Source organism: Oryctolagus cuniculus, chromosome X (genome assembly GCF_051225735.1).
Source record: "Oryctolagus cuniculus isolate XC-2025 breed Fujian yellow rabbit chromosome X, ASM5122573v1, whole genome shotgun sequence".
NCBI lineage: Eukaryota > Metazoa > Chordata > Mammalia > Lagomorpha > Leporidae > Oryctolagus > Oryctolagus cuniculus.
This window is the reverse complement of record NC_142888.1, coordinates 129034518-129320923: the sequence shown is the minus strand read 5'-3', so window position 1 is coordinate 129320923 and position 286406 is coordinate 129034518. Positions and strand designations below refer to the sequence as shown.

At 47.8% G+C, this 286406-nt stretch overlaps 3 protein-coding genes, 1 long non-coding RNA gene and 1 pseudogene across 18 annotated transcripts; 2 read left to right on the top strand and 3 right to left on the bottom strand.

Moving 5' to 3' along the window:
- Positions 1-22419: 22419 nt before the first annotated feature.
- HMGB3 (high mobility group box 3) lies at positions 22420-27328 on the bottom strand. 3 transcript variants are annotated; one of them, XM_008275026.5, is made up of 5 exons: positions 27169-27328; positions 24876-25030; positions 24501-24640; positions 23921-24095; positions 22420-23442 (listed from the first exon to the last, which is right to left on the bottom strand). In XM_008275026.5, exons 1-5 carry the CDS (start codon positions 27326-27328, stop codon positions 23305-23307), a joined length of 768 nt encoding a protein of 255 aa, XP_008273248.2. In that variant the 3' UTR covers positions 22420-23304. The 3 variants fall into 3 exon arrangements, with proteins under 3 accessions (XP_008273248.2, XP_089180498.1, XP_008273249.1); XM_089324372.1 differs by having other exon boundaries at positions 24876-25026; positions 27169-27291; XM_008275027.5 differs by having other exon boundaries at positions 26975-27288.
- Positions 27329-89258: 61930 nt separating this feature from the next.
- Positions 89259-190974, top strand: CD99L2 (CD99 molecule like 2). Of its 4 annotated transcripts, none has more exons than XM_070067223.2 (12): positions 89266-89661; positions 158964-159029; positions 162310-162381; positions 162974-163057; positions 170861-170932; positions 171052-171135; positions 173081-173146; positions 182952-182990; positions 183453-183572; positions 185660-185677; positions 186924-186989; positions 188464-190974. In XM_070067223.2, the coding sequence occupies exons 1-12, from the start codon at positions 89283-89285 to the stop codon at positions 188526-188528; spliced, it is 1131 nt and encodes a 376-aa protein (XP_069923324.1). In that variant the 5' UTR covers positions 89266-89282; the 3' UTR covers positions 188529-190974. The 4 variants fall into 4 exon arrangements, with proteins under 4 accessions (XP_008273252.2, XP_069923324.1, XP_069923323.1 ...); XM_070067222.2 differs by having other exon boundaries at positions 171049-171135; XM_008275030.5 differs by lacking the exon at positions 185660-185677 and having other exon boundaries at positions 89259-89661; positions 171049-171135.
- Positions 156661-157527, bottom strand: LOC127487628 (adenylate kinase 4, mitochondrial pseudogene; annotated as a pseudogene).
- Positions 190975-192062: 1088 nt separating the features above from the next.
- On the bottom strand, positions 192063-269284 carry MTMR1 (myotubularin related protein 1). 8 transcript variants are annotated; one of them, XM_070067220.2, is made up of 18 exons: positions 268976-269275; positions 260662-260767; positions 248452-248475; positions 247851-247877; positions 245929-245979; positions 240923-240998; positions 236777-236871; positions 236323-236430; positions 232473-232574; positions 232093-232176; positions 230506-230655; positions 229429-229617; positions 220436-220621; positions 219067-219273; positions 209074-209166; positions 202919-203032; positions 198560-198736; positions 192063-194515 (listed from the first exon to the last, which is right to left on the bottom strand). In XM_070067220.2, exons 1-18 carry the CDS (start codon positions 269122-269124, stop codon positions 194351-194353), a joined length of 2103 nt encoding a protein of 700 aa, XP_069923321.1. In that variant the 5' UTR covers positions 269125-269275; the 3' UTR covers positions 192063-194350. The 8 variants fall into 8 exon arrangements, with proteins under 8 accessions (XP_069923321.1, XP_017206350.2, XP_069923322.1 ...); XM_017350861.4 differs by lacking the exon at positions 245929-245979; XM_070067221.2 differs by lacking the exon at positions 247851-247877.
- Positions 266518-268781, top strand: LOC149119756 (uncharacterized). Of its 3 annotated transcripts, none has more exons than XR_016227566.1 (3): positions 266518-266685; positions 267139-267254; positions 267558-267576. It is a non-coding gene; the product is annotated as an uncharacterized LOC149119756 (long non-coding RNA). The 3 variants fall into 3 exon arrangements; XR_016227565.1 differs by having other exon boundaries at positions 266520-266685; positions 267506-268781; XR_016227564.1 differs by lacking the exon at positions 267558-267576 and adding an exon at positions 267609-267823 and having other exon boundaries at positions 266531-266685.
- Positions 269285-286406: the final 17122 nt, after the last annotated feature.

The window sequence follows — 286406 nt, the reverse complement described above, 5'->3', positions numbered from 1 at the left end:
AAAAAATAGCATATATGTACTCATATATAATATCTACATATGAAGTCAATATGGCAAAATGTTAAAAAATTGTTAAATCTTACAACTAAAAATAAATTTGTAAAACAATATAAATTTGTTTTAGTGCAAATATTTTTCAATACATGCATAGTTTTTCATATGCATTTTCCACCAGCTTTTGGAAGACTCTTTATGTGCATGGTTTTCAAAATTTTTTTGCAACAAAATAAACTTATCTTAATTCCATTTCCCCCCAGGTTTTTTGAAGTTCCTTCATATTAGTATGCACCAGTTGAATCACAGGAAGTAGTTGCTTTGGTAGGTGGTAGGTCAAAAATGGTTCATTGTGGCTCATCCTAATTAGACATTTAGATATATGCAAATATAAACTTATATATCAGATATTAAGTAAGAAATTTTTCAAAGTGGAACAATTTATGCATATTCATACATAGCATTGTGCTTCTTGAAATATATAGTGAGCATAGACCATGCTAATATGTGTAGAATCTACATCAGCATTTTTAGTGACAAATTATAGAGATATATGACAGTTTCTTTAACCATTTGCCTATTTTTAAATAGATTTATCTATGTATTTATTTGGAAAGCAGGAAAACAGAGAGGGAGATAGAGGGAAAGGGAGCAAAGGAAGGAGGGAGAGAGACAGAGACAGAGACAGATCTTGCATCCACTAGTTCACTCCCCAAACAACCACACTTGGGCTATCTTGTGATGCCTTCCCAGGCACATTAGCAGGAAGCTGGATCGGAAGTGGAGTAGCTAGGACCCAAACCAGCACTCCCATCTGGGATGCCAGTGACAAAAGTGATGGCTTAAGCTGCTATGCTGCAGCACCAGCCCCCATTTGCCTATTTTGAACACTAACTGCTTCAGCTTTCTACAGAATCTAATGAGTCATCATGACAAGTTTAAGGCCCCAAACCTCAGTGCCTTGAAACAAAAATGGTTTTGCAGGTCTACTGGCAAAGTTTCTGCTGGTCTTTGCTAGACTCACTCATGCAGCTGCGGATTGGGTCCCAAAGGTCCCAGACTGTCCCACGTGGGTGTCTGCCATGAGTACCGGCTGTTGGCTAGGGCTCCTTAGTTCTCTACTTAGCCTTCTGTCACGGGTCTCCAGGACCACCCTCAACCATGAGAATTTACCAGAAACACTCCCAGGACTGAGAAAAACTGTCATATTCATGGCTAAGGTTGATTACAGTGAAAGGATGCTGATAAAAATCCGCAAAGGGAAAAGGCCCGTGGGACCAAGTCCAAGAGAAACCAGCAGACACGCTTAACTCTCCCAGGAAAGATGTGTGAGAACACGGGCCAAGTATTGCTAATGAGGCAAGCTCACTTGAGCCTTGAGTCTGGGGTTTTCACGGGGGGTCAGTGTTGCAGGCCAGGAAGCAGCACCCAAGCCACTGACCTCAGCCACCCAGACTCCAGGCTGCAGAGGTCAACCTGATACAGCATGGCCCATGGCCTCGGGCACACGTCAACCCTCCCAGACAGGCAGTTACACTGGGCAGGCTCTCCCAGAAGCTCAGAAGTTGTCTCCTAGTCAAAGGCCAGCTGTTTCTTTGGAGTTCACAGCATTTGTGCAACCCAAGCCTGAGAAATTAACCCTTTGCTGACCACCTCTCAGCCTCCAGGTCGGGCTTTCTTCATAGCCACGCAGTCTAGGGATTCCAACAGAGTGAATATGGAAAGTCACAGAAGACCGCTTCAGATGCAGCCCACCGGCCAAAGCAAGAGCCAAGGGCAGTCTGGAGTCACAGCGGAAGGGAAATGCACTCTACCTCTTTGTGGATAGAACAGTAATGTCACTGTGAAGGAGGATGGACGCGGGGTGCTCCAATTCACTGGGAGCATTGTTATAACATTCAGCCACCCACAAAGTCTCTGGACTCTTACTTCTGTAACCTAGACCATGATAATCATCCCTGTTCAACACCTTTCCAGTGTATAACACTCTTTTTGAAATCTATTATGAGGGCCGATGCTGTGGCACACCAGGTTAAGTCAACATCTGCAACAATGGCATCCCATATGGGCGCCGGTTCATATCCTGGCTGCTCCACTTCCAATCAAGCTCCCTGCTAATGCTCCTGGGAAAGAAGCAGAGGGTGGCTCAGCCCTGGCTGTTGTGGCCATCCGGGGAGTGAACCAGTGGATGAAAGAGCTTTCTCTCTCTGTCTCTCCCTTTCTCTCTATAATTCTGACTTATAAGTAAATACAATAAATCTTTTAAAAATAAAATCTATTACGCGATAATCCAGGTATACAATAAATATGAAAATAACATTAAAAAGCAGGTAGGTGCACCAGGTATAAGGATGTGTAGTTTTATATATGTAGGATATAGTGCCAATGTTTTTGTTCCTTGATACAGGTAGCAGTTGTTGTCACTTAACTACATTGAACATATAATTTATGTATGTCTAGATTGCATACTAAAGAAACACAGAACAGATGATTACCTGTCAACTTCCTGAAATCTTTGACTTGAGTAAATCATCACAAAAGAAAATAGAAGGAGGAGTTGCCACTGTGGTGTAGTAGGCTTAGCCTCTGCCTGCGGTGCTGGCATCCCAAAGGGCGCCGGTTTGTGTTCTGGCTCCTCCTCTTTTGATCCAGTTCTCTGCTGGTGGCCTGGGAAAACAGCGGAAGATGGCCCAAGGGGTCCCTGCACCAACATGGGAGACCTGGAAGAAGCCCCTGCTTCCTGGTTTCAGATTGGCTCAGCTCCAGCGTTTGTGGCCATTTCAGGAGTAAACCGGTAGATGGAAGGCATTTCTCTCTGTCTCTCCCTCTCTCTGTCTGTAGCTCTACCTCTCAAGAAATAAAATTTTTTAAAAGTAAAATATACGGAAAAATTGTTTTACCTTAATATAAACATGTTTTCTAATTGGCTATATTTCTAAGAGCACTGTGAAAATTTGCTTCTAATAAAAATTGCCACCTAATTATTTTTAAAATTCTAAAAAAATATAATGGTAAACACTTGTATTTTTGCATGTGTCTAAGTTGCTTTCTTAAGGTATACTATAAGAATAATATATATGCACTTTTTAAAAATTGTATGCAAGGGGCCGGCACCATGGCTCACTTGGTTAATCCTCCACCTGTGGTGCCAGCACCCCATATGGGTGCTGGGTTCTGCTCCTGGCTGCTCCTCTTCCAGTCCAGCTCTCTGCTGTGGCCCAGGAGGGCAGTGGAGGATGGCCCAGGTGCTTGGACCCCTGCACCCACATGGGAGACCGGGAGGGAACACCTGGCTCCTGGCTTTGGATCGGTGCAGCGCCGGCCATGGTGGCCATTTGGGGAGTGAACCAATGAAAGAAGACCTTTCTCTCTGTCTCTCTCTCTCACTATCTAACTCTATGTGTCAAATAAATTAAAAAAATTGTATGCAAGTTGCTAGGGTCCTCTTTAATTTAATCGCTGTCATCCATACTGAGTCATTGTTCTTAACTTCCGTCACCCCAAGAAAGGAAATATCTATTAGTTTCAATTTGTATTTTTTTTTTTGACAGGCAGAGTGGACAGTGAGAGAGAGAGAGACAGAGAGAAAGGTCTTCCTTTTGCCGTTGGTACACCCTCCAATGGCCGCCGTGGCCGGCGCACCGCGCCAATCCGAAGGCAGGAGCCAGGTGCTTCTCCTGGTCTCCCATGGGGTTCAGGGCCCAAGCACTTGGGCCATCCTCCACTGCACTCCCAGGCCATAGCAGAGAGCTGGCCTGGAAGAGGGGCAACCGGGACAAAATCCGGCGCCCCGACTGGGACTAGAACCCGGTGTGCCGGCGCCACAAGGTGGAGGATTAGCCTATTGAGCTGTGGCGCCGGCCCAATTTGTATTTCTTTGAAGATTAGGTTAAAGCTTCTCATATATTTAATACTCATTTGCATTCTTTATTTTGGTGAACTTCCTTCTAGTATCTTTTCCCAATTTTGATTGCCAGGTCTGTCTTTTTCCTATTGTTCTTCAAATCTCTTTTTATGTTGAGGATATTGTCTGGTTAGCTGGCCATTCTGGACTTTAAAACACAGCAGGTGCATGATGCGCTTCTATCCTCATAGTCTCCTGTGAGGGAGGTGCAGTAAGGTTACTCTTACCTTGACGGGGTCACCGAGGCTCAGAAAAGCGTGTGCCCCACTAGTGCTTCAAAATAGCTAGTAGAGTGAATCGTGAACATTCCCAGCACAAACAGGTGCTGCGTGTCTGAGGGGACAGATATGTCAACCGCCCTAACCTCAGCATCCCACACTGAACACATACATTGAAATGTCACACTGTGCCTCATAAATATGGCCAGTTATGACAGTTAAAATTAAATGAAAAACTTTTTTTTTTTTGCAAAAATGTGTGCCCACAATTCTTAGTGACGTAGTGGAGAAGCTGAGGGCAAAAGCTTGGCCTCCGTCTCCCAGCCCGATGTACTTTCTCAACACTACAGGCGCAGAAAGGCATGGATTTTGGTAGCCCTGACATTCTGGGAGGAGGACTGACCTTCAGGGGACGAGGACCTGAAGCTTGCAACTTAGCCCCAGCTGCCCGTTCTCTAAGTAGCACACGAACAGCGTCACGGGAGCCCCCGGCAGACAGCAAGTTTCCGCTCCCGCTGGCCACGGTGAGCTGTGGCTCTGAGGAAACTAGCGCACTGGATGAAGGTCAAAGCCTGTAAGCTGAGAAACAAACGAGCCATCATCCTCCCCCTCCCCCGGCAACTCCTCCGGGGCTAAGCATGTTTGCGCTGGTTTACAGAGGTCAAAGGCTTTGGAGAAGAAATCCGTGTATCTTTACCTTTCTCAAGTGACTGTGGTTAACCTGTCACCAGGGCAGCAAGAAGACCTTGCACTGCCGGATCCGGACACCTGCAATGGGCGAGTCAGATCCAGCTCTCAGCAGCCAAGCCTGTTTGCCCATCAGCACCCAGCCCACCCGGGAGTAGGAGAGCGGCTCTGCCCTCCCTCTTTCTAGAGTGGGAGCCAGTGGCCATTTGCCCTCTCCCCCGAAGTTAGCCCTTGTCACATGCTCCTTGCATGAGAAAAGTGAGGCGGAAGAATGTTCGCCTAATTTTTTCTTGTGCACATCCTGAAGAGCTGTGCCCTGCTCCATCTCCACCACCAACTTTCCGTGAGAGCTTGCGGGCTTCCCTGACCCCCTCCGAACGGCGGGACTTGATGCTTGCACAGGATTCTGCCCAGTTGCACATTCCAGGAACCTCCATTAGCTAAGCTGGGATGTCTGGGTATCAGGTTGGGGTAAAGCCAAGATCCTGCCTGCAGGAAAGGCTCGGATGAAAAGGACAGAGGACAGGCACTGTGGGTGACACCAGAGGGCCCAGTGAGGTCTCAGGGCTTCCGCGGCAACAACAGAAACTGACCCAGGGTGTGGCCAGGGCAGGCTCCCAGGAGACCCAGCACTTGGCACCAGGAACCAGGGCTGACATCGGGCTTACCGACTGAGAGGACTCTGCCTTCCATGGAAGCGCCATGAGTAAATTAGAAGTCTGGTGGACCGTGTGACATGGGACCAGTCACCTACTCTCTCTGAGCTTCAATTTCCTCATCAGGAAATTGGAGCTAACAGTCTGCCAATGAGCACAGGGAAAGATGTTAAATGGTGGTAGCCATTAGGAACCTGTCAATCAAAGCCCCAAGGAGATGCCCCTTCATACCTGTTCAGATAGGTACTTGTATAATTAAAACATGGCATAGAGTGTGAAGACATTGGAACCATCACATACCCCGGATGGGAGCGTAAACTGCTGTAGCCACTTGGTGGATTCTTGTAAGGAGAACACAGGATTATCCTATGTCCCAGCAGGACTACTCCCAGTATACACCCAAAACGAACTGAAAACCTGTGTTCACACACAAACCTGTACACAAATGCTCATAGCAGCATTCTTCATATACTAGCCATTCCACAATGAAGGGATAAGCACCACGTGGTATATCCATACCACCCTAAGGAGGAACGAGTTACTGATATACACTGCACCAGGGGTGAATCTCATCAACATGAGGCTAAGTGAAAACAAGCCAGACACAAAAGGGCACATATTACATGACTGTATTTACATAAAATGTGCAGAATAGGCCTGGAGACACTGCAAGTCTGTTAGTGGCTGCCAGGGCTTGGGGTGGATGTGGCTTTAGGAGATGATAGCTAAAAGACTACTGGGTTTCTTTGGAAGGCAGTAAAAATATTCTGAAATTGACTAGGGTGATGACTGCACAACTTTGGATAACCTAAAACCCATTGAATTGTAGACATGAAGTGGATATAGTGCATGATGTGTGAATTGTATGTCAATCAAGCTTTTAAATGTTTCTTTATTTTCATTTATTTGAAAGGCAGATCAATGGGGGGGAGAGAGAGAGAGAGAGAGAGAGAGAGAGAGAGAGAGAGAGAGAGAGAGAATATGAATCTTTGATCCACTGGTTCACTCTTCAAATGCCTGCAATAGCCAGAGTTGGTTCAGGCCAAAGCCAGGAGCCAGGAACTCCATCTGGGCCTCCCACATAGGCAGGGTCCCAAGTACTTGAGCCATCTTCTGCTGTCTCCCAGGGTGTGTATCAGCAGGACAATGGGTGGGAAGCAGATGCAGAACACAAACCCAGACACTCTGCCATGTGATGCCATGAGATGTGGCCGACCCAGGTGGTGGCTTAGCCTGCTATATCACAACACCCAACCCTCACTAATGTTCTCACAAAATGAAAACATTCTTGTGAATCTTTTGGGAGGGGGTATTGATGTGGGCATCCTATGAGAGCAAATTCCTTTTCCCTGCCCAGGCCAAGCTATTCTTGTTTGGTTTGCATTTTTACTGTTAATTATAACACTCGTACAGAAAAATGAATAGAGTTGAAATGTACAATTTAACAATTTATGTGAAAGCAAATGCCTGTGTAATTACCACCCCAGTCAGGAAATACACAATTGGAAACACGAGCAGCTCTCCCAAGTGCCCTTTGTGTTAGTCTGCCCCACTGCCATAGCCAAGCACCACAGCCTGGTGGCCTCAGCAGCTCTGGCAGCCACAAGTGTGAGATGAACGGGGCAGCTTTCTCCCGAGGCCTCTCTCTGTGTCCCCACGCAGTCTTCACCTGTGTGTATCTCTGTCCTAATCTCTTTTTCCAGGGTCACCAGTCTGATTGCATCATAGCCCACCCTAATGGCCTCATTTCACCTCACTGCCGATGTATACACTATCCCCGGATATGGTCACATCTTGGGGGTGCTGAGGTTAGGATTTCCACATGTGTATATGGGGGAGAAGGCTTAAATCGTGCAGACTAGAAGCATCCACTTGCCTTTCACCAGAATGGCTGCCACCTCCGAGCACTGCCAGCTACTGAGCTACTACGAGCCACCCTCCCTAGGCTATACCCTGGGAATTGGGAAGAGCGAGGTACCCCAGAGCAATCCATGAATTGGGAGTGATTAGACCCGCCCATGTGGGGAGCAAGAGCGCCATGGAGAGACTGAAACGAGGCATCATTCATGGGTGAGGGCTGGGTCAGGAGCTAGACTGCAATACAACAGAATACTCCATCCTAGCCCCTTGGTTAGCTACTTAGTTCATCTCCTGTGTGGAGGAAAGTCTTGTTTCCAAGGGATAGTGTTCAGTTTTCCTCCCACAGCTCACTAGGCTCTGAATCTACGGTCTCAAAGACTGAGAGGGGATTTGACAGTTAATTAGGATTTGCATTTTAAAGAGCTAGGAAGTACCCAGGGTTGTTTTCAGCACTGATGGGAAAGATGCACGCAAAGTTATCTTACAGCAAACTGTACTTTGCCTGCAAGATACCAGTGTCCCCCTTTCATCTTCTCTTTTGAATACATTATGTCACCCAACTTGTTCTTTTTCCTTTCATAAGCGAATCCAATCTCAGGGTTTGTGTTGGATGCACACTGACAGTGTGGTTCCCTTAATAGTCATCTGAGGCAGGTTCTATTCAATGCAACCTTTTTAATTAAAAAAAAAATTATCTTAGAGGCCAGCGCTGTGGCTTAGCAGGTAAAGCCGCTGCCTACAGTGCCCACGTCCCATATGGGTGCCAGTTCGAGTCCAGGTTGCTCCACTTCTGATCCAGCTCTCTGCTGTGGCCTGGGAAAGCAGTGGAAGATGGCCCAAGTCCTTGGGCCCCTGCACCCACATGGGGGACCCAGAAGAAGCTCCTGGCTCCTGTTTTCAGAACAGCACAGCTCCAGCCATTGCAGCCATTTGGGAAGTGAACCAGGGGATGGAAGACCTCTCTCTATCTACCTCTGCCTCTGCCTCTTTGTAATTCTGCCTTTCAAATAATAAATAAATAAATCTTTAAAAAATAAAATTATTTTATTTGAAACGCAGAGAGAGAGAGAGAGAGAGAGAGAGATCTTCATCTGCTGGTTCATTCCCCAAGTGGTTGCAACGTCTAGCATAGGCCAGCCCAGACCAGGAGCCCAGAACTCCATCCAGGTTTCCCTGGTGGGTGACAGGGTCCCAAGCACTTGAGCCACCTTCTGCTTTCCCAGGTGCTCTAGCAGAGAGCTGCATTGGAAGTGGAGCAGCCGGGACTCCAACCAGTGTCCATATGGGATGCTAGCACTGCAGGTTGCGGCTTAACCCACTGTACCACAACACCAGCCCTGAAGTTAAAGTTTAGAGTGCACAAGTTACAAATACAGAGGAAAGTACAGTGTGCCAAACTTAATGAGGACCACCAACAATTTTCATCCTAAAACTGTATGTAGGGGGTTGGCCTTGTGGGGTAGCAAGTTAAGCCTCTACTGGTGATGCCGGCATCCCATACAGGCACTGGTTTGAGTCCCAGCTGCTCCACTTCTGATCCAGTTCCCTACTAATGAACCTGGGAAAGATGGATCAAGTGCTTGGGCCCCTGGACCCTCATGGGAGACCCGGAAGAAGCTCTGGTTTCCTGGCTTCGGATTGGCCCAGCCATGGCCATTGTGGCCATCTGGGGAGTGAACCAGCAGATGGAAGACCGCTCTCTCTCTCTCCCTCTCTCTCTCAGCCTCTCCTTCTCTCTCTCTGTAACTCTGATTTTCAAATAAATAAATATTTAAAAAAAGGACAGAGTTCCAGAGAAGTAGAGACAGAGAGAGAGAAATCTTCTATCTGCTGGTTCACTCCCCAAATGGCTGCAATGGCTGGAGCTGGGTTGATCCAAAGCCAGGATCCAGGAGCTTCTTCTGGGTCTCCCACTGAGTGCAGGGGCCCAAGCACCTGGGCCATCCTCCGCTGCTTTTCCAGGCACATTAGCAGGGAGCTGGATCAAAAGTGGAGCAGCTGGGACTTGAACCCATGCTCATATGGGATGCCAGCGCTGCTGCAGGTTGGGGCTTTAACCCGCTGCACCATAGCACTCTCTTAATGTCTTCTAACGAACAGAGGTTCTTGAACTTCATACAGTGGAATGTATCAGTCTTCCATGGTTAGTGCTGGCTTTGTGTGTGGTGATTACAAAGTCTTTCCCTGTCCTGTTTTAGGAAGACATTCTCCAAGGCTGTCTTCTGAAAGTGTTATTGTGTTACCTTTTAGCTTTAGGTTTATAACCCACACACAATGTGTTGCTGTGTGTGGTACCAGGCAGGGCTTCAATTTTATCTTCCATATGGCCCCTCTGGTTGCCCTAGCTCTGTTACACATTTGTCCGAGAGCAGCAACAACATAGTCACATGCTCTTGGTGGACTTCGGACTGTGACTCCTTGTCCTAAGGCCTGGGGACAGCCACAAGTGAAGCTCAACTCCTCGGCTGCTTCTTCTGTGTCACCAACCCCCAAACAGCCCTGGCTAAAGCTCTTGCCAGTGCCAGCCTTACCGCTTCAGAGTCCCTTGTATCCTGCCTGTTGGCTTAGCATTGCTTTTTGTTCCCTATGTAGTTAGCTAGCTGATGCTTTTAAAGCAGCATTTTAAAAATTTGTCTTGGTTTTTCAGGGGGAAGGTTGCTCCAAGTTATCTAGTTTCCCATTATTAGAAATCAACATCTGAAATATGCACATCAATTTCTTTAAAAAAATAAAACTTAAAATTAAAAACAGCCTACATAAAGTGCATATAGTTTGCTAATCTGAACTGTGCACCTAGATGCATTTTTATGTGTGTACATCCATGTGTGCACCATTCAGATCAAAAGGAAGAAGGCTTCCAGCATCCTGACAGATAACCTCAGCCCCCTTCCCAGTCCCAGGAACAGCCACTATTACTGTCCAATATGTTTATTTAGTTTGAGCTTCATATAAATGGAAGTGGCTAGTCTCTACTCTTGTTGAATCTACCACAATTTATTTACATTTTCTATCGTTGAGCAGTTGTGGTGTTTTCAGTGTTTGGCTATTACAAATACTGGTGTTATGAGAACCTTAGGGAGAGAGGTGGGAGGGGGAGGGGGAGAGGAGGAAAGGGAGAGGGGAAGGGGATGGGGGAGGGAGAAGGAGAATCTTTCATTCACTGGTTCATTTCCCAAATAGCCACAGTGACCAGGGTTGCACCAGGCTGAAACCAAGAGCCAAGGAGCTTCATCCAGATCTCCCCCGTGGATGCAGGGGCCCAAGCAATTGGCCCATCCTCTGATGCTTTTCCCAGGTGCATTAGCAGGCAGCGGGATCAGAAGTGGAGGAGCCAGGACTCGAACTGGTGTAAATCATCATCATCATCATCACCATCATCATCATCTATGGTGGGGTAGTCATTGTGGCGTAGTGGGTTCAGCTGCCCTTCAGGACACCTGCGTCCCATATTGGAATGTCAGTTTTGCTCTGCTTCCCATCCAGCTTCCTGTTATGCGACCTGGAAGGCAGGTGATGATAACTCAAACACTTGGGCCCATGAATCCTGCCTTTGGGTCCATGGTCCTGGCTGTTGTGGGTATTTGAGGAATGGTAGCAGGTTCTCTCTCACTCTCACTTGCTCTCACTCTCGCTCTCACTATTCCTTACAAACAGTTAAGTAAATCATTTTTTTTTCTTGCCAGGCAGAGTTAGTGAGAGAGAGAGAGACGAAGGTCTTCCTTCCATTGGTTCACTCCCTAAATGGCTGCTGTGGCCGGCGCACTGCGCCAATCCGAAGCCAGGAGCCAGGTGCTTCCTCCTGGTCTCCCATGCGGGTGCAGGGCCCAAGCACTTGGGCCATCCTCCACTGCCTTCTCAGGCCACAGCAGAGAGCTGGCCTGGAAGAGGAGCAACCAGGACAGAATCCGGCGCCCCAACTGGGACTAGAACCCGGTGTGCTGGCGCCGCAAGGCGGAGGATTAGCCTAGTGAGCCGCAGCGCCAGCCAGATAAATAAATCCTTAAAAGAAAAGAATACTGTACCCAATGAAGGTATCCTTTACATGTGAGGGAAAAATAAAGACATTCCCAGACCAAGAAAAGCTGAGAGAATTTATTACCACCAGACTTGTGTTACAAGAAATGCTAAAAGGAGTTCTTCAAACTGAAAGAGAGACAGTAACAAGAAGAAAATATTAGAAGGCAGAAAACTCCATGGGAAGAGTAACTACACAAATTGAGAATGCTGTCATATTGTAAACATGGTGCATAAACCATTCATAGCTTTACTGTGAAGACTGAAAATAATCGCTACATCAAAATGTGAAGACACAGGCAATATAAAAAGGGTTAAAATGAAACATCAAAAATTAAAAATATGGACAGGAATGGCGTGCAAGTATAGAGTTCTGTATTATTATTTATTAGTTTTTCTTATCTCCTGTTTTTGTTTTCATTTCATATCTTTATAATGAATGTTAAGTTGCTATCATTTCAAAATAGCTTGTTATAACCAAAGGTTTCTGGTAAGCCTCATGGTAACCACAAAGGAAAGATGAATAGTACACTTAGCGAAAACAATAAGCAAGGAAAGAAAGTGTTACAGAAAACCACTTGACCACAAATGAAGGCTTTAAGAGGGGAGGAAAGGGGCCTGCGCTGTGTCCTAGTGGGTAAAGCCTCCACCACCTGCAGTCCTGGCATCCCATATGGGCTCTGTTTCGAGTCCCAGCTGCTCCACTTCCCATCCAGCAACCTGCTAATGCGCCTGGGAAAGCAGCAGAGGATTGCCCAGTGCTTGGGACCCTGCACCCATGTGGGAGTCCCTGAGGAAGTTCCTGGCTCCTGGCTTAGGATTGCCACAGCTCCCGCCATTGCGGCCATCTGGGGAGTGAACCAGTGAATGAAAGACCTTTCTCTCTTTCTCTCTCTCTCTCTCTCTCTCTCTGCCTCTGCCTCTGCCTCTCTGTAACTCTGCCCTTCAAATAAATACATAAATTCTTAAAAAAGATTTATTTTATTTATTTGACAGAGTTAGAGAGAGAGAGAGAGAAAGGTCTTTCATTCACTGGTTCACTCCCCAGATGGCTGCAATGGCCAGAGCTGCACCAATCCGAAGCCAGGAGCCAGGAGCTTCTTCCGGGTCTCCCGTGCGGGTGCAGGGGCCCAAGGACTTGAACCATCTTCTACTGCTTTCCCAGGCCATAGCAGAGAGCTGGATCGGAAGTGGAGCTGCCAGGACTCGAACCAGCACCCATAAAGGGATGCTGGCATGGCAGACCAGGGCTTTAACCCACTGTGCCACAGTGCTGGCCCCTTGGCACTGATTCTTATTCCAGCTTCCTGCTAATGTGTGCCCTGGGTGGGAGTAGATGCCATTTGACCCAACATGAATGGAACTAGAAGACAGTATGTTAAGCAAAATAAGACAAGCACAGAAAGACAAGCATCACATGATTTCACTCATATATGGAGTCTAAAAAAATGGTGACCTCATAGAAGTTCAAAGTCTTGGGGGCCAGCACTCTGGTCTAGCAGGTAAAGCTGCCCCATGTAGTGCCAGCAACCCATATGGGCACCGGTTCAAGTCCCAGCTACTTCACTTGCAATCCAGGTCTCTGCTATAGCCTGGGAAAGCAGTAGAAGATGGCCCAAGTCCTTGTGTGCCCCTGCACCTGCGTGGGAGACCCGGAAGAAGCTCCTGGCTCCTGGCTTCAGATCAGCCCAGCTCTGGCCATTGCGGCCCATTGGGAGTGAACCAGTGGATGGAAGATCGATCTCTCTCTCTCTCTCTCTCACTCTCTCTCTCTGCCTCTCCTCTCTCTGTGTAACTTTCTCTCTGACTTTCAAGTAAATAAATAAATCTTTAAAAAAAAAAGAAGTTAAAAGTCTGGGGAAGAAAAGAAGGAGGAGCGGTTGGGGAAAGGCTGATTAGTGGGTAGGTTTTATAGTTAGATAGTACTAGGACTAAGAAATTCTGGGGTTCTATGGCACAGTAGCATGACTCCAGATAATGTTAGTGTATCACATATTTTTCTATGAAATAAACCTAGAAGATGGCATACTGGATGTTTTCACTGTAAAGAAATGTTAAATGTTTACCCTGATTGGATAATACTTTCTCTCTTCTCTCTCTCTCTCTCTCATATATATGTGTGTGCGTGTATGTGTGTGTATCAAAACACCATATCATACCCAAAATATGTAAAATTTTTGTCTGCTAAAATTTTTTAAAGATTTATTTATTTTACTTGAAAGTCAGAGTTACACAGAGAGAGAAGGAGAGGCAGAGAGAGAGAGAGAGAGAGAGAGAGAGAGAGAGAGTCTTCCGTCCATTGGTTCACTCCCTAATTGGCCGCAACGGCCGGAGCTGCGCCAATCCGAAGCCAGGAGCCAGGAGCTTCTTCCGGGTCTCCCACGTGGGTGCAGGGGTCCAAGGACTTGGGCCATCTTCTACTGCTTTCCCAGGCCATAGCAGAGAGCTGGGTTGAAAGTGGAGCAGCTGGGACCTGGACCGGCACCTATGTGGGATGCCAGCACTGTAACTCAAATAAATAAATCTTTAAAAAAAACTCAGTGTTTGATATTGTAAATCTATCTTCTAGAAGCATGTAAGGGTGCACAGAGGTACAACACAGACACGACTTTTCCCTGAAGAATATTTAAGCATTTAAAAACTGGACAAAACCTAAAGGAAAGCGTGAGGAGTCATCCCCAGGCCTGCAAACGTAGTCAAGGAACTTGTAACTGGCTGCATTTCAGTCTTGCTGTGGATCCGTGGCTCCTTCTCCAACAGGAGTGTCTCTAGGGGTCGCCCTGTCCTATTTCACCATTGTACATTGGGAGGTAGAGACAGACTACTTGTCTCTCCAGGTTTGCAGGTCTATAGCTGCAGAAAAACTGTACTCCAGGCTCTCTAGTGTGGAATGACATACGAGGATGCAATTCATCTGCACCTGGGCCCAATGTAGATAATAAGATGCTAATGTAATGGGATGAGATTTTTGAAGACCTTTAAGGGGTAAATATACAGGGGACTTCATAGAAAATGGAATTGAAAGATAAGTGGTTTTAATTCAAAAAAATTTTGAGATCCATGCATCTGAAATGTCTGAAAAGTTCATAAAAATTATAAAAATATATGTATTTCTAAATTTTCATACCAAAATAAACAACTTTGAACTCCATTGTCCATGAACATGTTGAAGTAGTCTCTTATTGTGTTGGTGGCAGGGCTATGAATCTCTGGGGGCCAGGCAAGGCTCCTTGGTAGAATGTGGGTGTGGTTTGAGTGTGTCCCTCAAGGTCCATGTGCTGGAAGTTTGGTGTCCAGTGTGGCAGTGTTGAGGTGGCAGAACATTTAAGAGGTGGGTCCTAGCAGAAGGAAATTAGGTCATGGAGGTACTTCTCTGGGAAGGGCCTAGTGCTCATCTGGTCAACTTGGTTAGTTTTTACAAGAGTGAGTTGTTATAAAGCGAGGCTACCCCGTGAGTTTGGCGGCGTCTTCATGTGACCAGTTTCTTCTCTACTTCCCTGATACTTTATGACATAGCAAGGGCGACCCTCTCCATATGCTGCCCAATGCGGCTGCCCAAACTTGGACTTTCAGCCTGCAAAACTGAGCGAAACAAGCTTCTCTGCCTTATGGAGTACACAGTGCCCAATATTCCGGTAGAGCAACACAAAATGGACTAGGACACTCCCAGTGATCACCAGCTGGTATTCACGGCCTTGTGTCATCTCCTCCCGTGAGCACGCACTGCGCCTAGTGACCCGCCTCTGACGAACAGGATACGGCAAAGGTGACGGGACCTCACTTCTGAGATTAGGCTCCAAAGAAACTAGGACTTCTGCCTTGCTCGAACTCTCTGGATCTTCTCACTTGATTACCACAGACGCATCCAATTGCCAGGTTGTAGGCTGCCCTGTGGAGAGCCCCGTGCAACAAAAACCTGAGGGCAGCATCGAACCAACGGACAGAAAGAAACAGCACTGCGTCGAAGCACGCGAGTGAATTTGGAAGCACGCCTCCCATGGCCAGGCATTGAGGCGACTGGACCCCTGGCTTTCGAGGTAGCCAATAGTTGTTGAAATCCTAACTCCACCCCCAACCATCTGTGTCACCTTCCCCAGTCGCTCACTTCTCTAAAACCCAGCCCTTTTACGCTCCCAGCATTCCATGCCCTGAGCTAGGAGATGGCTCCTCTGCACCCCGTGTGATGGCCTCTTTGTGTAAGGATGATCTCCAGAATCGAAATCAAGGGAGGAACTTTACGGATTACGCTCCTCAGTCACTCGCATTTATTTGACAAATTAAGTATATGCAGGAGAGAGTTCTTGATTTAGAAGGTAAAAGCAGCTCCCGCACAAGAGGATTAGAAAAACCATGGCTAGCCCAATATTTTTCAGTGACATATTTCAGCCTTCTGGTAATGTTTCATCACTGAAATACCAGCCCTTTTTCATGTAAACTAGTGAGGGTTTGGACAGAGGACAAAAGCATCATATGTTCTACACATCTTGCAATGGGAACTGTCAAATTTTGCAATCAACATTGCCACAGTATCACCGCTAACATGTTTCCAAAAGACTTTTAAAACAAAAACCCACCACAGGCCTGGAACAAAATACACAGCCTAGGAAAATGTGCATCTCCTATTTCCTATGCGGACTGAAAAATCCAACCGTGGCCTGAGGCCAACAACAGGAAGGTTCTTTGAGCGTCTCCTCAAATGCTCCCCGGCTTTAGGAACGGATTTAGAAGTGCGAGTGTGGGAAGGGGGAAGCCCCCTTCTAACCCAAGGGGTCGCTTTCCTCAGGGAAAGTTCTAGCCCCGACACCCCTGGAAGGCCGTAGCAGAGCAGACTTCACCAGGGTGTTGGAGCAGATTGCCCTGGAGGATAAATGATGTGGAAGGGGGCAGGAGAGCCGGAAAAAGGCAAACTCAGATCCACCCCCAAGAAGGAAAGGGGAGATCTGCTTGGGCTGACAGCGCGAATGCCTGACTCCCAGTCACCAAGTTTTCCCAGTGGAGGAGGGTGAGCTTGGCACCTGCTCTCCTTCCTGAACACTGCCCAGCCTGGGGACTGTTCACTCGCAGACTCGCTTCTCCGTGGGGCTCTACTTTTTTGAAGCACGCTGTCATCACTCCAGTATCCTGACTCGTCCTCATCTCCCATGTCCAATTCCCCCACCTGACCCCAGCAAGGCTCCTTCCTACATTCTTTCTGTTGCGATGTGAAGAACTTTGTGTTTTTTTTTTTTACTATATATACCATGTTTTGATATATATATCATATATATATATCATACATATATATCATATATATATATAGTAAAAGTGATTACTACAGTCAAGCCAATTAACATAGCCATCATCTCACACAGTTAATGTTTCCTTGTGTGCCAGGAACACCTAAAACCTACTCTCTGGGCTGATTTCCATTCAACAAGATGTTAGCAGCTGTAGTCCTCAAGATTCATTCGCCAGGAGCCAGCTCCACAGCTCAGTGGGTTAATCCTCTGACTGCGGCACCAGCATCCCATATGGGCGCCGGTTCTAGTCCCAGCTGCTCCTCTTCCAATCCAGCTCTCTGCTATGACCTGGGAAAGCAGTAGAAGATGGCCCAGGTGCTTGGGCCCCTGCACCCATGTGGGACACCCGGAGGAAGCACCTGATTCCTGGCTTTGGATCAGCGCAGCGCTGGCTGTAGCGGCCATTTGGTGGGTGAACCAATGGAAAGAAGACCTTTCTCTCCCTCTCTCTATCTGTAACTCTATCTCTCAAATAAATAAATAAAATCTTTATAAAGATTCGCTCTCCAGACTTCCTCATTCTATGTATCTGCAACTTCGTACCCTTTGCCTCATCACTGCCCACCAGTTAGCATGGGTTACCAGAAGGTCAATGTTTCAGTGCTGCTGAGGGTGTGGGGACAAGAAAACCCTTGAACCTAACTGGTGGCAATGTAAATGAGTACACTCATTAGGGAAAACAGTATGGATGTTCTCCAAAAAATTCAGACTGCTAGTACAACCACCACGCAATCCAGCAGACTTTCTCTGGACCCTCACCCAAGGAAAGTAAATTCAGGATTTCAAAGAGAGACCTGCACTCCCATGTGCACTGCAGCACCATTCACAACAGCCAAGATATGGGAAGAGTCCCTGGCTGCTCCACTTCTGATTCAGCTCCCTGCCAATGGCCTGGGAAAAGCAGCAAAACATGGGTCAACTGGTTAGGCGGCTGCACTCACCTGGGAGACCTACAAGACGCCGGCTCCTGGCTTTCTGCCATCTGGGGAGTGACTCAATGGATGAAAGATTCTCACCACCCCTCCCAGCTCTGCCTTTCAAATAAATACATCTTTTTAAAAAAAAAAAAATACAATCTATACATACAATGGAATACTAGTCAGCCTTAACAAAGACAGCAAAGCTGCCCTCCCCAGCAACATCAGTGGACCTAGCGGATATTATGTTAAGTGAAACAAGCCAGACACCATCTGTTCTCCTTCAGATATGGAGGCTAAAAAACAACCTGGAATACATAGAAACAAACTAGAAGAGAGCCTGGGGGCAGGGGGAAGCGGGGAAGACCTAGGTGAAATGATACAGACTTGCAGCTGTGAGCCCAACAGCTCTTGAAGCCCCTGCTTTCCAGTAACCTCCAAGGCTGCCCACCTTGTGCAAGCCCCCAGCCAGACTCCCACAAGCACCCCATCCCAGCTCCCTGAAGGGCAGAGAAAAGGCAATGTTTTCCACAGGGCCATTTCGTTTTCTCCCTAGGCGCAGAAAATGACCACCTCTCCCGGCTGCCCTTGGTCACTCCCGGGGCTGACCCTAAGACCCACTTGTAGTGACATGGAAGTCACGGATTGAAGATGGTGGCACCACGGAACAAAAGGGGCTGGGATCCCTGAATGACAACAAGGCAGGCTGCCCGCCAGATATGCAGCGGGACTGTCAGATCAGCAACACCTGATGCGCAGCAGTGGGCTTCTCCTGATGCTCTACCTCCACTATGAAGCCTTCCATTTCTTCCGCTCTATTATCCTCACAGCTGCCAGAGTAACAACTACACAGATACACAGATCCATATCTGACCAGTTCACCATCCACCAGCCCCTCTGCCCCTACACAGAAATGCCTAAATGCTCACCACTGCTCTGAGAGTTTGACATCCTGAAGAAGACTTACAAGGCACTGCATAGTGCAGCCCCACTGAACCTCCCCCAATATGCTCCTAGTCATGCATTCATTTAACCATTTCCTTATGCAACGGCAATTTGGCAAACACTAGCTATCTGTCAGTATCTCTATGAGGGGCGAGCGATAGGATAGGAAACAGGAGAAGTATTTGGGCAGCTGTTACATCCGGCCAGTGAAAGACAGTAAGAACGTGAGCTTTGGCAGGTCTCCAGTCATAAGACGGCACCATGACCCAAAGATCTGAAGAGCTCGGGTCTGGAAGTGCATGGCTAGTATCTTGTACTGAGCTGGAGATTTCCCTGGAGGGAAACTGGTTAGCAAAAGCCTGGAAATGTACCTTCTAGGCTGCCCCTAAGGCGGCATGGGGGCATAGAAGATGAGAAATTCACCAGAACTGGGAGTGCAGTGGAGGATGGCCCAAGTGCTCGGGCCCCTGCACCCACGTGGCAGACCTGGAAGGAGCTCCTGGCTCTGGATTGGAGCAGCTCCGGCTGATGTGGCCAACTGGGGAATGAATCGGCAGATGAAGAATTCTCTTTCTGACTCTGTGTGTAACTCTGATTTTCAAATAAATAAATCTTTAAAAATATATTCTATCTTCCAACGCATGATCATGGGCTAAATGGAAATGGCTTTCCATTTAAGGTAGGCTAATTTCTTTCAGTATTTTGTGGTTTTCCTCATTTAAGTTTTGTACTTTTTACTAAGGATACTCCTCAAGCTTTCATCCTTTCTGATAGTATAAATAGAATTATTGTTTACTTACTTGACTGTTCATTGATGATATATAGAAATACAACTAACTTGCATATTGATCTTGTATACAACTTTGCTGAATACACCTATTTGTTGTTTTATTTGGAAATTCCTTAGGGTTGCCTGTAAACAAGATTGTTATTTTCTAGACTGGGAGCTTTATTTAACTGCCTAACTGTCCTGGCTATAACTTCTAAAACAATGACCAATAACAGTGGCAAAAAGCAGATATCCTTGTCCTGTTTCTAACCTTCTAAAGTTCGTGGTCTTTCATTATGTCAGCTGTTGAGTTTTTTCTAGGTTTTCTTCTGTCTAGAGTTATTTTAAATTTGCAAGGCAGTTAGACAAAGAAAAAGATATTTTTTCCATCAGCTGGTTCACTCCCCAGATGGCTACAATGGCCAGGGTTGGGCCAGGTTGAAGCCAGGAGTTTCATCCAGGTCTCGCTTAAGTGCAGGGGCCCAAGGACTTGGGGCATCTTCCGCTGCTTTCCCCAGCACATTAGCAGGGAGCTGGATCAGAAGCAGAGCAGCTGGCGCGCAAACTGTTGCTCTTAAGGGATGCCCCCCCCCACTTTGTGTCTATCAGGATGATTATGTGTCTTTACCTTTATCAATATAGTGTCCCAGCTTCCCTTTAGAGTTGAAAATTTAGGATGCCCAACATAAAAAACAGGGCGACAGGGGCCGGCGCAATGGCACAGTGGGTTAACGTCCTGGCCTGAAGCGCCAGCACCCCATATGGGCGCCGGTTCTAGTCCTGGCTGCTCCTCTTCCCATCCAGCTCTCTGCTATGGCCTGGGAAAGCAGTGGAAGATGGCCCAAGTCCTTGGGCCCCTGCACCTGCATGGGAGACCTGGAAGAAGCTCCTGGCTCCTGATCGGCGCAGCTCCAGCCATTGCGGCCAATTGGGGAGTGAATCATAGGATGGAAGACCTCTCTCTGCCTCTCTTCTCTCTGTGTAACTGACTTTCAAATAAGTAAATAAATCAGTCTGTTCTGGTCAAAGCAGGAAGGGAAGCCTTTCCCTGCCAGGTAGCCCCTGGGCATCACAGAAACCTCAACTGGCAGCCAAGAACAGCAAGCAGCCCCTGTGGCTTTCATCCAGAACTCCTTGTTGGACCCCCTAGCCTCTGGGAACGCTGGCTGGCAGGGCTGGCAGATGACAAGGACCCAGCCACTTTAGCAAAGAGCAGTCCATCAGCATCCTGCATATTGCACACTTCTGGCTTAGGGCTCCAGAACCAGCCTCCCCTTTACTCCTACACCTGGAAGGCAGATCCAGGGCATCATTCTACTAAATACCAGTAGCTCAGATGCATGCTTGCAGTGAACTTGGTATTTCTAGAACCTTGATTATAATCAACTAGAAACAGAGGCTGTGGGTCTCAGGTTGCTGGCAGCCCACTGATTACTTTCTGGGAAGATTGCTTAAGAAATTCTATTACAGCAAATGAATGCATCCAAGGTCCCCAGTACGTTTGTGCTAAGAACAGACACACAGGAGACAGACCACAGTTGCTATCATAACCCTGGTCTTTCCAAAACATAAAACGTTACTCAGGAAGGGTGTGAAGGGCTCAGGACAAGTATTGTCCTTTGAATTAAAGAGAGAACAGGTTGGCACTGCAAGAACACATCCTGTGGGGCCAAAGCGCCAAGCTAAGCCCAAGCCTTAAATGCGAACAGCATCTCAGAGAAACTACACAGCAGCATTCCACTAGTGGTGGCTGTGTGGCAGCCAACGGCCTGAGTCTCTGCAGAACTAGGTGTCTGCTCAGACTGCTCAGCTAAACGGTTCTCCACTTCTGTTTAGCCACTGTGCAAGGAAACCCCAAAGAAAGTCACTCCTATCCAACCTTTGCCCTCCTGTGGTTGGCACCCCTCTCACAAGCACATTAGAAGTAACCCTTCGCAAGAAACCACTGCCTTGCTACAGGTCGAGATTCTCTTCCTGTGTCTGATGAGGCCGGCCACAGCTCCCAATCAGCCTAGAACGCCAAGTGACAAGGGCATGGCCGAAGCAAGAGGGGCAATTCTGGAGCAAGCGCCTCTGGAGAAAACTCAGCACCCCAGGGGTTAAATGTGTGGCTGTTTTCTATGAAAACTAAACACATGGAGGACAGCCCTCATGGGAGATGGAGTAGCTATGAATAGAGATCAAGCTGTGACCATGACCATGACCTGTACTGATCCAAGACCTGACAGGGTGAAGACAGTGCCTCTAGACATCCAAGGTCCCACAGGAAATTTTAAGGAAAAGCTGCTTTCTCTGAACACCACAAAAACACTTGTGCCTGCTTCATAGCCTGAACCAGCCATACCCAAGTATCAAAACTCACCTACAGCATAGTAGCTTCCAGTCCTGCTGTTAAGGTGTATCCACACAGCAGCCTTCCAAATGGTATTATCACCATTTGCCACTGTAGCCATCACGGCATCCTAACCTGGACTCAATGTTACACTATCCACTCATGTAACCAACAAAATACAAAGGACACTTCTCCGCTTCTCCCAGGTTAAGAACACTGAACAACCACTGTGAACATGTAGTGCCTGGAAACGGTGGATCCCATCAGCCTGCTGTACAGCTCAGGGGACCCAGCATGGAGCCTAGAATGTTCTTTGGGGTGCCTGACTTTGTGAGGTCGAAGCGAAACATGAATACTGTCCCCTACCCTACACTCCCTCGCTGTGCTCCACGAGACAGCAAAGAACCTCCCGAAATGACGAGCACAGTATCTACACATCCCACTACACGCACTGGAGAAGATGCAAGAGGAAAAACAAGGCCTGAATTTCTAACACATTTCTGCTGTTTAGCCGTACATTTGGTCCCATGAATTAGGGCATGGGAGTGGGAGACAGAAGCAAACCTAGAGTAGCAGCCCCCATGCTAAGCAGCCACCTTCCTGTACCTTTGAGGGGCTGCTACACGTTTACATCGTCCTACCTTAGCTTACATTCAAGGGCTTCGACTTCATCTTGATGCCAGCCAATGACAACCATGCAGTGGCTGCAGGCGACCCTCTGGGGCAGTCCTAAGCAAGCTGGCCACCCTGAGCAGGAGGCTCGTCTCCAAGCACAGTGCAGAGGGCTGTTTCACTGGGAACACTGCTCTGAGTCACACATGCAGACTGTTGTCATAGAGCACAGTTTTAAAAATGTAATACTGTTTATTTAACTTCAAAAACATTTGAGCATTCTAAACATACAAAAAAAAAAAAACAACAGAACATTGCAAAGTCTTTTAAGTACAGAAGGTTCTTGAACTTCCATCGATGGCAGTGGCTCTTCGCTTTGCTGACACTGAAGAGTTCTACAGTTTGTTTAAAAAAAAAAACAAACTACTGCACTTAACTAAAAAAACAAAAACAAAAAAAATAAAAAACCCAACCCTTCTCATGCCAGCTGACCCCCCTTTTTTTTCCACAGCTACGAATGGCAGCAGAATGCTATGTCACTATATACAAAAACAAGACAACCTGAAGCGAAATGGATGCCCACTGCAGTGTCAACGGGTCCAGCCTCGCAGTGCACGCCCTGAGCTTCAGCCCCTGCACAGGCACCTGCCCCACAGCCTCAGTGCCACGCAAGGAGCATCGGGAGTTTGTCTCAGTTGTTTTGCTCTTTTTACAAACTATAGATATGTACAGCCGGTAACTCAGGAGCTCTAGCCCACAACCAGAGAGTCAACACCACCTTACAAAGTAAATGAAAATGCCGGAAACATCTTGAAATGCCTTGTCACACCAACAGCAAAGTGCACAGAGTGAGGAGAACACGTGAGTGCCTTTTCCTTTTAAAAATGTTTGGAAATATGTACAACTTTGATACAGTTTCAGGGTGCTCCAGACACCCATGGCCACGTCATGTAAACCACTGACAATTTCTAGAGCACTTTGAGAAACTACAATATGATCAGATCCAATTCTCGTTAATTAAACCTAATGAGGGCAAGACACGTCTCCAGTGAGAGGCGTGCCAGTCCCGGCGCTCCCCCACTCTAAGGTATTCACAAGGAGACAGAACAACAGTTTTTTATTCATCTTCCTCCTCCTCCTCCTCCTCCTCTTCCTCCTCGTCCTCTTCGTCTTCCTCTTCCACCTTTTTCCGGGCAACTTTCGCAGGACCCTTTGCACCATCGAACTTTCCTTTAGATTTATAGTCGGCAACATCCTGGAAGAACAGGGACACCTTCCACATGAGCGGACAAGCCCGCCTGCCCGCCTGCCCGCCGCATGCAGTCCTCAGCCCACTCAGCACAGGTAGGGGGATGGATGGGGAGAGGGCAGCTGCTAGTGCAGTTCAAGTAGTGGCTGGGGATCTGCATCCGCTCATTCAGATCTCAAAGTTAATGGATGGTCAAGTGGCCTTTAAAACATGTCAACAGCCTTATCTAGCACTATCAGATCCTGTTGTCAGCTTTAAGTTGTCAAGCCTGCCTGAAGTTGTCCCCAGGACAAAAATCTGTCAGAAAGCCAAACAGCTAGGCTCAGGCGCTGACCTGCACATGCAACAGGGTTATGCTATGCTAGGGATTCAGGCCTGCCAGCCAGCCACACACCCCCACCCGAACCAGGGTCCTGCACTGCTCCCCATCCGGGCTACCGAGCTGGGCTGGCTCAGGCCAAGGGCACACGCTAGTCCACCCTACCTTTTCGTACTTCTCCTTGAGCTTTGCCGCCTTGGTGATGTACGGCTGCTTTTCACTGTCACTCAGGTTATTCCACATCTCCCCCAGCTTTTTGGCCACATCGCCAATAGAGATTCCAGGGTTTGTGGATTTGATCTTGGGGCGGAATTCTGAACAGAAGAGGAAGAATCCAGACCTTGGGAGGGAGAGTTACGTAAATGAGACGAGAATCTACAGAAGTGGGAGATCTTAACCAGGAACCCCATGTTCTTGACTCCAGACTCCCTAAGGCACCAGGGCTTGTCTGGAAAGCGAAGACTATACGCTACCATAGACAGTGCTACAACATTGTAAAATGCTAGGTTTCAGATGCTTCTGGACTACATGGTGTTTCTCAGTCTAGCAGTTACTTACACACACACACACACAGAGCCCACAAACACCTCAGCCTTAACTAGAGACAAGGCTGGCACAGCATTTTAAAGCTCAAAGTACAGAACTTCTTGCAGCAGTTATCTCAGTATTTCTAAAGCCAAATATCTCTTAAAAATCTTCTAACAGCAGAAAGCTGTCATCTTGAATCAATCCTACAGTCACTTACGGTGGTCTCTTAGGGGCATTGGGGTCCTTTTTCTTCTTGCCGCCCTTAGCTGGTCCATAATCCTTCATTTCCCGATCATAACGTACTTTATCCGCCTTCGCCATTTCATCAAATTTAGACTTTTCCTTTCCAGACATTGTCTGCAAAGAACAGTACCTGTTGAATCCCTCAATGCACTGTGCACCCATGTGTTCAGCTATCCTGCCTTTCAAGTGGCAACTGCTCAACTAACTCGCGAAAGGGGATGAGGACTACCTGAGAAGCTTCCAGAGAGAGGAAGAAACCGGCCCCGCTGGGGTGACTTTGAAGGCAAGTAGTCCCAACACGTCAACTCCAACTAAAGCTAGTCTGAGGATACAAAGAGAAATAAAATACCTTCCACCTCTCGGAGCACTTCTTGGAAAACTCTGCGAAGTTGACCGGGACCTCTGGGTTTTTCTTCTTGTGTTCCTCTCTGCAAGTCTGCACAAAGAAGGCGTAAGCAGACATCTTGCCCTTGGGCTTCTTGGGGTCACCTTTAGCCATCCTGACTGGGAAAGACAAAGAGAAAAACACTATGAGGAACTGAAGTACAAGAGCGCCCAGAAGGCACAGCAAAATTCGAGTTCACTTTGCTGCAACGAAGCCCCCTTCCTGCCAACCCCCGATACACTGCCAGCCAGCGGGCAGTGGGGAGGAAATCAGGCTCGCTGTCGCTTGTCATTTAGCTGGTGACCAGCATGAAGCGGCGCTGGTTTGCAAGTTACTTGTGCAGAGCGATCAAGTTCTCCAAATGGAGCCAACCCAAACGGGGTGCCTGTGTGGTACATCACAGAACTACTACAGCCTCAAAGGCCGAAGGGCAAAAGGAGGGCACATTTGTAATCAATGACTTAACCCTGGCTGCTTACAAATTTAACTCCATGTTGAAAAAAAAAACACCCCACGTTGTCATCGCCGCTCAACACGCTCCACACAGCTTAAATAGGGAGCACTTGAAATACCACTATTGTTGCCGCGTTTTGGCTTAAGAAGTAGCTTGCACAACGAGGGTGTCCTGGAATTAAGCACGAAGCCCGCGCACTCTTACTTCAAATCCGTCACTTTGTCACTACCTAAAGGGGGAGGGGTTAGCCAAAGGGCTAGTCTGGCTCGGCCCTCCGACAGAATGCAGGTCCAGCCAGGAGCACTTTCTCCACAAAGTTTCCGAATAAAAACGATGGCAGCTGTGGCATGCCATCGTCCCTGTCCCACCCCCCAGCTTCCCGCCATCTTTTCCTTTTCTCACACCCAAGGTCATCGTGTAAAACTAAAGCCTTCTCCTAGGCTGCGACCGCCTGCGGAGCTGCATTAGAGCTCCGCACCGGCAGCCCGGACGGGGAGGGCACGGGCACGCGGGAACCTGGTCGGCAGCCGCCAGCCTGACTCGGCCCCCGTGCCGGGTCATCTGGACACCTATAATTCACCTTCCATTTTGTCAAAAGCCTCCTGATGAAAGAAAGTGCCCCTGAAATCCGCCGCTGCCACCCCCGGGGGGCGCGCGGGGCCGAGGGCGGCGGCGGGGGCCGTGCGCGGGGGGGTCGTGGGGCCGGGCCGGCGGCAGCCGCGGCAGTGTTGGCGGCGCCCGCCGCGCCTCCGAGCTCCGCTCGCTAAAATGGCTGATCCGCGCGCGGCCGGCGCAGGCGGCGACGGCCGCGGCGGCGAACAAAGCGGCCCGGGCCCTGCAGCCGCCGCCGCCACCCGCTCGCCGGCCCCCACCCCGCCTCGCCCCGCCCGGGCCGCCCGGGGGCGCGGGGGCCGCGGGCCGGACCTCCCCGCCCCCCGGCGCGGGGCGCACTCCTCGGGATAACAAAGGCGCCAGTGCAGCCATGACGCTCGGCGGCTCCGGAGCCCGCGGCGGCGCCCCCGGCCCTCCACACCGCCCGCCCGGGGCTGCGGGGGCGGGGGCGGAGACCAGCGCCGGTCGCGAGCTTCGGCCGCCCGTTCCTCCCGCCTCTCCTCCCTTCGCCGGAGCCCCGCACCGCGCCAGCCATGTTAGCGGCGGCGGCCGCGGTGGCGCCCGGCGGGCGGGACACGAGCGGGGGGCGGCCAGCCCGCGCCCCCCACCCCCCACCGGCCGCCGGGCGCTCCACGACGGCCATGTTAATGCAGAGCCAGCAGCGCAGCCCGCGGGCCCGCGCGGAGGTAACCGAGCCCGAGAGCGAAGTTTTTCCGCACCGCAGCCCCGGGCGGGCACCGACCGTCCGCTCTCGCGGAGTCCGTCCCGGGCCAGGGTATACCCGGCCCCCTTTCCAGGTGCCGCCGCCCGCCCGCCCGCCCGGCGCCGAGACGCACGCCGCCCGAGCTAGCAGCCCGAAGCCCCAAGCCGCCCCTCCGCAGCCGCCCGAACAGCTGGGCTGAGGGCCTCCCTGGCCCCTCGGCCGCTCCCCCTGGGGGCCACCGCCGAGCCCCGAGAGCGCGGAGCTTAGGAAAAACCATTTAAAAAGTTGAAACACCTGAAATATTTCTTTTTCCCCCGACACGTAGCAACAGGGAAGGCGAAGGGGGCGGGAAGGGCGCCAGGGACAGAGGCAGAAAGCAGCGGCGGCGGCGGCGGGGCGTGCTCACGGCAGTGTCGGCTGGAAAGTTGTGCGGGCGCTGCGGCGGCGGCGGCGGCGGCGGCGGCAGGCGCGGGCGGTGCGAAACGTACCTGTATTGTTCGCTAGTCTGGGCAGCGCAGGGCACGACGCGCGGCTCAGCGCTCCCCAGCCTCGCGCTAGCTGCCTCCACGAGAGCCGCCTGATTGGCCAGCGGGCTCCGCCGTTTAAAACAACCTCCTCGCCTGGCCATTGGCTGCAGGCCTCATGCATATTAAGCAGGTGCGGGCGCCCATTGGGCGAGGCCTCTGGGATCATTCATTCAAACAGAACAACCCGCCGGCCCCGGCAGCGGAGGCAAGACAGACGAATGATAATATTCTCACTTGCCCGCCCCGCGCACCTCCCTCCCGGAACCGAGCTGGGATCTAGACTTTGGAGAGGTGGCCCGGCGATTCCCAGAGGCCTTGGCCTGTGGCGTGATACGGCCAGGTCGTAGCCGGTGGTGCTGCCCTCTGCTCCCTCCGCGCCGCGGCCTGAGCGCACCCAGCCCCGGCCTCTGGCCCCTAGTCAACTCTCTGATCCTGGGAGACCTCCCCCAGGCCGACTACCAAAAGCTGACGGTTCTTCCCCGGTACCCGGGTCGGCGGCGAAGCCGCGGTAGGGGCCTGGCTGCAGCTCGCTCCTGGATACTCGGTGCAGGGCAGCTGCTTTGCCGCCGACACCTCGGGACAAGATTCCGTTCCTGCGGATTGGGCTCAGCTACAGTCTGCCCCCACGGGCTGCTAGAACGCCCCGATTTGCGCCTGCAGTTGCGGGAATGGAGGGTCCAGGAGAGCATAAGGGAGGCTAGCAAGAACAGGGAAATTGTAGGTTTGTGGGCAGGGCTTCCCTCCTCACTGAGTCAGTTCGGGCTCTCCTTGTGTCTGCTCCCGACACACCCCCTAGCCAAGAATAAAAGTGCTTGGAATGAATGAATGAGTGAATGAATGCGGTGTGACTTGCTCTTGACCTTACCACTGGCTAGTGGTTTGACCTTGACAAATCACTTTTTTTTTTAGCTTTTTTTTTTTTTTTTTTTTTTGGACAGGCAGAGTGGACAGTGAGAGAGAGAGACAGAGAGAAAGGTCTTCCTTTTTCCATTGGTTCACCCTCCAATGGCTGCCGCAGCCGGCGCGCTGCAGCCAGCACACCGCGCTGATCCGATGGCAGGAGCCAGGTGCTAATCCTGGTCTCCCATGGGGTGCAGGGCCCAAGTACTTGGGCCATCCTCCACTGCACTCCCTGGCCATAGCAGAGAGCTGGCCTGGAAGAGGGGCAACCGGGACAGAATCTGGCGCCCCGACCGGGACTAGAACCCGGTGTGCCAGCGCCGCAAGGCAGAGGATTAGCCTAGGGAGCCCCAGCCCCGGCCTGACAAATCACTTCTTTGGAGAGATTCAGGTAATCGTTTTCAAAGTGTAGGGAGAGCCGTGTCACCTTTCTAACGCTATTAGTAGGGACTCTCCTTCCCCAGATGACTTGCAGGCATCTCCACAAGTTAATAAAAAGAAGAGATGGTCAGGGATGCTAAATACCCCGCAGGGCGTAAAAGATAGGCGCACACAGGGAACAAATGGCCAAGTCGATGTTGACGATGCATTGACCTAGTTGGAAGCATAGCTGACAGCCCTTGCTTCTTGGAGGCCCTACAAGCTTCCCGAAAAGGATGGGAGAAAAAGGCTATGTTAAGGGTTGAAATTTGCAGAAAATAATGCAAAGAAAACACAGGGTGAGGCTTTTTCCTCCATAGAAACTCCCTTTGCAATGCTAAGGGAGCCAGCTCTTTATGATTCTTCTATTCAGAAATGAGATCCGCCAGAAGACAGTTTTCCACCTATCTCCCCAACTCCTATACCATGCTCTTGCCAACTCACCCACTGACTGGGAGCCTACCACCTCTCTTCTTGGCTTAGCCATCTCGTCACCCCGAGGTCACCACCTTCCACCCGTTCCAACCCCTTCCCCTTCAGAGATATCGTGGCAGGCCAGACCTCCTCTCCAGGCAGGCAGTCTCAAGTGCTTACACAATGAGCCTTTAGTCGCTCAGACTGCTCACTGGCTCTGCCCAGCCCAGAGGGGAGCAGGGTGCTCACCTGTGGTCGGACCAGTACCTTACCTCTGCCACTGCAGTCCAGCCTCTCAAGGTTGTTGGGCCTTCCTACTCCAGAGAGTCAAGCTGGGGTCTCAGGCCACACAGGGCCTCCCTCTCGTGCAGCCACTGCCCAACGTGCTGGGAGGCCGCACTTGATGGAATCGTCAGCAGCACAGCCCACCAGAGACATCTGGCGTGCCCTGGCTGGATGGCAAGGCTCAAAGAAGTCCATGTGAACTCACCAACACATGGGGACACACCCAAGGCACCCCATCCCCAGGCCAAGCCAGGCAAACCAGAGCAATGCTGAACCATTAGAGACCTCACAGCCAGTCCCGATGTGCGGACACCACCCCAAAGGGCCAGGCTTCCCCACCCAGCTGCTTCAGCCCTGCCCACTGGCCCCCTGCTGCTGCCCACATACTTCGAATGATGAAAGGTGAGTTCTTCGTCCCGTGTGGCATTTCCAAATGAAGGCTGGAGTGCTGGGCCTGCTGCTTCAGCCTCTGGTCGTTATCACCACCTCATGGAATGTGACTATGACATAGCTGAGGGTCAGAGACCTGGAATGGTTGCCATGGTTTCCTGCTCCTGCCCCCCCCCCCAATAAACCAACACACATACACACCCCACCTTAAGTCTCCATATCGGGGCCGGTGCTGTGGCACAGTGGGTTAAAGCCGCAGCCCGCAGCACCGGCATCGAGTCCTGGCTGCTCCACTTCTGATCCAGCTCTCTGCTATGGCCTGGGAAAGCAGTAGAAGAAGGTCCAAGTCCTTGGGCCCCTGCACCCACGTGGGAAGACCTGGAAGAAGCTCCTGGCTCCTGACTTCAGATTGGTGCAGCTCCAGCCGTTGTGGCCAATTGGGGAGTGAACCAGCGGATGGCAGACCTCTCTCTCTCTCTCGCTCGCTCTTTCTCCCTCTCTGTATTTCAAATAAAATAAAATAATTCTTCAAAAAAAAAAAGTCTCCATATCCTCTTCAAGGTGTAGCTCCCTCATTCCTCCAAGCCTTCCCCGTAGGCTCTGTGAGGAGGCCCCTCACAGCCTGTCACCCTCCTTAGCGCCACTGTCTGTGTGAGTGGCTTCCCACCTCCGCAGAAACTGTTCCATTCCATGAACACACATCGAACGCTTACTAATAAATACTGCAAGGGACACGAGATGGCGCGTAGGGCTGGGAGGCAGGTACAAGGCAGTGGCTTTGCGCTGTGTCACTGACACCCTGCTATGCCCTTTGACCTGTCACCTCACCCTTCCCAGCCTCAGTGCGCTCTCTCTTGCTTTACCCGCCCGCACCATGGCCCGGACTGGTGGTGCGGGCTACTGAGGATGACAGTGGCTGGGTTATCAGCAAAGGCTCCTGGACAGAGGAGTGCAGGCCAGACTGGAAGGTGAGAAAAGGGACAAAGTCAGGAGGGCCTGCGGCCAAGGTCAGAGCCCGGAGGCGAGGCTAGGAGAATGCTGCTCTGCCCTCCCTCCGGGGAGAGCGCTCAGCGCTGAGGCGGAGGCCAAGGCTTGGGAGAACCTCAACCTCGAATCCCTGAGGCTGCCCAGCTGCAGAGAGGACTTGGGAAAGCAGTCAAAGTAAACAAGGAACAGCACCGAGTGGGGCAAACGCTGTGTGAAGAGGTTCTCCACCCCTGTAGCGGAAGGCCCACAAGATTAAGAAGTAATCCTCCGTATTCAACAGACACGAAGCCGGGCCCCCTTGGCCCACCTCCTGCTGCCTTCTCCCCCTGCTGCCGCTGAAGCCCTCAGCTGGACACCCAGGGCTTGAGGGGGACTTCCCCAGGCCCAGGCCAGCCTCTTGAAGCAGCAGAGCAAGTTTAGCCAAAGCCGATGGGAGGACTGCTAGGGCGGGTAACCCACGTTAAGGCCTAATCTTCCTGTGAGGCTTCCACCCTCCACCCGGAGGCAAGCCCTCTCTTTCTATCTGACTTCCAGGCCTTGCCCCTGGCTCTGCCCCACCCTGCGCACCTTCTCCACAGGACTGCACTGCCTGGGGCCCCCTCGGCTCCTCTCTGGTACCCCCCTCCGCCCCCGCCCCCTCTGCTCTTCTGTGGGAATTGCCTTCCTACTGCCTTTCTCAGGATTGAGTCTCTGGGGCTGTTGTTGCACTAGACTTGTGGAGATGCAAGCCCAGAAGACCCCTCAGGGCCCAGCTGTCCAGCTGCCTGGGACAAAGGACCTAGCATGGGGACAGTCGCCCAAGTCCCCGTGCGCGTCAGTGGCAGAGCCAAGGCTGAAGTCCTGGTCTCTTGAGCCTTGCTACCACACTCTTTAAAACCCTACCTCTGCTATAGTCAGCTAAACTTCTTCCTGTGATGCCGGCACCCCATAGGGGCACTGGTTTGAGACCCTGCTGCTCCACATCGGACCCAGCTCTCTGCTGTGGCCTGGGAAGGAAGCAGAAGATGGCCCAACTCCTTGGGCCCCTGCACCCACGTGGCAGACCTGGAAGAAGCTCCTCGCTCCTGGCTTCAGATCTGCCAGAGCCATTGCAGCCGTTTTGGGAGTGCACCAGGGGATGGAATACCTCTCTGTCCTCTGTCTCTCCTTTTCTGTGTCTATAACTCTGCCTCTCAAATAAATACATACATCTTAAAAAAAAAAAAAAAAAACACCTCGCTCCCCAGTGAAGGCATCTTTAAAATCGAGTTTCACTTCCAAACAGCTGCCTGCTGCCTGAGTAGCCATGCAGGCCAACCTGACATGTAACCTAGAGGGCCCCAGGCCCCCGGTCATGTATGGGCCATGCATTTCATCCAAGACCTGTGTCAAGCACGCTGTTTCCCCCAGAGTGGGACCAGCGCCTGTCCCACGGGGCTGAGAAAAGGCTGGGAAGCCAGGGCTACTTAGCATGACACAGGCATGTTGAGCTGCTCAAGCCCATAACGAATCTGCAACCTGCATGTCCTTGCATATAACTGAAAAGCCGGAAGTGCGCCAGCAGCCGAAGGGTTGCCTACATTTGACCATCCACACTGGGGCCTGCCAGGAAGGCACTCCTAATCCGCAAAGTGCGTGCAGGGCCGGTGACTGCCAGGCAGCCCAAGGCCTGCGGTTAACATGCACGTGGAACTGAAGGGACCTGGCCCCCAGGCACAGCGCCCATGCTCCTGGCAGCAGATGTCTTATTTCTTCCCTTTCCCCCATTCAGCCCTCCACGAGAAAGAAACCAGAAAGACCACTGCAGGCACGAGGCCCGGGTCCAGAGCGACCCTGCTGGTCAGACACTATCGCTCCTGTGCTCAGGACCCTCGCAGATGAAGTCCCAGCCTTCACAACGACCCGGAAGTGTTTAGACAGGTCACACTCCTCCCACCCCAGACACACTTCGGATTCCACCCTTTAGTTCTCTGCTCATCTGCTCAGCCTCACACAGAGCCGTCACCTCAGGACCTTGGCACTTGCTCTTCCCTCTGCCTGGGACACCTGCAAGGTTCTCACCCTCAGCTGCTGAACGTCATTTGTTCAGCTGTCACCTCCCCTGGTTCCCATCTCCGACTGCACTTTCCTACATGCACTGGATGCCTACTAAGCACGTTTTTATCTTGCTGATGGCCTGTGTCTCCTCCAGAGAGTGAGCCCCGGGAAGGCAGTCTATCTGTGGTGTTCTCTGTCTGCCCACAATGTGGCACAGAGCAGGCACTCCACTAACATTTGTTGCACAAACAAATGAGTTGCCCACTGACCTTGCTCACTCGCTCCCCTACTGTACTGTAGGGATTAGTGCATGCAGCAAGCTAGAATGGAAACGAAGGCTCTGTGTCTCACAGTGGGTGCCGTGGGGGCCGAGAAGGCTTCCTGAATAGAGGAAGTCACTTTGAGATGAATGCAAAGGGTTAAGTGGGATTTCCATGAGCAGTAGGGAGGGAGCAAATCACTCCAGGCCGTGGGAAAAGCAGTGCCCTTAAAGAGAGGTGTGAAAATGTACTTTGCACTGGTGGCAGGATCTGCAGGCTGAGTGGTCAGGGCAGGGGTGCATGGAGCCGGGCAGAGGCTTGGCAAGATGAGCAGGTTCTTAGCAGCGGCCGTGGGGAGCCACTGCAGGATTTTGAGCCCGGCAGTGACTGGATCAAAGCTCCATTTAAGCAAACTGCCTGCTGCTGTGGGAGGCGGAGCCAGAGTGGGGGAGGGGAGCCTCGGAGGTGGAGAGTTCCCTTAGGTGAGGTTGCAGGCCAGAGCTGCTATGGGCTTGGATTTGGGATACAGGGAACACTGGGAGATATTTGGAGAGTGAAGGAAGTCTACAAAAGTAACCAACACCTGTGTTATTGGAGGCTACATGTGGGGTGCACATCCTCTCAGAAGGAAGCAGCAGCCCTCTCTCCCTTGAACTTGTAGTCTGTTAGACCCAAGCAGGGGAGAGGGCCAGGCTAGGGGCCATGGGATTCACTGCAGAGCCATCTCCTCCCTCGCTGGGGAATTGGAGAGCACACGGGCACCAGGAACACCCTGAGCGGCTGTGTTCTGAGCGCCCGAATCTATCCGGGGCTTTAGCTTGCAAAAGGAGCCTCCAAAGTCCAAAGAGCGCCACCCAGTAGCTTGTAGGTCCCGCCTGCCTGGATCGGTGCCACACCTGACCCTTGCCAACTGTGGGATTCAGCAAGTGACTTCTCTCTGTGTCCCAGCTTCTCTATTTTCAACAGGAGCCTAGTGACAGTACCCACCTCGTGTATTGTTGTGTGGATTAAACAAAACAAAGGGTTCGGTGTCATAATGCGGTCACCTTTGAGTCCACTGTTGTTTTTTTTTTAAGATTTATTTTATTTATTTGAAAGGCACAGTTAGAGAGAGAGAGAGAGAGAGAGAATCTTCCATCCACTGGTTCACTCCTCAAGTGGCTGCAGTGGTCAGGGCTGCACCAGACCAAAGCCAGGAGCCTGGAGCTTCATCTGGGTCTCCCACGTGGGTGGCAGGGGCCCAAGTACATGGGCTGTCTTGTACTGCTCTTCCCAGGCCATTGACAGGGGGCTGGATTGGAAGTAGAGCAGCCAGGACTTGAACCTGCACTCAGCTGGGGTGCTGGCAACGTAGGCAGTGGCTTAACCCACTGTGTCACAACCCTGGCTGCTCTACTGTTAATTTTTCAGACAATACAATGGAGGAACAGTTGGTACAACCCGGAGCTGTGTTTGCCTACAACCAAGAAGGGCTTGTCCCTGCTGGAATCTTCTCCAGCAAATCAGCTCTCTTGGGGCTGTCTGGGACCTGAGCTGTAGGACCCAGACAACGTGGCCGCATGCGTCTGCACACACATGCACAGCCACACTAGCCCCGTCTCAACAGATAGTCACCCCCTAGCACCTGGCGGGGCGTGGGCCCGTGTAACTTGTTTTGACTAATTGGCGAGGGCCAACCACATCCTTGCATTCGGGCTGCACAGGTGATATCACTCCGTGAGGTGGTGGGCAAAGCTCTGTGTCGGCAAAACCAAAGTCACAGAGGCGCAGTGGAAGGGTCAGGAGCTCAGAAGCCACCGGCTGCAGCTCTGCTCTGTGCTCTTCCACAGCTTCGGGAGCCTTGGCCAGTTCCTGAGCCTTGTTGCCTCCCCGTGTCCCCTTCTGTACAGTTAGTGGCTGTGTTTGTGGCTGGCCTGCATATTCACTGGTATCAGAAAAGGACGGCCTGATAAAACAGTATGGGTAAGGAAATATGACCACAGACTACAAATGGCTCAAGTTGCATCACAGAGTACCTGATGAGAATGAGGATGATGTTAACAACACTACCTGGCATCTTGTTCCTACTATTGACTTCCACCCTGCCATGATCATGGAGATGTTTTGACATTTTTAAAAATAAGATTTATTTATTTATGTGGAAGGCAGAGTGAAAGAGAAGAAAAGACAAAGGAAGGGAGATTTTCCATCTACTGGTTCACTCCCCAAATGACCAAAACAGCCAGGGCTGGACCAGGTTGAGGCCAGGAGCCCAGAACTCCATCTGGTGCAGGGCCCAAGCACTTGGGTCATTTTCCACTGCTTTCACAGGTGCATTAGGAAGGAGCTGGATTGGAAGTGGAACAGCTGAGACTCGAACCTTTGCTCCAATCTGGGATGCCAACATCACAGGCAGCAGCTTAACCCAGTGCACCACCACACTAGCCTCTGACAGTTTTGGAAGCCCAGAGGGAAGGCTACTGTTTGGGCTAAGGGGACCAAGCCACCAGAGGTAAAACTGGGACCAGAACCAACATCCCTCTTTTCCTCTGTACCTTTTTTTTTAAGACTTATTTATTTATTTGAAAGACAGAATTACAAAGAGGCAGAGAGAGAGAGAGAGAGAGAGAGAGGTCTTCCATCCACTGGTTCACTCCCTAAATGACCGTAACAGCTGGAGCTGGGGCGATCTGAAGTCCGGAGCCAGAAGCTTCCTCCGGGTTTCCCATGCAGGTGCAGGGGCCCAAGGACTTGGGCCATCTTCTACTGCTTTCCAAGGCCATAGCAGAGAGCTGGATTGGAAGTGGAGCAGCCGGGACTTGAACTGGCACCAATATGGGATGCCAGCACCACAAGTGGCAGCTTTGCCCACTATGCCACAGCACCAGACCTCTCTACCTTTTTAACAAGCTTTGCTGTGCCCTTGTTTCCAGGGGGCAAACAAGGAGAAGGCTGGATGCACAGAGGTCATTTCCTGTGTGAATGACTTGCCGCCATGAAAGTCTAGGGCAGGAAGGCACTAGCTGGAGCCAACTGATGAGGCACATGCTGCTACCTGGCAAACTCTCTGCCTCTCCCCGACTCCAAATCCATACTCAGAATGGCATCACCACCACCCCCCCAGCATGCTGATGGGCTCTTCCCTCTCCTTCATCTCCCATGTCCTTGTCATCACCAAATTCTGCTGATTCAGTCTCCTAAATATGACCCGAATCTATCTGCTGCTCCCCACTCCCTCGTGCCAAGCAGTGGTCATCTCTGCCCGGGATGGCCACAACAGCTTCCTCTCTGGTCTCCCTGATCAGCGCTCTCAAGGCATCTGTTCTCTGTGCAGCAACTCGGGGGACCTTGTATAAATGAACATTTTCCTACTTAGTTTCAAAATCCTTCTGCTGCCACCTGTAACCTTTCCATAAAGCCACAGAAAGGGGCCAGGCATTTGGCATAGTATCAAAGTGCCTGCATTTGAAGCCAGCGCTGTGGCGTAGCAGGTAAAGCCACCGCCTGCAGTGCCGGCATCCCATATGTGCAGCAGTTCTAGTCCTGGCTGCTTCACTTCTGATCCAGCTCTCTGCTATGGCCTGGGAAAGCAGTGGAAGATGGCCCAAGTCCTTGGGTCCCTGCACCCACATGAGAGACCTGGAAGAAGCTCCTGGCTCCTGGCTTCGGATCAGTGCATCTCCCGATGTTGTGGCCACTTGGGGAGTGAACCAGCAGATGGAAGACTCACTCTCTCTCTCTCTCTCTCTCTCTCTCTCTTTCTCTTTCTCTTTCTCTCTCTCTTTCTCTTTCTCTTTCTCTTTCTCTTTCTCTTTCTCTTTCTCTTTCTCTCTGCCTCTCCTCTCTGTGTAATCTTTAAAAAAAAAATAGTGCCTGAATTAGAGTCCTGGCTGTTTGTCCCATTCTAACTTCCTGCCACTGTGCACCCTGGGAGGCAGTAGTGATGGCTCAATGACTCAAGTACTTGGGTCCCTGCCACCTTTTTGGGAGGTCTGGATAGAGTTGCTGGCTCCTGGCCTCAGACTGGCCCAGTCCTGGCTATTGTGGGGGTTCAAAGAATGAACCAGCAAATGGGAATGCTCCCTTTCTCCTCTCCTCTCGTCTCTGTCTCTGTCAAATAAAGATTTTTAAATGCCACAGAAAGACCCCTGAAGATTTTGTTCAATCTGTGTTCCTGCCACTGGACTCCCCCCAACTGCATCACACACACAGATCTCACGATGCAGCTCGCCTCCCAGCACCTTCCACTCACACTATCCCCAAGAGGTGGAACACCTGTTCCCCTTGTCTCTAGGGAACTCCTGCTTCCTCTTCAGTCTCAAATACCACCTTCCCCCCGCCCCAAGTTATCTGGAGGCCAGTACATGCCTTCCATGGAAATAGCCCACCCCAGCGTGCACAGCATTTGATGGGCAGCTCTGCTGAAGCTAGAGCCACAAGGACTTTGTGTTCCAGGTGGTTCTCGACCTGTCTGGCTCCGGGAATGGACCTGGAACACTCCCAGCGTGGTCCCGTGGTTTCCCCACAAAGCCTGTGCTGGAAACTTTATCCCAGTGCAATGTCCTCAGGAGGCGGGGCATTGAGCTCAGGAGGGCTCTGCCTCAGGCGTGAGCGAAGGTGGGTTACACCAGGGCTTGCGGCTGGGCACTGCATCTCTGGCTTTCTCTTATCTTCTGTGATGCCTCCTGTTGCGTTGTGATGCAGCAGCTATGGATCCTCAACCTCGGACTTGCTGGCCTCCAGGACTGGGAGCCACAGAGATGCCAGTTGATCATAAATTATCCAGTCTCAAGCGTTGTGTTCTAGCAGCACAGAATAGCGTAAGAGGAAAAGCCTCGCTCTTTACTAGAACTCAGAGCAAAACTGGGATAGAATTGAATCCGCTTGCTAGTGTTCAGACATGAGGGGCAGCAGCGTTTGTCAACAAGGGCAGCGAGCCAAAAGCTCTAAGGAAAGAAAGCGTGGAGAGAAAGATCCCCAGTAGCCTTGCTGCTGCTGCTGCTGCTGCTGCTGCTGCTGCTGCTGCTGCTGCTGCTGCGGTGGCCTCTGGGAACTGCCTCCGACTAGCTTCCTGCCTTTAATCTTAAGAGCTGGGTGATGATAATGATGATGAGGGATCGCACTGAGACCCAGCTTCTGGAACACTTGATTGGGGGATCCACAGGGAAGAGAGGACCAAATTAGGCATCACCCTCTCGCTTCTGGATCTTGCTCCACTAACATGGCTCCTGACTATGTGATGAGCTCAGCATATGTCGCTAGCTGATTTCAATATGTATGGTGAGTTTTCAAATCCCCTCTTTGCATACCAGATTGTTGACACCCTATAAATTGTAGAACTTGAAAGGTAGAAAGGCCATTAGCATCTAGTGTGAGCTTTCCTCTCCTAGATGGGGAATTGAAGTTCCCAGGGAGGCCCAGGAGCTGGCTCAAGGTCACATGGGGGTCAGTGATGGAGCAGCGCCTGGAACCCAGGGCTCCTGCCTCACTTCCTAGGGCTCTACCCACTACGCCGTATTACCTGCTTCTCCCACCAAGCTGGGGCCTGGGAAGCTGCTTATGCTTTGGAATGGATGCAGGCCAATTTTACAGTGCACCAACGGAAAGGGAGGCACCATGATTCTCTGGGAAAGGAAAGGGATGTAGCTGGTGAGACAGCTCATTTAAGGCTGAGCAAGGCGCATATGACCTCCCACACTCCCACCTACCCCTACCCTAGCGAAGCTGTTCCTTTGGGGTGATGCCATTCCTGTTGTCCTGAGTGTGTGAACTTGGGGTACACCGCGCTGCACCTCCAATCCAAGGGAGGGTGGAGCTAGCAAGAGAGACACTCCTCAGCCCCTGCTGATGTCATCTTGCTTGTCCCAAGCCTCTTGATCAACACATAACCACATGAGTACCCCGCCCACTGCATTTCACCCTCTGAAACTCAAAATAATACACCAGCCTTACTCTCCTGTAGTCTTGAGTGCCATGAATACTGGGGGCATGTGATAGGGGCAGAGTTGCAAAAGCATGGGCTTTGGAGTTAGAGAGATCCAGGTTCAAGTACTAACTCTCTCCCTTCCTAGATGAACACCTTTGGGCTGGTTGCTGAATTTCTTTTTGCCTCAATTTCCCATCAGCAAAATGGGTCTGATAATAGCCACCTCACAAAGTTGTTGTGGGATTTGTAGGAAATGAAGTAGAGTGTGTACAGAGTCTGCGTCCAGGCTCAAAGAAAGCATACAAAATATGATTGTCCTGGAAAGGCAGAATTATGGGTAATCTTTTTTCTACTTCTTTAAATTATTCAACTCTGGGGCCAGCATTATGGCACAGTGGGTCAAGCTGTGGCCTGAGATGCCAGCGTCCCATATGAGTGCTGGTTCAAGTGCCAGCTGCTCCAACTTCCAATCCAGCTCCCTGCTATTGCACCTGGGAAAGCAGCAGAAGATGGCTCAAGTGCTTGGGCCCCTGTACCCACGTGGGAGGCCCAGATGGAGGTCCTGGCTCCTGGCTTCAGCCTGGCACATGTGAAGCTGGAGCACAGAGAGATTTGAAGATGCTGGTCTTAAAGACTGGAACGATGCAGCCAGACTTCTGGCCAATAGAAGCATTAAACATTAGATTTCTGTTGTTTCAGGCCTCTTAGTTCTTGGGGCTTTGTTCTGGCGACCCCAGGACACCAACATGGGGTTCTTTTTTTTTTTTTAAGATTTATTTATTTGAAAGGCAAAATTACAGAGATGCAGAGGGAGAGAGGAAGAGAGAGAAAGAAAGAGAGATCTTCCATCTGCTGGTTCACTCCCCCAAATGGCCACAGTGGCCAGAGTTGTGCCAATCTGAAACCAGGATCCAGAAGTTTCTTCCAGGTCTCCCACATGGGTAGCAGGGGCCCAAGCACTTTGGCCATCTTCCACTGCTTTCCAAGGCCACAGCAGAGAGCTGGATTGAAAGTGGAGCAGCCAGGACATGAACTGGCGCCCATATGAGATGCCGGCACTGCAGGTGGTGGCATTACCTGCTATGCCACAGGGCCAGCCCCAAACATGGGGTTCTTGAGAGTTTATCTAGTCCAGTGGTTCCCATGTGTTTATATTAGCAAAATAATGACTTTTCAAATGAAATTGCCCTCTACTTTAATCTGTTGTCTCTGCAGGACAGGGTTTAGGAAACACTCATCTACTTCCAGCCACCTCATTGCATAGATGAGTAGTTGAGATTCTGGGGTGCTGAGCAATTGACAGAAGGCCTCTCTCAGTAGGTAGCAAAGAACGCCACCCCCCACCTGCTCTCTCGTCTTCCTTTGCCTGGTTTGACTAAATCCCTGTCTCCCAACAAATGACTGCGAATACATTGGCATCTCTAGACGAATTTTGTTTTTAGCACCAGTTTCTGTTTTGAACAAGGACTGCCAACTGTGTCAAATGTGGTGAGGCTCCCATGAAATATTTGCTCACAAAGAGCACCAGACCTTGAGCAGGCTGTTAAAGCATCTTAAGAGATGAAAAACCACCGCTTGCTTCCTCACCTGTATTTGGAAATTGGGTCTCCTGGGTATGACTGTGATGGTGGGAGCGAGGAGGTGGAGAGGCGTGAGTAGCAAAATTAAGTAGCTGTTGGTGTACCTGGGAGGATGGATCCCTACGTGCATCCTACAGAGCCAAGACAGGAGCACCGCTAAATGGCACAATCAGATTTTTCTCATGTTGTTAGGTTTTAAAATATTGAAGGTCAGTTCTGCTAAAAGGCCTTTGTGGAGGATAAAGAAAAGGTTACAATAAAATATTACTCCCCCTTTCCCTCTGGCCTTGGTGCTAACAGACAAAACATTCCGACTCGGGTTCTCACTCCTCCCCAAGGCATAGCCAAAATAGGATGGCATTTTCAAAGGGAGCTTTATGAGGAATGGAGGAACCCAATGGGAAAGTAAACAAACAAGATCAAAGCCCTCTCCTGGGGGCGGGGGGCCTAGAGTGGTTGACCGGTTACCAACTGACTTGGAAGTGACCACGATCTGTGCGACTATGTCCAGGGCCACTGGCCTCCTTCTGTTCTGCATCACTGCTACCTGACCAAGTGGCATTGGAGGAAGCATCGCCTCTGCAAAGAGGGAGGCGAGGCTGGGTTGTGAGAATGAACAAATGAGGGAAGCCTGAACCAAGACCAGTGGGTGAGCCAGTAATGTCAGCTGCCCGTTCAAGGCTGCAGGGAGGGAACCCAGCGCACGGCAGATGGAAAACAACTGCTAGGCGACAGCAAATGGCATTAGTGTGGCTGCCTTTGTTCCTTGGTGTTGCTAATGAGGGCGCCCTCCCTCCAACTCCCTCCACTCTGGAGGCCACATGGTCCCTCCTTTCCATTTGGGAAGGGAGGGATGAAGCTCACTAGCCGCCCCCTCTCACCGTGGCTGCAACCAAATGGACAGTGAGACGTAGCGCCGAACACACCAAGGCACGCCCAGAGTGAGCCAGCCTTCCCCAAAAGGTCCCTCACGGACCTCTTCTCTCTTTGGCCTTCAAGGAATGCCTCTTCTCAGTTCATGGCATCACACATCCTTGTTCTGCCAGCTCCCTCTCAGCTGAGGGCTCAGGCAAAGTGGGTAGAGTGAGGTGCGTGTGTGCATGTGTATCTGTCTGTATTCTCCCTGGTCAGTGCGCTCAGCTTCTCAAGGGTGCTTTGGCGCTCAGCCGATGCATGTAACTCTCCACGCTGCTGTGTTGGTCTCTTGTAACCCTTCAGTTACCTGTCCTTCGCCCTAGTGGTGCACGCTGGTGTGTCTCCATTCCTCCATTAGCACAAGCAGTGTGCCATGAACCTCCTTGCGTGGGTTCCTGTAACCGGCTGCAAAAGGGCCCCCAGGGGACCAGCTTTTCATCCTTGGACCTGCAAATGTGACCTTAGAAAAGCAGTCTTTGCAGGTGTGCCTGAATCAGGAGCTTTGAGCTATGGGGAGATTATTTTGGACTATCCAGGTGGGTCCCAAGGCAGTCACATGCTGTATTGAGTTCCCATGCCTACTATTCCTTTTTTTTTTAGATGCTATTTATTTATTTGAGAGGTAGAGTTACAGACAGTGAGAGGGAGAGACAGAGAGAAAGGTCTTCCTTCTGTTGGTTCACTCCCCAAATGACCACAAAGGCCAGAGATGAGCCGATCCGAAGCCAGGAGCCAGGTGCTTCTTCTACTGCTTTCCCAAGCCACAGCAGAGAGCTGGACTGGTAGAGAAACAGCAGGGACTAGAACTGGCACCCACATGGGATGCCGGCATTGCAAGCAGAGGATTATCCTACTGCGTCACAACGCCAGCCCCCCATGCCTGCTATTCCAAAGAACCTCAAATATGGTACCTTAAAACCCCAGAAACCGAGCCGGCGCCGTGGCTCAATAGGCTAATCCTCCACCTTGCGGCGCCGGCACACCGGGTTCTAGTCCCGGTTGGGGCGCCGGATTCTGTCCCGGTTGCCCCTCTTCCAGGCCAGCTCTCTGCTATGGCCAGGGAGTGCAGTGGAGGATGGCCCAGGTGCTTGGGCCCTGCACCCCATGGGAGACCAGGAAAAGCACCTGGATTCTGGCTCCTGCCATCGGATCAGCGCGGTGCGCCGGCTGCAGCGGCGGCCATTGGAGGGTGAACCAACGGCAAAAAAGGAAGACCTTTCTCTCTCTGTCTCTCTCTCTCACTGTCCACTCTGCCTGTCAAAAATAAAAAAAAAAAAAAAAAAAAAAAACCCAGAAACCTATTCTCATCCTGTTCTAGAGGCTGGATCTGAAAGCCAGTATCAGCAGGCTGCTTTCCTTCTGGGGGTTTGAAGGGAGCCTCCTTTCTTGTCTCTTCCATCTTCTGAGGGGCCTGGGTGTTCCTTGGTTTGTGGCAACCTCACTCCAACCTTTGCCTCTGTCTTTAGAAACAATTTTGGGGCTGGCACTGTGACACAGCAGATTAAGCTGCCACATGCAGTACCGGCATTCCATATGGGTGCTGGTTCAATTCCCAATTCCAATCCAGCTCCCTGCTAATGTGCCTGGGAAAACTGCAGAAGAAGGCCCAAGTGATTGGGCCCCTGCACCCATATGGGAGACCTGGATGACACTTCTGCCTCCTGGCTTTGGTCTGGTCCAGCTACAGCCATTATGGCCATTTGGGGGAATGAGCCAGCAGACGGAAGATATTTATCTCTCTCTCTCTCCCTCTCCCTCTCCATGTAATTCTGCTTTTCAGATAAGATAAATAAATCTTTAAAAAAAAGATTGCTTGGGCCAGCACTGTGGCATAGCAAGTAAAGCCTCTGCCTGTGGCACTGTCATGGCATCCCTTATGGGCACAGGTTCAAGTCCCAGCTACTCCACTACCAATACAGCTCCCTGCTAATGTGCCTCGGAAAAGAAAGGGAAGATGGTCCAAGTGCTTGGGCCCCTACACCTGCGTAGGAGGACCAGAAGAAGTTCCTGGCACCTGGCTTCAGTCTGGCCCATCTCCAACTTTCGTGTTCATCTGGGGAGTGAACCAGTGGATGGAAGATCTCTCTCTCTCTCTCTCTCTCTCTCTCTCTCTCTGCGTGTGTGTGTGTGTGTCTGTCTGTCTCTCTATACACACACACACACACACACACACACATACACATATGTGTATGTATATATAACTCTGACTTTCAAATAAACAGATGATTTTTTAAAAAATCTTGCTTTATTTAAAAGACAGATGAGACAGAGGCAGACATATAGAACACTCTAATCTGCTCTTCACTCCCCAAATGCCTACAAGAGCTTAGGCTGAGCCTGGCCAAAGCTGGAAGCCAGAAACTCCATCAGGGTCTCCCATGTAGGTGTCAGGGACCCAACTACTTGACCCAACACATGCTGTCTCCCAGGGTGGGCAGTAGCAGGAATCTGGAATGAAAAGTGGAGCTGAAGGGCCAGTGCTGTGGCACAGTAGGTTAAGTTTCCACCTGCAGTGCCAGCATCCCATATAGGAGCTGGTTCTAGTCCCAGGTGTTCCTCTTTCAATCCAGCTCTCTGCTATGGCCTGGGAAAGCAGTAGAAGATGGCTCAAGTCCTTGGACCCCTGTACCCGCATGGGAGACCTAGAAGAAGCTCCTGGCTCCTGGCTTCAGATCGGCCCAGCTCCGGCCATTGCAGCCATCTGGGGAGTGAACCAGTAGATGGAAGACTTTCTCTGCCCCTCCCTCTCTCTGTCTGTAATTCCCTCAAATAAATAAATAAAATATTTTAAAAAGTCTAAAGATCTAATGTGCCACATGAAAGCTATAGTTAATAGTGGTGTATTGTAATCAGGATTTAGAAGAAGGAGAAGGAGAAAGAGGAGGAGGAGGAGGAGAAGTCACAGTAGTGGTGGTGGAGCTGAGACTCAAATCCCAGTACTCTGACATGGGATGGGGGCATCCCAAGCAGCAACTTAACCACTGCGCCAAACGCCCAACCCCCAGCACCTCTGTCGTCACATGGTCTTCCTTGCGTCTCTGCATGTCCCTTCCTCCTCTTATAAGGACACCAGTCATTGGATTAAGGATCGCTCCTCCAGGCTGACCTCACCTTAGCCACATCTACAAAGACTCAATTGCTAAATGCAGTTACTTTCTGAGGTTCTCGATGAACATGCGTTTAGGGGAACAGTATCCAATCCAGCACATGTGTTTTCTTATGGAAAGGAGACAGGGGTCAATAGGACACACATAGAAGAGAAGGCATAGCGAAGACGGAGCAGAGAAAGACTTGAAGATGTTGGTCTTGAAGCTCAGAAGGCAAGGAAGGCCAGCAGCCACCAGAAGCTGCAAAACACAGCAGTGGATTCTGCCCCTGGAGCCTGCAGAGAGCCGAGGTCCTGCCAGCACCTTGATTTCAGCCCTGTGATACTGACCGCAGACTTCTGGCCTCCAAAACTGTGAGCCAATATATTTCTGTTGCTCGAAGCCACCAAGTTTGTGAGCATTTGTTTCAGCAGCCACAGGAAGCCAATAGTCCCTTAGTGGCCTTGTGGGTCAAGTTCTTGGGGTTATACCCAGGAGTGAGCCTACTGGCTTGGTGTGGACATGGACATTCGCTGTGGCCAAATGCTGCCAGGCGGCCTTTGAAAGTGGCTGCACCCGTCGAGCTGGACTCCCACCAGCAGCACACAATGGTTCTCTCTGCTTTTCCTTGCCAGCTCTTGGCGTCCTGCAGCTGATTTTTGCCACTCTGACACGTGCATATCTTATCTCATCATTTTCATGTGCATTTCTCTGATTCCTAATGAATTTGGAATCTGAGCCACTCTTCACATACTGACTTGCTAGTCTTTTGGGTTTCTCCTTCTGGGAATTGCCCATTCACATGCTTTGCTCATTTTTCTGTCGAATCTTTTTGTTGTTGCTTTGCAGAATTGTCTTGTATATTTTATCCATTAATCCCTTGTCAGTTTTAAACAGCGCATATCTTCCGCCCATCTGTCATCTGTTTGTTAACTCTATCCATGCTGTACTTCCCGGAAAGACATCCTTAATTGTGCTGTGATCAAATCTGTCTAATTCAAGACTGCCAGCAGGAGGGTGGCAGGGTCAGGGGCTGTTGTGCAAACACAGCGGGTGCCACCAAGCGTGTGTGCGCGCACGTGTGTGTGCTGTGCTTGTGTGCAACGCAGGCTATGCGTGAGCGTGCGCCCGTGGCTGAATGTCAGCCCCAGGCACCCGGCCCGGCCCCCACCTTGAGAATAAGCCAGATTCTTGGGCGCCACTCCGGAGTTTCCAAGTCTGTGCGTGTAAGGTAGGGAGGGGCTCCCTGCTGACGCTGGTGCTGCTGGCCCAGGGAGCACTCAGGAGCACAGGGAAGGCTGTCCCATGCATGATGTGATGCTCAGAGGGGGAGAACCTACTGATACTGTTGGCTGGCCAAGCAGTGTCGGGACGTCGGCAGAAACTAGGAAAATGGCTCTTAATCACTGAAGGCCACTGTTGAAAGGAACCCCAGGGACCACGAGGGCCGAAATGTTTGACAGAGGAAGCAAATGAGGCCCAAGGTCATGCAGTTAATGGCGGCCCAGTCCGCACTGCCGGATCAGAGCTCTTTTCACCCTCCAGCCCCTGCTCCTAAGAGGATTGCTTTGCAATGGCTGAGGGGCCCCCCTGACAGTCACCAGGTATCTTTTCCTACCAGTGTCACTGTGATCACAGCTTGTCCAGAGAGAAAGCAAGTCATATCCAAGGTACCCATGGGACGCAGCAGCCCCACCGGCTCCCAGTCCGCCCTTCTCTGGAGCAGTGCTCGTGCCACTCAAGGCCTAGGAAGGAGGTTGAAGCTGATACCAAACTCTCCCCGCCACCAGCCCGGCCTTGGGGACAGACTGCCTCCTCCCACCCCACCCCCGGGCAGGAGGGCAGCCGGGCAAGGAGAATTGTTCCCAGCCTCCTCCTTTCACTGCGTATTCTCTTGGGCCGGGGACAAGAAGCCTTGTGCATGGCAGGGCTCAGCTGAGGAAGAATGGGTGGGAAGGAGGGGACAGAGAGGGCAGTGAGAGGAAAGGGTGGAGTGGAGGTGGGGAGAGGGAGAGCAGAGTTACGAAAGGAAAGAGGTGGAAGGGGAGAGGGGAGGGAAGTTGGGGGAGGGGCAAGGAGAGGGAGGAGAGGATGGTGGAAGGGAGAGAAAGGGAACAGCCTTGGGACGGCCTGTGCAAGAGGCAGCCATCGCCTCAGGACCAGGAGGCAGGCCTAGCGCCGTGGGGTCTTGTGCGGGCAGAGGAGATGGGTCAGGCTCTTGGAAAGAAGCCCTGGAGCCCTGGGCCACGGTGCTGCTGATCCACCCCCACTTCACTTCCAGTTCTGCAAGGCCAGCCTTCCTAGGCCCCAGCCGACCTCAGCAAGGCTGGGGAGATGGGCAGGGCGTGCAGCGACCCCAGGGCCCGGGGCTGTCTCACCACACCAGGCCAACCTTCCGGCACTCAGTGGCCCGAGGGGCCCCAGCCTGGAGCGACACAGAGGCCGTGCCAGCTGAGCGCAGGACTTGGCGCTTGGTCACTGCTTCGGGACTTTAACCTTGGTGTGGATCTAAGCCTTGCAACCAGTTGTGGGGTGGGGAGCTGGCCAAGGAGAAGGGGCAGGAGGACATGGCCTGGAGTGACCTGTAAGCCACTTGGCTGGCCAACCTCTGGTCTCCTGGGCTGCCTTGGCTGTCCAGTGCCCCAGCCGCTGCCACCACCGCCTGCCCCGTCCTCCCAGGATCTCATCCAATGGAGTTCTGGGAACCTGCAAGGCACCTCCTTTCATCATTCCTGCAGCCAAACACGTTCGCAGCCTCCCACACCTCGTGGTGCCCTGAGCTGGGCACTGGGGCTCAGCGTGCCTGCAGGCGAGCAGCTGTGTCCCACGGAGCCAGATGGAAGCCCTCTGTTCTCTGATGGGCCTGGTTTCAGCAATGTCCCAGCCTTCCTGAGTGGCCCCAAGTCTTGCCTTCCTCTGCTCCCCTGTGCTGCTTCTGCACATTCCCCAGGGGCTTTCTCTGGACAGGCTGTCTTCCAGGCAGCTGTCAGCCCAGTGGGCCTGTGGCCTTCAGCATGCGCCCCCCCCCCCACCAGCAGGCATGGAGGGCACTGCCCTTCCCCTGCCATGTCCCATGATGTCATGCAAGTCCCTTGAATCCCAGTCCCGCCCTGCTCCCCCTCCGCCCCACTGCTCCCCCTCCCCTCTGTGCTTCGTCACCTCCCACCATGCTTCAAGTGCCTGGCCTAGCTGTTTTGGCTGCTGCCCCTGAAATAACCCTCCAGAAGCCGTCGCCTACAGCAGCCAGTCAAGCCGCTAGCCTCTGATGCCACAGAAACCTGGCTGTCCTGGCGAGGATGTGGAGACCTCGCAACCTTCCTGCGTTGTCATGGGGCTGGAAAATGTCCCTGTCGCTGTCGAAAGCAGCTGGCTTCCTCGAAAAGTGAAGCCTAGAACCACCATAGGAGCATTCCTCCGTATCTGCAGGAGCGGCATCCCCCAATTCAACTGCGCTCACATTCAGAACACTCACGAAAAAAATGTGCTTACACTGAATATGTACACTTCTTTCCCTGTCATTGTTCCCTAAGCAATGCAGTAAAACGATTATTTACAAAGCCTTTCCATTGCACTCGCGATCATAAGTCACCTAGAGGTGATCGAAAAGATGTGGGAGGTGTATGTAGGTTCTGTGCTAAGCCTACACCATTGTATAGAAGGTTTTGGTACCCATGAGTTCTTGGACTGTATCCTGAAAAGAGGGACTTAGGGGTGCTACAGCAAAACGGGGGTTACTCAATAATTCCATTGAAGCAGTATTCATATGAGTCAAAAAAAAGCAGAAATAATCCAAATGTCCATCAACGGGTGAACAGACGCGTGGAATGTGGTTCATGCATACAATGCAACACCCTTCAGCTGGAAGAAGGATAAAGCACTTACACGTGCTGGAAAATGTTACACTTAGTGACCGAAGTCAGGCACAGGAATCCCCCATTGTCTGGTTCCGCGGGTATAAAATGTGTAGAACAGGCAAGTCACAGAGACAGAAGACGGGTAAGCGGTCGTTAGGGGCTGGAGCAGCGGGCATCAGGACAGGGCTTCCTTCCAGGCGATGAGAAAGTTCGAAAGCTCCATAGATGTGATGGATGCATAGCAATGTGAGTGTGCTTGCGGAGATGAGTGGAACAGGTTCTTGTCTTGGTGCAAGAAAGAATTCAGACCTGAGACAGAAGGCTCCCTAGGGGAGGCGCCTCTGCCCGGCACCAGGTGGGCTCCCCAGTCTGATAGCACTGAGTAGTGACCCTGGGGAAGAATTTCACCCAATTCACACTCAGCAAACTCTTTGTCCTGGTGGAGAAGGAGGAGAGGAAGGAGAACTGGACCCCGTGCCCAGTCTGATACGGACTGCGTGCCCAGCTCTCCGCTCTCTCCTGAGCCGCCCCCCTGGCCTGCCAGGTGTGTTCTCTCCATTAACCATGTAACCTTGCTTTCCCCAATCTGAGTGACTGGGCTCTCTCTCTCTGATTCTGTCTGGAGAGGTGCCCATCCATTCTGATGGCTGCCCTACCCTGTTAAACCTTGCTACCTTGCTCACCACTCCTGTCTGTCTCCTGTCTGAACTCTTTCTTGCAGGAAGATAAGAATCTATCCCACCCATCTCCACTAACAAGTGTATTATCACTGAATTGGAAGCTTTAAAATGGTTAAAATACCAAATTCGGTTATATGTGTATTTTGCCACTCAAAAAATACCTGGGACCCATTCCTTTCTGTCCCTGGCCCTCTTGACACTACACACGCTTACTCTGCCTTCCAAGGTCAGCTCTGGTGTTGGGGCCCAGCGACACTCCACTCCCACCCTTTGCTCTCTACTGCCCCAGAATTCTCTACTCCTCCACCCTGCTCTTCTGGGCCCAAGTGCCCGGGAGAGGCCTGGAATGCAGCTACTGCCTAATACCTGCTTGGCCAAGTGGATGAATGGATGAACCAAATGTTCAGATGGCAAAAATGAGGGTCAGCAGGGCCAAGTGACTGGCCCAGAATCCTTGGCTCCAGCCCCTCTGGCAGCTGCTTTTTCATTCTGGTTTTAAACATTTTACTTACATATTTAAAAGGTAGAGGGACACATACACATGCACGCACACACATCAACACTGAGGTCTCCCATCTGTTTGTTCACTCCCCAAATGCTCGCAACAGCCAGGGCGGGCCAGGCTGAGGCCAGGAACTGATTCTGAGACGCCTGTGCAGATGATGGCAGGAACCCAACCACTTTTGCCATCAGGGACTCAACGTGTTGCTTCCTAGGGTGCACATTACCAGGAAGCTGGGATTGAGAGTAGAGCCAGGACTGGAGCTGTGTTGATGCGCAAGCCGCTTAACTACTCTACCAAATGTCGGCCCTTGGCAGGTGCCATTTCCTATCCTAACATTCTTCTCCCTCCCCACTCCTCAGCCTGTCTGCCCTCACAGTTCCCATCTCTTGTCCTTGGTGGCTCCAGATGGGTCTTAGCAGCCCCTAAATTCTGGAGTCAGTGTGCCCCATCTCATGCTCACCCCACTTTCTACTAGTGATTGCATGCAAAGGAAACCCGCAGGCCCCAAAGACAACTGATGCGTAGCCCCTGTTGCCAGGAAAGCCATAAGCTGTGCCATTCCTGTGACAATGGCTCCTCCTTGGGACAACCACTGGGAACAGGCTTTCAGCACCCCTTGCTGAGCCAGGAGTCTCTATGCCACCTCCTGCGAAGGCCACACAGTGCAACCGTGTGTGCACACAGTTGTGCGCTTGTTCTCCAGCAGTCTGCAAAAAGGCGCAGACAGGTCCCATGCACAGGCTGCAGAGCGAGGACTCTTAAGGGCTTGAGGGTAAACGGCCCTGGGACGGGTCGGCAGGCAGAGGTGAACCAGGGTTGGAGACAAGGCCAGCCTGGGCCTCTCAGGACATTCTGCGGGAGAGGGCAGAGTGGAAAATAACAAGGAAAACAGGAATTCCACGAGGTGCCCAGAGCCGGTCTTCATGCTATTTTGTGAAACTATAGGACTTAAGTTGGTTGCTGTGTCTCTTCTTTGCCGGGGTCCACTCTGCACGATGTGTTCAGACCCCAGGAAGATGCCCTGGCCTGGAAGGGGGGGCTCCTGGGCCGCGTGGGCGGGTCCTCCTGTCTCCGTGCCTCAGGTTGGGGAGGGGGCAGGTCTGACTCGGACCTGAAACTCCTCCCTCCATGCAATCCTTGGAGCGGAATGCTGCCTTCCTTCCAGCCCCTCCATTTAAACTCTGCAGCAATGCCTGCCATTTGTAGCACCTTAGACATGGGTCCTGCCCGCCCTTGTGCTGCTGCCTGGGGTGCAGGCAGGGCGCAGTCTTGAGACACTGCCCCAAAGCTGAGAGAGGGTGATCAGCTTGCTCTAAGGAGCCCAGTTATTCAGCATTCTTCACCTCGGACTCATCTTCATCCACTCTACCTTTGTAGTCCACAACAGATTGTAACATCTTCTCCCGATACAGGGCCAAGTAAACAATTAACTCCAAAGCAAACCTTTGCTTGAGGGCCCAGAATCCCCATGGAAATCACTGGGCTTAGGGTTTAGAGTTCAAACTCCCATGTAGCCAGTTAGCCGGTTTGCCCACAGCACAGGTGTTTTCAATACCCCTTGTGAGCTGGCCCCAGGCTAGGTCCTGGAGGGACGTGGAGGGACTTATTAACAGCTCCAGAATTCAGATCCTCTTCCCTTGAACCTGTGAATGAACCTGTGAATGCTACTTTAATGTGTCAATAGGGATTTTGCAAATGCAGTTAAGCTGAACTGCTTTTTTTTTTTGAAGATTTATTTTTATTTATTTGAAATACAGAGTTACAGAAAGGTAGAGACAGAGAGAGAGAGAGAGGTCTTCCATCCGCTGGCCCACTCCCCGAATGGCCACGATGGCCAGAGCTGAGCTGATCCAAAGCCAGGAGCCGGGAGCTTCCTCCAGATCTCCCACGTGGGTGCAGGGGCCGAAGGACTTGGGCCATCTTCCACTGCTTTCCCAGGCACATAAACAGGGAGCTGGATCGGAAGTGGAGCAGTGGAACTCAAACTGGCACCTATAGGGTTGGGCCTTTAACCCACTGAGACACAATGCCAGGCCCTAAGTGATTTGTCCCCATGATGGGGAGACTCTGATACACATAGAAGAGGAGGAGGCCAGGTGAGGACAGAGGCAGAGGTTGGGGTTTTGCTTCCATAAACCAAGGGACACCTGTGGCTGCCGGAAGCTGGAGGACTGGTTCAGAACTGAGAGAGGATACATTTCTGCCATTTGAAGCCCCAGGGTTTGTGACAGCAGCTGCAAGAACAAAGCCTACCCACCAGGTTAAGCTGCTAAATTCCCAAGAGGGGATAAATGCCTGGATACAGTCCCTAGCCTTGACTACAGACGGCTCTGCTGAGGTTGAGATCTGTGCTTTGCATTGCATAGCTTCTGACTCCCTCCTTCCACCTCCTACTCACATGTCAAGGTCACAGTTAAGTATAAAGAATGCAGAGGTTGTTGAACACCCTCCTGGAGTACATTGGCCCGTGTACAAGTGCCAAAGCCTCAGGTCAAAGACTTAACCCTAATGGTGGGAATTCAAGTCCTTGGAACCATCCCTCAGCATCAGGTGCATCTCAGTCAAGAGTAATGAGATAAGGGTCTCACCTCCCCACCTCTTGTCCTCCCTGAGTTTCCAAGTTTTTTCCCCATTTATTTGAAAGAGTGACAGAGAGCTAGAGAAAGATCTTCCACCTACTGGTTCACTCCCCAAATGACTGCAACAGCTGGAGCTAGGCCAGGCCAAAGTCCAGAGCTGGGAACTCAATGGGGTATTCCACACAGATGGCAGGGACCCAACCACTGGAGCCATCACCTGTTGCCCCCCCCCCCCCAGAGTGTGTATTAGTAGGAATGGACCCTGGAGCACAGTCAGGACTCAAACCCAGGCATTCTGATGTCCTACCTGCTGTGCCAAATGCCTGCCCAGGGTTTCTAGGCTTGCTCAGGATGGGGAGAGAGGAACCGTGGATGTGGACAGGATTAATGTACTATTCCTTCCACCCTTGCCACTCGGCCAGGGCAGACAGGGAGCTGGATTAGAAGCAGAGCAGCCAGAATTCGCCTGGCTCTCCAATATGGGATGCCAGTGTTGCAAGTAGCATCTTAACCCACCGCACCACAGTGCTGGTGCCGATGTAATTGTACTCAGACAGGGGGCCTGTGAGGACACCATAAAGGCCAAATGAGGTCAGAAGTGCAGGGCCTTTCCTTATCGTCTAGGTCGAGTGCAGATCTCTGCCTGCCACATGCGGACGCGGCGAGAGGGCAGCCACCTGCCACCCAGTCGTCTGTCTCCTTGATGTTCGACTTCGCAGCCTCCAGAACTGTGGTTGTTTGAAGCATCCGGTCCATGACATTTGGTCGCAGCAGCCCGTGCACACGAACGTGGCCCTGGCTTCTTTCCCCATCACCAGCGGGTTTGACATGGACGTGTTTTTACTGGAAGCGCCTTCAGACCCCTCGTCCAAGTGGTGGCCTGTAGGTCACAGATTCTAATCAAAGACTCCATGCCGTGCCGTGTGGAGCTTATAACCCAGGGTTTCTGCTTTCTAGGCCTGGAGGCCTTTCCCCACATTTGATCCCAGGGACCCCCTCACCCGAGGCCAGAGACCAGGAATAGGTTCCTGCTGAGCCAGTACCTCCTCAATGACTGGTACCTGGTCACCCCCCCCGCCACACACACACACACAAAGCATGTGTGTGTCCCTTCCCTGCCGGCCTGCAAAGCCTGTCAGCTCTGGGAGGAGCAGAGGCTAGGAGACAGCTTAGGGAGAAGCTGGGCCTTGGGCTGTTTTCTCAGCCTTCCCTATAGGAAAAGAGAGCACACTGGCCACAGCAGCATTTGCTTGTAGAATCACCATCAGTGTAATGGCTACCGATGTACTCGGCGCGGTACCAAGCAGACTGCAAGCAGTAGCTCCTTTTTATCCCGATTTCACAGATGAGGAAGCTGAGGCTCAGAGGGGTTGGATAACTTCCCCAAGGTCATACAGCTAGGCAGGAGCAGGAGGCTACCTGCTCTGCTCTGAAAGCATCCGCCTGAAAACCAACACTGAGGCAGGCGTTTAGCTAGTTGAGTGGTTTTTTTTTTTTTTTTTTTTCCATTTTATTTGCACAGTAGAGAGAGAGGAGACAAACAGGCGAAGAGAGATCTTTCTTCTACTGGTTCAGTCCCCAAATGTGTGCAACAGTAGAGCCTGGGCCAGGCTGAGGTCAGGAGCCTAGAACTCAGTCTGGGCTTCCCATGTGCATGGCAGGGATCCAACTACTTGAGCCACCACCTGCTACCTCCCAAGATGTGCATTAGCGGGAAGCTGGAATGGGCAGTGGAGCTGGGCCTCCAATCCGGGTATTCAGATAGGGGATGTGGGTGTTCTAGCGGTGAAGACGCCCCAGTCCCTCGTCAGAGTGCCTGGGGTCAGTTCCTGGCTCCCGTTCCTCACACCAGCTTCCTGCTATTGCACACCCTGGGAGGCAGTGGTGATGGCTCAAGTACTTGGGTTCCTGTCTTTCATGTGGGAAACCCAGATCTTGTTCCTGGCTGCTGGCTTTGACCTGTCCCAGCCCCAGCTATTGCAGGCACCTGGGGGAGAGGAATAGCAGATGGGAGCTCTCTCTTTCTTTCCTTGTCTCTCTGGTTCTCAAATCCATCTTTAATATATATATATATATTCATATATATATGCCAATCAACAAGCTGTTGGGCTGGCTAATGAGCCGCCCCTCTGAAGACATCAGCGGCCTTGTGAAGCACCTGCATCCACGCAAGGCTTCCTGCACAGGTGTCCCCCAGTCCTCGAGATTCTCTCTGACTCTTTCCTGGAGGTAAAAGGACCGGCACCTGCCCCTAAGAGCTCTTGCTGGTCCCGGAAGCGTGGCCGATGGGAAGCTTTGTAGGCTGCATGGGCAGAGGGAAATGAAAAGGCCAGTAGCTGACCACCAGGAGACAGGAGGCAGAGGGTGGGGTGCAAGGGGTTGCATGGCCAGGGTGGGGTCTGGGTGAAGGTGGGGTGGGGAAGCAGGGAGAGGAGAGGAGCCTGGGAATGAGTGTCTTCTGTCTTGGAGGTGTGGGCCTGTTGGGGGCAGGTGTTGTGGTGCAGTGGTTAAACCTCTTGGTACACCTGCACCCCATATCAGCGTGCTGCCTGTGTTTTCAACGCAGCTTCCTGCTAATGCACAACTTGGGAGGCAGCAGGTGACGGTCCAAATGCTCGGGTTACTGCTACCCGTGGAGACAACCAATCATGTATTAAAAATATTAGGAAAAATTGTCTGGGTACTGCATATGTACTAGCTTTTCCTTATCATGATTCCCTAGACAATACAGTGTACTTATTATATGCACAGCCATTTCTATTGTGTTAGCTATAAGATGATTTCAAGTACACAGGACGATGTGAATAGGTTTCATGTAAATAGCATACCATTTTAGATAAGAGATTTCAGCGTGTATGGATTTGAGTATCCACGAGAGAGATTGTCCAGGAACCAATCGCTTGTGCAAATTGAGGGACAACAGTACAGCCTAGTGGCCAAAACAAGGGCTTTGGGGCCAAAGAGACCTGGATTCAAATTCCAGCTCCGTCAGTTAGTAGCACTGTGAACTTGGGCAAGGCACTTCACCTTTCTGCATTTGTTTGTTAGCCAAAAAACTAAGGTCCTACGTGGTGCTGCAGTGAACGTCAAAGATGGCAGGTGTGAGAGCTTTAGGACAGTGTGTTAAGACGGGCTGCTATGGAGCTGGCGTTGTGGCACAGTATGGTGGGCTGTTGCTTGGGATGCCGGCATCCCAGATTGGAGTTCGTGTTCCAGTGCCAGCTATTACACGTCCCATCCAGCTGCCTGGTAATGTGCCTGGGGAAGCAGCAGTAGATGGCTCAAGTACTTGGCTCCTGTCCCGGCAGCCCTTGGATCATGTTGCCATCCTCAGCTTGTCTACCTTTGCCACAGTCAGGGCAGGGACTGGACATCTGGGTGCTTAGTAGGTGCTCAAGCAATATTTAAGAGTATCTGATTGCGGTGGGCATTTGCCACCGCAAATGGGTAAGATGCCGTTTGGGACACCCACGTCCTATATCTGAGAGCCTGGGCTCAAGTGCCGGCTCCACTTCCAACCTAGCTGCCTGCCAATGTGCACCCCTGGGGGCATTAGTGATGATTCAAATACTTGGATCCTGCCTCCAACAAGAAGACCTGGATAGAGTTTCCAGCCCCTGGTCCAGCACCAGCTGTTTTGAGCATTTAGGGATTAACTTACTGGATGAAAAATCTTTCTCTCTCCCTTTCAAATAAAAAAAAAGTTTATTAAAAAACAAGTGTGATGGCCTCACTGATTAAATGAATAAATGGTGGTGCACCCCCGTCCCTTGCACTTCCTGTCACGGTGAGATCTAGAAGCTTGCTCAAACTGCTCTGCTTCTGCTAATGCATCCTGCGAAGTAGCATATGACAACCCAGTGGATGGATGATCTCTCTCTCTCTCTCTCTCTCTCTCTCTCTGCCTTTCAAATAAATGGGAATATATAAACATTTTTAAAGTTTGTGAAAAATGTGCATGATTTTTTAAAAAATTCTGTAGCTGTTTTTTGCTTTAAAAATTTTATTTGAAAGGCATAAGACAAAGAGAGATATCAACAGAGAAAGAGAGAGAGAGAGAGATCTTCCATCCGCTGGTTCACTCCCCAAATGCCTGAAGCAGCCAGGGCTGGGCCGGGCCAAAGCAGGAGCCTGGAACTCCATCTGGACCCCCCCCCCCCACGGGTGGCAGGGACCATCACCTGCTGCCTCCTAAGGTGTGCATTAGCAGGAGGCGGGAACCTGGATCAGTGCTTGGCCTGGAACTCAAGCTCTCCAATATGGGATGTGGGGGTCCCAAGTGCCTTCTTCACCACTGGGTCGAATGCCCGCCGCATGACTGTGCTTTTATGAAGAACTCCCTCCTTCCAACCTGGTGAGCAAGCTGCTGGCCCCTGGCTCTGGGAACACTGCATTCCTCCCCGAGCTCAGAAGGACCCCAGGTGACTGTGGAGAGGAGGAGAAGCAGAGCACGTGAGAGGAAGGGTGTCCGGGTGTGTGTGACATGAGGGCACATGTGTGTGTGCAGACATGCGTGTGAGTGCCAGAGTATGTGTGAGCATGTCGGAGCCCTGGGGGAACGAGGGCTTCTATGCTTGAGCGTGTGTTGGTGTGTGCGCACGTAGTGAGGAACGTGATGAGCGGGTGGAGCGGGGGTGGGGGTGTGAGGGAGCGCCTGTGAGCGTATGCTAGCATAGAAGAGGCCGTGAGAGATGTGCAGGTGAGAGGCGACAAGGATGTAGTGACAGTGGGTGTCCGGCCCTCTGCTTCCCAGTAACGCCTCTGTTCCCCAGCCTCTGCACAACCGTGGACCTGAGGGCTTGCCAATGGCAGGTCACATACCCTGCCTGGCCCCTTGAAGGCCAGAGCAAACGGAGGTCAAGGCCAGGGCTGCTGCTTCACCTTGTATCCCCGTGGCACCTGCCCAGGGCCTCTCACTGGGGGCCTGCCAGGAAACACTAGTTGCATGCAATTGACAATAATTACTGCTGGCTTCACAGGGATGAGAGTCTGCGGGCTCTGTCTGCCAGGCCATCCCCTTGCTGCTCTGCTCAGACCTGGGATCACCCTGAGCTCTGCGCCTGCCGATCAATGCATCGACTGCTCAAGTCAGCTAAGTGGGTTATGATATGACTTTCCAAGTCAGCAACAAATAATCACTGACTGCTAACGGTCTATAGAGCACGTGCTGACCGAGCGCTACGAATGCCACAGGACCCAGGCAGCTTGCTGTGAGCTGAGTCACGGAGAGCCCCCTTCCTCACCCCGCAGGAGTGCCAGCATAGGAGGCACACTGTGCCTTGGACACTTGTGATGAGCAGTAAAGAGGACAGTGCTGTGCAGGTTGCAACAGGCCCACCTGGCCTTCGGGCCTGCCTTGCGAGCAAGCTCCCCCTGCTGCTTTCAGGAGTGCCGCAGTAGAAGAGGGGACCTCCGGGAGAGCTCTTGGCCTTCAGGGACAGTGGAAGCTGAGCAGCTGGGGAACTGCGTGGGAAGAGGAGCCAAGCCAAGAAGACGTCCCAGGGTGGTGAGGGTGTCATATGTAAGTGGGTGACATAAGCGCTCTCTTCACTGTTGTTCTACACTATGACATCAGCTCTGTCACTACCTCCTCAGTAGTTAAGACAGAGTGGTGCCGCAGGCCAGTGTCCCCTATCTGAGTGCTGGTTTGGGTCCCAGCTGCTCCACTTCCCATCCAGCTCCCTGCTAATGCCCCTGAGAAGGCAGAGGAAGATGGTTCAAATGCTTGGGTCTCTGCCACACATGACAAAGACATAGTTGGAGCCTGGTCCAACCTGGTCCCAGCCCCAGCCGCTGTGGCCAGTTGAGGAGTAAGCCAAATGGAAGATTTCTCTGTCTTTCCCCCTCTCTGTCACTCTGCTTGTCAAATGCATAAATCAATCTTTTTAAAAATACAGATGTCGTCAGCAGTTGATTGCAGGCTACCGTGGGGTGCCCTCTTTAGGAAATCTGGGACGTGCAACATTGGGGTTAAGTGACAGGAAAGGCGGGTGACCCTGTCGAAACTGTCAGCAGGGCCATCAGGTTCTGAGATCCCATGCGACCCTTCAGGCGTGTCCGAATGCTCAGAGCCTCTGGAAATCGGTCACCCACCTGGAGGACAGTGGGTAGGCACTGCAGAATCCACAGGCTAGAATGGTGCCCGTTGGATGAGCGGACCCTGAGTTCAAGCATCTTTGGGGTGGGGGACATTGAGGAGCTTCGTGCTCAACAACCCGTCTCCCAGGTGACGCAAACACTCACTGGAGTTTAAGAACAACGGCTGCTCCAAAGATGTGAGAAGACCCAGGCTTCTCCCTAGAGGCAGGAGCAGATCCGCCCATGCAGGCTGCGCTCCTGCCTCTTCCCTGCTGCCCTCCCCTCCTGCGCCACACTTCCACTGTGATCGGTCTCTAAGTGAGGCAGCATAGAAAGGGTTTCCCAGACATTGGCCATCCCTGTGCTTATCCCTCTTCTGCTCCTGCTACTGCCTCAGCTCCTACTCCTAACCCCCGCCCCCTCTCCCACCTCCTGCAGCAGCCTTCTGAGTGGTCCCTGCCTTTTGTCACACCACCCATCTGCTCACTTACTCCACTGCCTGTGAGTAAAATGCAAATGAGATATGCTTGTTCCAGCCCCCACCCCCTGGGGTCGCCCCATTACCCAGTTCCCATCCAGCCTCCCCCTACAGTCATCAGCAACTCCCTGGGTCCCCTGAAGCCCAGTGTATCAGGCCATTCTCATGACTATAACAAAATATCTAAGGCAGGCTAACTTGGTAAAGAACAAGGCTTGTTTAGCTCAAGTCTGGGTGGTTCAAAGTCCAAGATGGAGCATGTGTGCGGGTGGAGGGGTGGGGAGGGCATAGTCCAGTCTTTGGTGAGGACCTGATAGCTGATGGTCTCACCATGGGAGAGAGAGATCCCATCACAAGACAGTAAGCCAGAGTGAGCTAAGGGGCAGCTCACTCTAGTGAGCTACCTTAATCCCTTCCTGAATCCCTTCCAAGGACAGTGCCCCCAAGGACCTAAGGACCTCCCGCTAAGCCCCGCCTCTTAAAGGTCCCACTACCTCCCAACCAAACTGGCAACATCCGAACCTTTGGGAGACACGCTGTATTTGGGAGACACGCTGTAAACTCTTCCCCCTCTAGAAGGGGCAACATATTTCACCTGAGCCCATGCCACTTAGCACTCCTGTCTGTTTTCCCAAAGGTTTATTTTATTTATTTGAAAGTCAGAGTTACACAGAGAGAGATGGAGAGACAGAGGGAGAGATCTTCCATCCGCTGGTTCACTCCCCAAGGGTCACAATGACCAGGACTGGGCCAGGTTGAAGCCAGGAGCCAAGAGCTTCTTCTGGGTCTCCCACTTGGGTGCAGGGGCCCACGCACTTGGGCCATCCTCCACTGCTTTCCCAGGTGCATTAGCAGGAAGTGGAGCAGCCTGGACATGAACTAGCACCCATATGGGATGCGGACATCACAGCTGGCGACTTAACCTGCTATGCCACAAGGCCAGCAATTCCTTTTACTTTTTTTAAGATTTATTTATTTATTTGAAAGGCAGAATTGCACAGAGTAAGGGAGATGCAGAGAGAGAGAGAGAGAGAGAGAGAGAGAGAGAGAATCTTCCATCTGTTGGCTCACTCCCCAAATGTCTCCAACAGCCGGGGCTAGAGCAAGCTAAAACCAGGAGTCAACAACTCTTGGGTCTCCCACATGGTGACGGGACCCAAGCATTTGGCTCATCACCTGCTGCATCCCAGAGTGTGCAGTCTCTGGACACTGGCAAAGGCAGGGAAATAGACTCTCCCCTCATTGTCTGCAGAAGCAACCCAGCTCTGCTTTGACTTTAGTCCCGTGAAACCCGTTCCAGACTTCTGCTATCTAGAACAGTAAGGTAGTAATTCCTGTTGTCTTTTATTTTAATTGATTTATTTATTTGAAAGGCAGAGTTACAGAGAGGCAGAGGGAGGGAGGGAGGGAGAAATCGAGAGAGAGAAAGAGAGGTCTTCTATCCACTGGTTCACTCCCCAGTTGGCTGCAACAGCTAGAGCTGGGCCAATCCGAGGCCAGGAGCCAGGAAATTCTTCTGGGTCCCCCACACAGGTACAGGGGCCCAAGGACACTTGGGCCATCTTGCACTTCTTTCCCAGGTCATAGCAAAGAGCTGGATCGGAAGTGGAGCAGCCGAGATTCGAACCAGCACTGTGGATGGCAACTTCATCTTCTATGCTCTAGTGCTGGTCCCAAGTTTCTGCTGTCTTAAGCCACGAAGTGTGTGGCAGTTTGTTACACAGCCAAAAGACAAGTGTTTTGCTTGTTGTGGGAACATGACGCTCTTCCAAGGCCACAATGGTGTCTTGTCCCCATCCCCACCCCCACAGCTTGCAGTGTCACCTAGTAGGGTCCCTGGAACCCTCACATATTTGCCAGACCCCTCCTGCCCTCAGAGGATGCCCTGGCTGAGCGAGTTGAAGCCAACCTTTCCCCCCACCCTCAGTTTCCAGGGCTGGGGTGGGACAGGATAAAAAGCCCAGAGAAAAGGAAAGACTTGCCCAGGGTCTCACAGGTGGCTGGGCCTTGGGGCCCTGAGCTTTTCACTGCCTTGAGATAGGGAGAGGAAGAAAGGGAGCATCCTGTGCCCCTGAGTGTATCGGAGTATGGGTGACACCTGGTTTCAAAGGCAGATTTGGTGATGGAAATGTTCTACAGAGTGATCATGGTCATGGTTGTAGAGTTCTACACATTTCCCAAAAGCCACTGGAGTTAGACACCCAGGATGGATGGTTTCTACACTGATACCTCAATAAACTTGCAAAGAAGAAAAGACATTCGAACACCGCTTCAGGAAACTCATGGAGCATTCTCTATTTTCCCAGCGTAAAGTACTGACGATCAAGCTTGCGTGACTGTTTTTTGTCTGATGAGGGGTTTAGCAGGTGGGCCCCTGAGAAGCTCTCCAGGGCTCCCCTGGGGTAGATGCTATCTGCGAGCACACAGCTCCTGGGCTTCTGCAGCCTTCCGGGAGCCTGGATGCTAACAGGACCGTCCAGAAGGCCAGAGCTCCCCGGGAGCGACAGGGATCAGTGCTGCCTGGGGAGACGTGGAGCTGTGCGGCTGGGCTCCCCCCGCCGCCCTCCTTCAACTCAATCCATTACCTTCTGTTTACAGCCTCTTCAGACAGTTTTCCTTGGCTCGAAGCCAAGCCAATTTGAATTAATTTTCCAAGCATGACCCTGTGAGTCACTATATTAAATGCCTTCCAGATAGTTCTCAGTGCTGCATCCACACGGCGCATTTGGCCAGCCATCTGCAATCACAATGAGGCGCCCAGCTCCACGGAGCGCCCGCAGCACAGGCAACAGCAGCCCTTAGAAGGGTGCTGATGCAGGCGAGGCCGGGCAGCCCTGTGACGTGCCTTCTTCTGCATTTTTTTTTCTTTCTGTATTTTGTTTAAAGATTTATTTGTTTATTTCAAAGGCAGAGTTAGAGAGAGAGAGAGAGAGAGAGAGAGAGAGAATCTTCCAGCCACAGATTTATTTCCCAAATGGCTGCAATGGCTTGTGCTGGGCCAGGCTGAAGCCGGGAGCTAGGAGCTTCCTCCAGGTCTCCCACTTGGGGTGCAGGGGCCAAAGGAGTTGGGCTAGCCTCTGCTGCCTTCCCAGGCACATTAGCAGGGAGCTGAATCAGAGGTGGAGTAGCCAGGACTAGAACCTCTGCCCATATGGGATGCTGGTGCTGCAGGTGGCAGATTAACCCAATGCGCCACAGCACCGGCCCCTGGCATTTCTTGGACATCGAAAGAGAGGTAAAACCGGCTAAGGAAAGACTGCCCAATGATTGGCTTGCTTTTTTAAACAAGCAGCTTTGTTGAGATATAATTCACATACCATACAATCCACAAGGTGTATAATTCAGGGCTTTTAGGATATTCAGTCTTGCCACCATCACCAGTCAATTTGAGAACATTTTCATCACCCGCCAAAGAAACTGATACCTTTTAGTTACTACCCTTCTGTCTCACCCCCCTAGACGCTCTCAGTGTGTGCAGACTTCCCTGTTTCGGACTTCCCTTGGAATGGAATCGAATGATATGTGGACTCTATGGGTCAGCTCGCCAAAGCACTGCAGAGTCTGCTTTGGGGGGAGGGGGAGCAGTAAGTGGGTTCCTCAGTGGCCAAAAAAGGGAGAAGTGCTAGCCTTGTCTTTGCCAGCCACAACTAGGCCCAGCCTTTCTCCACGTGCCCACACTTGGAACACACTACACACAGGCAGCCATCTTGCCAAAGAGCAGCTCCTCCACTAGTCACATTTCCTGCAGGATCCCAGCCACACGGTGACTTATTGTCAGCCTACTCCCTTCACTTCCTTGCCCAAGCAATTGGCCTCCCTCCAGGTCACGGGAGCATCATGGAGGATATCGGCCATCTCCGCACAGAATCAGCCTCTGCTTCGCTCCTATAAAAGCTTAGCTTCTCAACACTGGAACTTGAGGCTGTCAGGCTAGTCCGCCATGGGCTGCATGCAGCTGTCCGCCGCAGCCCCCTATGGCTTGTCCTGGCTCTGTTTGCACACCTCCAAGTGGATCAAAGTGTCCTATTCTCTCTCTCTCTTTAAGATTTATTTATTTATTTGAAAGGAAGAGTTACAGAGAAATAGAGGCAGAGAGAGAAAGAGAGAGAGACAGAGAGAGGTCTTCCATCCGCTGGTTCACCCCCCAAATGACTGCACTGGCCGGAGCTGCTCCAATCTGAAGCCAGGAGCTAGGAGTTTCCTCCCGGTCTCCCACGTGGGTGCAAGGGCCCAAGGACTTGAGCCATCTTCCACTGCTCTCCCAGGCCACAGCAGAGAGCTGGATCGGATGTGCAGCAGGGTCTCAAAACGGTGCCCATATGGGATGCCGGCACTGCAGACGGCGGCCTCACCTGCTATGCCACAGCGCCAGCCCCCTCATTACTTCTCAAGGCAGCCCATTACCCTCTGGAAAAGCCCTGTGAAAAAGTCTCCCCTATTTTGAGCTAAAACCTGCCCTCCTACAACATCCTTCTGTTGCTCCTGTTTTACTGCTCAGATCTCAGAGGAAAGTCTAACCCAGAAATATTGTTTTACCAGCTATCTGGGCATCCCTTATCTCGGTCAAATTGACTCATAAAATAAATCATCATAGCCACTTATATCTTGGATGTCCTAAGAAATCATTGCCTAATCCAAGGTTATAGAAATTGACACCTATGATTTCTTCTAAGAGTTCTACACTTTTTTTTTTCTGCTGTCAAATAATACATCATAATAGAAAATAATACAAAACAAGGGGAAAGTGTCTTCCATCCCAACTCCATACCCCCTTCTCCCCAGTGGCCAATGTTGGCACCTTGATATATACCTGTGTGTGTGCTGATGGATTTGTTTTGCCCATATAAACACACATACACACACACACGTTTTTAACAAAGGGAGGATAATATTATAAACAGTATGAGTTCTACACTTTTAATTCTTATTGAGATTTCTGATTCATATCATGTTACTATTTACACATATATAGAGTGAAGTAGGGGTTCCAAATTCATTCTTTTTTTAAAAAAATATTTTTTACAGGCCAGCACTGTGGCACAAAAGCCACAGCCTATAGCACTGGCATCCCATATGGGTACCAGTTTGAGTCATGGCTGCTCTGCTTCTGGTCCAGCTCCCTGTTAGTGCTCTTGGGAAGGTGGTGGAGGATGGTCCAGGTCCTTGGACCCCTGCACCCACGTGGGAGACCTTGAAGAGGCTCCTGGCTTCAGCCTGGCCCAGCCCCAGTGGTTGTGGCCATTTGGGGAGTGAACAGTGGATGGAAGATCTGTCTGCCTCTCCTTCTGTCTCTCTCTGTAATTCTGCCTTTGAAAGAAAGAAAGAAAGAAAGAAAGAAAGAAAGAAAGAAAGAAAGAAAGAAAGAAAGAGAGGGAAGAAAGAAATCTTTAAAACAAACTCTGCCTTTCAAATAAATGTCTTTTATTTATTTATGTTATTTGAAAGTCAGAGTGACACAGAAAGAGAAGGAGAGGCAGTGAGAGAGAGAGAGAGGCCTTTCATCCGCTGGTTGGATCCCCAATTGGCCACAAGGTTCGGAGCTGTGCCTATCCAAAGCCAGGAGCCAGGAGTTTCCTCCAGGTCTCCCACGTGGGTGCAGGGGCCCAAGGACTTGGGCCATCTTGTACTGCTTTCCCAGGTCACAGCAGAGAGCTGGATCGGAAGTGGAGCAGTCAGGACTCGAACCATCACCCATATGGGATGCTGGCACTGCAGGTGTCAGCTTTACGCGCTATGCCACAGTGCTGGCCCCAATAAATAAATATTTAAAAGAGAGAGAAGGGGAGAGGGAGAGGGAGAGAGAGAGAGAGAGAGGGAGGGAGAGAGAGGGAGGGAGAGAGAGGGAGAGGGGAGAGAGAGAGGGGATGGGAGAGGGAGAGGGGAGAGAGAGAGAGAGGAGAGAAAGCGGGGAGAGGGAGAGGGAAGAGGGAGAGGGGAGAAAGAGAGGGGAGAGGGGGGAGGCGGGGAGAGGGAGAGAGAGGGGAGAGGGGAGAGGGGAGAGGGAGTGGAAGAGGGAGAGGGGAGAGGGAGAGGGAGAGGGAGAGGGGAGAGGGGAGAGGGAGTGGAAGAGGGAGAGGGGAGAGGGGAAAGGGAGAGGGAGAGGGAGAGGGAGAGGGGGAATCTGTCCTTCCACTCTCCAAATGGCCACAATGGCCAGGGCTGGGCCAAACCAAAGGCAAGAGCCAGGAGCTTCTTCTGGGTCTCCCATGTGGTTGCAGTGGCCCAAGAATTTGGGGACATCTTGTGTTGCTTTCCCAGGTGCATTACCAGGGAACTGGGTCAAAAATGGAGCAGCCAGGACTCAACCCCATATGGCATACCGGCATCGCAGGTGATGGCTTAGCCCGCTACGTGACAGCGCTGCCCCCCAATTCATTTTTTCCTATGTGAGTATCCAGTTTCCCAGCAGCTATTTCTTCCCCATTGAATTGTGGTGGCACACTTGTATAGTCAGTTGAGCGTAACTAAGTTTCTTATGGAGTCTGAATTGTATTCCACTGATCTACATGTCTATCCTTTTTAAAAAAGGTTTATTTATTTACTTGAGAGGCAAAGTTACAGAGAAAGAGGAGGGAGGGAGGGAGGGAGGGAGGGAGGGAGAGAGAGAGAGAAAGAGAAATCTTCCATCCTTCCATCCATTGGTTCACTCCCCAAGCAGGCGCAACCACCAGAGCTGGGCCAACCTGAAGACAGGAGCCAGGAGCTTCTTCCATGTCTCCCACCCAAGGACTTGGGCCATCTTCCACTGCTTTCCCAGGCCATAGCAGAGAGCTGGATCAGAAGTGGAGCAGCCAGGACTTGAACCAGTGCCATATGGGATGCTGAGGCCACAGGCAGAGGCTTAACCTACTATGCCACAGTACCTGCCACAACATGTCTATCCTATGCCAGAATCATGCTTAAGCAATTTTTAATTTTTTTTAATTTTATTTAAAGATTTATTTACTTATTTGAAAGGCAGAATTACAGAGGCAGAGGCAGAGAGAGAGGGAGAGAGAGAGATCTTCCATCTGCTGGTTCACTCCCCAAATGGCCACAACTGCTGAAACTGGGCAGATCTGAAGCCAGGAGCCAGGAGCTTCCCCCTGGATCTCCCACACAAGTGCAGGGGCCCAAGTACTTGGGCCATCTTCTACTGCTTTTTCAGGCCAAAGCGGAGAGTTGGATCAGAAGTGGAGCAGCCAGGACTAGAACCAGCGCCCATAAGGGATGCTGCCACTGCAGGCTCCAGCTTTACCTGCTACACCACAGCGCCAGCCCCCATAATTTTGATGAAGTCCAATTTATTGTTTCTTTGCTTATTTGTTGTCACGTGGAAGAAATTATTGTCAAGAATTGTATAGTTTTGTAGCTGTAGCTCTCATGTTTAAGTCTTTGATGCATTTTGAGTTAATGGCCAGGATGGATGGCTTGATTTGCATTCTGTTTGAGTCAACGGCCCATTCCCTAGTGCTGTTGTTTCATTTTGAGTTTCTGAAGGTGAAGTTCAGTCAGCGCTCATTTTGCTTCAAATTTATCAAGAGGTTTGGGAAAAGCAAGATCCCACTAGTACAGCAGGAGTCCCAGGCCCCAGCTCCATTCTTTTGGAGGAATGGGGTGCGCACTGCTGCTTTTACCACCTCCCATCCAGAGCTCCCGCCCCACCTTTGAAATGGAGACGCTAGTTCTGGTGGAGGTGGTTGGGCCAGAGGGGACTCCGTGAACGGGTTCACAGCCAGATTCCGATCCATGGCTTCTGATTCCAAATCCCACATTCTTTCTGTTCGCCGTGGTGCCTGCTCACAACAAAACAAGTAAGAAATAGCAAGAAACAGAGGCCAGTATGGAGCAGAAAAGCCGGCAGATTCGTGGGAGCTCGCCCGCTGAATATCTGGGAGCAGCAAAGGATTGGACGTGGAAGAATTTCTGGTTCTTTGAGAAAACAGGAGTGCAGCGTGGTGCAGTGTCACTCCTGCGAAAGGAGGCACCTTGAAGAGAGCATCCAGGAATTGGGATGATTTCACCTGCCCGAAAGGCCTGAGAGCCAGCGAACGGTGCTTTTCCAGGCTGCGGGTGTTCCGTTCAGACGCCGCTGCACAAATGCCCTGAGAAGCAAACCAGAGCAAAGGAAGTGGGCTTCTGGCATGGTAGGAGAGATGTAAGTAAGGGCTGGGCTTCGTCCTCTCCTGGGGCAGGGACCGAGGCAGCCCAGGGCCAGGGGATACTGAGCACGCAGCACTGCTCTGTGCAAGGCGGTGCCCCTGGCACTGGAGACACCCAGTCCCCCAGTTACAGGGGGCAGAGGCTTCTCACAGGGAAGCAGGGGAGGTTTTACCTTACCGCACTTCCACCTGGTGGGGGGGGGGGCTCATTATGGAAGACACAGAGTAACCAGGTTGCGAAGTCTCCTCCCTCCCTTTTAACTCTTGCTCTTCTGAGGGACTCTGCATAAAACGCCTGATCTGAAAAGCAGCCTCACTGCAGGAGCTGACAGCAGCTCGCCAGGATGTCCGTACCCTAATCCCCACAGCCCACGACTCTGTGACCTGACATAATCACATCTTAATCACAAAGGGACTTCACAGATGTGATGGAGTTGAGGACCTGGAGATGGGGAGATTATTTTGAAATTTCCAGATGGGCCCAATGATATCACAATAATCCTTGTAAGAGGGAAGCAAGAGGGTCAGATTCAGAGAGAGAGAGAGAGAGAGAGAGAGATGGACCGCTACGTGCTGGCTTTGAAGATGGAGGAGAAGGGCCATGTGCCAAGAGATGCAGGTGGCCTCTAAAAGCTAGAAAAGGAACCGGATGCTCCCCCGGTCTGCAGTAGGAATGCAGCCCTGCTCGCACCTTCCCTTTAAGACTGCTGATCTCCAAAGCTGGAAGATAATGCATTTGTGTTGTTCGAAGTCACGACGTTTGGTTTGTGGTAATTTGCTGCAGCACTAATAGGAATCTAATATATTCACTAAGCTAAAGGTCAGTCTTAATACGCTAGAGCAAAACAGTATGCTGATGATCTTAAAAAACGAAATGTGGCGGCCGTGTAGTGGCACAGCGGGTTGAGCCACCACCTATGACATCGGCATCCCACATGAACGCTGGTTTGATTCCTGGCTGCTTCACTTCCAATGCAGCTCCCTGCTAATGTGTCCAGGGAAAGCAGTGGATGATGGTCCAAGTCCTTGGGCCCCTGTACTCACGTGGAAGACCCAGATGAAGCTCCTAGCTTCTGGCATTGGCCTGGCTCAGCCCTAGCCATTGTGGCCATTTGGGAAGTGAACAAGTGGATGTAACTCTGTCTTTCAAATAAAAAAAAAAACCGCAGAAATGCAGATTATTTAGTCAACTTAGCGTCCCTTGTTGCATGTCAACTGAATCCTATTGATAATTTTCAAATATTAGTGGGATAAACTCAAAGTAGTTAAACAAAATCATACAATAAGATAATTGAGGGGCTGGCATTATGGCATAGAGGGTTAAGCTGCTGTCTGCAGTGCCAGCTTTCTAAATGGGTGTCAGTTCAATTCCCGGCTGCTCCACTTCCTGCTAATGGCCTGGGAAAGCAGTGGAAGATGGCCCAAGTCCTTGGACCCCTGCACCCATGTGGGAGACCCAGAAGAAGCTCCTGGCTCCTGGCTTCAGCCTGGCCCAGCCCTGGATGTTGTGGCCATTTGGGGAGTGAACCAGCACATGGAAGATCTGTCTCTCCAATTCTGACTTTCAAATAAATAAATAAATAAATAAATATTTTTAAAAAGATAGTTGAATGTGAGACCCTGCATAGCAGAATGGCAATAACTTACTATATCTATATACTTTTTACCAGTGCAAGAATCTGTAGCATATTTTTAAATAGCTCTATTGGAATATAATTCACATTGCATACAGCTCGCCCATTTGAAGTGTACAATTTAATGGGCTTTAGTAGATTATAGAGTTGCACATCATGCCAGTCAAGTTTAGAATATGTTTATCACCACAGAAAACAAACCCCACATCCTTTATTTTTCTTCTTTTTTATTTCTCTTTTTAAAGATTTATTAATTCATTTGAAAACTGGAGTTACAGAGAGGGAGATAGGCAGAGGCAGAGAGAGAAAAGTCTTCATTTGCTGGTTCCCTGCCCAAATGGCCACAACATCCAGGGCTGGGCTAGACAGAAGCCGGGAGCCAGGAGCTTCTTCCGGGTCTCCCACATGGGTGCAGGGGCCCAAACACTTGGGCCATCTTCTGCTGCTTTCCCGGGACATTTTCAGGGAACTGGATTGGAAGGGGGGCAGCTGGGACTTGAACTGCTGTGCCAGTGTCGGTCCCCCCATACCCTTTAGCTACCGTGCCTCCATTACTGCCAACCTTCCCTACCCCCCACCCCCACCCTTATCCCTAAACAACTGCTCATCTGCTTTCTGTCTCTATAGAGTTCCCTGCTCTGGAATTTCTTATGAATGGAATCATAAAACAAGTGGTCTTCCATGACTGGCTTCTCTCACTGAGCAGAAAGCTTTCCAGGTTCATCTGTGTTGTACTGTGGATCAGTACCTCATCCCTTTCCCTGGCCATGGTGTGTGTATCACAGTTTGCTTATGTAATCCTCAGCTGATAGACACTCGGGTTGTCTCCACAGTTAGGCTCCTGTGGACATTAGTGCACCAGTTTCAGCTGATCCAAGTTTGTGCAGAGGAATACCCACCTGTGCTGGCAGCGTCTCCCACCTGTGCTTGCATGACGGAGGCCAGCAGAAGACTGAGTTTTTGACAATGGCTGAAGCTGTATGAGTGTGTTTCTCCAGCTGTTATCAGCCGGGGTGGACTGTCCATGGACCTGCTGGCCCTAGTCCTGGAGGTGGCTGCAATCCAATGTCCCAGCGATCAGAAGGGAGAGAAACACCACTGATGCTGGATGAGAGTGACTGTCAGCTTTTCCCCCAACAGCAAGCTCTTACCAAAACTGCTGGGAAAGCATTGTAGGCTAAATCATGTCTCCCGAAAAGAGACAGTGAAGTCGTGACCCCGATACCTGTGACTCTGACCTTGCAAAGACCATATTTCCAAAGAAGGTCAGAGGAGGCCAGGCCCTAAATCCAATGACTGGTGTCCTTGTAAGAAGGCCAAGTGAACACACAGGGAGACGGATGTGAGTGAGGACAAGTAGATGCGAAGACAGAGGCAGAGAACAGAGTGATGCGTCTGTGAGCCAAGGAACACTAAGAATCGCCAGCATCCACCAGACGCTGGGAGAGAAGTCTGAAACAGATCCTTCACTAGAGCTTTCAGGGGAATCATGGCTCTAGGTGATGTTTGCTGAATGAATAAGCAAGTATGGCTGAGACACAGATGAAGGCATGGAGTAGAAACTCATAAAGGCATGATAATCGCTAGACAAGCCAAGAAATACCTGGGAAAGAGCCAGGACAGCACCTGCCAACATCAGACTAGAGAATGCTGAGAGAATGTGTGCTTTCAGGTCGTGAGGCAGAATTTCTTTTTCTAAAAGATTTATTTATTTATTTGAAAGAGTTACAGAGAAGGAGACACACACACACGCACACACACACACACGCGGGGCGAGGGGTCTTCCATCCGATGGTTCACTCCCCAGATAGCTGCAACAGCTGGAGCTGTGCCTATCCGAAGCCAGGAGCCAGGAGCTTCTTCCGGGTCTCCCACGTGGGTGCAGGGACCCAAGCACTTGCGCCATCTTCCACTGCTTTCCCAGGCCACAGCAGAGAGCTGGATCAGAAGTGGAGCAGCCAAAACTTGAAGCGGCACCCATATGGGATGCCGGCACTGCAGGTGGCAGCTTTACTCGCTATGCCACAGCGCCGGCCCCTGGGCCATCTTCTGTTGCTTTCCCAGGTGTACTAGCAGGGAGCTGGATTGGAAGTGGAGCAGCTGGGACTCCAACGGGCACTCATATGGGATGCCAGCACTGCAGGCAGCAGCTTAACCCTCTGCACCACAATTCTGGCCCCAGTGAGACAGGATTTCTAAGGCCTATATAACCTGTATCTCTCCACATCACCTTCCAATTCATCAATGACTCTAGGTGTCTATAGGATGGTCCAAACCAGAGAGAAGTTCAAGTGAAGGGGTTCCTTGGAATGATTTCATTTCATGTGATTCCACTTCAACTGTTTACCCAAGAATCTGCTTAGGGAGCAGGATCCTTTTTACTTGGCAAGCGCTGGCTTTGCAAGTCTGAAGAGTGAGACCCTCTGCCATGCCACTTGTTATTCTGCAGGACATTCCAGCAAGGTCCAGAGAAGTCAGGGCATCGCCCATAGCAGCACTCAGGCCAGTGAAGATTGATTTGGCAAGGAGCAAATGGACATCCAATTTGATGCCTTGTTCCTGGCCGAAGAACTCTAGTAGCAGGAGCTTCTCGAAGCAGGTCGTGGCAGGGAAGTTGTTTCCTGTGGCTGCTGTGACAAAATCTCACTAGGAGGCTTAAAGCAACACAGATTTAGTGTCTTGCATTTCTGTAAGTCTGAAGTCCAAAATCAGTTTTCCCAGGCCCAGATCAAGGTGTCAGCAGAGCTATTCTCTCCCAGGAGGTTCTAGAGGTATCTAGAGAGGCATTCTGGGTATTCCTTGGCTCCCGGCCCCTTCCCCCATGTTCAAAGCCAGCTATGCAACATCATGCATCAGTGACCACATTACCTTCTCTTCTGTGTGCAATATCCTTCTCCCTCTTCCATCAGGACACCTGCGAATATGTTTAGGACCCATCCAAAATCCAAGATAATCTTTCTCTCTAGATCCTTAAGTAAATCCCATCTGCGGAGTCTCTTTTGCCATAGAAGGTCAGGATGCGGCCGTGTTTGTGGGCTGCTACTCAGCTTCCCACAGGAGCACAGGGAACCTGCCTGTGGGTTTGGAATAGACATTAACCAACTCAAACTTCTCCCCAAGATGGCATTGAGAGAGGCTTCAGGGTCCCTAAGAATCTCCCTTTCTGCTGGTCTGAGTTACCCTGACAACAATTCCCATTGCACTTCAGTAGAGAGAGCAGCACTCCTGGGACCACAGGAGCCAGCAACCACAGGCCTCGTCAACACCTGGAGCGCAGGCAGCACTGCATCTGCTCAGCAGGCCACCTGCTTTTCTCCAGTCTTCACAGGGATGTGTCTATTACAGACCCAGCAGAGTGGGCCACGTCTATTCCCCAAGGAATGCATTGCTCTCGAAGGAGTGTATTTCTTCCCAGGGCATAGCGGCCTGTTGACTGGTCTCCCTGATGGACGGCCCCCTCGCTGCCTCAGGATGGACTTCCCAATGCCCATGGCTCCCCACCATTGAGAGCAGGATCAAATTCCCTGGGCCTGTCTTGCTTTAAGGATTTCCACCCCAACCCCTGCACGTGGATCTGCCCCATCTACACCAGCACATCCCTTTACTGCTTCAGCCTTTCCTCCCACCTACCTGGACCACTCCGTCTTCTGGGAGAAGGCACAAAATCGCTACCTTCGTGCCTTTGTTTGTGTCTCTCCTTCAGCCTAGAATGCCTACACTATCCCCTCAAAGTCTCCGAATACACTCGGCGTTACAGTTACCTAAGCGCAATGAGAAGCCAGCACGTGCTTCTTGGGTGGCAGCCCTTTGCTAGAGCACACACAGTCTCTTCTTTACTCATCAAAACACCCCTGCAAGGTAGGAGAGACCCGATCCTTTCCTTCCAGATAGGGCAGCGAAGCGCTGAGATGGGAGGTGACTCCTTCTCAGCCATCCAGCTAATGGTGTCTGTGATTGGCTGACGAGTGACCTCCAGAGATGTCCATGTCCTAGTCCCTAGAACCTGCGAATGTTACCTTTTGTGGCAAAAGTGACTACTGGATATAATTACGTTAGGGATCCTGAGACAAGAGACTACCCAGCGTTTCACGCAACCCCTAGTAGTCTTACAAAAGTGAAGCACATGGAGATTGGGCACAAGAGAAAAGAAGATGTGAGGATGGAGGCAAGAAGCTGGAGTGACGCAAGGAATGGGGCATGAGCCCGGGCATGCACTGGGTTCAGCTTCTGGAGGAGATGCTGAGGCCAAGTATCCTAGGGAAAGTGACTCCTGAACTTCTGAAGGGGGGGGGGGGAGTTGGTCCCCAGGCCCTTACAAGGTTGTTTAAGAGGTGCCTGTTCCTAACACACACAGGAAATCTTACATCGAGGTACAATAGTTTCAAAATTGAGAGAAAATGCACATAAGATGAAAATGTACCTTTTTAGAAATTCTGACATGCTGCAATGCAGATGAACCCTGAAATACTGTACTAAGTGAAAGGAGCCAAGCTCAAAAGGACAATCACTATATGACTCCACCTGTACAAGATTCCTAGAGTAGTCCAACTCATAGAGACAGAAAAGTAGAATAGAAACTACCAGCGCCTGGGAGAGGAAGGAACGGGAGTTGCGATTAATGGGGATGGGATTTCACTTTCTGGAGATTGGTGGTATTATTGGTTGCACAACAATGTGAATGTGCTTAATGCCACTGGAGCACACACCTAAAAGTGCTTAAAATGGTACATTTTAAGTTATGTGTGTTTTGCCACAACAAATATGTTTTTTAAAAAGACAGAATTGAGGCCAGCTTTGTAGCACAGCAGGTTAAACCACCACCTGCAACTCTGGCATCCGATAGGGGTGCCCGTTTGTGTCCTGGCAGCTCTGCTTCCAATCCAGCTCCCTGCAAATGTGCCTGGGACAGCTGTGAAAGATGAAAACTCTCTTTCATGTGTGTGTGTGTGTGTGTGTGTGTGTGTGTGTGTCTCCTTCTCTCTATAACTCTTCCTTTCAAATAAATAAATGCACTTTTAAAAATACAAAATTGATCGTGCAGGCTTCGTGGTGCAGCCAGTTAGACTGCCACTTGGGATGTCTGCATCCCATATCAAAGTGCTGGTACGAGTCTTGAGTGCCAGCTCCTGTGTGTCTCATCCAGATGATGACTGACCCAGGAGTGAGCCAGACGGAGTTCCAAGCTCTAGGCTTTAGCGCCCCCTGGATGTTGCAAGCATTCGGGGCGGGGACCAGTGCATGGAAGATTCTCTCTCTCTTTCAAGTAGATAAAAATAAATTTAAAAAATTTTAAAATAAATTTGGCACTTAAATATTTTAAAGTCCTTCAGCAATGGTTTTTAGTACATTCACATAGATGTATAATCACCACCATAGCCGTTTAAAAAAAAAAAAAACTTTTATCACCAGCTAAGGAAATTCCATGCCCACCAACACCCAGTCCCTGGCAACCATCAATCTGCTTTCTGTCTCTATGCATTTGGCCATTCTATGCATTTATTCTTTAAGTTTTGTTTATAAACAGAATAATACAATATGTGACCTCCTGTGTCTTTTTCACTTAGCAAAATATTTGCAAGACTCATCCATGTTGCAATATGTGCCAGTACTTCACTCCTTTTTATGGATAAATAATGTTCTGTTGTAGGGATAGAGCCCATTTGCTTATCCATGCACCATTTGGTGGCCATTTGGGCTGTTTCTACTTGGGCTATGAAGAGCTTTTCTGCTGTGAACGTCCCTGTGTAAGTATTCACGTGGGCGTGAGTTGTCGTTTCTCTTGGGTATCTTCTGGGAAGGGAATTGCTAGTTGACATGATCACTCCAGGTTTATCGTGAGACAACTTGCAGTGGAATGCAGTGCCAACAAATCTGGACCCCCGAGGTGACTGGGGTCATAGACGGCGTAGAAACAGAAAAACTGAAGGTGAGCAAAAGGATCGCCTCTTTAGCTCGTACTTCCTTTCCTCTCCCATCCGCAAACTGCTACCAGGGCTGTTGCTGGGTCCCAAACTCTAGAACCGGTTTCTCAGCGTGCTGTGCCACAGCCTCCTTCTATGTGAGAACTTCTCCGTAGTTGACGCACAAGTAACTGCTTCGTTATTGACTGTTCTTCCACCTAATCCATTCAAGTGAGTCTCTTTGAAGATTTGCCACCCACAGATCAGATATTTCAACATCGTTTGAACCCTTTCCAAGTACAATATGTAACCATGGCATCATTTTCTCAATATTTGCCCTTTGAAACATGCCTCAAGCTTGCGCATTTAAAGGGAGGAGTGGGATTTTCAGAAAGTAGAAGAAGCTAAATGGTTTGATTTGGTTTGGTTTGTCCTGTTCTGTGTCCATGAATAGCACTTGATTCATGGACCATGGGTCCGTGATAAGAGAGGCAGCTTTGCGTAGAAATCACATCTAAAACCAGCAACCATCACCTCTTTGAATCCTGGGCTCCATTGGAAGGACAGGCAAGGTGTTCATCTGTTGGGTCAGTGTCTGGTTAGAAACCATTCAGCTTGAGGCCGGCGCTGTGGCGCAGTGGATTAACGCCCTGGCCTGCAGTGCCAGCATCCCACATGGGTGCCGGTTCTAGTCCCAGCTGCTCTACTTCCGATCCAGCTCTCTGCTATGGCCTGGGAAAGCAGTAGGAGATGGTCCAACCGGCACCGTGGCTCAATAAGCTAATCCTCTGCCTGCAGCACCAGTACACCGGGTTCTAGTCCCGGTCGGGGCACCAGATTCCGTCCCGGTTGCTCCTCTTCCAGGCCAGCTCTCTGCTGTGGCCAGGGAGTGCAGTGGAGGATGGCCCAGGTGCTTGGGTCCTGCATGGAACCCAAAAAGAAGCCATTCAGCTTGACTTGGACTGGGCACAGAGGAAGAGGCCTCTTCAGGTCAGAGAGATCAGGGTGGTAGGAACGGCCCCAAGGGGCTGAGCAGCCCCAGCACCCACAGCTCTGCAGTGGCAGTGACTGGGTTTGCATTGCCACTGCCTCTCTGGTGGGTGGCCTTGGACTTCAGTCTCTGAGTGAAAACAGCACGGCTGCAGCAGCTGACAGTGCAGGAGCCTTCTGCTGTAGTGTGCCGTGCTTCGAGAGCCACCCAAGTACCTTTCAATGGCAGGATTTCGTCCCGAGAAATGCACTTCAGTACTGCGTTGTCTGGCAGGGACGGACTGGGTCCGGATTCAGCAACCAGAGCCGGGCCTGCATCTCTGCAGAGCCGAGAAAGGCATTCAGTCTGTGCGCTTTCCCCATCCACTCCCTCAACCCCTTTCTAAAGACACAATGGTGCCTCCTCTTGACAACTCAAGGCTCCTGGCGGAGGCTGTCTCACTCTCGGCTGCGCATCACAGGGCGAGTGTGAAAGGTGGGCAGAAAAATCTACAGAGGCTTCAGTTCAGCCACAGGCAGGGCATGGCGCAGCCTCAAAGGTGTCTCTCAAATTTGGGCTTAGAGTAAACAAAGGACACGCCAAACCCTCTCTTCGCTCTCCTTCAACAGAACCCAGCCTTTTGGCACTATGGTGACTCAGACCTGGTGGGGGCGGCAGTGAGTCATAGGGACCTCAGACAGAGACCGAGAAGCAGTCCTAAGCACCCCTACAGAGCTGCTCTGTCATGTTTGGTTTTAATATTTATTTATTTGAAAGGCAAATAGAGATGGGGCGGGGAGAGGGAGAGGGAGAGAGAGAGAGAGATCTTCTATCTGCTGGTTCACTTCCCAGATGGCCACAATGGCTAGGGCTGGGCCAGGCAAAAGCAGGAACCAGAAGTTTCACCAGGACTCCCACAGGTTCCCATCCTCTGATGCTTTTTCTAGGCCATTAGCAAGGAGCTGGTCGGAAGTAGAGCAGCTGGGACACTGACCGGCGACCGTATGGGATGTCAGCGTTATAGAAAGCAGCTGTACCTGCTATGCCATCCCTGTACAGATTGATCCTTTTATCCCCATTTGCACAAGTCGAGGCCACCACGGGGAACAAACCTGATGCCCCGGCAGCTGCTCCAGGAAGGTCCCTCATCACTCTCTTCCCCTTCAGCCCTTCAAGTCATCTTTCTTCTCCTGCGTAAATACTCCTGAGCTTATTCCTTGGATGACAACCCTAAATTCCTTGCACGACATCCTGATAGCTGGTTCCTGGAGCACGCTCAGCTTGCTTATGCTCTAGGAGAAGGGGGCACAGAACGTGGGGGCACCTCAGGTAGTGGGGCTGAGCGGGAAAAGGATGTCACCTCCCTTGTTCCAAGGCAGAGCAAGCGTCTCGAGGGTTACAGCGATCAAAGATACGCAGCTCTTTCTGTTGTCACTCAGGACGCAGCTGAGCCACACGATTCTCTTAGCATGCCTCCTCCCTTCTCACCTGCTTAGCACAAATAATAATAATAGCTAAAAGGAAGCTGAATGTTCCCGGGGGCCAGGCCCTCTTCCATAGACTTTTTTTTCTTCTTAAAGATTTATTTTATTTGTTTGAAAGACAGAGTTACAGAGAGAGGTAGAGTCAGAGAGAGAAATCTTCCATCCACTGGTTCACTCCCCAGATGGCTGCAACAGCCGGAGCTGCGCCAATCTGAAGCCAGGAGCCAGGAGCCTCCTCCAGGTCTCCCACGTGGGTGCAGGGGCCCCAGGACTCAGGCCATCTTCTACTGCTTTCCCAGGCCATAGCAGAGAGCTGGATTGAAGTGGAGCAGCCGGGACTAGAACCGGAGCCCATATGGGATGCTGGCGCTTCAGGCCAGGGCTTTAACCCACTGTGCCACAGTGCTGGCCCCATAGCTTGCTTTTTTTAATGAAGAAAAGTTGTCATTTGTGAGCTGGGGAGTGAAAGGAAGAAATGTGTTTTAGGATAAGCACTCTGGCAGCCGTGTGCAGCCCAGGTTTCTTGAGAGCAGCACTGGAGGCAGCAGAACCCCCATTGGAAAGAGAGGGTGGTGGCAGTGAGGAAGGGGAGTCCCAGAAGGGACAATGAGCAGTGAGCACGTCCCCAGTGGGGTACTGTCAGTCAGTCCTCTCCTGATTTTTCACCACAGAAGGATAGTCTTTGAAACATGTGGCACAGCAGGTTAACACCCTGGACTGAAACCCCGGCATCCCATATGGGCAGCGGTTCTAGTCCTGGCTGCTCCTCTTCTGATCCAGCTCTCTGCTGTGGCCTGGGATAGCAGTGGAAGATGGCCCAAGTCCTTGGGCCCCTCCACCTGCGTGGGAGACCCGGAAGAAGCTCCTGGCCCCTGGCTTCAGATCGGCACAGCTCTGGCCACTGCGGCCATCTGGGGAGTGAACCATCGGATGGAAGACCTCTCTCTCTCTCTCTGCCTCTCCTCTTTCTGTGCAACTCTGACTTTTGAATAATCTTTAATAAGGGTTAATAAATCTTTAAAAAATCTTCAAAAAAAAAAAAGGAAACATTCAAAGGTCAGAGTTTCTAGAGGAAATTTCCCACGGAAGATGTGGACAAAGGGAGGGGTGAGGTGCTGAGCCCAGGGCCAGCCTCCATGCTACAATCTGGTGGAGAGAGTAGGGGAGAGAGACCCAAGTGCTAGAAGCCTCAATATTGAGATGTGTCCCTCCGCTTAACTCAGCAAGTCGGACAAGATTCATTTCCAATGACATGCATGGCTCCTGGAGAGCCAGCGAGGTGCATCCCAGCCTTCCAGAAGCTCCCCTCTAGATAAAATCAACCCGGGTTGGATTGGAAAATAACGGAGGCCCTCCAAAGGCTGGGAGAAACAAGTGCCGGCTGACCTGGGGCTCAGGGGGGATTAGCATTTGAACAGCAGGCTGGAAAAAGCACACTAGGCAAGTGGAAACCACACAAACAAAGGCGAGCAAGCAGGACGCCAGGAAGCACAGTTCAGGCAACAGTGATGGGTGCAGGCAGGGTACAGCGAGCATTGAATGCCAGGCCTAGGCATGTGGCTTGACGCTGTAGACAGGGGGAACCAGGGAGCTGTGGATACTGCGGCTAAACACGGAGACCAGTGCAGGTGGTAGACGCTCTGGCTCTCGGAGAGGAGTCGCCGCTCAGTGGGGGAAGTCAGCTAGTCTTCCAAGAATAAACAAGGAAATGAGCAGTCTCAGGAAGTGACTGGGGAGGTGTGAAATGGCAAATGTTACCTCCCGGGCTCTGTGAGCCCTTGGCAGAGGCCAAAAGGAAGAGACGGGAGGCGAAGATTTGTGATCCTAAATGGGCTGGATGTAGAGGGCGGTAAACCGTGAGAAGAAGTAAAAGGAGATGCAAGTATGCAAAAACCTTCTCAAGGAAGGGTGAGAACCAGATCCCAGATTCGGGAGCCAAGGCAGAGAGGCTGTAGGGAGCCTGTTGCTGGTGAGGATGGTTGTAATTATGCTCATTATCCCACTTAAAAACCTGATGGTGGGGCCGGTACTGTGGCTTCGTGGATAAAGCCAACGCCTGCAGTGCCAGCATGCCAAATGGGTACCAGTTTGAGTGCTGGCTGCTCCACTTCCGATCCAGCTCTCTGCTATGGCCTGGGAAAGCAGTAGAAGATGGCTCAAGGGCTTGGGCCCCTGCACCCACGCGGGAGACCTGGAAGAAGCTCCTGGCTCTTAGTTTCAGATCAGCCCAACTCCAGCCATTGCTACCATCTGGGGAGTGAGCTAGCGGATGGAAGACCTCTCTCTCTCTCTACCTCTCTGTAACTCTACCTTTCAAATAAATAAATAAATCTTTAAGAAAATGTGTTCAAGTCCCTGCTTTCACTTTTTTGGGGTATATACACCTAAGTGGAATTACTGTAAAAGCTATGTATAATTTTTTGAGAGAATGCAATCCTGTTTTCCACTGCAGCTAAACAATTTCGCAATCCCATCACTATCGCAGGAGGCTTCCAGCATCTACCCTCACCAACACGCGTTATTTTCCATTTCTTTTTTTAACTATAGCCATTCTGATAGGTGGGAAGTGGGACATCGCTAGATTTGCAGTCCCCTGAGACTAGTGATGTAGAGCATCTTTTCATGTGCTTATTAGACATTTGTGTATCTCTTTGGAGGGAATGTCTGTCCAAATACTTTGTCCATTCTTAAATTAGTTGTTTTTTAGTGTTGAGCTGTAAGATTTCTTTATAGTAATACCTTGTCAGGTATATGATTTCTAAATATTTCCTCCCACTCTGTAGTTGGTCACACTGTTCATAATGACCTTTGATGTAGCAGATTCAATTTCTGTGAGGTCTAATTTACCAACTTTTTTGTTGTTTTTGTTGTTGCCTGTGCTAAATCCAATGTCACAAAGATGTCCTCTAGTGTTTTCTTTTAAGGGTTTTATAGTTTTCACTCTTAGGTCTTTGATCCATTTAAAATTAAAATTTTTACGCAGTGTAAGGTTAAGATCACATTTTTGGGTACCTCCTTTCTTTCCATCTTGTAGAAATATGGGATTGAAATGATCTAGTACTATGCATTGGTTCCAAAGTCAGTAAAGAACTAAGCAAGGTGGCATGAGACTGGGCATCAGTTTTCTCAGCTATAGATTGGGAATAACCTTGCCCCCTACAGTACGGTGAACACACCCACCAGGAACCTCAGAATATGACTTTATTTGGATTATGACCCTAATAGAGTCTTTGCAGGTGCAATTACATTAAGGATCTCAAAATGAGATCATTCTGGATTTATCATGGGCTATAAACTCAATCCACCATGTCCTTGCAGGAAGGCCATATGAATATAGAGAGACTGGAGTGATGCACCTCCAAGGAAAAGAATGCCAGATTTCCTGATCACCATCAGAAACTGGACAGAGGCAAGGAAGGATTCTCTCATAGAGCCTTCAGAAGGGGTACAGCCCTGCTGCCACCTTGATTTTGAACTTGTGGGCTTGAGATATGTGAGAGAATACATTTGTGCTGTTTTGAGCCTTCATGTTTGTGGTAATTTGTTACAGCAGCCCTGGGAAATGAATACACTGCTTGACAGAGTATTAAAATTATTAAAATACAAGATTTTGTGAAGGGCTTATCACAGCACTGGGCACATTGCCCATTGCATCTCAACAATTCTTCTTCTCATCTCGGGTCCCACTCACAACTGTCCATGTGCATAACGCAAAGCAGAGCCAGCCACCACCTGCCAACATGCAAAGTGCCCTCCCGGGGCCCACGAGTACTCTGAGGCATTATGGGCTTACATGCCAAGCGTGTGCCATGTCTGCCTTACTAGAGAGAGCAGGGTTGGCTAGACTGGAGTCTGGATCCTAGGTTGGCCTTGACTTGCTGGGTGACCCAGCTGCAGTCATTTTCCCTTGTTGAAGATTCGTTGTATCATCTATAATATTGTGATCAGAGACACACTGACTTCCTTTTGGGTTGCTGGGAGCACTTGACAAGGTGATCAGGTGACCATCCCGAATAGGCAAATCTGTAGAGGCAGGGTTGGCACAGGGTGACAGAGGGGAAGTAAATTAGGGGTTTCCTTAGGGGTGATGGGAATGTTCTGTAATTAGATGGAGGTGATGGCTGCCCAATATTGTGACTGTACTCAGCACCACTTGAATTGTGTACTTTTTTAAAAAAAGATTTATTTATTTGAATGGTAGAGAGAAAGATATGGAAAAGGGGAGAGAGAGTGAGAAAGGTGAAAAAGATCTTCCATCTGCTAGTTTACTCCCCAGATGGCTGCTACTGCTAGGCTAGGCCAGGCTGAAGCCAGGAGCCAGAAACTTATTCCAGGTCTCCCACATGGGTGCTAGGACCCAAGTACTTGGTCCATCTTCTTCTGCTTTCCCAGACACATTAGCAAGGACCTGGATGGAAAGTGAAGCAGTCACAACTCAAAATGGCACCCACACGGGATGCTGGCACCGCGGGCAGCAGCTTAACCACTGTGCCACAACGCTGGCCCCGAATTGTACACTTTTCAATGGTGGATTTTATGTTATATGAATTTTACCTTAGCTGAAAGAAAAACTTCCCTGATGGCTTTTGTCATGCCGCTGGGGTTGAGAAACAGGACCGGTGGGAGTAGATGGCAGATTTCAAAGCCAGTTGAACTTGAAACTGGACTTAAAGGTCAGTGTTTAAAAAAACAGTGTCTGTGAGGGTGGAAGAGGTTGGCAGGGAGCAGCCAGTATGTTCTAGTGTGGCCTAAGGGATACACTGGAGTCAGCCCGGTGAAGAAAGACAGGACAGTCACTGCAGGCAGGTGAGACGCTAGGGTCAAGGAAGAGACTGGTGACTAGGCCCGAGGGAAGCTGGCCGGTGAGGAGTGAGTGGACACTTTGGGCAGGAAGGCAGGGGCCTGATCAGATTCTGTAAGGCCAGTAGGCCACAGGTAGCAACGTGGATTTCCTCTGAGTGAGAAGGAGGGCCCCTGACATGGGCTGGGAGGGTCAAAGTCGGAGAACAATGTGATCTGACTTTCTCGGAGGCTCCCTTTTGGCTGCTGGGTAGTGAATGGGTCAGAGGAGGAGGCAGTGGTAATGAGGCCAAGGAGTGGACCAGGAGGGGCTCAAGGCTGCCTCCTAGGTCTGGGGCCCCAGGACCTGAGAGATTCACAGTGCCATTTCTTTCTTTCTTTCTTTCTTTTTTTCTTTTCTTTTTTTTTTTTTTTACAGGCAGAGTTAGAGGTGGGGCTGGGGGAGAGAGAGAAAGGTCTTCCTTTCTCAGCTGGCATGCTGCGCTGAGCCGAAGCCAGGAGCTAGGTGCTTCTCCTGGTCTCCCATGGGGTGCAGGGCCCAAGCACTTGGGCCATCCTCCACTGCACTCCCGGGCCACAGCAGAGAGCTGGTCTGGAAGTGGGGCAACTGGGACAGAATCCAGCGCCCCGACCAGGACTAGAACCCGGTGTGCCGGCGCCGCAAGGTGGAGGATTAGCCTAGTGAGCCGCAGCGCCAGCCTCACAGTGCCATTTCTTAAGACAGGGGGACACTTCAGGGAGAGTGATGTTGGGGACAGGAGCAGACACTTATGGGTCAGACGTGGCAATGCCTCTAAAAAAGTCATTTTCGGACAGAAATCACTGTTCCTGAGATGCTGAAATGCACATTTGTGTTCTGTCCCTTTGGAGGTTTCTTGCGCTGCGTAGAAGCCAGGAAAAGACTTAACATCAGAGACCAAAGGTCAGTGTCTGTGCTTGGAGTCTCCCAAGTGCCTCTGGGAGGCTTCCCTGGGTAAGTCCTGTCTGCCTTTGGGAGGTCAGGGTTGACTTTTGTTTGTCCAGAGGTCAGCAGTGAGGAGAAAATGCTGCCTTGGAGGTATTACAGAGACATAAGTGACTTCTTGCCAAGTGCTTATGCAATTCCATATTGACTCGGCTGAGCACAGGAAAGAAAGTTACAGCACCCTTTGTCACATTAGGAAAACACGCAGGTGTAGGGTTTTGCCCTGCCTGACTGGGCACGCGGGCTTCCTGAACTCCGTGTGGTGTTGTGCATTGCGATTTCGAAAGAGGGGGGCTCCTTCTCATGATAATGAACCTTGAAACCAAGTCATGACCTACCAGAATTTTGTACCTGTCTACTTTTCTTTCTGGAATTTCCACACCGCGGCCAGCATGGCTATCATCACCATCGTGTGGTCCTTTTGCAGGTTGAGAAAATCGCTCAAACTCCAAATGGGACTTCTCACAGGAATGCAAATGAATGAGATGACTGGGATCTCTTGGGGATGTGTTGCATTACTTTCCCAAGTACCCTGGGAAAAAGGCGCCCTCTTGGGGTGAGCAACTCTGTTTCCTGTAAGACAGGAGTGATCGGGTGTGGGGAGGGGCAAGGGGGAGCCATAGAGCCTAGGGAGGGAAGTTGGCCAGCTGGAAGCTGCAGCAGCTGCTCAGCCACACTCGGCCATTTCCCGGACACTACAAAGCACCCGCCCCCTCCCCACCCCAGCTCAGCCTTTCCGGCCCAGCTGCATCAGCCCTGGAACTCCTACAGTGGTTCCCCGCTCTTCTCCCCACCCAAATCACTCCCATTTCCCCTAACTTCTCATTCTTAAATAGTTCCTGTCACCTAGTGCAGCATCTTGTAAGGCAGATCCTAGGTTCCATACAACAGTCCTATGGATTCTGCGCACCCGTGGAACGTCAACCTGATCTTGTCACCCTGCAGAGCCAGCTCTGCACACCTGTGCTCCGGCTGATGTCCGGGCTTTCTCTTGCCTCAGCGGCTCTCCCCTGTGCTCAGTGAACCATTACCTTTCCGTGAAGTCAACCGTCCCCCTGGAAGTCACCGTGACCTTGGAGCTCGGAGTCGGGCTGCTCCAACTGTGTCTCCACAGTCCTCGGTGCTCCCCGCGGTCTCCCTGTGTGCCCCCTGCAGGGACCACGTGAGTCCTTCTGACTTGCTCTCCTCCCTGCTCTGAGAGCAGGCTCAGGCCCGCATTCCTTGCTGTGGCCACTGCTGCCTCTATTGCAACCACGCTCCGAATCCGGACTCTTCTCTCTTGCACCACGGCCCCCAGCCTCTGCCCCCAGATGATGCCAGCCACACTCCTGGGGCCCATCTTCCCTGCCATGCTGCTTCTTGCTGAAAACCCTTCTGCGGCTTCCCTCTGTTCTCGGAGTCAAACCTTTGCCCTTCTTAGGATGGCGTTCAATGCCCTGCCTGACCTTGCCATACCATGAAATCCAGGAGAGAATAGGAACCTTGTGGAGAGGTGTGTGTGTGTGTGGGGGGGGGGCTAATCTGCTTACAACTTAAAAGAGAGGTAACACTGTTTTAGACTCTTCAGGGCTTCCGGTTAGAGAAGAGGTGTGTTCCAAAAATTCCAAAATATTCCGAAAACATCACGGCTGTGGGTAGGCTGAGTATTGCTGGTATAGCCAGCTGTTCCCAGTGGGTGCCTTTCACCCACGAGTGGATTTCTTTTTCTTTTTTTTTTTTTTTAATTTGGGGACAGGTAGCGTTGCCAATTTTATTTTGCGAAGTAGGCATATTAAACAACACTACCATCTTTTCATGAAATAATGGACTTTTGTATATCAAAAAATTCACAATTTCAGAATAAAGGTCAGTAGGCCGGTTTTACAGGAGAAAACTTGCCATAGTAGACTCATTTTTCCTATTGCTCCAGGGCCGGGTGAAGAGCTGAGTATGAAGTCAGGCATGGGACGAAACTACTGCAGAGCAAAGCGCACCCAGCCTCAGCTAGCTGGAGCCAGCCGCGCTGGCATTGTTGTGCAGGGCAGCTGTCTTTCTTGAGGGGTCCTCACAGTGGGGAGTGAGGTGAGCGAGGCGAGGGCGTCCCACCCAGCTGTCAACCCCCTACAGGGGCGGGGCCCTCAGACTGGTTTCTTTAGCAGCTGAGTTGCTTTGGTATGCAGGGGACAGGTGGTGACCTTGATTTGGGGTGAGGCCTTGGTGCCTGCCCCAGCTCCCACGTGGACTCCCTCCCTGCCCCCAAGGATCACTGGGTGTGGGGTCTGTATCAGGTAGGGGCCCGGTGGACAAGGACAGATTCAGCAGTGGCTGGGGGGAGGGGTGGGGTGGGGTGGGGAGGGTGAGTCACAGGCCCTTACGGGCTCTGGAGAGCAGATGCCGCTGGGTGGGGCCGATTGTCGCCATGGGTGGGGGAGGTCTTGAGGATTTGCAGAAGTATGGAGGGCGGAGACTTGCGGGGTGGGGATTTGTGGCAGCTGGGAGCAAGGACAGGCACTGTGCCGCAGTGACAGCCTCGGGACTCATCTGCCCCGGCAGGCTGCTGAGGCCCAGCACTCAGACATACTGTGAAGCACTGCCTCCTTGGGAAAGCTGTGTAATGAGGGTGGGGATGGAAGTCTGGGGCGTGGCCCTCACCAGCCCACTTCACTCAGATGAACAGAAGCCCTCCCAGCGCTAGCTTCGCCTTTCCTATACTCGGGCTAGCCTGGTGGCCATCTGTCGGTGCTACAATTCTCCGCCCAGACCGCAGCTGGGGAGAGAGCGGCTTGTCAGGGCAAATGGTTTCCCATTTGGCGGGAGTTTTCAGGGTACGAGACGTCCCGGGAGGGGCGGGGGTATAGCAAGAAGGTGGGGACAAGGACACAATGTGTAGACAAGGCAGGCTTGGCTAGGAGTCTGTCCTACAACTCACGTGGATTAGCAGTGGGGTCTCTGTGAGCATGTGTGTGGCGAGAGGACCCAAATCGTGGTTTCTGTGTAGAAGTTTCTGTCTGAGGACAAACCAGGCCCCAGATGAGTCATTTTACAAAGGCAGAGGATAACTGCTTTCAGATGGTCACATTCATGAGGTTTTTATTTTGTTTTGTTTCTAGTGACTGTCTTTGGCACGTGGCAAAGCAGACAATGCTGTATTTTGTCTCCTTTTTTAAAAAAAACAAGATTTTAAAAATTTGTTTATTAACTTATTTGAAAGCTGTTAGGAAAATGGCGCAGTCTTCTCTATGGCACGATCTACATCCTGACACCATCCTAGGCTCTACCCCGCCGCCATTGCTGGAAGCCAGGTGGCCACATGGCCCAACCACCGGTGTCAAGCTCTACCCCCATCCTGATGGGATTCGCTGCTCCCACTTCCTTACTTCTGCAAAGCTATCTGAGACCTATTCCCCCAGTGCAGGCTGCTGTTTGCTCTGTGCATGGGAAGGCACAGGTGTTTGGTGTGTTTTGTGGTGTTTTGTGGTGGCCTTTCCTTTCAAAAGCCACATCCGATGGTTCACTCTTCAAGTGGCTGCAACAGCCAGGACTGAGCCAGGCGAAGCCAAGAGATAGGAACTTCATTCTGGTCTCCCATATGAGTGCAGAGGCCCAAGGACTTGGGCCATCCTCTGCTGCTTTTCCCGGGTGAATTAGCAGGGAGCTGAATCAGAAGTGGAGTAGCCAGGACTTGAACTGCTGCTGCAGGTGGCACCTTAACCTACTGTGCCACAGCACAGGCCCCTTAAAGCTTTAGTTATTTGAAAGGCAGTTTCAGGCCAGTGCTGTGGTATAGTGGCTGATGTAGTGGGTAAAGCCACTGCCTGCAGTGCCGGCATCCTATGTGTACACCGGTTCGAGTCCCAGCTGCTCCACTTCTGATCCAGGTCTCGGTTACAGGCTGGGAAAGCAGTGGAAGATGGCCCAAGTCCTGGGGACCCTGTACCCGCGTGGGAGACCCAAAAGAAATTTCTGGTTCCTGGCTGCAGAGCAGCCCAGCTCTGGCCACTGCAGCCATTTGGGGAGTGAGCCAGCAGATGGAAGACCTCTCTCTCTCTCTGCCTCTCTGTAGCTCTGCTTTTCCAATAAATAAATAAATAAATGTTTTTTAAAAAAGGCAGTTTCAGAGAGAGAGAGAGAGAGGAAGAGACACACAGAGAGAGATCTCCATCCATGAGTTCATTCCCCAAATGGCCACAATGGCTGGGCCTGGGCTAGGCTGAAGCCAGGAACCTACGACTCCTTCTGGCTCTCCCACATTGGTGGCAGGGGCCCAAGCACTTGGGCCATCTTCTGCTGTTTTCCCAAGTGCAAGAAGTTGAGCAGCCTGGATTCAAAGTGGCCCCCATATGGGAGCCGGCATCGCTGATGGTGGCTTAACTTGCTGCGCCACCATGCTGGCCCCTGTATGCTGTTTCTTACTCCTTTGTCAGAGTGGCAATCCTCCATGCTCATCAGGTGCTCTGGAGCGCACCCTTTAGGTCCTGTGCCATCATTTACTCATCCTTGCCATGTTCACTCTGCCACAGTGGAGGTCAGCACCCTTTCTCTGAAAGGGTTACTTAGTAAATATCGTGGGCTTTGTGGATCTGTGATCTGTGCCACACCTGCTCAACTGCACTGTGGCTACAAAAAAATTACACGCAAAGGGGGGGGGGTTGGTGTTGTGATGCACTGGGTTAAGCCACCGCCTGCAACACCAGCACCCCGTAGGAGCACCGATTAGAGTCCCGCTTGCTCCACTTCCAATCCAGCTCCCTGCTAACCCACCTTGGAAGGCAGCAGATAATAGCTCAAGTGGTCAGGTGCCTGCTACTCATGTGGGGGACCCAGATGGAGTTCCAGGCTCCTGGCCTCAGCTTGGCCCCACCCCTGCCATTGCAGCCATTTGGAGAGTGAACCACTGGATGGAAGATATTTCTGTCTCTCCCTCTCTAACTTTGCCTCTCAACTAAGCAAATAAAAGAAATTTTTTGGGAAAAACTCTAAAAAATATGTGCAAAGGCTGTAGCAACAGGTGAGCGAGCCAGATTTGGCCTGCAGGCTGTAATGTGTGAACCAATCTTGATCTAGAAGATAGTCTTATTGCACACGACACTGTGGCAAGTACTTTGCTGGAAGGATTTAAGTGTTTCCACTGCACTTTTACCACTGAGAGTTAGGTATCACTTTGTCCATTGCAAGTTGACTGAGATGGCCTCAAGTTAGATGCCGTACTTTCCTTGTCTCTCAGTGTAGACAGGAGTGTGTGTGTGAGGGCTCACTCATCAGTGGAAAGATGGCAAATCTAGGGCCCTCCTGCTACAGATGGGCACCAGCAAGGCCACTGAGGGGGAGCGGATGGCTCAGGGCACCAGACTTACTGGAAAAGCCGGCTGCGTGTCCACAGCCACAGCCTGAATACACAGGAACCTCCCGGTCTCCCAAGCAGGGGTCCCTATTTCTTTAGCTCCTGTAAGATTGACAGGTAGCGTGTCTCCTTCAAGCTGTGCCAGGCTGCCTCCTTTCTACCTTCTCATTTGACCCTTAGTACAATCTGATGGGATCCAGCCAGGATTTGTAGCCCCTTTGGCTGCAAAGCCCAGTTTCTTAGCCATTAAGCTGCTGGGGTTCCTAGTGACCTTCTGCCCGCTTTGCCACTGGACTACTCCCCAATCACTGGGATGATGCATGCCACGGTTTTGAAAAACAGAAGGCCACAATGCTTGGAAAAGGCCAGACACAGGACTTTAGGATGTGTTCAATATCTACCAGCTATCTGTGGTCATTCCTGAAGCGCAGCACAGGCAGGAAAATCCAGAGATCCATTTCTTCCACGCTGTTGTGCTCTTGGGGCCCCGGGACCCCGAGCAATAGATGGTAGCCACGCCGCACAGATTTTGGTTCTGTGTCTGGGCAACCCCTCCTGAGCCCTCTGTCTCTGCCGGCAGCAGGACCCGCGGCCGAACCCACACTGGGGAGGGGTGGTAGTAGCCAGGGGTCTAGGGAGGATGAGGCCCCCGGCGACTGCTACCGCATAAAGGCTGGATGCTGTGTGTGGCTCAGTCCCCCAGGAAGCAGCGGTGCCTTTCTTTGTCCTCGAAAGCTGGCTGCAGTTGGGGATCCTGAGTGTCACGTCAAGGCTGCAGCGGGCATTTTCCTGTTCCGGGCGGTATCGGAATGCGATTTTTCTGGTCAGGGAGACAGACCCCGTTTCAGGGGTGCTCATGGGGAGGGACTGTGGCGCATTTGCCGAGCGCCGAGCACGTTGTTCAGACCGACTCTGCAGATGTGAGCTTGCACTTTCGGCGCATTCATCAACGCCTTGGGAGGGCTGACCCCCTCCCTATCCCCAACTCGCCCCAGCCCGCGGCAGGGCTGCTCCGCCCCGTCTCCAGCCCACCCCCGTCCCCCGCCCCAGCCGCAGCCGCAGCCCCAGCCCCAGCCCACCTCCGCTGCCCCGGTGCCCCAGGCCTCGGCCTCTTTTCCTTGATACGTGTCGCCGGTTGCAGACGCGGCCACTACGAAACTGGCCCTTTTCTGGAGTCTCCGGACACGGTTCCAAGATAGTTTTCCGCAAGGAATGGCGAGGGGGGCTGCGCGGTGAACCCGCGGCTTCAGGGGTCCTAGGGAGTCGTCTTTCAGCGGGAGAACGCAAAGGCCAGAAGGGAGAGAGCCAAGGCCAAGGTCACCGGGGTGCCAGGGCGCGACTCACTTTTGCGCCGCCCAGGGTTCGGGGAGGAGTCGGGGCGACAGTAGAAATCACCGCTTACTCTTGCCGCCACCTCCCGCTCTCCAACTGCTGGCGAGTCCCTACTCTGGGCACTGGGGACCCGCCTCTGACATTTGCGTCTCTAGGGCCGCGCCGGAAAGGGGTTTGAGGCCCACTCGCTGGTGCCCTATGCAAGCCAGAAGCCCCAACTCTCCGAGCGCCCCCAGACCCCGCCTTTCGCACACTAGTCCCGCCCCTCTTCCGTGCCCCGCCCGCAGACTGCGGACCCGCCCCCGGCCTCGCCCCTGCCGGGGCGCCCCCAGGCGCGGGTGCTCTCGCACCCCTTTCCCCCGCCCTCTCTGGGCTGAGCCTCACACCCGCGCGCCGCCTGGGCGGGGCCCTGCGGTAGCAGCCGGGCTCCTCCTCCCGGCTTTTTCAGGATCTCCCCCTCTGACGTTCTGGCGCTGTGCTCCTCTGGGCCCCCTGTGCCTCCTCCCAGCCATGGTGGCCAGGCGCTCCGCGATCCTCGTGTGCCTCGCTTTCTCCTTGGTTACCCTGACCCAGAGAGGTAAGGCGGGCGGGGAGGGGGTGCGCAGGGACCCCACCCTGCGGGCCCAGGGTCGCTCTGCGCATGAGCGGCCCGGCCCCCCTGCCGAGCGATCTAGCCGCGGAGGCGGCAGTCGGACCGGTTGTGCCGAGCAAAGGGGTGGGGGTCCGATCCCCGAGAGGGGACTCCTCGTGCCACGGCCCGTGTACCAGGAGAGGACGAAGGGGACCCGTCCTGTGCTGCGCTACAAGCAGCAGGACGGTCCCTGTTAAGATCCTGAGCAAGCTGGTGTCACTGTTGGTGACAACAGCTGTCGCCAGGAGTTTACCTTGCCGGAAAAGCTTGGAGACCACAGATATTGCCCAAATGTCCTGCGGGCCCCATGCAGCAGAAGCACCTGGGAAGCTTCCTGAGCAGATCCCGCTCTGGTTGATCTGGATCGCGGCGGGGCTGGGTGTGGGGTGTGGCGGGGGTGGTGGGGTGCACTTCTTGGGGTGCTTGGACTGTCCGCTCTAGTTTGCGAGCCTTTGGTCATATTTTTTTCAAAGAGGAGGAGAGAGTGAATCCGCTGGATGGAGGGAGCAAATGTCAGGCCGGGGCCGAGTGTGGACCGGGGCCCAGCCGCAGAGGCATAGCCCGGGAGCTTGTTAGAAATGCTGCATGGGGCCCCCGCCCAGGAAGTCGTAGTCACGTTCAACTTTCAGAACCATCCTCTTAGAATAAATGCAGTCTGTGCGTAAAAATAGGGTCTTAGAAACGCGTTCCAGTAGAATCTTCTTACACTTATTTATATCCCATCTGCATGTCAGAAAAAGGGCTTAAGGAGAACATTCTAATTGAGCTCTGACCAGCCTGACAAGGAAGGCACCTCTAGTGAAAAACCTGAGCTCGAATACACCAAAACTCTGTCCTGGTCCTGCGGTATGAGATTTGGGTTGCCTGGAAGGAATGCTGGAAAACAGCGGCCACTCTTAGCCCAGGCAGCTTTAGAAACAGTGCAAAGATATTTTTCACGTAGGCAACCCTCCTGCAGTTGATACAAGGAGAGCCATCCAACACTGCACGCACGCGCGCGCACACACACACACACACACACCAGGCTCTGTGGTAGCAACTGATGACCATGCGGAGGTGAACAAACTAAGACTCTGTCCTTGTGGAACTGAAGTCCTGGACCAGACCAAAAAAAAAAAAAAAAAAAAGCACAGACAACAAAGGCTGTGTAACGTATTGTCCATGCTCTGAGCAAAAGCAAAGCAAGTCATAGGGGTGAAAGAGCTGTTGAACTCTCTCTTATTTTCCGCCTTGAGAATAACATTTTTACTGTGTCTGCCATGCATTTGTGAAGAAAAGTATCCAGTAGTGCCCGGCTGACCTCGGGGGGTGTGTTCCACGACCTCCAGGGAAAGTCCGAAAGCATGGCTCATACTCAACCCCATGTATACTGTTTCTTGCTTTATGCCCCACCACGTTGGCACAGACAAGGGCTCTTCAAAAAGTTCATGGAGAATACATATGATGGCAAAACCATGCCTGGGTTGCAAAATTTGCACCAAAATACATAGCTTTTAGTTTCATGTTCCATGAATATTTTTTCCCTTGTAGTTCCAAGGTGAGTATCTTTCCATGTTCTGTGACCGCACGCCTGCCTGGTGTCACTGTCATGAGCTTTGGGGCCATTATCAAGTGACGGAAGGGTTACCCTTCATAAACAAAATGGCTACGGCGTGGGGAAGGCGGGGGAACACCCTGCACAAAGGGATGATTCACATCCTTGGCAGGACAGCAAGGCAGCAAGCGGGTGCATCACCGTACTTAGAAGGGCGCACGCTCTACAACTTAGGAGCTGTTTATTTCTGGACCCTTTCATTTAATATTTGGAGACCTCAGTTGACCAGTGCTAACAAACCCATGGATAAGGTGGAATTACTGTAGTTGACTGACTTGCAGCCAATGACATGGCCATTCTGAAAGTGGAACATAAATGATTCGATCTTAGAATTTTATTGTTTCCAGTTAGACTAGCTCATTTAGGGGACATGAGAACCAGTACACCCATTTCACAGATGAGGAAAAGGGATACAGAGAGGCGAAGTAACTTGCTTCAGGTCACATGGGGATTAATGGGCAGACATGGGGTTGTGTGACTCTACAGTCACTGTCTTACTAGGCACAGTGCCTCTCCAGCTATAGCCTGCCCACTTTGCCAAGCGGTTGTGGGAATATGAGTCCCTTGAACCTCAGTTTGCTCATTCATATAGTGGCTAACAGTTCACAAAGGTGCTCGAGGGAACCGGGCATGTGTCTGTCTTTCTTTCTTTTTTTATTTATTTGAAAGTCAGAGTTACACAGAGAGAGGAGAGGCAGAGAGAGAAAGGTCTTCCATCCGCTGGTTCACTCCCCAATTGGCCGCAACGGCCAGGGCTGCGCCCATCTGAAGCCAGGAGCCTGTAGTCTCCTCCCAGTCTCCCATGGGGGTGCAGGGGCCCAAGGACTTGGGCCGTCCTCCACTGCTTTCCCAGGGCATAGCAGAGAGCTGGATCAGAAGTGGAGCAGTTGGGACTCGAACTGGCATCCATATGGGATGCGGCACTACAGGCGGCGGCTTTACCCGCTACGACACAAGTACCGGCTCCACATGTGTCATTCTTAGATTTGCACCCTTGCCACCAGCTACTGAGGGCTAGCTGTGTGCCAGGCACCTCACAGACCTTGTGTTACCTGTCTCAATAATTTTGCAGGTTAGGGATTATCCTTGCCTTTCAGATGAGGCTACCCTGGTCACACCGTTAGAAAAGAGATAGAGCCAGAATTCCGACCAGATGAAACTGCTGCCCAGTAAGCCCCTTTTGTTTAAAACAAGAAATCTGGGGGCCAGTGTTGTGGCGCGGTGAGCTAAGCTGTCGCCTGCAGCAGTGACATCCCATACCAGAGCACCGATTTGAGTCCAGGCTGCTCTGCTTCTAACTCAGCTGCTGCTAATGCACCCGGGGAGGTGGCAGGGGATGGCGCACGGGCTTGGGTCTCTTCAGCTATGCGGGAGACCCAAATGGCGCTCCAGCCTCTGGGCTTCGGCCTGGTCCAGCCCAGGCCACTGTACCCATTTAGGGAGTGAACCAGTGGATGGAAGATTGATCCCTCTCTCTCTTTCTCTCACTCTGCTTTTCAAATAAATAAATAAATATTTAAAAAAAAGAAATTTGAACTGGAAGCAGGTTTGGTTTCAAGATAGGGACCTAGTTTTCTGGATCTTTTGTGCAAAATAAGCCAACAAATAGATCTTTGCATTGGCGGTCTCTTCTGGGATGTGGGTGGTTTCAGTCTCTGTCAAACTGAAGAGACCTGAAGCAGTTGCTCAGGGAGCTGCTGCCTGGGAGCGCTGGGGGTGCTGCTTCCAGCTGGCCTGCCTGCGAGCCATGTTATTCTTGGTCCTGGCCCTCCGTGTGGAGTGTGCCTGCCAAAGCCGGGCGGCATCTGGAAGCACGCAGAAGAGCACGGGGGCATGATTCATGAAATGTCCGCGGTTCTGGCCACGAGGGCCAGGCTTGAGGCTCCAGGAGTTTAAAGGTGGGGAGCAACCCATCCTTGTTCAAAGGGCAAGAACCCGTGGGCGGATGGGGCACGGTCCTCGTGAAGTCTCCGTTGCTGAAAGCCCGCCGTGTGGCAGGCCCTCAGTGCCTTCATACCAGCCTTGAAGAGTTGCTGCTGGGACCCATGCTTCCTGCAGGTGTCTGTAACGGCACTTGGCACACAGCCTTGAAAAACGGTCGGGCAGCAGTTCATTTCTCCGATCAAAAACATGTGGTCCAGAGAGGTTTAGGAACTTACTAGAGATCATACTTAGTCTGCAAGTGGAACTGGATTTGAAGATTTGAACTTGGGTTTATCTGAACAACTGAAGTAGGGACCTTTTTTTTTTTTTTAAACATTTTACTTATTTTATTTTAGAGGTAAAGTTACAGACAGTGAGAGAGAGAGACAGAGAGAAAGGTCTTCCTTCCGTTGGTTTACTCCCCAAATGGCTGCAATGGCTGGAGCTGTGCCGATTCAAAGCCAGGAGCCAGGAGCGTCTTCCAGGTCTCCCACACGGGTGCAGGGGCCCAAGGGCTTGGGCCATCCTCCACTGCTCTCCCAGGCCACAGCAGAGAGCTGGCCTGGAAGAGGAGCAGCCTGGCCTGGAACCCGGTGCCCATGTGGGATGCCGGCGCCGCAGGCGGAGGATTAACCTACTGTGCCATGGCGCTGGCCCTTGAAGTAGGGATATTGAACGCTTATCCCTTCCAGCATCAGGCAGACTGTACATGTGGGAAGTGGCCAAGAAGTGCGATGAGCACGCTGGAAAACTGCAAGTGACTGCCCCTTTAAAGAGAGGTCCTGCTGACAGACGGAGCAGGCAGGCAAAAGGACTAGCCTGCCTGGCGCTGCTGGGACTCTGGGCGAGTTACTTAACTGCTGGTCTCCTCTGTTTCCTCATCTGTAAAATGGGAATAACACCATCCGTCTCATGGGTTGTACTAGGATTAAATGAGTGGAAACATATAAAGTTAGCACAGTGCCTGGCTCTGAGTGAGCTCTGTGTTAGGGATTGTTCCTCATTATCTAAGACATTCCAAGCCACACGTAAAAAATTGGTGATGCAGACCTTGAAAGCACAATTTCTATAAACTGTCCAGAGTTGGCGGAGACAGAGACAGGTGGTTACCCGGGACTGGGAGAAGGGGCTGAGGACTGACTGCTTAGTGGGTAGGGAGTTTGGGAGGGCGATGAACTAGAAAGAAATGATGGTTGCACGGCCTTGTGAATGTTCAAAAAACTACTGAATTTTATACTTTATTTTTTTAAGATTTATTTATTTGCAAGGCGGAATTGCAGAGAGAGGAGAGAGACACAGAGAAGGAGATCTTTGATCTGCTGGCTCACTTCCCAAATGGCTGCAATGGCCAGGGCTGGGCCAGGCCAAAGCCAGGAGCCAGGAGCTTCTTCCGGGTCTCCCACATGGGTGCAGGGGCCCAAGCACTTGGGCCATCTTCTACTGCTTTCCCAGGTGCATTAGCAGGGAACTGGATCAGATGTGGAGCAGCTGGGACTCCAACCAGTGCCCATATGGGATGCTGGTGGCACTCACAGGTGGCTGCTTAACCCACCATGCTACAATGCTGGCCCTGAATTTTAAAGATTTATTTATTTGAAATGCAGAGTTACAGAGAGGGAGAAGCAGGGGCAGGGAGAGAGAGAAATCTTCCACCACTGGTTCACTCCCCAAATGGCCTCAACAGCCAGGGCTGGGCCAGGCTGAAGCCAGGAGCCAGGAGCTTCTTCCAGGTCTCCAAGGACTTGGGCCATCCTCTGTTGCTTTCCCAGGAGTACCAGCAGGGGGCTGGATTGGAAGTGGAGCAGCCAGGCGCAACTTGAAGTGGCACCCATATGGGATGTTGGTTTCACAGGTGGTGGTTTTACCCGCTATGCCACAACACTGGCTGTGAATTTTACACTTTAAAAGGGTGAATTGCGGGGCCAGTGCTATGGTGCAGTGGGTTAAAACATCCCATATGGGTGCCAGTTTGAATCCCGGCTGCTCCACTTCTGATCCAGCTCCCTGCTAATGCACCTGGGAAAGTAGTGGAGGATGACCCAAATGCTTGGGCCTCTGCACCTGCGTGGGAGATCTGGCACAAGCTCCTGGCTCCTGGCTTCAGCCTGGCCTAGCCCTGGTCATGCAGCCATTTGGGGAATGAACCAGTGGATAGAAGACCTCTCTCTCTCTCTCTCTCTCTCTCTCTCTCTCTCTCTCCCTCCCTCTCTTTCTCTGTAACTCTGCCTTTCACATAAATAAAATAAATATTTAAAAAAAGGTGAATTGCGCTGGGAGGCAGCGGGTGATGATTCAAGTAGTTGAGCTCCTGCCAACCATGTGGAAGACCTGATTTGGGTTCCTGGCTCCTAACTTGGGCCTGGCTCAGTCCTGGCTGTTGCAGGCATTTGGGGAATGAATCAGTGGATGGGAACTAGTTCATTGTCACACACTCTCCCTGTGTCTTTCAGATAAATAAGTAAATGGGAGCTAATTGGTTCTGGCTCTTTTTAATAAGCAAACAAACAAAGTGACTTGTCTGGTATGTAAATGATGTCTCCATTTAAATAACTCCTGTGTCGTCCTAGCAGAGCTGACTGTGGGAAGTGAAGGCATGTGATCCATGGGCTTGGTTTGTGGGAAGTGAGAGGAGAGTGGGCCCCCAAGTGCTAGCAGCACTGAGCTGCCAGGCAGGGAAGACTGTGCTGCCATGGCGATGCTGGCTGTAAGCTGGGTGGCTGAAGGAGCACCTTAGGGTCGGCTCTGAGCTGGTGAGCCCTGCCTGCCTGTGTTCAGGAGTGGACCACAGGAAGCTGGCGTCGTGGCGGGGGCAGGGGACTTCATGGAGGTGGCTGGCTCCAGGGTCATCACGCTGTGCACCAGTTAGTCACTTTACTGACAGATGGGCAGGTGAGTCTGCGTTTTATGTTTCTTTTTAATTAGAGAGAGAGAGAGAGAGAGAATCTCAAGTATTTCCATCTTCTGGTTTATTCTCCAAATGTCACTCCGATGTGGGACGTGAGCGTCCTCTTAGCTGCTAGGTCTCATCTGCTTTGGTTTTCTGCTCCTTCCTCACTGTCACAGATCACATGCTCATCCCTCCCAGCACATCGCACACCAGGTAACGAAAATGCTGCGGTTTGTTTTAAAATACACCCCCCCGACACACACACACTGTCAAGAGTCAGCATCGGTGGGCCCTGAGGAAGGTCTGGCATTGCCTGGGTGGAGAGGATGGCGGGCATTTTGGCTGCTGAGAGGGGAGTGTGAGGGACGAGCTGGGTCTGGCGTTGCGAGCCCAGGAAATGTGCCTTGCACACACACATGCTTCCTGCCCTGGGCTCAGGTTTTGCTTTCCGTGCTGTGTGATTTTTTTTTTTTTTGTACTTTGTTATTGCTTTGATGTTCTCGGGTGCCAAAGAGGCTGTTTCGAGGGGTTCCTGTCCCCCAGTGTAGACTTGGCCCCCTCCCCCGACTGTTTAAAGTCGTCGTAACACCTGTCAGGAACAGGCAGGCCGATCTCTCATGTCGGTAGGTGTTCCCAGTGGAGGACAATAAAAGCCCCCAGTGATATTCTCAAGGTTCCCCCTATGACCTGGGATTCATCAGGCTGCACAGCAAAAGGGAATCAAGTGAGAGAGCGGGTGGAATTAAGGTTGCTAAGTCACTGAGCTTGACATATGAAGCACCTGGATTCTCCAGGCAGGCCCAACGGAATCACCCAGCTCCTTTAAATATGGAAGACGGAGGCAGAGAAACCTGTCTCAGGGCCGTGCCAGGCGGGGGAGGTGTCGTCAGCCGCTGCTGGCTCTCAGCGTGGAGGCTGGGACTGGGTGCCGAGGACTGCAGGCAGCCTGTAGAGGCTGGAAAAGGTGAGGGAGTGGTGTCTCCTGTGGAATTTCCAGAAGGGACACAGCCCTGCTGACGCGTAGGTATCAGCCCAGTGAGTCTCATTTTGGACTTCTGACCGCCAGAATTGGCAGGTAATAGGCGTGTGTTTTTCTAAGCCATGGCATTTGCTGTATTTTGTTGGAGCAGAAGTAGGGCACTGATAACAGGAGCTAGCAGCTAGGTATTGGCACCCTGGTCATTCTTTGAAGAACTGGGTTGTGATGTTTTCTGACACTGCCGTCCTTTTACCGCTGTGGATCTGACTTGTTTCAAGTTCAGGAGCTGGGGATGTGCAGAACACTGTGTTGCCGCAGCCGACCTGCAGGCCTCTGAGGGCCCTGGGCGGCAGCTGGATTTCTGTTGCTTGGGTTTGCTTCTAAACTGCTTCCCAAAGAGACTGGAGCCTGCATCTCCTCTTTGTAGTCCGGCACATGCTGGAGGCCCCTGGCTGCCTGCGAGACTTTCCCGCCGCGGCTCCCCCAGTCCTGAGGGCTGCACTTGAAGCAGACAAGTGCTAGGCCTGCAGACAAGCCTGTCCCCTTTGCTGATGAGGCTCGCCTGCATTGCTGCCCTTACCAGTGCTGTGGTGCCAGCTGATTGTGTTGATTCTCTCTCTCCCAAGGTGGGTGGGGTTGGAGAACCAGACAAAAAATACGTGTACCTGCACCCCCCGCCCCAGCTGCCATCCACTGGTCACTCCCCTAATGGCCAATGACCAGGGCTGGGCCAGGCTGAAGCCAGGAGCTTCTGGGTCTCTCGTGTGGGTGCAGGGGCCCAAGGACTTGGGGCTGTCCTCCGCTGCTTTCCCAGGTGAATTAGCGGGGAGCTGGATTGGAAGAGGAGCAGCCAGGACTTGAAGTGGCACCCATAGGGGATGCCAGTGTCACAGGCAGTGACTTAACCCGCTACACCACACTGCTGGCCCCTTCCACTAGTTCTGACTTTGGCTCGTATTCCTTTTATCCCAGGGGCCTCTTATGTCAGAGGACTGCAGCTTTCAGACAAGCTTTGGCTAGCCAGAAGTGGTAAACTGTTAAATGTCTTCTCTCGGCCTAAGGCCACTATGGAGAGAAAAATACCCACTAAGATGTTAATTTTTTTAAAGATTTATTTATTTGAGTTACACAGAAAGAGGAGAGGCAGAGAGAGAGAGAGAGAGGCCCATCAAGGATGGGCTTCTTAGAACATGGTGACTGTATTTGAACTTTTCACGTAGCCCCTTAGGGCTGTGAAGTTTGAGAGACCTAGATTTGAATTGGACACCTGCACTGCGTTCAACAGGTGAAATCAAGATAGAATTTAGTTGTAGCTGAGTTCTCACTGGTGGCAGAAGGCCCTGCAGCCTGTTAGCTGATTGGGCTGTAAACACGAACAAGCTTAGCTGGAGCCAATGAAGTTGTTTTCTGTCTCCCATCCATTCCTGCACAAGTGCCGTGTGATCACGTTCTCAGAACCTGCTCTGGTGTTTGAGAGCTCTTCCTAGCGTTCCCAGAGATGGCTGGACCAGAGGCCTTGTCCCCTTGTAGGGAGAGACTCTCACATGTGAGACGGTGGCAGTAAGCGCTCAGCAGAGTGTAATGAAGTAGCAGGTCTGGCAGGCCAGGTGCGCAGCTCATCAGAAGAAACCACGAAGCCCACTCTGCGGTCAGACTGGGGCTTGTTTATTTTTTAAAGATTTTTTATTTATTTGAAAGACTTAAGAGAGAGGTAGAGACAGAAGTCTTCCATCCGCAGGTTCACTCCCCAGATGGCCACAATGGCCAGAGCCGCGCTGATCCAAAGCCAGGAACTGAGAGTGTGTCTCCCACGTGGGTGCAGGGGCCCAAGGACTTAGCAGAGAGTTGGATCAGAAGAGGAGCAGCCGGGACTAGAACCGGCGCCAATATGGAATGCCGGTGCTTCAGGCCAGGACTTTTAACCTGCTGTGCCACAGCACCGGCCCTATTTATTTTTTAAAAATTTATTTATCTGAAAAGCAGAGTTACACAGGAGAGGCAGAGAGAGGTCTTCCATCTGATGGTTCACTCCCCAGATGGCCGCAACGGCCAGAGCTGCACCGATCCAAAGCCAGGAGCCAGGAGCTTCTTCTGGGTCTCCCACATGGGTGCAGGGGCCCAAGGACTTGGACCATCTTCTGCTTTCCCAGGTCACAGCAGAGAGCTATATCGGAAGAGGAGTAGCCAGGACCAGAACTGGCTGGGATGCCAGTGCTTCAGGCCAGGGTGTTAACTGTTGCGCCACAGTGCCGGCCCCGAGACTGGGGTTTATGTGGGCATGGGGTCCACCTTCCCCCCCATTTGTCCTTCCTTGAATGTTGCTGGACAGAGTGCTTTCTGGGTGTGACATTGCTTCTAAGGTTTCGGCACAAATTTCTTGTCTTGCCCTCTTTCATACGCCTAAGCTAATATCTATCTTCCTCAACAATATGCAAACTGTTTGCTCATATAAATTCCATTAATCTTAATTGGTGGAAGGAACTTCCTGTTTAGCAGGACTCAAAGCACGAGTATTTCAGTGGACAAGGCAGAAGCCATGTGGCCCTCCCCTTCACTATAAAAACTCTTGAAATACACATAAGCTTTACTATTTAAACCATCAGAACTCGGAGGCATTAAGTACATCTACAATGCTGGGTGACCATCACCACTACCTAGTTTCCAGAACATTTCCATCGCCCCAAAGGAGATAAACCTACTAAGCACCTGCTCACCTCCTGTTTCCTGGCCACTCAGACCCAGTGTTAGGAAAAGAGTGCAGATCAGTGCCCCCTCACACGGGGCACGGAATGTTAGGAAAAGCACAGAACGAATCTACAGCCGGACCGAATTTACTCAGAAAATAAGCCCGCATAGGTGGGTGACCAGCTGCTGGCATGCACAGTGATGGAGCTCGTGGCAGGAGGCTGACCCCAGGGGCCAGGCCTGTCTGTCAGGTGAGCTCAGGGTGGGGGTGGAGGTGGGGGCAGAGGGCAGCAGGCAGACTGAATTCTTATGTACTGTCTTTTTATGTGGCCCCGCAGGGCCTCCGAACCTGGAGAAGAATGTGGGGGTGGGGTGTAAAGACAACAGGATGTGAGACTGAATTGAGATTCAAGGACAAGGGCAATGGGCTGAAGGTTAGATCTTTGTTCCGTCACCCAGGCAGTCCCATTTGCTTTCTGTCTGTATGGATTTGCCTTGTTGAACAATACACCAAGGTACAATCATGATCTTGGTGCCTGTACTTTTTTGCCTGGCTGCTTGTACTTACATCATATATTCTAGATTTCTCCATACTGTAGTAGGAATTGGTTGCACGTTTAGTTTTATGAATGAGTAGTATTCCATTGATGAACATTGGAGCATTCCCATGCTTTGCTATGGTGAATAGTGCTGTTGTGAACGTTTGAATCCAAGTCTTTGGCCACCTTTCCACCTTCCCTGATTCCTTGGGGTATATGCTTGGCATGTGGCCTTTTATTACCTAGCCTTTGACTGCAATTTTATAGGTTATGAGTCACATAACGATAGTTTAGATTCAAGGTGAGGCTATATAATCCTACCTTGCAAGGGCAGTATCAGGGAATTTTTAGCCATAATTAAAACTGTCACACAGATCCACTTGGATCTCAAGGTCCAGCTGAAACTTCTCTTTGGAGCCTTCCCCAGGTCTTCTAGTTGGAAGTGATTTCTTGTAGTTCTACTATGATGCCAGTTTTTCTGGTTCTTTATGAAACAATCACCATCAGGCATGGCTAGATTTTGAAAATGACTTGGCACCTTGAACTCTTGCAGGAGTTTAGTATCCACTGAGAGGGCGGGAGCTTAATCCAGTTATGGTGTTTAGAGATGGGGCTTTGGGGGGCTTTGGGAAATGATTACATACTGTCCTTAGGCTAGAACTCCCATGACTGAATCCTGCTGACTTTTATAAGGAGGGAGAAAGAGATGGCCTGGATATTAGCTTGATATCCCCCAAAGATCCCTTGGTTCTCAAAGTCTTAGTGACTCCTGGATTAATGGTAATGATTGGATTAAGAACGGAAGCTTGTTTCATTTATGGTGTCTGAGAGGTGGGCCTAATGGGTCTTTTTTTTTTAAATTGATTTACTTTTTAAAAAATTTTACTTATTTGAAAGAGTTACAGAATCGGCCCAGCTCCAGCTATTGCAGCCATTTGGGGAGTGAACCAGCAGATGAAAGACCTTTTTCTGTCTCTCCCTCTCTGTAACTCTACCTCTCAAATAAAAATCTTATTTGAAAGGCAGAGTTAGAGCTCTTCCAGCCACTGGTTTCCTCCCCAAATGGCTGCAGCAGCAGGGGCTGCGGCAGGATGAAGCCAGGAACTAGGAGCTTCACTAGGAGCTGTGTCTCCCATGTGGGTGGCACGGGCCCAAGTACTTAGGCCATCTTCTGCTGCCTTCCCAGGGAAATTAGCAGGAAGGTGATTAGCTGGGAGCTGGAAAAGGGAGTGGAGAAGCTGGATCTTGAGCTGGTGCTCGTGGGATGCTGGCACTGCAGGTACTGGCTTAACCTGCTCTGCCAAGATGCTGTGTAGTTAGAGGCAGAGAGAGAGAGAGAGAGAGAGAGAGAGAGAGAGGTCTTCCATCTGCTGGCTCACTCCCCAAATGGCTGCAATGGCCAGAGCTGCGCCGATCTGAAGCCAGGAGCCAAGAGCTTCTTCTGGGTCTCCCACGTGGGTGCAGGGGCCCAAGGGCTTGGGCCATCTTCCACTGCACTCCCAGGCCACAGCAGAGCTGGCTTTGAGATGGACTCTTGCTCTTCTTGCCTCTCTGCAAATCCCCTCTTGGGCGGCAAGGACCACAGCCCACGGCACCGTCAGTGGGGCTGCGTCGGAGAGCTGCTTTCTGGCTCTCAGGATGAGAGGCTTGGTGAAGCTAGGTCTGGAGCCACCATAATTGGCTTGTGTCTACCCTCCTAGGACATTAACTTCTGACTTGAGGTTTCTGAGTGTAGGGGCCAAGTCCTTTTGAATCACAGCACGTTTCTTCCCCTGAGATGAGAATTCTTGCACGCCGGGTTGAAGGGGTGCCAGTAGCAGGGGAGAGAGGACAGCAGGGTGGATTGGGGTAGAGTTAAGACAGGCTGTGGTTTTGGTACCCAACAGTGGGGACCCCTGTGGGGGCCACCACAGCCTCAGGAGGGCCCTGGGCTTCCGTGAGACAAAATCGGGGAGGATCCAGCCTGAATGTCTTAACTCCATGGCTGCTGCTTCATTTTCTGCCTCTTGCCTTGGTTCTGTGCTGCTGTTGTCACCTGTTGGACTTGACCCAGTGGGGGAGGTGGGCTAGCTGATTCTGACGGTCTCTCTAGGAAACTCTCAAGTTCTATGAACTTGGCCTGCTGTTAGTTGCACAGGGTTTCTGCATGGGAAAATGGAGAAAGTGCTGTCCTGTTCCCTTGGAGGAACTCAAAGGGTTTGGATCAGTCCATCGGGGTGGGGCACCCTGAGGATTTGCCTTTCTCTGCCTCAGGGAGGAGTCACCGAGGGTTGAACACTTCCTGGATTGGGGCTATTGAGCCGAGTTTCCCAACCATGGCACCCTTGGCGTTTGGGCTACATAATCTGTCAACAGTAAATGAGGTGAGGGGGGTGCCTGGTGCACTGTATAGTGTTTAGCAGCATCTCTGACCTGCACCCAGTTGATGCCAGTAGCACCTTCTTCTCAGTCTTGCTAACCCACAATGACTGTAGACATTGCTTCCACAGGACACTGGGCATTGTCACCCTTGTTGAACCACTGCTGTAGAGAAGGCTATGTTCTTAGTAGCTGCACTCTTGGTTTTCAGTATTCTTTGAATGCCAAGTTTCCTGTCGTCATCACATTGCCTCAGCATAAATGTGTTGGAGGAAACCCATCACGTCGAGTCTCTGTAGATTGGTGTCAGCTGTGCTCCAGTGGTGCGCCGTGGACTCCATGTGCTTTGAGCTCCTCCTGGTGAGATAAGGCACATCGGCCAGCCCTTGAGCTGGTGATTTTGTGTGTAGATATTCAGGTGGTTCTTCTGAGCTCTTTCATGTGCATGTTTATTAGTTTCAATGTTAGGTAGCAACCTGTGTTTAATAGTCTGATTTTTTTTTTTCCCTAAGAACAATCAGAAAAGAATGAATCGCGAAATCAGACAGACTTGACCAGTCAATTCATAAAAGAAGAAATCAAATTGGACACTAAACATATGAAATGATGATCAACATCATTAGTAACTGGAGAGATGCAAATGAAACTATAATAAAAATTACATACCCTCCAGCAGGCTAAAATTATAAGATCTGACAATACCAAATGTTTACCTGATTACAATGAAAAGCACATATTACTCATATAAACTTGGAAAATGTAGAAAAGTGTAGAGGAAACACCCTATAAACCAGGATGACAACTGTCAACGTGTTGGAAGTCAATAATTCGGTTCTGTGCAGAAATATGAGGAGTCTTCAAAAAGTTCGTGGGCAGGGTGTTAGACAACCACACATGGATTTCAGTTTTTTTGTGTGTGTGTGTGGTTTTTTTTTTTTTTTTTTTGCACTGAAGTAAATTTCTTTACCTCAATTTCCCCTCTAAACTATCTTGAAGCACTCATGTATTTCACATTACTGGTATGAAAATGTTTATAAGCAAGGTCAAAAGTGCCTGCCCCACTCCCTGGGAGCTTCCAATTTTATGAGAATAGCAAGGGAGTGGTGATTCCATCCTCCTCAGCTCAGTTTACTGTAAAAACAATTTACCTCTCCCACCCTTTGGCAAATAAGATTACAAATCGGGTCTTCTGATGGGTTTTGTTCTTGCCTTGTTACTGAATGTCAAGCTGACTGTCAAGTTTTTTTCTTCCCCAAAACTGCACCAGCCGCCTCGGGGTTTTGCCTTTCTTGGAGCTGCTTGCCTTGGCCACTCTGACTTAAATCTTGCTTTTAAATAAAGTTTATAGCTTTTTCCATTTATTGTGAAACCTAACAGATACAGAAAAATGTACAAGGTCTGTAGGTTAACAAAGAAGTATAAGGCACAAGTATAAAGTGAATACTTGTGTCGCCTCCAATCAGATCCAGAAACTGAGTATTTTCAACGCCTGTGCAGTAGATCTGCATCCCTCTTGCTGATAGGTCTCTCCCTCTCCCTGGAGGTAGCCGCTCTCCTTACTATTGCCCGGTCACTTTCTTGCTTCTATCTATGTGTGTAACCCTAAACAATAGTCTATTTTTGCCTTTCAGCCTTGTAGAAATGGAAACACTACATATAATCATCTGTGTTTTGTGTCTTCTCCCAGCTTTGTTGATGATATGTTGTGTGAAGCTGTGGTTCGTTTTTTTAAATTTATTTATTTACTTGAAAGAGTTATACAGAGGAGGAGAGGCAGAGAGTCCACCACCCGCTGGCTCATTCTCTAATTGCCTGCAACGGCCGGAGCTGCACCAATCTGAAGCCAGGAGCCAGGAGCTTCTTCTGGGTCTCCCACATGGGTGCAGAGGCCCAAGGACTTGGGCCATCTTCTACTGCTTTCCCAGGCCACAGAAGAGAGCTGGATCAGAAGTGGAGCAGCTGGGACTCAAACTGGTGCCCACATGGGATACCGACACTGCAGGCGGCAGCTTTACCTGCTATGCCACAGTGCCGGTTCTTATTTTCTTTTTTTAAAAAATAAGGAATACAACTTCATGCACTTAATATGCAGATTTGGGAACATGATGCTTCTCCCCCCTCCACCTCCCTCCCACCTTATTTTCACTTCTAGATTTGAATCTACCACAAGGCTTTAAGTTTCTTAAATCTATTTTGTTAATGGACATCCTTGAGTCATTACTAGTTTGGGGCTGTCTGAAGTGCTGCCAAAAGCATTCTTGTGCACATATGCACAAGTTTCTCTTGGAGACTTTCGGAGGCTCTACAAGGTCCAGCTATTTCTATTTTTTTTTTAATTTTTTGACAGGTAGAGTGGACAGAGAGAGAGAGAGAGAGAGAAAGGTCTTCCTTTGCCGTTGGTTCACCCTCCTATGGCTGCCGCGGCCGGTATGCTGCAGCCGGCGCATCGTGCTGATCCGAAGCCAGGAGCCAGGTGCTTCTCCTGGTCTCCCATGGGGTGCAGGGCCCAAGCACTTGGGCCATCCTCCACTGCACTCCCTGGCCACAGCAGAGAGCTGGCCTGGAAGAGGGGCAACCGGGACAGAATCCGGCGCCCCGACCGGGACTAGAACCCGGTGTGCCGGCGCCGCAAGGCCGAGGATTAGCCTATTGAGCCGTAGCGCCAGCTCAGCTATTTCTATTATAACACTAAGAAGTTACTTGCTTCTTGCACTCTCCTCTCACAAGTAGTTGCATATGGTGGGGTTTTCCAAAGGCTACAAGACCTGTGACGTCAGCGCTCTGATGGCTCATAGACAGTGTATTGGTCTTGTGCTTTAAACCTGCCATAATTTCTAATGATAAACATTAATGGATACAACCCACATAAACAAAATCTGAGGGGCTGGTGCTGTGGCACAGCGGGTTGAAGCCCCAGCCTGCAGTGCCAGCATCCTATATGGTCGCCTGCTCCACATCTGATCCTGCTCTCTGCTATGCCTGGGAAAGCAGCAGAGGATGGCCCAAGTCCTTGGGCCCCTGCACTCACGTGGGAGACCTGGATGATGTTCCTGGATTCAGGTCGGCTCAGCTCTGGTTGTTGTGGCCATTTGGGGAGTGAACCAGCAGATGGAAGACCCCTCCCCCCCGACCCGTTTCTACCTCTGTCTATAATTCTTTTTTTGTCTTTCAAATAAAATCTTAAAGCTCTTTGATATCCTTAGTGAATTGTGAATTACACATTTATAGCCTCAGTTTTATGAGGTGACACCAAACTGTCTTCCAAAATGGTTGTACCAATATATACTCCCACCACTTGATATTGTCAGAATTTATAAGTTTAGTCTGTTGATTTCATTTGCATCTCTTTGAAAAGATGATAGTGTCATTAGTAATCATGTTTATATCCACTTTGATTTCTTTATGAATTGCCTGCTTAAGTCTTTGGACAGTTCTCTCCTGGTTTTCAGTGCTTTAATGTCTTGTGTGCTTAGTTTTGGCTGGGTACTGCCCACTGTTGTTGAAATAGTCACGTACTTCACAGTGACATTTTGGTCTACAGTGGACTCTGCATGTGGTCGTGGTCCCCTAAGATTTTTTTTTTAGAGATTTATTTAAAAGGCAAGAATACAGAGAGATGGGGGAGAGGGAGGGAGAGGATACCTATTTCACTCCCCAAGTGGCTGCAATGACCAGGGTTGGGCCAGGGCGGAGGTAGGAGCCAGGGGCGGCTTCTCGGTTTCCCACATGTATGCAGAGGCCCAAGGATTTGGGCCACCCTCTGCTGCTTTATCAGGTGTATTAGCATGGAGCTGGATTGGAAGTGGAGCAGCCAGGATTCGAACCTGTTCCCATAGAGGATGCTGATGCTGCAGGCGAAGGCATGCCACAGTGCTGGCCACAGTCACGTATGATTGTATCACTCAGGGACTGGCATTGTGGCGCAGCAGGTTAAGCCATTGCCTAAATTGCCAGCATCCCATATGAGAGGCAGTTGGAGTCCTGCCTGTTCCACTTTTTTTTTTTTAAAGACATTTATTTGAAAGTCAGTTACACACATAGAGAAGGAGAGGCAGAGAGAGAGAGGTCTTCCATCGGCTGGTTCACTCCCCAATTGGCTGCAACTGCCACAGCTGCACCAATCCGGAGCCAGGAGCCTCCTCCAGGTCTCCCACACAGGTGCAGGGGTCCAGGGCCTTGGGCCATCCTCTGCTGCTTTCCCAGGCCATAGCAGAGAGCTGGACTGGAAGTGGAGCAGCCGGAACTCGAACCTGCGTCCATATGGGATGCCAGCACTGCAGGTGGCAGCTTTACCTGCTATGCCACAGTGCCAGCTCCCATACACTTCTGATCCAGATTCCTGCTAATGTACCTGGGAAAGCAGCAGAAGATGGCCCACATGGCTCTGCCACCCATGTGGGAGACGTGGATAAAGCTCCTGGTTTTGCCCTGGGCATTGTGGCCATTTGAATCAATTACAGCGAGAGGGGGGAGGAGAGAGATCTTCCATCCATTGGTTCATTCCCCAAATGGCCACAACAGCTGTGGCTAGGCCAGACTAAAGCCAGGAGCCAGGAACTATATCTGGGTTTCCCATGTGGGTGGCAGGGACACAAGTACTTGGGCCATCCTCTGTTGCCTTCCCAGACTTGTTAGCAGGAAGCTGGATCACAAGTAGAGTATCTGGGACTTGAACCTGGACCTCCTGTGGGATGTTAGCATCTTGGGCGATGACTTAACCCACCGCATCACAATGCTAGCCCCTCTACGAACTGTATTTTTTTAAGATTTATTTGAAAGGTAGAGGTAGAAAGATCATCTACTGGTTGACTCCCCAAAAGGCTGCAATGACCAGGGCTTGGCCAGGCTGAAGCCAGGAGCATCTTCCGGGTCTCCCATGTGGGTACAGGGATCCAAAGACTTGGGTCATCTTCCTCTACTTTGCCAGGTGCATCAATGGGGAGCTGGATTGGAAGTGGAGTAGTTGGGACTCGAACCAGCATCCATATGGGATGTCAACACTACAGGTGGAGGCTTAACCTCCTATACCACAGCACTATTTTTTTAAAAAAAGATTTACTTATTTGAAAGGCAGAGATCCAGAGGCAGAAGAGCTATTCAAAGAGCCCCTGTGCATGTGGGAAATCTTGTGAAGTGTAGCCTCAGTGTCCTTTTTCCAGGGAAGATCTGATTTGTTGGGAGCCTTGCATGATGAGCCTGGAACCACCTCAAGTGAGTTCCTAACGCCTTCCCTCTCATTTAGCTGGCACCGGGGCAGCCTTCCTCGCAGCCCTGTGGAGGGTGAATTGGGCAGAGTTGGGGGGGGGGTGAGTCCCTTTTACCCCGGGGATGTAATACTCCAGGGTCCCAGTTTTAAGTGGGAGAACTTTGCTACAGCATTCCTCAATTTGGTGGCCATGAGCTTAGGTCCTCTGCCTGCCTTGGACGCTCGCCAAAGCGGAAGTCCGTTTGCCCAGGTTGGCCAGTGCCTTCTGAGCCAGTGTTCTGCTCACTCCTGGGTTTGTCCTATTTTTCATCTTGTCAGCTTTTCAGCACTTCTAGATGTTTCAGGATGAGGTTAAACCATCTTTTGGTTATAATGAGCAGGTTGGTCCAAATCTGACCATTACTGGAAACACAAATTACTGTTTTTCTCTTGTGTAACCTTATTAAGATTGTTCTGAATATGAGTTTTGATTGGATATTTAGATTGACTCCAGGTCTTGACTGTTATACCTGACATCTCATTAAATGTTCTTTGTATGTAATATTGGGTTGATGATAATGATCTCTATCTCCAGGTAGTTAGAGGGCACAGGTTGGGGGGAAGGCCTATACCTCACTCAGTGCTTGATTAATGTCCACTCATTACTGCTAACACATATGCACGTAAGGTGGCAGGGGGCCTGTGGGGCAGTCCTGTCTCATGGCCTCAGCCTTCCTCATGGAGGAGCAGCCAGGGACAATGGGAGTCCGTTTGGGAACCATGGCTTGCCAAGGCACCCTGGGCCTGACTTGAGTCGCACACCATGAGCCAGTAGGCAAGCCACTGTGTCAGCACAGTAATGTAATACTTTCTACTGTAGCATGGCACCCAGTACGGGGGAGGGGTTAGTCTGTTCCTGGCCAGTGGGAATGAGGGTTAGCTGGTCCTGCTGTAGTTGGGAGTTGGCAGCGCAGGGGGCAGACCACTTGACAGGCAGGGACTCTTGGTGTTGCCTAGAGTTACTGTGGTGACCAGGCTGGGACTGTGCCAGGTGGGAAAGGAGGGGTAGCCCAGTTGAAGGTTTTGTGTGCAACCAGAAGGAATGGTAAAGGCTGCCTAGGCAGGCAGTGTCTTGGAGGAGGCTCGGGGCAGGATCTGCAGGAAGATGTACAGGCTGTGTATGTTAATATAGACATGACTTGTGGAGCGAGACTCGGCCACCCCTGGGCAACTGTACAACCCTCAGTGACTAGGAGAGAATGTACTAGAAGCCAGGAGCGCACAGCCTGAAGGAGAGGGGCAATAGCCAAGTGGGTTTCTTGGAGGGCCCCAATCTTCTAGAGGGGGAAATGGGTCGAAAGTCACAGCGGTACTTGCCACAGGTTACAGATGAGACCTGGGAACTGACAGGTGATCTTGTGACAGGTTGCTTCCCCACCCGTGTAAAGCAGCTGCATTTTCACATGGCATGCCTTCTCCCCTGAAAGTACACGATTCAGTGGGTTTTTAGTAGACTCAGCGTTGTGCAGCTGTCACTATCGTCATTGTTGTCTTATAGAACATTCTTATTGTCCCCAAAAGAAATGCTCCACTTTTAGCAGGTCCCTCTCCATTGCCTGCCTTTGCTGCAGCCCTAGGCAGCCACTCATCTACTTCTAGTTTCTGGATTTCTGTGTTCTGGCCATTCTACATAATTATAGAACAGGTAGCCTATTGTGTCTGGCTATGTTCACCTTAGCATAAAATTCTTTCTATTCAGGAGTGGAATCTGGACATGAACCTGGGCACTCCTGTCAGGGAAGTGGGTGTCTCAACTGGTGACTTTACTGCTAGTCCAGATGCTGTCTCTGCATGATGTTTGCAGTGGCCATCCATAGTCTAGCATGTGTCAATACTTACTTCCTTTTTATGTCCAAATAATATTACATTGTACGGGTAGGTGAATTTTTGTCTTTCCATTATGGACGTTGGGTTGGTTCCACTTTGGGCTGCTACTAATATTGCCGCTATAAATGCTTGTGAATGGGCTTTGGTGCGGGCTTCCATTTTTAATTCTCTTGGGTAGGATTGCTAAATGATGGTAATGCTGTGTTTAATTTGGTAAGGAACTGTCATCCTCGTAAGGATGCCGTCTCCTCTGACAATCGCACCAGCAGTGTGTGTGATTGCTCCAGGCTTTTTCCACATGCTCACCAATGCTGGCTCTTTTCCATCTTTGAGTCCAGTCATCCTAGTAGCTGTGAAGTGGTAGGTCCTTGTGATTTGGATTCATATTTGCCTAGTGACTCAAAGTACAGCTGCTTCTCGTGCTTAGCGAATCACTTGTTCCGGAATGACATTCTGTCTAGTGTGAACAGCATTAAACAGTCAACCAGGAGGCCCTGGCCCTACCCCGATTCCCAGTGGCCCTTCATGAACCTTGTTGATTCCCAGCTACTTCTTGGTGCACTGTTCCTTGGTGAATGCCTTGCGATCCCGGCCTCCCCTTGAGAGAGACCTTGTTGATCCAACTCGTCACTTCTGTTTTCATGCATCCCCCTCTCATTCTTGACTCTTCACTAGTAAGCCTGTTGGAGTTCTCCTTTATCCTGTACCTCTCCTTCCTCTGCCTCCTTTAAGTCAATGCCCCAACTCCTTCAAATCTCCTTTGAATCTCCTAAAGTGGAATGGTTTCTGTCATTTGCCCTACTAACCTACTGAAAAGTTGAAGGCCACCAGGATACATATATCTATAAAGCTGGTTATTGAAGTGGCAGCTCCCAGAGCACTGAAACCAGGAATCTCTGAATTGGGGGGGAAGGGAGTGGTGCTCTTTAGTGCAATGCATACCAGGATCCTCTTGAGTTAACTTAGTCAAGAGCAGGCAAAAGGAATAGTAGGGCATAAGAATGGATTACTTAGACTTGGGACATTTGTCATTCAAATAGTGGGCCCCAGAGGCCTTAGAGATATGAGGCTTGACCACAATCTGTAAACAGTCACTGATGCAGGTGAGTTATATGTGTACTGCAGTTTAAAAAACAGCCAAGAAATGCAACAGTCTAAGTATCCACCACTGATGAATAGATACTATGGTAAATATATACAATGCAATACTTTTCAGCCATAAAAAGTGAAATCTTGCCATTCTCTACAATAGGGATGGAACTGCAGGTGCTTATGTTAAATGAGTTAAACCAAGCACAGAAAGCCAAGTATAGCATAATCTGTCTTATGTGGAATTTAAGAGAAGAACTGATCTAGAAGTTAAAAGCATAACGGTGGCTACCAGAAGCTGGAGTGGGAAGGGGGAAGGAAGGGATAGGAAAAAGTTGGTTGGGTACTAGGTTATACTTAAGAATAAGAAGTTCAGGGGTTTTATTGCATAGTAGGTTGACTATGTACATTTTATATATATTATACATATATATAAAATCTCCATTTAGAAAAAGCCCTAGAAGATGGGATTTTCAATCTTTTTACCATAAAGAAGTATTAAATCTTTGGGGAGCTATACTTACTCTGGACATTAAACAATCATGTATATGAAAATATCACATTGTACTCAATGTGCCCAAATTTTTGTGTTAAAACCTAAAATGCATGTAGGTATTCCTCATCTTATAAATTTTAAAATCTGACAGGGCCAGACTTGAAGATTTATTTAGAAGCCAGAGTGACAGGGAGAGAAAGAACTTGCATTTGCTTGTCCACTCCCCTAATGGCTGCAATAGCCAGGGCTGGGGGGAGGCTAAAGCCTGGAACTATATCTTGGTCTCCTATGTGGGTGGTGGGCCAGTGTATTTGGACCATCTTCTGCTTTCCCAGGCGCATTAACAGGGAGCTGGATTGGAAGTGGAGCAACTGGGACTCGGAACTGGTACTCATATCGGTTGCTGGCATTGCAGACAGCAACTTAACCTGCTGTGCCACGATGCTGGCCCAGGCTTGCTTTCCTAAAGTTTTTATTTCTCCATGAATTTGTGTGATGGCAAGACTCATAGTAGCATTATTATGATTTGCTACTTTACACTGATCTCCTGCCGTAAAGCTTAAGTGTTATCACAAGTCTTCCTGATAGGGTCAGCAAGACCAGCAGGCTAGTTCCTAAAGAACACATAAAGGAAACTTAGAAGCCAGGTCCTACTCTGTCCTCCTATAAATAACACTTACAAATGTGTAAAATCTTTCCTCTGTTGCCCTGCCCAGATAAAACCTTGTCACCATGTCTGTTTAGATCTGCAGACTGGTATGTAAGCTGTCCTAATAAAATGCTTACATGGATTTAGCTGCTTTATTGATTGGTTTTATGGTTGCTTTTTCAATTTGGGGGCCATTTAACATTCCACCAATATGCAGGCGTACATTTTATCCATTTTCAAGTTAAAAAGTTTATTGGGATTTTGACTGGAGTTGCATTGACTAGGTTGGTTTTAGGAGACTACATTTTCTTCTCTTTCCAGTATTTTTTTTCTCTCAGATTCAGGATACTCTCTTGTTGCATTTGTTTTACAGCTTTCTTCATGTTCATTCTTCACATTGCATGTTAGGCTTATTGCCAAGGGCTTTACAGTATATATTCTCATCATAAATGCATCATTTTTTCCCCCACTAAATCTCATGAGTGGTGATTGTTGGCATTGGAGAAAATTACCAGTTTATTTTGTATATATGTATACATACATGTACATATGTATATACCTATATGTATATATATTTTTAAATATTTATTTGAAATATTTATTTTAAATATTTATTTGAAATCTGCTGGTTCACTCCCCAGTTGGCAGCAATGGCCGGAGCTGTGCCAATCTGAAGCCAGGAGCCTCTTCCAGGTCTCCCACGCAGGTGCGGGGGCCCAAAGACTTGGGCCATCTTCCACTGCTTTCCCAGGCCATAGAGAGCTGTATTGGAAGTGGAGCAGCCAGGACTCGAACCAGCACCCATATGGGATGCTGGCACTGCAGGCGGCAGCCATACCTGCTATGCTACAGCGCCAGCCCCCATATATGTATATATAGATAATTGTTCTGTCCAATTACTTTGCTTTACAATCTTTTTTTTTAAAGATTTATTTCATTTCAAAGAGTGAGGAGAGGCAGAGAGAGAGGTCTTCTGTCCGCTGGTTCACTCCGATTGGCTGCAATGGCCGGAGCTGAGCTGATCTGAAGCCAGGAACAACTTCTGGGTCTCCCACGTGGGTGCAGGGGCCCAGGGGCTTTGGCCATCTTCCACTGCTTTCCCAGGCCGTAGCAGAGAGCTGGATGGGAAGAGGAGCAGCCAGGACTCGAACCAGTGCCCATATGGGATGCCGGCACTGCAGGTGGCGACTTTACCTGTTATGCCACAGCACCAGCCCCTACAGTCCTTCTAATTTGTCTTAACTTTTCATTTGGTTCTCTTGGTGTTTCTAGGTGTATTATCTTTTTTTTTTAATTTATTTATTTGAAAGAGTTACACAGAGGAGAGGCAGAGAGGGGTCTTCCACTTGCTGGTTCACTCCCCAAGTGACTGCACCGGCCAGAGCTGTGCCGACCCTAAGCCAGGAGCTTCTTCCAGGTCTCCCATGTGGGTGCAGGGGCCCAAGGACTTGGGCCATCTTCTACTGCTTTCCCAGGCCATAGCAGAGAGCTGGATGGGAAGTGGAGCAGCCAGGACTAGAACCAGCGGGCGCCCATATGGGATGCCGGTGCTTCAGGCCAGGGCTTTAACCCACTGCATCACAGCGCTGGCCCCTCTAGGTATATTATATCACCTACAAACTGTGATGGCTTTGCCTCTTTTCCATTATTTCTCTTGTCCCCTTTATAACCTCTTACTTGACTCTATTGGCTAGCAAACTTGGCATTCTGTTGAATGGTAGTGGAGCTAAGTAGTCTCCTTGCTTGCTCTTTACTTTGGTTTGTGATATCTATCCTTAATATGATTAAACTATATGACATTTTCACTCCGGTTTTACCAGGGATTTGGCTTTTGAAGCAATTGGAATTAGATGCCGAATTCCATTGTGTGATGTTGTGCTGTATCTTGCGGCCCGCCCTGCTTTCACCTTTTGGGTATAGTAAATTGTATCACAGGGTGCTCTCCCTTAGCGCTCAGGTGATCCTGGTATAAGCCCATGGTGCTCGTGTTATTCTGTCTTGTACATCTTGCTTATCACTTCATATCAGTTTTCAAAAGTGAAATTAGGGGCTGGCGCTGTGGTGCAGTGGGTTAACGCCCTGGCCTGAAGTGCCGGCATCCCATATGGGCGCCAGTTCAAGACCCAGCTGCCCCACTTCTGATCCAGCTCTCTGCTGTGGCCTGGGAAAGCAGTAGAAGACGGCCCAAGTCCTTGAGCCCCTGCACCCACATGGGAGACCTGGAAGAAGCTCCTGGCTTAGGGTCGGCGCAGCTCCGGCCAGTGCAGTCACTTGGGGAGTGAACCAGCAAGTGGAAGACCTCTCCTCTCTCTGTAGCTCTTTCAAATAAATCTTTAAAAAAAAGTGAAATTGGTTTGTAGCATACTTTTCTATGCTGCTTTTCCATGTATCATTAGAAAAAATGGGAAGTTTCTCCTTTTCCTGCTCTGGATCTGTATTTCTGAGGATGAAGAATTCTGTTTACTGAGCCTGGTTGGTTCTCTAGGGCACAGGTTCCTGGACAGCTGTTCCATGTTTTCTCCATGGTGTCTGCTCTGATATCACTTTCTCTTTCACTAGTTTCTAATAAAATATATTTAACTTTTTTTTTTTTGACAGGCAGAGTTAGACAGAGACAGAGAAAGGTCTTCCTTCTGTTGGTTCACCCCCCAAATGGCTGCTACAGCTGGCGCTGCGCCGATCCGAAGCCAGGAGCCAGGTGCCTCCTCCTGGTCTCCCATGGGGTGCAGGGCCCAAGCACTTGGGCCATCCTCCACTGCCTTCCCGGGCCACAGCAGAGAGCTGGACTGGAAGAGGAACAACCAGGACAGAATCTGGCACCCTGACCGGGACTAGAACCCAGGGTGCTGGCGCTGCAGGCAGAGGATTAGCCTAGTGAACCGCGGTGCTGACCTATACTTAACTTTTTTAAAAGGTGCCTATAATAGTGTAATGCTACAGTTTAACTGTTTAAAAAGTTTTATTTTTTAAAGATTGATTTATTTGAAAGAGTTACAGAGACACAAAGAACTTCCATCCACTGGTTCACTCTCCAGATGGCTACAATGTGTAGGGCTGGGCCAGACAGGAGCCAGGAACTTCATCCAGGTTTCCGACATGCATAGCATGGGTCCGAGCACTTGGGCCATTTCCTGCTGCTTTTCCCAGGCCATTAGCAGGGAGTGGGATTGGAAGTGGAGCAGCCGGGACTCAAACTGGTACCCATATGGGATGCTGGCATTGTAGGTGGTGGCTTTAACTGCTACACCACAATGCTGGCACCAAAATTTTATTTTAAATGCAGAGTTGCAGAAAAAGAGGGAGAAAGATCTTCCATCTGCTGGTTCACTTCCCTAAATGGCCTCCATAGCTGGAGCTGGGCCAGGCTGAAGCCAGGAGCCTGGAATGCCATCCGAGTCTCCCGTGTGGGTGGCAGAGGTTCAAACACTTCAGCCATTTTCCGCTTTCTTGAACCTATTAGCAGGGAACTGGACCAGAGGCCGAGCAGCCAGGTCTTGAACCAGTGCTCTGATACCAGCATCCCGTGGCATAACCCGCGGTGCGGGCCCCAAGGAAATGGATATGTCTAGGATAATAACTGCTTAATCAAGCTGACCTTAAGCCCTGTAAAGGCAGGATTTTTGTTTTATTACTATATGTCCAGGGCCTAAAACAATACAGGACACACAGTAGGTGCTTTAATTTGTTGAATGAAAGTTAATCAATAAAACTAGAGTTTTGGTGGCTGGTGCTGTGGCATAAAAGGTTGAGGCTCAGCCTGCAGTGCTGGCATCTCATAAGGGCGCTGGTTCAAGCACCAGCTGTTCCACTTCCGGTCTAGCTCCTGGCTAATGCACGTGGGAAAGCAGAGATGGCCCAAGTTCATGGGCTCCTGCACCCAAAAGAAGCTCCTGGTTCCTGTCTTCAGATCAGCCCAGCTGTGGCCAGTGCAGGCATTTGGGGTGTGAACCAGTGGATGCGAGGTTAATTTCTCTTCCCCCTTTACTTGCCCTCGCCCGCCCCTTCTCCCCTGCTCACCACACTTGCTTTCCTCACTCGCTTTCCTTTCATCTCTGGCTCTCTGAATCTGTGTCCTTCAAATCCTAAACTAGATTTTTCCATTTGTGAACATGGAGCTGTATAAAGCATGCTTATTTTCATTTGATTTGCATCAGTACTTCTTCATTCCTGATTTGAATGCTTTTCTCCAATTTTTTTTCAGGCTAGGCTAGTGAGGTGACTGATCTCTCTTGCTGAAAGGATTTTATAAAGAGACTTGGGCAGAAGGAGCCAGTTGTCAGAAGAAACGAGTCGGGTTCGCTTTAACCTTCTCCATGACGGCATTTGAGGCCAGCAGACGCTGGAAGTAAACCTCCACACACATCTTTGGGGGGAAGCGCGTGTGGTCTGAGTTGTGGCCCCTGTGGTGAGGCGACACGCCAGGACTGAGCTTCCTGTGCACAGATGTTCAGAGCAGTTCTACTTGTAACTGCCAGACACTGGACTCTGCCCATATGGCTCTCGCCGTGGAATACTAGCCAGCAATAAAAAGCAACAGCCTGGATGGTTTTCAAATGCTGCAAGGAACATAGTCTTTTTTTTTTTTTTTAAGATTTTATTTATAGGAGAGCTAGTTACAGAGAGGGAGAGACAGAAAGGTCTTCCATCTGCTGGTTCACTCCCCAAATGGCCACAACAGCTGGAGCTGAGCCAATCTAAAGCCAGGAGCCAGGAGCTTCTTCCAGGCCAGGGGCCCAAGCACTTGGGCCAGCTTCTTCTGCTTTCCCAGGCCACAGCAGAGAGCTGGATTGGAAGAGGAGCAGCTGGGACTAGAACCCGCGCCCATATGGGATGCCGGCACTGCAGGCAGAGGATTCACCTACTGCACCACAGCACTGGCCCCAGGAATGCAGTCTTACAAGAATACATATTGCACCATTCCATTTATGATGTTCTTGAATTAGCATTGCTAGAGAATGATGCAGAACAGGTTTGTGCACTTGGGACCAAGCTGGGGATATAAAAGTGTAGCAGATGAGAATCTTGTGGTAATGAGACTGTTTTTCATCTTGATGCAGTCACATGACCACAAGTAATAAAATTGTGTGTCTTTCCCTCCCTCTCCTCCCCCCCCCCACACATACATACACACACGTGAGTAGAAGGAAAACTGGAGAAACTTGAGTAAGATTGGGTTGTATCATTATCGGTACCCCAACTGTGAAAGTATGCTATACTTTTGCCTAATTTGACCATACTTCAGAAAGCTTGAAAATGGAATTAAGAGGTTATTTTGGTATACAACTTGAAATCCACTTATAACTTCTTTGATACACACTTTCCATTAACTTTTTGAAGAAACCTCCCTATGATCTTGAGGAAACTGGGCCAAGTGTAACAAGGGATCTCCTTGTGTTATTTCTGGCAACTTAGTATGAATCTGCAAATGTGTCAACAGTTTCAGTTATAATGTAATGCTGTCAGAGCTGCATGCTACTTAGGCAGCATCTACTTGACCATTTAAGACCTTCACCAAGAGGCAGTTCAAGATCATGTAGTCGGAAAAGGGGAAGCCATGGGGGAAAGGGCTGGCAGTGAGCACTGAGGGGCTTACAGATGTCAGGCTGACTGATCTGGAGAGAGGTGCTTGGTGGGTCCAGAACCCAAGAAACCCCTTGAGTGGGGAGACTTGATTTGGAGGAAGCAAATCGCAGCAACAAGGGGAAAAATCACTCAGAAGATGGGTTTATGTGATAGTGAGAGAGACGGTCAGCTCAGGGAAGGGATCTGAGGAGCGAGACAGGACAAGAGCCAGAGGAAGAAAATGCCATGGATATTGGGGTCCCAGTGTTTCAGGAAGGTTGCTTGGACATGGCATTGCTCCTGCCAACAGGCCTCACTTGTACTCTCCAGCTGGGTGATGGTGGCACCACTCTATCCCTTATGCCAAGGGACACATGTAGCTTGTCCTGAACCAGGCCTATTGCCTTTCCCCAGTCTGGGCATCCTCATCTGCCTTCCTCTTCACCCTGTCTGGCCACTGTCCCCTGTCATGGGCACGTGTCCCTGTTCTGAGAATGAGGGCCCCCGACCACTCTGCAGTTTTCCTCTGCCCACAGGCCCTCTCCTGCTCCCTAGATCTGCCTTGGAGATCCTGTAACTGCTGCTGTGACTGCACAGCATCTCCCGTGAGAGACTTTGTCTAACTGTCCCTACCACTGGCTGGGGGCAAGAACTCTGGTTTCTGCCATTGGCTCCCCTAAAGTCTTGGTGCCTGGTGGGTTGCGGTGTTTGACTGAATAGCTCTATGCTGACTTTTTGGTTCTGTAGTCCTATGGAAAGCATTCACTGCAGAATTTCCTTGAAATGAAAGCTCCTGAAGTCGTTAAATAGAGTTGGGTTTGCAAAAATTTGAATCGCAGCTGCAGGTGGGAATTTCTGTTGTGCTCACACAAGGCAAGCTGGGCTTGGAAGCACTCCACGTTTCCTGTTTGGGCAGCCAGTCTCTCAGCCCCTGGGCAGACGCCAGCTGTATTTATAGTGAGCAAGACATCCCAGCCACCTCCCCTCACCCCCCGCCCCGGGGTGCTCGCCTAATTCCTATCCCTCCTCCTGCTTCCTGGTATGTAGGCTGACCCTCGCTGTGGATGGGAGAAGGAGCTGGACAGGCAGCCTCCTGCCCAGGTCCTGGCCCTTCATACTGCCTTCCCTGGGAATATAGGAGCTTACAGTACAATTTTCCTACTTTAGTGGCTTCTTGAAAAATTGAGAGAATTCACATGGTATAAAGCTTACCATTTTATTTATTTTTTAAAAGATCTCTATCTTGAAAGTCAGAGATAGAGGGAGAGACAGATCTTCATCTGTTGGTTTACTTCCCAGATGGCTGTAGCAGTCAGCGCTGGACCAAGCTAAAGCCAGGAGCCTGGAGCTCCATCTGAGTTTCCCACGTGGGTGGCAGGGGCTCCAGCTCTTGAGCCATCTTCTGTTGATTTTTCTAGGGCCATCAGCAGGGAGCAGGAGTGGAAGTGGAGCAGCTGGGATGCAAACCAGCACCCATTTGGAATGCCTGCACTGCAAGCTGTGGCTTTACCCACTAGACCACAATAGTGGCTCTGAAGCTTACCATCTTGTTTTTTTAAGACTTATTTATTTGAAGGGCAGAATTAGACACACACACACACACACACACACACAGAGAGAGAGAGAGAGATGGATTCTGCATTTGCTGGTTCACTCCCCAAGTGGCTGCAACAGCTTGGGGTTGTACCAAATAATCTGGGATCCCAGAGCTTCCTCTGGGTCTCCCGTGTGGGTACAGGAGCCCAAGAGTTTGGACCATCTTTCATTGCTTTCCCAGGCCATTAGCAAGGAGCTAGATTGGAAGTGGAGCAGCTGGGACTTCAACCAGTGCCCATATGCGATGCTGGTGTCACAGGTGGCGGCTTAACTTGCTACAACACCAGCCCCAAATCTCACCATTTTAAAGATTTACTTATTTGAAAGGTAGAGTGACAGAAGAATCCTCCATCTGCTGATTCCCTCCCCGAATGACTACAACAGGCAGGGCTGAGCTGGGAGCTCCATCCCGGTCTCCCACATGTGTGGCAGGGCCCAAGCACTTGAGGCATCTGCTGCTTTCCCAGGTGCCTTAGCAGGAAGCTGAATCGGTGCTGTTTGGGACGCGGCTGTCACAGACGGTGGCTTAGCCCACTGTGCCACAATGCTGGCCCCTAAAATCTGCCATTTTAAAGTGCACAATGCAGTGTGTACTGCGCTCACAAGGTTGTGTGTGCTTCACCAGTTCAAAACACCGGTATCGGCCAGAAAGGAGGCCTGGACCCAGCAGCCAGTCACTCCACAGCCCTCCTCCCCACCGGCCCCTGGAGAGCACTCCTTTGCTTTCTGTCTCCGGAGCTGCGTGCTCTGCACATTTCATGTAAGTGGAACCACACGGAGTGAACCTGTTGTGACCAGTCGGCTGGTTGCTTTCGCCAGTCGTGTTTTCAGACTTGTCTAGGTTGTAGTCTGCATCGATCCTGCGTTCCTTTTCCTGCCCGAATAATATTCCCTTGCGTGGAGGCACCACTCCCACTAGAACTCCCCGGTGAGGAGAGGGCGGCGGGTGCGGCAGCCTTGTTGCCCAGGACTGCTGGCGGAGCCGAGCGCTGCCCTGCTCAGCGGTCACTCTGGTTGGATGTCGGAATGGAGACTGGTTTCCTGTGGTGTCTGCTGGCTCTTGGTGGTGTTCCTCAATGGAGAGGTGGCCAGGATGATGGGTGTGGGTTCTGCGTGGTGCTTGCCAGGTCCAGGCCTGCTCGAGCCAGCGCAGGGAGAACACGTATCTTAGGATGTGTCTGTCTTTCCACTACCTTGTACAACAGCCTCCTGTTCCCCACGGGGATGCCTGCAGCCTCAGCCAGTACTGAGTCCTCTGGGTACTGTTTTCTACATGTGCACATACTCAGGACAAAGCTGTTTGTGAATTAGGCACAGTAAGAAATGAGCAAGAATAGAACAGTTAACAGTCCAATAACAGGTAAACACTTAGGAATTATTTCTAGAATTTCCCCTTTAGTTCTCCCATCCCATGGTTGCCCAAAGGTAATTCAAGTCATCAGGATAAGCCGGGGACTGCGTTATTCATTCTGGTCCTTTATAGCTGTTTCTCATTTTTCAAAGATACAGAAATCTAAAAGACTGAGAGGTCTTGCATCTACTGGTTCACTCCTAAAATGCCTGCAACACATGGGGCTGGGTTGCCTGAAGCCAGGAGCTTGGAACCCAGTTTGGGTCTCCCACATGGGTGGCAGGGACCCAAGTACTTGAACCATCACTGCAGCCTCCCACGGTGCACGTGAGCAGGAAGCTAAATCAGAAGCCAGGGCCAGCGTAGTGGCAAAGCAGGTAAAGTCATCGCCTGCAGTGCTGGCATCCCATATGTGCCGGTTCTAGTCCCGGCAGTCCTTTTCCGATCCAGCTCTCTGCTGTGGCCTGGGAAAGCAGTAGAAGATGGCTCAAGCCCTTGGGTCCCTGCACCCGCGTGAGGGACCCAGAAGAAACTCCGGGCTCCTGGCTTCGGATCGGCGCAGCTCCAGCCATTGCGGCCATCTGGGAAGTGACCCAGCGGATGGGAGACCTCTCTCTCCCTCTGCCTCTCTCTGTGTGTAACTCTTTCAAATAAATCTTCTAAAAAATATACAAAACATAAATTGGAAGTAGAGAAGCCAAGACTCAAGTTGGGTACTCCCTCCCATGGGATGCTGGCATCTCAAGTGGCAGCTTACCCACTGTGCCACATACCTGCCCTATATATTCTTTTAAAACTGAGGCATAGTTCATACAAGAACCTGCTCAGCAATTAAGATCTTCAACAGTACGTTTAAGATTCTGTTCACTTGGTTCTAGTTTGGTTCTTAATACCTTCCTTTATATAAACACCTAAATACTTAAGACATTAAGATCCCTAAGTTCAGTTTGGTGTGTGGATATCAAGAGTGAGCATGTTGATCACCTCAGAGCACTCCCTTATAAGCGCTGTCTGCTGCCCAAGCAACCGGAGAATCCACTTTGCACCATAGGTTAGTCTTCACTTCTAGAAACCCTACCACTTAGTCCTCTTCTGTGTCTGGCTTTCTCACATAGCGTAAGGTTTTCCAGGTCCCTCCGTGTAGGAGGAGGCATGGGCATTCCTTTCTTTGCCGGCTGGTTGCCCATGCCATGGATACATTCTTGTTTGTATCCTTCTGTTGATTTGGACTGGACATTTGGATTGTTTCTAGGCAAGAGCTCTTATAAACCAAGCTGCTGTGAACATCTGTGGGCAAAACCAGGAGTGGGATTGCTGATGCTAGCAGCTTCTTTAAAAGTTAAATGAGTTTTTCGAAGTGCTTGGGTCATCTTAAACTCCATCAGCAGTGTATGGATATCCCAGTTCCTCCATGTCTTATCCAACAAGACTTCTGTTATTCTGATCTTCATTCAAGTCCCTTGTAGTCTTTGTGGCACTGTCTCCAGTATTTTTTTTTTTTTAAGGATTTATTTATTTGAAAGAGTTACAGAGAAGAAAGGCAGAGAGAGGTCTTCCATCCAATGGTTCACTCCCCAATTGGCAGCAATGGCCGGAGCTGCGCCGATCCAGAGCCAGGAGCTTCTTCTGGGTGCAGGGGCTCCTACTGCTTTCCCAGGCCATAGCAGAGAGCTGGATCTGAAGAGGAGCAGCCGGGACTAGAACCGGCGCCCATATGGGATGCCAGTGCTTCAGGCCAGGGCGTTAACCCACTGCGCCACGGCGCCGGCCCCTGTCTCCAGTATTTGCATGAATGTCCTCACTTGGGTGCCCCTTCTCTGGTATTTTCCAGGAGTTTTGAGAGACGGGACATAAACATGGGTGCTGTATTACAAGGGAAGAGAGGGTATATTTTTAGTCATCCAATTAGTTCTTGATGTAGAGTTCCAGCTTGAAGTTCTGGGTTTTTCTGTCTTGATTTAAAGGGCCAACAATTCCCTTGTCTTCCTGTTGTCTGCATTTGTTTTCAAAGTGCCAAATGACAAAAATGATAGCTTCTGTTTCCTCCATGCCTTCTGATACAGGAATATTAACCTTTCAGCCTAAGCCTCGCTGCACATCCAAGAATAACTTATTTAAGAGGCAATGGGGCTGTTGACATTTTACGTGATTTTAAATGTTAAAGATCTTTCGTGGGTGGGACTGAATGGAGAAAGCGTGAGACAGGGTAGGAGGTGAGGGGTGGGGATCGTTGTGCCAGACACCCTGGTGCTGGCCCCAGCCAGTGTCTCACGTGGATGCGAGCGGCACCACCGCTCCTTGCATTTCTTCCTCTTCTCTGGAGTCTGTGTGTGGTGCTGCTTGTCACAGCACCAGGAGAGTAACTGCTTGATGCCTTCTCCTGCCTCCTGGAGTAGTTCTCTTCTAGAGTTAAGGATTCTAGGCCTGGTGGTAGGGGGTATGAGGAGTGACTCTGGCCATCACAGCTCTGCTTAATGGAAGGATATGAGGGGGCAGAGCTGGGAAGGGGAGTGGGGAGAATGTCGGAGATCAGCAATTGCAATTACGTATTAAAACGTGATTCATAGTCAAAAGCTGCCATTTGTGGATTTGATGTTGTGAGGAGGTCTTCAAAATTCATGGGGAATGTGCAAAAACTATGCATAGACTTCACAATGTCTTGCCTGAAAGCAACTATGTCCATGCACTTTAGAAGTCCCTGGATTTTGCCCAGGGTGTCTAAAGAGTGACGTGTGATACGTCCGTGGAGCGGGATGGGCACATTTGCATGGCGCTCAACTTCCAGAAGCGGCTCCGTAAGCCGGAAGGTGCTGCCATCTGGCTGAAAAGCTGTGCACGCTCATTCGTCCAGCTGTCTTTGGCTGTCTGTTTATCTGGCGGATGTGGCAGGCAAGGTGCACACCCTTTCAGGAAGGGACATTATAGCTGGAGACTTTGAACCTCTCCTTTCAGTAGAGCTTCTCCTAGCCAGGGAAGGTGGGGGTGTGCAGAGTAGGGAAGAAACCTAATTATGCAAATTTTGATCTTAAAGCTTTATTCGCATGTTTCCTGGCAGGCTGTTCTTTAATCTCAAGAGCAAGATTGCTCAGAATTACCATATATTCTAGTTAATTGCATTAAAATTATAGCAAAGGTTGTTTTTGCTATAATCAAGAGTGATTTTGATTAATACTTATGAAATCAAACGCCTTAGCAGCACGGGGAAGGAAAGCCACCTTCTCCCCTCCCCCTCCCCTTCTTTCCGAAGGCCAGAGAGGCAAACATGCTTGAAAGGCTCTTTTTTTCAAAATCTGTTGCTTATATGGATAGTCGTTTTTAAAGAGGACTCTCCAGAGGGAGTCTGGTGGTTTCATTCTGTTCAGAGCAAAGGTTATAAAATAGCTCCTTAGGCCGGCGCCGGGGCTCACTTGGCTAATCCTCCACCTGTGGCGCCGGCACCCTGGGTTCTAGTCCTGGTTGGGGCGCCGGTTCTGTCCTGGCTGCTCCTCTTCCGATCCAGCTCTGCTGTGGCCTGGGAAGGCAGTGGAGGATGGCCCAAGTGCTTGGGTCCCTGCACCCCCATGGGAGACTGGAGGAAGCACCCGGCTCCTGGCTTTGGATCGGCTCAGCGCTGGCCGTAGCAGCTATTTGGGGGGTGAACCAATGGAAGGAAGACCTTTCTGTCTCTCTCACTGTCTAACTCTGCCTGTCAAAAAAATAAAATAAAATAAAATAGCTCCTTATTTGAGGAAGACCGAGCAGAGGGCCTGAGTGGAGGTCTTGGCTGGTGACGGTGACAGGAGCACATGCCACCTTTTGACTGGCTGGCTGTGGGACTGGCGGACACTTGGGGAGCCCTGAGAGGTGTTTGCATCAGTAGAGCACCTTGGGAAGATCCAGAGGAATCCTGTTGGAGAGGACGTGAGGGCACGTATGAAGAAGGCAGTAGTTAGACATGAGATGACAATGGAATGGAAATAAACTAGAGAGCAAAGTATATGCTGGGTGCTGAGGTGCCTAGGATGTGGTGGCAGTGAGCATGAGAGAAATGGCTTAGACGTGAGAGGTTTTGAGCTGACTGGCCTCCTCGATGGGTTGGATGTAGGAGGGGGGGAGGGGGGGTGTGGGTAGTGCGCAGGTGTTCTGCTGGAGTAGCTGTGATAGGTGGTGCTGGTTCCCTAGGTGGCATTGATGTGTACAGGTGTCCCTGTGCACGTATGGGAGGTGGAGCTGAGAAGTAGGTGGACCTGCACGGTGACATTTCTAGGAGGTTCTTAGGCAGCATCCAGAAACCACGTTCTTCTCCTAAGGACAAGAGAAACCAACTTCACAAGCAGGAGCATTTTACAGGGTCACGAGGGGGTGGCTGCGCCAGGATAAGCTCATAGCCAAGAAAGTCTCCGTCACTTGTGATCCCCATGAGAGCCTATGGAAGAGTAGAGTTGGGCAGATTGGATTTCTACAATCTTCATTTGCAATCTGTTATCCTACTGGTCTTGGCTTGTTTTATTTGAGAGGTAGACTTACAGGCAGAGAAATGGAAAGATCTTCATCTGCTGGTTCACTCTTCAGATGGCTGCAGACGGCTGGAGCTGGGCTGATCAGAAATGAGCCAGGAGCTTCTTCCAGGTCTCCCATGTGGGTGCAGGGGCCCAAGCCCTTGGGCAACCTTCCAATGCTTTCCCAGGCCACAGCAGAGAGCTGGATTGGAAGAAGAGCAGCCGAGACTCAAAATGGTGTCTATGGGATGCTGGCGCCGCAGGTGGAGGCGTAGTCTACTGTGCCACAGCACCGGCCCTTGGTCTTGGCTTATTGATTCTATGTATGGAACTCGGGTGGTTGTGATTTTTTTTTAAGATTTTATTTATTTGAAAGGCAGATGCAAAGGGTGAGTGAGAGGGGAAGAGAGAGATCTTCCATATGTCGGTTCACTTTCAAAATGGCTGCAACAGCTGGGGCTGTGCCAGGCTGAAGCCAGGAGCTTCTTCCCAGTCTCCCACGTGAGTACAGGGGCACAATTACTTGGGCCCTCTCCTGCTGCTTTGCCAGGCACATTAGCAGGGAGCTGGATCGGCAGTGGAGCAACCAGGACTCAAACCAGTGCCCATATGGGATGCCGGCACTGCAGGTGGAGGCTTGCCCTTCGATGCCACAGCAGTGGCCCCGGAACTCCGTTTTAATTATCTTCTATTGTGAGGCCTTCACAAATACACTTCTATAGGATCTAAAGGAATGATGTCTTCACAGAATACCACCTACAGCCCTAGGTTTCTTGTGCTCTTAAAACCCAGGCTGCATAGTAGGAGGAAGTAGGTCTCTTGAGCTACTTGGCCTTCTAAATTTAGAACATTTTAGGGTTTATGTAAAAACTACAAAAATAGCTCAGTTTCCCATATATCCCAGCCCCAGTTTCCCCTGTTATTGGCATCTTTTGTTACTATGAGGGGGCTTCAGAAAATTTGTGGAAAATAAAATCACAGACAAGCTTATTTTGGTGCAAAGATTTTTTTAAATTTATTCTTCCATTTGTAACTCTGACTCTCAAAGAGGAGGAGAGGCAGAGAGGTCCTCCATCTGCTGGTTCATTCCCCAACTGGCTGCAGCGTCCAGAGCTGAGCTGATCCAAAGCCAGGAGCCAGGAAACCCTCTGGATCTCCCATGCGGGTGCAGGGGCCCAAGGACTTGGGCCATCTTTCACTGCTTTTCCAGCCACAGCAGAGAGCTGGATCAGAGGTGGAGCAGCTGGGGCTAGAACTGTTGCCCACATGGGATGCCAGCACTGCAGGTGGTGACCTCGCCCACTACGCCAGAGCACCGGCCCCACAAAATTTTTTTGAAATACATGCAGTGTTTTCATAATACACATTTCCCACAAACCTTTTAATTCTATTTGAAAGGCAGAAGGGGGTTGAAGGAGAGGAGGTATCCATTCGCTGGTTCACTCCCCTAATGCTTGTGACAGCCAGGGCTGGGCCAGACCAAATTCAGGAACTTTATCTGAGTCTCCCATATGGGTGGCAGGTACCCAACTACTTGAGCCATCACCTGCTGCTTTCCAGGGTCTACATCAGCAGGCAGCTGGAGTCGGAAGCAGAGCCAGCGCTGAAACCCAGGCACTCCTATATGGGACGTGGGCATCCCAACAGCAGTGTAACCACAGTGCTAAATACCCACCCCTCCATGAAGGTTTTGATGACCTTTGACCCATTGCAGTCTGTTTTGTTCAGATTTCTTTAGTTCTACCCTAATGCCCCTTTTCTGTTCCAGGACCCCATCCCTGGCCCAGGCACTGTGCATCTGGGAGTTACCAGCTGAATGGTCAAAAATTCTAAGGGCAGGGTTCTCGGGTCTCTGGGTTCTCTGTAACCTGAATAGTTGAAGGTTTTCAAAATACTGACCTAGCTTCAATGTGTTTTACGTTTTTTCTTGTCACTATTACATTGAAAGGAGTCCGAGGGGTCTCCATGACTGCATGTCCAAGTGGGTCCATGGGAAAGGACCTTCCTGCTGGGGTAGAGGGGCCTTGCACCTGTACCCTGGTGACAGCAGGAAGGGACTTGAGATGAATTCTATTCATCTCAGCATTGTGGCGTGCACAGACCAAGCCAACAAGCAAGGCCTCACTGGTATGGTGGCTACAGAATTCATCTCTGGTCCCTTCCTGCTGTCACCAGGATGCAGGTGCAAGGCCCCTCTGTTTTATTAGTTCCCATTCTTTTATCCCACACCTCTACAGTATTCTTTATTCCTTCATAAGCATCCATTGTTATCTCATGCCTATCTTTTCCTGTGGTAAAATAAACATCAAATGTACTGTCACAACCATTTTAAGTATATAATTCCATGATATTCAGTCTGGTTGTTGCGAAGCACCTGTGCTTAGTATGTGTGCCATTGAACACACAAGTCCCTGCAAGTGCCCGCTGTTTCTCACTGTTCATGGCTGGACCGTGTTTTCCAGCTCTCCCCATCCCCTCTAGGTGTCTACAACTCCCAGCTCTGCCAGGCACGGAGACTCAGTGTTTCTAGTCCCTCACCCTGCTGGAGCTCGGCAAGCATCCTCTTCCACGTGGCCTGCAGTGGGACTTCAGATCCCGTGGAACATGCACACATCTGCCCCCAGGGATGCCGCCAGTAGGGCCCACAGGTCTCTATGTTCCCACATCCTGCAAAGTCTTGGCTTTATTTCTTTTTTTTTTAATTTGAGCATTATTTCTTTTAAAAGATTTATTTACTTGAGAGGCAGAGTTAGAGAGGGAACAACAGAGACAGATCTTCTGTCCATTGGTTCACTCCCCAAATGGCCGCAATGGCCTGAGCTGGACAAGTATGAAGCCAGGAGCTTCCTTGGGTCCCACACATGGGTGCAGGGGCCCAAACACTTGGGCCATCTTCCACTGTTTTTCCAGGCCCTAGCAGAGTTGGATCGGAAGTGGAGCAGCCGAGACTTGAACCAGTGTAGCCTTACCTGCTATACCACAGCGCCAGCCCCCACTCTTTACTCTGATTCTAGAACCCTAGATGTGTGCTTCTGTTGCCCTCTCGTGGTTATTCTAGTGAAATGTGGTCAGAGTTGCAGAGGGGTGTTTTGGTCACCGATGGCCCAGGTAAGTGACAGGATGTACCATACAGCCTTGGTGGGCAGTACAGCAGGCCATCTAGACTTGTGCGAGTACACTCATCATGATTGTACAATGAGTCACCTGACACTTCTGGGGATGTGTCCCCATCGTTATACAATGTACAGCTCTACCACAAACTGGGTGTCTTTAAACAGCAGGCATTTCCTCATTCCCAGTTCTGGAAGTTAGAAGTCTGAAGTTGGTCGTTGGCAGGGCCGTGCTCCTCTGTTCCCTCCTCATCTGGGTAGAACGCTCCCCTGCCTCTTCCCTGCTTCTGGCGGTGACTGTCAATCTTTAGTGTTCCTTGGCTTGCAGCTGCATCCAGCTGGTCTGTGTCTCCATCCTCATATCAAGTTCTCTAGTCTCTCAAAACTTTTTTAAAGATTTATTTGAAAGGCAGAGTTACAGAGGCAGAGAGAGAGAGGTCTTCATCTACTGGTTCACTCCCAAGTTGGCCGCAACAGCCAAAGCTGCGCCGATCCAGAGCCAGGAGCTTCTTCTGGGTCTCCCATGCTAGTGCAGGGGCCCAAGCACCTGGACCATCCTCTACTGCTTTCCCAGGCCATAGCAGAGAGCTGGATCAGAAGTGGAGCAGTGGGGACTCGAACCTGTGTCCACATGGCATGTCAGCACCACAGGTGGCAGCTTTACCTGCTACACCACAACGCCTGGCCCTTCCAGTCATTGAATTGGGGCCACTTTCATCCAACGTGACCTTATCTTAACTTGATCACATCTGCAAAGACCCTGGTTGGATGTGGATTTTTTCCTCTGCGGGGTGTAGGGTGGAGGGGAGACGCTGTTCAGTTCAGTGCCGTGATATCGGCAGATCTCGCCTCAGCAGATAGAAGTAAACAGAAAGACCGAAAGAAGAACGCCCATGCCCCAGTGGCGAGCCCGTCTGGCTGCTCAGGTGACTGCCGCTGTGAGGCCCCCTGGGAACGTGAGCTGGGCGCCCAGTGAGTTCTAGCTTGCTGAGCTTCTGCCTTTGGTTGCATTCCGCTTGCATCGTCTCATCTGGAAACAGGAGTAAGGTCGGCCTGCCTCAGCGTGAGTATTGCAATGCTTCAAGATTAGCAGACTAAAGCTCCCAGTGGATGGAGCTGGTCCCCGTTGGAAACCCCTATTTGTTTTGGGCTAGAGTGACTGAAAGATGTTTTCCTTGAGTAAATAAAAGGCTCTGGTGATTGGACTAGTAGTATTTGGCACCTTACCTCACAGGAGTGCCCTGCAGGTACAACAGTTGGAAGCTGTGCCAATGACAGAACCATAGTGTAATGTTCACAGATGCCAACTTGTGGCAGAGGCGTAATGTGCTGGGTGTGAACCATGAACCATAATTAAGGCCTTTGTCTGTCATATTGTCCAATTAGAATATACATAATTGTAAATACGTTTAAAAAAATTGCGTGTTGAATGTGTGACATTAAAGCATTAGCAGAATACGATGGAAAGATTTCCAAATGAATACTGCAGACCTGTTAGGGATGAAGATGTAAACTCGGACTCACGTAAGTGACGCCAGCTGCTCTGGAGACTCCTGGGGCAGGGGATGCCACGTTCTTGCTGTTCCCCGACTTAGGATGGGTTTGGCACGGAGTAGGTGCTCGGCAGTGGTTTGTGGCTGTAGCAGGTGGGCACACACGAGGAAGAAAGGGGCTAACGGTCTACTGTGGCTGCTGGCACAGATGACTATGACGTAGAGGCTTTAAGTGACACAACTACGGTCCCTCACATTCTGGAGATTGGAAGTCTGGTAAGGCTCACTGGGCATGGCTGTCTTCCTGTGGAGTGCGCTGGGCGTGAATCCTGATCCTGACTTTCCCTGTGTGTGTGTGGGGGGGGGGGGCTCCATTCCTTGGCTCAAGGCTGCTCCTTCCTATCGTGCTGACTCGGACCTCCCCTCATCCCTCGTACTGCTAGGGAACCTTGGGCGTACCGTGGGCCCACCCAGGTAATCCAAGACCATCACCCCACCCAAAAACCTTTAATCACATGAAACAGTCACTTCTGCCATGCACGGTGACCAGTCCACAGTTCTGGGAGTCCGAATGTGGCAGCATCCTTGAGGGATTCCTCCCGTCACAGGAGAATTGGGTCTGATAGCACTACCTTTGTATTATGCCACCTGGGTTTCTAAAGTCATTTATGAATGTAAACTTAAGCTCTCAATAGAGTACACATCTATGGACAACTACCATGGACACTTTCATGTGTTAGACTTTATGGAAAAGGCTAGAAGAGGTTGGCAGGGAGCAGGAGAGAGAGATCATGAAGCCCTAAGAGATGATTTTTAAGGATTTAGGCTTGTTTTTCTCTAAGAGGTACGCATCTTGTCTTATTGAAGTACAGTGATGCACAACAAGCTTAAAGTGTACGGTTTGTCTGTTAGCCGTGTTTGTGTGCGGAGTGACTACTGTGACCAAGGTCATGAATATCTGACCCCCAAAGCTTCGTCACATCCCTGGTAATCCTCTTTCCTGTCCTCCTGTCCTCAGGCAACCACCGATCTTCTGTGGCTGTAGTGTAGTTGACATTTTCTAGAATTCAAAGAGAAGTGGGATCACACAGCTTGTGTCTCTTGTTTTGGTGCGGGTGGGGCATGGTGTTTGGCTTCTGTCACTCAGCATAACTGGAGATTCATCCCTGTTGCGTGTTTCAGTCGCTCATTCCTTTTCCCCTGCTCAAAATAGGCCAACCTCTTCTGGAAGGTTTTGGTATTACAGCTTTATTAGCTCTAATATGAAATGCTTGAGACCAGAAGTGTTGCAGATGTTAGATTTGGGGATTGGGGTTGTTCAAGCTGTGCTTAAAAAGTTCTGGGCTAAGTGACTCCATCTGACAAAGATACTGAGTGCCCAGTGCTACACTGCCTTTGCTTCAGATGCCCTGGCCTTGGGCCACCAGATACACTAGGTGTGACACCTAGGAGAAAATCTTCCTGTACCTGGTAGGGTGTTGTGATTCCCAGCGGACATGGTACTTGGTTTGGGTAGTCATCTTCTCCAGCTAGGGCAAGCAGGGGAGGGCACTCCAGGGCCAGGAAGTGGCTGCAGGCCACCGGGGGTGGGGCATGCAGAGTGTGTGCTGTGGAGGATTTAGAAGTGGCAGGTTGGGGCCAGACTAGGGAGGGAGCTGTGTGCCAGGTATGTGACTTTAGATCTCAATAACTGAGTTTGCTGGGGATGCTGTACAAAGTACAAGAAGCTGGCTTATAAATAACACGTTCATATATCTGGAGGCCTGGAGCCTAAGAGTCAGGGGGCTCCCTTTAGGAAGAAACTCTACTTGTTTCTCTTAGCTCATGTTGGCTACACGGTTTGCAGCAGGTTTGCTCTAATCTCTGTCCATTTTCACATGGCCGTCTTCTGTGTGTATTTTCAAATGCTTGTTTTATTTATTTGAAACCTAGACTGATGACATGAGAAAACAGTTGATGGAGGGGTAGAGATTGAAAGATTGAGAGAAGTCAAGAGGTTGAGAAAGGAACTGAGACCAAGAGATCCAGAGACCGAGGGAGGGAGAGGCCAAGTGGCTAAGGGGGAGGGGCTGAGACAAAGACCTAGGATTCTAGGGAGGAGCCATCAACAGAGGGAGGGGCCCAGGGGCTGAGGAGTGGAGAGAAAGGCCTAGGGGTAGAGGACGAATGACCTAGAGGTGTGGTGGAATGAGAAGGCCATGCCAAGATGGCCGCTGGCAAGCGAGCGTCAGTTACTCAGGAATGGCTTCAAAGCCTACCTGGCAACAGAGCCTCCCTGGCAACAGGTTGTGATTGGTTAGAGCATAAACCACCCCTTGACCGGATTGGCTGCCTTGGCTATTTAAGCTGCTGTAGTAATGGAAATAAACAAGTCTGCGGGCTTCTCGCCTCCGACCCGCTTTTACCCGACTCCCGGGGTCTGTGGTGACTCTGCGCCTCTTGCCCCCACCACGCTCCTCCTCTCAGAATGAATGCACAGCAACATAGTTAGGGAGGTCTAGATGGAGGAGGTTGTGAGACCCAGAGATGGAGAAGAGGAGACCGGAAGATGGGAGAGGCCAAGGGGTTGAGGGCAGTGTCGAGGGGGGCACAGCAGGGTTGAGGGGCCAACAGTGAGGGGGAGGTTGAGTGACCAAGGGTGGGAACCAGACTGGGGGGCCCAGAGACTAAGGGCGAAAGTGCAAACTGAGGCCAAAAATGGTGGTCGAAAGGGGGCAGGTGGGGACCACAAGGGACCGAGAGGCTGAAAAGTCAAGGCAGCAAGGGCCAGGCCAAAGAAACAGAGGCCTCTTTGGAGAGAGGGAAAGGCAGGCCACGAGGGGGATCCAGAGACGGATCGAGAGGTGAGGTCCTGAGGGTGAAGGGGAGGAGGGCTTGGCTATAGAGGGCGAAGACAAGAGGCGAGCTGAAGGGGGTGAGATGGGGACTGAGAGGGAGAGAAGGCCACCGTGAGGGTGAGAGGGTGGCCATGAGGCTGTGAGGGAGACTGAGGGGGGTGTCCGACGGGGCTGTGAGGGCGAGGATGGGGAGAGAGGAGAGCCGGGGTGGGGGTGGGGGTGGGGGCGAGGGCAGGCCTCCAGGGCTAGACACGGGGCCAAAGTGAGGCAAAGGGTGGGATTTAGGAGCAACAAGGGTCCTAGTTCAAGAGGGTCGGAGACTGAGGGCAAGGGGGTGAGGCTGAGAGGGCAAAGTTGAAAGGGGGGGGCTGAGAGGGAGAGGTTGAGAGGGGTCTGTGAGGTAAACAGGGGATGTGAGATCAAGAAGGGAAGTGAGGGGGCCACAAGAGTGAGAGGAGACTGGAAAGGGAGGCTCAGAGGCTGAGGTTGAGAGGAGGTGAGGCTGAGAGTCTGAAATTAAAAGAGGGCTCTAGAGCATGGCTGAGAAGGTGAGGGTGAGAGGCTGAGATTGAGAGGGGAGCTGTGAAGTTGAGAGGGGCCTAGCAGGATGTGTGAGTTTGAGAGGGGGCCGTGAGACTGAGAGGTCAAGGGTGGGGGGATGACACAGAGGTTGAGAGGAGTGCTGCGGGACTGAGAAGGCGAGAAGCTGAAGTTGATGTTGATATGGGGTGGGGGGACAACAGGGTGAGGCCCGTGCAGACAAGGGGGCTGAGAGGGCAGGAAGTGAAGGTTGAAGGGTGGGCAGTCGTGGGGCTGAGAGGGCATGGTATAGAGGCGGAGAGGGAGCTGTAAGGCCAAGGTGTCGAGGCTGAAGGGGGTTGTGAGGCTGAGCCTGAGACCTCAAGGTTGAAAGGGGGGTATGGGCTGGCTGCTGAGAGGCAAGGAGCAGTGATATGAGGGCTGGGTTGAGATGGTGAGACAAACAGGGGCTGCAGGGTTGAGGTCAAGTGACTGAGGCCAACAGGGGAGCTGTGAGGGTGAGGTTGAGAGGGCTGAGAGCTGAGGAGAGTGCAGGAGAAGAGCAGTGAGGCTGAGGTCCAGAGGGTTCCCATGAGAGGGAGGTCAAGATGGGAGATGTGAGGCTGGGAGGCTGAGGCTGAGGGGGGCCGTGAGGGAGAGAGGTGGGAGTGGGGTGGCACAAGGCTAAGAGGGCAAGGTTGAGAACAGGGGCTGAGAGAATGAGAGGCCAAGGTTTGGGGGGGGTTGTGAGGTCAAGGGGGTGACCTTAAGCCTTGAGAGGTTAAGGCAGGGTCAAGGAAGCAATGAGGCTGAGAGTACAGGGCTAGAGCTGGGTCAAGTGGCTGAGCCTGAGCTGCTGAGGCCAAGGAGGGGGGAATCCATGAGGTTCAGAGAGGGTGGAGAAGTTGGACTTGAGAGGCAAGGTCTAGGGAACTGAGAGGCCAATGAGGGAGGCTATGAAGTCAAGAGGGTTGTGAGGTCGGGAGGCTGAGGTTGAGAGTGGAGGGGATAGAGGTGGAGCCAAGAGGCTGAGGGGGAGCTGAGAGGGGAGCCATAAAGATGAGAGGCTAGGCTTGAAGGGGGGCCATGAGGCTCAGGTGGGGCATGGGCTCTGAGAGGCTAGGGTGTGGGGGCAAGAGGGCAACAGGTTTAGAGGACTTTGAGACAGTGAGGTTGAAGAGTATGGGGTCAAGAGAAAGACAAGGGGAGAGGCCAAAGTTGAGGGGGCACTGAGGTTGAGAGTGTGAGTCAGGAAGCTAAGGGGCTAAGAGGCTAGGGCCATGAAGGCTCCACAAGGCTGAGAGGAGAGCTGTGAGGCCAAGAAATAGGCTGAGAGGTCAAGAGGAAGGGTGTGAGGCTATATGGGCAAGGTTCCGGGGAGAGGGCAGGAGGCTGAGAAGGCCAGATTGAGAGGGTGAGGATGAGGGCAAGGTTGAGAGTAGGGGCTATGAGGTCGATGGGGTGACCATGAGGCTGGGGGCCAAGAGGCCAGGATGCTGAGCCTTGAGAGGGGCTAAGAGGGAAAAGTTGAGAGAATGGGCAAGAGGCTTGAGAGCATGAGGTTGAGCAGGAAGGCAGAGAGGTGAAGAGGGGGCAGACAGGCTGAGGGTCAGTTTAACAGTTCAGGAGGGATACTGAGATGGGAAGATGGAGTGAAGGGGTCAAAGGGAGCATTGACATCAAGATTGGGGGCCCTGACATTAGGAGTGGTAGCAATGTCAAGGGGTTGTCAAAGTCTAAGGGGCAGCATCCTTGATCAGACTGTGGGCATTGAGATTGAGTCATGGACATCAAGATTGAAGTCTATGTGGTATCATTATCAGGGACAAGTTGGAGGTATCGAGTTTGGGAGGGCATCAAGATCAAGTTGAGGGGGGCATTGATATTGGAGGGTATTGAGGTCAGGTCAAGGGACATCGAGATCCAGTTGGGAGGCATCAATCAGTGGTGGCATCAAAATCAAGTTGAAGAGGACGTCAAGATGGAGATCTCAGTGGCATTGTTATTGAGGTCGAGTTGGGCATCAAGATGGAGATAGAGATGAAGTGGGGGCATGAAATCAAGATCCAGACAAATATCAAGATCGAGATGAGGGGGGGTTATGAGATCGACATGAGAGAGCATTGAGATCGAGTCAAGGAGGACGTCAAGGTCTAAGTAGTATCGAGGTCGAGTCAGGGCATTTTGTTCAGAGGGGGCGTGGAGATGGAGACAAGGGGGCACTAAAATCAAAATTGAGTGGGGAGGCATCAAGATCAAGGTTGGCAGGGACATTGAGATGTGGGTGTCATTATTGAGATCCAGTTGGGGGCATTGAGATCAGTGGAAGCATAGAGATTGAGTCAAGGAGGACATCAAGATCGAGATCTAAGTGGTTTCATTATCGAGGTTGAGTTGGGACATTGAGTTCTGGGGGCATGGAGATGGAGACAAGGGGGCATCAAGATCAAGTTGGGAGAGCAGATTGAGTTGGGGACATCAAGGTTGAGTCAAGGGGGTTTGGAGGTATAAGGGGGGCATTGAGGTGAAGGAGGCATCAAGATCAGGGATGGCATCAAGATTGAGTTGAAGACCTCAAGATTAAGTGGCATTGTTATCTAGGTTGCGTTGGACATTGAGTTCAGGGGACATTGAGATAGAGATTGAGGGGTCATGGAAATTGGGATCTAGACAAGATGGGCATCAAGATCAAGGCGAGAGGACTCTAAGACTGAGATGGAGATGAAGTGGGTATCAAGGTTGAGGACAGTGAGAATGGTGGGGTATCAAGTTTAGGTGAAGGGGATATCAAAGTCTAAATAGATCACTAATGGGGTTGAGCCAAGTGCATAGAGATCAAGATGGAAATGAGGGGCAAGGAGATTGGAGGAGACATTGAGATAGAAGAGGATGGGCCTTGAGATCCAGGCTGATGGGGAGAGTATCATGGCCAGGTCAAGGGGGTCTGGAGGTCTAAGGGACATCATTATTGAGATCCAGTTGGAGAGCATCAAGGTTAAGGGGATGCTTAAATCCAGAGTGGCATCAAGATTGAGTTGAGGAGGACATCAAGATGGAGGTCTGAGTCAGGGCATGGTGATCAAGGCAGGGGGCATAGAGATTCATATGAGCGGCATCAAGATTGAGAAGAGTTGAAAGGGAAACGATCAAGTCATGGGGCATCGAGAACAAGACTGGACCTCGAGATCCAGGTTGATGGGGACATTGAGATGGGGGAATTCAAGATTGGGTCAAGAGGGTATGGAGGCCTAAGGTAGCATCATTATTGAGATCCAACTGAGGGGCATCAAGTTCAAGGGGACACTGAGATGAGGGGTGGCATCAAGATCAAGTTAAGGAGGACATTAAGATGGAAGTTCAAGTGACATTGTTATCAAGGTCAAGTTGGGGGGCATGGTGATTGAAGAAAGGGACAAGGAGATAGAGACTGAGTCCAGGGGGTCTTCAGGATCAAGTTGAGGGGGCATTGAGAGCTAGACGAAGGCTTTGAGATCCTGGTTGATGGGGACGTTGAGATGTAGAGAGTATCAAGGTTGGGTCAAGGGAGTTTTGAGGTCTGAGGTGCATAATTATTGAGATCCACCGAGGGGGGCATCGAGTACTTGCAGACACCAAGATCAAGGGTGGCATCGTTTTTGAGTTGAGGACATCAAGATATGGAGGTCTAAGTGGCATTATCAAGGTTGAGTTGGGAGGTCTTGGACATTGATATGAGGGGAGATTGAAGTCGGGTCAAAGGGGCATCAAAGTGGAGGTTGAGGACAGGTTGGGGGGCATCAAGGTGGAGGTCATCAGGGACAATGAGAATGGAGTATCAAGGTGAGGTCAAGTGGGTGTTGAAGTCTAAGTGGCATCATTAATGAGATGGAGACTGGGGACATGGCGATGAGGGTATTGATGAGTCGGGGGCATTGAGAGCTAGAAGAGGGCCTTGAGATCCTGGTGGATGGGGACATTGAGATGGAGCATCAAGGTTGGGTCAAGGGAGTGTCGAGGTCTGAGGGCCATTATTGAGATCCACTTAGGGGGCATCAAGTGCTTGGAGAGAACAAGATCAAGAGTGTCAGTGTTTGAGTTGAGTACACCCAGATGAAGGTCTAAGTGGCATCGTTACTGAGGTTGAGTTGGGGGGAATGGAGATTGATATGAGGGGCATTGAAATGGAGACTGAGTCAAGAGGTGCATCAGGGTCGAGGTCAAGTCATTAGGGATCGAGTTGGGAGGCATCGAGGTCAAGTAACTAGGGATCAAGTCAAGGGGCCATTGAGATTGAGTCAGGTCATCAAGTTCTAGTCAAGGGGGCACGTGATGGAGAAGAGTGGGCCTTGAGTTCCAGGTTAATGGAGAGGGTGTCGAGGTCAGGCCAAGGGGGTGTGGAGGTCTAAGGGGCATAATTAGAACCAGTTTGGGTGTATCAAGGTCAAAGGTCCACTAAGATCAAGGGTGGCATCAAGATTGAGTTGAGGAGGATATCAAGATGGAGGTTTAAGTGGCATTGTTACCAAGGTCGAGTTGCTGCTTGGTGATGTTGGGTCGGGGTCGAGTGGGGGGTCGGGGTCGAGTCAGGTGGGGTGTCGCAGTGGAGGTTGGTCTAGTGGGGAGGGCGTTGGGGTCAAGTGGGGGGCATCAAGGTTGGTGTTGAATTGGGGGGCATTGAGATCAAGTGGAGGAGGCATGTGATAGAAAAGATTTGGCCTTAAGTTGCAGTCGTCTCAAAGGGGTATGGAGGTCTAAGGGGCATAATTGAGATCCAGTTGGGGGCATCGAGGTTAAGGGCCACTAAGATCAGGGGTGGCATCAAGATCGAGTGAGGAGGACATCAGAAAGAGGTTTAAATAGCATCATTTTTGCAGTTGATTTGGGTGGCATGGTGATTGAGAGTCAAAGGGGCAATGAGAATGATAAGAGTAGGCTTCAAGATCCTATTTGATGGGGACATTGAGATGAGGGTATGCCAAGGTTGAGCCAAGGAGATGCTGAGTTCTGAGATCCATTTAGGGGGCATAGCATTAAGGGGACCTCGAGATTAGGGGTGGCATCGTTTTCAAGTTGAAGACATCAAGATGGAAGTTTAAACGGCATCATTACCAAAGCTGAGTTGGGGGCAGGCATGCAGATCAAGTTGAGGGGGCATTGAAATTAAGTTGTGGGCATCGAGATCAAGTCTAGGGAGGCATCAAGATGGTTTACAGGGATGTTAAGATGGGGCAGGCTCTTTGGCATAGTGGGTAAAGCCACCACCTACGGTGCCAGCATCCCATATGGGTGCCGCTTTAGAAAGCTCTACGTGCGGGATTGGAGTTCGGGAGACAGATCTGGGTTGGGGACATGCAGGAAGAATCACCTTGGGGTGTCGTCATTATTCTCTTTGTATCGGCCCAGCCAGCTGGCAGGGGCTGCAGTCTTGATGGGCCTAGCAAGTGTGGACTCCGATTCTGCCTCAGAGCCTGCTCATGAATGCAGTGGGGAAATCTTTGCTAGAGTTGGACCTCATGATGGGAGAACTGCTTTCGGGGCTATCGGGGTTACATCAGGCTCTGTCTAGGTTGGCTTTTGGGGGTGGCCATGATCCAATCTAGCACATCTATGCTGCGTGAGGAGCTGGCTGTGACAGGCTCCTGTTTTTGTTTAGCTGACTAGAAACAAAAGCTGGGAAACAGCAACATTGTCATGGGCCTTCTTTCTCCAAGATGAGAGGGTTGGGCTAGAAGACCTCTGAGGGTCCTGTTTGACTTTGCCTGGCTCTGATCACTTAAGGAATTACACAGGGAGTGGGGCTGGCCTTGTGGCCTAGCAGGCAAGGCCACTGCCTGCAACAGTGTCTCTGGGCTGCTCCACTTGCGATCCAGCTCCCTGCTAATGGTCTGGGAAAACCAGCAGAGGATGGCCCAAGTATTTGGGCCCCTGTACCCGTGCAGGAGACTTTATGAAGCTCCTGGCTTCAGTCTGGCCCATCCCTGACTGTTGCAGCCATTTGAGGAGTGAACCAGCAGATGGAAGATTTTTTTTTTGGGGTCCTCCTCTCTGTAACTCTTTCAAATAAATACAGCTTTTCTTAAATTACATAGAAGTCTGCTGGGCTTCATGTTGGCCACAGGGGCAGGAAATGCCAAGTGTTTGGGGATGGCCTTGTCTGGATCCCTAACATCCCTGTGCCTTGGTGTCCCAGGCATCTGTCACATCAATAGAATCTAAGGGCTCATATGACACTGAGCTTAGCTCAGAATGTAGCTTTGTTGTTTCTGCACAGATGAATCTTTTCAATTTTTTATTTCAAAGTCAGTTACACAGAGAAGAGAGGCAGATCTTCCATCCGATGGTTCACTCCCCAGATGGCTGCAATGGCCAGAGCAGTGCCGATCTGAACCCAGCAGCCAGGAGCTTCTTCCGGGTCTCCCACGCAGGTGCAGTGGCTCAAGCAGTTGGGCCATCTTCTGCTTTCCCAGGCCACAGTAGAGAGCTGGATCGGAAGTGGAGCAGCTGGGTGTTGTACTGGCGCCCATATGGGATGCTGGTGCTTCAGGCCAGGGCATTAACCCGCTGCATCACAGTACCGGCCACAGCTTTTGAAAATTTGAACATGTAGGATTTTGTCATAAGCTATGTACTTATTTATTGAGGACCTTCTGGTTACTAGTACCTCTACAAGTAAAACAGCTATAATAGCTAGCATTTGAGGGATTGCTATATGCCAGTCACTGTACTACATACTTTACAGTGGTACATCAAAAAGGTCATTGAAAAATACAATTAGGCTGGTGCCACGGCTCACTAGGCTAATCCTCTGCCTGCGGCACCAGCACCCCTGGTTCTAGTCCCAGTCGGGGCGCTGGATTCTGTCCCAGTTGCTCCTCTTCCAGGCCAGCTCTCTGCTGTGGCCCGGGAGGGCAGTGGAGGATGGCCCCAGGTGCTTGGGCCCTGCACCCGCATGGGAGACCAGGAGGGGGCACCTGGCTCCTGGCTTCGGATCGGTGTAGCATGCCGGCTGCAGCACGCCAGCCGTGGCAGCCATTTGAGGGGTGAACCAACGGAAGGAAGACCTTTCTGTCTCTCTCACTGTCTAACTCTGCCTGTCAAAAAAAAAAGTACAATTAAACATCAGTTTGTTTTTATACAAATCCCCCCCTGAAACTCATGCATGGTTTTTCTGTACCTTGCAGTTCCATGAACTTCTTGAATTGGAGAACGTTTCCACCTGCCCCCAAAGAAAGCCCATCCTCATTAGCAGTCAGTCTCTATTCCCCTGGCACTCACTGGCTTTGTGTTCTGCTCTCAGCCTGACTTGTGTGGGAAAGGTTATCCTTGCAGGCCTTTGAAGCACGTTTGGGGTTGCCTCTGAATGTCCATGGCAGGCATTTCCTTTCTGTGTGGAGAGGAAGAAGGCAAGCAGCTTTGAACGACAAACTCGTTAGTGCTGTGACTTCGAGTTTGTGGGAAGAGAAAAAGAAGCCTTCCCTACAGTGAAAAATCAAACTGGCTGCTACCTAGGCCACTTAGACCCAGGAATGGAACTGTCCAAACAGATTTTGAGCCCTGGCGCCTGCAGTCGAAGGACTCCTTGTTTTCCGAGCTGCTCTCTTTCCATTGTGGGGAACTGGACTGAGGCCTGCCCTGTGCATGCTGGCTGGGACTCCCTTGTGCCCACAGCAGATGGATTCATGGTGGTGGCTGTTTTGGACCGAGGTGCTGTCTTCTAATGCCTTGGTGCCATTGTTGTCCTTTCTGGGAATGCCTTGCATTCATTCATGAAGCGAATGGGAGCTCAGGTGGCAGTCGCAAAATGCATTTAGTAATCAGAATAGGAGGCAAGCCATTTCCATGTCCTCTTGCAGTGCTACAGTGCTTAGCTAACGCAGAGGATATTAATTACTCGGCACGCTTTGAGGTGTAAAAGCATACATTTGTAAAGACAAAAGTGTTTGAATCTAGATTGAGGCAAGAAGAGTTAAAACACTACAAAAATTCAGGGAAATCGGAGACTAACAGAACTAATATTTTTGGTTTGCTCCTGTTCTCTGTAGCAAAGCGGGATGATATCTACTTGTGTGTGTGTGTGTTTTAAGATTTATTTATTTGAAAGTTAGAATTACAGAGAGGGAGAGAAAATTCTTCCATGTGCTGGCCGCAACAGCCAGGCAGGGCTGGGCCAGACCAAAGCCAGGAGCCTCATCCAGGTCTCCCAAGTGAGTGAAGGGGCCCAACGACTTGGGCCATCCTTCGCTGCTTTTCTGAACGCATTAGCAGGGAGCTGGATCAGAAATGGAGCAGCTGGGACTTAAACTAGTGTCCATATGGGATGCCGGCACTGCAGAGAGTGAATTAACCCGCTGTGCCAGAGTGCAGGCCCCACCTACTTGTGTTAAAGGAAAGACACTTTGTAAAATTGAGCATACACACCAGAGAGTCTGGAGCATAGATTTCCCACAAGCAGTTTTCAGGGATGTTTCCACAGAAGTGGCTTCTCTGAAGTTGTTGTGATCCTCAGCCTTTGTATTTTGTAAATCATGGCCCAGGGGCCCCTTGCCAGTGGACAGGGAGGGGCACTGCCAGACTTTACTAGCAGCGGCTTCACGTGACGTCTGTATTGCGTTCTGTTGGAGCATCCTTCTTCCATGGCTCATTTCACGTTAGATCAAGCCATGTGGTGAGTGCTGGAAATGTGGTTAGCATGGCCAGGAACTGAATTTGAAATCTTCACTAAACTTGAATTTAAACAGCCACATGTGACTGGTATGTTTTGGACGGGGCAGGTAAGTGGTGGGGAATGATTAAGTCCAAATGAAGGCTATTTTAGGGCCTCACAGTCCCCCTCAAGGGTCACGTGTTCTAATCAAGGCTTTGGCAGGTGCTGGATCACAGCAAGCTCATGGCAGAGTTCTCTAACCAGGTTCTGGTATACCTTATTTCATAGACCTCTTTAAATGAGCCCTTAGGGGGTCCGCATGGTGGTGTAGTGGGTTAAGCCTCTGCCTGCGACACCGACACGTCATATGGGCATTGGTTCAAGACCTGGCTCCTCCATTTCTGATCCAGCTCCCAGCTAATGGCCTAGGAAAGCAGAGCAAGATGGCCCAAGTTCTTAGGCCTCTGCACTCATGTGGGAGACTGGAAGAAGCTCCCGGCTCCCGATTTCAGCCTGGTGCGGCCCTGGCTATTGGACACACTTGGGGAGTGAACCAGCAGGTGGAAAGTCTGTCTCTCCTCTCTCTGTAACTGCCTTTCAAGTGAAAATGCTCGTAGCTCTAAGACACCAGCCGTCCTGAGTCAGGTTGAACTAAGAGGTTAAGCTTTTGTTCCTCCTGAAGGGACAACATCGACTCCAACACAAATGTTGGCCACTGGAATGTCTGTGGGTCGACCTGGCACGCGTCTACGGCTCTTCCTCAGGATGTGTACAAGGCCCCAGGGAAGATTTCCAGTTCTCTTCTGAAAGCACATTTTCAGACTTGTATTCCAGCTCATGGTGGACTATTTCAGTTAAAAGAAAATTGTTAGGACCCTCTGCAGTGGAATGAGGCAACTTTTCTGCTGCAGACTTGAATAATTCTAGGATTTGCAGTTGTGAAGCGAACCCATGCCAAGTCAGCTGCTTTTTAATGTGGTGGTGCCAGAGGGAGAGCCTGCATCGTTAATGCAGAGGGTTTCGGTCTGCCTGCCCCCAAAACTGAGCTGCTTAGCTGTATGTTGTGTGGAAGGGATATAGGGTACGCTCTTATTTTCCATCATTTGAGCTGTAAATGTCTCTCATGAGAGTATTTGCTCCTGTCTCGAATTCGGCAGCTGTGCTTATTTGAATGCTATAAAAAAGTCAGCATAGCTCACGATCTCCATGGAGGTGGAATAGTTTTACTTATCAATGAGGGATTAAGAAATACTACAAAATTGTCTTTTGTTGAACTCTGGATGATGCATAGCAGAATATATCAGCAAATAGTAAGGCAATGGTTGAGGCTAAAATGTTTTATTCCTGGGTAAGACGTTACTTGGAGGAACTCGGTCTGAATGAGAAGCTAGGGGTAGGGGCTGGCATTGTGAAGGAGCTGATAAAACTGGAATCCTGTATGGGTGCTGGTTGTGTCTTCAGCCACTTTACTGCTGATGCAGCTGCCTGCTAATGCCTGGGAAAAGCAGCGGAAGATGCCCCAAGTATTTGGGTTCCTGCCACCACGCAGGAGGCCGGAGGAAGCTCCTGGAGTCAGCCTGGTCCAGCCCCGGCTGTTGCTGTCATCTGGGAAATGAACCAGAGGGTGGAAGATCTCCTTGACTCCTCCCCTCTCTAACTCTGACTTTCAAAATAAACCTTTAAAAGTTCTGAAGGATGACCCAGTGGGATGCCAGGTTTATGGTTTTGGAGGGGTTGGTAGAGAACTTTGAAGTATTGTTATTAATGCAAATACATGTACGTGATTAAAAGGATTTAAATTAATAGTGCAATGCTCTCTTCCTTGGACCACTATTCTAGTTCCCTAAACATAATCACTGTTAAGAGTTTCTTGATGTAAACTTCGAGAAAAATTTTACGGATATCTAGATATAGATGCACACACACTTGGAAAAGTACTTCTCTATGCTTTTCTTTATTTCATGCTACATCCTGGAGATGTCTCCCATGATGGCTTGTACCATTCTTTTTAACAGTTACACGATAATTCCTTGCACAGACAAGCCATATTTCCTCATCCCTCTTTGCTGCCCACTGGTCTGCTTCTGTTTCTTTTTGCTGTTGTAAGCAGTGCAGTGGTCGCCATTTGTGCATGCTTCTTGAGTTCATGCTCCAGCTGCTTTTCTGTAACAGGTATGGAGTAAAATTGTTGGGTTGGAGGATATACATATTTAAATTTTATTTTTTTGACAGGCAGGGTGGACAGTGAGAGAGACAGAGAAAGGTCTTCCTTTTGCCATTGGTTCACCCTCCAATGGCTGCTGCGGCTAGCACGCTTCCGCCGGCGCACTGCGCTGATCCGATGGCAGGAGCCAGGTGCTTCTCCTGGTCTCCCATGGGGTGCAGGGCCCAAGCACTTGGGCCATCCTCCACTGCACTCCCTGGCCACAGCAGAGAGCTGGCCTGGAAGAGGGGCAACCGGGACAGAATCCGGCGCCCCGACCGGGACTAGAACCCGGTGTGCTGGCACCGCTAGGTGGAGGATTAGCCTAGTGAGCCGTGGTGCCGGCCTAAATTTTTAACATTGAAATAATTACACACTTATAGAAAACTTGCAAGTACAATGCAAAGGGCTTGTCACCCCCCACTAACAACTTGGCAATAAGACAGCAGTGTCCTTCTACATTAGAAACAAGGACATATCCACAGTGTGAAGGTACTTCAGAAAATTCGTGGAAAATGGAATGAAAAGTAAGTTCATTCTGGTGCAAAGCAAACTTCAAAACAGTTTTTTCATAATATACATTTCCATAGCTTTTTCAAGACCCCCGCCCTGTAAACCATCAGAACCAGAAAACGTATTCTGAATACGTTACTACCACTTAATCCTCAGACCCCATTCAAGCCTCAGCAGTAGTTCTAACAATGATCAGTGCAAAGAGTTCATATATTGTCCACTTAGATTTCCCAGGTTTGATCAGTTTCGGTGTGTGTTCCCCCACGTGAATGTATGATTCTTTGCATTTTTGTTTTCCTGACTCATTTCAGAATTGGTTCCTGACGTTGTACCGATTACCTCTCCGTATGTCAGTGTGCATTTGCTAAAAACAAGAGCACCCTTTTCCTGACTACAGTAGTTCCATCACAATCAGGAAATTGACAGCAATCCAGGATTACCATCTGGTCCACAGACCCCATTCAAATTTTGCTGATTGTCCCAGTAATGGCCTGTATAAGATTCAGGATCCAATCCAGGACCACCTGTTGGATTTAGCTATTGTAATTTCTGATCTAGGGATTGCAGTCTCCCACTGTTCAGTGCTCATAGCAGTTGTATAGTGTGTGTTGTGGTTCATGATGGAAAGTGTGGTCTGATACCTATTAATCGCTCTTAGCAAGAACCGAAAGTCTGCCTTAGAATTTTAGAAGCTAGGTTAAGTGCTGTGACTTGTTTTCTTGGTGGATTGTGTTTTATTCACACAAAACATTCTTCTCCTAGTTAGAGATTGAGATCTTCAGTGTTCTTATTAATATTACCACATGTATTTCCTTCTCATTAGCATTTGCCTAATATATTTCCCCCAATCTTTTTTGCCATTTTTTCTTTCATATGTTTTATAAATATATGTATAGCTAAAGTTACTAGCATACAGTTAGATATGTTTTTTTAAAGATATTTTATTTGAAAGAGTTAGAGAGGTAGAGGTCTTCCATCTGCTGGTTCACTCCCCCAGATGGCCACAACGGCTGGAGCTGTGCTGATCTGAAGTCAGGAGCCAGGAGCTGCTTCTGGGTCTCCCACGTGGGTGCAGGGGCCCAAGGACTTGGGCCATCTTCTACTGCTTTCCCAGGCCATAGCAGAGGGCTGGATTGGAAGTGGAGCAGCTGGGACTAAAACTGGTGCCCATGTGGGATGCCAGCACTTCAGGCCAGGGCTTTAACCTGTTGCGCCACAGTGCCAGCCCCAGTTAGGTATGTTTTGATCCCATTTATCTTTTAGGATAAATTTATACTCAAGTTTTTTTTTTTTATTGAATGTTTTTCTTTTGGTGACTATTTTTGGATTTTGGTTGAGTTATGGTGGATGGTGTTGTCCTTTCCTGCATCTTTTTCTGATGGTGAAAAAAACGTGTATTTAGAATAAGCCAGCTGGACTCAGTTTATTTAAGATTTATTTTATTAATTTGAAAGGCAGAGTTAGAGGGAGAGACATACAGAAATCTTTGATCTGATGATTCATGCTACAAGTGGCTGCAGTGGCCAGAACTGGGCCAGGCTGAAGTGAGGAGCCTAGAACTCCATAAAGGTCTCCCACATGGGTGCAGGGGCCTAAAACACTTGGACCATCCTCTGTTGCTTTTCCCATGCACATTAGAATGGAGCTGGATTGGAAGTAGACAGGACTCGAACCTACACTCACATGGGAGGCTGGCAGCTTAACCCAGTGGCCCACAGTGCTGCCCCCCTGGACTCAGTTTAGATGATCCTAAGTTTGTTGGCACCCTCCAAAGCATCATAACCGGGAGCTAGTCAAACACGTGCCTTCTCTCCATCAGGCCTGATCAGGGTTTGTCTTGGACCACATCAATGTCATACAATTTCCTCACAGCCTGTCTGATCTGATGCTTGTTGACCTTAACATCCACAATAAACACGAGTGTGTTTTCTATCTTCCTCTTGATGGCATAGTAGAGGTGCTCTCTTGAGGATATTTGGGCTACCATAAGAGATAGTCTTAAGTCACCAGCACATAGGTGATATCTAGTGGGTTTTTTGTTTGTTTGTATATGTGTTTGTGTGACTGGACACCTTTCAGCTCTGCCTTCTTGGCCTTCAAAGGATATGCTTTGGCTTTTGGGGGCGGGCAGGAGCTTCCTTCTTCCCCTTTGACACTATCTTTGTGAAAAGCTCCTGTGTATCTTTGTTTTACTTATTTTAAGAATTATTTGAGAGGCAGAGCTACAGAGGGAGGGAGAGAAAGAGAGGTCTTCCATCTACTGGTTCATTCCCCAGATGGCCACAGTGGCCAGAGCTGGGCCATTCTGAAGCCAGGAGCTTCATCCAGGTCTCCCATGTGGGTGCAGGGGCCCAAGCACTTGAGCCATCCTCCACTGCTTTCCCAGGCCATAGCAGAGAGCTGGATCAAAAGTGGAGCAGCCGGGACTTGATATGGCACCCATATGGGATGCTGGTACTGTAGGCAGAGACTTAACCTATGCCACAGCACCGGCCCTCCTCTATCTCTTAATGTAGTACTTATGTTTAATTTTATGCTATAGGAAATTGATTTTTTGTAATAGCCTTATTTTTTTTGCATTCTTTTTTTTAACTTTTATTTAATGAATATAAATTTCCAAAGTACAGCTTATGGATTACAATGGCTTCCCCCCCATAACGTCCCTCCCACCCGCAACCCTCCCCTTTCCCACTCCCTCTCCCCTTCCATTCACATCAAGATTCATTTTCATTTCTCTTTATATACAGAAGATCAGTTTAGCATACATTAAGTAAAGATTTCAACAGTTTGCTCCCACACAGAAACATAAAGTGAAAAATAATAGATGATTTTTTAAATGATGATGAAATCAGATCAGACCTATTGTCAAGTTTAATCCCAGTGAGAGTCAAGTTGGGAACTGCTAATTTCTTTTTTTTTTTTAACAGAAGATCAGTTTAGTATACATTAAGTAAAGATTTCAACAGTTTGCACCCCCATAGAAACACAAAGTGAAATATACGGTTTGAGTACTCGTTATAGCATTAAGCCTCAATGTACAGGATTTCATATTTAAGTGCTGTGTAGTAGTCCAATGTGTACATATCCCATAATTTCCTTGTCCAGTCTTCAGCTGATGGGTATTGGGGTTGATTCCATGTCTTAGCTAAAAATTGCTTTAGCTATTTGAACCGCATTTCCACATGAATTTCAGCATCATTTTTTCTATATCTGAGAAGAATGTCCTTAGTCTTTTGATTGGTATCACATTGAATCTGTAAATTGCTTTTGGTAGTATGGACATTTTGATGATATTGGTCCTTTCAATCCAGGAACATTGAATATTTTTCCTTTCTGTATCTTCTATTCCTTTAAGTTTTTGTAATTCTCATCATAGAAATCTTTGACATCCTTCCTTAAATTTATTCCAAGGTATTTTTTTGTAGCTATTGTGAATGGGATTGATCTTAGATGTCCTTTCTCAGTCATGGCATTGCCTGTTTAGAAAGGCTATTGATTGTCGTGTGTTGATTTTATATCTTGCCAGTTTACCAAACTCTTCTGTGATTTCCAGTAGTCTTAGTGGAGTCTTTTGGATCCTCTATGTAGAATCATGTCATCTGCAGATAGGGTTAGTTTGACTTCCAACCTCCAAATTTGTATCCCTGTGATTTCTTTTTCTTGCCTAATGGTTCCGGCTAAAACTTCAAGACTAGATTGAATAGCAATAGTGAGAGTGGGCATCCTTATCTAGTTCTGGATCTTAGTGGGAATGTCTCCACCTTTTCCCCATTCAATCAGATGCTGGTTGTGGGATTGTCATAAATTGCCTTGATTGTGCTGAGGAATGTTCCTTCTATACCCAATTTTTAGTTTTCAACATGAAAGGGTATTGTATTTTATCAAATGCTTTTGCCACATCTTTGAGATAATCCTATGGTTTTTTCTTCAGTTTAATATGAGTCACGTTGATTGGCGAACATTGAACCATCCCTGCATATCTGGTTAATCCCACTTGGTCTGGATGGTGATGTTTCTGATGTGTTGTTGGATTCGATTGGCTAGTATTTTATTGAGGATTTTTGCCTCTATGTTCATCAGGGAAATTGGTCTGTAGTTCTTTCTCTGTTTAGGAATTAAGGTGATGCTGGATTCATAGAATTTGGGAGGGTTCCTTCCATTCAATTGTTTTTGAATAGCTTGAGAAGAATTGGAGTTAGTTCTTAAATGTCTGGACTTCAACCATGTAGCCATCAAGTCCTGGGCTTTTCTTTGTTGGGAGGGTCTTTATTACTAATTCAATCTCTGCCTTGGTTATTGGTCTGTTTAGGTTTTCTATGTTTTCATGGCTCTATTTAGATAAGCAGTATGTGTCCAGGAATCTTTTTTTTTTTTTTTTTTTTTTTTTTTTTTTTTTTTTTTTTTTTTTTTTTTTTTTAGGTTTCCTGGTTTGTTGGCATACGGCTCTTTGTAATAATTTCTGATGATCCTTTTATTTCTATGGTGTCTGTTTTTACATTACCCTTTTCATCTCTGATTTTGATTGGATCTTCTATTTTTTGGTTAGTTGGACCAATGTTGTGTCAATTTTTTTTCCAAAAGCCCAGCTCTTTGCTGATCTTTTGTATAGTTTTATTTCTTTGTTTATTCTTTTATTTAAGACTTATTTATTTTGAAAGCCAGAGTTACACAGAGAGAGGAGAGGCAGAGAGAGGTCCTTCATCCCCTGGTTCACTCCCTAATTGGCTGCAATGGCCAGAGCTGTGCTGATCTGAAGCCAGGAGCCAAGAGCTTCTTCTGGATCTTCCATATGGGTACAGGGGCCCAAGCACTTGGACCATATTCTACTGCTTTCCCAGGCCATAGCAGAGAACTGGATCAGAAGAGGAGCAGCCAGGACTTGAACCGACACCCATATGGGATGCTAGCACTATAGGTGGCAGCTTTACCCACTATGCCAGAGTGTCGGCCACCAGGTTTATTCTTATTTTAACTCTTTTCTCCTACTGGTTTTTGGTTTAGTTTGCTGCTGTTTTTCTAGGTCGTTCAGATGCACTGATAGCTCATTTATTTGGTGCTTTCCAATTTCTTGATGTAAGCAACAATTTCTATAAGCTTTCCTCTTAACACTGCTTTTGCTGTAAGTTTTGATATGATGTATTGTCATTTTCATTTGTTTTCAGAAAGTTTTTGATTTCTCTTTTGATTTATTCTATGACCCACTGTTCATTTAGAGCATGTTGTTCAGTCTCCATGTGTTTGCATATGCTCTAAGGATTCCTGAGTTGCTGATTTCCAGCTTCATTCCATAGTGGTCTGAGAAGATGCATGGTGTAATTTCAATTTTTTGAATTTACTGAGATTTGGTTTATGGCTGGCCTAGCATGTGGTAAATCCTAGCAAAAGTTCCATGCATTGGTGAGAAGAATGCATATTCTGTGACTGTAGGATGCAAAGTTCTGTAGGTATCTGTTAGATCCATTTGACCAATTAAATCTGTTGTCTCCCTGCTGATTTTCAGTCTTGATCTGTCCATTGCTGAAAGTAGAGTACTGACATCCCCCATTACTACTGTATTTGAGTCTGTCTCCTTTTAGATTTGTTACCTTTTTTTTTTTTTTAAAGATTTTACTTATTTGAGAGGTAGTTACAGAGGGAGAGACAGAGAAAGGTCTTCCATCCGCTGGTTCACTCCGCAGATGGCCACAATGGCCGGAGCTGCACTGACCCGAAGCCAGTTTTTTCCGGGTCTCCCATGTGGGTGCAGGGGTCCAAGGACTTGGGCCATCTTCTACTGCTTTCCCAGGCCACAGCAGAGAGCTGGATCGGAAGAGGAGCAGCTGGGACTAGAACCAATGCCCATATGGGATGCTGGTGCTGCAGGTGGAGGATTAACCTGCGTCACAGCACTCGCCCCAATATTTCTTTTAAATAGCCAGGTGCCCTATAATTAGGTGCATATGTTTATAAGTCACATCTTCCTGTTGAATTGATCCCCTAATCATTGCATAGTGCCCTTTGTCTCTTAACACTTTTTGTGTTAGTCTATTTTGTCTGAGGTTAGGATGGCTACACCAGTTCTTTTGGTTTTGGCTAGTATGGGATATCTTTTTCCGTACACTTTTTGTCTGCATGCATCTTTGTTGGTGAGATGCATGGTGAGATGTGTTTCTTCTAAGCAGACAATAGATGGGTTTTGTTTTTTAGTCTATTCAACTAGTCTGTCTCTTAACTGGAGAGTTGAGGCCATTTACATTCAAGGTGACTATTGATAAGTAGTCTAGACTATTGATAAGTAGTATCCAGAATTCTGTAATAAGCTGAGAGATGGTGGACACCATTTTGGACATAGGTGACAGGTGGTGTCCATGTGCCCAGAAACCAGCTGAGTGGAAACTCCTGTGTCTGGGGAAAACTGACAAGGGGCTAGGTGCTCATGATTTGGGAGGCTTGTATGCCAGGACTATGAAAACACTGTGGCTGTGTGGGAGGGTGCAAGGGTGTAGATGGCCAGGCACAATGACTGCCCAGAGACACAGCTATACCCCATGCCCTCTTGTGGAGTCGCAGAATTTGCACAAGTCAGGTGCATAAGGCTCCCACAGCCACTGGATGCAATGGATCCCCTCTGCCTCACAAGCCTGTCCCATCCACAGAGAGCCAGCTGCCTGTGAGCGCGCCACCTTGGCAGTCCAAACCCCAGAGCCTCTGATAGTTTTAGATAATGGGAGTACCTCACAATCCTAAGTAGGTGTGCATTCCCCTGTCAGCCCTCCCAGTGAGACTCAAAATCTGTGGCCACACAAATTTTTCTCTTTGGTAAAATACCCTGCTTGCGTGTGCAAGAGCTGTGGTAGCCTCTATGGGTGTTCGGGTGGCGCCTTCTCCCCGCTGGTTGCCAGGCGCTCTTGTGTGAGGATAGGGAGAAAGAAAGGTGCTCTTCCTTCACTGGAATAAGTGGGTTACCCTCAAAGAACAGTGTGGTCTACAAGGTTCTCCCATCAGTCTGCTCTCACCTTGCTCTCTGAACCTGGCATCTCCTCCAGCCCCTGATCGCAGTAGTAGTAGGTGGTGTCCCTGATCATTGCTGGGCATACAGTTTCCACGCTGCTCCATGGCATTCCGCTTCTTTCTGTAGAATTTCCACTGCAAACTCCTCTCCAATTTTCCCCTAGGAATGTGCTTTGTCTGCTATCTTCCCCTGGCCAGAATCAACATGTCTTTGTCCTACTCGGCCATCTTGGAATCTTGTTTGTAACAACTTTTAAAAGTATCCTTGAAATAAACAAACTTTTTATTTTGGATGTAAACACTTTTGAAAGTTCATGGAAAATATATATGATTTCAAAAGATACTTCAAATATCTATACTAACCTGTGTATGTACACATGTTTCTATTTCTATAGGCAACTATTTGTTTATAAAGCTAAACATTCATATTGAGGTATTCAATACTAATCCATTGTCACACACACCTTTCTAGCCTTCCCCTCTTATCTAGTCACCTCTCCCCCCCAACACTGATGGTGAGAGAACTGGATTCCAGTATTCACTATCCAGTTATTTAGGGAGCTTCAAAATTTCATGGGAAATAAAATTAAAACAAGCTTATTTTCATGCAAAAATGTTTTTTAAAAAAATTTACTTATGTGGCCGGTGCTGTGGTGTAGTGGGTAAAGCCTCTGCCTGCAGTGCTGGCATCCCATATGGGCGCTGGTTCGAGACCCAGCTGCTCCACTTCCAATTCAGCTCCCTGCTATGGCTTGGGAAAGCAGTAGAAGATGGCCGAGGTCCTTGGGCCCCCGCACCTGCTTGGGAGATCTGGAAGAAGATCCTGGCTCCTGGCTTCAAATTGGCACAGCTCCGGCCATTGCGGCCATCGCGGCCATCTGGGGAGTGAACCAGCGGATGGAAGACTACCCCCCCCCCCAGCCTCTCCTTCTCTCTGTGTAACTGACTTTCAAGTAAAATATTTTTTAAAAAAATTTTTATTTGAAAGGTGGATATTGATTGCATTTCTTTCCACTGTTTCACTCCCCAAATGGCAGCAATACCTGGAGCTGGGCCAATCTGCAGTCAGGAGCCAGGAGCTACTTATGTCTCCCATGTGAGTGACAGGGGCCCAAGCACTTGGGACAATTTCTGTTGCTTTCCCAAGCACATTAGCAGGGATCTGGATCAGAAATGGAGCAGCCAGGACATGGACTGGCACCCATGTGGGACGCTGGCGCCACAGACGGAAGCTTTACCTGCCATGCCACAGCACTGATCCTACAAAGTTCTGAAATCCATGCTTCTTGGAACTTTGCAAAAAGTTCATGGAAATGAGTATGCTGAAAACTATGCATGAATTGAAACATGTTTTGCACAAATACTTTTAATTTCATTTTCACAAACTTTTTGAAGTACCTTCATATTTGATCAACTCAATATACATGCTTGAGAATTGATAAACTGTATATTATTTTTTGAAAGCTTTATTTAGGGGCCAGCGCCATGGCACAGTAGGTTAATCCTCTGCCTGCTGCGCTGGCATCCCATATGGGTGCTGGTTCTAGTCCCGGCTACCCCTCTTCCAATCCAGCTCTCTGCTGGATTGGAGACTGGGAAGATGCACTTGGCTCCTGGCTTTGGTCAGCACAGCTCCGGCCATTGAGGCCATCTGGGGAGTGAACCAACGGAAGGAAGACCTTTCTCTCTCCCTCTCACTGTCTAACTCTACCTCAAATTCTTTTAAATTTTTTTGAAAGTCAGTTACACAGAGAAGGAGAGGCAGAGAGTGAGATCTTCCATGTGCTGCTTCATTCCCCAATTGGCTGCAAAAGCCAGAGCTGTGCCGATCCAAAGCCAGGAGCTTCCTCTGGTTTTCCCACGTGGGTGCAGGGGCCCAAGGACTTGGGCCATCTTCTACAGCTTTCCCAGGCCATAGCAGAGAGCTGGACCAGAAGTGGAGCAGCCAGGACTCAAACTGGCACCCATATGGGATGCCGGCACTGCAGGTGGCGGCTCTACCCACTATGCCACAGCCCTGGCCCCCAAACTGTGTATTTCCATGACAAACTACATACCACCCTAGAGAGAATAAATGCTGTCAGATTCACTAGAACATAGGGATGGGCAGATGGATCTGCTTTTGAGGACTAATTCTCTTGTGAAGTTTTCCCCACAGTGTTCTTAGTTCCATGTGATTAGCCAGAGCTGCTAGTCTAAATGAGGGTGTGAGGGCCCGGTGGGAGGGTACCTTAGATTGACAAAATGCACAGCAACGCTTGAGGCACTTGTGGTTTGAGGGCATGTAGGCGATCATCACTGAAGGTTTCTTGTGAGATTGTACTTTGTGTTCCAAACAGATGAACTCTCAACCTTCTAGTGGACTGAAACCTGGCGGTATTTTTTGTGTGTGTGTGTCATTGTTGCTGTTTGGGGCTTTAAATTTTCTTTATGTGAGAAGCAGAAAGATAGAGAGCTCCCGTCTTCTAGTTCACTCCCTGATGCCTGCAGTGTCCTGGTCTGGGCCCAGCCGAATTCAGGAGCTGGGAATTCAACGTCTCGCATGTGGGTGGCAAGAACCCAGTTATTTGAGGCATCATAACTGCCTTCCAACGTCTGTATTGTCAGGAGCCAGAGTCAGGGATTGAACACAGGCACTATAATGTTGGATGTGGGTCTTTTTTTTTTTTTTCTTGACAGGCAGAGTGGACAGTGAGAAAGAGAGACAGAGAGAAAGGTCTTCCTTTTGCCGTTGGTTCACCCTCCAATGGCCGGCGCGGCCGGCGCGCTGCGGCCGGCGCACCACGCTGATCCGATGGCAGGAGCCAGGAGCCAGGAGCCAGGTGCTTTTCTTGGTCTCCCATGGGGTGCAGGGCCCAAGCACCTGGGCCATCCTCCACTGCACTCCCTGGCCACAGCAGAGAGCTGGCCTGGAAGAGGGGCAACCGGGACAGAATCCGGCGCCCCAACCGGGACTAGAACCCAGTGTGCTGGCGCCGCAAGGCGGAGGATTAGCCTAGTGAGCCGCGGCGCCGGCCGTGGGTCTCTTAACTGGTAGTTTAACAACTAAGGTGAACGCTTGCCCCTGCTGGTTGTGTGTGTGTGTGTGTGTGTGTGTGTGTGTGTGTGAGGATAAGTTGTTGGTGGAGGGATATCAACTCAGTAAATGTTTGAGTAGTTTCAGCTGTCTAAAGGGAAATAAATCTAACAGTATGTCAGTATGATTGTTTCATATACAGATAATTCAAGTTTTAAAACATTAATTTTGGCTGGTGCCGTGGCTCACTTGGCTGATCCTCTGCCTGCAGCGCTGGCACCCTGGGTTCTGTCCTGGTTGCTCCTCTTCCAGTCCAACTCTCTGCTGTGGCCCGGGAAGGCAGTGGAGGATGGCCCAAGTGCTTGGGCCCTGCACCTGCATGGGAGACCGGGAGGAAGCACCCGGCTCCTGGCTTCAGATCGGCAAGCGCCGGCCGTACCCGCCATTAGGGGGGGTGAACCAATGGAAGGAAGACCTTTCTGTCTCTCTCTCACTGTCTATAACTCTACCTGTCAAAAAAATTAATTTTGGCAAATGTGTATTTATAAAGTACAAGTTGATGTTTTTATCTGTATATGCACTGTAGAGATTCAATCTAATATCACTCCAACTTGTTTTTTGTAGTGAGAATATTAAAGATTTGTTCTTCCCATAACTTTGAAGAAAAAATACATTCCCATTAACTGCACTCACCACACAGTACCATAGCTCAGTAAAATTTAATCCTTCAGTCCAACATCTCTCCTTTCCCCATCACTTCTCCTTCTCCCCAGACTCTAGTAACGATCTTTCCATTCTGTTCCTGTGGGGTTGATTTTTGTTCCACATACATGTAAAGCCAGTCAGTATTTGTCCTTTAAGATTTATCTTCATTATTTATTTGAAAGTCAGGGTTACACAGGGAGAGACAGAGGTCTCCATCCGCTAGTTCACTCCCCAATTGGCAGCAATGGCTGGAGCTGCGCTGATCCGAAGCCAGGAGCTTCTTTGGGGTCTCCCACACTGGTGCAGAGGCCCAAGGACTTGGGCCATCTTCTGCTCTCCGAGGCCATGGCAGAGAGCTGGATCAGAAGTGGAGCAGCTGGGTCTTGAACCGGCTCCCATATGGGATACCTGCATGGCAGGCAGGGCTTTACCCACTACGCCATAGTGCTGGCCCCTCAGTATTTGTCTTTCTGTGTCTGGTATATTTCACTTAGTACAGTGTCTACCAGTTTCATCCATGTTGTCACAGATGACAGGTTTTATTCCTTTTTAATGCTAAAATTTTCCATTTATATACCACAAATATGATTTATATATATATACCATTCATCTAGTGATAAACACCTGGGTTGATGCCATATCTTGGCTATTGTGAATAGTGCCGCAATAAGCGTGGGAGTACAGATGTCTCTGACACAGTGGTTTCATTTCCCTTGGATAGATATCCGGTGGCTGGATTGCTAAATCATATGGGGGCTTTGTTTTTAGTTCTTTGAGGATCCTCGATACTAAGTTACATTCCCGCAACCAGTGTTCAAGGGTTCCATTTTCTCCATATCCTCAGCTGATCTAACTGGATTAAGGTGACAGCCTGTTGTGTGTCTGTTTTCCAGAAACTAGGCAAGGCTTGGTTTATTGATGTATTGTCCTGTATCATCATGTAATATCTATTTCTAGACTTTAGGACCACCCCATGGAATGAATGTACTCCATGGACCAGAAAAGAGCTGAAGACTTTGCTTTTCCCGTAATCGTAAAGCTGTCACACACAGTCTAGGTGTGGCTGGTGCAACATTTTCCCTACCCCCGAAGGCTCCGTTCCCTGCGCCAACTGTTTATAATGTGCTTGGATCACTCACCGGAGAAACACTGTCAGCATCAACACTTAGCGGCATCTTCAAAATGCAATGTTTCAGGAATAAAAAGTTTACCTGTGCTGTTAGTCCAGTCATTCCGTATGGCCTTATTTCTGTACTGAGATCTTTCAAAATGTGTTGCTCTTTAGAGGAACCCTAAAGAGTTTTAGGGGTATAATTTTTTCTAATAAAAGGGAGCAGTGCGAGCCTGAGAGGCAGACCAGCGGTGAAGTCCAATCCTCTGCACAGCTCCATTCCCGGTGCAGGAAGAGATTCAGTGGAGTCCCCTGGCTCTGTTTTTAAGAAAATTGGAAAGAGACAAAAATGATCACTATCTACTCACATTACTTAATTGGCTATAATGAGAGAATACAGAAGTTTAAAAAAATACTGTCTTTAAATAGTAGAAGCCAAATTGTCTCACTGTAGATGTCTGAAAAGCAAACAATCCTTGGAGCATGCAGAAAAGGAGGAATCGCTCTTACTGGGGAAAAAAAAAAAAAAACACAACTTGTGGACACACTCAGGATCAAGAGAAGCAACCCCTGAGAGCAACAGCTTCAATTCCATTGTCACTAGGGGGAGCACATGCCAGATAACCTGAGGACAGGCTGGAGTACTGTGGCTCAACAGCCATGGCGGTGGGGAGAAGCGGAGACTACCGCCATTGTGGGTAAAAGAAGGTGCCGCTCTCTGGACACGCGTGGAGACGCCTTAAGCACCTGAGGGTGAGCTTGCTTTTGAAAGGCAGAGGAGGGCCTCTTTGTGAGCTGTTCTACTCACTAGTCTTCCTATCGGTTCACCCTGTAAACTAGAAAAGATGCTGCAAGCTCTCTCGGCCGCCTTCTAATTTGGACACAGCACAGCTGAACGCATGGCCACGTCTTTCTGGTCCTTCCACTGGGCAGGCTCAGTATGCCTGTTTGGACGGAATAGGTGCAATCTGTTGGAGAAAAGTGTGTAAACGTAAGGCCAGGTTTTATTAGTCTCCGTCCCAGAAAGTTCGTGGCGCACTCCTCGGCTCTTTGCCACATCCTTATACTATCTCCGCCTGGCAGCAACTGCTTCCGGTTTATCATCCTCTTGTTGGATTAATGGCTCACCAGTGATGTCATCAATTCCAGGTAGATGGGGTGGGTTTAAGTCCAGGTTATACACTCTTCCACTGGGAGGGTGAATCCAACGACGGCTGAGCTGATCTTTAAGTGTCTCAAATGGACCAAAAGACCTTTCTCTAGGTGTTGCTTTGCTGTATCACTAACTTCCGTGCTGGCCTTGATGTTCTCCCACAAGAAGTGGCCTCTGGAGAGGTGCTGCAGGCCCAAGTTCCGGGCGATCCTCTGGCACATGGTGCCCTTGCCCCCAATCCTGGCATCCTGAGGTTGACTACGCAGGAGTTTGGAAGCCATTGCCCTGGCGAGGAGGCGGCGGCCCCAGAGGGAAGCACGGGAATTTTGTGGCTTCGCCTCTGCCTCCAGCACCATCCACTTGCAAGGGAACCCCCTGTTGTGGTTTTTATTTGTATATTCCTGATGGTTGCCGAAATTGAGCATTTTCATATTTGTTGGCCATTTGTATCTTTTTTAAAAAAAGATTATTTACTTGAAAGTCAGAAGGAGAGGAAGAGAGGTCTTCCATCCACTGCTTCACTCCCTAATTGGCTGCAATGGCCAGAGCTGTGTTGATCTGAAGCTAGGAGCCAGGAGCTTCCTCCAGGTCTCTCACACAGGTGCAGGGGCCCAAGGACTTGGGCCATCCTCTACTGCTTTCCCAGGCCATAGCAGACAGCTGGATCGCAAGTGGAGCAGCCAGGACTCGAACTGGCACCCATATGGGATGCCGGCACTGCAGGCAGCGACTTTACCCGCTATGCCACAGCGCCGGCCCCTGTATCCTCTTTTGATGTAGGCATTTATTGTTATAGTATGTCCTGACTTGACAGGGATGTCTAAGTTTTGATATGTTATGTTTTCATTTTTGTTCATCTAAAGATATTCTAAAATTTTGTTTCTTATTTCACATATTGGTGGTTCAGGAGTATGTTATTTAGTTTCCATAAATTTGTAAGTTTTCCAAGACTCTTCCTCGTGTTACTGATTTCCACCTTTGCATCATTGTGGCCAGGAACAATGCTCGATGTGATTTCTGTCTCATGGAATTCAGACTTGTTTTGTGGCTGACATGGTTGATTCTGGAGGGTTTTCTGTATGCTGGAGGAGGATGTGTATTCTGCTTTTGGATAGAATATTCTGTTGGTGTCGGGCACATTTGATATAGTTCCAGTCCAGTGTGTTCTTAATGACTTTATATCTAGATGATCTGTCCAATGCTGAAAGTGGGGTTTTGAAGTCTATTATATTAGGGTCCCTCCTTCATATCTGCGTGTATGTGTATATATATACACACATGTATATGCACATACACGTGTGTATATACATGTATACGCACATATATACGTGTGTATATACATGTATGTGGGCATATATACGTGTATGTGCATATACACATATATATGTATGTGTATACACATGTATATATGCATATATACATGTATGTGTATACACGTGTGTGTATACATGTATAAAATGTGTGTGTGCTCATGGACTACAATGTTGAGTGCATACATGCATTGTTAGAATTTTGGCATTGGCCCCTTTATATAATGACTTCTGTCGTTTTATACAGTTTTTGACTTAGCTATACTTGTATCAGAAAAAATATACTATGCTCACTCTCTTGGTTTCTGTTTGTGTAGAATATCTTTTCATCTCAAGAAACAACGTTGTCGAATATTTCAGCATTTTGTTTTGTGTAAAGGTAAACTTAAAACTCTCTTAATTTCTAGGATCCGGGGTCTTTGGCGATGATTTCAGTCTGGAGGATGCACTGGAAGAAACATCGTCAGTAAAGCGTGAGTAACAAATCAAACCTGTAGCAGCAAGCAGTAGTAACTAATATATACCACCTACTCAGAACTTAGGCAAGACAAATAGTAGGTAGCTAGCATTTCACTTGATCAGATAAAATTGGTTATCCTAAGTTATATTTTATAATCTGAATATGTAAAACTATTTGAGCACACTTAACACTGTGTAATAACTGATACAACATTGTCTCCAGTTCAAGTCCTTGCTCCTACTGGTATGATATGCCAGCAGAGGCCTCCAAAGGCAGAAGCTTAGAAAAAGGCACGTTGTGCATAAGGTATTTGTTTCTCCTTTTAGATTGTTTGATGCAATGGCTTTCTCTTTTTTTCTTAATGTGATTTTGTACAGACATTTTCTTCCTCTTTTTTTTTTTTTTTAAGAAAATTGACTTATTTATTTGAAAGGCAGAGTTAGAGAGAGATCCTCCACCTGCTGGCTCACTCCACAGATGGCTGCGATGGCCAGGGCTGGGCCAGGCTGAAGCCAGGAGATTCTTCTGGGTCTCCCACATAGGAACAAGGGCCCAAACGTTTGGGCCATCTTCTGCTGCATTTCCTGGGCCATTAACAGAGCTGGACTGCAAGTGGAACAGCTGGGACTGGAACCAGTGTCCATAGGAGACGCCAGCGTTGCATGCGGCAGCTTCACCTGCTACACCACAACACTGGCTGCAACATTTTCTTTTTAAAAAAAATATTTTGTTTGCTTGAAAGGCAGACTGAGAGGGATGAAGAGACAGAGATCTCCATCTGCTTAGTCAAGATAGCCAGGGCTGGCCCATGCCAAAGCCAGGAGCCAACAACTCCCATCTAGGTCTCCCACGTAAGTGGCAAAGGCTCAAGTGCTCAAGACATCATCTGCCTCCCAGGCAGACATAATTTTTTTCTTGTGCAGTTTATTAATGGTTTATTAATTTGGGTGATTTTTAAAAGATTTATTTGAAAGGCAGAGCAGGGCTGGCACTATGGTGTAGAAGGTTAAGCCTCTGCCTGCTGCACCAGCATCGCATATGGGTGCCAGTTGGAGTCCCAGCTACTCTACTTGCAATTTAGCTCCATGCTAATGCACCTGGGAAAGCAGTGGAAGATGGCCCAAGTACTTGGGCCCCTGAACCCACATGGGAGACCTGGAAGAAGCTCCTGGCTTCGGCCTGCCCGTTGCAGCCATCTGGGGAGTGACAGCAGATGGAATATCTCTGTTGCTCTGTATGCCTTTCAAGTAGATCTTATTTTTAAAAAACAACAGAGGGAGAGAGCATCCCAAGGACTTGGGCCATGTTCTGCTTTCTCATGCTGGATCAGAAGATCAGCAGGTCTGATATAGGATGCTGGCATCGCAGGTGGCAGCTTAACCCACTGCACCACCACACTGGCCTTGGTGATCTTGTAAAACAACTTTTTGGTTTTGCTGATTTTACTGTCTTGTTTTTATTCTGTTTCATTTAATTCTGCTACAATCCTTGGTATTTTCTTTCTGCTTTCTATGGTTTCTTAACGTGAAAGTTGAGGTTATCAATTTGAGGTATTTGTTTTTTAATGTAGGCATTTACAGCTGTAGACACGGCTGAGCAATGTTTTCAGTGCAACACATCAGTTTTAGTATGTTGTATTGAATTTCTATTCATCTCAAAGTATTCTATAATTTCCCTGTGATTATGTCCTTGACCTATTGATCATTTAGGAATGTGTTCTTTAATGTCAGTATAATTAGGGGTTTTCTAGTACCCTTCTGTTAATGATTTGTATTTTCAATCCGTTAAACATAATTTATGTCTTCAGTCGTTTTTAATTTGCTGAGACATGTTTTCTTCCTACATCTAGCCTGTCTGGAAGAATATTTCATGTGCACTTTGAGTAGAATGTGTATTTTATTGTTAGTGGATGGTCTGCTGTAAAGCTGACCATTTAGATGCAGATGGTTTATAGAGCTGAAGTATCATATTTTCTGTTTGAACTGTGGCCTAATTGCCCTTTCTATGGTTGAAAAGTAGGTAATTAAATGTGTAACTATTGTCATATTGTCTGTTCTTCCTATCAATTTTGTCATTTATTGCTTCAGCATTTTGGGATTCAGTTGTCAGGTTCATGTATGTTTAAATTTTCTCTTCCTGTTGGGTTGAGCCTTTTATCACAATAAAATGTCACTCTTTGATAACAATTTTTTAAAATTTATTTTATTTGAAAGGGGCAGAGACAGAGAGGTCTTCCATCCACTAGTTCACTCTCCAGATGGCCACACAGCTGGAGCTGTGCCAGTCCAAAGCCAGGAGCCAGGAGCTTCTTCTGGGTCTCCCACGCAGGTGCAGGGGCCCAAGGCTTTGGGCCATCTTCTACTGCTTTCCCAGGCTATAGCAGGGAGCTGGATCAGAAGCTGGGATTCGAACCAGCGCCCATAAGGGATGCCAGCACTGCACGCATCAGCTTTACTTGCTATACCACAGCGCTGGCCCGATAACAATTTTTAAATTAACATCTATTTTATCTGGTATTCGGGTATCTGCTAATACTATTTGATGCTAGTATAGTTGTCATTGGCATAGTATGCCTTTTATCATTTTACCTTCACATTGTTTTTGCTGTTTGATTTCTGAGCAGCCAGTAATTGACTGCTTGTTATATACAAAGGTACACTCATGTCGTCTCTGCTTTCCTCTTTCCTTATGTCTTTTCTACTTTCAACAGTGGGAGCATTAATATAGTCTTGATGTTTTCAGAAAGAAGCTATTGGGAAACTTGTGTACACTATAAAGATCTTGTGAAAGATACATGATTTTTAAGGGAATATAGTTGAACTCTGAGCTAATATTTACAATAGTGGTCACGTTTATTGAATTATGTGCATGTGTTGTGACAGCTGAGTTTATGCAGTATTGCATTAGGAATGTAACCACAGTCCATATTTCAGCAGTATTGTCTACGGCTAAAGTGCTAGGTGAATGGCATAGACCTCTCAAGGATTGTGCTTAAGCTGTGGAACTCCCTGGTCCCTGTGGTGATGCCCAGCAGATCTGGGCTGGACACTTGGCTCCACTCATCCCCTGACCAGCCCAGGACCATTTCCATCTCAGCATGCCCATCCTCCGAAGAGACGTGAGAAGAACCCATTTACTTCAAATCTACGTTTTATGTCATTCTTAGTTAATACTAGGGAGGCCCTAGCCTAGAGGGGCCTCAAGGACTGCGACAAGGGTATTCTGCATATGCTGCGACTGCTGCATTGCTTTGTTACTAAATGTACTCCCGTGCTGTCCTCCCTCCCCTGTAGAGAGATGGGACCACATCACCACTACCACAACCAGGAGGCCAGGCACTACCAGAGCGCCCGCAAATCCTGCAGGTAAGAGGTTGCCCTGGGGAGCGCAGTGAGGGGGACCCCATGATTCTCCCTCTGGGGTAGTGTCCAGTGAGCCACATGTGTACAAAGCCAACCTAGTCTTCCATCTAAACATTGGGTTTAACTTAAAAGAATGCATATTGGGTCAATCACAATGCCCTCTGTGTTTCTGTAAGTCTTACCTTGGGAGATTGCAAGAGGAAAATACATTTGGACTTCTTCCTCTTTCCAACCACTTCAGGAAAATGTCATTGCTTAGGTTTCATGATGTGCATCCGATTTTTTCTTTAGGCAGATTAGGATATTTTGGGTTGTCTTTTAGTTGAGAGACAGAGTGTGATCACATCCATTGGTTCACTCTGCAAATCCCCACGGCAACTGGGACTGGGCTGAGACAGAGAATACTTAGGAATAGAAATTAATTGAAAAACAAGTAGTATGCGAATTGTCAGAAAGACATTACCACTGTAGAGTCAGGTTCTAATTTGTCTGAACTTGTCCTGATCAGTTGAACTCAGATTTTGCTTTGTTTAGATTGTTGTGCACAGTTGTTAATCAGTTTGCTGTTTGATTTACATTTGGGGGCTCACTGAAGGTGATGATTTTGACTTGTCTGATGCCTTGGGTGATCGAGATGACGGCCGCAAGAAGCCCAGTGCGGGAGGAGGAGGAGGAGGAGGTGAGTCCTGGCTGGTGGAAACCACTGGCCAACCCTGTAGCTCCCTGGTCGGGCTGCAATGGTCCGCAGCCTTCCCCGCCTGGCAGAGCCAGGAGCACTTGCAGCCCCAGGAAAACATACAGCAGTGGTGTGTGAGCCTTTTGGTCTCGGGACTGCACATGATTGAGGCTCTTGGGAGCTTTGTTTATATCTGTCTTAACTATGCAGAGCTATGGTCTTAGAATCACCACCCTCCATTTCTAGAGCTTTCGTCATTCCAAACTAAAACTCCATATCCGTTAAACACTAACTCCCCATTCCTCCTTACCCTCAGTCCCTGGTAACATCTAATGTACTTTATGTCTCTCAAACTTAACATGAGGTCCCTAGAAAGGGTAAAGTGGAATCATATAATATTTGCCCTTTTTGTGTCTAGCTTATTTCATGTAACATTTTTTTCAAGGTTTACCCATTTTACAGTATGGTTCAGAATTTTATGCTTTAATTTTTTTTTATTTCCTTACACTTCAAAGGCAGAGAGAGATACAGAAAGAGAAAGGGAGATCTTCCTCCACTGATTCACTTCCCCAGTGCCCCCAGTAGCCAGGGCCAGGTCAGGCCGAAGTCAGGAGCACAGACATCAGTCTCCTTCTCCCATGTGAGTGGCAGAGGCCCAAGTATGAGTGATCACCTGTTGCCTCCTAGGGTTTCACATTAGTGAGAAGCTGATTGGTAGCAGAACTGGGACTCTTAAACTCTGAACCATATGCTCACCTTTAGAATTTCATTCTTTTAAGGCTGAATAATATTTTTCCCGGAAACCTCTTATTTAAGGAATACAAATTTCATGCATTTCATAAATACAACTTTAGTAACAGTGATTTTTCCTACCATACCCGTAATCTCACCCTTCTTCCTCAACCCTTTCCTATTCCCATTCTTATTTTTTGCTACGATCTAATTTCAATTAACTCTATTTAGCACAGAGTTCATCTTACAAGTGCAGAGTTCAACAAATAGTATGAAAACAATTTCCTCAACAGTTAAGACAAGGGCTGTTCAAAGTTATCTCAAGTGTCAATTAACTTCTATAAATTACTTTTTAGGTGCTCTATTAGTTACCACAGATCAGGGAGAACATAAAGAATTTGTCCTTTTGGGGCTGGTTTATTTCACTAAGTATCATGTTTTCCAGTTTCATCCATTCTGTTGCTAATGAAAGGATTTCATTTTTAACCACTGTGTAGTATTCTATGGTGAACATATTCAATAATTTCTTTATCCAGTCTTCAGTTGACAGGCATTTGGGTTGATTCCACGTCTTAGCTATTGTGAATTGAGCTGCAATAAACATGAGGGTACAGATAACTCTTTCATAAGCTGATTTCACTTCTTTTGGGTAAATTCCCAGGATGGCTGGGTCATATGGTAGGTCTGTATTCAGGTTTCTGAGGAATCTTCAAACTGACTTCCATAGTGGCTTGACCAGTTTGCATTCCCACCAACAGTGGGTTAGTGTCCCTTTTTCCCCACATCCTCACCAGCATCTGTTGTTGGTAGATTTCTGTATGTGAGCCATTCTAACTGGGGTGAGGTGAAACCTCATTGTGGTTTTGATTTGCATTTACTGATTGCTAGTGGTCCTGAACATTTTTTCATGTGTCTGTTGGCCATTTGGATTTCCTCTTTTGAAAAATGTCTATTGAGGTCCTTGGCCCATCTCTTAAGTGGGTTGTTTTGTTGTTGGAGTTTCTTGATCTCTTTGTATATTCTGTTGTGGAGTTTCTTGATCTCTTTGTGTAATCCTTTACTGGTTGCAACCCATTCTGTTGGTTGTGTCTTTACTTTGCTGATAGTTTTGCAGTACAGAAACTTCTCAATTTGATATGAGCCCATTTGTTAATTTTGGCTTTGACTGCCTGTGTCTCTGGAGTCTTTTCCAAGAACCCTGCATATGCCAGTATCTTGTGTAGTTTCCCCAATGTTCTCTAATTTGATGGTATCAGGTCATCGATTTAAGACTTTGATCCATTTTGAGTGGATTTTTTGTGTAACGTGTAAGGTAGTGGTCCTGCTTCGTGCTTTGCACATGGAGATCCAGTTTTCCCAGCACCATTTGTTGAAGAGGCTATCCTTGCTCCAGGGATTGGTTTTAGCTCCTTTGTCAAAGATAAGTTATCAATGTGTGGGTTGATTTCTGGCCTTTATATTCTGTTCCACTGGTCTATCCATCTATTTTTGTACCAGTACCAGGCTGTTTTGATTACAGCTGCCCTCTAATATGTCTTAATCTGGTACTGTGATGCCTCTGGCTTTGTTTTTGTGTATAAGATGGCTTTAGCTATTTGGGGTATCCTGTGTTTCCATATGAATTTTAGCATCCTTTTTTTCTTTATCTGAGAAGACTGTCCTTGGTATTTTGCTTGGCATTGCATTGAATCTGTAAATTGCTTTCAGTAGTGTGGATATTTTGATATTGATTCTTCCAATCCATGAACATGGAAGATTTTCCCATTTTTTTGTATCTTCTATTTCTTTAAGGTTTAATAATTCTCATCATAGAGATCTTTGAAATCCTTGGTTAAATTTATTCCAAGGTATTTGATTTCTTTTTGTAGCTATTATGAATGGGATTGATCTTAGAAGTTCTTTCTTAGCCATGTCATTGTGTATTAAAAAAAGCTATTGACTCTTTTGTGTTTTTTATATCCTGCCAGTTTACCAAACTATTCTATGAGTTCCAATAGTTGCAGTGGTGTCTTTTTAGATCCCGTATATATAGAATCATGTCATCTGTAGGTAGGGATAGTGCGACTTCCTCCTTTCCAATTTGTGTTCCTTTTATTTCCTTTTGCCTGATGGCTCTGGCTAAAACTTTCAGGACTATATTGAATAGCAGTGGTGAAAGTGGGCATGCTGGTCTGGTCCTGAATCTCAGTGGAAATGCTTCCAACTTTTCCCCATTCAGTCAGATGTTGGTTGCGGGATTGTCATAAATTGCCTTGATTGTGTTGAGGGATGTTCCTTCTATACCCGATTTTCTTAGTTTTCATCATGAAGGGGTGTTCTATTTTATCAAATGCTTTTCCTGCAGCTATTGAAATAATCATTGATTTTTGTTCCTCAGTTTGCAAATTTTGAACCATCCCTGTGTACCAGGGATAAATCCCACTTGGTCCAGGTGAATGATCTTTCTGATGTTGTTGGATTCGATTGGCTAGTATTTTATTGAGGATTTTTGCATCTATGTTCATCAAGAAAATTAGTCTGTAGTTTTCTTTTTCTCTGGTTTAGGAATTAAGGTGATGCTGGCTTCATAGAAGGTGTTTTGTATAACTTGAATTGGAGTTCTTTAAATGTTTGGAATTCTAGGGCTGAATAATATTGTGTTCTATATATATAAACCATATTTTTATCCATTAATATGTTTGTATATATCCTGGTTATTTTCACCTTTTGGCTATTGGGAATAATACTACTATGAACATTGGTGAGCATGAGCCCCTGCTTTAAGTTAATTTGGGTATATACTGAAAAAATTGCTCTATCATACGGTGATTCTATGTTAGGCAGTTCCTCTAAATGTGAAAGTGTTTTCCACATGAATTACACCATTTTAGACTCCTACCAGCAATGCACAGGGGTTCCAATTATTTGACATCTTCACCAACACTTGTTACATTTCATTTTCTTCTTGATAGTGGGTATAAAGTGTTGCCTCATTGCAGCTTTGATTTGGATTTCCCCAATGACCAGTGATGCTGATCATCTTTTCATGTTCTTATTTTCCATTTATATATCTTCTTTGTAGGTGTATCTACTGAAGTTCTTTATCCTTTTTTAAATTGTTTTTTTTTGTTGTTGAGTTGTAGAAGCTCTTTCTATAGAATGAATACTAGCTTAATGATTTTCAAATAGTTCCCCAAATAATGAGTTGTCTTTTCACTCTCTTGATAGGATCCTTTGCAGAGAAATTTTCCATTTTGATCATGACCACTTTGTTCCTTGTCTCTGCTTCTAATATCATATGCAGGAAATCATCACCAAATTCAATTTCATGAAGTTTTTCCCCAATGTTTTCTTAGAGTTTTTTGTTTTATCTCTTAGGTCTCTGTTCCATTTTGAATTTTTGTATATGATACTAGGTAAAGGTCCAACTTCATTCTTGTGTTTAGATATCCAATTTTCCCAACACCCGTTTCTAAAAATTTTCCAAATCCTTTCATTTTATGTGAAAATCAGAGCAGAGAGGTCTCTTATCTGCTAGTCCATTCCCCAGATGCCCACAAGAGTCTAGGCTAGACCAGGCCAAAGCCTAGGAGACTGCATCTCCATCCAGGTCACCCATGAAGGTGGCAGGAACCCAAGGGCTTGAGCTCTCGTCTGCTGCCTGGCATTTTAGCCAGTGTGTCAAGTTCTCCCCACCAGTGCCAGTTTTTGAAAAGATGGCCTTTCCCTCATTCAGTGGTCTCAACATCCTTGTTGAAAATCTATTATCATATATGCAAGGGTTTATTTCTAGGCCCTCTATTCCATTGGTCTATATGTATTATTGCCTCTACCACATTGCTTTTGATAATGATATATTTGTATTAAATTTTTAATAGTTTTTAGTTTTCATTTTACCTGGTGGGGGTGGGGAAGGGGAGAGAGCTTGATCTTCATCTACTGGTTCACTGCCTGAGTGTCCACAACAGCCTAGGCTGGGTCAGGCCAAAGCTAGATGCCCAGATCTCAATCTCGGTGTCCCAAATGGGTGACAGGAACCCAAGTACTTGAGCCATTATCCAAGCTAGATCTAAAGGGGGAGGAACTGGGTCTAGCCAGTTTTGAAATAAAATTTTTGAAATCAAGAAAATATGAATGTTCCTACTATAATTTTCAAGATTATTTTACCTTTTTGGGGTTCTTGAGAGTCCATGTAAATTTGGGGATTTGTCTGTTTTAAAAATTCAGCTGGGATTTTGATAGGGATCATACTGAATTTGCAGGCTGCTTTGAGTAGTACTGTCATTTATACCATGTTGGTTTCTAAGCCATGGACATGGGAATTGGCTGTGTCTTGATAATTGGTGTGTGTTGAGAAATTGGTCCATTTCTTTCAGTTTGAATACTGAGCATAAAGTTCAGAGCATTACATTTTTATTTCTTTAATGGTTGCAGAATCTATAATATCTTGTTTCATTCCTTATATTGTAGTCATACTGTCTTTTATGTTTGTTAATAAGGCTAGAGGTCTATCGATTTTCTTTTTCTAACAACATGCTTTGTTTCACTGGTTTTCTGTGTGCTTTCCTTTTTTGAACTTGATTGGTTTCTTGTATTTTTATTTGGTTTGGTTTTTGTGCTATCGAGCTGCTTTAACTTTTTTTTTTTTTTTTGGACAGGCAGAGTTAGTGAGACAGAAAGGTCTTCCTTCCGTTGGTTCAGCCCCCAAATGGCCGCTATGGCTGGCACGCTGCGCTGATCCGAAGCCAGGAGCCAGGTGCTTCTCCTGGTCTCCCAAGCGGGTGCAGGGCCCAAGGACTTGGGCCATCCTCCACTGCCCTCCCGGGCCATAGCAGAGAGCTGGACCGGAAGAGGAGCAACCGGGACAGAATCCGGTGCTCCGACCGGGACTAGAACCCGGTGTGCCGGTGCTGCAAGGCGGAGGATTAGGCTAGCGAGCTGCGGTGCCGGCCACAAGCTGCTTTATTTCTACTATCTTGCCAGGATTTTCTATTGGGCCTTTCTTCATCTCTATTTCAAGCATTTAGTACTTTAAATTGCCGTCTGAGTGCTACATTAGCTGTATCTTCATATTTTGATATATTTTCATTTTCACATAGTTCCATGTATTAAATTCCCAAGACTTTGACAGTTTTATTTAAAGTTGTCCAATTTTGAAGTGTTCAGAGATTTTTCTTGTTTAGTTTTTGACTTGTTTCTAGTTTGAATCCATTATGGTCAGAGACCCACTCTGTGGGATTTCCATACTTTTATGTTTTTTGAGATGTGTTTTCTGATTCAGGTGCTTAAACAATTATTTATTCTGCTGTGGTTGTATGGAGTTTCCTATTACGACAATTGAAATCCCCGATGGTTGATTCTTGTTCTATATCATTGCAGATTTTCAGTCTAGTAGCTGTACTAGTTAGAGGGTAGAGTCTTGAAGTTCTCAACTATACTTCCTGATTTGTTTGTTCCTCCTTTCTGCTCCATCGGATTTTCTTCCCTGCGCTTTGAGATTGTTAGGTGCATCTGCATCTCAGATTGCTATGTCTTCCTGCTGGATGAGTCCTGTGGTTAATGTGTAATATCTCCCTTTGTTCCTGGTCAGACCTCTTGGGTCATGACCTTTTCTAAGACTTAATTTTACTTATGAAAGGCAGACTTACAGAGATAGGAGGAGAAACAGAAGCATACTCCATCTGTGGGCTTACTCCCCAAATGGCTACAATGGCGAGGGCTGGGTCAGGCTGAAGCCAGGAGCCTGGAATTCTGTCCGAGTCTCCCATGTAGGTGGTGGGGGCCCAGGCACTTGGGCCGTCTGCTGCTGCTTTCCCAGGTGCATTAGCAGGCAGCTGGATTGGGAGTGGAGCAGCCAGGATTCAAACCAGTGCTCATATAGGCTACCGGCATTGCAGCCAGAGGTTGACACTTCTGTGCCACGACACCAGCCCCAGTATTTAAGATTTCTTTTTAATTTATTTGAAAGTGACAGACAGTGAGAGACAGAGAGATAGTCCATCCGCTAGGTTATTTCCCAAATGTATACAACAGCCAGGGCTCAGAGGCTGAAGTCGGGAACTAGGAACTGCATTTGGGTTTTCCGCAGGGGTAACAGGGGTCCCGGGACTTGAGCCATTATCTGCTGCTTCCCACAGTACATTAGCAAGAAGGTGGATCGGGAGCGGAGTAGCAGGGACTTGAATTGGCACTCCAGTATGGAGTTGCCCCGAGTGGCTGCTTAGCCTGCTACGGGATAACACGCATCCTTGTACTGTTTTTCTCCACTTTGTGGAAAGTTCCAATCTGCATTTTAAAAATTTTTTTGACCCAAACACTAAGGCTCTATTCAGAAAAGATAGCCCATGTAGTTGAAATGGACATGGGCAGTTTGGGAATCACATTGTTGATTTGTAAACCTCATGGAGGTTTTCTACTCACAAACTTCACTCTTTCTCTTCTGAGTGCCCACTGTATACAGTAGTGGCTCTGCCTTTCCACCAACCACTTTCCCTAGCAGGAACAGCAGTAGTGCCGTCCTCTAAAGTTCCAGAAGATAAGCTGCTCGAGACCTCGGGACTGCCGTCCTGAACGATTGAAGTGAAGGGAATCTCTCACGTGTCCTTGAGCGGAATCTGGTGGCGCTCAAGGAGCCGATGTTTACAGTTGTCCTGGCACGTATATCCACTTGTGTATGTGTTGTCAGTACTCCTGTCCTGGGAGTATAACAGCAGCTGTTATCCTGGGCAGTGAGTGTTTGCGGGTAAAGTGCTAGGTGGGCGGCGGTAGAAGCTGGTGCTTGGGGTGCCACAGGATCATGTTCAAGGCGTGCAGCTCCCTGGGCCATGTGCTGCTTGCTGCAGCTCTGGGTTCAAGCGTGGCTCCCCGAATGCATGTGTACCTCACGCTCGCTGTCCCCATCCCCTGAAGAAAAGTGAGGGGAGTTCACCTCCCGTGGGCCACTCGTATCTCAGACTGCTGCAATGGAGGTCGTGGGGGACCTCCAGGACCAAGACAAGGGGGCTGTGTCCATCATGTGGCTTCCTGAGCCACGGAGCGGCTGCTGCATTGCTTTGTTACTAAATGTACTCCCGTGCCGTCCTCCCTCCCCTGTAGGGAGATGGGACCACATCACCACTACCACAACCAGGAGGCCAGGCACTACCAGAGCGCCCGCAAATCCTGCAGGTAAGAGGCTGCCCGGGGGAGCGCAGTGAGGGAGACGGAAACGCGCTCTGGGGTGGTATCCACGTGCGCTGCTTGTAGTTTAACCAGCTGACTGTTTGTTTTGGGACCCCCTGAAGTAGACGATTTTGACTTGTCTGATGCCTTGGATGATCGAAATGATCGAGATGACGGCCGCAGGAAGCCCAGTGCAGGAGGCGGAGGAGGTGAGTCCTGGCCGGAAACCAAAGCCTTCCCGGCCTGGCAGAGCCGGGAGCCCTTGCAGCCCCAGGAGAATGTACAGCAGAGGTGTGCGAGCCTTTTGGTCTCGGGACTGCACGTGATTGAGGCTCCCGGGAGCTTTGTTTATATCTGACTTACCTATGCAGAGCTGTGGTCCTGGAACCTCAAACTGAAAAGAAACCTCAATCAGAAATGAGCAGCACTCAGCCCATACCTCTTGAAATAATTAGCATGCTGTGATGACGAATAACTATGACAGGATAGAAGCAAGATTTGGAGAGAAGAGTAGTGTCGGTTTGCGTTTCTGCAAGTGTCTAGTATCTGCCTTGCTGCAGGACGGCTGGGCTGGGCCGTCACATCTGCTTCCGGTCAGCTGCGCCGTGTGCTCTGGGTGACGTGGAGGAAGCAAATGCGGCCTCGCACACGTTGGGGATTGCAGACGGGAGCAAGGCTGGAATGGACCCTGGAGGTCCCCTGGCGCCCTTGGACGGGACGCCCAGAGTCCTCCCGCGGCCGCTTCTTCCAGGGTCCACGTAGTGCACAGTGTGAGTCCGTCAGGGGGCTCTCCCCGCTTGCTTCCACTGAACTCTGCCGGGCGCTTGCTGACCTGACAGTGCGTCCTCCACCCGCTCGTGGTCGGGGTGGCCTGCATCCGTCGCTTGAGAAATACTGCACTGAGATGTCCTGAGTTTCCAAATGAGTCCACATTTCCACTATACAAAACCAATAGTCACATTTGTCTAACTCGGCACCTGTCTCACGACAGAAAGAGTTGAAGTGTTGGGAAGCTGTGAAACTCAGTGGCAGATGTAGCTTTTCAAAAATACCAGTTTTTACTTCAACTCTTCTCATTGGTGCATTTCTTTCAACTTGACCTTGTTTCATTGATTTTTCAAGGAAACATCTACCAAATATTTGAGTGGGCAAACCCTGGTTTGTCCATTCTCTTTCTGAAAAAAAGCAATTTTGATGACAGCAGCTAATACAAGGGGAGTTTAATTCCATTTTCCATAACTTTTTTTTAAATGATTTTGATTCAAATTTTTGCGTTCTGTGCAGTTTTTCATTACATATTTTTTCTGGGAAAATTCTGAAACGCGCCCCCCCCCCCATACAAGTTAGAAATGGAAAAAGCCACCCAGGTAGCTTTGTGAGGCAACTCTAGTGCTTCAGATGCAATAGAAATGCTTTCGGTGTACTAGCCATTTCGTCGCACAGAACACGAAGGCCTGTGCCCAGTGGTGGAGCTATAACACAGTTAATATTTTCTGTTCCTTCCGTTGCCACATACTCGGTTGTGAGACACCTCGCACGAAGACGACAGCGGTTTAGTGCACAGTTAGCTGGGCAGGAGTTCGGAGCGGCTCAGCTGAGTTCTCAGGACCTCGTGCACAGCAGTCCGGGTGTTCCGCAGGGCTGGGGTCTCAGCTGACGCAGGGTCTTCCAGGCGCATGGGATGTTGACTGAGCACATTTCCCTGCAGCTGTAGAAATAATGGCTCCCTGCTCCTTCGAGAGCAGCGGGAGGGGGAGGGGGAGGGAGCCTTGCTTCTCATGTCTGAGCTCAGGGGAAGCAGAAGCCTGCTTTGAAAGGGGTCACCTGGTTAAGCCGGGCCTGCCTGGGAGAATCTCCTCTCTGACTGTTGCACAGGCAGACGCATTTGGTGCCTTCGTCACATGTACAGCATCCCTTCCCCTTTGGCATGTGAGCTCCTGTCAACAAGGGGGTGACGACAGCCCTGTTCGTGTCCCCAGTCACAGTACGCTACTGCGAGGCCAGCCTGGGGGCCCTTGTGGATTTTGCCCACCATATTTTAGTTCACCGCATCTTTAAGGGGGAATGGTAGTTGTTGTTCTGAAAATGCTGGGCAGTGTTAGCACACGTTTCTAATTGAACTTGTCATTGAAATGCATGTTTTACTGTCTCTAGGTTTTTCAGACAAGGATCTTGAAGACGTGTTAGGGGGTGGTGAATACAAGCCTGACAAGAATAAAGGTAGGAGCGTTGATTTGTCCACATGCACAGCTGGTTCTGGGGAACAGGTGATGATGCAGCAAACAAGTTGATTGAGCCATTCTCAGCCCCTGGGAGATGCGAGGCAGCACTGGGACGTCCCAGCTTACAAGCCGGGCTACGCCTTGAAGGACGCGTGGCCTGCGGCTGAAGGAGGCGTTCTCAAGCTCCCTTGGAAAGAACCTGCGTTTGCCCTGATGTTCCTCACCAGCAGAGTAACTGAGGGCCGAGGAGCTCATGAGATCAGCCTCCCCGACCTAGCCGGTCTTCCTTGGTGTGAGAGGAACAAAACTCGTCCTAAGAGGCAGTTTGTGAGAGACTCGTGCTGAGTCGGAATCGTTTAGACTGCCTTTTATTTTGAAATGTTTGATCAGAGCTGCTTTCCAACTTCTCATGGAGTGCGCCTGTGCTTCCTTCTCCCAGCTTCCCTTGATATCTTACATAACGGCAGTGTGCCGTCAGACCAGGAAGCTGGCCTCGGCACGGTGGTGCTACGTCGGCTGCAGACTCGACTCGGGTTCCTTTAGAGTTTGCATGCCTGGGGCGGGCGATGGTGGGTGTGTGTGTGCACGCACCTATGTACCTGTGTAGGTAGAAAAAATGGTATCGCATTTGTAGATGGGAATAGTTATCGCCACGATCGGGAGGGAGAACCATTCTGTCACCTCAAAGGAGCTGTCTCATGTCACCCCTGAGTACTCATGTCCTGCCAAGATACCAGGGGTGGAATTCTCTAATTACAGTGTACACCAAGATGTGAGCCTAAGGGTGGGAGGGAATATTAGCCAGACGCGATGTGGCAAAACAAGTTACTGCTGTGATTTGTGGTTGTAACTTGTTATGGGCACAACTTCTGGTTATAACTTGTGATTATAGCGCGTGGCTGTGTCTGTTGTGACAGCCACATGTCACAAAGGTAAATGGCGGTGGTTGTGGCTCTGGTTATAACCCGTCGTCATGGCAGGTTGCTACTGTAATGTGCTCAGTGTGTTCGAAGTTCTGCATGTATCTGGTTGTAACCCTAACACACTCCCTGTGGTCGTGGCTGTGCTGCTGGTGTTGGCTCCTTTCCTACAAGAACTGCGCTTTTCCTACAGGAACAGGGTTTGCTCCTGATTGGAAGACACTGTAGTCAAACTTGTCCTTTGAAACACCTTTCCAGACAGTGTCATCTCTAGGAAAAAAAAAAATGCCCTAAAAGCCTCTAAATGCAACTCGCAAGTGTCAGGAGAACATGGAACATTTAAAGGGCAAACCCAGCAAATGAGCCAATTACTCCGGGGTGACGAATGGTATTTCCAGATGGCAAGATGGTAGCGTGTGTAAGCCCGCACGTGAATGAAAGTCTGAATGACATGCCGGGCTTTTCCTTATTAAAAGTCCATGTCTTAGCAAGGAAGGAGTGGTAGGAAATCCTTTAATTAGGCTCATCTTTGAACTTGTCTTGTAGAGAATAATCAATTGTTGGCTAGTTATACTCGCTATCATTATAAGTGTCAGAGAAGGGACATCAAGGGGCCCGGCTGAAAGGATGAGTGTGAAACAGACGTGGCCGTGGTAAGCGCACAGTGCAGTTCTCTGTCCTCCACACGAAAACATGCCAAGGCCAAGAGTGACGGTAAAACAATGATCTCTGCCTAAACAGTCCTAATGAATGCACTCTCTAGCCTGGGCTCCGTAGGCACATAGATTCTGCTGTAATTTTAGAGTATGTTTCTGAAATAATCCTCCTCTGTTGTGTATTCTGCCCCCCCCCCCCAGGAAAAGGTTTTGATTGGCTCTATCAGAACAGGTCCTGTTGCCCTTCCCTAAGGGATGCCCTGTGAGCCTCCCCTCCTCTGCCCTCACTCCCTTCGTGCCCGACCTGCACTTGGGATCGTCCCCCATTTCTGCCAATAGCCGGCCTCTTTCCGCAGCACTTCAAGGTTGATACATTTCAACTCTTTCTTGTCCCCTTGTCTATGCCCTGGTATATGCAAGCGTCTGTGAGTCGCTTCCTAGTGACATCCTGATGGCCACAGCCCGCTATCCTGTGTGTGACCTTTGCAGCATTTGACTTTGCTCGCTTTCTCCTTAACATTATTCCCTGCTAGGTCCTTCGTGACTTCTCCTCCGGTCTCATTCACTGGTCTCCTTCATGGCGTCTTCCTGCACCCTGTGTGTTGCCTGCTGGATTTATTCTATGGGTGCTCAATTCAGTATGTTGTTCACCAGCATGGAAGAGAATGGCATTAGAAATCAAGATCTGAGTATGCTCATTGCTTAGTGGAACACTGTCACTTCTAGACCATCTAGGCAGGCAGAGGTAGGCGATAGTCTGATTGCTGCTCTCATTTACGGTAGTGAACATACTTTCCGGCCCACGCATGACAAGTATCTCTCCATGCAGGGTAGCTCACACTCACACAGGAGAGTTGCCTATGAGGGGCAGAGGGGCAGGAGGCCGGAGGATGACCCCCAAGCATGGTCAAGGGTGAAAAAGGAAGAAGTAGTCTTTAGGAAATATGAGTATATACACTAACTCACATTGCTTGCTCAGTTCAGGCTGCTCTAACAGATTTCCCTATTTGAGTGACAGCAGATATTTATTGCTCATTGTTGCAGAGGCTGGGAAGTCCAAGATCAAGTCTCTGGTAGATCCAGTGTCTCATGAGCGTCCTCATCCTGGTCTGTAGATGAGTCTCTTCTTGTGTTGCAGATGGTGGGAAACAGAAATTGGGGAGCAAGCTCCGGTGTTATTATAAGGACCCTAATTGCATCATGAGGATTCCATACTCATGACCTACACATCTCCCAAAGATCCCCCGCTTCCTAATGCCATCAGAACAGAGGGTAGAATTTCAGCATGCGAATTTGGGAGAATGCAAACATCCAACATATAACACTATCTACAAACATTTCCATAATCATTTCTGTGTCTAGCCATCAGTATTAACTATGACTTCATACTTTGTCTTCAAGTATATTTCAGGCCAAAACCTTTATGTTGATCTTCCATATTTTTTTTGACTGAGCTATAGACAGAGAAAGAGACAGAGAAAGGCCTTCCCTGGGTTGGTTCACTCCCCCAAATGGCTTCTACAGCCGGCGCTGTGCCGATCCAAAGCCAGGAGCCAGGTGTCTCCTCCCGGTCTCCCATGCGGGTGCAGGACCCAAGCACCTGGGCCATCCTCCACTGCACTCCTGGGCCACAGCAGAGAGCTGGACTGGAAGAGGAGCAACTGGGACTAGAACCCGGCACCCATATGGGATGCCGGTGCCACAGGCGGAGGATTAACCAAGTGAGCCACAGCGCCGGCCCCTCCATACTCTTATTCTTTCTTACCTGCAATAACTCCCTTCTCTGACAGTGAAAATCCTTGCTCCTACTGTCATTGTGTTGCTTTCTTGCCCAGTTCACATATACATGTATAGCAGTATTGCCCAGTTCACATATACATGCATTGAAGTTTCTCTTTGAGAAAGTTTTACCAACTGATATTGTCCAGGGTTGAGTTATTGTTACCTTACAGTTTCCTATCAAAATACTGTAATCCAAATTCACTTTGACCAGACCCCTTCATCCATGCAGTATGGTCATGCCATATGTATGTGATGGAATTAGGTTTGTCTTTCAGAGTCTGTTCTCTGCTAGGATTATCCCACCCAGCTAGTTAATGTTTGCTTTTGTGCCTTTACTTGCCGGCATTAAAGTGGTGTTCTTGAGACAGTTGTATGGTTTTGACGAATGTGTCGTTAGGCGTCCGCCATCCAAACACCATCCAGAGGAGTTCCAGAACCATCCCCTTGCTAGTCACCTATGCTCTCCCAACCCTAGCATGCACTCTGCTAGCCTAATTACTGATCTGTTTACCGTCTCCATCATTTTGCCTTTTCTGGAATTGCATAGGATTGGAATTGGAGTCTATAGCCTTTTCAGACTTCTTTCGCTTCGTAATATGCATTTAAAGTTCCAAGTCTTTTCATAACTTTATCTTGTTTCTTTTTGGCACTGAATAATTTTCAGTTATATAGACATATCATTGCTTATCCATTTACTTGTTGATGAATATCTGAGTTGCTTTCAGTTTTTAGTGACTATGAATAAAGCTACTGTAAACATTTACATATAGCAAAGGAGAGCAGCCTTGGGCAAAAATGCCATGGACTTGATCTGTTTTATTTTTTTAACGGCCAGAGTGGACAGTGAGAGAGAGACAGAGAGAAAGGTCTTCCTTTGCTGTTGGTTCACCCTCCAATGGCTGCCGTGGCCGGCGTGCTGCAGCCGGCACACCGCGCTGATCCGATGGCAGGAGCCAGGTGCTTCACCTGGTCTCCCATGGGGTGCAGAGCCCAAGTACTTGGGCTATCCTCCACTGCACTCCCTGGCCACAGCAGAGAGCTGGCCTGGAAGAGGGGCAACTGGGACAGAATCCGGTGCCCCGACCGGGACTAGAACCCGGTGTGCCGGCGCCGCAAGCCGGAGGATTAGCCTAGTGAGCTGCGGTGCCAGCCTTGATCTGTTCTTACTATAATTAAATTAGCTTCTGAAATGGCTGCATCTGGCTTTTTGTCAAGGTTCATAGTTGTTTTTGTTTACTTGAAAGGCAGAGTTAGATGGATTTTCCATCTGCTGGTTCACTCCTCAAAGGGCCACAACACTGGGCTGGGCCACCCTGAAGTCAGGGGCCAGGGAACTCTGCCAGGTCTCCCACATGGGTGGCAGGAACCCAATGACCTGGGCCATCTTTCACTGCTTTCCCAGAGATGTTTTAGGGGAGCCGGATTGAAAGTCCGGATCCAGGACTTGAACCGGTGCTCATGTGGGATGCTTACCTTGCTGCACGGTAACACCGGGCTCTCATAGTTGCTTTTGGAGAAGAGAATTTGTTGACCTCCTCACTCCCTCATACTCAGTCTCCTCCCGTGGTATGTTTTCAGTCTATAATGTTCTATTCTTTACCTCCATTCAATCCCAGGCCCCCATCACCTCCCCTTGGGATATTACTTAGCTTCTTAACTGATCACCTTGTTCGCATTTGTCCTCCATCCAACTGTCAGAGGAAACCATCAAGAACAGGAATCTGATTGTGTCATCCTCTGTTTAAAACTCTATACAACAAAAGAAAGCTAAACAGCCTAATTTGAAAAAAATGAACATATTTGACAGATACTTTACAAAGGAAATTAATGATCAAAATAAGTGTATTAATCAAGAAAATGCAAATTAAAACCACAATGAGATATAACACACCCACTAGAATAGGTAACATTAAAAAGACTGGGGCAGGCTCTGTGGCGTAGTGGGTAAAGCTGCCGCCTGCAGTGCCAGCATCCCATATGGGTGCCGGTTCGAGACCCGGCTGCTTCTCTTCTGGTCCAGCTCTCTGCTATGGCCTGGGAAAGCAGTAGAAGACGGCCCAAGTCCTTGGGCCCCTGCACCTGCATGGGCGACCTAGAGGAGGTTCCTGGTTTTGGGTCGCAGCTCCGGCCATTGTGACCAATTGGGGAACGAACAAGCAGATGGAAGACCCCCCACCCCGCCCCGCCTCTCTGTAACCCTGCCTTTCAAATAAATAAAACTCTTTAAAAAAAAAAAACAACTAAAGACTGACATCTCTCTGTGTATATACAGAGACAAGGCCAGGTGAGCACGCAGAGAGGGCCTCACCAGACACCAGCCCTGCTGGCAGCTCCATCTTGGACATCCAGCGTCCATAGCTGTGATAAAATAAGTTTCTGTTTAAGTGTCCCAGCTTGTGGCATTTTCTTGTAGCAACTCAAGACTAATACAACAGTGCTAGGTGCAACAAGGACATCATGAGAATGAGAATCAATGTTGGAAAGAAATCTTGACACAGTAGTAAAAGACCTGTGTCTATCCTGGGTGGAACTGAGGCGGCAGCTGAGTAGGAGGCTCTGGTGGCCACCTCCGCACAGAGCCATCAACATGAGCAGCTACTCGTGCACCAGATCCCCTTCGTGAGAGCTCCAGAAGCTGGGTGAGAGCCCACAGTGTCTGATCTGTGCAATCGTAAGAAGTTGCATTGAAGAAAGCAAGGGGGGAAGAATGGCCCATTTCACCCCTCCCTCAGCTCCAAGGAGCATGGCATGGGGAGATGCCTCTTGCTTGGAAGAGGGAGACCAAACTGAATGCCAGTACCAGGCCAACTGTGAGAAAACTGGCTGGACTGAGAGCCCCTCCTGCCCCAGCCCCATCCCTACGGAGTGAATTTCACTGCCTGCTGGCCTCTGCCACCCCTCTGCCAACCTCTGGCAGAAAGGCAAGCTCCCGAGTGGTCACACTTCCATCAGAAAATAGATTCTCCATCATCAAAAGAAGTAAAAAGAGACCAGGAATGTCATTACATAATGGTAGAGAACTCAATCCAGAAAGAGGAAATTATACTTATTAAAGACATATACAGCCAGTACTGGAGCACTCGAATTCATAAAGCCAATATTGATAGACTTACAGGAAGATGGACTCCAATACAATCACATTCAGAAATGGCACAGATTATCTATAAAGAAAAAATTGCCCACTTAATTGCACCTGGATCAGTTGGACCTAACAGACAGCTATAGGACTTTCCACCCAGCAGTGACAGTATGCGTTCTCAACACCACATGGAACATTTTCAAGGATATATGGTGGGTTACAAAGCAAGTCTCAACAAATTTTAAAAGACTAGAAATCACACCAAGGATATTTTCTGACCACAGTGCAGTAAAACTAGAAATCGGTAACAAGAGAAGCATTGGAAACTGTGCGGATAGATGGACAGCTTACTCTCAAATCAATGGATCAAGGAAAATCAAGGAGGAAGGTTAAAGAGTTCTTGATGAATGCAAATGCAAATACAAGATACCAAAAGCTATGGGATATAGCAAAAGAGTGCCAAGAGGGTAGTTGATGGCAGTGAATTCCTGGATCAAAGAAAAGCCCTCAAACTAGTTACTGCATCTCTAGAAACTAGAAAAAGAACAAATCAATTCCAAAATCAGAAAGGATAAAACTTGGAGCACAAATAAATTATACCAAGACTAAGAAAAAATACAAAAAAAAAAACCCCACAGAGTTATTAAATTTTTCTTTTCAAAGAATTCCTTAGCTAGACTAATCAACAGCAGGCTCAGATACATAGAAATCGGAAACGAAAATCGAAGCATTATTACACCAGAGACATAAACTGTTGATTACTATGAAAAATCCTATGCCAGCAGATTGGTAACCTAGAAGAAATTGACAAATTCTTGGACATATATGCTTTGCCAGGATTGGATCATGAACTAGAATACCTAAACTGACCAATAAACAAGTAGAAAAATTGAATAAGTTAAAAAAAGGGGGGCTGGTGCTGTGGCGTAGCCCATATGGACACCGGTTTGAGTCCTGGCTGCTCCACTTCTGATCCAGCTCTCTGCCATGGCCTGGGAAAGCAGTGGAAGGTGGTCCAAGTCCTTGGGCCCCTGCACCCACTTGGGAGACCCCAAAGACTCTCCTGGCTTCAGATTGACCCAGCAATCTGATTGGCCACCATGGCCAGCTGGGGAGTGAACCAGCAGATGGAAGACCTCTCTCTGTCTCCTTCTCTGTGAAACTCTGGCTTTTAAGTAAAATAAATCTTAAAAGCCTAGAATCAAATGGCTTCACTGTTGAATTCTACCAAAATATTAAAGAATTAACACCACAATCCTTCTTGAATTTGAAAAATAGAAAAGGAAGGAGTTTTTCCAAATTCATCCTGTGAGTCAACATTGGCTTGATAGTAAAACCAGAGGACAAAGAAAAAGCTACAGGCCAATATCCTTGATGAACATAGATGCAAAAATCCTCAACAAAATACTGGCAAATAGAACCCAGCAGCACATTAACACTCATTGACGGTGAGCAAGCAGGATTCATCCCAAGGATGCAGGGGTGGCTCAACATAAATGAATAAATGTGGGATACGACATCAGCAGAATGAAGGACAAGACTCACAGGATCATTTTAACAGACGGAAGCAGCGTTTGATAAAATTCAGCATCCTTCATGATAAAAACTGACCAAATCAAGTATAGAAGTCACGTGCCTCAGCATAATAAACACCACACATAAGAAGCCAAGAGCTAACATAATACTGAAACGGGGAAAATCTGAAGGCTGATTTAGAACAAGGCAAGGATTCTACTTCCACTACTTTTATTCAACGTAGTGCTGGAGGTCCTAGCCGCAGTAAGTAGGTGTAATAAAGGGCATCTCAATCAGAAAGGAGTACATAGGATCGTCACTGTTCACATATGGCATGATCCTACATATGGAAAACACCAACAGACTCCAACAAAGCTGCTGGAGTTAACAAATTCCGGAAGTGATCAGGATACAGTCAACGTGCAAAACTCAGTAGCGCTGTTTTACACCAACAGTGAATCATCTGTAAAAGAGATCAAGAAAGAAACCCCATTTCCAATAGCTCAAAAAAATCCCACACCAAAACCCAGGGAATAAATTTAATTAAGGGGGGAAGATCTCTACAATGAAAACCATAAAATCCTGGTGAAAGAAAGAGAACATAAAGAAATGGAAAGACATCCCATGGTGATGGATTGGAAGAAACTTTTTTTTAGATTCATTTATTTGAAAGAGTTACAGAGATGAGAGAGAAGGCAGGGGTGACGAGGTCTTCCATCTACTGGTTCACTTCCCAATTGGCTCAATGGCTGGAGCTGTGCTGATCTGAAGCCAGGAGCTTCTTCGGGGTCTCCCACATGGGTGCAGGGGCCCAAGCACTTGGGCCATCTTCTACTGTTTTCCCAGGCCATAGCAGGGAGCTGGATCAGAAGTGGAGCAGCTGGGACTCAAACCGGCACCCATATGGGGTGCCCGCACTAGAGGCAGCGGCTTCACCTGCTACACCACAGCACCAGCCCGGCTGGTTGACTCTTCACAACCTAGGGCGTTTCCAAAAGGGACCTCAGGCCCTGTGAATGCAATGTTCTTCCGTAATGAGTGCAGGCCCTCAGGTGACGTGAAGGACAAGCGTGAGGCTCATGTCCTGAAATGGTACCTGTTGCTTGTTGGAGTTGCTCTCTGGGTAGGGAGAGTGAGTGTGTGTGTGTGTGTGTGTGTGTGCAGCTCTGTGCAGTCTTATGACATATGACAACCACCACAGTCGAGAAAAAGCGGTACTGTCATCACAGGGGTACTTCCTGGTGCCTGTGATAACCGCAGCCACCTCCCCCATTCTCCAACATTCATTCATCTGATGTTGCAGAGCATTTTGGGTTTCCTAGTAGTGGATACAGCATTGTGAGCCCAAACTTGTGTTCTGACTACAGTTACAGTTGAGGCAGTAGGCACGTGGGAGACACGTGGTATCAAACTTGCGTTCTGACTACAGTTACAGTTGAGGCAGTAGGCACGTGGGAGACATGCGGTGTCATTTGGAGTCCGACTTCCCTAGTGGGGACCCGCCTCTGTCACATGCCGTCAAGCTCTTCCCTGGCAGTCTCTGGGGGATGCGAAGGGCAGTTGTCCTATTGGATGGCAGAGAAAAGGGACTACTGAGCCCAGAGATCCCAGAATGTAACAGGTACTCACTACATAGTAGCTGCCACTGAGAGGGTAGAAGTTCTCCCAGAAGGCCTGGGTTTGCAGGGCACAGGCGCAGCCTCCTAGAAGCCCATGTGAGGTTATCTAGGGGGGACTTGTCACGGGGGTGGAATCGGAGGGAGCAGCGGTGTTGGCTCGCCTCGCTGTGGCCTGACTGAGCTGACGTCACGGGGTCACGACAAATCCTAAATGATTGTGTCCTTTCTCCAGGTGATGGTGGCTATGGCAGCACTGACGATTCGGGATCTGGTAGGTGTCTGCATCCTGAGGCTTCTCTTGGAAACCCCGGGGAGCAGATGTGCGGGCCCACTCTGGTCTCAGTAGGCCAATCCCAGCTTTCACGAGAATGCTCCCCATAGAGAATGGGGAGGCAGACAGTAAAGGGGCATGGTCCCTGAAGGCAGCTCTCAAAGGTCTGGGTGTTGAGGGAGGTGATTTTAGTAGGAGAGGGGCCCGTACCGTTTCCCTGTGTACTGTTCACACTTGTCAAAACGGAAGTCCTTCGCACAGTTGAGAAGCCCTTGGCAAATCTGAGGGCACTGTGTCGTTGTCATGCCTTCAACCCGTGTGCCGCCTTGCAGGGTCCTGGGGACTGTGGGCCTTTGAGCCAGCTGGGCTGGGCGCTGGAGGAGAAGCAGCCTCCCAAGCAGAGCCTTGTGGTTCTCTGGCTTTGTACCTGACTCGCCGTCTCTCCCCTTCTTCCCTGCCCAGGTATGTCAGCGGAGACGGGCACCATTGCTGGTGTGGCCAGCGCCCTGGCCATGGCCCTCATCGGCGCTGTGTCCAGCTACATCTCCTATCAACAGAAGAAGTTCTGCTTCAGCATTCAGCGTACGTGAAGCTGCTCGCTCCTACCTGGAGCACTCTCCAGGGAAAAGAGCTGGGAGGATTGGGCTCCTTCCACAGCCTGCTAGAGACCCACAGCAGCTCCTGAGGGAGACGTCAGGGGTAGGGGTGGGCTTGCCCTTTAGGAAATCCTAGGGGACAGAGTTAGGTTGAACTGAAGTGCAAACTGACCTCGCATAGTGAATGGGGCTGGACTTGGTGACCTTGGCCTTCCAAGGCCCCCCGTTTCCAGAGGCCATATTTCTTTGGGGCCAGAGATCAGTGACCGTTGTGAGGTTTCCTTCCCCTAAGACTAGGGAAGGACCCTGGGAGAGCCCTGTGCCCCCAGATTTCAGCCGGGGGATGTGGGAGCTTCAGAGGCTGGAGTCAACAGCTTCCGTTTGTGCCGCGGGTTGGCAGTGCCCCCTTGCAGATTCTGCGTCGTAAACTGTCTCAAGGGACTAGAGAAGGAAGAAGGTAGTTCTTGCCTCCACCCTTCTGAAACATGGGTCACCTTCGTTTTGTGCTGTAGCTAAGAGTCTAGAAGTAGTGGGGAAATCGAATGGTTGCCGATGGACTCCTAAGAAGCCCGTTGGGGTCCCTTGTCACGGAGCCCTGCGGGCTTGCCTTTGAGAGTGAGAGAGAACTGACCCAGCTTGCTGCTTTCATAAGCACCGCGATGGGGTGTCCCTGGTTCAAGGCTGGTGGCTTTTCTGCTCAAGTGACATGATGTGGCTCAGCCCTGGTATTTCTCCTTCCTTCCTGCCTTTGACACGATGGTAGACTCGGGAACACCCCCTGAGAGCGCCCCTGCCCTTGGCCTCTGCTCCGCTTCCCGGGATGCTTTCAGTGTGCGTGTTGCTGAAGTCTCTGTCTCTTCGTCTGGCTGAATATCTTGACTGTATCTGTTACAGATCTATCTGTATCTGTTTTACACAAGTAAAAGGAAAACAGCTGATCTTCGTACTCATTTCCTGAAAGAAACAGGGGTGAGGCCTTGTACGTTGGATCAGCAGACAAAGCAGGCAGCTTGGCCTTCACCGCAATGGGGCTCCGTCTCCCCAGCCTCGGGCCAGAGCATTCCTCAGTCCTGGGACTTGTGTAACCTGCGGAGGGCTCCTCCTGAGCCCTGCCTCTCTGTCGCCATGGCCGTGGCCCCTACCCGTCCAGGCCCAGGGTGTTCTCCTTATCCCACCTGAATGGTTTTGTCTACTTCCTGCCTGTCTGTTTCCCTCACACCTCACTCTCTTCCAGAAGGACCTGTTGCAAAGTGCTTGGACCTCCCCATGATTCCTTTTGCTCTCAAGGTCATACTACCCTCCTCCTCCCTACCCCCACCCCCTTTCCTTAGTATTCAAATACCCCGACCTTCGTATTCAAAGCCCTTTATGGTTGTGCTCCAACCACATCTCTGGCCCTCTGTACAGCTGCTGTCACTTCTTTGAGGGTGCCCTGGTCTTGGTAGTATGCAGCCTCTTCTGCCAGCTCCTCTTACCCTCCAGGCTGGCATCTGCTCCCAGCCTCTGGTTGTATTAGCCACCACCTCTGTGCTGTCACAGCGCCCCCTGCTGACCTTGCCTGGAGCCCGTGAGATGGGATTGGCTGATTGCTTTCTGTATCTGTAGCTACTGCCCCTTCCTGTTCCCAAACCACTCTCTGGATTGTCAATACCCTAAGGGGCTGTATGCCTCATTCCCCGTGTGTCCTTGGCACCTAGGCTCGGCCAGAATCGGCAGGAGTGCCTCGGATGCTCGTAGGGTGGCCAAACTCCCCAAGAAGCGGGGGTTGGGACCTCGCATTCCCATCTTTCCACTGGGCTTCAGGCATCAGTGCCGTGTGGAGATCAGTGAGGGCAGACCCGGAAGCTCCAGAAAGATGGCAGGTGATGACAGGCGCGCCTGTCCCCTCCACTGTGGCCCTCAGGTGTTCTTGGCTTCTGCTGTGGCCAGAGGGGCACATGCTTTGGGGACCCTCAGCTTCATCTGTCTGCCTTCAGTGCCCAGGGTCAGGGCATCTCATGGGAAGCCCATGAGGTCTGTTGCCAGCAGTGGAGTTCTCAAACCAGGGTTCTAAGCTCTGTGTCTTGCCTTCAGATGCGGCAGAAGGTCAAGGTAACAGCGTGCTCTGACTTCTCCATTTTCCTTGTGCTTTGGCCTGTACACACACCTCATTATCTACCCCACTTGCTGGTCCCGCTCTCACCATTCTTCATGCCCTCCCCTTCCCCCGGCGCTGACCAATTTGGCTGCGAGCACACTCATCTTTAGCTTTCCCTGATGCCTGTGTGAGGATGCCACGGCCCAGTCCTGCCCCAGCGACCGCAGCTGGGGATGCCTGGGGTGGGGACGTCCTGTGCTAGAGACTCAGATGCCCCCTGGTGGTCATCCCTAGGAAGAAGGCAGTATGGTACACACCAGGCAGACAGCTGGCCAGTGGTGGGCAGGCTCCATGCATCTTCCAGTCCTCACCTATCAGCTTCCACAGTCCATCACCTGTTCCATGCCGCATGGGGCCAGCCAACCCTGCCAAGGAGTGACACTGGCAGTTTTTCATGGACCGATCTGGCTTCCGCCATGAGCCCAGCAGCCACCAAAATGGCACATGGCAGGCTGGAGCCTGGGACCCAGGATGGTGGAGAGCCTCAGTTGGTCGGTCAAGTCCATTGGAACTGTGGCCTGCCTCATTTTCTCACAGGCCCAGGGCTGCATATTTCCAGGCCCTGGGCTCTCCAGGGATAAGACACAGCCGCTTGACTCTTCCCAAAGCAGCAGCAGGGTTGGGGTCCACTCAAATCCTTGAGTGGTGGTCCCTGTTGGCATGAAGAGGGTGCTTTGTCCACTCTCCAGATCCATCCTGGAGATAGGTGGGAAGAAAACCCCAATACAAAGCTGGATCAGAGCAGCTGCTGGGGAGCCCTGGGCACTCCAGACTCGTGTGAGTGTGGCAATCACTCTTCTGCCGGTTGGCCTCGGCAGGGGTGCGGGCTGCTGGGAAGGCCCTATGTTGGCAAGAGGCTTGGCCAGCATTTCCACAGTGCGCCCCATTCAGCCGTCTGCCCCCTCTCTGACCTGCATCCATCAGTCTTCCATGCAATATTTGGTTTCCTGTCTGCTTCCCTGGGCCACACATGGACCCAAGGATGGCGCTGAACCCTTCCGTTGGGCGTCCCTGCTGCCTTGCTCCACGCCGGCAGCTGCCTTGCAGGGATGGGGGCTCTGGGCCCCTTGCTGCATGATGTTCTGAGTGTGATGAGGAGAACTGGGCGGCAGAGTCACAGCTGCATCAGACTCATCCAGACAAGGTCACTCCCGTGCCTGTGGGCGTGGGGCATTGACTTGTGCTGTTTGCCCTTTGCAGAGGGGCTCAATGCAGACTACGTGAAGGGGGAGAATCTGGAAGCTGTTGTGTGCGAGGAACCCCAAGGTAAGCTCTTCTTGGTCACTGTCCCTTGCTAAAGGTCTCGCAGTTTGCAGTCCCAGCACTGAGCAGAATTGTGCCAGGGAAGCAGGGAGAAGCAGGAGCGTCTGCTTCTAGAGTGTCCAGCCAGCAAGAGAGGCTGTGGGAGCCCAGGCGGCCCTGCCAGCCCCTGATCAGCCAGCATCCCAGCTTCGAGACTGGCCTCGTGCTCCGGGTGCTGGTGCTGTGCAGCCTCTGTCCTTGAGTCATCTGATGCAGAGCACCTGGTCCCTGTGAGCACGAATGGCGGTACCCTGCACTGCTTCATGCAGAGCAGGGGGAAGCTTTTAACTGAGGCCTAGAGCCCTTTTAAAGTGACTTATTTGAAAGAGTTTACAAGGAGGGAGGGAAAGAGGTATCTTCTGCCGGCACCGCGGCTCACTAGGCTAACCCTCCGCCTTGCGGCGCCGGCACACCGGGTTCTAGTCCCGGTCAGGGCGCCGGATTCTGTCCCGGTTGCCCCTCTTCCAGGCCAGCTCTCTGCTGTGGCCCAGGAGTGCAGTGGATGATGGCCCAAGTCCTTGGGCCCTGCACCCCATGGGAGACCAGGAGAAGTACCTGGCTCCTGCCATCGGATCAGCGCGGTGGCCATTGGAGGGTGAACCAACGGCAAAGGAAGACCTTTCTCTCTGTCTCTCTCTCTCTCACTATCCACTCTGCCTATCAAATATATATACATATATACATATATATATGTATGTATATATATATATACATATATATATATATATATATATATATATATATATATATATATAGGAATCTTCCATCTGCTGGTTCAATCCCTAAATGGCTGCAATGGCCAGGGCTGGGGCAGGCTGAAGCCAGGAGCCTGGAGCTTCATCTGTGCCTCCCACGTGGGTGCAGGGGCCCAAGCACCTGGGCCATCTTCTGCCTTTCCAGGCACATTAGCAGGGAGCCGAACTGCAGGTGGAGCAGCCAGGACTCGAACCAGTACCCACATGGGATGCCAGTGTGATTTTACAACACCATAGGTGATGGCCCAAGTGCTTAGATCCTTGCCACCCATGTGACAAACCTGGATTGGTTCCCAGGGTCAAGCTGGCCCAGCCCCTCAGCCATTGAGTATCTGGACAGTGAGGCAGTGGATAGGGGAGCTCTTGGCCTTTCCCTCTGCCTTTCAAACAAAGTGCTCTCGGCAACCCTGCCGGGAACACTCCCACCTTTGCAGGGGAGGAAGTAGTGGCAGAGCTGTGTCCAGAGCACAGCCTGTGCAGCTTCCTCCTTTTCTCCACTTGACGCATCCAGAGTGCGGCTCCAGGGCCCGAAGGGAGATGGCCCAGGATGAGCTTAGCTGCCCCAGACCCCAGACCCTAGACAGAATAGACAAGGGAGCCAAGCTTCTATTCGCAGCAGTGGCTTGGCTGTGCCACTGCACCTTCTAAAGGGGCGTCCTCTCTCTCTCTCTCTCTCTCTCTAGTGAAGTACTCGGCACTTCAAACGCAGTCCGTGGAGCCATCGGCCCCTGAGCCGCCCCGCATCTGAGGCCCCGCTCGGCAGCAGACACACGCCGAGGGTGCCACTGCCTGCGACCCTGCTCCCGACTTCCTCTGGACCCACAGCTGCTGTGCTGCACCGCTGCTCCTCCCGTGTCCTTGGCTTCTTGTCATTCTGAGTTTCCCGGACAAGCTCTGAGTGCTCCCCAGTTTGGTTTCTGTGCTGCACGAAGCGGGATAGGGTGTCCGTCGTGCCGCAGGCACTGAGATTTGGTGCTGAAACTTGACGCGTGACTCAGCACAGAGCCCGCGCTGGCCTCAGAAGCTGCTGGATTGCAGGTGCCCTGGAGCCAGCCTGGCCCAGCCTCAGTGAGCTCTCAGGGGATTGGGGGTGGGGGGGCCATGGACATGAGGGTGGGCAGGATGCTGGGGACGCTGCTGCAGGAGGAGAGCCTTTCTGCGCAAAGACTTTGAACGCCACGTACTGTGGTCCTGCCGCGTGCTGGAGTGGCTCACAGTGCCGAAGGGTCTGGCATGAGGTGGCCCCGGGCAGTGGCCTCCAGGAGCTATCGGGGAGGGGGCAAGTGAGTCAGCACAGAGCAGCAGCACACCCGCGCAGCACCCAGGCTGGCGGTTTTACTTCCGTCTTTCCAACTGCAGGTTTTCTCGTGTTGGGCTGCGGGAGGGCTGGTCTGCATTGTAAGCTTTTCAGTTCCTTAAGTGCAAAATGCATCTCATAAGTTTTGCTTTGAGAGTTTAGGCATCCTCTGGATACATAGGAAGCTGTGACTTGCAGGCCTACTTCTGCTCCCACGACGGGGAAGTGTGGTCTTAAAGCTGGCAGGGTTAAGCTTTCAGGAATCACTTCTTGGTTAGAGATGAGTTTGCTCTTGTTGGGTGGGGCAGGTGTTCACCCTCCACCTCGCGACTGATTTTTCTCTGGGAGAATGAGCTACAGGTGTCAAAACTAAGCATCAAAGCCCCAAGCATGCTGCTTTGCTTAGAAGTGTTTGGTGGAGAGGGAAGAAGGGAGAGACTGAGACTGACTTGGCTGCACGAATACACCTGTCTTTGTAGCTCTGTGGTCAACACAGGAGAGCCCAGACACCGGCTCCTCACCTGGCTCAGAGCTGGCTTCTTAGGATGTTCAACCCACGTGTGCTTCCGCCCCAGCCAGCGGCCGGAGGCTGAGCTGCAGTCTGGGTAACCCCATGTGATAACTGGCTTGCCTGGTCAAAGAGCACTTCTCAAAGCTCATACACATTACCCAGCAGGCAGGACCCCACTTTCAAACCCCCAGACCTGACCTCTTCAGAAACACGAGCCACAGGCTGTGGCTTGGTTCCTTTGTGTCCACTGAGCTGATATACACCCTAGGTGTGTGTTGCTTTACAAACCTACTCATGGTGGGAGGGAGGGGTTGGTATAGCATCCTGTCTTGCAGGCACGTGCCCAGTGTGTGCCCGTGGCCCTGGAACACTGGCACACCGGGACTGTGTCTGACAGGGGGCTGCAGCACTGAAGAAATGCCCCATGACACCACGAAGAAGGGAAGGATGGCCTCACGAAGCTCCCTGTGCCACGGGAAATCCATTACCACGGCGGCATTGCTTGCGAGAGTTGCCCATTTGCAGAGCCTCCCACCCTGGCTGGCCAGACTGTTGTCAGGTGTGTCCTTCCCTGATGCCCCATGACATGGCCATTGCAAGGCTGGAGGTGGCTATGGTGCATTTTTGCGTCCATGGCCTGTCGTGACCTAGAAAGGCTGAGCTGGGGGGAGGGGGAGGCTGTTGTCCAGCAAACATTTGTGGTAAACCCTGGCAAAGACCTTGGAACGCTCTAGCTGTGATGTCCAGGAAACACTCTGAAGCTCCTTCACCCATAGCACGACTTTGGTGAAAAGGGTCCTATTTTGCTGTTATCTCTGTGCCTTCTGCATAAAGGCCATAGCCTGGGTCCTAGGCGGCAGCTGCCAGGGCCTGGTGCTGGGACAGCCCTGGGCCTTCTTTGCAGAGCCCCCCTCCCAGGGGTTTCTCCCAACATTTTCCCCTTGCTCAGGAACTGTGACCTGCAGAAGCCTAGGGGCTCCTGTTGTACTGCCCGCTTAATAGTCTCACTGGCCAGCTAGGGCCTGCCCCAGGTGATGGGAAAAGGTCAGCGAGTAACCAGGAAGGGACAGTTAAAGATGCAGCCCCTCTCAGCTTCACTTGATGGGGAAGGCTTGTGAAACGCAGTTTTGACCGTGACAACTCTGAGCACATTCAGCTCTAGGAAGGAGTGGCAGGAGCCAGGAGGTGACAGTTTAATGGGATGGTAGGCCCTCCTGGGGGAGGCCAGGTCCACTGGCTTGGCCACTCGGGCTAGGGGTTAGCGCCAGTTCCCTGAAGGCGAAGTGGAGGCTGAGCTCAGCAACCCCTGTACATTTTTCTATGTGCTTGTGTCCAAGAATGAATTGTAAACTGTCTAGTGTTTGCATTAAACAAAATGGAACCCAACAGATCCATGTATTTGTGATGATGTAAAGACACTTCCTTTGTCCACTGATGCTGCTTTTTCCTAAAGTCACTTACGATGTGGTACTGACCTCACTCCTCTAGTCCCCAGCTAAAGGTATTGCTCTGGAAGGTCAAGAGTTCTTGCATCTGTCCCTGGACAAACAGCTTAGGCTCAGGGCACCTGGCAGACCTCCTTGTATGGGAGCTGTGGAGGGACATGCTCATGTCCCAGGGTTAGGGAGGGCAGAGGCAGAAGCAGAGCCCCGGGGAGGTTGCCCAGCACATCGAGTTCTCGTGCCTGCCCGCATCAGCTTCAAGAAGTCTGCAGGCAGGGCCCACAGCCCCACTGCGCGGTTCTCTTCAGAGCCATCCAGCAACCAGTATAGGCTCTAGCTGTGTGCAGCCATTGCAGCCAGAGAAAGCTAAGCAAGAGGGGGCCTGCACCATGCAATGAAGTGTATCCTTGTCGACTTGTGGCTTGGCTTGTGAACAGAGAAGGCAGCTGGTCGTGTCAGCCCTGAAACAAATGCTCGGACCCGGGGCAGTGATTAGGTCTCCACATTGGTGGTCCAGTAGCACCAAGCCCCCCATGTGATCTCCCCCTGCTGAAGCTGTCTATGGCCTCCAGCTCTGCTGGCACTGCTGGAGGTGGCTGCCTAGCAAGTGCCCTTCCGGGCCACCTCTGCCTGATTCTGGGCTCCCTCCCTCACGACAAAGGACCCCAGGCCCTGTTAGGGATCAGCTGCAGGGGGAGATGTGATCTCACCCAGGCTTTACAGCCCTGGAAAAACACAGGGGCTGGCAGATGTGGGGTGGCGCTGTGCCTGCACAAGGACGACCCAGTGCCCTGCCTCTTGGGTGGCCCCTGTCTTTTCCCCGAGTCTTCCGTACTTTCTCTAGGTTACCATCGAGGGGCATTTGATTTAAAATCAGTACTTACCCCCTGTCTCAGTCAACACACTCGTGACTTGGGATAAATCATGGACACTTTACTATGTGCCAAGTACAGGTACCATGTGAACAGAGTATGTTTTTATTACTGGTCTTTTGAAATACTTAAAAAAAAAAAAAAAACTCAGGAACAGAACCACAGAGCAAACATAGAATTTTAATTACAGATTAAAATACAGTGCATCAGATGAGGCAAATACAGTATTGTACCAGTTTTTAAAAACCTGAACCATAAAGGTTTTCCATTCTAGTGCACTTAAATAAAACGAATTGCTTAGTGAACAGAACTATGCTTCAAGTTTCAGAAACAGTTCTGTGCAAGAAATGTACAAAGGAAAACGATCTGTGCTCCTTCAACAGCTGAGTGGGGGCGCTGGGGATCCTGCTGGCAGAGCTGCCCGCATCTACCAGGTAAAGATGCGAACGGCCCTGGCTGGGCGTCGGCTTGCCACCCTCACCTGCACCAAGCCGCCCATTCGGCCTATTCAAAGTTCGAAGTGTTCTCCAGTCGCTGCAACTGTGCAATAGTCCTGGTGCAGCTGGAGGATTAAATACTTCCGGGGGTGGGGGTGGGGGGAGGAAATGGGAGCATTTTTTTAAACCAGTCTATCAACTCATAATCCAGTTTATTCAGGTATGTAAGGAGTATAAATCGAAGCTAATGTCAATTAAACTATGATGTAGAAATAAATTCCCCAGATAAAAATGGAGAAATGATTTTAGATTATCAAATTACCACCAAGAAACTTTTAAGATTTTAAAAGGTAGAGTTAGAGAGAGAGGGACAGAGATACTTTCTATCCACTGGCTCGCTCCTCAAATGGCCACAGTGGTCCGGCTGGGCTGATCCGAAGTCAGGAGCTTCTTCTGAGTCTTCCACGTGGAGTGCAGGGGGCCCAATCACTTGGGCCATCCTCTGCTGTATTTCCCAGGCGCAGTAGCAAGGAGCTAGATTGGAAGTGGAGCAGCCGGGACTCTAAGGGGAACCCTTATGGGACGCCAGCACTGCGGGCGGTGGCTTTACCCACTTCACCACAGTGCCAGCCCCCATTTCTGGTATCTTAAGGAACGATCGTTTTCTGTAAGTTATCAGAAGGTTAAGTTGTAAAAACCTCTATTCTCTAAGGTATTTGGCTGTAGAAAACCTTCAACATATTTTCAAAAATAAGGTCAGTACACAGGATGGTGCAGGTGCATCCAGCAATTGGACACAACCAGGTAACAGTGCAATGCAGCTGTCCCTGGTGTTGCCCCGTATCTGAGGCTCCAACTCTGCAGACCAGCTGACCTCCTACAGTGACAGGGCCCAGGTGTGCACTAGTTATCTGGGGCACGTCACAGAGGGGCTGAGAGTTGATGGTAGCTTCATTTCTGCAGGGACAGATGGAATCGCAGAGTTTGAAGTTGCTAAGTGAAGGTGCAAAACCAGAGCAGAGGCCTGATGGGCTGAGGCTGACGCTTAGGGAAAAACCATGGGAAGTTGTGCGTGCTTTATCCCAAAGGAAGCCACAGCACAGGGGTTGCTTGAAAATATGAACAGGCAGTCGTGGGAGTAAGCCGAGTGGAAGAGACCATGACCGAGATGAGAAGTATTTCACTTACCATACAACTGGGGAAAGTGCATTTGCTTTCATACAAGCCACAGGCATTGGGAATGAGGCAGCAGGATGCAAGGGTGGACGGCCTGGGGCCCTCAACAGATGGTGCTGCTCAAAGGGAGCCGGTGGGGGAGGCCAGCACCTGTGCAGAGCTGCCCGAGGACAGTGTGCCCAATTCATGCCATCCCTATCAATGCACCAGGACAGCCCGGGAAGGAAGTACCAGTTAGGTGAGGACCAACCTTGGTTCAAATGTACCACATAAAAGTTAGCATGAGGTTTGCTTGGAAAAGAATTTCTCACGTTGTAGAGTTAAGCAGCTATCTGCTCCCGTGACTACTACACTAAACATAAAAAAGGACGTAGGAAAATAAAGGCATGTTTCTCTTGTTTAAAAATACCTTATCTGTACATGACAGTAACTGGAACAGGAGGCCCCGTGGCATGAAGGTCACTAGAACAGATGGCAAGGGCCTGCCTCCCCTGCAAGTACTTCCCCATCACAGGTCTCAAGTGGCAGAGCTGAAGGCAGGCCTCTGGCCAGCAACGTGGTCTTTCCATGACTGGTGGTTGCATTTAACGAAGGCTGTGACTTGGAAGCAAAGGTCGGAGACTTCCTTAAACCTCCATCTGAGTTTCTCCCGAGCTGCCTAGACTAGGGGAAGGCGGGTCCCGGTGACCCCACTGACAGGAGGGCAACGGGCTGTGCACACAACGAATATACTCGCCGACAGTGGGAGCTGTCGCCTAGCCACACACATGGTCCCTGGGCCGAGTCTTAAGGTCACAGGCTCCAGGCAGGACAGCAACCGCCAGGCCATTTCCCATCAGACTGAGGTATGGACTGGAGTGGCTGCGTGGGAGGGTGACGAGCCCCGCTCCGATGACGACGAGACTGCACGCGTGGCCACCTCCCGCTGCAGGTCCTCCACTCGCTTCTGCAGCTCCGCCCTGACAGCCAGCAGCTCCTTGAGATTCTGGTGAATCGGCATCTGGCGGAGAGCAGACAGCACTGCGTTATTGGGCCGTTCTTACCTCGCTGCTCACACAGCTCGGCGCTGGAGTACTAGACTACTGGAGCATCCGCACACCCTGTGGGCCCAGCCTCTCAGGCCACCGGTCTTCCTGCCAAGCGTGCAGACTCCCGTCCCCCACAAGCCACCCTTCCCCAGCTCCTGTGTGCTAGGAAAAAAAAGCAGACGCACCAACTGTGTCCGCCAAGGCTACTGTGTGCAGAGTCAGAAGCCAGCAGTCCCCTGAGGATGGTCTCCAACCCAAGTGGAGGGCTCCAGCTGCTGCACAAAGCACTGCTGATGTGGACATCCCTCTCCCCTGGCTCCGTTATCTCTGCATTTGAGTTTTTATAAATAGTTCTGCTCACGGAACATACTTATGTTAAATCGGCACTTCCTACAAGTTGAAGTTGTAATCATTTCATCCATTGGAGGAAGGGCTCAGAGAAGCCTCTGGAGTGGGCAGCCATGCTGGGGGAACAGGCCGTTTGTTCAGCATCAATGCAGTGCCTCACCCCAATTATTTTTCATTTTATTGGAAAGATCTTCCATCTACTGGTTCACTCCCCAAATGCCTGCAACAGTCAAGGCTGGAGCCAGGAGTGTAGAACTCTTTCCAAGTCTCCCATGTGGGTGGCAGGGACCCAACTACTTGAGCCATCTGCTGCACATTAGCAGGAAGCTGGAACTGGGAAGAGAGCCAGGCCTCAGACCAAGGCACACCAATAAGGCATGTGAGTGGTCCAAGTACTTCTCTTAAACCCAGTGATGGGTGGTGCTGTGTATGTGTGATGTTCTTCCCCTGGGGTATACGGGCTACCCAGGCCCACTACTGCAGGTACAGGATCCAGCTTACCCCTTGTGAAGCTCTGAAGCTCTCAGGCTGGGCCTGAGACCAACCAAGGAGGTAGCTCACCAGCTGAGGGGTGAAGGATGTTATGGGGGTGAGCGAGATCTGAGGAGTTCCCACTGCCTGCCCGACTAGGCCTGGCCCTGCTTTCCCACAGGCACAGTTGGTACACACAGCAGCTAGTACACAGAGGTACACACAGCAGCTACAAGACTGAGTCTTAAGCCTGGGGCAGACCATGTGACTCCCCACTTAGACCAGCGTCATCTTGCCCCTACCCTGGAACTAACATCTTGACGTCGGACTCCAGGCCTGGTCTGGCTCCAGCCTGCCTGGGGCTCATCTCTCACCAGGTCTTGCCTCCTCTCCCTCAGATTCTGAGCTGTAGCATCATGGTGCCAGTGGTATACAGCCTTCCTGGAGTGCTGACAGAAGATAGCCACATGCCTCCAGTATAATGGGGTGCCCAGGAACCAGCACTGAGGAGGCTAAGAACTCCCCACTTTGCTGTCCCCTCCCTTCTTCCTGTGGTCTGCCAGTGTCAGGGCCTGATGGCGAAGGCTGACCCCAGAGACCACTGTGAGGAAGTAACAGTTCTCCAGTCCTTTGGGCCTTTTTGGTGTCTTCCCCTGTCTGTTGGGACCACTTGATTGCAGTCAAATGGAGGAAGGCTTTGCGATCAAGCTGTTAATATATATGCAGTCTCACACCCAGGGCTGCTCACATGCACTGCTTACGTCTTCGGGTAGCTTTCTGCATCCTTGCTCATTTTCATTTGCAATCAATCAAAAGCATTCCTGAAGGACTAGGAAACCCTGAAGCTTGAATATAGTATTATGCTAGAGAAAACTCCCACCTGAGAGCCAAAGTAGTCCCATGGGTGTTAGCGCATATAAGACACAGTCGGGAGTGGGGGACATAGGATGCCCACTGGGCTCTCTGGTCCCAGGAACAGCTCTCAGCCAGTCTAGCAGCCGTCTCAGAGAAGAGTCCCAACAGACTTGCTCCTCCTGTACTTCCTCCTCCTCTTCCTTGGTCCCATCGCTGGACCCCACCCCAGCCTGCCTCCTGTGCCTCCTTCCCATCCACCTAGTGTGGCCAAAGTGAGCTTTCTAAAACATAGGAAGTTCTTCATGGAAACCCAGCCCAGACTCCAACCCAGCCACCAACGTCAGCAAGGCTCAACACACTCAGTGCTCAGTACCATGGAACTGGCCAATGTGTACTTGTTGCATTTAGGAGAAAAAGCTGTGGCCCATGGATGGTTCGTTTTCCCTTCTGTGTCCAGGGGCTAGGGAGAATGTGAAAAGCTCTACCACCCTCTGAGCACTGGGCTAGGTAGCTGTCTTGGATTCATGTCTCTCTCACAAGCCCTGTGAGGTCTAAGGCTCAGGACCTTGTCTCATGTCGCCATTAGAAACAGCATGTGCATCCTTTTATGGCTGTGGGCACCAGGTGGCAAGATCTTGGGCAGTCAGAACCAGCCTGCACTTGAGAACGGATCTGTGCAGTCAAGCCCGTTTTATGAAATCTTTGGTTCCTGCCTTCAGGATGGTTGCAAGGAACAGTAAGTAGGTGCTGTGCGGCTGGAGCCCGTAGCACCACCAGAGGGCGTGTGTGCAGCAGAAAGAATGACAGCCTAGGGACCCTGCATTCCTTCTCCACAACCACTGTGCCAAGAGAAGCCTATTTCCCCAGAGAAGCTTCTGTTCCTGGAGCAGCTCTCTTGGGTTTCCAATTACTGAAGAGCACTTGATAACTTTCTGCTTGGTTTACATACAGCAGTGACTGTCCCACAGGCCACTGCGTATCTTCCCTGTTCTTAAAACATGAAATACTAGCCAAGCTAGTATTGGAAGAACACCTTGGCCCAAATCCTATGTGGGATGGAAATACACAAGAGTGAGGAGGAAGCTGCTCGAAGGGGCACGCTGATTCTAGTGACTGGAAAGAAGGCTCCCGGGGCCTCTGTGGTTATTCAGGTCTGGAGCCCAGACTCCCCTGAAGGGATGGCAGTACCGCTGCACTAAAAACTCCTTTGGGGCTTTAAGGAGCCACCCGTGGGATGGAGGAGAGGAGAGGGCAAAGGCAGGTGAGGCCCAGCCCTGGGAAGACAAGAACTAAGCTCCGTGAACACAGAGTGGTTCTGGCACGTGAAATCCTAAGGCTAGCAGGGCCAACTCAGAGGGTCCAGAGGAGAAAAGCACTGTTGCAGGTGATACTGCATGGAATGAAACGGGAAGGAGGAAGCAAGTGCTAGAGAGCAGACGATCGGAAAGCAGCTGCTTGAGGTGGCAGGGCGTGCTTCTCAGGTAGAGCCAGCAGCCAAAGCTGCAGGAGAGCTTTCCGGCTGTGCAGGACAGTAAAGTGGCTGTGCCAGGCGATGGAAGAGGCAAGTGAAGAGGTCAGCCTTTCCCTTGGTGGGTGGGAGAGGCCTGAGAGCACAGGCAGGTTTCCAGCTCCTTGGCAATGCACTCCTGGTGGATTACTGGTTAAACTTAAAAAGTCTCAGCAGAAAGTGATCTGTCCACACAAGTCAGGGTTACCTCCACCTGTCCTTTCCCTCCCCAGAGCCACCTATACCCTGGCACCCATGAAAAGACTGGGAGAGAGGAACATAACTGAGGAAAAAGCAATGAAACAATAGACGCTTAGCTGGTAACGCCTGACTTTGCAGCCAGGGATCGGCCATGGAGCATGAAGGACAAACAGGTCCAGCTGCCTGGCCCTTGCTGGGGGATGTTCTCTAAGTTTCTTTTAATCTCAAAGTATAGCAGTGAAAAGTGTGCTTGGAAGGGGGAACTTCTCCTGTCACTCAGCACATGCCTTTTGTGTTACCACAGTCCGTAAACTGTAGCCTTGATGCATCTGGCACCAGCTTTTCCACCAACTAAACCTGTGCAATAGGTAGTACTAAGTACTGCTCCACCCACAACACCTCTCAGAGTAGTGTATATGTCTAAGAGCCAAACTAACAGGTGACACTTATGTACCTTCATCAGAAGAAGGTACTAAGATTAGTAACAGTAATCCAGCAAAAGGCATCGAAACTGCTAGAACACCAATGCAAAAGATTCAGCACTGGCAGGCAACAGCAGAAGACCTTCAGTATAATACCACGTTTACCTGGAAAGAAACACAGGCTTCTCTGAGAAGAAAAACAAGAAACATACCTGTGGTCTCATCCGTGGATTCCATCGTACATAATAGTTGACCCATAATTCCAAGTGACTCAGGCTAGCAACAGGATATAACACATGGTTTTCATAATTCACAAAGAAGGGATTAGAAAATTCATCTAGCTGGCTATTGATATAAGACCATAAAGAAATAGTCTTCGTGTATATATCCTGAAAAACAAAACAAAAAAAGTACATTGCTTCAAATCCTCAAAAGTTAGTATTACACAGATAAAAGAACTTGAATAATAAAGTAAATTCGAACACTGAGAAGTTTATGAACATCTAAGTCCCACTCTCCTGCCAGTAGGGTCTTATGCTGGGAACAATACAGAAATACACTTGGTTTTGCCCTGGAAATAGAAATTGCTGCAGATGGACAACCCATGACAACTGTGTCTGTGGGAAAGCAGAATGAGAAGTTTCTAACAAGCACAGGATGATAAGCCCATCGACAATCAATATTTAGGCTGGTTTGCAGTTTGCTTTTTGTGACCCTTAACATTAGGAATGTGGGCAAAATCAACAGTGAAGGTTTCTTAAACTGGAAAATCTTGATATCTGGAGAAAAATGTGGCAGCAGGCTACAGCAGCTTTACAGATGGAAAATATCAGTGAAGACACCCAAAACTGCAGGGCAGGTAAGCAATAACCAATGCATATACCATGATGTAAAAGTCCAATGAGACAGTGCTGAGGCCAAGGGAATGTTCCACCATTTCACTCAAGGCTGCTTGTTTCCCACAAATTATCTAAACACAGGACCATCCCATTATGACCATTTCAATTTTTTTAAACATTGTATTTGTAAAGGAAACATCAACAAAAATACAAGGGATCCAGAATAGCCAAAATAATAGTGTAACAGAGCAAAGTAGGAGGACTCACACTTTGCACTGTCAAAATGTACTACAAAACTATAGTAACGGATACCAGTGGTGCTGGTCTAAGGATGGACATGTAGGTCAACAGACTAGAACAGAGAGAACAAAAATGAACTCGCATATTTTGGCCAACTGATTTTCAATGGGGGGAGGATGGACAAGAAAATTCAATGGGGGAAAAGATATTCTTTCCAATAAGTGCTGCTGGGACAGCTACATAGCCAACATAGAACAAAGTTGGACCATTTTCCACACAGCGTATACAAACATTAATTCAAAATGAATCACAGACCTAAATGTAACCCTTAACACCATAAAACTCTCGGAAGGAAATACAGGACCAGGGCCAGCTCTGTGGCAAAGTGGGTAAAGCCACTACCTGCAGTGCTAGCATCCCATATAGGTACCGGTTTGAGTCCTGGCTGCTCCTCTTTCGATCCAGCTCTCTGCTATGGCCTGGGAAAGCAGTGGATGATGGCCCAAGTCCTTGGGCCCCTGTACCCATGTGGGAGACCCAGAAGAAGCTGCTGGCTCCTGGTTTTGGATCTGCTCAGTTTTGGCCATTGGCGAGTGAGCCAGTGGATGAAAACCTCTCTGTTACTCTGCCTCTAACTCTGCCTTTCAAATAAATTTTAAAAAAGAAATATAGGACCAAACCTTTGTGCTCTTGGATTCAGCAATGGTTTCTTAGATTTGCTACCAAAAGCACAAGCAATAGAAGAAAAATGATACTTTATCAGTGTCTTCTGAAACAAAAAATGTAATTCTATCAAGACTGGAAAGTAACCCACAGAATGGGAACAAATTCTACAAATCATATCTTATAAGGGACTTGTATATATAATGAATGTATAAAAGAACTCTTACAACTAAACAAAAAAGATAATGATCTAATTAAAACAGGGGCAGGAGCAGGCCTTTGGCCTAGCTGTGAACACACTGATCAGATACGCACATCCCACATCATAGTGCTTGGGTTTGAGTCCTAGATCTCCCAGTTCCAGCTTCTGCTAATGCACACCTTGGGAGGTGGCAGTTGATGGCTCAAACACTTGGGTCCCTGCCACCTACATCAGAAACCTGGACCAACTTTCTGGTTCTGGCTTCAAGTTGACCCAACCCCTAAGTGTTGAGAACTGTGGGAGCAGTCAACCAGTGGATGGAGCTCTGTCTTTTCTCCCTCTCTGCTTCTCAAAATAAATTTTAAAAAAATCTAAACAGGAAAAGGGAGTGGGCATTTGGCATAGCAGTTAAGAGGCAGCTTGGGATGCTTTCAACCCATACTGGAAGGCCCAGGTTCAAGTCGCGGCTCTGCTTCCAATTTATCTTCCTGCTAACATGCACCCTTTGAGGCAGCAAGCAATATCTCAAGTAGCTATACCCCTGCCACCTATGTGGGAGGCCTGGATTGACTTCTGGGCTCTTGGCTTAAGCTTGGCCTGGTCCTAACTGTTGTGGATATTTGGAGAGTGAAGTAGTAGAAGATCTGTCTCATTCCATCTCTGTATCTCTTTTTTTCAAATAAATGAAAATAGACAAAGGACCTGGACATTTTTCCACAGAAGATATGCAAATGGCCAATAAGTATATTAAAAGATGTTCAACATTAGCAGTCACTAGGGAAATGCAAAATAAAACCACAATATACCACTTCCTACTCACTAGGATGGTTACAATGTTTTTAAAAAGGAAAATAATGTTGGTGAAATGTGAAAAAATTTGAACCCTAAGAATGTTGCTGGGGGGATGTGAAATGGGGCAACTACTTTGGGACACAATCTGGTGGTTCTTCAATAGGATTAAACAGTTATAATATGACCCTGAAATTGTATTCTTAGGTATATAGCCAAGAGAAACAAAAGTGTATGTCCACATACAAACTTGTACACAGATGTTTATAGCAGTAGAAACAACCAAATTTCTATCAACTGATGAATGGCTAAACAAAACGTGGTCTATCCATGCAATGGACTATTGCTCAACCATACCAAACAATGCACTGCTGGTACACGGATGAATGCTGAAAACACACTGCTAAGTGAAGGATGTCAGGCCATTGGATTCCATTTCTATAAAATTTCCAGAATAGGCAAATCCATAGAGACACAAAGCAATTGGAGATTCCCAGGGGTTCTTGGGAGAGGCAAAATGGGGAGTGACTGCTAACAGGTATACGGTTTCTTTCTGGTATGTAGTTATTAGTGATGGTGGTTACACAATCTAAGCATACTAAAACCACTGAATTGTATGCACTAAATGAGTGCATTTTATGGTATATAAAGTATATCAAGAAAGGTGATTGTTTTAAGAATACATTTTGCAACCCCTCCTCAAAAAAACTATATAAAAACATAGCTTAGATTCTATCTATAAACTTTAGCCTTTTTTTTGCTAGAAGTTTTTTTTGTTTAAGTGGCTTCACTGAGATGTAAGTCACACATCCGAAGATTCACTGTGTCAACATTTTTTCCTTACTAAGAAGTTAACAGGGCCCCATCACACTGGGTCTTCAGGAGTATGGATCTTGTCCTAAACACAGTGGTAACAGGGAGAAGCACTGATGAGATCTCAGTTGGAGGCTGCTGGCTCTGGCTGCTGTGTTTAGAATGGACTGCTGAATGTCAGAGATGAAGCAAGGAAGCCCTGTCCTGGGCATCTACCTTGGGCCAGGTGTGAAATGATAGGGGCTTGAGCAAGGCTTGTAGCTGTGAGGCAGTTAAGAAAGGGCCAGATTAAGAATATATTTGGGGGGCCGGCACCATGGCTCACTTGGGTAATTCTCCGCCTGTGGCACCAGCATCCCATATGGGCGCCGGATTCTGTCCCGGGTGCTCCTCTTCCAGTCCAGCTCTCTGCTGTGGCCCGGGAGGGCAGTGGAGGATGGCCCAGGTACTTGGGCCCTGCACCTGCATGGGAGACCAGGAGGAAGCACCTGGCTCCTGGCTTCGGATCGGCGCAGTGCCTGCCGTAGTGGCCATCTTGGGGGGTGAACCAACGGAAGGAAGACCTTTTTCTCTGTCTATAACTCTACCTGTCGAATAAATAAATAAATAAAAAGAATATATTTGGGGGACAGGGTAAGCAGTGTTTGCTGAAGGACTGGATGTGGCAGCCGCGGTAAGGCAAGGAAGGCAGTGAAGGTGACACTGTGTATCTGGCCCAGCATCTGGATGGCCAGGGCTGTCTTTTGCTGAGATGCAGAAGACTGGGAGAGGAGCAGGGAACTGACATTTGGAGTCCATACCGTAAAAGTTTGTTTCATACACAAAATGACTGAACATATTGTATAAAATTACTTTCAGGCTATGTGTATAAGCTGTAAATGAAGAAACATAGATGAATTTCATGTTTAGACTTAAGTCCTATCCTCAAGAGATCTCATTATGTATGGGCAAATATTCCTTTGAAATCTGAAACTTCCAGTCCCAAATATTTTAGATAAGGGATACTCACCCTGCAATACACTTACCTCTTTGAATCGTTGCTGTTCACAGTTGCACAGAAAGGTCCCAAAGAGACAGCTATAAAGGTGATCCAAAATTGTAATCAAGAATAGTTCATTAAACTCAAATGCTGAAGGAAACTGAAATGGAAAGAAAAATAAGGTGTGAAGTCCCATTTCTAAAACAAAGCAATGTTACTTTTTTTGTGAAAGACAGATAAACTTAAGCTTGGAATATGCTCAAAGATGAAAACGACTTAGTTTCTGTGATTTCAAGTCCGAGCTTATAGATCTGGCTAAGAAATAACAATAAGCAACATAATGTGTTGTGTTCTCTAATGCCTAAAAAAAGTACATGCAGCTACCACTTCTTGTCATGATGGTCAGAGACCAGATTAATTCTTCTGCCAGACATTGCAACAGGCAGCACAGAACTGCGACCTTGACAGAAGAGAAACAAAGGAGTCCTACCATTGTCACAGCCTCCCACCTGGAGTCACGTTCTGGGCCACAGAGCAGGGAGAAGGGATTCCAGGTATTACATAATGCCAAAAGTGACCAAGAAGAAATAGAAGATCTAAACAGCTCTGCATGTAGCAAAGAAACAACTCACATCCCCAAACCTTATCAGTATATAAGGAAACTGAACTTGGCAGTAATATGAAAAGGATAATACAACATGACCAAATGGAATTATCTCAAGAATACAAAGCTGGCTTGAAAATCAATGCTACAAAAGAATCAATTACTATAACTCACCATATTAAAGAGCAAAGAAGAAAAACCACATGATCATCTCAACTGTTTTAGGTAATTCTTAATGGACTTTTGCAGAATTCCAATGAAGACTATTTCATTGCCAGCAGGTTCTAGCCAGTAGCTGGCATTATCAGCCATGACACAATCTGGAATTGATAACAATGATCCTAACAGCAAACATATATACTGGGTGCCTATCATATGCCAGAATTGTAATTTAAAAACGGAGTAAAATGTCATCGCCTATGGAATAAAAAAAAGCCGACTAGAACAAAACCAAATGAACCTACCTAGCATTTTTTTCCAATCGGCATGGCGTTTACATGGCATAGTGATCGATACTTATATCACCAGAGTGACAATCAGAATGACTGATAGACAAATTTATTCTTCAGCCTAATCTTACTACTTGATTAAATTAGTGACAGACTTTCAACTAGAAGCAACAGTTAACCCAAAGACTGTTATTTTCCTCACCAGGCAGTTACTTGGTTTCCTGGGATTAAGACTTGCCCCTCAAGGCCGACACTGTGCCTCAGTGGGTTAATGCCCTGGCCTGAAGCGCCAGCATCCCAAATGGGCACCGGTTCGAGACCCGGCTGCCCACTTCTGATCCAGCTCTCTGCTATGACCTGGGAAAGCAGTAGAAGATGGCCCAAGTCCTTGGGCCCCTGCACCCATGTGGGAGACCCGGAAGAAGCTCTTGGCTTCGGATCGGCACAGCTCTGGCTGTTGCGGCCAATTGGGGAGTGAACCATCGGATGGAAAACTCTTTCCTTCTCTCCCCTCTGGCTCTCCTCTCTCTGTGTAACCCTGACTTTCAAATAAATTAATCTTAAAAAAAAAAAAAGACTTGCCCCTCCCTCCATCTTAAGGATTGCTCTCATAGAAATATATACTCTCTCCTAAGGCATTCCATCAGAATATTACTTCTGCAGACACCTCTGGAAATAGCTGTGGTGGTTGGTCTTGTTCTTAGCTGAACGACATCAAGGTCATTTGTCTGGCTGAAATGCGCTGATAGCCACTCCTTTCCTGGAGCCTTTAATGCTATCCCCCACAACTCCAACTGCGGCCTCATATTCCAAACGGCTATCTTTTAAAAGGCCAAGCACACTATGTCCACTTTCCCCCAGCATTTCTCTATGCTAATTATATCCTATTCATAAATTATTGATACCACAGAATTTATAAATTTTAAGCAAATCTGACACATCTATGTATATTGAAGTCTTATTAAATCAAGGACATAAAGATCTAGGGTTTTTTGTCCTACACTTTATTTTTAAATATTTAAAAGGAAACATTTACTAATATGTCAGTGAATTATTGACCCTTTAAAAAGCCATATGAGGGGCTGGCGCTGTGGCGCAGCAGGTTAACACCCTGACCTGAAGTGCTGGCATCCCATGTGGGCGCTGGTTCGAGACCGGCTGCTCTACTTCCAATCCAGCTCTCTGCTATGGCCTGGGAAAGCAGCAGAAGATGGCCCAAGCCCTTGGGCCCCTGCATCCGCATGGGAGACCTGGAAGAAGCTCCTGGCTTCAGATAGGTTCAGCCCCGGCTGTTGGGGCCAATTGGGGAGTGAACCATCAGATGGAAGACCTCTCTCTCTCTCTCTCTGTGTAACTCTGACCTTCAAATAAATAAATAAATAAATAAATCTTAAAAAAAAAAAGCCATACAAGTTCTGTAAGTCTGAATATTGGCATTCCCCAAAAGTTTCTATGTTGATATCCTAACCCCCAAAGGATACTATCAGGAGGTGGAACCTTTGGGAGGCAATCAGGTCATGAAGATGGGAGCTCTCATGAATGGGATTAGTGCCCTTATGAAAAAGGCCCAAGAGAATCCCCTTATTCCTTTTGCCATATGAGATTATAGTGAGGAGATGGCTATCTACGTACCAAGGAGCAAGGCCCTCACCACCAAACACTGAATCTGCCGGCATCTTGATCTTGGACTACCCAACCTTAAGAACTGTGAGAAATACATTTCCGTTGTTTATAAGCCACCAAGGTATGGTCTTTTGTCACAGCAGACTGAACAGACTAAGGTGAATGAGTAATTCATCCCTAGCCCCGAGCCTGCCTCTGGATTGGTGAATTTGGGCTGGTGTAGTGCCTTATTCTGGGTGACTGAGTCAGAGGTGTGGGAGGTCCACATGGGCAGTACTCACTGGAAGCACATCAACACCCACAAAAGCTGGAAAACAAAGGCCCCATCTATTCATGTGTAGTCCTGACTGCCATTCATGCTCAACTCGGAAAACGACTCATTAGAGGAAGCAATAGCTGCTAGAGTAATTGTAAATAAAGGACTGAGTCTCTGCTGCTTGCAGTAGCCTCTTGTTCTGGAAACTATACCATTTGCCTAAAAAGTAGAGTTTCAAACACTCCAGAGTCATCTATGTTACAATTTTATATTTCTAGAGTAACAAAAATACTATTGAGTAGTAAACATATCCAAAATAGTAGAGTCTATTAGACTATGAGTATCATAAAATATCTGAGAGTCTTGCCTAGATTATTTCAATGATTTTTCCCTTCTTTTCCTATCACTTTGTCCACATACAGACTAGTTCATTATATTCTGAGAGTTCTGCTAAGTTTACACTCAATTAGCTTACTTGATTTAGCAGTAGGAAACTAAAACTAAGTTCATCCTGTTATATAAATGCACCTTTTACTAACCTGCATATCTTACTCACTTGTGAATTAATTGATGGAGACTGCCCATCGATGCTTCTAATGGGTTAACAAGGTTATTTTTAAAATACATTAATTATACACACACTTCATGGACAGAATCTTAGCTGTGAGCGGCGGCCAAAATCTTCTAATCTAAACTCCTTATTATTTTTCTTAAAATCCAATAAGCAGGCCAGTATTATAGTATAGCAGGTAAAGTTGCCATCTGTGATGCTGGCATCCCATGTGAGCACCAGTTCGTGTCCTGGCTGCTTCATTTCCAATCCAGCTCCCTGCTAATGTGCCTGGGAAAGCAGCAGAAAATGACCCAAGTCCTTAGGCCCCTGCACCCACGTGGGAGACCCAGAAGAAGCTCCTGGTTTTGGACCAGCTCAGCTCTGGCCATTGCGGCCATTTGGGGAGTGAGCCAACTGTTGGAAGGTCATTCTCATTCTCGTATTCATTCACTCTCTCTCTCCCTGCCCCATGTATGCTTCCCTCTCTAACTCTGCCTTTCAAATAGATAGATAGATAGATAGATAGATAGATAGATAGATAGATAGATAGATAGATGAATAAATAAATCTTTTTAAAAGATTAAACAGGAGAATAGGCACTAACCAATGCGAACAATGAAAATCACTTTGAAGATCTTAAAATACACCCATACCCACACCCACACACCCCTAGGTATTTGGAAGGAAGAACACACTTCACAACCATAAAAATGGTACTTACTCCTTTAGAGGCACTAGAATTATTTTTTGTGTACCAACTTTTCATACAATTTTTCTAAGATGGGTTTCATGCTTTCTTAACCTGAATTTAACAGTAATTAATTTTGATATTGGTTCATCATCAATACAAATCGCACTATAAAACACTTAAGTCCTCTGGGCAGCCTCTATGCCTTTTGGGCATGTGTTTGCTGTTACCTGTCACTTGTGTCATCTCCATGCCTCCCTTTGAGACCAACCCTCTTACTGTAGTACTCTACCTAACAGCTACTTTCACTCTGTTGGACCTGGCACTCAGACCATGTTGATACCAGACCTGAAGGAGTCAGTTCCAGGTGTCCCCTGGCAGCTTGTCAGAAATGCAGCAGTGCAGGCCCTGTCCTGACCCACTGACTCAAACTCTGCCTCTCACCAAGAAGCTGGGGGAACTTGTGGGTTCTCCGGCATTGAACAGAGTGGATCTAGGGCAGTGGTCTCAAATTGGAGCATGCTTCAGAAGCCCCTGGCAGGCTTGTGAAGCCACTGTGCTCGGCCCCTCTCCTACAGCTTGAGCAGGCCTGCAGCAGGGCCAGCCTGAAACTGGCATCTCTAACAAGTCCTAGGGGATGCTGAGGCTGCCAGTCCTTGTACCACATGTGGAACTACCAGTCTGGACCTCTGGTCCTCAGGCTCATTTGCATATCTCAGTCACTTGGGCCTGCCCCGGATGTACCAGAGAAGATACTACAGACATTCCCAGGTGCTGGCAGTGGGCACTTAAGGTGGAGATTCCATCACTTTGGCTCCTCCTTAGGGCAGAGCTGCTGGGGAGCTGTCCATGCTGAGATCAAGACAGGCAGCACAGGCAGTGGGGTGATTTTCAACTTTCTTTCACCCCAACGCACAACTCTCATCAGTAACAGTAACTCAGTGGGGAATTGGCTGGTATTTCACAACTTTCAGATAGATATTGTTGCAGAAGGGCCCAGAGTGACTGCGATAGCCTGCCAGGAAGATCAGTCTGGAGTATCCTGGCTTCTGACAGAATCCCTGCAGGTCACCAGCAGCTCTGTGGCTGATTCCCTTTTCTGTGACCAAAGCAGCCAAGGCCAGAGACTCTGGCAGAAGAATTGGATGGAGAGAATCCAGACCCTGCTCCTCTGTTCCCTAACTTACCCTTTTTCTTGCAGCCCCATTCTCAGGCTGGATAGGAGGCCTTGAGAGAACTACTCTCTCTTATGCTTCCTCCCTCCCTTTCTCTGCTTCCAACACCATTTCTCTAGCATGCTTTCATATTAAGAGGCTAAGACCCCAAATGCAGATTTAGATGTTGGACACATGGAAAAGACAGTGTTAGCTCTGTGGACTGCTCTGAACTCAAGCCATTGGGCCTGACTAACTCAGAGAAGGGGATCCCTGCAAACCTCCCTTGCTTACCTGGGCCCTGTGCATTGGAACTGGAGAACTAAGCACTAGCTAATGACAAAATACTACAAAGCTTCCTATCTTCGATTGGTTTTGGGATATGCACTTCCCTCAGTGACTCTGGGACAGGAGGGGCTGTGGCCCAGAGCAGAAAGTAGAGGTTCCTAGAATCCCTTGTCTAGTCCTATTTACTAGCATTTCAGCCACACCCCCATTTCTAACATGTGTCCAAGTCTGATATTAGCTATACACCAGGAGACTGTGTTTCCTTAACCTAACCAAATAGAAGTACTAGCGGCAGAACTAATAAAGAGTGGGGGCCTTGGTTCGTACAGTGGGTGGACAAGAGGAGTGACAAAAAACATTTGCAGAAGAAAAGTACCTTTTGGTGTTAAATCGGTTGTTTGCAATTTTCTGCTTATATTTTTAAGTGTACCAGAATAAAACCATATTAAATAACTGAAAGGGTCATATTTGGCACACACATTCATTCTGGATGCAACAGCAATGAAAGTATATCTGATCTTCAACTCTATGATACATTTGAATCAAACACTAGATACAAGTCAAAAACATACTTGAAATCTCTCACCTGTCTTGTCATTTGCCACACACAATCAATAAACTGAAGAAATATAGGTGATCTGTCAGCATCTGCATGGTTGTCATCACCATGGCCTACTCGCTGAAAAGAAACAAAATGTTAAATATTTTCATGGATGCTGTGGTACTTTTTATTTAAAAAAACATTTATTTTATTTATTTGAAAGACAGAATCACAGAGAGAGGCAGCGAGAGGTCTTCCATCAGGTGGTTCACTCCCTAAATGGCCTCAAGGGCTGGAGCTGAACTGATCCGAAGCCAGGAGTCAGGAGATTCTTCCAGATCTCCCATGTGGTTGCAGGGGTCCAAGGACTTGGGCCATCCTCTGCTGCTTTCCCAGGCACATTAGCAAGATCTGGATCAGAAGTGGAGCAGCCAGAACTCAAAACAGGTGCCCATATGGGATGCTAGCACTGTAGGCCAGGGCTTTAACCCACTGTACCACAGTACCAGCAGCTATGGTAATTTTGAAAGTCAAATTAAACTTACTGGCAGCAAGAATCACGATTCAACAGGCGTAAAAGAATTCTTGGCATTATGGTAATGAAATCCAAGGCTATTCATCAAGGGGCGAGCATTTCTCTTAGTGGTTAAAATGCCCACATCTCACACCAGACTGCCTGAGTGCAAGTCCTGTCTCCACTCTTGATTCCAGTTTCCTGCTAATGAGCACCCTGAGAGACAGCAGGTGATGGCTCAAGTACCTGGGTCTCTGCCACCCATATGGGAGACCTGGATGGAGCTCCCAGCTTCTGGCTTCAGCGTGGTCCAGCCTAGATTGTTGCAGACATTTGGGGAGGTAATTAGTGAATGAGAGAGATCTCTGTCTGTCTCTTCCCCCCACCTTCTTTCTCTACATATCAAATAAATAAATTTAAAATATTCTCTGAGGGGCTGGCATTGTGGCATAGCAGGTTAAGCTGCCGCCTGCAACACTGGCATCCCGTATGAATACAGGTTTGAGTATTAGCTGCTCTATTTCTGATCCGGCTCCTTGCTAATATGCCTGGAAAAGCAGCAGAAGGTGATCCAAGTGCTTGGGCCCTTGCCACCTATGTGGGAAACCCAGAAGCTGCTCCTGGCTCCTGGCTTTGGGCTTATCCAACTCTGGCTATTGCCATTATCTGGGGAGTGAACCAGTGGATGGAAGATCTCCTGGTCCCCCATCCCCTGTAACTCTGCTTTTCAAGCAAATAAATGCATCTTTAAAAAATATTTTCTGAATTAAACTGACTTTCCATTACTCTTTGGAATCAAAATTTCAGTTTATAAGTTGATTGTTTTATGATCCCTTTAATATAGCTGTTATCAAGAAATGATAAGGAACTCGTTAACAAACTTTTCAGTTCAAATAATGAGGTCAATACCAGCTACCACACCAAGTACATGTCATCACTGTGCAACTACCAATCAATGCCACACAATGCATATTATGAATGCCATTTTCTAAGCATATATAAAACAATTTTCTATTGTTCATAAATGTCAGGAAGTTTGATATTTAAATAATGACTAATCATTAGCAAGTTTTTTTTTTTTAGAAAACAAAATTCAAAAACATAAGAAAATTCCTCCAAACAAGCCCAATATAGCTAAGAACAAATTTAGCTAAGATTATAAAGCAACTTTACTGCATTTAAGAGTACTTTTTTTTTTAACTTTTATTTAATGAATATAAATTTCCAAAGTACGATTTATGGATTACAATGGCTTCCCCCCCATACCGTCCCTCCCACTCACAACCCTCCCCTTTCCCACTCCCTCTCCCCTTCCATTCACATCAAGATTCATTTTCGATTATCTTAATATACAGAAGATCAGCTTAGTATACATTAAGTAAGGATTTCAACAGTTTGCTCCCACACAGAAACATAAAGTGAAAAATAATAGATGATTTTTTTTAAATGATGATGAAATCAGATCAGACCTATTGTCATGTTTAATCCCAGTGAGAGTCAAGTTGGGAGTTGATAATTTCTTTCTTTTTTTTTTTTTTTTTACAGAGGATCAGTTTAGTATGCATTAAGTAAAGATTTCAACAGTTTGCACCCCCATAGAAACACAAAGTGAAATATATTGTTTGAGTACTCGTTATAGCATTAAATCTCAATGCACAGCACATTAAGGACAGAGATCCTACATGAGGAGTAAGTGCACAGTGACTCCTGTTGTTGACTTTACCAATTGACACTCCTTAGCAATCATTAGCAAGTTTTAGCCAATTCTAGTTGCCTGAAAGATCCCTAAATTCTTACTCTAGAAATAGTAATGAGGTAGAGTTCTTGTTTCAGACAGTCCAGCATATTTCATTTCTTATAAGATTTTAATAGGTTCATACTAAAATGGTAAGAGAATATCCTCAAACATATAAATAGAATTGCCAAAATCAATGAAAGTACCATAAGTAAAAAGCCAGCTAAATAATGAGCAGAGAAGTTTTAAATAATCTGCTAAGCAAAAGGATGAGAAAGAAAGAAAAAACATTATGAAGATATAAGGCAATCACCACACAGAGGAAAAATAATCTAAGAAACTGCCATATAGAAAGATGTAAAAACAAGATGGTCAAGTCAATGGAAACAGCTTAGAGTAACAGTGTGTTAGCATCTTTTTAAAAATGGACATCAGCCTTCATCTGTGCTGGATTTTTGGGGTTGGGCAGTTGCAAGGGTGAAAGGGTGGGGTCCTCTGGGGGCACTGCGGAGGTGGCACCACCACGTCTATCAACATTATCCAGTCTTCTCCACCCCCATTTTTTATCCCAATTAGAAACAGTGTGTTGCATTGTCTGGTAATTAATGTAATATGGGGGAAGGAAAAGGTTTTGGAATTGGAAAACCTGGGAGTAGAGGCCACTGTGCCATCATGAGCCTCCGTTTCTTAAACTGTAAACAGAGGGTGACTGTAAAACTGCTTTGTAAAATATAAAACTATATGTACAAAAATTCTGGTGAAATATACATGGCAGAAAATGTACCATTTTAACTACTTTTAAGTGCACAGTGCAGTGGCATTAAGTACATTCAAATAATCGTGTAACCATCATCACCATCCATCTCCACAACTTTTTCATCTTCCCAAACTGAAACTGTCTCAATTAACCACCAACTTGCCACACCCCTCTCCTCCCCCAGTCCCTTAGCAACCACCATTCCACTTTGTCAATGAATTTGACAATTTCTAGGTTCTTCAAAGTGGAAACATTTAATATTTATGCTTTTTGTGACTGGCTTATTTCACTTGGCATGTTTTCTATTGTATTTAAGATTAATTTATTTGAAAGGCAGAGTTACAGAGAGGAGGGGAGGGGGCAGAGGGGAGGGGGAGGAGGGAGATCTTCAATCCTCTGGTTCACTACCCAAATAGCCACAATGACTGGGGCTGGGCCAGCCCAAAGCCAGGAGCCTAGAACTCCATCTGGGTCTTGATGTGTGTCACAGGGGACCAAATACTTGGACCATTTTCTACTGCTTTCCTTGACGCAAGGGAGCTGGATCTTTCAAGTCTGGAACCAGTTGCTCATATGGGATGCTGGTATTTGCAGGCTGTGATACAGGCTTAACCAGCTGTATCACAATGCCAATCCCAAGCAAAATGTTTTCAAGGTTTATTCATGTCATAGCACATGTCAGAATTTCCTTTTACTGAATAATATCCACTGCATATACAGACCACAGTTCGTTGTTCTATTCATCTGTTGATGGATACTTGGGTTGATTTCACCTTTGGGCTATTGTGAATAATACTACCAACAACTATGGCTGTACAAATATGTTTGAGTCCTTGTTTGCACATCTTTTGGGTATACACCCGTAAGTGGAACTGCTAGATCATATGGTAATTTTTTTTTGAGAAATTACCATGCTATTTTTCATCAGTTGTATGCATTGCTTTATTTCTCCACTTCCCTTCTAGAAAATAATTTGTAGAACATGTTCTTCAGTATTTAAGGCAAAAGTTTCATACTGAGTTCACAATTTAGGATTCATTTTTTTCTTTTCCCAGACACCCACTGACCTTCTACAGTATGTAAAAGGCCTGGATCTCAGATTTCAGACATTTTCATGGTGTCTAATAGAGGAATAGTCCTTGACTACGCACCTGAGGTACCAAGACAAATGAGACACAGTACCCATGCTCAATGAGTAATTCATTTGCAGCCTAGGCAAAGGAGAAAAGACTTATACATACAAGGGTAAGAGTATCCAAAATCTTCTGAGCATACAATGGCTAGGGTGATGGCACAAATAAACAAGTGAACCAGTCTATAGGATAGGGTGGGAAAGGCAATGAGGAGGGACAGACAAATCAGTCACACAGGAGGTCTGGTGATGCTTGCTTCCTGGCTGAAAGTGAGAACACACAGTGGGAGATTGGTAGGCACTTGAAACAGGAGTATGGTGGCAGACACTAGAGGAGCCATGAGTAGCTGGGCAAAGATAAGGCCTGGGGGATGAGGCAAGGGGCAGAAGGTGAGAGATGAAGCTGGAGATGTATAATAGAGCCAGTTAGCCCAAGGGCTTCTAGTGTCACACTGAGGAACCACCCACAATCCTACAGGCCTCCGGACGGCACTGAGGGATTCCTACTGTAGAGTGACAGCATCGGATCTGTTTTCTGGAATGCTCCATCTGGATACAACAGGATGATGGAAGTGGATAGGTTGCAGAGATGCTACTTAGCAGATTGGCTAACAGAGATTACAAGGCCTAAATTAAGAGGGCATCAGTGGGGGCCAACACAGTGGTGCAGTGGTTTAAAGCCATGGCCTGCAGCGCTGGCATCACATACGGAGGCCAGTTTGAGTCCTGGCTGCTCTAATTCCAATCCAGCTCCCTGCTAACAGCCTGGGAAAAGCAGTGGACAATGGCCCAAGTGTTTGGGCCCTGCCACCCATGTGGGAGACCTGGAAGAAGCTCCTGGCTTCTGACTTTGGCCTGACCCAGTCCTGGCCATTGCTGCTATCTGGGGAGTGAACCAGCAGAAGGAAGATATCTCTCTCTCCCTCCTCCCACCCCTGTCTTTCTGTAACTCTTTCAAATAAATTAAATCTTTAAAAAAAATAAAGTTGGGTTGGCCGGCACTGTGGCTCACCAGGCTAATCCTCTGCCTGCAGCGCCGGCACCCCAGGTTCTAGTCCCGGTTGGGGCGCCGGATTCTGTCCCGGTTGCTCCTCTTCCAGTCCAGCTCTCTACTGTGGCCCAGGAAGGCAGTGGAGGATGGCCCAAGTCCTTGGGCTCTGTACCCGCATGGGAGACCAGAAGCACCTGGCTCCTGGCTTTGGATCAGTGCGGTGCGCCGGCCGCAGCGGCCATTGGGGGGGGGGTGAACCAATGGAAAAGGAAGACCTTTCTCTCTGTCTCTCTCTCTCACTGTCCAGTCTGTCAAAAAATAAAATAAAATAAAGTTGGGGGTAGGGGCTGAGATCACTAAGGGATTAAGCCTATAGAAAAGAGAAATGATCCAAAGATCGAACCCTGGGGCACCTCAATATTAAGAGGTTGAGGATATGAGGGCTCAGAAGAAGGAAGACAATCAAAAGGCTAGAGACCTACAAGCATAGAGGGAAAAGAAAATTCCAGAAGAAAAATCAACATCATCAAATGCTCAGGCAAGGGGATAGCATTGTAGCACAGCAGGTTAAGCTGTTGCCTGCGATGCCAGCATTCCATATGAGCACCAGTTCAAGTCCTAGCTTATCCAATTCCAATCTAACTCCTTAATGTACCTAGTTTGAAAGCAGAAAATGGCCTAAGTGCTTGAGACCCTGCCACCCATGTGGAAGACCTGGATGGAGTTCTAGGCTCCTGGCTTTGGCCTGGGCCAGTCTTGGCCATTGAAGCCCTTTGGGGAGTGGGCCAACAGTAGGAAGATCTCATTCTGTCTCTCCCTCCCACTAACTCTGCCTTTCAAATAAATAAATAAATCTTTTCAAAACAACACTCAGGAAAAACAAGAGGAGTAGGCAATGTGGCAGTTTTTGACAGCTGTCACAAAACCGGGTGTGTGGGTAGGGCATTGTAATGAGGAAGCCTTGGGTTGGGCCTTTGGCCTAGGGATGAAGCTACCAATTGGAATGCCCATAACCCTTCTCAGAACACCTGGGTTCAAGTCCGAGCTCCATTCCTGATTCTAGCTTCCCGCTAATGTACACTGTGAGGCAGCAGCAGATGACAGCTCAAGTAATTAGTTGGATCTTTACAAGCTCACGTGGAAGACCCAGATTGAGTTCCCAGCTGTCCACCAGCTTGTCCATTATGGGCATTGGAGAAAGGACTAAGTGATGGGAGTGCACTCTCCTCTTTCTCCCTTTCCCTGTCTCTCAAATAAATAACAACAACAAAAAATTAAAGATGCCTGGCTGAAGTGGGTCCAATATAGACCAGAGATAGAGTGACAGTGAATACATTTTTTTAAATTTATTTTATTTATTTGAAAGGCAGAGTTACAGGTTGAGGGAGTGGAGAGAAAGAGAGGTCTTCCACCTGCTGGTTCACTCCCCAGATGGCGGCAACAGTTGGGACTGGGTCAGGGTAAAGCCAGGAGCTTCTTCTGGGTCTCCCAAATGGGTGCAGGGGCCCAAGCACTTGGGTCATCTTCCACTGCTTAGCAGGGAGCTGGATTGGAAGTGGAGAAGCTGGACTTGAACTCGCATCCATATGGGATGCTGATGCTGCAGGTGGTGGTTTAACCTGCTGTGCTACAGCACTGGTCCCAGTGAATACATTCTTTAGGGTATATCAGCATGCTTCTTTTATTTTTTAGAAAGATTTTATTTATTTATTTGAAAGGTAGAGTTACAGAGAGCAAGGGGGAGAGAGAGGGGGAGAGGGAGAGGGAGAGAGAGGAGAGAGAGCGAGCAAGAGCGAGCAGTCTTCCATCCATTGGTTCACTCCCCAAATGGCTGCAATGGCCAGGGCTGGGCCAGGCCTAATCTAGGAGCCAGGAACTCCATCTGGGTCTCCCACATAGGTTGTGAGGCCTAACCATTTGGACCATCTTCTGTGTCTTTCCCAGACACATTAGCAGGGAGCTAGATTGAAAGTGGAGCAGCTATGACTTGCACAATTGCCCATATGGGATGCTGGCTGTGCAGGTGGCAGCTTAATCTGCTCACTACAATGATAGCCCCTGTCAGCATGTTTCTATCCCAGTGGGAAGGATCTAGAGAGAAAGGGAATGGAGGCAGGATAAAAAGGAGCACAGCAAATTTTATGAATTTTATGGAGGAAGAAGGCAAGAACTGGTCTGAGTTTGTTCACAGAAACTTAGGGGAAATAGGGACTCAAGTGGTTGGGTGGTGGCAGTCTTGAAACCACTGTTTAAATGTCATATCCAACCTAACTAGCTGTGTGACCTGGGACAGATAAGTTAAACTCATGAAAAGTCAATTCCTCTACCTGTCAATGATAGTCTTTACCTATCAGTATTAAACAAGATGATATATGTAATTGTGCTAGACACATATGATTCTTAGTGAATTGAAGCCATTATGAATCTTCTGGGCTTAGTAACTTCACTATGGTGAGCTCTAGTGCTAGCAAGGACAGAAGTAGAACACTGTGGGTACCCCCTGACACATGCAGCCCTGGTCAGTTCTGGTGTGTGCTGTCATCTTAACAGATAGGTTTTACCACTGCCCCTCTGCTAGAGGCCCACTGCCAGGTTTCTGTCCCCAGGGACATGTAATAATGGAGGAAAGATGGAGAATGTCCTGTTTTCAGAGCCTGTTTCATATTCTCTCCTCCTTGCTGAGCCTAGCCCTTACCTCATGAGGAAGAAACAAAGGAGTTCATTGTTGATGGTTAAAAATGACCACAAGAGCTAAGGTTTCTGTGTTAGATTTTTTATCACGACGATAAATACCTGACACAGGCTACTTATGAAGGAAAGAGGTTTATTTAGGCTCACAGTTTTGAAGGTTCACAGTCCAAGATCAGGCAGCCCTGTCTCTGGAATCTGATGAGGGTAGTGGAATGACAGAACATAGACAAAGAAAGGATCACAGGGTGATCCAGCAAGTGTCACAGGGCAGGAGGGAGGCAGGGAAGGATGGCTAAGCCAAACTCAGCTTTTATAATCAACCCTCTCAAGAACTACTTTTTGAGGGCATACCCCCAATGTTCTAGGGACCTCCCATTAGGCCCACATCCCAGGTGCCATAAGCAGATCAATCCTCTATCCTTAATCCATCAACCATTAACTTTAATCAATTAACCAGTAAGAAGACTTCAGGGATACCAACATGAATATCCAAACCATAACAAGTGGCTTGGCACTTACCAGGGTAAGTATTATCCTAAGCAACTGACACAAACTCATTCCCCACATAGCATTTCATTTCACAGAAGAGGAAACTAAGGTAAGGGAGATGAGGGATTGCATCCAAGTATCTGCTAATAGCTCCCTAAGGGCATGCAGCTCGCAGGCTAGAGAGCTGCCTTTATCCTACTGTGAAGGCCACTCCTTCCTGAGCTCTCTTCCTGTGAGTGCAAGCACAGCTGGTGCACATGGTACCCCTACAATGGAACCACTGAAGTCTGCACTGCCCATCCATTTATTCCTCACAATGCACTGACTGGGACTTGAGGAATATTCTAAGTCAATGCACAGTTCAGACAAATTCCCAACAGCTTAATGGCCTTCATGGACGAAGAACTAGCTGCCCTTTGAACTCACACACACATGGCAGAGCAACTGCCCTACCAGATAACTCAGCAATTCTACTTGTAGGTACATACACCCCCCTGCCCAAAATTGAAGAGAGGTTGTTGTGGGCTAAACTGTACCCTCCTAAATTTGAAGTCATCATCCTCAGTACCTCAGAATGTGACTATACTTGGTGATACAGCTTTTTAAGAGGTGATAAAGTTAAAAATGAGTTCATTAGAGTAAACTGTAACCCAATCTGACCTCATCCTTATCAGATGACAAAATTTGGACAGAGACACACTAGAAGTGCATGCACAGGGGAAAGACTTAGTGAAGAGGCAGCAAGAGGGCAGCCACCTACAAACCAAGGAGAGGCCACAACACTGCTTATACCTTGATTTCAGATTTCCAGTCTCAAGAACTGTGAGTAAATAAATTTGTTGTTTAAGTTATCCCGTGTCACTTTGATATGGCAAAACTGTATATACCAATGATCACAGCAGTATTAGTCACAATAGCCAAAAGGTGGAAAAAACCCAAGTGTCAACCAACAGATGAATGGATAAACAAAACGCAATATACACACACAAGAGAATACTAGTCAACCACAGAAAAGAATGAAAGTTTAATACACATTACAACATGGATGAACCTTGAAGACATTCTGCTTAGTGAATTAAGCCAGTCACAGAAGGACAAATATTGTATGATCCCATTTACAAAGGTACTTCAATTTTTTTGTGGAAAATGGAATTAAGAGAAGTTTATTTTGAAGTAGCATGCATAATTTTTTCATAATATGCATTTTCCATGAATTTTTTGAAAGACGCTTATATGGAAGGTACCTAGAATAGGAAAATTCATAGAGACAGAAAGTAGATTAGTGGTTGTTAGGGGCCAAAGAAGAAAACAGGGGGTATTTAATGAATATAGGGTTTCCTTCTAGGATAATGAAAGTATTTTGGAACTAGATGAAGATGATGATTATACAGTATTATAAATACACTAAAGGACAACGAATTCAGCGCTTTCAAATGGTTAGTTCTGTGTTAGATAAATTTTGCCTTCATTTTTTAAAAAAATGGCACACCCATATAAAAGCAGAAACAAAAACAAAACCCAAACACACACACACACACACACACACACACACATGTGCTACCAGTAACATGCAATGTTGAAGTCCATGGTATTCTACTATGGCAATTCAAGTCTGATACAGAGGAAAAAACCTGTTCATATATGTGTGTGCACGTTTGCTACCCATGATATGTACATGCATATTATAGAACAAAAATAATCAAGCACGAACCTCACCATCTCAACTTACCAGTGCAAACCGATGTCCAAAGCTTATCCATTCCTTTTCTATGAGAGCTTCAAACCCTTTAATAGTCCGGTAATAACTGTCCAACATCAGCATAGACAGGGACGTGAGCTGGGCCGTTCGGTCCCAACCATCGCTGCAATGCACCACCACAGAGGTTTTCCCAGACTCTATTTTATCAGCAATCCTTACTGCGCCAGCAAGAAGCATCTTCAGGAAAGAAGGCATGTTAGACCAGGCCACATTCTATCTTGATCATGGTATGAAATAATTATGGGAAGAACTTTGGAAGTTCTGGTCAATAAACCAAACAAGCAAACCATGCGATAAACTGAGAATCACTAGGAAACACCAGCATCACATTAAAAAAAAAAACTGACATCAAGAAAAACTATAGGTGCTGGTGTTGTGGCTGAGTTGGTAAAGCCACCACTTGTGATGCCAACATTCCATATGGGCACCAGTTCATGTCGTGGCTGCTCCATTTCTGATCCAGCTCCCTGCTATGGCCTGAGAAAGCAGCGGAAGATGGCCCAGGTTCCTGGGCCCCTGCACCCATGTGGGAGACCCAGAAGAAGCTCCTGGCTCCTCCTGGCTTTAGCCTGGTCCAGCCCTAGCCATTGCAGCCATTTGGAGAGTGAACTAGCAGATGGAAGATCTTTCTTTGTCTCTTCCTCTCTAACTCTTACAAATAAATAAATAAATATAAAAAGAAAAAAGAAAAAGAAACACTATAATAGTAAGGTCCTTTATTAAAGGGCTAAAAAGGTCGTTTTTTTAAAGATAGAATCTTTTTTAAGATTGATTTATTTGAAAGACAGTTACAGAGGGCAGAGAAAGAGAGAAAGAGAGAGAGAAAGAGAGGTCTTCCATCTGCTGGTTCACTCCTCAAATGTCTGCAATGGCCAGAGCTGGGCTGATCCAAAGCCAGGAGCCAGGAGCTTCTTCCGCGTCTCCCACGTGGGTATAGGGGCCCAAGCATCTGGGCCATCTTCTACTGCTTTCTCAGGTAATACATAGCAGAGAGCTGAGTCAGAAGCGGAGCACCAGGGACTCGAACTGGCACCCATATGGGATGCTGGCACTGCAGGTGGCGGCTTTATCCACTACGCCATAGCACTGGCCCCTACAAAGTTATTTAAAAACCTCATCTGAGGTAAGCATTATCTCCTTTTTACTATTTCACAAAAGCCTTCCCATAAATTCCACAGCTTGGATGCTGCCCGTGAAAACTCAGAAAGCTCATGTGAACAGCAAAGATGTACGTGTTTATGATGCTGAGAAACCATTTGGAGATATAGGTATTCAGGGCTTAGTTGCAAAGAAGTCCAAACCAGAAAGCACATCATATAAAAGACTGAACCTCTTTTACCCTTATATATTCCAACCAATGTGTCCCATCTATGTTGGAGAGCCACCGGGCCTCATCGATGGAAGGGTATACGATCTCCTTTAATTTACGTAGTGACTCTCTCATCACGTGAATGTTGTGGATCTCCAAGAACATGAGTTCTGCATTTGGGTAAGCACTTTCACTCTCATAGCCTCCGCCCTTCGCCTGTGAAAACAAAAGATCGACATCACTTCATCTGGAATGAACTTTTCTATTACTTCTAGTGCTACCAGGTATAGACCACTAAAGAAGCAACTCATCTTTTAATAAATTTCCTATATTCTTGTGTAAGGTTCCTAGGGCAGTCAGAACCCAGTATCATAAATTAGGTGGCTTATGACAAGAGAAATCTATTCTCTTCCTGTTCTGGAGGCTAAAAGTCTGAAATTAAGGTGTTGGAAGTGCCAGACTCCCTCAGAAGCCTCTAGGGGAAGATTTCTCCTTGGCTCTCCGAGTTTCTGGACATTCCTGGCTTACAGATACTCTAACTTTTGCTTCCATTTCCAACTGGCTCTCTCCTCTCTGCTTGTGTTTCAGTTTCTTCTCTTCTTATAAGGACATCTATCCTCCTAATTTAGTATGATCTCATCTTAACTTGAAAACATTTACAAAGACCCTAATAAGTCACATTCAGAAGTACTAGGAGCAGACTTTAACATATCTTTTTATGAGGACATAACTTCTAACAATTCTCCCTTACTTATTATTAGTTTTTAAATCATTAGCAACTGGATCTTACTCAAGGAGAATCAGGTTTGAAAAGGTTCTGTTAGTGGCATCTATCTAAGTAGAAAAAGTGGTACTGCCACAAAATTTCTGTTTAATAAAATCATTTGGAAGTCTAAATTTTTTTTATTCTTTAAATTTTTTTAAAGACTTATTTTATTAATTTGAAAGTGCTACAGAGAGAGGTAGAGTCAGAGAGAGAGAGAGAGAGAGAGGTGTCTTCCGTCTACTGGTTCACTGCCCAAATGCCCACAACAGCCATAGCTGAGCTGATGTGAAGCCAGGAGCCAGGAGCTTCTTCCAGGTCTCCCATACAGATGCAGGAGCCCAAGGACTTGGGTCATCTTCTACTGCTTTCCCAGGCCATAGCAGAGAACTGGATTGGAAGTAGAGCAGCTGGGACTCAAACCAGCACCCATATAGGATGCCAGCACTGCAGGACAGGGCTTTAACCTGCTGCACCATAGCATCGGCCCCTGGAAATCTTTTTACCACAAAATATATGTAAGCAATTTAAGCAAAATACAAATGTAACAAAAAGGGGATACAACTAAACTCTGGTGATCTCATAAGAAAACATGCCCTGTAATGACTTTGTATTTTATAGCAGTCAATATTCAAAACACATCTGTGACAAGAAAGTAGAGAAACTGGAATTCTATATATATTACAGGTGGGAATATAAAATGATGCTGTGGAAGACAGTCTGCTGGTTCCTCAAAAAGTTAAACACAGAATTATCATATGATCCAGCCATTCCACTGCTGGGTCTGCATGCCACAGAACCAAGAACAAGTATTCAAAGAAAAACTTATACACAAAAGTCAAAAGATATAATCAAAATGTCCATCAATGCACAGATAGACAAACAGAATGTGGTCTGTCAATATGATGCAATACTTGGCCATAAAATGAAGGGAGTACTGATGCTACACATGGATGAACCATGAAAAGATTACACTAAGCCAAAGCAGGCAGACAGAAAAGATCATATATTGTATGATTCATTACCTGAAATGCTCAGAACAGGGAAATCCACAGAGACAGAAAAAAGATTATTAGGAATGGGCAGTGATCACAAATGGGGATAGAGTTTACATCTGGAGTGATGGAAGTGTTCTGGAATTAGACTGGGGTGCTAATTGCACAACACTGTACAACACTGTGAATGCACTGGCAGTTACTGGATTGTAAACTTGGGAACTGTTTGTCATGGTGCTACAGTTTATCTCAATAAAAACAGAAAATGTAAACATCTGTAACCCCAAAGACCATACTCTTCATTTAGTCTCCAACCATTTACTGAATGCAGGTGAATGTCTGACCTTGGGGTAACAAACAGACAAGTGGATACCCTGGTCCTCCAGGTCTAGTGGGGTGCTCAGGGCAGAGGGGTGAGGGTGGCACAGGGTGGTGAGTCCTCTGCTCTAGTAGAGAACAGGAGGCACATGGAACATATGATCAGGTCTGGCAATCCAGAAGAGGAAACAGCACAAGACAGGGAGGAAGCCAAGAAAATTCAAGGCAGTGGGGCCATTATGTGCAGCTTCCCAGAGATGGGCAAGGATGTAGCTTTCTAAGAATGTGGAAGTTCGGCAGAGAGACCACTAAGGCAGTGTCAGTAGAGATGAGAGACGAGGTCAGAGAAATGTGCCAGGGCTGGATGGCAAGGGGAGGGGATCAGATGGTAGGAGAAACACTGGCCACACTGGGGAGAAGGGACTAAAGGAAGAGGGTAGCACCTTTTGTGGGGAGACCAGCACAGATATGGGCAATTATCTGGCTGAAGGAACCATGGTGGAGGTAGCAGAGCAGAGTGACATATCTGATTCGAAACAGTCAAGAAGCAGGACATGGTGGCTAATGAGAAAAGTGGAAGCTTATAACACAGGTGATAGCCACGATTCTAGGCAGGGCAACCTGAGACAGTGGTGTCATTTACTGAGATACAGACTACTGAATAAGGAACATATTTTGAATGTAGTATGCATCAAATGTTTGATTCCTGTAAGAAAAGTCAAATGGAATTATCTATAAGCAGTAGGATGTACAGGTATGGTGCTCAGAAGAAAGGTCTGAGCTGTGGATATCAATGTGGAAGTCACTGGCACATGGAATGATAATGGAAGACAGAAATATGGTATATGGTGCTGCAGGACAGTGTGTTAACTTGAGGAGAGAAGTGTAGGCCACAAACCTGAAAAAGGCCAATATTTAAGAAATATGAAAAAAAAAAAAAAGACTCAGAAGAGCACCCAGAGGTTGATGAAAAAATACAGGAGAATGGTACTTTGAAAAGAAGGTACTCTGGTGCCGGCATCGTGGCGTAGCAGGTAAGGCCACTGCCCGCAGTGCGGACATCCCATATGGGCGCTGGTTCTAGTCCCGGCTACTCCACTTCTGATCCAGCTCTCTGCTATGGCCTGGGAAAGCAGTGGAAAATGGCCCAAGGCTGTGAGCCCCTGTACCCACGTGGGAGACCTAGAGGAAGGTCCTGGTTCCTGGCTTTGGATTGGCGCAGCTCCAGCCATTATGGCCAACTGGGGAGTAACCAGGGGATGGAAAGCCCCTCTTTCTCTCTCTCTCACTCTCACTCTGCCTCTCTTTCTTTCTCTGTTTAACTCTGACTTTCAAATAAATAAATCTTAAAAAAAAAAAAAAAGAGAAGTTACTCAACTATGTCGAAAGCTTGAGAACAAGGAAAATAAGCATGAAGGTATCTGGTGAACTTACCAAGAACAGTATGGGCAGAGAGATGGGGATGGGAGCTAATTTAATGCAGCTTAAGAAGTGAGCAAGGAGGGGATGGTGTTGTGGCACAGCAGGTAAAGCCACTGCCTATGATGCTGGCATTCCATATGGGTGCCAGTTGGAGTCCTGGCTGTTCTACTTTCAATTCAGATCCCTGTTAATGGCCTGGGAAAGCAACAGAAGGTGGCTCAAGCCTTGGGCCCCTGTACCCATGTGGGAGACCTGGAAGAAGCTCCTGGCTCCTGGCTTTGGCCTGGCCCAGCCCTGGCCATTGTGGCCATTTAGGGAGTGAACCAGCAGATGGAAGACCTCTATCTCTGTCTCTTATTCTCTCTGTATAAATCTAACTTTCAAATAAATAAATAAATCTTTTTTTCTTAAGTGAGCAAGCAGCAGGTGAGGAACTAGGGGTATCAAGTAAACAACTCTTTCAAGAACTCTATCTGAAAAAGGTAGGAGAACAGCAGCAGTAGCTGGAAGGGGATAAGGAATCGAGGGACAGTTTATTCATTTAGGTGGGAAAGATCTGATAGGAAGGAATCAGTAGAGAGGGAAAGGCAAACAATTCCAGAGAGAAAACAGCAGGCAGGAGACAGAATGCAGAGCACAGGCGGCAGAATAAGATGGGGTAGAGTTCCTGTCTGATTGACTGTTCCCTGTGAAGAAGAAAGCAAGGTCAAGTGTTGAAAATGATGGGGACGACTAGGCAGGGTCTACATACAAAGAGACAAAGGAGGCTAGAGGTGGTTGGGCAAATCTAGAATTGACCACAGCATTGAAAGCCCAGCTGATTCCATACAGCACAATGGATCCATTCTCTATGTTGTAAGCTTTTTGTTGTGGAACATGCAGCAGCCAAGGGTGTGGGCATGGGAAAGGCAGGCAGGTACACTGAACTGGGCCAGGAAGGGAGGACTTCAGGAGACATCTACTATGTACCAAACCATGTGTCAGGGAGAGGAATGGTTCCTCGGGAGTCAGAAATGAGTGGGGCAGAAGCGCCAGGAGGGGGTAAACTGAGGCTCATTCCAATCAAGCATTTCAGCACAGATGAAGCACTTGGTAAGAGTTAGTATTAACTGGAAGAAGATATTTAAAGACACTTTGTTGTTTGGAAACTGATTATTAAAGACATGAATAAGACAAAAAATCATCTGAAAACAGTTATAAAAATCAAAAGAGCATAAGTGGCTACCCTATGCCAGGACACAGAGAACAAGTACCTGCAGGTCTCAGACAGAAGAAGGGAAAGGGAGTAAACAGGGAACTCTACCTATACCCCAACAGGAACAGGGTGATGTAGTTCAGAAAGTGCTGAAAGACAAGGACTTGCTGGCCAGATCTCTAAGGAGGACAGAACAGCGCTCCCACGAGAAGCTGGTGATAGTGGGACACTGTTTCTCACCGGTACCCAAGTCCCTAAGAAGAGGATGACAGCAGTGGCAGTGGGGCCATCATCAATCTTCATGGGAAAGAGAAACCCAAATACTCCTTGGGAAGCAGCCATCTGAGGGATGGACTTAGTTTCCAGATTTCAGTTCAGCTCTTCACGCTTGTTGACAGCCTGCTCCTGGCAAGCCATTCCAACAAGCTCTTTGCCCATTAACATGCCAATCTTCCACAGCAGGGAATGATTCCCACGTGTGATGCCACAAAGTGGTAGAACAGGTTCTTACACTGGCAGACACCAAAGTCCGTAAATCTTCCTGGCTTCAGACCTCCCCAGGAAGCTCCTCCTTATTCTGGCTTCTAGGACATCACCCCTCCTTCCTTACTCATTCCTACCACTTGTGGCCCTCTTCCTTCACTGAATCTTTCTTTCAATCTCCAGAGACAACATCTCTGTGCCTGGTCCCTGCTCAGGAGACCTAGGCTCCTTTGGTGTCCACCACCCAACATACTGCTGGGCCCCCATCTCATCCTCCAACCTGACCATTTTCTGAGCTCCAGAGCCTTATCTTCCCTACACAGGCTCCTGGAATACAACAGGTTACAACTAAATTCCCAGCCTCCAACTAATGGGTTTGCTTTCTGAAAAATTAAATCTGATATAAAAAACTTCAATACCATCACTCTGCCTTCACAAACGAGCTGGAAATTTTCCATGTAACATGCAGTGATGCTTGCCATTAGGTACTCTAAATGCTGTCACTGCACGAAGAGAGGATCCTGACCCACCATCCAGTTAGCGCTTCACTCCACAGTTCTGGAGCAGCTATTCCATGCCTGGTCCAGCCTGCAGATTCATGTGTGCACAAGGGTCTCACAGTCCTTGCTGCCAAGGAGCTGAGGGCCAAGCAGCTAGACACACACTGAGCAAAGGACACAAGCACGCTGAGGGTTACAAAAAGGCAGATGCAGAGCGCCCACTGCACAGGAGACCTCTCCCACTGGAAAAGGCCTCCTGAGGAAGTGACATTCAAGGTGTTACCTAAAGGATCGGGGAGTGGATAGCCATGGGAGCAATGGCAAAGACTCTGACATAGCTCAGTACCTTCTCTTTTTCAAAATATTTTCCTTTCTTTTCCCCCCAATCTATGGCTGCCCTTATCAGTGTGTCTCTTTTTCTTTTGACTTTATATCCCTTAAATGTTGCCCTTCTTCAGGCTTCTGGACCATACCTCCCTCCTCTTACTAAGTTGGACAGTTGGCCACATCCATAATAGGTAACAGCTCTTCCCTAGACTCAGATTAGGGAGGTAGAAGACTGCCTTTCTTGAAGATTTGTGGTTAGCAATGGGATAATCACTGAGGAAGAAGAAGCAAGCTAACAAGAGAAGCAAAGTTGAAATCACACTGAGGGCAGGGTGGCCACACCTTTTTACATCTTCCTTCTTGCCATTCTTTTTTTTTAAAAAAAATAATTTATTTCTTTGAAAGAGAGAGAGAGAGGCGCCAGCACTGTGGTGTAGCTAGTAAAGCTGCCACCTGTAATGCTGGCATCCTATATGGGAGCCAGTTCGAGTCCTGGCTGCTGTACTTTGAATCTACCTCTCTGCTTATAGCCTAGGTAAGCAGTAGAAGGTGGCCCAAGTCCTTGGACCCCTGTACCCACGTGGGAGACCTGGAAGAAGCTCCTGGCTCCTGGCTTCAGATTGGCCCAGCTCCAGCCGTTGCAGCCAATTGGGGAGTGAACCAGAAGATGGAAGACTTCTCTTTCTCTCTGCCTCTATGTAGCTCTTTGCCTTTCAAATAACTAAATAAATCTTTAAAGGGGGTGGGGGAGAGTTCGATCGATCTTCTATCTACTGGTTTACTCTCCAAATGGCTGCAACAGCTGGGGATGGGCCAGGCTGAAGCCAGGAGCCAGGAGCCTCATCTGGGTCTCCCACGTGAGTGCAGGAGCCCAAGCACTTTGGCCATCTTCCACTGCTTTCCCAGGTACATTAGCAGGGAGCTGGACCAGAAGTTGAGCAGCCAGAATTTGAACTGGCACTCATATGGGATACTGGCATCACAGGTGGTAGCTTAACTTGCTACACAATGCCAACCCCCTTTCTTGCCAATCTTGTGAATGATGTGCCTCATCACACCGTTGGGATAGGTACTCATGCTATCTAGAATGCCTTGCCTGTCTCTGCCCACTCACCATGCAAAGGCAGCTCAAATGTTCCTTCCTCTGAGAAGCCCTACCTAGCTGCACAAGCAGGGCACACTGAACTTATACCTCCTATATAGAGCACCTTTTCTTGTCTTTTTATTTCCCCAGCCCCTTCCCCTAGAGGAGCTCATTAGATGTGTGCCACCCAAGTGCCATTTTACAAGTAGGCATGCAATGGTGAAAGGCTGTCACCTTCCTAATACCTGGAACTACTTCAGGAGAGGGCATAGGCCTCTGAGTGTCAGATGCCTGCCTGCAGCAACACATTATTGGAAAGGCATTCATGGGACACAGAAATAGCTCAGATCAGAGCCATTTCTGTTTAGAGTACTTGAGCTTGGCCACATAGTTTTAACTACATACAAAGGGCCCTACCCTCTTCAGCTAGAGGGGATCAAATGGGAGCTGCTTACATAGGTGTTCATATCATGGTCTCACTGTCAACTGAGGTACACTACCACAGCTTCATGTGAGGTATGGAAACTGTACAGGAGCCCACCCCCTCCCCTTAACAGCAGTTTCATTTTCTGCATTTTAGTTATCCATGGTCAACCATGGTCTAAAATATTGAATGGAAAATTCTAGAAGTAAACAATTCGTAAGTTTTAAACTAAGAGTGATTCTGAGCACCATCTGACTATTCTTCAGTCATGAATCACCCCTTGGTCTAGCACATCCACTCTGTATATGCTGCCTACCCGCTAGTTACCCAGTAGCCATCTCAGTTATCAGATCAACTGTCTCAGAATCACAATGCTTAATTCAAAGTAACCCTTATTTTATTTAATAATGTCCTCAAAGTTCAAGAGTAGCAATGCTAGCAATTCAGACACACCAAAGAGAAGCCGTTAAGTGCTTACTTTAAGTGAAAAGGTCAAAGTTCTCTACTTAGTAAGAAGTGACAAGAAAAAATATCATCCTGCGGTTGCTAAGACCTACATTAAGGATGAATCTTCTCAAGGTCACTCTAGTTTTGCTGCTGCATTCTAACTGCAAAAGTTATGGCCAGTATGTGTGATTAGTGCTTATTAGTTAAGGTGAATAGAGTATTAGATGTGTGTGTGTATATATATATATTTTTTAATTTAAGAAAACAGTATATACAGAGTTCAGCACTATCTGTGATTTAAGTCATCCACTTGGAGTTTTGAAAGGTTTCCCCCATGGATAAGGGAAAACTACTGTATATTTTCAGTTTTACCTGGCTGACTCCATTCTAAGAATGGTTTAGAATAGATATGAATTAGGAGCCGGCACTGTGGCTCACTTGGTTAATCCTCTGCCTGTGGCGCCAGAATCCCATATGGGCGCCAGGTTCTAGTCCCGGTTGTTCCTCTTCCAGTTCAGCTCTCTGCTGTGGCCCAGGAGTGCAGTGGAGGATGGCCCAAGTGTTTGGGCCCCTATACCCGCATGGGAGACCGGGAAGAAGCACCTAGCTCCTGGCTTCAGATGGGCGCAGCGCCGGCTGGGGCGGCGATTTGGGGAGTGAACCAACGGAAGGAAGATCTTTCTCTCTGTCTCTCTCTCTGTCTATAACTCTACCTGTCAAATAAAAAAACTATAAAAAAAGAATAGATATGAATTAATCAAGCAATCACTATATTTCTGAAAGAGAATTCCAAGGGCTTCATGACAATTTTATTAAAATACTTACTAATCACTTGCATGAAACTTCTCTTTCTCAGTCTTGTCTTAAGATATTCAACAGACAAGATTGTGAAAAAGCAAAGACAAGACCCAACCTCTATGAGACACCAAATTTGGCTATGAACTACTTGGAAAGATTCTAACTTCAGGTGTTGAGGAATTTAACAAAATATTCTAACTGCATACTGATTTACAGACAGTAAATAAGAAAATGTCCAATGTCTCTGCAAAGTTATCAAGAAAGTACCTTGTTGGTATCAGCGACACTGTTTTGTCGGGCATCAAAGATGATCAGTTTGTGTGACTGTGCATTGGCATCCATTATTGTTTGCAAGTATTTTTCATCTTCTTTGCAGCGCTTATCATTGGGACCCACAAGCGGCTGGCCGCAACGGGTAATTGTTGCCTGACTTTCCGGATGAATCCATGACAACACCTAGTGTTTGCAAGCAATACATGCTCTAATTACTCGGTAGGAAAGAAAGTTCACATCTTAAGCACTCTCTCTTCTGCAGTTTTGCTCAAAGGTGAGAGCTGGCAATCTAATCACTGCATTATAGTTGCCGTGGAACTCAAGGTTTTGGTCAGGCCGAACTATACCTCACAAGATGAGCTCTAAGCATTGCTTTCTACCTCCAAAATTCTGGGTTCTGAGCAAGGCAAATCTCAAGTCAAACTATTAGTAAAATCTATCCTTACTCCTATTTGACTGACTCATTTTCTATTGTCTAATTTAGACAGAAACTTTTTTTTTTTGTATCTCAGTGATAACACATGTGGCAGACTGAGGATAAAGTGAATATATAGTCCCTAATAAAATCTAGCACTCTGTCACCAAGTGAAATTTCCCTCTTGTGGTCAAGTAACTCAGAATTATACCACATGCAAACTTCAGGTTCAAAACAATCATTGCCTGGTTTTGGCTATTATTTTTGTTATGGTGTAACTCCCATGTATCTTTAGCATTTCACTCAGCATCTAAAAAAGAATGTATTTTCTCTAGGATGATTCAGCAAAACCAGTGGTGTACACTGTTAATGCAACACTATGCTGTTTCCTATTATTCTTTTCTTATACTCTATTAAATTTTGAGAACATAACTTAGGCTCCCCTCATACTTAGCGATAGGAAATTATACAAAAGGGAGTCACAACACAAAAAAATTTTATAATTAGGTATTTCTTGAGAATTAGATATGTTCTGAATTTTAATGATTATTTTTCTACTTTCCATTTTGTGCACTTGATTCTTTTCCATCTTGCATCTTTCCTCTTAGATTTAACACAGTACATGTTCCTATTTAAATGACAATTTTACTACTTACAGGGACTCTGCCTTTTGCTCGAAAGGCTGCCACTTTTGAAAGGTCATCATCTTTCACACTAGTTGGCACAACGATGACAGCAGGGTAGGTGTCACAAAACTCATAATTACTGTTTATTTTGGATATTTTCCAACTCTCATTGGGCAGGCCCTGCAGAGTATTAGAGAAGGGAGAGAAACATGATTTTACACTTTGAAAAACTACTTAGCATAAACCACATCCACTTCTTATCTTCAAGTAAAATCCATTTATAATCTGTCATTCATTGTTACTTAAAAGTTAATATACATATTTAGCTGGTACAACCCATTTCCTTTCTAAAAATCTAATGAAGTCCATGAATTTCCACACAGTATTAAAAATGGAAAATTCTACACTGAATCCCAGTTCTATATATTTTTGTCCTGTTTTCTATAAAGAATGAATAAGCTTAGAGTTGTCTGAAAGTACACCTGAAACTCCCTTAGAAACAGAAACTTCTTGTAATTGTCTAAAATAAAAACTATAAAACATTATACCAAATATAAGGTGGAGACAAAGATTAAATGTCATTACAATAAGATTTCACTGCAATAACTTGATGTTCATAGTGCACTGAAGCGCTCTGAGACCCAGGCACACCACATCACAGTGATGTAGTCATACCAGATGTTCCAAATCTAACTTAAGTGAGCAGTTTAGATCCTTACACAACTCTCTAGCAAACCACCTAACAAAAATCATCCAGCCGATTTGGTTTTCAAGCCCCTCTGCTTCACTCCCACTTTGTCCTCTGGGAAGAGGACAAAGTAACAGGGTCAAAGGTTTGGCCCAGTAGAAGAGAGCATTCACCATGAGAGTATTTCAGGCATGGAAAGCCAAGACACTCTGGGGGAAAAAAAACCTAAATGAAAGATCTCCACGAGTGAGATCCCAGTGGAAAGAATGGGTCATCAAAGCTGGAGGTACCTTTCTCTGAAGGGAGGAGAGAACCTCCACTTTGACCATGGCCTTGTCTAAAAATGATCAGAGTCAGTGAACTCAGGGGGCTTCCATAGCCTTGGCAGCTCATGACAAGAGCCTAGGGTGATTACTGATGCCATAAACAAGAGTGTCAATTTGTTAAGTCAACAACAGGAGTCACTGTGCACTTACTCCTCATGTAGGATCTTTGTCCTTAGTGTGCTGTACATTGAGATTTAATGCTATAACTAGTACTCAAACAGTATTTTTCACTTTATGTTTCTGTGTGGGAGCAAACTGTTGAAATCTTTACTTAATGTATGCTAAACTGATCTTCTGTATATAAAGAGAATCGAAAATGAATCTTGATGTGAATGGAAGGGGAGAGGGAGTGGATAAGGGGAGGGTTGTGGGTTGGAGGGACGTTATGGGGGGGAAGCCATTGTAATCAATATTCTGTACTTTGGAAATTTATATTCATTAAATAAAAGTTAAAAAAAAAAGAAGAGAGCATTCAGGAGATGTAGAACAAGCTCGAGAAGTTACACCTATGTATAGCTTGTTTGAAACAGTTTCTTCCCCTCCACTATGCTTCCACACTTCTACAAACGAAAACCCATTATTTTGATAAGCAAAATACTTTACCTGTCTCTTATATTCAGACACTGGGTCATAAACTTTCCAGCCATTAGTCGGAAATTTTTCTTTATAGCTGAATGCAAATAGTGCCTAAATACATAAACCACAAAATATTTATCATCATTTCTTTTTCATACCATATACCTAATGGTAAAGCTTTTCATTCTGAAGTGAGTTAAATATATAAAGGTTTCCATTTTAATCTGTAAATTTTGGAAGAAATAAATTGGTTACTTTTTGTAATTGTCACACAGAACTGACAAACTAAGTAGTCTAATATTAATTACCAGCAGAAAATTACATAATCTCTAGACAAAGAAATAATTAAACTTAAGATTTTGGACTCCTAGAAAAGCATGGAGAAAGGTTTACTTTGGTGTACTTACCTGTCCATTGGAAAGAGGAAAAGCATGTTTGTTAAGGTTTTCAAATATCCCTAGTTTACGCTGTTCTTCCTGTTTATAAGCCAGTCGCAAGTTTCTCATATCCTGTTGAAAAATTAGCAAAATCCAGTTTTTCAACACGTATTGAACACCTCAGACACTATGCCATAAATAAAATATCTTACCCATTTCTCATTGTATACTCCATCTTGCTCCAACTAACAAAAAGCAATTTAACAAAAATACTTCTAATAGCTTTTTTAAAATAAAGATGTATTTATTTGAAAGTCAGAGTTACACAAAGAGAGAAGGAGAGGCAGAGAGAGTGAGTCTTCCATCTGCTGGTTCACTCTGCAGTTGGCCTCAATGATGGGAGCTGTGCCAATCCGAAGCCAGGAGCCAGGAACTTCTCCCAGGTCTCCCATGCAGGTGCAGGGACCCAAGAACTTGGGCCATCTTCTACTGCTTTCCCAGGCCATAGCAGAGAGCTGGATCCGAAGTGAAGCAGCTGGGACTCGAACCGGTGCCCACATAGGAAGCTGGCACTACAGGCAGCAGCTTTACCCACTACGCCATAGCACCGGCCCCCTCCAATAGCTTTTTAAAAATTGAATGATGGATTGGAACAAAGGGGAGAGGATGTATGTGGAGAAAAAAATCATCAGATGGAACAAAAAAAGGTCTGTACACAGAAGCTGTGCCATCAAAGTGCCATACACTGACTTGCTAAAGGCGTGCCACAGTATTACATGTGTACTTTAAGCTGCTCAAAAAGCCAGTTACAGAATTAACACAAAAGAGAAGTGTAAATTTTCCTGAACATTCACAGAAAGGACACTGCATCACAGCCCTCAGTAACATCTTTATGGCTATAAAATGTTTCTCAAGATCAGTTTCTTAAAATGTCCCCCAATGCAAGCTGATGGCAAAGGCCCAAGCACAAACCAGTAGGAAGGATCCCATCAAAACCATCTCTGATGGTGTTATTTCTTCCCAGGATGATGTTTTCAGCATTGCCCCCAACCTTTTAAGACTATGTCCTTGTTAGTTAAACACAAAAATCTTATTCTTTAACATTATTTGAAATTTGAAAATAAATATGATTGTAAACAAACTAGAGAAAAAGCAACTTAGGAAGCAAAGTTATTTTTGTGATATAATTTATAACAGCAAGAGAATGGAACTAGCCTAAATGTCCATCAACGGGAGCCCATTAAACATCTTTAAAGATAACGAGAATTCTAAAGAGCTGTCAAAAATAAGCAACAGGAGCCAGTGCTGTGGTGCAGCAGGTAAGGCCACTACCTACAGTGCTGGCATCCCATATGGGCGATGGTTCGAGTCCTGGTTGCTCCACTTCTGTTCCAGCTCTCTGCTGTGGCCTGAGAAAGCAGTAGAAGATGGCCCAAGTTCTTGGGCCCTTGCACCAGCATGGGAGACCCAGAAGAAACTCCTGGCTCCTGGCTTTGGATCGGTGCAGCTCCAGCTGTTGCAGCCAATTGCGGAGTGAACCAGCAGATGGATGACCCCCCTCTCTCTGCCTCTCCTCTGTGTAACTCTGACCTTCAAATAAATAAATCTTAAAAAAAAAAACCCTAGCAACAACTCTAAATGTATCGACAATAAAAGTTCTAAGACATATTATCAATGGTAAAAGGGGTGTGAACATATAATACACTACCATTTATGTCTGCAAGCAAGACTACACACATGCTTAAATGTACAAGATTATCTATGGAGGGGTACACTAGAAATTAGTAACAGTGGGTGTTTGTGGTGGACAGAATCGTGTGGCTTGCTGCTGGGTACAAGGAGACTTTTTTTTTTAAAGAATTTATTTATTTATTTGAGTGGTAGAGTTAGAGACAGTGAGAGGAAGAGACAGAGAGAAAGGTCTTCCTTCTACTGGTTCACTCCCCAAATGGCCACAAAGGCTGGAGCTGGGCCGATCTGAAGCCAGGAGCCAGGAGCTTCTTCTGGGTCTCCCATGCAGGTGCAGGGACCAAGGACTTGGGCCATCTTCTACTGCTTTCCCAGGACACAGCATAGAGCTGGATTGGAAGACAAGCAGTTGGGGCTAGAACCAGCGCCCATATAGGATGCCAGTGCCGCAGGTGGAGGATTAACCTACTGTGCCACGGCACTGGCCCCGAGGAGACTTACTTTTCAATATATACAGCTTTTGTACCACTTAATCACCTGTAAGAAAAATAAACCCCATACTGCACAAGGCTATTACACATGAGCTGAGACAGCAAGGAGCATAGCCTTAGTAATTCCAGACTAGAAAACATTTAAAGCAGCTGTTAGCAAATGCTCACCTGAGCCATAACAATATCTTTGTAAAACTGCCACAGGACACCTGCCTAAGCAGCATAATTTCCTGACACACCCTCCCTCCAAGCTGCACGGGCTAGGCACGTTCGCCTATGTGAACGGCTCAAGAACCGCTCCAAGAGAAAAGCAGTGCAAATCAAGGAAGAGCATGTGCAAAGGCACTGGAGTTACATGAGGGGTGATTAGGAGGCGAGTATGAACAGCTGAAGGAACGCCAGTGGGACCAGATGGCAATGATGAGGAGAGGGCAGCTGGATGTGACGCCGTAGAGGAAAGGGAGTCAGGCTCAGATACACAGGGTCTCCATAAGGAGTTCCTCCTTCAGCTACTGGATACTGAGAAACTATTCAAGAATTTATGAGAGGGGCCAGCACTGTAGCACAGCCAGTAAAGCCACTGCTTGCAGTGGGCGCCAGTTTGAGTCCCAGCTGCTGCACTACCAATCCAGCTCCCTGCTAATGGCCTGGGAAAGCAGCAGAAGATGGCCCAAGTCCTGGGGCCCCTGCACTTGTGTGGGAGACCTGGAAGAAGCTCCTGGCTTTGGATCAGCCCAGCTCTGGACATTTCAGCCATTTGAGGAGTGAACCAGCAGATGGAACACTCACTCTCTCTCTCTGCCTCTCTGTAACTCTGATTTTCAAATAAATAGATAAATCTTTTTTTAAAAAAAAAGTTTATGAGAAGGGGAATGACATCTCTCAAAATTGCAGAAGAAATCTGTAACTGCTCACCACTGTCCTACTTGGGAAGGACAGGCACACTTTACCAAAGGAGACAGCTGCTGGGTAGCATCTAAATGAGTCTAGGAAACCAACAGATTCATGATCTGAAAGAGGAAAGGACTCTTGGAAAAAATGGATTCAATGGTAGTTTAGGGCCAACCAGAGGGAAGATTTGATCCAAGTAAACGGATCAGCAGGAATCCAGACCCCAAATCTGGAAAGGGCCTTGATGATTGTGCAGGCAGGATCTCCTTTCAGGTACTTTACATGGGCCTTAGTAAACCGTATTACATGATATGAAGTCACTGAGAATAAAGCACACTGATTAGCCATTTTTCCTGACCATTATTAAAATTTCCTGACCATTATTAAAATCTCTACTTAACTCATTGGAAGCAAGGTACAAAATAAAAAATAAGGTCAAGCTGACAATCCCAACATAGCCAAGGAACTTAATAATTTTTAAAACCACCAACTAGGAAAAAAAAAACCCAAAACGTATTGATCTCTGCTTTCCACTTGAGTTCTCTGAGATGTAACAAATAATGTCAGCACTTAGGTTATAGGTCATGTTAATTAGAAACACTTCGACAGGAAAGAAAAGGTTTACTTTGACATGTTACACAATGCTTTGAATCTGTTGATAGGAGACTTCAAGGGATCACTGATCTGCAAAAATTCTGCATTACTAACAGTACAAATCAGTCTTACTGTCCGAAAACCGTGCCCAAGGAGTCAGATAAATTTCTGAGCTGACTGCTCCCTTTTAGCCTTCACTTGTGTTTATCTTGTACCTTGCACACGATCTCTATACCACAAGAATTGTCTCCGTGGCTCTGTACTCCAATCTTCTCGACTCTGCTGATCACTCCAAGGGGAACATCAAGGATGAAATGTGGGTCCTAGGTTTAAAAATTAAGATTAATGGCTGTCGAAGTCAGTCAACAGAGCTTTCATATTTTAAGTCTTTAGTAGTTACAAAATACATTTGCTTATGGCATTTTCTTTGTCCCAGCTAAGAAACTGGTCTTATTTACAGCATGCCTTATGAAGTGTACGCTGAGACTACAATGGAACTACCCCTGTTGGCTTAGGTGGTACTTCAACAGACCATTCGCAAATATGCATATTTTAAACACTCACCCTCTGGTTAATCTCAGGGTGATGGGATTTCAAGGGGACTTTTTCACTTTCTTCTTTGGGTATTATGCAGTGTTTTTAAAAAGAAAACACACTTTTAAAACTCACCCTCTCTACGTTTTTGAAGTACATCTTAAAGTCCGTCACTGTCAGGGTTCCACTCACTGCTCCCATGAATGGGCAGATATACATGACATCTTTCACTGAAAGAAAAAACCCAAAGCAGCAACTATTGACGCAGACTTGTGCTTCAAAAATCTTAACATGAGTATACACAAAAAAGTATATTTGTGATTTCAGTTTTCTAGGAATTTTTAATTTTATAGAATTTTACCAATGGTTTCTTTAAATAAAAACATAGATGTCTTCTATTTGGATTTGCTACTTAACGAGGCTTTAAGTCAAAGGTCACCTAACACCATTCTGATATTTCTTCCTACAAGCAGCTAACAATTTTGTGTGTGATAAATTAATCATGTTTACAACTAACTAAACACTGAAGACTCTGAGATACCATTACATAAATTTCTGCCACTTAAAATTAAGGAAAATTAAAGCAGCCCACTACTTGTGAGAGGTCCTCACAGAAAATCACCATTATACCACAGCCTCATAAAAGCTCAGAAAAGGATCAACGTAACTCAGCAAGGAAGCAGACAGGGAGAGTGAGAATGGAGGGAAGAGAAAAGAGCAGGTTGTTAAAGGCTGCATCAAAAGGTGCAGTGAGGATGACAGAACGAACACAAGATCAGAGAAGCTGGCAGGCAATGGAAAAGAAGTGCCTTTGTAGGACATTAAGGCATTATTATCATTATCCTTACAACATAATTATTTAAGCAAAAATTAGGACAGTGTATTGTGGGGCTTAAGACATAAGTAAAATAAAATGGATAAAGATAGGAAAAAAGACTGAGGGGACAAATGAAAGCATAGTACTGTAAGGTCCTTATCCAAACATGAAGTGGCATAAAATCATTTGAAGATAGACTTGAAGATAGGTATAGCTAATATGCAAACAACAGAAGACAAAATGGAATCTTAAAAAGTACTCAAAACAAAGGAAGACTGGAAAAAGAACAAAGAGCAAATGGGACAAAGAGAAAAAAATCAAGATGGTAATTTAAAGTCTAATTATATTATTAATAAAATAAAATTTAAATGATCTAAACACCCCAATTCAAAGGAAGAGACTGAAGTGGGCATTTCTCCTAGCAGTTGTGACATCATTTACGATGCCCATGTCCACATCAGAGAACCTGGGTTTGACTAATGGCTCTGGTTTCTGATTCTAGCACCCTGCTAACGCAGACCCTAGGAGGCAGTGGTGATAGCTCAAATAATTGAGCCATTACCTCCTATATGAGAGACCTAGATTCAGTTCTCATCTTTGGGTTCAGCCAGCTTTTGTTGGCATCTGAGGGAGTGAACCAGTAGTTGGGAGCTCATTCTCTCTCTCTGCCTCTCAAATTAGGAAAAAAAAATTAAGGCTGAGGCTGTTAGACTGGAGACAAAAGCAAGACCCAAGTTTTTGTGGCCTAAAATAAACCACTTTATGTAGTAAACATACACAATTGAGAACTATGCAGCCATATAAAGGACAAAATTCTGCCATTTATGGCAACATGGATGAAACCAGAGATTATGTTAGGTCAAATAAAACAGGTACAGAAAAATAAATACCACATGATTTTACTCATCTCTGAAATCTTTAAAAAGCTGAGCTTATAGAAGTAGAAAGCAAAATAGTGGTTACGAGAGGTAATAGGAGGAGGTGAGAATGAGAAGAGACTGGTTAATGAGTACAAGATCACAACCAGATATGATGATAAGTTCTTATGTTCTATTATACAGAGGATGATCATAATTAACATTGTATTATATAATTCAAAATAGCTAGAAAAGAAGATTGAATGTCCTCATTACAAAGAAATGATAAATTTCTAAGATGACAAGTATCCTGATTTGATCAGTATACAATGTACAAACATACCAAAGCATCATACTGTACCCCATAAAGATGTACAATTATCAACTATCAATAAAAATGTTTAAAATAAACAATAAATATACAGACACAAATAGTGTGAAATTCAAAGGATGAAAATAGGCATGGGAAATTCAAAAAGTTCATGGGAAATGCATTTTATGAAAAATCTATGAATGGATTTCCAAATTCTTTGCACCAAAATAAACTTATCTTTTAATTCAATTTTCCCCAACCTTTTAAAGTACCCTTACATATGTTAATACTAACTGAAATAAAGCTGTAATGTATATAACAATATCAAAATATCAAACAGGATTTCAGAGCAAAGAATATCACCAGAAATAAAATAGTTCTTTACATAATAATGAAGGGGTCATAAGAATCCTAAACATTTATATACCTAGTGACAAACCTTCAAAATTCATGAAACAAAATGGATGGAACTGCAAGGAAGAACACACACCCACTATTATAGTCAGAGATTTTAAAACCCATCTCTCAATAATTGCTAGAAGAAGTAGACATAAAATGAGTAAGGACACAAAGATTTGAAGACCATCAACAAACTAATTGCAATCATTAACCTAATCACCATTCGTATAACACTGTATTCAACAGAAAACACATTTTTGAACAAAGAATGTACACAGAACATTTACAAAGATTTCTGAATTTACAAGGTTTGTGAAATATCAAAAAATATTCAAGTCATAGAAAGTATGTTTTCTGAACATAATGGAATGAAATTAGAAGTCATTAACAGAAGAAAATTTGGAAAATACACAAATATGTCAAAATCAAACAATATAATCCTAAAATAATCCACAGTCAAAAAATAAATCTAGAGGGGAATTCAAAAACATTTTGAATTGAGGGACAAAAAACTAATGTCATGATTGGTGAGATGCTGCTAATCGGCACTTGGGAAAAATCAAATGCCTTGCACTAGAAAAGAACAAAGGTCTCAAATTGATAATTGCAGCTTCTACTTCAAGAACCTAGAAAAAGAAAAGTGAATTAAACCCAAAGGAAGCAGGAGACAGGAAATAAACACCAGAGTGCAAATCAATGAAATAGAAAACAAAGTAATGAAATCAAAGGCCAATTCTTTGAGAAAAATCAATAAAATTGATAAACTCCTAGTCAGACTGGGAAAAATAAGAGATGACACACACATTAACAATATCATATGTGATAAAGGTGAGGTCACTATACATATTACAGATAAAATTTTACAGGTAAATTAATAAGGGAATACAATAAAGAGCTTTATGAAGATAATCTGACAACTTGGGTTAAATGAATAAATTCCAAGAAAGACATAAACCACTAAAGTTTACTCAAGAAGAAAAATACAGCCTAAATAGTCCTATAGACACTAAAAAAGAAACAATGTTATTAAAATCTTCCCACAGAAAAAACTCAAGAGCTAAGTGGCTTCACTGGTAATTTTACCAAATACTTCAACAAGAAAACTCAAGAAGACAAAATAATATCCAATACAGTCTATGAGGCATGTATTACTCTGATAACAAAATCTTACAAAGCCATTATAAGAAAAAAACAGACTGGTATCAATCATATAAATATTGATGCAAAACTTCCAAATAAAATCTTAATAAACCAAATTAAACAATATGAGGATACTTCAGAAAGTTATCGGAAAATGGAATTAAAGATAAGTATGTGTTAGTGCAAAAAATGGAAATACATGAGCATGGGGTCAACTTCAAAAAGTTTAAAATTATGCATGCCACTCTTATCCACTCATAGCACAACTGACTACTTACTAAAGTGCCTAGAAGTCTACCAAGGAGGGATATGGGAACCCTAATGCCATTACTTTTACAATCCTGAATGGCAATACATGCCCTTTTCTTGCACAAAAATTGTAATTTTTGGAATCTTACAAGCCAATAAAATTTCTTTGCCAAGTTCTCAAACATTTATTAAAATATGATACATATCTTCTACCTATTTTCCTTAAAGGAGTCCAACAAAGCAGTAAACTAACATTACACTGAGTATGTAATCAGCTTTTAGTTCATCAGGAAAAGTTGGGCCCCTCTTCTGTTGGCAATGCCATTTAATACTGAACTGTAGCTTAACATGATCCTTTACCTCTTAAGGTCATGACAACACTAAGGAGGAAGAATAAACATGGTTCATTTGTCCCCTAATTTAATTGGCCTGGTTGATCTTTAGCATATACATCACCTGTGTGCACAAAGTGCCATTTCACTTTATGGATCTCTCTATAAACTTACCAATGGCCTTAATCGATTCTCCTGGAAAAAGTGGAGCTTCCTCCATCTGTGCCAGCTTATTTCCATCCCTTAGAGCCTGGCAAAAAAACAAAATGGGAGTAAATCTCACTTTCCATCTGTATACCTGAGAAGAATTCTGGTGTTCTGTGCTCTTGACTTAAGGCTACAGAAGCGTGCAAAATGTATGCCCTCCCTCCCCTTAAAAGTCAATTTCAAAGCTCAGCATCACAGGACATCATGCTGCATAATCTAGCAAATTGTTACAACATATTTAAATTCCACAGTTAGAAAGCATTAATACAAAAAATGGCTTGACATGACATATACATACTGTAATCACTACACAGACAGCTATTATAAGGTGCCTCCAAAATTTGGAAATAGGTCAGAAAAAGGTTACCTTCTAATCATGACACTAACACAAATAAAAGTCATAGTAGATGTGCTTGCTTAGCTAGCTATAGAAATGACCTAGCCTATAAGATAGTTTGGGAAACCCTAAAGTCTAATTAAAACAACTAGGGAATCATCTCAGGACAGTGCAAAATTAAACTTCTGGGCTTTGGGCTGCATTCAACTATGCATGCGTGTGTGAGTGGGTGCGTGTGCACACAGTGTACGACAGGAGACATGGAAAGTGCAACTGTCAGTGTTTACTCAATCCAGGCCCTGACAGAGTGTGCTCTCATCTCATAGACAAGAGTACAGGTTGAGCATCCCTAATCCGAAATCATAAATGCTCCAAAATCTGAACATTTTGCATTCCAGTGGGGCACTACAAGAAGAAAATTCCACACGTGACCTCATAAAACAGGTCACAGTCAAGATAGAGGTATACTAAATAGATTGTATAAAATGTCCTCATCTATGTGTATGAGGTACACAGGAAACATAAATGAATTTCCTGTTTAAACTTGGGCCCCATCTCCATAATATTTCATTATGTACGGCAAATATCCCAAAATATGAAAAACTCTTAACCCCAACACTTTCTGGCCCCAAGCACTTCAGATAAGGGATACTCAATCTACTGTGGAACAGAGTATTTATCAGGTATCTTCCAAGCCAATTTGCTTTGCACTAATCTCATGCTCACCTAGAAAACTGCTTATGACTTACTATGTTTGCAGGCTACAGTGATACTAGCAAAAAGTTCCCTTGTATGGCTGTAAAGATACATGTCCACATTTCTGAATAATCGGATTGGCACTGTGGCCCAGTAACAAGTCTCTGGTAAGCTTGGTTGGATAGTGCGGTAACTCAGGGGAGATAAGAAAAAGACATTCTTGAACTGCAAAGCAAAGGACCAAAGCCTGAACTTGGGGCCTGTTTCAGAGTACTGCCACACTGTGAGATGCTGCCAAGGAAACCAGTCACTTTAGCTTTGGCATCTCTGAAATAATGTGTCATGAATAAGAATAAGGTGATCAAAATTCCAGCAATTGCCAAGCTGTGTTCTGTAGAGCATTAACTTCCCAAAAGATATGAATAGGTCTTTTTTTTTTTTAAGTTTTAGAAATGATAGCTAAAAAAGTAAAGCTGTTTTTTTCTATTATTTTTTCAAAGTGAAGCAAGTCTTTAGTGTGTTAATGTACACCAAATCAGTAAAATGGCACTAGAGTATAATACAATTCTCATACATATTTGATCAAGGACTGCTTTTTTCCCAGAATACTTGTTAACATTGGGAGGCCACTAGCATGCAGTGGAAAAATGGACTGGACAATACTAAATTTTCAGCATAATAATTGCAAAGCAAAATACTTAAAATGGGTATTTTTCATAACTCTAATCTAAATTATTGAAAATTCAAAATAATTATTTTTCATGGTTACAAGAAAATTTCAATGTTTTATTAAAGGGAGTTACAGATCAAATATGAAACACTATGCAACAGTTTCATCAAATTTTATAAAATGGGAAAAAGTCAAAATATAAATAGGAAACTCAATGCTGAACGTTGGTCAAGGGTATGTCTGTTCCACTGAGAGAGCATAAAACACAATCCAACTTTCTTATCAAAAGATGCTTGGGGAAAGCAATATAGATTAGAATTAAGCAGTACCTCCAATTTACTCAATTTGAATTTTTAGTCCAGACTGATTTTTATAACATCTTTCAGCTAGAGTATTTAGTGAGTTGATATATTAAAGGAAGCATGAAGAATCACTCATGAATTCATTTTTATACTCACATCCAATCTGGATATATATCTTTTATGCAATAAAATATAAACCAAGATGTATATTTTTAATTGTCAGGTTTTAGAAACACTGAAAGATCAGCAATCTTAACAGAATTCTTAATTTAAGAATCTGCTTTAACTTGTTGCCTGAACTAGTGACTAATTTTATAGCCTAAGTTAAAAAAGTGAGAAGCTTTAAATTATTTTAAATGTTACATTATTAAGCCTTATATTAATGGCTAAATAGTAATATATCACATAGATGTAAGCTCCTTAATTTTTATTTAAAAGTAAATGGGGGTAGATTAGTTTGAAACATATTCACTACAGCAGATTGTCTTAATCAACTGAATCTGGAAGGAGGTAGGAAAGATATAACTCCCTTTAAGCTTTGAGGAAAACACATCAAACATTTTTAAAGTCCTTAGCCCAGGACTAGATTACAAAATATTGTAGGTTAGGAGACAGAGGTGATTGGGACCATTCTGAAAAATGTACAAGGTTCTCAATACAAAGGCTGAAGATCAAACTTTCTCCTTTCTTCACATCGTCATGTCAAGTTTGGCTTGAAACACCAGTGCATTTCTTTCAGGCGTGAATGTGAGACATAGTGAGATAAATTTCATAGTGAGATAAATAAATCTTGGACATGCTTTTTGAATAATGAAAAAGCAACTATCAGAATAAAACAAAGAAATGATCCCCACAGCTTCAGATTTCCCCATCAGAGGTTCACTCAGGTAACTTTAGCATAGGAACTCAAGAATATAATTTTAAAAGGCTCTTATTTTTGGTGAGTGCAGCAAATTCCCTTTATAAAACTGGTGTTAGGAGATGGGACTTACGTTTGTGCTATATTAAGCTTTAACTGCATCTACCAGCTTGCACAGGACATGATTTGACCCTTGATTTATCCAACCTATGTGTAGCACAAAGCGTGGAATAGTCTTGCAAACTAAATTTGATATCATAAACATGCTCATTCCTCTTAGCGACTTTGCTCAAAGTTTTGCCCAGCAAGGGACTCCTGATGACCTTATCCAAATTCTATTCCAGCAGCCCTGAAGGTCCCGCTGAAACCTAAAAGCTCCATACCAGCCCTCCCTGAGGGGCCCAGCTCACCTAGATGATAGCCCTGGCATCCTCCACTGCTTTTCTCCTCAGTCTGAATCTAAGCTGCCAGGTGGATAGTTTAATATAATGGCTGTACATCCAAAGCAGTGGTTTTCAAACTGGGCTCTGCTAGGTGCTGCCGGGATTCCAGAGGAGGATGGGGTTGGGTGGTGGAGGACAAAGGTGCAGATGAGCACCTGGGGCTTGTCATATATCCTTGGCGATATAATTCTATCAGTCTCACATATGAAAGCATTTTAAAAAGTTTGTTGGAAATGAAATTAAAAGATATGTTTTCTATGGTTTGAAAAAATTGAAATCATATACAGGTGAGGTCTTGAAAAAGTTCAAGAAAAACATACTATGAAACAACTGTGCATGGATTTCATTTTTTGCACCAAAATAAACATCTTTTTAAAAAAATTATATATATTTTTTTCATTTTATTTGAAAGGCAGAGAAAGCCAGAGAAGAGAGGGAGAGATCTTTCATCCGCTGTTCCACTCCTCAAACGCCTATAAGAGCCAGGGTGGGCCAGGCCAAAGTCAGGAGCCTGGAACTCAACTGGGGTCTACCACGTGAGTGGCAGGGACCCAAGTTCTTTTTTTTTTTTTTTTTTTTTTTTTTTTTGACAGGCAGAGTGGACAGTGAGAGAGAGAGAGACAGAGAAAGGTCTTCCGTTGCCGTTGGTTCACCCTCCAATGGCCGCCACGGCCGGCGCACTGCAGCCAGCGCACTGCGCTGATCCGATGGCTGGAGCCAGGTGCTTCTCCTGGTCTCCCATAGGGTGCAGGGCCCAAGCACTTGGGCCATCCTCCACTGCACTCCCGGGCCACAGCAGAGAGCTGGCCTAGAAGAGGGGCAACCGGGACAGAATCCTGCGCACCGACCAGGATTAGAACCCAGTGTGCCGACGCCGCAAGGCGGAGGATTAGCCTAGTGAGCCCCAGCGCTGGCTAGGGACTCAAGTTCTTAAGCCATCGTCCACTTCTTCCCAGGGTATGCAGAAGCAGGAAGTTGCATCAGTAGCAGAGGAGGCAATACTGGAACCAGGTACTCTGATATGGAATGCTGCAGTAACTTAACTGCTGTATCAAATGCTTACCTCTAAACTTCTAATTCCATTTTCCATGAACTTTTTGAAATACTCTCATATTGAACTTCTACATTGGAAGTGGGTAAAGTACTCCTGCTTTAAAAGACTCTACAAAGGATCTGGAGGGTACTGAGCAAGGAGTAAGCACTCAAGAACAATAATGATTTTGTATTCTACTTGGTATAAAATATAGGCACCCACTCTAAAGTATATATAAGGTACCAAGCACTGTGCTGGGCACAAGACCATGCAAATTTGAATAATGCAAAGTCCATACTGTCAAGGAACACCCTCAGCATGAATATCTGTCCCTTCTAAGTCTTTGTAAAGGCATGTCAGAACCCTGCAGTGACAGAGGGTAATTAACCTCAACAATAACCCATCCGGGGAAACTGAGCACAGATGAACAAATTTCTAGTAGATAAAACGTTGGATAAACCAATTTTTGCAAATAATGTCATTAATGGAATCTACCAAATTCGGACAGGAGGGCACTACTGTAGTGGTAAAAGCAGTTGGAAAGTTTTGCTCATTGTCTAGAAATCTAGTATGAAATGGCTGCTAAATACACAATCTGTAGCTACAAACAGATGAACATGTAGAACTTGCCACCTGATCAGCTTCAGCTTCAGAAGGGTAGCCATTGTGCTCTTCCTGTATCTCCTGCACAGCACCAGGTGCATGGACAAGAAAAGGCGGAGAAAGAGAAACACGTGCAAACAGACAGGTGAAAGGACAGAATTTCTTTTTTAAAGAGACAGTAAGCATGTAAAAGTTGACACACCTTTCACGGCTTTGCAAATCACAACTTTTTTTACCCCTTGGAGTTTAAGGAAACAATGTGTAGGCCATCTATAGCATCTTCAGCCTAAAATGGAGAATCTATTCTGTGTTTGTGTTAGGACAGAAAAATGAAAAGCAAACAAACATGGATTTCAAAGAATGTACTGTCTTTTTAAAATTAAGCAATACTATATAGCATATAGCAAAGAAATTAATTAACAGTCAAGCAAAGTGTTTGAAGAAAAAAAGCATACCACAGAAACCAGGTGAACAGCAAAGTCAAGCCAAATATACAAAAACAATCACAGACATGTATTTTAAATACAGTAAGTATTCTGTTATTCTAAAGAACTATTATGCTGCCCAGGGGTAAATTTCACTGCACACATGCACATATCACATGCTAGAGATGTCAAGATTTCATATACATAAACACATGTATGTCTATTTCTTAAAGATTGTTGCTAATTACTGTGATTTATGAATCAATGTCATATTAAATATTTCTAATTGCAATATCAACATGTTTCAAAGAAACAACTAAAAGATCATATATCCTTAAACTTTTCCAATCCCTTTAAAAAAAAGGTATACTGGTGTTAATGTAATTTCTTCATAGAATCAATTATTTTTTTTAATTTTTTATTTATTTATTTATTTTTTTTGACAGGAAGAGTGGATAGTGAGAGAGAGAGACAGAGAGAAAGGTCTTCCGTTGCCGTTGGTTCACCCTCCAATGGCCGCCACGGCCGGCGCACCGCGCTGATCCGATGGCAGGAGCCAGGTACTTATCCTGGTCTCCCATGGGGTGCAGGGCCCAAGCACTTGGGCCATCCTCCACTGCACTCCCTGGCCACAGCAGAGAGCTGGCCTGGAAGAGGGGCAACCGGGATAGAATCCGGCGCCTCAACCGGGACTAGAACCCGGTGTGCCGGCGCCGCAAGGCGGAGGATTAGCCTAGTGAGCCGCGGCGCTGGCCAATTATTTTTTGAAACTTTAAAGATTGCACTTCTAGTTCAACAGGTGATATAAAGAATATGAATACTGAAGGAGACAAGATTCTCATCCGCTTTAAAAGTTACATCAAATCAGCTGAGGCTATAAATTTTAAAAATTTAATATAGCTATATTTTTACTTCATGAAACTTTGGTTCCAATGACAGTATTTCTTAAAAAGGCAGCCAGTGAAGAAGTAACAAAGTTTAGGAAGAATTTACTATTTCCCATCTTTCATTATTGTCAATAAAGTACAAATAACTGCTCAACACACTTTTATATTTTATCATCAGACTGAATTTAGTACACAGTTGGTACAACTATCCTTCAAGGCGGTGTAACTTTTAAACACAGCCAGTTTTCTGAAATTTCCATTTTTTTCTAATACAAAGAAAATGGAATCATTCTTTGATTAAAATTCTTAAAAACAGAAAAGTGAATGAGTTAAAAAAAATTCAAAGTCCATGCAAGTGTAAAGTCAAACAGTAGTCTTCAACAATGTGAACCAGTGAAAGAAAATAACTCCCATAAACAAAAGAAAACATGGAGCAAACAAGATTAAAAACGTAAACCAACCAGAATAACAAGAATTTGACTTAATCTGCTTCTTTTACTGCTTCATTCGTTTCAATAAGATTAAAATTTTTAAATTAAAGTCATTAAATTATGCTATCAAAATCCACATTGTTTTCATTTAATGGAAATAGGTTAATTTTTCAATGTCTGATACTAAGGTTTAAATGCATGCACATTACCAATCTTTGTCTTGTTTTATGAATATTCTGAAACAAAGGGGAGGAAAATCATGAGGCAATATAAGCTATCATCCACTATATATGTATTTCTAAAAATGCCAACTAAGACTGATTTTGCTAAATTTTTCTTCAAGATGAGAATTTCTGCTTTGCTGGATTCAACATGCAAACACAAATAGGACTCAAAATCTTACTTAATGGGCAACAACTGATCACTTTTTCTTTGGTTGATAAATTCTTTGTCATGGATTACACGTAAACAAGATTCAAAGAGGCCTCGGTAGACCAATATTTATAAATCCCTGCCACAAACACACATTTGCTCAGAATTCATGTAGTACAACAAAAGCCAGTACTGTACACTGCTAACAATTTTAACATCCTGCCCTCACACACATCGGCTTTTATTGCACATAAAAACATTGTAACAAATAAAGCGTTTCTAGTGAACACTTAAAACTATGACACAGCAGAGCAAATTGATCTGAGTGACTCATAAAAACCAGTGAGAAGGTAAAGAACACTAAATAGACTAAGTGATCGATAAAGCACAGACACACACAAGGAGGAGGCCCATTTGCCAAAAGCCAAATATCCTTACCCTTATGTCAGGCCTCCTGAAAACCTGTTAGTTAAAATACAGAATATCATCATCGTGGACATGTTACTATTGACCTGTGAAAGATGCCATTAAGTTCAACAGCCCAATTCCCTAAGAAACATAATCATCTAAATAAAATCAACTAAGATCAATCTTAACACATTTGCCGTCAAAGTTTCACTCAATATCAAATCAATCCTAACATATTTGTCCTATAATTTTGAGGGAAATCTATGACTTGGGAAATGTAGTGCCCTTAGGCAAAGACAAACTACATTATTTTAAACATAAACCCTTTCTGTCAAGGCTATTACAACCTAATACAAACAGGTTATTTGAAAAGTCCATTTAGGTTTCTCTTTGGAATTTTTCCACATAGAAATAATATAAAAAGGCAGTTCTGTTCGCAAACCAGCCCACAGAAACAAAACAAAGCCAAATAACCCAGCAGAATGCCCACAACTGGCCCAGAGCATAGCTCAACTAAAGGACTGTTGGTATCATAAAGTTGAATTAACCAAAAAACTTAACAGGATTTCTATGAAACTATACTTTATCTCACACTTGGGACTTCAGAATCATACTCTCCGATACGGACACTCCATCGAGAGCAAGGTGTCTACTCCCTGTCCCAGCACCCACTGCATGGCAAAGGGAAAGCTCTGGTGGTGTGGGGGGGGGGGAGGTGGGAGGCAGTGGCTGGTCCTAGAGGACAGGGGAAGCCAAGCTTCATTCAACTGAAGGACCGTTAGCCCCGCACCTGAGGCCTGTGACTCCTAATCAAATATGCAGCACATGCATTCAGAAAGCCCTGGTCAGAAGAAACAGCCTACAGAATGGACGGAACTTCTGAAAAGCAACTAGCTGTAACAGACTAGGGAGACTTTAACCATCTCTGCTCCTTATCCCGAAGTCTGAAATCCTATCATCTAACAACTGGATGTTCTATCAAACATACACCATCAAAAAAGAAAAATCATAGCAGATTCTTCACTAGCTTTATGGTTTTTACTTGGGATAGATAAGAAGATCACATGAATACAGACTTCAAAAAAACATCTCTGTATCATTAAAAGAAAATACTCTTGGGCCAGTGATGTGGGGCAGCAGCTTAAGCCTCCTCCTCCTGTGATGCCAGATACCATACTGGAGTGCCAGTTTGAATTAGGGCTGCTATGCTTCCAATCCAGCTCCCTGCTAATGTGCCTGGGAGGAATGCCCAAGTCCTTGGGCCCCTGTACCCACGTAGGAGACCCTGATATGAGTTCTTGGCTCTTGGCTTTGGCCTGGCTCAGCCCTGACTGTCATGGTCATTTGGGGATTGAACCAAAGGATGGGCAATCAATCAATCTCTCTCCTCTCTGTTGCTCTGCCTTTCAAATAAATAATTTAAGGTGGGGTGTTGCATTTTGGCGCAGCAGGTTAAGCTGCCACCTGTGACACTGGCATCTCATATGGACACAGATTTAAGTTCTGGTTGTTCCACTTCTTTTTTCTTTTTCTTTTTCTTTTTTTTTAAGATTTATTTATTTATTTGAAAGGCAAAGTTACAGAGAGGCAGAGGTAGAGAGACAGAGAGAGAGGGAGGGAGAGGTCTTCCATCCCCTGATTCACTCCCCAGATGGCTGCAACAGCTGGAGCTGCCCCAATCTGAAGCCAGGGGCCAGGAACTTCTTCCGGGTCTCCCACGTGGGTGCAGGGGCCCAAGGACTTGGGCCATCTTCCACTGCTTTCCCAGGCCATAGCAGAGAGCTAGATCAGAAGCGGAACAGCCAGGACTCGAACTGGCGCCCATATGGGCAGGCAGCAGGTTTACCCGCTATGTCACAGCGCTGGCCCCAGTTGCTCCACTTCTGATCCAGCTCCCTATTAATGTGCCTGGGAAAGCAGCAAAGGATCGCCCAAGCACATGGGCCCCTGCATCAAGGTGGGAGATCCAGTTGAAGCTCCTGGCTTCAGCCTGGCCCAGCCCAGGCCACTTCAGTCACCTGGAGAGCGAACCAGCAGATAGAAGATATCTGTTTCTCCCTCTGTAACTTGTCTTTTTTTCTTTTTTAAAAGATTTATTTATTTACTTGAAAGTCATAGTTACACAGAGAGAGAAGAGAGGCAGAGGGAGAGAAACAGAGAGAGGTCTTCCATCTGCTGGTTCACTCCAGATGGCCACTATGGCCGGAGCTGAGCCCATCCGAAACCAGAAGCCAGGAGCTTCTTCCGGGTCTCCCACACAGGTGCAGGGGCCCAAGGACTTGGGCCATCTTCTACTGCTTTCCCAGGCCATAGCAGAGAGCTAGATCAGAAGTGGAGCAGCTGGGACTTGAACCGGCACCTATATGGGATGCCGGCACTGCAGGTGGCGGCTTTACCCCACTACACCACAGCACCGGCCCCTAACTTGCCTTTCTAATAAATATATAAATAAATCTCTATAAATAAATAAAAAGAAACTATTCTTTGGAGTCAAAAAGGTATTCTATATTAAGTAATGCTGTAGCTCAGAGAGAATTAAATCCTTTCCTAAATATAGACAATTTAGACCAAAAAGCTTAAATCTGGCTTTCATGGGGGAGAGGTAGAATGGCAGAAGTGCTTGTCTTAATTGTGGTGATGGTTTCACAAGTGTGCAAATGTCAAAACTTACCAAATTGTATACTTTAAAAATATGTGAAGTTTCTGATTTGTTAACTACACCTCAAGAAAGTTGGTAATAAAAGTAACAAAGCTTATAGCAATTAAAAACTCAAAACAGAAAGTCTTCCTTCCCAAAGGTAGTTAACATAACTAGACCTAATTTTAATTCTGATGACTTTCTCAATTTCCAGATTTATCAATTTAAGAGTGTTTAGTGATGTCCCATTTTAAAAGATGAGAAAATAAGTTTTTTCAAACCACCTCCCTCTTCCCAATCTCTATTGGCTGAAAGTTTATCATTTTTACTTCTTTTTTTATTTTCCTTCAACAGCTGTTATGACTTTTGTGTTCTAGATGCTCTTTTAAGTATTTTATACATATTAAATAATTTCAGAACCCTGTGAGATAAAAACTGTTATTGGCCCCATTTTTGATAAGAAAACCAAGACACAGTTAATTAAGTTGGACAAGTTCAAGGTGGCAGAGCAAGTGTCTAAATTCCAGTAGACTGGCTCTGGATTTGTGACCCTAACTACTCTGTTGAAGTACCACAGCATGTGTCTCTAGAAGAAACACATTTAAGCTACAGCCCTAAAACCCTATTCTGACTTATTAAATGGGCACATAATATCTTTCTCTTTTTTTAAAAAGATTTATTTATTTGAAAGTCAGAGTTACAGAGAGAGATGAGAGGTGTGATGGAGAGAAGAGAGGAAGAGAGGGAGAGAGAGGGAGAGAGAGGGAGAGAGAGGGAGAGAGAGGGAGAGAGAGGGAGAGAGAGGGAGAGAGAGGGAGAGAGAGGGAGAGAGAGGGAGAGAGAGGGAGAGGGAGAGAGAGGGAGAGAGGGAGAGAGGGAGAGAGGGAGAATCTTACATCCGAAGGTTCACTCCCCAATTAGCCACAACGGCCAGAACTGTGCCAATCTGAAGCCAGGAGCCAGGAGCTTCTTCCAGGTCTCCCACACAGGTGCAGGGGCCCAAGTACCTGGGCCATCTTCCATTGCTTTCCCAGGCCATAGCAGAGAGGTGGATCAGAAATGGAGCAGCCAGGACTTGAACTGGTGCCTAAATGGAATGCCGGCACTTTACAGACAGCGAGAGGGACAGAGAGAAAGGTCTTCCACTCACTGGTTCACTCTCCAGGTGGCCGGAGGAGACAGCAGTGATTTCAAGTCAGAGGGCCTGGGGACCACCTAATGTCTGCCTTCTAGGTCTCAATTGCTACACACATAAAATGGGTAGAGTCTAAAGGTTGACTGCCAACCCTGACCAGTTCTGAAACCCTAGGAGCTGGGTTATCTGACTCTTGTACATAATTCTTTTTCAAAAAAATTTGAGAGGCAGAATTACAGATAGAGGGAGGGAGAGAAAGAAGGAGAGAGAGGTCTTCCATCTGCTGGTTCACTCTCCAAATGGCTGCAATGGCTAGAGCTGTGCCAATCCGAAGCCAGGAGCCAGGAGCTTCTTCCAGGTCTCCCACACAGGTGCAGGGGCCCAAGCACTTGGGCCATCTTCCACTGCTTTCCCAGGCCATAGCAGAGAGCTGGATTGGAAGTGGAGCAGCCAGGACTTGAACCGGTGCCCATATGGGATGCCGGCACCACAGGCAGAGGATTAACCTACTGTGCCATGGTGCTGGCCCTACTTCAACACTTTCAAGTAGGGGTAGATGTCCAGGTTCTTCACGCAGCCCCCACTGACAGACACTAAAGAGCAAGAGTTGTAGCTCCTAGCTAGCCCTCCACAGACAGCTCCCTGGCTAGAAGGGGAAAGGGCATCTCACTGCTGCACCCTACATGGTTTCCACTGACACCATAGTGAGGGAGGTAACCTCCTTACTAACAAAAGTTCTGGCTCTCCACTAGGCCTACTTATGCATTCTGAAAGATCATGTTCAAGTTTCTCTTTTCTTAGACTAGTATCCACTTTAAGAAATATTAACCAAGGTGTAGCTAAAGCTCAATGAAGCCTTTCCCATACACTGCCTTTTCCTTCCCTCCAAAGCCCTTCATGAAATTTTTGTTGACTACAGGGAATCGGTAGTCCATTTCCATTACAGCCTGGCATAGTTAGAATCTAGGCTCCCTGGGTGTCTGCTGGTGGGGCAGGCATGGGGCCACTGTTCTTTTCTGTGGTCTGACTGGAGTACGGTGGCTAGCATATAAAGTGTTCTCTCTACTAGGTTGTCCCTGTCTTGGCCCACCAGCTAGACAGAGTAGGCTTTTTCTTAGACTTGTTGGCATTTCTGAGTCAGTGGCTTCTTTAACAATGAGTCAGGGATACATATATGTGGCAATGACAAAACCCAGGAATGCGCCATCACATCATTGCTTGGGTCCTATGATCCCTTGCCAATCTGCTTTCTTCTGTCTACCTTTCAGGGTGCTCTTCTGTTTATTTTACAGACAATGCCCAGAGTTGTTAGTTGTACTTACCGTGAAGAATAAGAGAAAATAGATCTGCTCCATTTTTCCAGACATAGAAGTTCCCGTATTGACATTTTTAAGAGAATTTTTTTTAAAGCATTTCTGCTTTTTTTTTTCTTTTTTTTGACAGGCAGATTTAGACAGTGAGAGAGAGAGAGACAGAGAGAAAGGTCTTCCTTTTCCATTGGTTCACCCCCCAAATGGCCACTACGGCCGGCGCGCTGCGCCAATCTGAAACCAGGAGCCAGGTGCTTCCTCCTGGTCTCCCATGCGGGTACAGGGCCCAAGCACTTGGACCATCCTCCACTGCCTTCCTGGGCCACAGCAGAGAGCTGGACTGGAAGAGGAGCAACTGGGACAGAATCCGGTGCCCCAAACGGGACTAGAACCCAGGGTACCGGCGCCGCAGGCGGAGGATTAGCCTAGTGAGCTGCTGCGCCGGCCGAGAATTCTTTCTTATAAGAACCATGGTAGATGGGGCTGGCGCTGTGGCGTAGCAGGTAAAGCTGCTGCCTGTAGTACCGGAATCCCATATGGGTGCCGGTTTGAGTCCCAGCTGCTCCACTTCCGATCCAGATCTCTGCTGTGGCCTGGGGAAGCAGCAGAAGATGGCCCAAGTCCTTGGGTACCTGCACTCATGTGGGAGACCCAGAAGAAGCTCCTGGCTCTTGGATTCGCATCGGCACAGGTCCAGCCGTTGCAGCCAATTGGGGAATGAACCAGCAGATGAAGACCTCTCTCTCTGCCTCTCCTCTCTCTGTGTAACTCTTTCAAATAAATAAATAAATCTTAAAATAAAAGAACTATGCTATATAAGATAGCACTTGTCTACTAACAGTGATTCTAAGTTGGTGGTTCAGACACATAGCAGGAATTTTGAAAATTAACCAATTATAGGGCAGGCAGGATATACTGTTCAGTTCTCCACACTCCCTCGTGTCTGCCTAGCTCATTAACTAGCCAATGTAGGCATCAAAGTTTGCAACCTGGGGCCAGCACTGTGGTGCAGTGGGTTAACGCCCTGGCCTGAAGCGCCAGCATCCCACATGAGCGCCGGTTCAAGACCCGGCTGCTCCACTTCCGTTCCAGCTCTCTGCTATGGCCTGGGAAAGCAGTACAAGATGGCCCAAGTCCTTGGGCCCTTGCACCCATGTGGGAGACCTGGAAGAAGCTCCTAGCTCCTGGCTTCGGACTGGTGCAGCTCTGGCCGTTGCAGCCAATTAGGGAGTGAACCATTGAATGGAAAAACCTCTCTCTCTCTCTCTATGCCTCTCCTCTCTCTGTGTAACTCTGACTCTCAGATAAATAAATAAATCTTTAAAAATGTTTGCAACCTCTGAATAATAAGTACATCATGAGGCTAGGCTACCAACAATGGATTATACTCATGCATCCTAAAAGATCAGGATCAAGTTCCCCTTTTCATAGAAAAGAAAGAAATATTAACCAAGGTGTAGCTAAAGCTTAACGAAGTCTTTCCCAAACAATACCTTTTCCTTCCCTCCAAAGCCTTTCTTGAAATTTTTGTTGACAATCCAGAATATAATTATTGCACTATTATCTTGTTCAATAATTAAACTTAGTACAGGACCTACTCCATTTTCTTTAGAATGTTCAGAGGAGAGATCTAGTTACTGAGTGTACATGGCTGAGGGAAAGAGAGAGAGAGAGAACAGGGAGGTGATTATGATAATGATAGAGCCAAAGGAAGAATAAGCATCATATTAAAACTAAAGTGTCTTAATTTTTTTTTTTAAAAAAAGGTTTATTTGAAAGGCATAGTGATGGGGGGGAGGGGGAGAGGGAGGAGGAGGGGGAGAAGGAAGAAGGGAAAGAGGGAGAGAAGGAGGGGAAGGAGGGGAAGGGAGGAGGGGGGAGGGGGGAGAGGGGAGGGGGGGAGGGGAGAGGCGAGGGGGGAGAGGGGAGAGGGGAGAGGGAGAGAATGAGAATGAATTTTCCATCTTCTGGTTCATTCCCCAAATGGCCACAACATCCAGATTGGGTTAGGTCAAAGCCAGGAGCTGCATCCTAGACTCCCATGTAGGTGGCAGGGGCTCAAGCACTTGGACCATCTTCTAATGCTTTCCTAGACAGATTAACAGGGAACTGGAAAGGTTGAGAGTCAAACCAGCACCCATATGGTATGCCAGCACTGCAGGCAGCTGGCACCAAGTGTCCTAATTTTCATAAGGCTAGCCAGAATCAAATCATTTGGGAGAAAACATAATTGAAGAATGTTCTAAAAAGAAGGACAAGTAGAGGTTTATAATCTAATTCAAACCCTTTTACCCTTATAGATAAGGAAACTGGACCTCAGATATTATAGGTCAAAAGTTAACCAGTGCTATTTGTACCACTTCATCATGTTCCCTCTTTCTAGTTTACTTTCCAAGCAAACTTTCCAAACAATAGGAGCTGTGATCAAGTGTGTCACTTCTACTAACAGATTCTAAAAACTTTTCAATACAATCTGTAACTGTACTATTTCACCTAAACTATGGAAGATTACATTCACATCTTGTTTTAAAATTTTTGACAAATTCAAGTTTGTTTTTTTTTTAACCATTTGTTGTCAGCATAGTAAAAATGAAAGAAACTGATAGTGGGGAGGGGTGGGCAAGCAAAACAAAAAATGTTATTACAGTTCTAGTAGTCTTAATTATCAGGCTCATCTTCAGGATGAATTGGTATTAAAGCATGCATTTATTAATTCAGTTGACTCATAATTCAACATAATAGCTTCCTACTCTTTCAGTCAGTACAATGTTTGCCAAACTTCTGTCATGCCACATTCCACCTCCGCAAGTTTGCCTTGCTCTATCTGCATACCATCTGTACTAATATTTATCTTCATATTGATGTAAAATTCATCCCCTTAATCAAAAAGGGAGAGAACGATCCAGCATGGGAAGCGGGATACACAGCAGACTCATAGAATGGCAGATGTCCTAAATAGCACTCTGGCCTCAGAATCAGCCCTTAAGGCATTCGGATATGGCTGAAGAGCCCATGAGAGTATTTTAGGCATGGAAAGCCAAGACACTCTGGAAAAAAAAAAAAAAGACCTAAATGAAAGATCTCTGCGAGTGAGAACCCAGTGGAAAGAACGGGGCCATCAAAGGAGGAGGTACCTTTCTCTGAAGGGAGGACAGAACTTGCACTTTGACTATGACCCTGTCGGAATAAGATCGAAGTCAGCGAACTCAAAAAGCTTCCATAGCCTTGGCAGCTCATGACTAGAGCCTAGGGAGATTTCTGACGCCATAAACAAGAGTGTCAAATTGTTAAGTCAACAACAGGAGTCACTGTGTACTTACTTCTCATGTGGGATCTGTCCTTAGTGTGTTGTCCAATGTGAAGTAATGCTATAACTAGTACTGAAACAGTATTTTACACTTTGTGTTTCTGTGTGGGTGCAAACTGATGAAATTCTTACTTAATATATACTAAATCAATCTTCTGTATATAAAGATAATTGAAAATGAATCTTGATGTGAATGGAATGGGAGAGGGAACGGGAGATGGGAGGGGTGCGAGTGAGAGGGAAATTATGGGGGGGGGAGCCATTGTAATCCATAAACTGTACTTTGGAAATTTATATTTACTAAATAAAAAATTTAAAAAAATTCATCCCCTTTTATAATCTGTCTTCTCTATGCAATAACATCTGTTAAATCATCAGCTTTATGTGCTGGCTTTCCTAATATACAATAAAATAATTATATAACTATTAAAATATGTCCATGAATATACTATCTAAATTCATCTTACATGATGCCAGTGATATTCTTACTATACCCTGGGTGATTTGATCCTGGGATGACTGACAACTTATGATATAAGAAAATAAAAGAATTGTTCTCCAAAATCTAACATGAGTTGTTAATCATTTCAATTTGCTAGGAATGTTCCAGAAATACATGGTCCTCTCACCAATTTCAGCAAATACAAAGCTAGGAAGTCAAGGTTTTGAGATTTTATTGTGCATCAGAAATACATGAGGCCCTGGGTTCCTTCTCTCAGAGATTCTGATTCAGTAAATCTGGGATATGGCCTAGGAATCTGCATTTAGGCACCCCAAGGGTCACATTTTTGAAAACCGGTGGGGCCAGTGCTATTGCATAGCAGGTTAAGCCACCGCCTGCAGTGCCTGCATGCCATATGGGTGCTGGTTTGAATCCCATGTACTCCACTTCTGATCTAGCTCCATGTTAATGAGTTTGGGAAAGCAGTGGAAGATGGCCCAAGTGTTTGGGCCCCTGCATCCATGTGGGAAACCCAGAAGAAGCTCCTGGCTCCTGGCTTCAGACCAGTCCAGCTCCAGCCACTGCAGCCATTTGGTGAGTGAACCAGCAGATGGAAGATTCATTCCCCACCCCACCCCCATGTCTCTCTAATTTTGCCTTTCAAATAAAATAAATAAATCTCAAAAAAAAAAAAAAAGAAGAAGAAAAGAAAACCTGCAGACCTCAGAGTGGTGAGCAAAATTTTAAAATCACTCTACTGAGGGCTGGCGCTGTGGCTCACTTGGCTGATCCTCCGTCTGCGGTGCCGGCACCCTGGGTTCTAGTCCCAGTTGCTCCTTTTCCAGTCCAGCTCTCTGCTGTGGCCTGGGAGGGCAGTGGAGGATGGCCCAAGTGCTCAGGTCCCTGCACCCACATAGGAGACCAAGAGGAAGTACCCGGCTCCTGGCTTCAGATCGGCGCAGCGCCGGCCATGGCAGCCACTGGGGGAGTGAACCAACGGAAGGAAGACCTTTCTCTCTGTCTCTCTCTCACTGTCTAACTCTGCCTGGCCGAAAAAAAAAATCACTCTATTGAATAGGACAACTTGGGTTCAAATCACAATTCTAACTCTATGATCACAAACAAGGCACTTAAATGTTCCATGCCTCAGTTTCCTCATATGTTAAATAATGATTATAATAATAGCGACTTTACTGGATTGTATCAATGGACATGTCAAAAGTCATTATAAAATCATAGAGCCTACACATCAGAGGGCTGATGATGATGAAGAAAATTGTGCAACCACTCTCAGCAGCCTACAACTCAAAGACAATCAGCATTTCAAATACGATGTAAGTTATCTACGCCATACAAACATCTGCTCTTGTTTAATTACTGACTTGAGTTTAACCTGCAACAAATTAACTTCCAAATCAACTGTGTGTTTCAATAAGATATTTATGCAATGGATCATTTCAAATATTATCTGCCGATGATTGCAACTTAAATCCTCAAGGAATTCTATCTGGACCTACATTCAACCCCATGGTATGGCTCCCAGGCCAGAGGGCAGAGGGATCTCAAAGGCCCTGCTTGGTTGCCCTGATTTTAAGAACTACTTTGCAAGTAGCACACACAATTATCCTTGTGATTTAGAAATCTTTCAGGCTTTTGTTATTAGAAAACTCTTCCCTTGAAGAAAGCATAAGAACTTCTAAATTACAAATTTAACACTAACTTTGCAGATTTGGCCAGAGGGCAAACAGGGTATCAGAAAACATGCTCATGCTCTGTTGTAATAATTCATCAAAGGTTTTACCTGTGATCTGATGTAGGGACTTAAAATCCAATTTCCTAAACATACAAAAGCCTTATTTTTTCTGAATACCATCTGTTAAACCATTCCAATGTGAGCTCATTGTGCTACACAAAATTTGGTAATAAACTAAAATTTTAAAAACTTAGTTGCTTTGTGTTCAAGTATGGATTCAGGCTGATCTATTAGTAAAGGTTAGAAAACTATTATAGAGTCAACATTCAACCTGTTACAGAATTAACACGATGCAAACAACTAACCATAATAAAAACCTTTTAATCATAATTGGCCATAAAGAAAATCACCCCAAGGCCTGATAGCTATTCTCTGCTAATATGGGTCCTTAAGCCTCTTCTTCAACAGGCAGTTTCCCAGCCAAAGTGGGGGCCATAAGGCAACTGAGACCAGTGGGATTTGCAGCTGCTCAAAGGCAGTATGTCTGCCGAGCCAGGCTTTGCGGACCACAAGTCCCAACTGCTCCTTTGTGAGCAAACATGAAAATCAGCTAGAGGGGGAAAACCATTAAGGAATGTTCTCATACTGTCACTCTTCTAGCTGGGCAGCTTATCCAATTTCTACTAATCCACAGCTATGCCGTCCTCTGGTAGGCAGAATCACTAGCACCTGCTGGCTCACATGAAGCAGGAGGCAGCAATACAGTCAAATCTCAAACACATGGCCTCTTGAGTTGATTTCTGCACTTGTTATGAACTAAAAAGGGACTCAGGCTAAAGGCCCTAAACAAGGAGCAGTTATTAAGAATTATTAGGATTCTGAGAGACTGCTAGCTGATGGTGGTCTGGGATTCCAAACACATTTAGCACACACTTGTAAAAAACCAATCATCTCTTACTAGCAGGCAGAAATGACTATAGTAAACTAAAACCTCAATTCAACTGAACACTATTGAAATGTAAAGGTGGTTTCATTGTACTGCACCTGTTAGCAGCTTATCACCATTAAAACAAAATTAAGCTTTGGCCTTAACAAAGATGGTTTGGTTTGTTAACTGAGTCAATAAGCATTTACTGAGCACCTATATGCTCCAGAATGCTGAAAAACCAGAATCTGTTGGCAAGCTTATCAGACTTCAGAACCAGCATGTAATCCCACTTAAAAAAAAAAAAAGACATTTTTTACTTCGGTAAGCACTAAAGTGAGTCTGTCCATATAGTACTCTTTAAAGACTTTGCAAGGGTATTTTGCATTGTAGTATCATATGTTAACACTAAATACGCACAGGTAATTCCTACATACAAAACAGAATTATAAGCATGGGAAATAGTGTGCAGCAAAACTTTTTTTGAAATTCAGAATAGTAATGAAGAAGATTTAAAGCATTTATTATAACATGGAACCTAATTTTTCAAAGAATGACCATAATCTGAAGACAGCTTTTCCTCTCAGTTATAAAACTTTGACCACATAGACTATATATGAGTAAAATTCCTCCTCTAAATTGCAGCTTTAATAGCAGACAGCCTTTCATCTTTATTCCTAAGCAAATGAAGTTGAGCATCAAGAGGCCAAAGGCTTTTTTGAATTAAAACTGTAAAGCTTCTTGGCTACTCAGAATACTGAAAATGAATTAAACACTTAAAGTTGCTTACCTTGTAATCTCTGGATACATTTTCTGATGTCACTGAACCTGAAATCTGACTAGAAATTGTAGCAGCTATAAGCTGTTTACACCATTCAACATGTGATCCTGTAGGACTAAAAGAAACAGCATGATTAAAAAGTTTTAAAACACAGACTCTTAGTGACAAAAACGAGCACTGAATAGGGATACATGCACACTTCTTTTTTTCAGATGAAACACTGAACTATTTGGTTACCTTTACATTTAATAAAAGAACTGATATACCACCTGACAACCAGGAAGTAAGGTTAGATTCCAGGTGAATTTTTTTTAAAGATTTATGTATTTGAAAGTCAGAGTTACACAGAGAGAGAAGAGAGGCAGGGAGAGAGAGGTTGTCTGTCCACTGGTTCACTCCCCAAATGGCTGCAAGAGTTGGAGCTGGGACAATCCGAAACCAGAAGCCAGAAGCTTATTTCAGGTCGCGCACACAGGTGCAGGGGCCCAAGTATTTGGGCTATCTTCTACTGCTTTCCCAGGCCATAGCAGAGAGCTGGATTGGAAGTGGAGCAGCTGGGACTTGAACCGATGCCCATATGGGATGCCAGTGCTGCAGGTGGCAGGTTTACCCACTACGTCACAGTGCTGGCCCCATCAGATGAATTTTCTTTGTAAAAATTTTATGTAGTTGAGAGAGAGAGAGAAAGAAAAATATGAATATGAGTATCTGTCTTCTGCTGGTTCATTCCTCAAATGCCTGCAACGGCTGAGGCTGGGCCAGGCCAAAGGAAGGAGCAGGGAACTCAATCCTTATCTCCTATGTGGGAGGCAGGGATCCAGTTACTTGATCTATCACCTGCTTCCTCCCAGGATGCTCATTAACAGGAAACTGGATTGGAAATGGAGTTGCCAGAACTGGAACCAGGCTCTCCGATATGGGACACAGGTGTACCATATAGTGGCTTAACCACTGCACCACCAGCTTCCATGTTAATTTTAAGTGAGTCAAACCAATTTTTCTTCAAAAGAATTTTAAGATTCTAGGTGTAACATAGTATAGCATGCTCTTCTCTATCATTCAATAGATATCATTTAATCTTTATTTCATTACAATTATAAGGAAGATATACTTATAATGTATACAGAAAATTAATTCTAAAGTGAAATACGTACTATACTACATATGCTTTACAATCAGTTTCACGATGGCAACTCTAAGTATGGAGAACAATGTACTTGTAAGCGAACCAAAGTGGCTCTTAATGGAGAAAAGACGTGATTTTCTAAGGCGGACTAGAAAAATGCTGTTCTGTGTGTATTAACGATGCTACTTTACATTTCTGCAGGGGCTTTGGCAATTTATCAAAGGTTCTTCTGCTTGTAATCAGAGCCTCACAAATATGGTATGACAAGGAGGTTGAAAAGGGACGGGCCAGTTACCTTGCTTTTCAGATCAGAGGTGTAGAGGTGACATGGACTGTTAGAAAGCGGTTGTCCATCCAGGACATGGCACAACTAATGGTGACCAACCCACTGAGCTGAAGCCAGCACTGCAGATGCCAGCCACCGCTTTATACAAAAACATGACAATGCAAAGATGACAGCATCTTCCCCTTAGCAGTGCTCTAATGTATTCCAAGCATTTCTACACAAGTAGCCTTACTAGCCTCACAGTGACCCATTTTACAGATGAGAAAACTGAGGCTCCAGTTTTGTCCGAGGTCATATAACTGTTAAGTGGCTGGACTGTGATCACCTTATAAACAAACTAGACAGAGAATTAAAATCCCCCCCCTCAAAAGCCAGGCTGTCTCATGATTTGTCAAAACACTTAAGAAGTCAAGCAAGAGGACAAAAGATGTTTATGAAAGTTTACCTTGCTAATTGAAAATGAAACTCGATGAAGGGCAGATGGGAGAGGGAGTGGGAGAGGGAGTGGGAGAGGGGAGGGCCACGGAGGGAGGGAGGTTGGGGGGGAAGCCACAACAATACAAAAGTTGCACTTTGTAAATTCACATTTATTAAATAAAAAAACTATATAACAAACAAAAAAAAGAAAAAGGGAAAAAAAGAACTTAATACTTTACCCTTTTAGTATTTTTTATGTTCTACTTAAAACTATTGGTTGAACCCTGTAATTAATACACAATTACTCTTAGGTGTTTAATTAATGCTATAACTAGTACTCAAATAGTATTTTACACTTTGTGTTTCTGTGTGGGTGCAAACTGTTGAAATCTTTACTTAATATATGCTAAATTGATCTTCTGAATATAAATATAATTGAAAATTAATCTTGATGTGAATGGAAGGGGAGAGGGAGTGGGAGAGGGGAGTGTTGTGGGTGGGAGGGAAGTTATGCGGGGGGAAGCTATTGTAATCCATAAGCTGTACTTTGGAAATTTATGTTCATTAAATAAAATAAAATAAAAAAAAGTTTACCTTGCAAGTAGCTTTCGCTGTAAAGAATGTTTCAGATCCTTAAAATCTCAGATGACTAACTAAAGCAACACTCACGTATCTGAAGGCTACAAACACCCAGACTTCCCAGACAACATGTCAAATAACCTACAGTAAAATAAAGAAACTGATGGTCTGTACTATCCATCTACATTGCAGTCTCTGATGAAGACACTCCAGTGGTTATCTGTGTATCTGAAAGTCTGAGTGAAAACACTGGCAGAGTGGGCAGAGGACATTCCTCCCTTGGAGCCCCTCCTGACTATAGCAACAGGAGGTTTCTGACTTAAATAAATCTTGCTTTGCTCACTGTCCTGTCCATGTGGAAATTCTTCTATGTGAAACACAGACCGAAATGGCCTTCATCCTTCCAGTAACAACAGTAAGTCATTTACTTTCTACTTGTCCTGTTCATTCTAACTTTTAAAATTCTTTCCTATGTCCTAGCATTTTGACTTAGCAAGTTAAGCCACTGCCTGCAGTGCCACCATCCCATAAGGACACCGGTTCCAGTCCTAGCTGCTCCACTCCTGATCCACCTCCCTGCTATTGTGCCTGAGAAAGCAGTGGAGGATGGTCCAAGTGCTTGGGCCCCTGCACACATATGGGAGACTTTGGTCTGGTCCAGCCCTGGCTGTTGCAGCCATTTGGGGAGTGAATCAGCAGATGAAATATCTCTCGACCTCTCTCTCTCTGTCTCTCTCTCTCTCTCTGAGAGAGAGAGAGAGAGACAGAGAGAAAGAAAGAAAAATATGAATATGAGTATCTCTGCGTTTCAAATAAAGTAAATCTTTACAATTTTTTTAAATAAATAAATTTCCTTCCTACCTTCAAAAGGGGGCGGGGGCAGAAGCTCCTATGATGCCAGAAATCCATTGATCACATTTCTAACCGTATCCTACCTTTCTTGTCATAATTTTGTGTGTGTGTGTCTGTACTCATTCTAACTGTAAATACAGGAAGAAAATCTTTAGAAACCCAACTGGTGACCATGAGTGACCTGCATTACCTTCCCCCTTCTGATAGGGACACTTCTTTTTACTTTGAGGAACTGCCCAACCCAACTTCATATAATTCAGTGGACAAGTAGACAGAAGAGGGCTGGCTACCTTCCTTCTCCCTCCCCTACTTAAAGGTGAGTCACCCAGGCCTGGGCAATCCCAGGCTCCTCTTGGACCAGGGGCTGTATGGATCTGCCCCAGAACTGCTGAAGGCCACGCCCCACCACACCACTCCAAACCCTATCTCCCCATCCACCATGAGGAAATCTCTGAGCTAGAAAGCCCAACAAGAAAACCAAGTTATGAGGAGTCTCTACAACACTATTCACAACTCTGGATCTCATTATACTCATGACTGCCACTCCTCGTCTGGAGCAATTATGTAAGCCAAGTTAACTCATTTTGGCTTAAGCTAGATTGAGTTGTGGTTTTTGTCACCTGCAACTAGAAGTGTCCTGGCCAATGCAATTACAAACAATGGGATATAGTGGGCTCGCAGGCAGGAGGCCTGGACTCCAGTCCTACTGCTGTCACCTGCTACCTCCATGACCTTGAGCAAGCCACATGCTCTCAGGGACTGTAGCTCCATCATCATTAAGAGAAGCACAACATTCAGAAGAGAACTGAGGGCCCACAGCTAGGCCTGTAGAGCCAGGTTCCACTTGAGGGGCCTTTCTTCAAAGACAACTGTGAACAGAACTTGTCCAGAGCACAGAACTGAGAAGGGAGGCCAGGTCTCCTCTTCCGCTCTCTCTCCTTTTTAGTCCCTGCAGACACACTCCACACACTGGCATCAAACAGCAGTTGTAGGCTGGAGGCTCCCAGCTCTGTTTCTCCAACAGGACCCTTTCTGATCTCAAGGCTGGCACTCCTACAGACAAGACTCTCTACTAGTCTGGTCCCCAGTCCCTGCCAAGTCACCCTGTCTAAACTGGCAGGGGCCGTTCAGCCCCCAAATATACTGCCTCCTGTGTTTCTTAACTCAGCACAAGGCGCAGCCAGTTACTCCGACCCCTCAGCCAGAAATCCAGGGTTCACCCTCTTATTCCCCAGTGCTTCAGCCTCACAGCTAAATGCTCCCCAGGCTGTGTCACTCTTACCAGCCAAGCATCTTGAAAATCCACTCTTAACGTTCTTCTGGGCTCTCCGCCCATCTCATGAATTTAAGTCCTGTCTACATGCAAATAACTCTCCAGTTCAGGTCTCTAGCCCAGATGTCACCCCAAAGTCCATGCACATCCGCACCAAGTGCCTCTCCAGACAACACATTTAATTGGCATCTCATAATTCATATGTCCAGAGCTGAGAGCCTATCTCCTAACCCTGCTCCAGATGGTTCTCAGCCTAAGGAACACAATTTTTCCACAAGCTATACAACTTGATATCCTCTTTGATTCTCCACTCATATCCAATGACCAAGTTTCAGCGAACACTACTGGCTGCACCCTTCAGATCTGCTTTGGATTCTATCTAGAATCTGACTACTTCTCCCCTCCTCCATTCCATCACTCTGGGCTAGGCCACCATCCTCTCACCTGGCCTACTACAATGGTCTCCTACTGGACAGTCAATTTGCTCCAACTCCTTACCTTTAAGTCTAATGTCCACACAGCACCCAGAGACCCCACTGAAATATATACCAGATTATGTCACCCCTCTGAACCAAAGTCCCGAATGGTTTACCATGGCAACCAAGGCGCTCCACCAGCTGCCCCGTGACCTTATCCTTTCTCCATAATTCCCCACTTGCTTGTGGCACCTAGAATCCTTGCTGATACTTGCAGTTTTGTACACTTTCCCACTCCAAAGCCTTTGCATAGGATGCTACCACCCAAACCATGTTGATGGCTGGACCCTTCACTTCTTTGGGGGCACTGCTCAAATATCACCTTTCTCAGCCTTTTCCCGATCATCCTAGTCGAAATTCCAACCAAAGTACATATCCCCGACACTTCTTGTCCCCCTCTCAACTTAGAATCTTTTTCCTTAACACTTACCATCATCTAACAGGAAACCTATTTTACCTTTTTTTGGCTTTCTCTCACCAAACATATACTTCCTAAGGGCAGGGATTTGTGTTTATTCCCTGCTGTATCCTCAGGCCCAATACAATGCCTGACACAGAGTAGGCACTCATATTTGCAGAATAACTGCATGATCAAGCACTTTCAAAACCTACCAACTAGACTCTCCACCTTCAGTCCATCTGCCACACTATGCAGAGCAATCATTCTGGAAGTCATATGAGATCCCACAGTTTCCCTGGCTGAAAGCCTTCTGTAGTCCCCACAGATAAAACGACCGTGTAATTTCTCATCCAAACCAAGGCACAACTGAGTGTTGAAGGAAGAGGTTGTTAACAATTACACTGACCAGGAGTGAGCATTTAGCCCAACAGTTAAGATGCCTGTGTTCCACACTGGCATCACCTGGGTTTGCTGCCTCGCTCCAAGGTGATTACAGCTTGCTGCCAATGAAGACCCTGAGAAGCAGCAAGGAAGGCTCACGTAATTCGCTTCCTGCCACCATGGGAGACCTAGATTGCATTCTCAGCTCCTGGCTCCACCCCGGCCCAGCATCGGCTGTTGCAGGTATTTGGGAAGTAAACCAGCGGATGGGAAAACTCTCTGGCTAACTACCTATCTCTTTCTTAAATAATTTGTTTAAAGATTTATTTAATTGAAAGGCAGAGTTACAGAGAAAGAGGGAGGGAGAGAGAAGAGAGATACTGAGATCTTCCACGTGGTGGTTCACTTCCCAAATGGCTGCAATGGCTGGGTCTGGGACAGGCCAAATCCAGGAGTCTGGAACTCTGCCTGGGTCTTACACATGGGTGGCAGGGGGTTCATGTACTTGAGCCACCTTCCACAGCTTTCTGACATGCATTAGCAGGGAGCTGTATGTGGAGTGGAACAGCGGGCACTTGAACCAGCACCCATATGGGACGCTGGTATGGCAGGCGGTGGCTTAACCCACTGTGCCACGGCGTAGGCCTCCCATCTCAAATACATTTTTTAAATGTTTTAGTTACACTGTTCCAACAGGTAAACCAGGAACATCCTCGCCAAAACAGGCCAAGGGCCCACCTCACTCATGGCTAAAGTGCTTATTAAAACTGCAGAATTCCAGCTCTTCTCCTAGTATCTGGACTAGTTGTAAGGTAAGGCCCAAGAATCCACATTTGCACTCCAATGCAGATGATGCAGGATCACACTCTAAGAAGCATCACCTGTTAACTGCAGAAGGCCACAATGCCTTAGGCAGGCTCTTTCCCCAGGTAACAGGCCTTCTCTCCTGCCAGTTCCTAACAGTATGTCTTTGCTGCATGACCAAATGCCCCACTGCAAGTGGCCCAAAAGCTCCCCTTCACCTCATCCCCTGGCTAATTTCTATTCATCCTTCACCATTCAGTTCAAATGTCAGTTTCCCCAGAAGAACCTCACTTACTGCCTGTACTATGCAGCCTCCCGCCACCACCAGATAAAGCAAGCACCCTACCCCTGGGTACCCACAGGGCAGTGGATCACTATCGACGCTGTGGAACTTCTGAAAAATACCCTGAACTCCCCAAGTCAGAAGCCTTCAGACCGGCGCCTGGACACCTGCAATCCTTAACATCGCTGAAGGAAACCAGAACACGAGGCGTATTTGGAGGTGCCGTATTCTAATTGCCCGCAGCTCCTTCAAAGCTTCCCATGTATCCCCTCATCTTGTGAACTTCTGTGTTCACCTCGAGCCTAGCGCTTCACACGATTTCAACTGCTAGTTGGCTTGTATTCTCAAACAGCTGCTAAGCCAAAGAACAAAACCATCTTGAATTCTGAGTGACCAAACGCTCATACACTACCGCAGATGTGCAGACAGTCCAACGTGTTGTCTTAGCTGTGATTATTTTCAGTGAAGCTGATCACTTGAGTGATTAATCTGGTAAAATGCATGGTAATGACACTGGGGTAGGGACAAGATGAGAGAGTGTTTCTTGTTGGTCTTGTGCTTTTGGAAACTCCCAAATATTGCGCACACCCGTATGAGTAAGCCAGGCAGGAACGAACATCTGCAACTGCCCGTACGGCTACATTCCAACAGTGTCTGTGGTCTAAGTGTGCTCTCCTGCCAGGGAAGGTGCCAAGACATGGGAAAGCTGGATGGAGCAGGTTACGGGCTGAACCACGCCTTGTCTCTGAGGATGGGTGACCCTTCCCAGTGGACAGGGCCGGATTTTCCTTCCTATTTCTCTCGTTTCACAGAAGCCTTAAGCCTCTCTGTTCATGGAAGCAACAATCCGGTTCTTTCGAAGTAGGAAGAACTGAAAGTAAACGATTCTGTGCTCTGGTCTCCCAAGCAGTTTGGAAGTTTGCCATGCCAGCTTTTTAAATCAGGGTCCCGACCCGAGTCCCCACTCTCGACTGAAGCATCCGAAGACTCTAAGCAGTAGCAGCGGAATTTGGGTTTTTAAACCGCACGCGACAGGGGGACCTAGGAGCACCACAACCCGACTGAAACTTGCCCTCAAAAAATTCATGGTCAGGGCGAGGGCAGCCACAGAGGTCCTCAAGCAGCATAGGAGGTGGTGCGGGAAGTGATCTGCCGGCTCCGAAGCCCCACCGGGAGGTCGGCGAGCTCGGCCCCCGAGGCGGAAGTGAGCCAGGTGCGCGGCTCGGGCGGATCCGAAGGCGACAGCCTTGGGATGGGGATGGGAGGGTGGGAGTCCTCCGGAGGGTGAAGAGGGGGCAGGAGAGGGGTCGCTCAGCCCAGCTCCCGCCTCCGCCCCGCCCCTGCCCGCCCAGCCCCGCTCGCAGCGCTGGGAAGGGGCGGCCGGGCCTCGCGCGGGGCCCTCGGCGTCAGGACGCAGGAGGCCGTGAACGCCCCGGTTCCGCTTACCTGTCCAGAGTCTCCACGCTGGGCTGCCGTGAGCCGGCAGTGGCGCCCCCCGCTGCCCGAGGGGGCCTCCTGCCGCCCACCGGCCCCGGGCCCGGGCCCCCGCCGCCCTCGCAGCCCGCCGCGGCCGCGGCCGCCGCCGGCCTGTCCATGGCGCGCCGGGCCGCGGCCGAGCCCCCTCTGCCGCTCGGGGAAGCCGCAGTCGGGAGGGGAGCGGCGGCCGGGAAGGTTCTGCCACGCGCCTCCCTCCACAGCGCCCGGCCGCCTACCCACCCGCTTCAGGCGGCCGCCGCCATTAACTGTCACCTGGCGGCCCCGCGTTACCCACAAGGCCCCGCGCGCGGGGGTCGGAAGGGGGTGCTCGGAGGCGGGTAGGGAGGCGCGCGGCGTGGCGCGGCGCCGGCTTCCCCACCTCCCTCCCAGGCTCCACCTGGCGCCCGTCCCCGGGAGGCCGAGACGTGGGGGCTAGGACGTGCTGCTCCAGCGACCTGGGCAACGAATTGTGCTTAACGTACTTTTTGCTGTGTAAGTCAAATCAGGTTGGCTATAACGATATAGGATGTAAAAAAAAGGGGGGACTCCAGGATTAATTTTTTTTTCTTTTCAATTTTACCTCCAGAAAAGTTTCTGGTTGGGGACAGCGCAGGTTTCTTTGCCGCCCTTGGTCGTGAAGCAGGAGCCATTTCATACATTTTTAGCAGTTCCTGCCCCACTCCATTTTTCCCTCCACTGCCACCTCACCCTCCCCCCCCCCACACACACACAAACCCAACTCCGTGCCATCTGTAGGGCGACCAAGTGTCTGATGCCGCCCTCGGAACTTCCGTCCTTGGTTTGTGTTAAAAGTAACATTTAATTTCTGTTGATTAAAAATCACCACTGTGAAAACCAAGCCAATAGCTGATGATTAAGACATTGAGGACATTTGTTTCTTGGGATGATTTATTTCCCTTCTCATGTTGCGTGCGTTCAAATATCCAGCAGATCAGCTGCTCTCAGCTCACGCCCGATTTCCTTGGTAATGTAATGGGTGTGGGAATCATGACTAAGCCCCTTAGCCGGTGATTGCTCTGGGTGTGGACAAGAGACCCATGACCCAGACTTGCCTAAGGACACCTAAAGGTCACTTCGTGATAATAGGCAGACCGACAGAGCAATCCCACTTAAAACCTTCACAGTGAACATTGAGGTGGTGATGCCCAGACCCTTGGAAGACACCCAAGAGGGCACAATCCTAGCGTGAAAGGGTGACAGAGTTAGGAGGATTGGGAGGAAGGGACAGTCTCCAGACTCACTAGCAAAGCAACCCCTGCAGGCTTCTGGTTTTCCAACATTATTAAATAGTTAACCCACTGTTACGGACTGAACGTGTGTGTGTCCTTCCTCCCCCCACCCCCTTCATATATTGAAGTTCTAATTCCCAGTGTGTTGGCACGTGGAGATGGGGCATTTGGGAGATAATTAGTCAGGAGGCCAGGGCCCTGGGCTGATTGGCGTCAGTGCACTTAAAAGACGAGACCCAGAGAATCTGATCTTGCTGCCAAGCAAAGGCCATGTGGGGACACACTGAGAAGGTGACCGTTTGCCCTGACCAGAAACTAAACCCTGGTAGAACCTTGATCTTAAACTTTCTAGCTCCTGAGCTGTGAGAAAACACATTTCTGTTGTTTAAGCCACCCCGTGTGTGCCGTATTGATGCTGAGACACCCAGTTGTATCGGGTGTTTTGTTACAAGTAGCTGCAAGCTTCCTAGATGCCCTGAGATTTGTCGGAAAGAAAACACTGCAATTTTAAACATATTTCAAGTATCATGTTCTTCAAGTAGGCTTGGGCCAATCGGGAATTCACTGTAACACTATCATACTTTTAGTAGTTACGCTCAGGACTTGGGAGACAGAGATGAATCTGGCATATCCTTGACTAAGATGTTGACAGTTGGAGCCGGTGCTGTGGCATAGTGGGTAAGCCACCACCTGCAGTGCCAGCATCCCATGTGGGCACCAGTTCGAGACCTGGCTGCTCCACTTCCGAGCCAGCTCTCTGCTATGGCCTGGGAAAGCAGTAGAAGATGGCCCAAGTCCTTGGGTCCCTGCACCCGTGTGGGAGACCTAGAAGAAGCTCCTGACTCCTGGCTTCGGATCAGCATAGCTCCAGCTGTTGTGGTCAATTGGGGAGTGAACCAACAGATGAAAGACTAATCCCCACCCCCACCCCACCTCTCCTCTCTGTGTAACTCTGACTTTCAAATAAATAAATAAATCTAAAAAAAAAAAAAAAGATTTTGAGAGCCAAGTGAAGGAAAAAGACAAACTAGGGCAGGTGTTGTAGTGCAGTGAGTTAAGCCACCATTTGGGACACCTGTATCCCATGTGGGAGTGCCAGTTGAAATCTCAGCTCCTCCACTTCTCACCCAGCTTCCTGTTAATGTGCCTGGGATGAAAACAGGTGATGGCCCAAGTACTTGGGCCCCCTGACATCCACATGGAAGACCAGGGTGGTGTTCCTGACTGGTAGCTTCAACATGGCTTACCCAACCAGTAAATGGAAGATTCTCTCAGTCTCTCTCTCTCTCTCTCTCCTCTCTCCCTCTCTCTCACTGTCACTCTGCCTTTCAACTGAATATTTTTTAAAAAGAAAGACACATTGACAGTGACATCAGCAGTTAGTAAGTATAATCTCAGGGGCTGTGGAAACAAGTATCCCAATCAGTGGGAAAAAAGCCTTCCTAGGAAAGGTGACAAGAAGATGAATCTAAAAGGATGACTAAGTCTGTGATCCAGTGAGAGTCGTCATGACAGGCAGAAGAACAGTTATGGACAAGGTGTGAGTATGTTAAATGGCTTATTATATGCAAGGGAGCCTCAAGCCATGGAATGTTGCTACGCATAAAGTCAGAAAAGACGAGTGCGAGCGTCATCTGGAGGGTCTGGAATGCTAGGCTAAGAAGTCTGGGCTTTGTTCCGGTTCCGTAGCTCGGCGGCCGTCAGATGTCAGTGCGCAGGGATCCCCTCCAACCTGCATTTTCAGCAGACACTCCAGATGTGTCTGATACCTGGAGACATACTACTCTGTCATCCTCCTGTGGTACGTTGTGCTTTCAAAGACAGCTGTGATAATCGTCCTCATCCCACATGCTTTTTTACAAGGTGAACTTGCTACTCACACATCAAGAGGGAGAGTCTGTTTCTCTCCCCTTGCATGTGGATTGGCCTTGTGGTCTCTTTGACCGATACAACCTAACAGAGCTGTGTAATTTCCAAATGTAGTCGTGATGGGATTTACAACTTCTACTTTGGCTTCTGGGAATCCTCTTTCTTGGAGCTCAGCTACCATGCTATGCGGAAGTCCAAGCAGCCACATGGAGAGGCCCATGTGGAAGGGAACCCAACTACCTGCAATAACCCCAGTCGAGTTCCCCAGCCAGCATGGCCCGCAGCTGCCAGTCATGTAAGGCCATTGCGGGCCTTCCAGCCATCCCAGGAGCCAGTCAACACCGTGTGAAGCTGGAGAAATCCTTCAGTAGACCTATTTTATTTTTAAAAAATATTAAATTGTGGTTGTTAGCCACTAGTATTTTTTTTCTTTTGTGCAGTAATAGAGTACCCAAGCATTGCTCTTGATGTCTGGCCCAGAGAAGGAATTCCCCACCCACTGAGATCCCTTCCCTACTTAGCTGGGAACCCACGCACGAATCATAGCCACCCTCTAAGGAGGGTACGTCGCAGTATTAGATCAGAAGCTGCTATGGGTCTGAGATTTTACCCTACTGACACACTAGAAATGTGGACATCCTGACAGAAAACGTGGTCTCTGGGTCAGAAACAAAGATGACTTATTCACAGCCCAAGCAGTAGCCAGAGCAATATCTTGGGTCTTCACGCCAACTTTCACCTCTACAGGATGACCCGCTCTTTTGCAATACACTTTGTCACTCCCACATCAACAGATGGTATCTATTTCTCCTCCTCTTGAATGCAGGCTGGCCCCATAACCTCTTTTGACCCACAGATACCCATATGGTACCTGCACATGCAGTGAGGTACATCAGGAGAGGAACTCCATAATTTAGGAAACTCTATTGTATCAGGCTGCTAACAACCTGCCCATTCTGCCTTCCCATGAGAGTAACTGCTCATTACCTTGGAGTGTAAGAAAGTCTCCCCTGGAGAGAAGGAGAGCTCTTTACCTTTATGCCTCCAGACAGGCACTGGGGAGGGAGACATCTCTAAGCTGCACTGTGTTGGAACGTCCTGTCTTAACTAGGCTGTCAGTACATTTGTTCAGAGGACCTTGATGGTGCAGAAACCTGAGACAGTCCTGGAGAACTGTCTCCCAGCACACACAGGCCCCACCACCCTTCTGTCCTGCCAAACCCACAGCTGTTGGGCTGACTATCCTGCATGACCAGGAATCTAGTGCCTGGTGCTCAGATGCCCACCTGAGCTGGAGTCGAAATGTGGGAGGCAAGGGCATGAGGGACTCTTCAGGCCCACGCTGCGGCTCACTGGGGGAGATCCAGGGCCTCCCTTGTCCTCACAGCTGCAATCGGTGGCCGCTGTTGGGAAGGTGGAGGCTTTCATGAGGGTGTGAATGTGCAGTTTACGGGAGTCGGCAGATGTGGAAGAATGACGCAGGGCACCCATTGGTACACAGACTCGTTAGTTTCCCCATGGAGAATCTGAGGATTTAGTAGCTTGGTGGGGGAGTACTGAGAATCCACGTTGTATGAGATACCTGGAGTGATTCTTGGAGAGGTGTGAACAGCTCATCTTTTCACTTTGTAAAGATAACTGGCGTGGCGTGGTGGAACACGGATTGAAGAGGGCAAGAGAGGCTGTGGGAAGATCAGTTAGAAAGTTGTTGCAATCTGAGGAAGAGCTGATGAGTGAAGGCCAGGCCTGGGACAGGACTCAGTGACGCTGGGATGGGCCCAGGCTGGCGCTGAGGTTTCCGGCTTGGGTGGCTGCGATATCAGTCCCTGAGATAAGGAACGCAGGGTGACAAGCAGGGGGCAGAGGTGGCTGTTGTGGGCATTTGGGAGTGAACCAGCAAAAGAAGACGTATGTGTGTGTCTGTCTGTCTGTGTCTCTCTCTGGCACTCTGCCTTTCAAATAAAAATGAATAAATAAAATTAAATTTTTTTAAAATTTTTGCTCATTAGAAATCATCCAGCATATGATACTCTGTTATGGCAGCACAAAACAGACTAATAAGCTTATTTAAAAATGGTCTCATAGAGTCTCTCAGGCATGGAAAGCCAAGACACAGTGACAAAAACGACCTGAATGAAAGATCTCGGTGAGTGAGATCCCAGCAGAAAGAACGGGCCATCAAAGAAGCAGGTGCCTTTCTCTGAAGGGAGGAGAGAACCTCCACTGTGATATGGCCTTGACTAAATAAGTTCAGAGTTGGTGAACTCAAGAGGCTTCCATAGCCTAGACAGCTCATGGCAAGAGCCTCGGGTGATTACTGACATCATAAATAAGAGTGTCGGCCGGCGCCATGGCTCACTAGGCTAATCCTCCGCCTTGTGGCGCCTGCACACCAGGTTCTAGTCCCGGTCGGGGCACCGGATTCTGTCCCGGTTGCCCCTCTTCCAGGCCAGCTCTCTGCTGTGGCCAGGGAGTGCAGTGGAGGATGGCCCAGGTGCTTGGGCCCTGCACCCCATGGGAGACCAGGAGAAGCCTCCTGCCTTCGGATCAGCGCGGTGCGCCGGCAGCGGCAGCCATTGGAGGGTGAACCAATGGCAAAGGAAGACCTTTCTCTCTGTCTCTCTCTCTCACTGTCCACTCTGCCTGTCAAAAAATAAAAAATAAATAAAAAATAAATAAGAGTGTCAATTGTTAAATCAACAATGGGAGTCACTGTGTACCTGCTCCCCATGTAGGATCTCTGTCCTTAATGTGTTGTACTATGTGAATTAATGGTAAAACTACTAGTGGAACAGTACTCTATATCTTGTGCAGTTGTGTGGGTGCAGTCTGTTGAAATCTTTGCTTAGTATATACTAAGTAGATCTTCTGTATATAAAGATAATTGAAAATGAATCTTGATGAAGAGTGGGATGGGAGAGGGAGTGGGAGATGGGATGGCTGTGGGTGGGACGGAGGTTATGGGGGAAAAAGCCACAACAATGCAAAAGCTGTACTTTGTAAATTTACATTTATTAAATAAAAAATAAATAAATAAAAATGCTCTCATAGTAATATCTAGATTGATGTTTAACAAAACTAGTGGTTGCCATGGTCTAACCAAGATGACATGTAAAATTAACCATTAAAGTGTCAGCTGGTGCTATGGCTCACTAGGCTAATCCTCCGCCTGCGGCGCTGGCACCCCCAGGTTCTAGTCCCGCTCGGGGCGCCAGATTCTGTCCCGGTTGCTCCTCTTCCTGTCCAGCTCTCTGTTGTGGCCCAGGAAGGCAGTGGAGGATGGCCCAAGTGCTTGGGTCCTACATGGGAGACCAGGAAGAAGCACCTGGCTCTTGGCTTCAGATCAGCACAGCACGCTGGCAGTAGTGGCCATTTGGGGGGTGAACCAACGGAAAAAGGAAGACCTTTCTCTCTATCTCTCTCTAACTCTGCCTGCCAAAAAATAAAAAAATAAATAAAATAAATAAAAAACATTAAAGTGTCCATAGGTCCTTTTGTGAATTTGAAATTGTCTAGGAAACATTGAGTAAGTTTAGCTAAGTGGAATTATGAGAACTGTACCTTTATCACCTATATAGAAATTGCCATAGATGGGTTAACTTTGCCTCCAAAAGTTATCCAGAGACTTCTTGACCACAAGTTCAACTATTGGCAAGGCTGAAAGGTGGCTTGAGAGCCTTTTGCTGCCACTCCGCATCCTCTCTACCACCCGTCATTCTGTGATTTTGAAATGACATTCCCTTAGTCTTCTGGTGTGTACTCTATAAATGCAGTATCAAGCTATCCTGAACACAGAACCTGTCACACAGGGACCCCACATTCTCAAAGCTCCAGACACTCCACTTGCCTCAACCTGCAGGGCAGGGTTTGGAGACATACTTTTTGCCCCAATCAATAAACAATTCCATGTATTTCCTCTGGGGAAAAAAACTCATTTAAGGAAGCCCCTTTTTTAAAGATTTATTTATTTATTTGAAAGGCAGAAATACAGAGAAGGGGGAGAGAAAGAGAGAGACCATCCATCTGCTGGTTCACTCACCACAATGGCCACAATGGCCTGGGCTGAGCCAGGCCAAAGCCAAGAGCCAGGAGCTTCTTTGAGGTCTCCCACATGGAGGCAGGAACCGAAGTACTTGGGACATCCTCTGTTGCATTCCTAGGCACATTAGCAAGCAACTGGGTTGAAAGTGGAGCAGCCAGGACTTAAACCAGTGCCCATACAGGCTGCGGCACTGCAGGCAGAGGCTTTACCTTCTACGCCACAACACCAGCCCCAGGAAGCCGTAGTTAAGCAAGGGGCTGAGTGATACGCAAATGAGTGAGAACAGTCAGAAATAAGAGGGTGTCCAGGACCCAAGACTGCCATGGAAGACAAAGGAAGAGAGAATGTCATCCTTAGAGTAAATCTCAGCCTTGGTGACAGGATGGGAAGTGGTGCCAGTCCCCGAGATAAGAAAGCCAGAAGGAGAAGCTGTGTGAAGGCAAAGAGCCTGGAACACGTCCGGGGTGCTTGACCAGATGGGTCCAGCACTCAGGAGGAAGGCTGGGCTGTAGGTTTATGCCTCATGAGGGAACAACTCAAGAACTTGGACCAGCTAACTGCATATGGGGTGGAGCCCAGTGCAAAAGGAAAAATGCAGGGTACATTGTTCAAAAGTATTGAAAGTGTCAAGAGCGTAGAAGAGCCTTGGTACTGTGTAGGGGGCTCTGCTGGGTGCAGGGGTCTGAGTGACTGGTTCTACACTCATGACGTTGTTTCTGATGAGAATGTGTGAGTTTCCAATGTGTGACTTTACCACGCGAAATAGAGAGAGAAGAGTGCCAAGGACAGATACTGGAGTATTGACACTGGAGTGGGAGTGGGGAGATAGAAGAGGATTTCAGAGTTCAGGAGGTGTCAGGGAAAGAGCCAGGGTAGAGGGGCTTTGGGAGCCCAGAGAGGGAGTTCTAAGAAGGAAGGAGTGATCTGGGGGATTTTTTTCATCCTGATCACTACCCCATGAGGCTCAGCAAAGGGGGAAAACAAGCATGCCATCTCTTTGCACCTCTGGCAAGATGGGTGTCAGTAGAGTCAGGGCTGCTTCTCAGCCCTTGGGACAGCTGAGGCCTTCAGCAGAGGGTCTTAACCACCCGGGCTGGCTGTCAGGACCTTTCCAAATGCTAAAGCTACCTGTATTCAAACATGAGTTCCAGTATCGGCTATTACATCGGGTTATCGAGCTCTCTTCCCAAGTCTGAAATAGCATGGGTAATTGACTTAGTGATACTAGGGGCTGAGGTTTGCTGACTTTAACCAGCAGGGCTTAGTGAATGGGGAGAGAGGAGTGAGAAAGAGATTCTGAAACGCTTCACTTGGGATTCTGAGTGATGAAGAGGCGGCAGCATGAAGTGCACGGGAACACAGAATGTGGGCGTGGGTGGTTCAGGTCGAAATCGGCTCTGCCACCCTGTACTTGGCTAACTTTGGGTAAGGGACTTCTCCAAGCCTCAGTTTGCTCCTCTGCCAAAGGGGAGAATAACCATAAGACAACCGATCGCAGGGCTGTCATGGCAATGAATGCATTTAATGTATGTGAACTATTTAGGACAGTGACACATTGTAAGTATGATGCAAATGTAAGCTTTGTTATCTCATGGCAAGTTCAAAATCGAGTTAGTCACTTACCAGCATTAAGGAAGTTGTTTTAATGCTGATGTGGACAATGCTGGGACACTGAGCAGATCTACTTGGTGAGCTTTGTCCCATCTCCAGCAACAAAATGAGAGCAGTCTAGCTAGAAGGTCACATACCCAGGTCCGTCATCATAGTGGGGTAGCTTGCAGCCAATTACCGGCAAGGGAGAACAAGAGCCTGCTTGCCATCAGAGCCACTGCATGGGGGAGCTGTGCTCCACAGGCTGCAGAAGACACCAGCTGCTGCCATGTCCTTGGCCAGTTCCTTCCTCTGTCTTTCCTGCTGCCTCATCCTCTTTCTCCAGAGAGCTCTTTCTCAATAAATCACATGTCTTCAAATCCCTCACTCAGTCTCTGCTTCTAGCAAACCTGATGGGAGACAATCATTCGTAGGTCCGTGGCTTTTTAGGTCTGGACTGAATCTTGGAAACCACTTGGCTCAGATGTTCATTCATTCACCTAAACATTCTTTGAAAACATGTTTATATATTCATTTCTAAGTATTTGAAAGGCAGAGTGGGAGGGAGGGAGGGAGAGAGAGAGAGAGAGAGAGAACTGGTTTACTTTTCAAATGTCTGCAACAGCCAGGGCTGGGCCAGGGCAAGGCTAGGAGCCAGGAACTCCATTCAGGTCTTCCCAATGGGTGGCATGAAACTAAGCACTTGAGCCATCATTCGCTGCCTCCCAGGTGCATTAGCAGGAAGCTGGATAATCAGAATGCAGAGGCAGGACTTGATCCTAGGCAGGCACTCCCACGTAGGATGCAGGCATTCGAAAGGGTGATAGAATCTGCTATACCACAAGTATGCTGCCCATCGCTCTTCAACATTCTTGAGTGTTTACTATTGTACTAGATTTGGTGGACAAACACAAATTATTTGTTTTCAGCTGGGTAGAAATGGAACTTCAGGAGCTCCAGTGGATTAGGTTCAGAACTCGCCAAGATCCTCACAAATAACAGAAAGCCGCTCTAGGGGCCAGCATTGTGGTGTCGTGGATAAAGCCACTGCTTGCATTGCCAGCATCACATACGGGCACCAGTTCAAGGCTGGCTGCTCTACTTCCAATCCAACTCCCTGCTAATGTGCCTGGAAAAGCAGTGGAAGATGGCCCAAATGCTTGGGCCCCTGCTCCCAGTAGGAGACCCAGATAAAGCTCCTGGCTCCTGGCTTTGGCCTGACCCAGCCCTGGCCAATGCGGCCATCTGGAATGTGAACCAGCTGATGCAAAAGCTCTTTGTCTCTGTCTCTGTCCCTCCCTCTCTCTCTGTAACTCTGACTTTCAAATAAATAAATAAATCATTTTTAAAGCCACTCTAGTTTCAATACCAGAAACAGACATTCAACTTGGGACAGCTAATTTAATCTTTATCTTAAAGATTCTTTATGTTGTGGGTTGTGTGTCACTGTGCTTTGCTGAAAACAACAGACAGATAGCCCCTCCCTGAAAAGTATACAGTACCTTGTAGCATGCATTCTGTTTAATGACCTCATCTGCTGTTCCTACTTTTGTTTTCCAGTTTCCCTGATTAACTTGTCTATTTTTATCTTGGTTGTATTTTTGTGAGTTGCCTGAAATTCTTATCTTTAATGATATTGGATATTCCCTGATTAACTTGTTTACTTTTATCTTGATTATATTTTTCTAAGTTGTCTGAAATTCTTATCTTTAATGATGTTGATATTGTATATAAAGAAATAAGAAAATCAAGCTCCAGATTCTCTGTCCTTTTTTTTCCCTTAAAGAGAGTTCTAGGCTTCAGGACACTGACCCATTACCCACACCAGCTGTACAAACAACATCTCATTATTCAGCACTCAGTTAATCAGTGATGGAGGTCGAAATCAGCCCATCATTATTTAGAATCAGTTTTGGAGTGGTTCTAATTCAGGAGATGGTGGCCATGTTGTTCAATCATTCTATCCAGTTCTTTTTTTTTTTTTTTTTTTACTGTTGTTACATTATTGTAATAGATTATTGGACCATCTTCCATTGCTTTCCTAGGCACGTTAGCAGGGAGCTGGATTGGAATTGGAGCAGCCGGGACTCAAACTTCCCCTCTGAGATAGTCCCAAAGGAAACATTCAAAATGATCCCTCACAAGACTTGGTAGATTGTGAGTCAGCGTCCTGGAGACAGAAACCAACCAGTCAATTGAGGAGGGAACGTTTAATAGGGAGAATTACTAACGGGAGATTGCAATAACAAGAACTGGACTAGTAAGAAGTAGAGAACCTTAAAGAATACAGCAAAAGCCGCTGTAGGCAGCACCTACTACTTTCAGGGCTGTGGTTCACGGGAAGGTAGAGAATTGTCGAGGTGCCTGTGTTGAGAGGACTTCTTGGAAGTTGACCCTCCGGTGTGTGGAGAGGAGCTAGCTATGCACGGAGAGGCGCTGTTCTCAGGACTCACCGAACAGTTGACAGGGACTGCTGGAAAGGACATGCACAGAGAGGCACCGCGCTGGAGTCGCTCCATTGGAAGCTGCAGATGAGATGCCACGGGTAGCTGCTGGCCACTGGGCACCAGTGCTCACCAGGTGCTGGAGAACCTGAGCCAGAGGAGCCGTCCTCTCTGGCAGCCGGATGCTGGAGAACTGCTCAGCTGAAGCCAGGCACAGGGGGAGCTTCCTCCTGCAGGAGCCTGGCACAGGAGAAACCAAGTCACATCCTGCACTTTTGTCTGTAGGTTTCACTATTGATTTCAGTTGATAAGGTCAACAAACCAAAAGTGACCACCACTGAAAGGTAGTTTGTTACACTTGCAGATGTCAAGAGAAGGGGCCCTGCTGCACCACTGGAGGAGCCACGTGCACTGGGGTGGGGTCAGTCGTTGGCAGACAGGAGCTGTGGGCGCAAGAGCCTTTATTGTGGTTTCCGTGGGAAGGAGTAAGTGAGGAAGAGTAAACTGGTTTAGGATTCGCTAATTTGAATAATTTCTTCAGGCTCTAGACATAGGGGTTGGCCCTGGTTGTCTAGTACATGGTTCTAGGTAAGGAAGGCAAAATGAAAGAGGCCCAGAGGGTGAGAACCCAATAGAGGATCTCGATTCCAGCTTGCTGCTAATGCACACCCTGGGCGGCAGCAGCAGGTGGCTCGAGTACTTAGGTTCCTGCCACCCATGTGGGAGATCTGGACTCAGCTTCTGTTGCAGGCATTTGGGAAGTGAGTCAGCAGATGGACCATCTCTATGTCTGTCTCTCTGCCTATCAAATAAAACAAATAAATAGAAATTAAAAAAAATCAAAATTGACTAACCTTTAAAAAAATGTCATTGACAAACCCAAGGTTACCCAGGTTTTATTTTTCAATTTTTTAGTTTTGAAAATGTAATCTATTTAAACATTTTGGATCAACATAAAGTACTTGTACATCTTATGGGGCAGATTTTATTTCTTCAAAGGTCATACGAATACTGGGGTCAGCACCATGGCACTGGGTTAAGCTGCTGCCTGTGACCTCAGTGTCCCATATGAGCATCAGTTTGAGTTCCAGCTGCTCCACTTCTGATTCAGCTCCTCGCTAATGTTCCCAGGGAAGCAGTGGAAGACGGCTCAAGTCCTCGGGCCCTGGCACCCACCTGGAAGACTGGGATGGAATTCCGGGTTCCTGGCTTCAGCCTGTCCCAGCTGCAGCAGTTGCGGCCATTTAGGGAGTGAACCAGCAGATGGAAGACCTCTCTCTCTGTCTCTCTGTAACTCTGTCATAAATAAATAAATAAATAAATAAATAAATAGATATTTTAGAGAAAAAGATAATCTGAATATGAATTTTATACCCTAATCCAGTGATATTCTGGAACTGTTTTAATTATCAGCTCTCTGAAGGATAAAGAAGACCCAGCTTTGCAGCACGTTGGTTTCTGCAGTGTAAATCTTCCAGCTCTGCCCAGTGCCCAGCTCCCAGCGTGGTATCACTGGATAAGGAGTGAAGCAGAGATGCTCACAATTGGCTCTCACGAACTCCTGTGCACCAACACCACACACACTGCTTGTGTGCAGGTATTCAAATAATGCAAAGTCTTCCAAGTCTGCTTCTGCCTTGTCATCTCTGGTGGTTTGCACTGGAGTCTGTCTTTGCTACTTTTCCCATGAGATGTTTCTTTGGAAAATCACTTGGGAGACTTGTTAGAGGACTGGGATGAAGCTATGTTGCTCTCAAGAGCATTTGCTTCTGCCAATTTCATGGGGGCAGTGCAAAACTGGCACTGGGAGATTTGGTACTCGCAGGGCCATTTTCATCTTCTTTATTCTCTTCAGCTCTGGGCCAATGTAAATTTCCCACAGTCCTCTGATACTAGGGTGTGGTGGGGGGTATGTCATAACATTGAGGTCATCAGATGCAAGCCACCTCAAATTCTCTACCTTCCTTGTATTCATTTCTTATGGCCAATGTAATGAATCCACAAACTCAGTGACTTGAACAACACGCATGTAGGATCTCACAGTCCTGGAGGTCAGGGATAAATTTGAGGTGTTAGCAGGGCTGCATTGCTTCTGGGAGCTTGGGGGAGCTTGGGGAAAAGTCGACTTCCTTGGCTTTTCCAGCTTCTAGAGGGTGCCTGCATTCCTTGGCTCGTGGTCCTTTCCTCCAACTTCAAAGGTATCCATGGTCAAGTGAGTTCTTTGCGCACTGACATTCTGCTCCCCTCTTCCACTTTTTAGGACCTTCGTAATGACATTTGGATAACCTCAATAATCCAGTATGATCTCCTCTTGTCAAGGTCAGTTGATTCAGAATGCGGACATTGTTGGGGCAACTATTCTGCCTACCACAGCCCTCTGCAAATGTTTCCTCATTTGTAGCCACTCCCCTCTTCTGTAATTGCTGAGCAAAAGTCCCCTCTGTGATTCCAAACAACCCTTTCGGCCTGCATCCTTTGGCTCCTCCCTACTCTGTGGCCTTGTCCCATCAGGCAGCAGCTCTCTTTGTCTACGTAAACCTCTCCCCAGTGGCCTCTCCCCCCAGGAGGTGATCATGCAGTCCTCCTCCCCAGCCCATTCTCCTGGTCTCATTTCTTGATAGCTATTACCCAATCTCTCTCCTTTCTTTGTGGTCAAACCCCTAGAAAGAGCACTCTTCACGTATCTACCCTTCTTTCCTTCAGTCATTTGCCCTTAATGCATTTAACTGGACATTTTTTTCATCCTTAATTCTCCAGCTCTCCCAGCCTAAGCACTTGCTCCTTGAAATGATCTTTTCCTTTACCTTCCAGAAGGGAGCAGTTTGCTTCTGCACCTGTGTGACCTTTCTTCTCCATCTCAGTCCAGGTCCCCTCTTCTTCAGCCTGCCCGTTAAAATCTGCAGTTGGAGCTGACAGTTTTCCTCTACTTACTTGCCTGGGCAATGTCATCTACTTCCATGGCTTTATCTCCAAATCGCATTTTTTTAAAGATTTGTTTACTTTATCTGAATTGCAGAGTAAGAGAGAGAGAGAGAGAGAGCGAGCGAGCGAGCTGGTTCACTCCCAAAATATCCACAACAGCCAAGACTGAGCCAGGCAGAAGCCAGGAGCCAGGAACTCCATCCTGGCCTCCCATGTGGGGGGCAAGGGCCCATGCATTTGAGCCACCCTCCACAGTCTCCCATGCACATCAGTAGGAAGCTGGAGTAGCCTAGACTCTAAGATGCAAGCATCCCCAGTGGCAGCTTAAGCCGTGTGCCCTGCCAAATCATGTTTCAATGGGACTTCTTTTGTGAGCTTCTGGCCAAAACTCAAGCACATGTTGCACGCCAGTCCTCATACTTGGCACATTCCACATGGGCCTCTCCCTTGATCTCCTTCTGAAAACAGCACCACTTGCCGTGCAACTGCAGTAAAAACTTTATTACAGGTTGAGCATCTGTAATCCAAAAAGGAAAAATTCAAACTTCTTGGAGATCAAAAAAATTTGAGCATTAGCAACTCAAAAAGTTTCAGATCAGAGCATTTCAGAATTTTGGATTAATTGATGGAATCTTATTAATTGGTGGAATCTGCAAATTCTCTAACACCCAAGAACCTCTGAAATCAGAAGCACTTCTGGTCCTAAACATTTTGAATCAGGTCACTCAACCTGTACTATCTTTGACTTACTTCTTGCCTCTTGTTCCTAGTCACAAGCTGTTACTGATTCTTTCTCAATCTGTATTTCTTCTTTTTTAAAGATCTGTTTATTTAAAAGGCAGAGTTACAGAGAGAGGGAGACACAGAGGGAGAAATCTTCCATTGGCTGGTTCATTCCCCAAATGGACACAATGGCTGGAGCTAGGTAGATCTGAAGCCAGGAGTTAGGAATTTCTTCTGGGTCTCACATGCGGGTGCAGGGTTCCAAGCACTTGGGCCATCTTCCACTGCAGGCGGCAGCTTTACTCACTATGCTGTGATGCCAGCCCTACATCTCTTCTTGTGTCTACTCTTGGCTCAGGGCACATTGTCCCCTGGTCAGCTATGGTAGCATCAAATTGGGACCTGCGTCCCTAGTCTTGCTGCCCTGAAACCCATTGTCCACACTGGCCCCTAATGTGCTCTGTCACTGGTCCTGGGCTGTCTCAGTCATCTTCTGCCAGGCTTGCACACATTACAGTTCAAGAATAACAACTTGCTTTGAGCTCCACACACACTGCATCCATTTAATGTACTTCTGCTCTGATTGTTTCCTTCTGTGGTGATAGTTTCTTTGTTTTCCTTCATTGTTTTACCATCCTTACCTCCCTAACCAAAAGAGTACAGCTTGGGGCCGGCGCTGTGGTGCAGTAGGTTAATCCTCTGCCTGCGGCACCAGCATACTATATGGGCGCCGGTTCTAATCCCGGCTGCTCCTCTTCCAATCCAGCTCTCTGGGAGAATGGCCCAAGTTCTTGGGCCCCTGCACCTACATGGGAGACCTGGAATAAGCTCCTGGCTCCTGGCTTCAGATCGGTGCAGTTGTGCCCGTTGTGGCCATTTGGGGCATGAACCAGTAAATGGAAGACCTTTCTCTCTGTCTCTCCCTCTCAGTGTCTGTAACTCTAGCAGTCAAATAAACAAATAAAATTCTAAATAAAAGAAGAGTACAGCTTGCTGTTGAATTTATGAGTGGACTAATACAAGAATTATCTGTAAAATGAGCAGAAAATTTTTGAACTGATGTTAGGTGGTTGTAGGGAGGCTAAATGGCAGTGTTTGGCACTTATGTCCCCAGTAAATAGCTCCCTTTCTTCTACTTGGGGTATGGTATGGTTTGGTATAGAAGCAAAAATAGGAGCAGGACATAAAACTGGAAGCAATTGTTGGTCTATATTTTCTCTTGGCTGTTAAAATGAATTGGCCTGGTCATTTATCTAATTGTAAGCACTTGTATAGATTGTAATGGGAAACCTGGCAGTGTGCAGACTCGCCCACCATCCGGAAGTAGAGAACTGAGGTGTGGCAGGCCACATGATGACCGACCTTCCCCCATAGTTGTCCGTATTCCAATCCCTGGAACCTGTGAATGCGTTCTTGTATACAGCAAGGGGAATGAAGGTTGCTATTTATGTGACCCTGAAATGAGATCATCCTGGGCTATCCAGACAGGCCCAACCTCATCACAAGGGCCCAGTTTTTAAATGTCAGAGGGAGGCAAAGAGATATCAGCGATATTAAGATGTTAAACAGCTGGCCTGAGAGACAGAGAAAGGGGTCATGAATCCAGCAGTGCAGGGGGCCACTAGAAGCTGGAAAGGGGGAAGGAAAAAGTTTCTCCACCAGAGCTTCCAGAAGGAACTCATCCTTGCCAGTACCTGGATTTTAGTACAGTGACAACCATTTGGACTTTTGCCCTCCAAAACTGTTAATAAATTGGGGAAGACAATAAATGCTAAGTTTGTAGTGATTTCTTCCATGAGAAATAGAAAACATGAGGCAAATACCATTTATGCTATAAAAGTTGGACATGAACAAGGGATTAAAATGTGTTGCTAAGAGGGCCGTGTTGGAGTTTTAAGGACACTTAAGGAGCGTGCAGCCCACATCCTTGCTGAGCAGATGGGTGCCAAGGCCTCCTCCGGATGTGTAGCATCTGGGAGCTGGGGAGACCTCACTGATGCCTTCTGTTTGGGAAACAGCGCCATGAGTCAATCCCAGAGCAGGGACAGCAGCCCGGATCTCTGCACATTCCGCTTGGGGGTCACACTGATACAGGCTTGTGAGATAAAGCTCATGAAATCAGGTGAACAATTTTCTTTTAAAATTTATGCAGAAGGTGCTGGGAAACTTGTCGATTTCAGAAGCACAGAATAAACCATGTTCTCAAGACCTACTAGGAAAATGAATGAAGTCTTAATGATGTGTCCAAGTGGTTTGCTATTTTTTTTTTTTTGACAGGCAGAGTGGACAGAGAAAGAGAGAGAGAGAGAGAGAGAGAGAGAGAGAGAAAGGTCTTCCTTTGCCGTTGGTTCACCCTCCAATGGCTGCCACAGCTGGCGTGCTGCAGCCAGCGCACCGTGCTGATCCGATGGCAGGAGCCAGGTGCTTCTCCTGGTCTCCCATGGGGTGCAGGGCCCAAGCACTTGGGCCATCCTCCACTGCACTCCCTGGCCACAGCAGAGAGCTGGCCTGGAAGAGGGGCAACCGGGACAGAATCCAGCGCCCCGACCGGGACTAGAACC

Excerpts from the sequence above, each read along its gene's own strand:
- HMGB3 (XM_008275026.5), bottom strand. The coding sequence starts at position 27,328 with ATGCATGAGGCCTGCAGCCAATGGCCAGGCGAGGAGGTTGTTTTAAAC. Across the intron at positions 25,031-27,168 it reads CAGACTAGCGAACAATACAG|TCAGGATGGCTAAAGGTGAC; the intron begins GTACGTTTCGCA and ends TGTCTTTCCCAG. Across the intron at positions 24,641-24,875 it reads AGTGCTCCGAGAGGTGGAAG|ACAATGTCTGGAAAGGAAAA; the intron begins GTATTTTATTTC and ends TGTTCTTTGCAG.
- CD99L2 (XM_070067222.2), top strand. The coding sequence starts at position 89,283 with ATGCAAGCCAGAAGCCCCAACTCTCCGAGCGCCCCCAGACCCCGCCTT. Across the intron at positions 159,030-162,309 it reads AGAAACATCGTCAGTAAAGC|AGAGATGGGACCACATCACC; the intron begins GTGAGTAACAAA and ends CCTCCCCTGTAG. Across the intron at positions 163,058-170,860 it reads GGGAGGAGGAGGAGGAGGAG|GGAGATGGGACCACATCACC; the intron begins GTGAGTCCTGGC and ends CCTCCCCTGTAG.
- MTMR1 (XM_070067220.2), bottom strand. The coding sequence starts at position 269,124 with ATGGACAGGCCGGCGGCGGCCGCGGCCGCGGCGGGCTGCGAGGGCGGC. Across the intron at positions 203,033-209,073 it reads TGTGGCAAATGACAAGACAG|TTTCCTTCAGCATTTGAGTT; the intron begins GTGAGAGATTTC and ends TTTCCATTTCAG. Across the intron at positions 194,516-198,559 it reads ATCCACGGATGAGACCACAG|ATGCCGATTCACCAGAATCT; the intron begins GTATGTTTCTTG and ends GCTCTCCGCCAG.